The following is a 268,559-nucleotide window of genomic DNA, read 5'->3' on the forward strand; positions in this document are numbered from 1 at the left end:
CTATATTCACAAGTGGGACACAGGGACACAACTACAATGGCGCGTAACTAATATGGCGCGAAAAAGGCTAAAAAAAGAAAAAACCTAAAAAGAAAAAAACTTTTAAAAAAGGAAAAAAATAAAACACCGGGACACAAATGAAGACCGGGACACAGGGAATATAAATGACGACCGGGACACAGGGACACAACTACAACGGGGACGTCAGGGGGCACAGGGGGATATATAAATGACGACGGGGACACGCAATGGGACAGCGAAGAATGTTGTATATTCGCAAGTTTTACGTAGTTAAAAACATATATATATCTATCCATCTTCACAGGTGGGACACAGGGACACAACTACAATGGCGCGTAACGACTTACGCGCGCGGGGGCGCTTGGTGGGGTGGTGGCGCGAAGCGCCCCCACCAACTAGGAAATAACTGTATATGTATTTATCTGTTTATTTTTTCTCGAAAATGGCTCCATATTTTTTCAGGAAAATCTTGGGACATTCTCGCATAAAAAACGATATAGACGGTTCAGAAGCCTGAGAAAATTCGCTTAATTTTGGTTTTTGCAAGTGACGTCATGTACTATGTTAGCACATCATATAAGCATTATTTTGTATGATGTGATGCAGAGCACAAATAAGATTGTTGAGCTTCCAAGTTATCAGTTATTCATATAATATAATGTCTGTTGGAAGGCCCAAAGAACAAAAATTTGGCTCAAACAAATAAAACCCAAAAAAAGAAAATTTGGATCAAAATATTAAAAACAATACGAGCAGCTAAAGCAAGGAGCATTGCTGAATTGTCTTAAGTAATGAAAATCCAAAAACATGTCAAAAATGAAAATGAAGAGATAAGATACGGGCGTTTAGAACATGCGACAATTAGATCGTGACAAAATGGAAATGGAGCTAAGACACACCCCGTTAGAAGACATGCGACACCAAGTAAGTGACAAGGGTCAAAAATGAAAATGAAGAGCAAAGACACACGCCGTTAGGAGACAAGTGACACCGAGCATGTGACCGAGTCAAAAATGAAGATGAAGAGCAAAGACACGCGGTTAGAAGACATGCGACACAGAACATGTGAGCGAGTCAATGAAAATCAACTTGGACAGTGAGAATCAAAACGTTCCAAAATTTGAAATGATAGAGATGATGATTGGGTTTGGGATTTGGACAAGGATAAGGTCATCAATGCCTACCATACCTTTGTTTAAAAAAACAAAGGTTTTGCGATATGTATTTCATAATGACGAGACAAGCCGAATGTCTTTCACAATGTCAAAAAACAAGCTGAGGCAAAAGAAGACGTTTTTGTCCCACCACCTGAGCAATAAAAAGAAACAAAGGTCCTACCACCTGAGAAAAGTTTTTGTCCCACCATTTTAAAAATTTTAAAGAAACAAAGGTTCAATGATATGTTTTTCAAAATGACAAATCACAAGCTGAGGCAGAAGTCAAAGGTGCAATAAAAAAAAAACGTGATTTATCAAGGTACTACGTCTAATTTAAGGTCCATTTGAAAGTCTTGACATCAAGAAAAGGCTCAAATTGTCTGCGTTTAGATGACAAGCGGCAATGAGAATCCATATATAGAAGCATATATCTATCTATATATATAAAAATAAGTTGTTTGTGTGTGTGTGTCGAGTGACGTCATGTTTGTGTGTCGACTGACGTCATGTTTGTCGACTGACGTCATTTTAAGGATTAAGCTGTATGCGTCATGAAGTTGTTTGTCGACTGACGTCATGTTTGTCAACTGATGAAATTACATACCGGGACACAAATGACGACCGGGACACAGGGAATATAAATGACGACCGGGAACCTCAAAGAGAAATTACAGACTGTGACACCCGAACACAAATCACGACCGGGACACAGGGAATATAAATGACGACCGGGACACAGGGACACAACTACAACGGGGACGGCGGGGGCACAGGCGGGATATATAAATGACGATCGGGACACAGGGATTGTTCGAATAGAAATTACAGACCGGGACACAAATGACGACCGGGACACAGGGAATATAAAGACGACCTGGATACTCAAAGAGAAATTACAAACTGGGACACCGGGACACAGGGAATATAAATGACGACCAGGGCACAGGGACGCATGATTAGAATAATGAGGTATAGATCTGAATACGGATTGTTTTTCCCATGGACAATTATATGTTGCATGTTCAAGAGTCAGTAAACCTGACAATCTATTTATATGCATAGACACTGGGACAGCGAATAATGTTGTATATTCGCATGTTTTACGTAGTTAAAAACATATATATATATCTATCTCTATTCACAGGTGGGACACAACTACAATGGCGCGTAACTAATATGGCGTGTAACGACTTTCGCGCGCGGGGGGGGCGCGAAGCGCCCCACCAACTAGGTGTTGGGGTGGCGCGAAGCGCCACCCCAACAGCTAGTATATATATATATATATATATATATATATATATATATATATATATATATATATATATATATATATATATATATATATATATATATATATATTCGACTTTTCATCTTGATTTTGTAGTAGATAATTTCTTAAATTTCTCTGCAAGAGTAATATTACATTGATGAGAGTTTGAGTCAAGATAAGTAGTCCAAAATAAGAGTCGTTTAGTGTGAGGTCGATCCTGGTGTTGAATGCGTTTACTGTATATAAGAAAATGCTCACCATAGGAATCAGTAAAAACTTAACATTATTTCAAAAACTGTGAGGTACAATCTCTCTAAAGGTCAAGCTCTACAGTCGTTTCTTTTTTGTTTCCCTAGTTCCTTCTCTGTAAAACCTTGCATGATTTAGTAAAAGAAGAAATTTTAATTGTTTATCACCCACACGATACATAAAGTTAGCATGGCGGAATAAGAATAAATAAAAAAAACGGAAAGAGAAAAACAACTATGCACACAAAGTCAATGAAAGAAACGGATAAGACGGTGATGAGGGGATAGGCGCGCATAAACTGTACTGGAGTTTTCTGTGTAGATTCTCCAACTTTAAAGTTATATCAGGAGCTGAGAATTTGCTAACAAGAATCCAGTCTTTTTCTTTTTGTCCAAGGTGCAAGATACAGAAGAAATTTGCAAAATTTGAAATAATTTATCCAGATTCTCTTTAAATCACCTTTCTTAAGAAGGGGGAAAGGCCTGAAGCATAAAGGACAGAATAATCACAGAAAGTTGAATAACGTTTGGCCAGCATACGTCTATTATACTTCCCTCTGTTTGCAACAATCTTTGCATAGCCAATTTGGATCTTTTTACTTATATCACAAACAGTACGCTGACTCAAGCTCGAAAGATTGTTAGTAATAGAGATACCAAGCCAACGGATACAATCAACAAGAGGGATATTGAAGTTATTACAATAAAGGGGAGTAGTAGTAGTACAGTTATAGGGAAGAGACTCACATTTATATATTTTAAGTGAAAGGCCAATATCAGAAAAAGGCTCAGAAACTGTAGAAGGGAAAGACCCTTTTTGGAACGGCTAATCAGAAGCAAGCCATCAGCATACGCAAGATAATAAACATCCGCAAGACCAGAAAGGTATGTACCTGAAATCTTAGCCAGCGCACTAGACATACAAATTTTAAAAAGCGTAGGGGACAAAAAACCACCCTGCCTTACTCCTCTTCGTACCCTTGTAATAGTGTCTGGTGGAGTTCTTAATTGAAGAAAAGACTTTGAATAACAAAACCTAAGAAGCATTATAACAGAGAGATTGACCCAGGAATTATACAGAGAAAAAAGGAGCTGATTATGGACCACACTCAAACGCTTTAGAAAGATCCAAACCACAAATATAAAGACCATTTCCCTTGGAAGAATTATCAACCAGTAAAGAAGACAGAATCTTATGCGCATGCTGACAACCCACCCCATGCCGAAAACCAAATTGGTTCTCACTCTCATTAATATTTTAGTCAGAAAAGAAGAAGGATGTACTCAAAAACCTTGCTTATGGTCCAAGAAACAGTAATAGGTAGATAGTAGGAACAATCAGTAGGTCACTTTCCCCTTTTTAAAATTGACGAAAAAGTGCCACACAGAAAACTCTCGGGTACGCTTGAAGTACATAGACATATTTGAAAAAGAAGATGAAGGTGAGATATAAGGAGGGTGCAATCAATCGACATATGCATCTTAGAAATATCATCCTTATCTATTGAATCAGATTTTAAACTTTTCTCAACATCAATTACGGAAGAAAAAGATATGGGCACTATATGGCTTTGCGAAAGGGTTGTACTGAAGGGGGGGGGGAGTAAGAATGGGAGTACATACAGAACGCACAGAATAGTTAATCACCGAAAAAATCGAAGAATAATGTTCAAACCAAGCTGAAGGTGGAAGGCAGTTACTTGTCACAGTATCATCATTTAACTTGTCAGAGTTGATTACTTTTCGCCAATCTTTCCTACTCACAAGAAAATCCATACCGCTGTAACGTGCCGACCTCAGATAGCGTTTATATTCGGTTTTTGTTTTACGTTAAGGATCAGCCAAACACCTAAAACTTGGCCGACCACATTTTTTCCATATCAGGAGCCATAGTTTCGCTATATTTTTTATCAACTTTAAACAAGGGTCCATTGACCAGATAGGTTTTTTTTTTTTTTTTTTTTTTTTTTACGAATACGTTGCCGAGGTACGGGAGCTTCTTCTGCCTTTTCCATACACATCTTAACAGTCAATATCGTCTTTGCATTCGTAGGTACCTGGTGCTGAAGAACATGGTATGGAATACGCAAGGTAGAAAGAAGGGCTGTCAAAGTAGATATTTAGTGCGGTATATTTACTATGCTCCATTTGCTTTTTTCAAACCACTTCGATTTTTCTCGCGAACAGTTAGTTTTCGATGGGTCAATATCCATTGTAAATGTCGTTGAAATTGGCATGTGGTCAGTATCTTGCTCGTTAACATGAACAGTAGCGGAAGAAGAGATATTACCAAGCGAGCAAATAATATGATCAATATCACTTGTACCTCCAGAGTGACAAATATACGCACAGTTGGGATCGGCAATGCATGGCTCGTTGTTTGTTGATATGTGCCACCGTCCGCAACGAGTACATTTTGGGAGAACGCTGGGACAGTAGTTCTATAGATTGTCTAGTGATCGGCATTTAAAACAGCATTTGGGTAGGTCCTTATACTCGTAAACAGGAAAAATTTCATAACCCATCCTGAGGCCATGCTTGAAAAACGTAGATTGAGCAAAAGAATCCAAAAATTCGTGTTTCACAGACTTAGATTGGTCCAATCTTTTAGCATCCTTGATACTGTGTTGGCTTTCAAGCAAAATTAAATGTAATCTTTCAAGATCTTGGTTATTTTCTGAAAACGACACTACCAAAGCAGAAGGAAGACAGATAATTTCTGTTTACTAAGAATTTGAACTTGGAGCAAAGTTTTCTTTCTAATTTTATTTATTATTACCATATTTTTAATTGACTATTCTATACATGCCTATGTCAAGTCAAAATCTTCTGGAAGTTTGTGTTATTGGAAAAGTGGCATGTTGTCTAAAAAGGGTTTAGCCCAGGAGTGGATGTTGAAATAAAAATTAGTACGAGGGGGTAAAGGTGTGAGAAAAATGTCACTTTGCCCTGAACACCTTATTTATATCGAACCTCACAGAATTTTGCATTCACGAGGTTTTGAATTATGAGTTGTTTCCTTCTCTCTTCCCCTTGTGTGACCTTAGCTTAACCCTAGTTTTTCGTAAATGGGGCTGCTCTCCTTAAGCGAGCTTATTTTTTTCTACAAACTCATCAAAAAATGGAAATAAAAAGAAGAGGTTATGGTTACTCCTCGTGAAATTCTTCGAGTCAAGACTTAGGCTGCTTAAAAGATTAAACTAATTAGCCACATATCTCAAACTTTCTTTAGTCCTTTTTTTTGCCAAAAGCCGTGTCTTAGTGGCAAAAAAGCGCCTGCGGTGAAAAGGCAAAGCGAGGCCGACTTATACGTTCGTTCGCTCATATTCGTTTATTGAAATGGCACTTGCAAAATATGGCAAGATAGAGTTTGCAATTCTGTTCGTACGACACATAAGGGTTGTACTTTACTGTGATGGCCTGTAATACTGCTGATCTATAAAGATGGTGGAAAAATAGGTCGGTGCTTGTCATTTGCTAATAGTGCTTCCCAAATTTGATTATTAGATCATACCGTCGAGCAAATAAAGTGGGCAAGTTCAAAAACACTTTCGTAGTTGCTAAAGCAGGGGTCGACTGCTATTTTAGTAGCACGTAATTGAACATGTTCTAGTTCTGCTCTCATGTAAGCAATGTTTTGAACTTGGAGGCCCCAAACGGCATTGCAGTACTCGAGGATAGGCCGGGTGCTGGTTATATAGGCCAGTAGCAGTTAGCAATCTGAGAAGCCAAACCTGCGCATATGACAGGCCTTTGAAGGTTATAGCTGATATTCGCGAATAACGAGTGAAAAAGCAAGTCATTCAGAAATAGACCACGCTTCCATTGCTATAAACAAATTTTATAGCATAAACCAGTGTTAATAACTGGTCTCATCATTATCCTGCAAGGTTTTCAAAAATGTTATTAATTTCTTTAGGTAATTGATGATAGCAAGAAGAAAAAAAAGGTCAAAATTGGCGGTTTTATTGAAGTCATGAACATAATAAATCGCATTTAGCAACTATGTCAAATACAACAATGCTATCTATCAAATACAGCGTAAGAAATATTCAATCTTGCTGAGAGTCTTTTTTTTCTAAAATAGATTAAACAAATTCCCTTGCATGGACACATTTTCTAAAACAAACGATCTTAGAATATATCAAGATAGAAAAGAATTCTTGTGCACATGAGACATAATAAAATTCTAAAATAAGAAATTGAGAAACAATGTCCTTACTGACTAAAAAAATTATGTCAATACATAACTACAATACTTTGCCCAGTTCGTAAACTAGTAACGCTACAAATGCTTTATTTTTTACTTGTTTTAATTTTTATTGTTAGAGTCAAGTACTTGGCTCGGTGACCTGGTCTACTAAATTAACTAAATATCCATTGTCAATTCAATCACTTTAAAAGCAGTTCAGTTTTACTTTATTCTCCCCATATTGACAAGAGTTATTCATATTTCTTGCTAACTTTACAGACAGAAAAATGATTACTAGATAATAGATTAGACCATGATTAACACTAAGCCTCGTACTTCAGCTTAAACATAGCTTCACTTTGAGAAACGTATTTATGGGCATTCGCGCGCGAAGCTTCTGATGACAATTAAGCGAGCTTCTCAATCAGATCTGCTGGGGATCAGATTTGAGGATTTGTAAGGTGGGAGACTGGATTTTGTATTTTCGTTGTTTTTTTTTGTATATTTTACTTTTGTTTCTCCTTGGTTCCATCCTGGCCATGGAGCCTTACGGGAGAGAATATGTTTTAGTTTTTTCGGTGTAAATTTATTGTCGAATAACTCTGAAGATATTCAGATACAAATGAGAAATTTATACCGAAAAAAATCACATAGTTCGAGAACTAGTCTTACAGACTGATTTCATTAAAGGCGTTTTTTACCGTTGGCATTTCAAGATTTCCTTTTTAAACCTCTTGCCATTTACAAACCAACACGCCGCCAGTTGACATTTCTGCTTTTTCGCCATAACAAGTATTGATCCCAGACAACCTGCACACTACCATTCAAAATTTTACTACCACCGATGTTTTTATCGTTTTAGACCACAATTGCCTGAAAAAGTCTTTTGGCTTCATTCTTTTTCTTTCAGCGTACTTTTTAACGAAAACACCCATCCCTCCCCTTATGCCATTTATTCGTCATCAACTTGATTGTCCTTGGTGTTTTTTGGTGAGTTGAAATTATAGTTGGATCACCAGTATTTCTTGAGGGGTGTGGACAAAAAATCGCGGGTATAAGATTCTTATCCTTATACCCGCGAGGGGTGTGGGCGATGCTCCATCACCAAAAGCTGCCTAGATCTTTTTGTTAATATTGCACTGGTATAAGGATAAGAATCTTGTAAAGAATTAATCTATACGCTAGACGACCAAAGAGTAATTTACGAAACTGAATTATAAAGTTTAACTTCGAACCTATATTAACTGGTTTGCGAATTCTAAAACTGAATTTGCAACATTTTGCACGCGGCGTTATTGTGAATTATTTCATGCATGTCACCTCTGGTGATTATTCGTTGATAATGGCCTCCTTGAGGGTGGCAGCAATAAAATCGCTAAGGTATGTGGCGTAGTGACCTATTTCTAAAGTATATTAATTTAGACAGGACTCAGAAAGTATGTTTTAACTTGATTCTCAAACTTGATGTCATTAATCAGACTTAAGCGATGGTGTTGATGCAGAACAACAAGGCAAAAAAAATAATGTTAATGTACTCCACATTTGATAGTCTAGATGCTACTTTTCTAACACATCTTACTCATTCAAATTAAAATTTGATAGAAAAAAAACAATAATTTTGGCGTGAAAACTAAAAGCAAGGTTAAACCTTAAAAAAAAAAAAAGTTGTCATAAATATTGAAAAGAGCTATCACCCCTCTCAATCCCCAGTTTCGTAGGCTAAACTCTTTGCTACCATACTTAGAGACTGAAAGGAGTTGTGGAAAAGTTGTAGTCTTGTCAGCTGTATTTGCTTTGTACAGTAAAATTTTCTGTTCATATTCTTTGAAAGGTATTTTAAATAGAACACTTACTGTAATCGCACACTGGCTACATTTTAGTATGCTTTTAGTAAAACAAAAGAGTTGGGGTTAAAGGGGTGCCAGATCCCAGAACCAGTTGTAAGCGTTGAGGCGTGATACATAAATGGTTTCTAAATTTTAGTGGCACCCTTTGCCCTTAGCCCCCCCCCCCCTTAAAAGTCTCCAAGATTTGAAAATGAAATGTCTCACCAAAACGAGGATTGTATTAGATTTCTGCTTCCAGTAGTGTATTTTGAAGTGAACCTCTCAGATAAGAATTGACCTCAATACTTGGCCTTATTTGCTTGAACATGACACAAATTCCCTTTTTTCCATAAACTCGGCAAGAACAAATTATTCAATCTATTTTCTTTTTTTATCTGATTGTGTATTTAAAGTTGTCTTCCTTGCGGTTGAGTTGACCAATTTGTTCTTCGTACAAAAATCCCAGATAATTCTGAAAAAATATCTAGCTTGAAATCGTCACACTCGAACACAAAGTGATGATATAGGATCGTAAGAAATATAAAATTTTAAAACTATATTCAGTTTTTAAGATAGCAATTTCCATAACCATGCCGTTCATAACCATTTATAGTTTGAAAAAAAGAAATATAGGCTATTTCCAGGAAATAACATATTTTTTTTTAAGATTTATTCATTTTCACAAATAGGTTACACTTCAGGAACCTTGCTCTTAACCAACCTTTTTAAGGTCCCATCAATAAACTGAATCCCTAAGCCTATGCCATTTAGGAAACCTCTCTTATACACTAGCGTAAATAAAGGGTTATGTGATGGGGCATTAACAACAAAAGCCCCATCCCCCTAATTTTCCTGGATTGACGCTACTGATCTTATATTCTTAAAAACATAAACAATATAGTTGATTAAATTACATATCTCAGATTAATATTATTTGTACTTTCACACTGGTCCTTACTTGAAGACATTTACTTGTTGGATGCTAATACATATTAGCTTTGAAATGAATATTATTTAATATCCGAAAAAAAATCTCATACATGAAAATTTCACAATTTAAACATGAATTGCTAAAACATAAACTATGGATGTGTTCTAGAACCCAATTATGATAAATAATCATTAATTAATTACTTATTATTCTGGTTCTGTGACAAGGGATAACACAAAATTATAACAATTTTTTACCGCCATAATTGCGAAATGGACTATGAGATATGAACTATGATGCGGATAACCTATTTAGTGTATTATAAGCATTTCAGAGGGTAAATTTGTCGTTATTTGCTTTCTTAGGCTAGAGATAATAACAAGTAGCTAATGATCATTATTGATCAATCAGTTCCAGAACACACCCTATGGCTAAGGCAGAAGCCAAATCAGCTTTTTTTACGTTCTTCTCCCTTCTTCAAGTTCTCCAATTCCTTTTTTAACTCCTCCTTAAAGGTTATTTTAAATTTGTCGATTCTGTCGGCTGCGTTTGTAGTAGTTTCTGATCGAACAAAATTTTCACCGGCTTCTTTCCCTTTAAGATAGGCGCCAACAACAATCTGTGCTGCTCTCTTCATTAATGGGGATTCTGACAGTTTATGAACTAAGTGGGGGTCATTTAAGAAACGACCCATTAAAATCCTGGTAAGAAAACGGAGTGGCATTATTGCTGTTCGTTTTGTCGCTCAAAGTTGCACAAAGATCTGTACTTGAGAAGAAGAGACCGTTTCAATTCAAGTTGCTGACGAAGATTTTCAATTTGTTTGAGTTGATCTTCAGGAGTCAAATCGATTCCTTCAATTTTCTTAACCTAGAAGGAAAGTTTCCAATCAAATTTCAAAACTTGAACCGTGGAGATGCCCAACTCCATGGATGAATTATTTCATATATAAATAAACCAATGTCTACTAATGCTCGATCAATCAGTTGGGGGGGGGGATTTCATAAAATATATATCAGAACCGTTATTTTAAAACAGAAAAAGTATTAACTTGATTTGAATGATTCTGATTCAAATCCTGGGTCAGCTTTAATTGTTCAATTCCTGATTCAAAGCATACTTAATAATATTTCCTTACAGACTGTTTATCGATAACAATAAGACTTGGTCACAAACCTAATCAGGTTTGATATTGAATATTTTTCTGATGCAACAGTTGAGGGTTAGTCCGAGATCCCCCCCCCCCCCCTTCTTATTTGCCTCAGTGAATACTGTGCTTTCAGTTTTAGACAATTTGGATCACTAAAAACGAAAAAAGGTCTAATCATTCTTTTTTGTTGCACAAACTGACTTGCGGATCATTTCATAAATGGTGGGGAAAATGCTAGATGCTTCATATTGAAGCCCAAAGTTATTGAAAACTGTTGATTTCATCTGAAAATGGCTCAGATAAAACGTATTTAATCAGAATCTTCTGATTATTTTAGGAAAACACAATATACCTGTTGACTATGTTATGATGAAGCTCCAAAATAATTTTGATCAATGAACTATCCGCATACAGTCGACGAAAAAAAAAACTGAAAACGAAAAAGGACAATAGAATAAGGAATTTCTAAAGCTTTATTTATGGCTAGAAAAGGGCTAATTCTAAAGTTTTATGTTGCTTTTTGAGTATGAACACGAAGAGCCATCATGAGCAGTAATTAAACTAAGCTTAAAAACTTGGATTACATCAATTCCTTTTACACAATAAATTTGTGGTATTCAAACATTTTATGCATCCTTGGAAGTTCCTTTTTCTCATTTACTCGTAGCAAACAAAGAGGGCCTGAATTATTTTAAATACAACATAAAAGATCAAAAATTGCTAAAGAGAATTCCTGTATTTGGCAAAACTTCTACAAAGCATTAGATTCAGTGTTTTGTATATTTCACCTAGAATAGTTAGTTTTGTGTTATAATATTTTTCTTTCTTTCGAATAACGGCAGCCCACACGAGAATCGTGGAATAAGCAACTTGTCCCTGACAATTTTAGCCTTTATAGCAGATTATGTTAGGTACCCCCCCTCCCTTGTTTTTACCCTGTTTATCAGGACATTTGGACACATGAGTCTGGTCACATGAGTTAATTTTAAAATCTGTATAGCTAGCCATGATGGATTGAATAGGGGGAGGGGAGGAGGCTAACGAGAAGTAATCAAAATGGTTGCAACGAGCTGGAAAATGGTCCACTGACAGGTAAAAGTACGCAAAACTGTAGCCCCATGCTTTTGTATGGCACATTTTTAAGAAGATGACATCACAGTTCAATGAAAGATAAGAAACATAGGAGTTTGTCAAACTTCACCTAACGCTATTAAAAGGGGAAAAAACTAGTTTTTTCCCCTTACTAACTTTGTTAAGTCGCTCCTAAAAAACAGTTTATAAACAAATTTATCTTTTGATATCAAAACGGTGTAATTATCATGGTATCAAGCCAGTGCATTGTCGGAAACTATACTAGTGTAAAAATTTGGAGGCGCGGGGATCGTTTAACTAGCATAATAAACTTAATGTGCTACACCAAGATAGAGTTTCAGAAAAAAAAATACAGAGGAAAATTTAAAGAAATTTTAAAGAAAGATTAAAAAATAAAAAGGCTCCAGGTACTGATAGTGCGTAATGAGTTTCTTAAATATGGTGGCTCTGAGGTTAGAAATAAGTTACTGAATATTAAGAATACGATTTTTGAAAAAGGGGAAGTACATAAGGATAAGGAAAACCTTAATTAAAAAACTGTATAAGAAAGGTGATAGAGTGAGTGTGATAATTATCGAGGCATTAGTCCAGTCTCTGTAGGTAGAAAATTACTTAGTAATAAGATACTTTTTCGACTCAGAGATGCTGTAGACAAAGTTTTAAGAGAAGAACAGTGCAGTTTTAGAAAAGGTAGAGGATGTGTCGACCAAATTTTCACTTTTAGGTTAATAATTGAGAAGTGCCTGAGTTGTCAAACACCTTTGGTCCTCAGTCTTATAGATTATGAGCAAGCGTTCGATTCTGTTTATAGAAGGGCTTTAGCAAAGGTCTTGTCCTTGTACGGTATATCAGACAAATATATTAAAGTGATTAGTGCTAAGCATGAGAATAAAACTGCTGCGGTTAAGGTAGGAAATGAGGTTAGCAGCTGGTTTTCTATTAAATCAAGAGTTAAGCAGGGTTTTGTTCTATCCCCTTTATATGGATCATTTTGATGGACTTCGTCTTAAGGAGCACAGGAAAGGCAATGGGAAAACAAGGAATCAAATGGCGAGGAAAACTCTCCTTGACCTAGATTATGCTGATGATTTAAGCATCCTAGATGAAAGTGTGAGCAAAGTGAATGAACTTTTAGACGTTTTGCAAGTTCAGGGTGCTGGGATAGGTTTGAAATTAATTTTAAGAAGACTAAGTCGCTAAGGCTAGTAATAAGTGAAGATGAAAAGGTGATGCTGGGAAACGAAAAGATTGATCAGGTGGGCAGCTTTACTTACCTTGGTAGTATTATTAGTAAAGACGATGGGAGCAGTGAAGATGTTAAAAGTAAAATAGCCAAGGCTCGGGGTGTTTTTCCACAATTAAAAAAGTTTGGAAGAATAGGAAGATAAATCTACAAACCCAGATTAGAATATAAGAAGCTACAGAGGACAGTGGTCAAACATGGGTCTGAAGCATACGCGCTCCGAATTAAGATTTGCTAGATGTTTTCCAGAGAATTTGCCTACGGATTGTTCTGGGTACCCGGCTGATTGACCGTATGTCAAACAGTAGGCTGTACGAAAAATATGGTTCAATCACGCTTTCTAGGGCTATAATGAAAGAAAGGTTAGGATGGATAGGGCACTTTGTGCGGATGAGAAAATTGACAAAGATTGTCCTTTTCGACCAACCGTCTAGGACTAAACAGAAAGCAAGTTGTCCTCGTCTTTGGTGGGAGGACGTCATAAAGAAAGATTTAAAATAAATGGGAACTTCCTGGGGGGTGTAAAAAGGGAGGCTTTTAATACATTGGGATGAAGGGGGAGCGTGCTTAGCTGTGTTGGTCTCAGGCGGCTTGGTGCTGCGGTGAATTGTTGTTAGTAGCAGTAGTAGTATTTGGATAAAAAAAAAATAACTTCTTGCTTAAATTAACATTTAGAGGAATTGTTGGTACAATTTTTTTATTTGGTACTCTTGAAAGCTACCTTATATTTCTAATGGGCCATTAAATCTGTATTTTGGAAGCTTTTACTATGTTCATGTTAAAATCAGTGTTCCCACATTACCAATGACCCTAACAAAGATAAAAATGTAACGAAAATACAATAAACAAAAATATCCCTTCCCCTCTTCTACAGTTAACACTTTTTGAAAAATACTTGTTTAAAAAAGCATAATAAGTCATTATAAGATTTTAAATAAGCTATGGAATGCTGTCTATAATTATGAATTGAAAATTAACTAAAACTTGTGTATTCATACCCGATATGCTACTCAATACACATGCTGAACAAATATGAGAGGGGGGACAGGTTCCACTCAAAATTAGTGCGAAAAAAACCTTCTAGATTAATTCCTGGAAACTATTCTCCTTCTTCTTAAAAGTTACATATGTTCGTTAAGGCTACAGATATTCGCACTTTAAAGGTGTAACTCCCCTCAGATTGTTTCAAAGGACCACACCACATTTCCCATGAAAAGATCATGGCTTTAAAACGTATTTTTTCCTATATTCAGGTACGGGTCGGGTCCAAAAATATGCTAGCACGTGAAAAAGTATGTTTTTATCACTCAAATATTGTATTTTTGGAAGATAGGCCCGTCACGCCAAAAGGTGGGGAATTTCCATGTGAGCAAGTAGTGGGTTATTGGTTAATTAGAGCAGTAGAAATTGACCAGACCATCAAAACTTTCCTAAGAAAAATATATACCTTGAACTTTTTAAGGTGGCAGGACCATAACCTTAGATACATTCTTTTGACAACGTCACTCCCCCTGTCCCATTCCCAAAGTGTATTTGGGGAAAATAAATTTCGAAATTGCATGCAATTTACCAATTCTCGAGCTATGTCAATTTTCTTATGTAGTTCAAGTAGTTTTTGTGAAGCCTCTTGGGAGTCTGCTTTCCTTTGACTAATATCAGCAGTATCTTTTTCAAATCTGAAAAATAAAACAATTTAAATAACATCCAAAAGAATAAGTAATTGTCATGATAAAATTTAAGAATATTTAATGTTTTCTACACAAATTAGAAAACTTTTCTTGTAGTACACAAGTGTGTCAACATAACTTTAGCTGGTTCTTCCAAATTAGGGGAGAGCTGCAATTCTGGACATAATCTAAGTTCAAGCAAGTTTCACCAAAAATCCATTTAGGAAGTACAAGTGATATTTTTTTTTTATTTTAAAAAAAATGGTAAATTGTAAATATGATAGAAAGTACCCTCACAACCACGCAATTAGGATTTCCAATCTTGAAAAGCGTAATGAATCTGGGCCCGAAGTTTATTCCCGTTTTTCGTTTTCTTTTCAAGTATGATGGAAAAAAAGATGTTATTTATTGCATTCGTATTGCTTTTTCTTGTCAACCAGTCTTTTAAATTTAACTGCCATTTGGACTACGTCCATGTATCAAAATTTGCATCAAGTGAGCGTTGTATTGGTTGCAATGGCCTGCATGTTGGCTACAGATATTTGACCTGCAAATATCCAAACTTGGGCAGCCCATGTTGTATCAAACAGTTCGTGGTAACGAACTGTAGTAAGGAGCGACCCGGCTCAATAGTAACCAAAACTCTAAAAAATTGAATTTTGATATCAATAGCTACATCAAAAGAATCGCATTTTAATGCTGATTTTAAATATATAAGTTTCATCAAGTTTGATCTTACCCATCAAAAGTTACGAGCCTGAGAAAATTTGCCTTATTTAGGAAAATAGGGGGAAACACCCCCTAAAAGTCGTAGGATCTTAACGAAAATGACACCATCAGATTCAGCGTATCAAAGAACCATACTGTAGAAGTTTCAAGCTCCAATCTACAAAAATGTGGAATTTTGTATTTTTTGCCAGAAGACAAATCACGGGTGCGTGTTTATTTGTTTGTTTTTTTTTTGTTTTTTTGTTTTTTCTTTTCCCCAGGGGTCATCGTATCGACCAAGTGGTCAAGAATGTCGCAAGATGGCTCATTCTAACGGAAATGAAAAGTTCTAGTGCCCTTTTTAAGTGACCGAAAAAAGTGGAGGGCATCTAGGCCCCCTCCCACGCTCATTTTTTTCCCAAAGTCAACGGATCAAAATTTTGAGATAGCCATTATGTTCAGCATAGTCGAAAACCATAATAACTATGTCTTTGGGGATGATTTACTCCCCCACAATCCCTGGGGGAGGGGCTGCAAGTTACAAACTTTGACCAGTGTTTACATATAGTAATGGTTATTGGGAAGTGTACAGACGTTTTCAGGGGGATTTTATTTTGTTTGGGGGTGGGGCTGAGGAGAGGGGGGCTATGTTGGAGGATCTTTCCTTGGAGGAATCTGTCATGGGGGAAGAAAAATTCAATGACAAGGGCGCAGGATTCTCTGGCATTACTATAAGAAAACAATGAAAAATAAACATGAAAACGTTTTTTCAAATGAAAGAAGAAGTAGCATTGAAACTTAAAACGAACAGAGATTATTACGCATATGAGGGGTTCTAAAAATACTTTAGCATAAAGAGCGAGGTGTTTACGAGGAGATAAATACCTTGCTCTTTATGCTAAAGTATTTTTAGTAATTTCAACTATTTATTCTACGGCCTTTCTGATTCAGGGGTCATTATTAAAGAATTGGGACAAAACTTACGATTTAGTGTAAAGAGCGAGGTATTAACGAGGGTACAAATCCCCTCGTATACATAATAAAAATATAAGGTTATGAAAGTTTGTTACGTAAGTTAATTCTTAAGTTACGTATATTTTTTACTAATAAAAACGTTCGTTAAAAATTAAAAGTTCTAGTTGCCTGTTTAAGTAACCGAAAAATTGGAGGGCAACTAGGCCTCCTTCTCCACCCCTTATTTCTCAAAATCGTCTGATCATAACTAATAGAAAGCCATTTAGCCAAAAAAAGAATTAATATACAAATTTCATTTTAATAATTTATGTGCGGAGAGCCAAAACCAAACATGCATTAATTCAAAAACGTTCAGAAATTAAATTAAAAAAAAACTAATTTTTTTAGCTGAAAGTAAGGAGCGACATTAAAACTTAAAACGAACAGAAATTACTCCGTATATGAAATGAGTTGTCCCCTCCGCAATCCCTCGCTCTTTACGCTAAAGTTTGACTCTTTGCCACAATTCTACTTTTTAAGACAATTTAAAGCTTTAGCGTAAAGAGCGAGGGATTGCGGAGGGGACAACTCATTTCATATACGGAGTAATTTCTGTTCGTTTTAAGTTTTAATGTCGCTCCTTACTTTCAGCTAAAAAAATTAGTTTTTTTTTAATTTAATCCAGTCATAAATCCGAAGTCAGAGTCTTATTTTCTTAGGCAATACCTTAGAACAAGTTCCTCTCTTATTAAACATCCCTCAATGCTCAATGGATCCTATCCTGTCAACCCCGCCACCCAACCCTCGTGGATCACTTTACTTTGCTCAGACTCTTCCCCAATCTCATATTACATATATTCCTCCTAGACACACGCTTCCTTGCAGCTCTGATCCTTGTCTGGCTTCCAAGAAGTTGCCCATTTTTTGGGGCCTTCGTCCCTCATTTGCTAAAATAAACCCAGTCCTCTCCTCTCAGACACGCTCCATCCTACTCCCGTTTTCCAGAACCATCTTACTTTCTGAGCCCTCCTCTCAAGAACCTTCGAAAGCCGACTTCTTCCTAAACTATCCCCATGACCCCACTTCATTTCATCCCTTTCGGCAACCTTATCAATATGACTTAGGTTTGACAGTCCTTGCATGTAGAAATTATCCTGTAATAAAAATTAGTTATTCTCCCTTGCTGTCTACTGATCACCAACATTACCTTCCTGATTGCTCTGTCAATGATTACGTTCCATCATCCCTGAACCCTGTCTTCCTGCCCGCAACAGACCGTCCCAATTAAAATCCCAAAAAGTCCCCCAACTAATTTCCATCCCCGCTAAACATGAAAGATATCGGAAGACTTTTGTTCCGAGTTTTTTTTTTAGTTGAATAATAACCAGGGAAACTAGTCATAAATTTTATTGTTATCTATTTTTTTTTTTTTTTCTTGTTGGCTTTTCAACTAAGTTTTGACTCATCTTTATTTGTTTATTTTGTACCATGAATTATGTTTGACACTAAGGTCAAATTCTTTCGATATGATATATGTATATATAATTAGTACTATTTGTGACATAAAACTCAAATTCGGCAACCATGCTGTGAAAAAAAATTTTAAACTATTTTATTCTACCTTGCTATTTTCTCCACCTCTCAACATAATTTCACCCTAACCCTGCCTTTCAAAGGTCCCAGCAGCCAAAGATAAAAACCCTTCTTAAGAACAAGCCAAATTCATTGACAGTCGCGTCAAAATGACAGTCGTCTCGAATCATTTTAGATTCCCTAAATTCTTATTTATTAATGCCAAAAGCCATAGTTTGGCAAGCTTACCACAATAGATATGCCACCAGAATTGAATCAAATAGATGTTATAGCTGTTACGGAAGTACAGTCCTATGATACAGGGTCCCTTGTTCTATCAAATACTCCAAGTATTCAGACTGAAAGCACTAAATAAAAATAATTCACAGACAGAAAGTACTTCCCCTCTCCATTAATATTATCGCAATAGCTGTTTTCTATTACTCGCCAAACCAAATTACAGGCGAAAACTAGAATCATCTAGCAATTGCCAACAATTACTGACTTTCTTATTTCTAAGCATCCCATTGCCTGATTCTTTTTTAGTTGGTGACTCTGATGATCTTGAGGTTGATTTAATTTGCTCCTCTCTTAAAGTCATGCAAAAAGTTAATATACAACTACTGCTAGGAACATCTCTCTTGACTAATACAAGAAAATTTTAAATCTCCCCCTCAGCTTTTCTCCATTGGGTGGGAGTTATCAGCTCTTCCTCCTTTTGTCTCCAACTTCAACCTTTAAGCATTGTTTTCAACCACATATAGTGCTTATCAGCATCTTAGTAAATCTGGCCTTCTTTTCTTTGGCACATAATTTAATACGAAAGATTGGTCAAATATTTACAATTTACAAAATCCTGAGGAAAAAACTGCTACTTTCCATTAAAAATCAAACGATAAATATTTAATTATTTTCTCGAATTTTATGCTCCAGTGATAAGCCCTATATACGGTAAATTGGACGACACCAATAAACTACAAAAAAAATACAAAAAAAGAAATTCGTAAAATTACTCTGTTCTACTATAAAAATAAGGTCAAAAAATTGTTTAAAAACAAACCAAAAACTGATTTTCAGTAGTTAAAAAGTTGGGTGGCAAGAGACTTGATCAGCTAAATTTCAACCTATCTGAGCCCCCTGAAGTTACCATCGATAGCCTTAACAAAATTCCTTGCTTTCATTGTCCAAGCCTTCCAGTATTGTCTTATCAATCACCAGTTGTTGATCTTCCCCATTCTTTACCGTTTAGTTTTCCTTTGGAGATCAAAAGAGGAATTGGGATGGTAATAAAACAAGTGTCCGCCCAGTGGATATCCCGTGTCCCTTTTTTAGTGCCAATAGCTATTTTCTTTCAATACCCTTGTCTGTCCTTTGTGCTATGGAAGCAGGCTTTCATAGCCCCTTAAGAAAGAAAAATGGAAAGTCTGGTTTTAAAGGTGTTTGCCTGTTTCTGTCACTCCTATATTCTTGAAACCTTATGAAGAATTCCTTGCACAGGGGCTCAAGGAACAAACCCAATTTGAGGCAATTCAGAAACTTCAAATCCGCTTCAACTCCAATTACCTTGTCCATCTTGTGAACATAAATTGGAAAAACTCTTGAAAAACCTAAAACTTGGCTCAATATAATTAATATTGATCTTGAGAAAAATTTTGGTCTTGTTAATCACAATACATTAGTTGAAAAACTTGTTATTGAATTTAGTATTAATCTAACTTGGTTAAATTGGTTACCTCCTTCTTATCAAATAGATCAGACTTAGTTAAATATTAGAATCGTTACTCCAATCCTCTCCCTCTGCATATTGGAATTCCTCAAGGTATTCTCCAAGAGCCCCTCCTTTTGTCAGTTGTGATGAACAGCCTGACTAGGGAATCTCTTGACAGATACAAATTCGTTGAACACATTACAGTTGTTGAAACTTGCTAGAGAAATTTACATGATGGTAAACCTTTCTAATCCATTACAATGCCTACTTATTTCGCTAAAAATCCGTGCCATTTTTTTATTCATATCCTTCCCGATATTCCTGTATCCTTCTTTAGATTACCCGTGTCATAATCTCTTCTTACTTAATCTGTTTCTTATCCTTTTTTATATGTGTTTAAAAATATCATTCATTTAACTAATGTACTTTTCTCCCTGCTTAAGCATCTAATAGATTTTACATTCCTCTCCTTGTTCTTTAAGGATTTATACTCCTTTCCCCCCTTAATTTTGGATGTGCTTGTCCAGTTTGGCACCCTGGTATTTCCAGGAAGTCCTATACTCTCCCTTTCTAAAAAAAAAGGAGCTAGATCAGAAACGCTTGGTTTCAGGAGATGTATACTAAGCCACAATTTAAAGAAATGCAACAACAAACCCTTGCACAGAACACATTTTACCAAAAAGACATTCCCCACGCAGATTTAACCCTTTTAGGTCATTCCCCAGACTGCTCCTACCATATCCCCCATTTGTAGCTATACATCCAGGTATGAGAAAAACTGTGTACCTTATATTAAGAAAATGATAAACAAAACATCCTACTAGTTTCACTGGGCTATTCTCATTAATTGGTACAGGCAATGCCCAAATTTTGGATTCGTTCACTTGTTTTGTTTTTCTTTCCTTTTTTAGAACCCCTTTAATTTTTTTTGTACTTATATCCTTTTTTATTGTTTCATTGACTTTAACCAGTTTTTACCTTTTTAACGTGCTATATCTAATCTAAATTTAAATATTGACTAATGGATGGTTTTTCATGCTGATAATTCTAATTTCGGCATTTTTTTTCTAGTCTTTTAGCTTTCGTTCCATTTAATGTTTTTGTGTTCGTCCTGTTTTTATTTACTGACCCCAAAATTTGAATTTGGCCATTAAGGGCTTGTGATAGCAATTTTTTGAAATAATAATATTACTGCATCCTAATTGTGTACAAATGCTCTTAAAACATATATAAGTTTGCTTAATTGAAAAGAAAGCTTTAAAATAAGAAAGTGTCAGAATATACAACTCTGCCAAAGGCAGAAGTAGTTGGGGATGTCTAAATGCAGAAAATGGATATTATAAACAAACAATTATATGAAAAGATAAAATAAGACTTTCAAGGCTTAATGCAGTTTGGCTGTTACAAAAATGACATGGTACAAAGACTAGCTAATTCCTTATTCACTTTAAACAGGGGGAAGTCCTGGTTTGGTGCTAAGTCCGCAAACGACAAAGGTCAGTTTATCTGACCTATCAGTTTATCAGTTTATCAGTCTTTTTAGTCAGTTTATCATCTCCCATACCATTTCCTGATAATTCCAAATTAATATACTCAGTCATTCCGGAGTTGCACCTTTTTAACAACCCATATACATATAAACATGTTTTGATTAAGTTCAGCACTTCCCTCAACATTCCCTGAAAGACTCATCTTAATGCCCTATGTATTTTGGGAAAGCAGAAGTCAAACATGCATACCTTTTTTCCATAACATATACTATATGTAAACAATGAACAAATTACAGAACTTTAATCGTTTAAGTCTGGTATATTTAATCGATTTAATATGACCCAGGCACCTGTAAACATAATATAATCAACAAATAAGCAAGCAAAGCAAAGCAAACGAACAAATTTAAGCAAATAATAAACAAAACGACAACTCATTTACTAAGGCAATCAAACCATAGCGGGATACTACATCTTCCCTTTTCTGAAAAAATCATACTCTTAATCTTCAGAGATCCAACCTCTTGAGTTTCATTACAGATCTGCCGGATCATGTTTTATTTATATTTGGTGATGCTCTTGGCTCTTGTTGTGCACTTCCACTAGCACGGAAAGATGCATTTATCCCATTGTCTAATGTTCGATTGAAATGCGTGCAATCAGCTTTGCTTGTTAATTTGGCAGAAGCTCAGCTGTGGAAAGTGATAGTTTTGATTATAGTTGTATCAGGCTTAGATTTTTCATTTGGCTCACTTTCATGTCTTATTCGAGATACTTCTCTACTTTCTTCTTTTCTATGAGATATTCTAACTCTGTTGTGTCGGATGGATGGTCTGTCATCAGCAAGAACCTTGTATGATTGTGGTTGAGGGCAAGTTTCAGTTACTATTCCTCTTTTCTAAGGACTGTTTGGTATTGCCTGGACATGTACTTCTGATCTTACTTTATTTCTGGCAGGGATTTGGCAGTCCCATCGTAATAATCTTTTTGGCGTGCTCTGCTTTGTTTTCTATATGACACAAACTTATTTTCAGGCACTAGTTGCTTTTCTTGATGCTTCTCTGTGACAGGGAGTACTGATTGCAACTGCAGGTCATGAACAGCTGGACTGGGGCTGCCATTCCATCCACAGGTATGTTATGGTATTCAAGCAGGCCAGTGTATGAATCTCGTCCACTTAGCATAAATTTATTGTCTTTTTTCAGGTCTGCATGCTCTTTTCAACACATGCATTTGTCGTGGGGTGGTAGGGACTAGGTGCGTTGTGATACCCCAATCTTGGGTGAATAACTGAAATTCCCTGGAGTTGTTTGGGGGCCATTATCTGTTGGAAGGATTGCTGGTATACTTTTGCGTGCGAATTGCCCCTTCAGCTTAGTAACCACTTGGGTAGTGGTAGTAGAGGTTAAGCTATCAACCTCTGCTATATTAGTCAACAGGTATAATATAGTGTTTGCTGTTCCACTAAAACAGGTCGCACCCCAGATGTTGCCAGGGTAAGGCTGGAAGTAGTGTGCAAACCATTGGTTCTTTTTGGTTGTTGGCTTTTGTATGAATGCAGACATTGCACTTTTGGATAAATATCTGGATTTGTTTTCCAATGCCGGGTCAGTAGACTATCATTTGAGCTGACTGCTTTGTTTTGTCTGCACCCAAGTGTGAGGAGTGCAAAACCTTTAAAATTCTTTCTTGTAAAATGGCAGGGATGAAAATTCTGGACCCTTTAAAGATTAAATTATCATACATTGAAAGGTCCAGACAGATGTTCCAGTAGTGCACTATTGTTTTGAGCATGATTTTCCATTACTTGACCAACAATCTTGAACAGTCTTTCTCAGTGTTGTCAGTTCGTGATCTATGGCAGTATTTTGCCTAATTCTAGTTTGTTGTCTGTAGCAGGTAGAGTTGTTCGTTCGTGATATATAGCAGTCTTTTTCCTGATTTCCTCTAGTTTGTTGTTTGTAGCAGGTAGAGCTTTAACGAATGAGTGGACAAATATTTTGATTTCTTCTTGCATATGTTCATCCACATCTGGCAAATGAAGTATTGATAGTTGTACGACTGGATATACATCATAAGGCGTTGAATTCTTGGTGAAGCTGTTTGAAGAGGTTCTGTATCGTTTCGAGGGGTCAATGATCTGTAATGACTTTTAAAGATGTAATGATGGAAATGGAGGCAACCATAGACAATAGCAAACAGTTCTTTTTCTAATTGGGAATAATTCTGCTCCAACTTACTCGGTGATCTTGATGCATATGCAAAAACTTTCCTGTTTGTAGATATTTAGGCTCCAAGTCCATGTTTTTAGTCATCAACTTCCAGCTCTAGAGTCTGGCTGGAACTATCATAGAAAGCCCAGTTCATGACTTTAGATTCTTTGATATGCTTTAGGCAGGTTGTGTGAAAGTCCTTAATTTGTTTTCTGTGTGTCTGTGTTTTTCTTTCTTTTTTGTATTTGACAAATTTTATCTGATTGTAATACCTAACACAAAGCGATAATTCGGTGCCACGCGCTGCGAAAGTTGCTTAACTAGCAACTTTAACTCAGTAATATATTTCTTGGGTGTTTTTTCTTCATGCTGGTCATGTCTTTGAAAAATATATCAAGTAAATATTTTGTTTTTCTTTAGAGCTGCATATTGTAGAAGCTTTAAAACCTATGGCTCAATTTATTCTTATTTTCCTCTTTGATTTCTAATGTTTTAAAAATGCATCTTCCTTTTCCACCAATCGAGATAAGTAGATATGCACAACGGATCTTCCCTGTTTTACCAGATAGAGGACCAAGAAAAATTAGTTTGGCATGCTCTTCAAACTTTGACCACTCTTTATTTAGGTTTTCTTACTCCCACTTCATCGACGGGGGTGTTACTCCTTCCAAAATTATTTTCTGATTGCAGATCCCACTTCTGACACCATGTATGAGTCTAGCATATTTAATCGTTTAATATGACCCAGGCACCCCTAAACATGATATAATCAACAGGTAGGCAAGCAGAGCAAACAAAAAAATTTAAGCAAATAATAAGCAAAACAATAACTAATGCACTAAAGCAAGCAAATTATAGCGGGACGCTACAATATAAACGTAATATGTTTTGATTTAGTTCAACACTCCCGCCAACATTCCCTGGAAGACTTATCTTACTACCCCTTGTATTTCGGGAAAACAGAAGTCAAACATGCTTACCTTCTCTCCATAACATATATTATATGTAAACAATGAACAAATTGCATAACTTTCAGCCCTTGCCCTGAGGCCTTGGGGAGGGGGGGGGACATCCTCAAACGCATAATTAATAAAACTTTCAGCAATGCTGAACAAAATTGATGTTTCAAAATTTTGTTTGGATGTTGGTTTTGGGAAATAATGCGCGTGAGAGGGGGGGGGTCAAATCACTTTGTCTCTTAAAAAGGGCCCTGTAACTACCAATTTAAAATCAAATGAGAATCATTTGAGTTTAATACAGCCAACCATTACGTAAGAACTTATTTGCCCTAGGACATAACTTAAAGCCCTTGTCCCAGGGTTCTGGAGGGCTGTGTCCACCCTGGAGGCATTGTTATATGTTCTTTGGACTATTTTGAACAAGATTGCCATCGCAAAATAATAATCAGATATGTTTGGGTGAAAAAATGGATAGTTGGGGGGGTTGTTGTTGTTGACCTTCATCACTTTTGACTTTTAAAAGGGAACTAGAACTTCCATTTTCAACCAAATGGACCATCTCTAAAGTTTATACACCCATCCCTTCCACAAGAACCTTAAATGACCCAGGGGCATAGCTTACAACCCTAGCAGTCAGGCCCAGGTGGTTTGTATCAACCCCAAAAGCCTTGTTATATGATCTTTGGATTAGTTTGAATAAAAGAACTGTCTCAAAATTTCTACTGGATGTGTATCGGAAAAACAAGATGTGTGTGGGGGGGGGAGGGTAGCTGCACTCTGATTGCTTTGACTCTTACTAATTACTAATTAGTTTGATACTAATTCAATGAGTCCCTTCCAAAGCATATACAACACACTTTCTATAAGAAGCTTGTACCTATGAAACAAAGAAGAGAAAATATAGTCAATAAAAAAAAATAAACTTCTAAAGTAGACTACACAGAAGACATATAGATCGTCTCTTTTGTCTCTTGTGTAATCTACTTCAAAAGGTTAGATTTTTTTTGCACTCAGGACGACTTAGCGGAGGTTCTTGGAGAAATATTTGCTTATTTTCTCTTCATGTTGTTCCATGTTGTTGTGTCTCTACTTTTTTATTTTTTTTCACTTATAATATTTTTTCTTCTTTGTTTCATAGGTCATGTATAGCCAGTGTGGTCTTGCAATGCTTTTAAGAACCTTATTTGCCACCAGGGCATAGTTCACAACCATAGCCCCAAGAGCTGAAGAGGAGGGGGGGAGTCTTCCTCGCAGACATATTTCCAGACCCTTCAACTACAGTGAACAACATTGCTATCTCCAAATTTTGATTGGATGTATTAAGGGAAATTATGAGTCGAGGGGCAGGGGGCTGGCTGCTCTCAAATATGCCCTTGTGGCATAACTTAAAACCCTCTCCCTGGGGCGCTGGGGGGTTGTGTCAATCCTAGAGGCATTATTATATGTTCTTCTTAAATGCCCTTCATCAATTCTGACTCTTAAACAGGAACTAGACCTTCCAATTTTCAACCAAACGAGATATTCTAAAGTTAAACATAAAAACTTTAAATCCCCCTGCAGCATAGCTGACAACCCTTGCCCCCAGGTTCTGGTAGTTTGTATCAACCCCAAAAGCAGAGTTATTTGATCTTTGGACTATTTTGCATAAAATGACTGTTTCAAAATTTCTATTGGATGTATATCTGGCGAACATGAAGTGTGTGTGTGTGGGGGGGGGGGTTAGCTGCCCTCTGATCTCGACTCTTAAACAGTGCACTAGAAATTGTGATTACCAATCCAATGAGTCCCCTTTGAAGTAGGCCATTCTTTCTATAAAAGCCTTACATGCCCACAGGAATTAACTTACAACTCTTGCCTTGAGAGCTATGGGGTGGGGGGTCTTCCAATCAGATTCGTTTGGTGAAAAAAGCGATAGTCAGGGGAAGGGGGGGGGGCATCTGCCCTCCATCATTTTCGACTCTGAAAAGGAACTAGAACTTTACATTTTCAACTAAACAAGCCTCTTCTAGAATTTATACAACCATCCCTTTGATAGAAACCTTAAATGCCCCCAGGGCATAACTTGCAACCCTTGCCCCCAGGCTCTGAGTTTTTCAACCCCATGTGTGTTGGGGGGGGGGGGTAGCTGCCCTCTGGTCACTTTGAATCTTAAAAAGGGCACTAGAGCTTTTGATTACCAATAACATAAGCACCCTCCAAAGTTTATATGACTGCACTTCCTAAAAGAAAACCTTATATACCCTTCGGTAATAACTTACAACCCTAGCCCTGAGGGCTGTGGAGGGTTGTCATCCTTAAAGACATAATTTCCAGACCTTTCAACTGTGTTGAACAAAATGGCTGTCTCAAAATATTGATCAGAATGGTCTGGGAAAATATGTTTGGGAGGGGTAGGGGCATTTGCCCTCTGATCAATTTTGACTACGAAAAAGGGCATTAGTCCTCTCAATTTCCAAATAAATGACCCATGATCAAAGATTCTATGACAAATCCTTCAATATGAAGTGCCCTGGTCTAAAATACACAAGCAAGTCAACAAAAATAAAATAATAATAAATAACACATTGTGCCAACATTGTGAATAGAATTGGCTATAATAGAGTATTTTATTTTTATTTTTCAAATGCTGTTTTCGATAGAGTCGTTTAAATCAAACTACATTTAAAGGTACTGGATTGGTAGCAACTCATGCCTTAAAAACCTGTGTATGCTTGCACATGATTTGCTTTTGTGTGGTCATTCAGATCTAGCCCCTACTTTTTGTGAAGTCATTTAAGCTGTCTATTTTGGTTGCTCTGTTTTAATTTTCAAATGCTGTTTTCAATAGAGTCGTTTAAATCAAACTACATTTAAAGGTACTGGATTGGTAGCAACTCAGGCCTTAAAAACCTGTGAATGCTTGCATATGACTTGCTTTTGTCTGGTCATTCAGATCTAGCCCCTACTTTTTGTGAAGTCATTTAAGTTGTCTATTTTGGCCTTATCCAGTTGTCAGGTGCTCAATTCAGTCAAAGACAGTCTGCATTGCATTTTCCTGCTCCTGAAAATACTTTGCTTTCTTCAGGCTTTTCAGCAGGAAAATGGTTAATTTCAGCCTTGCTTTGATTCAGTTGAAGATACCAAAAACTGAACTTGCATGTAAATAGAATAGAGTTGTTTTATTCTATTGTTTAGTTCTTCTTTTTAATAATCTCACATTTAAACAGAGTTGTTTAAAATAAACCAGGTTTAAAGGGACTGATCTGGTAGCCTAGCATATGGCCTTAAAAATAAGTTTATGCTTGCACATAATTTATTTCTGTCTGATGGCTCAATTTGGGAAATCTCAACTGAAGCCTGAAAAGATAATATGATCCAACTAAAAGCAAGAGCCAAGGTTATGTGCATGGATTGTTGGTCAAACTTTGACTATGAGCAGAAAAGAAGGCAGGAAATTTCTAAACACAATGGAAAGTAATTAGAATTTGAAGAAAAGGAGTCCCACAAGACCCTTTCAAAGCAAGTACATCAAGGGTAGTGAAAAAAACAACAACTTATTTGCAATACAAGGTTGATAGGAATACAACAATTGAAAAGGGCAAGCAAGACTTGGCTGTGTACCCAGAATTTGTTTTTCCCTAGAACAGGAGTGGTTTTGAAGATTCTGGAATAGCTCATTAGAGTTGAGAGGTAAGTATTTGACAGGGATGAAAGTAACAAGCTATGTTAAATATGTGCCTCTGGCTCTTTACAATAATTTTGATGTCACACCATCAATCAACACAGATTATAAGAAGGAGTCAAATATCAGGCAAGATATTTCCGATCAAAGACCCAATAATGAATTTGTTTTACATGCTTTAGGAAGCTGGAATACATTATATCATTACTTATTGGTTATAATGACATTGTTAAGATTGTCTTAGAAAATTTCTTGTTGAATACAAGAGATCTCAGGTGATCTGAGATCTAGTCATATAAGGGGCTTGTACAACAATGTCTAGAGGTTGGAACATCATTGGCTGCTCCTTTTTTCAAAAAAGATAAGAAGTTGCTTGAGGATGTCCAGCATCATGCCACTAAGATGGTTAGCAGCATGAATAAACATCCATACAAAGAAAGACTACAACATTTGAAGCTGCCAACACTGACATACCAAAGGAAAAGGGTGATATGATTTTAACCAAAAAAAAATCTAATAACACCCTTCCTGGTCTCTTTGCATAGCCCTTGCACTCTGGTACTAGAGGGCATTCATTGAAGCTCCCCATGCACCATTTGATGAGTAGACCTAGAAATAATTTTTTCAGCCAAAGAGTCATTAATCTGTGGAATCAACTGTCTGAGGAAACAGTTTCTGCAACTTCAACTGACACATTCAAGTCTCACCTTGATAAGGAATGGCTCTGCAAGGAGTTAACTTTACAATTGGGAAGCTGCAGAGTCCTCCAGAAGAGTCTAGATCAACAACCACAACCTACACCAAACAGTTTTTTTTTCATCACTGGAGCATCACAAGGATGGAAAATCCTTATATCTCTCCAAGCTGCAATTCAAGATAATACAATCTACATCATATTCTGTGTTTGAGCTATGTAAAGAGTTGACAGTCAATTTGACTAAAGAACTTCTTGATATTTCAATAATTGGCAGAGCTGTTGTTGAAAGTTCCAGTGATAATTTTAGAATTATAGTTCACAAGGGTCCAGGAATAAGGAAGACAATCTCTAGGAAAACCAAAGGAAGTACCTTATTTCATTTGGTCTAAATTAACCAAAGCTGAGCATCTTCCCAATTGATTCTTCAATATAAGAAATGTAACAGTGGCATTTTTATCCAGGATGGTATAAGGATTACCAGTTCTTCAAATACAATATTGAGTAAAATAGTACCTTCTACTTCATGTGTTTTCTTTTCTCTAGAGGTCCTGGCAGCAACCAATTTGAAAAAGCTTGGGTGAAAGCTGATCTGCAGCAATGGCACAAAATGAAGAGCATACCAAGGACAATTAGCAAGTTATTTCTTTTCTGAGTCACAAAAAGCAGCTTTGTTCTATTTTTGTCACTTTGTCAATAACAGCAGTCATGTGGATTTCTTACTTGATAAAGGCACCAAAACTAAGGTTTACAGCAAGATAAGGGTGAAGAGACAAACAGAAAAATTTAGATTTTTTTTTCAACACTGCAGGGACCCTAGCAATACAGGGAATTGGCTTTACAATAACTGAATAAGAAATTGGCACCTTTGTTCAAATTACTCAACTTCTAGCAATATATGTGGCAGGCCTTGATACCCATTATAGTTCATTGACTTTCTTTCAGCAGAAGTCAGGGAGAAGTTCTTCAATAGAATTTTGGATCCAGAATTTCATTCTATGATACAACACATGATGCTTCAAATTCTGATAAGCTTGTGGGCATAATTTGCAATGCCAGCTCAGAAAGGACACATAGAAAGAGACTATTAGATGTTGGCAAGACTAATAATGAAAACTTGTCAAGGTGTGGCAGAGAGTATAGTAAGAAAATTGTCAAAGAGAGGAATCCCTATGGATAAACTAGCTTTCTAGTCTTATTACTATGCAAGTATGATGTCTGCTCAATTTAATACCCAGCAGGAAATATATGAACTTTTGATTGCCTTGTACCCTTTATTCCCTGACAGGCCCACAGACTAAACATTGCTATAACACAGTGTGGCAATTCATCTCTTTGGATAGTTGAGCTGTTCAACATCCTTGACAAAGTATGTGTTCTTCTCTTCATCTACAAAACATTTTGCCACCCTTAAAGGAAAACTCTCCTCAATTGAAAATAGCCTTAATCTCTGAAACTTGTCACATATATACAGTAGTTACTTAGTTTTAAGCAGTACTTTCAGCCATTTACAAAACAAAGCAGATAAAGATCACAAATAAAAAGTCAAAAGCAGAAGCTATCAGCCTCTGAAAAGGATTCTAAATTTTGATTTTATTGCTTGCCTTATCTTTACAAAAAAAAATCATGTACAAGATCAGGATAGCAAATGAAAAATTTAAAGAAAAGAAGATCAACATCATCTAACACTATTGAGATACTTGAAGCAACAATAAAACTTGTGATAAAATATTGGAAGATGAAACAAACAATTTCATTGATAGTACAAAAGTGTTTGCCAGAATGAGAGAAGTCAATCCAGAGGTAGGTTTCATCTTACATCATTGTTGGCAACATGAACTATCATGTTTTGACAGTCAAGCTCTTAGCTTCTTGTTTGTCTCTGTAGACAAGCATTAATGATAGAACACTAATTATAGCAAATTTTCAAGAGTTACATAATATGACCAAGGAGTCATTTAAAAGATATTATTCCCAACCTACCCCCTGGCCCTTTGATCCAGCCCTGTAGTCATTACCCAGACAATGCACCCACTCACCCCAATGTGTCTATATATAACCCTAATAAGATCTTGTACATGTGTATATACTTATTAACTATTCTATATACAGAGTTGGTAGGCTAGGTATCAAAAGTATTATATTGTCATCATATTTTGGGATATTTAATTATGATTAACCTAACCACTTCTTGAGTGTGGTCACTATAATATGTAGGTACTGGTGTTTATACTGTTTGAAGTGTTGTATAATGGGAATCTGTTGTATAGACTCAAAGATATCCACTTTAGCCTGAGTAACCCTACCAGATTGAATCTTTGATAAGATGCTTTAGATTTCAGGAACTGATTTTTTCAAAAAAGAAGAATTAGAAATACAATTTTAAAAGGGGTTTAAAATATGAGAAATTGGAGCAAACACAATTTTTGAATGATATAAATAGCCTATACTGCATAGCATATACCTATTAAAAATAGGAATTCCATTGTTTTAATATTTTTTTTTTAAGTTTGACATAGACTATATCTAAATACTATATATATGACCAACAGGGGAGGGTGAATTAGCACAAAAATGCCTTTAGCCAGGAAAGAGCATAAAATTGGCAATATTAAAATGGCTCTTATTTTGTTTTAGAAGGTCTCCTTCTAGAAAGCTGCAACTCTTCACCTTTACCTTCTGCTGCTTGCATTGGAAGAATCATTTCAAATTACAGACTTAACCTACATGATACAAAGCATTGGTAATTATTTAACCTAGTAAGCCCAATTCTGGCCTAGCCAACATTCCATGAGGAAACATATTAAAACAAAGAGTACTACTATTAGATTTCTTAGTTATTTATAAATCTACTGGTTAATTTTCTGTAAAATTCAGTGAAAAATGAAAAATAGCCTATCCTTGGCAAGACCAGCAGTTCAAGAGAAGTAGAGTAGCCAAGCCAAATTTGTTTTTCCCAAACAAGGTATGTGTTCTTTCAATTTGATGAAAGCTTTAAGATATTCCTATGTAGACCTTTCAACAAGAAATTATCCCGAAATATGCTCTTACATTTTCAAGACTTCATAAATAGTTGGCAGTAAGTTGAACTCTTTTTCGTAAACAAGTGACATAATTTTTTATAATTATTGCCAATTGACGAATCTTGCCTTATGTAAGGCGACGTTAAGACTCGCCGTTTTCCGAAAAACTGGGACAGAAATTGGAGGTATAGGTATAGCCTAAGCTGTAATTCCACTTTGTTGAGATCAAAATGCACCTTTGTGATATATTTATTATTGCTTTGCCTTAAATCAGGCTTTTGGGCTTAATTCAGAGCTTAGCAGATAGAAATCGGTCAACATTTGTCTATGAGACAAAACTGCAAACCTGTTGCGCCTTGACTTCCACTTTCCCGAGTCACTTTTTCTGACATTGTTTTATCATAGTAGTGCCTCAGACACTGCATCCTCAATCTTATCTCCAAAAGATACATTTTTTGGAAGAAATAATTCCACGTTGATGACTACTTTCTCTTGGCTATAAGTGTTTGAAAATAGGTCATATTTTCGACATGAAATTAAATTTGTCCTTCCATGTTTTGTTATCGAAAAAGTCTGTTCATTTCCCTATTTCTGAATGTTTAATTTTTCTTATCGTTATCTTCTCTGGGAAACTTAATGTTTTTTTTTTTTTCAAATATATGGCTTGATAAGAATCCTAGATGACGGAACAACCCATCTTCACTGTTGTCTTTCTATCATGTTAGCCCATTTATTGGCACTTTTTCGTGCCATATTGAAAAACAAAACATAAATCAGTTTATAAAATGGGTCAACACTTAATAGTTTCCCAAGCTTTCGTTTCAGTTTTCCCGAAAATGCCAACTATATAATACAAGATGGAAAAAGTCTTTTGGTTCGAATAAATATCTGTTTTGTCCTTGATTCCTTCGTCAAAAGTCTGTTTTCGCTTTCGTCCCCATCTCATCCATCATTTCTTCTTAAGCTGTGCAAAGTTTTCGCCTTGAGACTGGAATAGCAATCAATTTGTGTAAAATAATACATATAACTAATGAAATTTGAAGTCTTTTAGGAAATCTTTGAAATTTTAAAGGCCTGAAGCCTTTTAGAAATTTTCTAGATATCCAAACAGAACTTTTTCCCATATCGGGTATTAATAAAGCATTTAGATATTTTCTATCTGACTTGAGGAACTTGCTAGAATAAATTTGTGTTTTGAGCATAGATTTAGATGCTGGAAAAAATCTATCTTTTCATTCAATGAATGGTCGCCTTAGTGAGGAAAGCGCATGAGTGGGATTTTAACTGTCATCTATTTTAAATGAGTTGCTGAGTTTTGCTGTGTTCAAATAAGCAATTTTAACTCAGATTTGTGGCCTGCTTTGTGGCTAATCAATCCGTTTAGATAGGAAGGGTTGAACAGATTCAATTTTTAAAGAGCGTTTGCTTGGGACAAAAAAGATGGATTTTTCATATAAAAAGTAGCCTATTATCTTTTGGTAAATTACATTTGAAATTATAAAATAAGGACACATAAAAAAATAAATATTTCTAAGAATATTTTTCGTGAATCCTGGCTTATGAAATCAATCATGTTGTAAATAAACGCACTTTTGATGTGAAGTCAGTTTACCCCAAAGCTGACTAATCTTGGAATCAATTTCAACTGGAAGTCCCAAATTAGAGTCAATATATATATATATATGTATATATATATATATATATATATATATATATATATATATATATATATATATATATATATATATATATATCCCCTTATGCATATTCCTTTACTGAAACCCTGCCTTGGGAGATGAATCCACCAAGTCGTCAAGTGGAACTTATTTCGATAATTAAAAACGTGATTCCCCTTTATTAGGTCTAGACTATTTTCATTAAACAGATGATAAAACTGTCTCTACTCAGAAAAAAAAATTCAGATGGATCTCTTCAGGGTGAGAGAGCGGGAGTAGGAGCATATATCGTATCCCTAGACCTTAACCATAATTTGAAGATACTATTTTGAAGTCAAAAGGTCTAAAAGGACTAAATGGTAATCTATACACCTTTATAAAAATTTTGTTCATTATCATTTCATTGTTCATAATTATTATTCAAGCATCTTTGGTCCTTAGTTTTATAGAATATGAGCAAGCGTTCGATTCTGTTGTAACATGAGCTTTATCCTTATGTGGATAAAGCTCAATCCTCAAAGATCTTATCCTTGTATGGTATATCTGACAAATACATTAAAGTGATTAGTGCAATCTACGAGAATAACACTGCTGAGGTTAAGGTAGGAAATGAGGATAGAACCTTGTTTTGTGTTAAATGAGGAGCTAGGCAACATTGTGTTCTATCCATCTTTATATGGATAATTTTGGTGAACTTTATCTTAAGCTGAATTAGAAAGGCAATGGGAGACCACAGAATCAAATGGGGAGGAAAAGATCTTCCGGACTTGAGCATCCTTGATGAATTAAGCATCCTAGATGAAAGTATGAGCAAAATAAATGAACTTCAATAGGTTTTGTGAGTTCAGGATGCTAGAATAGGCTTGAAAATTAACGTTAAGAAGACTAAGTCACTAAGAATAGAAATAAGTGAAGATAAAAAGGTGACGTTGGGTAACGAAAAGATTGATAAGGTGGGCAGCTTCACTTACCTTTGTAGTATTATTAGTAAAAACTACCAGAGCAGTGAAAATGTTAAAAGTAGATTAGCCAAGGCTCAGGGTGTTTTTTCACGGTTAAAAAAAAGTTTGAAAGACTAAGATGATGAGTCTGCAAGCCAAGATTAGAATATTATAAACTAAAGTGATGTCATTGGTCAAATCTGGCTCTGAAGTATAGGCGCTCTGAAAAGAGGATGAAGATTTACTAGATGTTTTCCAGAGAAATTGCTTATGGATTTTTCGGGGTGTCCGGCTGAATGACTGTATGTCAAACAGTAGGCTGTACGAAAAATGTGGTCCAATTCCGCTTTCAAAGGCTCTAATGAAAGAAGGATTGAGATGGCAAAGGCACGTTATGTGGATCCAGTTCCAGATCCAGAATTTGTGTGAGGGTATATGAGCTACTATGCAGTCCTTTCACCCCTTTGACTTCAAACTAATATCTCCAATCCATCTTTTCCTTCAGCAGTTATTGTGAAAATGGCCAGCAATAATTCTTTGTCTTCATAAAATCAACACCTGAAATAAAAAATACACTCCACTGGGCATGTCAATTGAAAGTTACTATTTTTTGATGGATTGTGGGAAGCGCAAGTACCTGAGCTGCCTGTTCCCAGTAGTTTAAGGCCAATAGGCCGGCTGGTACCAATACTTCTCCTCCTACGTATTCTTGCTCTTTTCTGCACTACAGAGTTCTGCTAATGCTCTATTGTCTTCTTCATGATTTCAATCATCAAATTATAGATTCGTCTTTAATCGGTAGGATGCAGTTGTAAATTAATGACGGAATCAAATGTTTCTGGAACACTTATTTTCTGGCAGCCTATCTTAATCTTTGTGGTTTGTGATGCCAGAAAGAAACACTCGAAAAGGATAAAGTTGGGTGGTTTTCTGCTCAAACAAACATAACTTAGAAACAATAAGAAACACTTTAAAGACAGTGGAATTCAATTCAGTGAACAATTTGGCTCTTGGAAATAGGGCTGAAATATTCACTGAATTGAATTCCACTGTCTTGAAAAACATCTCTATTGTTTCTAAGTTGTGTTTGTTTGATATGGAAAGGAAGTGTAGTATTCATCGTCATTAACGGTTAGCCTGTGGGGTTTATATTGACGTTGAACACCACCTACATAGCGGTGAATGATGAAGATTCCATTGGAATCGAAAAAAATTCAGTAACAGGTGTCCTAATTGGTAATACCAATTAGTAATACCCCAATTAGTAATACCAATTAGTAATACCAATTGGTAATACCAATGAATCCTCCCTTGATTGAAATGGGGAATCAGGAAATGAAGTGAACTTTACTTTTCCACGGTCTTTTACAATATCTCAAAGATTACTAGGTTTTTAGTCTGGAGGGGCGCAAGCATTTGTTTTTTCATTTGCTAGCCTATCAGCTGTCACATTGTGGGTCAGTCCTTAATAGTTGGGGATGTGGCGGAAGCAAACTGAAGTGTTAACATTCATAAGGCTTAGGAGAGAATATCCAATAGATTTTAAATCTGAATCATCAGCCTCATAATTAGTGCTTTTGATTAGTTCGATGGCGGACTTAGAATCTATGAGAAATAAAACGTTTTTTTAAAGCAGGTCTGAGGTTGACCATGATTTACAGTGCTTTTTGAATGGAAAATAGCTCTGCTGACGAAATTGAAGCATTGGATTGATAAGCTGCTGATATATTCAATGAAACATAAAGAATACAAATCCCTGCTCCTGCATTTTATCCCTTTACAGAGTTATCTTTGTAAACTCGAGTATGTCCAGGAACTAGTAGGGACATTTTATTGAAAAAAAGCTGACAAACGCACTGATAAGTATAACAAGATTTATCCTTAGGGAGCAATTGGAGATGACACTCAGGGGCTGCCATTTCCTATAGTAGAGAATTTGGAAAACGGTAACTACCTGTTTTTTCATTTCTCTAATTTGGATTATCTTTCAGATATTGACACCAGGAAGACATTTGGTGCTGAAGCTTAATAGGGTTTGCAAAAGTTACTGGAAAGACTTCATGTTTATCACCATAATATAAAATTTTTGTAAGTAACGGTTTCTCTGCACAGTATCTTTCAGAACAGATAGTCCAGAGAGTTCTTATAGCTTAGTTACGGCAGTATGCTTATGGAGCCCTGATACAGTTCTCATGGCTGAATTTTGGAATGTCTCTGGGATTTTAGACAAAGTTACTGGGATATTTACAAAGAATTGAATGCCATATTTCATTTTAGATCGAATATACAGTTAAAAAAAAAAATCAATAATCATTTTTGGGGGAGATCCCCATTTAGATCCTGTAAGTGACTTTAGGATGATGGGTAGTTTTAAATTGTCCTTCTCAACATCATCACATGTGGTTACCATTTTAAACGAGAGTCAAGTGTCATACCCAGTAGACATAAAGATGAGAAAGATCCCTTCTATCATAAGAGTTTAGGGTCGGTTGCTTGTGGGTTGTAAAACAATGTTGCCTTTGTTTTTGGAACAGAAATGAGCTGACTAAAAACTTTGGAAAAGAGGTAAACATCATCAATGTCTTCCTGACTTATACTTTGGAGTAAGGTTACACTCTTGTGTCTATTCCACGCCAGAAAATCATTAGCGAATCCTCCATTTTTTTACTGACTTCTAAGATTTAATTTTGAGATATACAGTGTAAATAAGGCGGACTTACGACAGTTGCTTTTGGGAAACCATCTATAACTTGTTTTCTTATAGACAGAGTTTCATTTACCTGAGCTTGAAAAGAATGACCCCATAACAGATCATCTATCATTGATAACACTATAGATGGAAAATTTTTATTATTCATAACTTCTAGTAACTTTTTGTGTTTGACATTTCCATATGCATTTGTCCAATCAAACAGTACAGCGTATCCAAATTCACCTTCCTTTAAAGCCTCTGCCTTGTCTCTTTCTATTATGGTTATTTTGTCGATTGCTCTGTGACCCTTTCCAAAACCTGTTCAGGATTGAGGTATCATTTGATTGACCTCTGCAAACCCTTCTATTTTATTATTATTTAAGAATTAACGACGCTTCTTGACTACTAAGGTCCCTGCGTCGGCCCTGCAGTGCATTCCAGCAGCGTGATTCGATTTTTGGGTCCCGTATTACCAAGCTAAGGTCAAATCCACTGCGCCACCACAGGACGCAAACCATTCTAATCTCTTTAAAATCATACTTTCAAATATTTTCAGTAGATGTACATTCCCACAATATACGATATAAAACGTATCTCAAATATACATTCATATATAAAATGGTCTGTAAAATATTGGGTTAGGCTATCAGGTGATTTCCCAGGTTTGAGGATTGGTTGAATTAAAGGGATTTTTAAGGAATGAGAGAATTTCCCTTTTCTACGTGCCTTATTACATACTTCAAATATTTTTTTTTTGAAAGTTATGGAATGATTCAATCAGACACTTGATATGTCCTTCATCAAACTCCGGTGCTGAATTTAGATTGTATTCTTCAATGGCTGCATCTAACTGAAATAACAAAAAAGGTAAAATTAAAGATTTGCTACTGATTGTGCTACTGATTGGTTTGAAAAAATAGCTTCTTAATTACTCAGATAATCTTAGATACTGCAGCGTGATGGTTTTCTCTAGTCATGAATTTATTTCATGCCTTATTTAGCCTGTAGATGTGTCTTTTTTCATTTTAGCCGAGCGACGCTTATATTCAGTTGCTATGATCATTGATAGATATCTTTGAAATGCCTTTCTTGCCATGTATCGAGCTTCCTCTGCAGCAGTGCATAAATAATTCCAGCAGTCTTTAATTCTTTTATTGGCAGAAGGGGCCTAATGTTGTGCAGATGAAGGATGACAGATTGCCGAAGATTGTCTTTTTCGGCCAACCGCTTAGGGCTAAACGGAAAGCAGGTCGTCCTCGTCTGGGGTGGGAGGACGTCATAAAGAAAGATTTAAAGAAAATGGAAATTTCCTGGTAGTATGTAGAAAAGAAGGCTTTGAATAGATTGGGATGAAGGAAGAGTGTGTGCAGCTGTGTTGACCTCAGGCGGCTTGGTGCTGAGGTGAGATGTTAGTAGTAGTCGACAATCGTAGTTTTACGTCCTTTCAGCGGTATTATTTTGACTAGTTATATTTGTTCTAGATGGCACAGTTAGCTTAAAATTCAACCATCTTGCAGCATGGAAGGCAATAATAATTTGGTAATGAATCCCTTTTTGAAAGTAAATAACAGTCTGTTAGAGAATACGTTAGAAAATCTGATGAAATTTTTAGAAGTACAGCTAATTTTTTTAATGAAGCAATTTTCTCTTCATCTAAAGCTGCGTCTTATGAGAATGGTATTTACATTTGTAGGCTTGGAAAGAGAGCCTAGGCTGGCTTATATCCTGACAAGGTGTTTCAAACTCTTAGTTCTATTTGGATCTATTTATAAAGCTGAATAATGAATAGAAGACAAGTCTGCTTAAATTTGTAGTGGATAGTCATTGAGAAGTGAATATTCTAAACAAATAAAAGTGTTATCATTAGATTTCTTATTTTGTGCTCTTTCCAGATATCATGGTAATTTTTTTAACATTACACCCCCCTTTTTTCCAGATATAGCCCTAGAATTATTTCAGCAACAAAATAATATAATATTATGTTTATGATGTGCTATATATCTCTTTTAAGCAGATTATCATGTTTTGTTTCCCATTTTTATCATTTTTCAGAATCATGGCAAATAATTTAATAAAATTCTAGATGGACTACTTTTCATCAGCCTATCTTAAAAAGTGTTTAGGTTAGAAAAATAAAACCTATATTAATGACAGCCAAAGACATTGGCTTACTGTGGGAAGGTATTACAATGCTATTATTTTAACCTTTTATTTTGTTTTTATGTCTTAGAAATTTGTGCATTTGACAGGTCTATCACTCATTAGAGTATAGACAAAACAACACTAGGCTACACCTTAATTTTCAGTTTCTTTTTTTCTGTTTTAATTTTGAAATAGCAATTCCTGTTAATTGAGCAAAATTTTAAGCCATATCAACAGGTTTTTAACTAAATTTAGGAAATGTATTTTCAGATCTTTGAAACCTCATAAATTGGGATTAAGCGAAGTTGTGAAGCTGAAGATACTTTGCTTGCAATAAATTTGAGCAGAAGATCTAATTTGTAAAGTTTCACTTTTATAAAACATGGATTTTTAAAGATCATCAAAATTACTGTGGATCATAGTAGATCCTCCTTTCTGATAGAATCAAGATTGTCACTGTTTATGATGAAAAAGGTGACCTCATCTACTCCACATCAGTTCAGGTTATGAGTGGTTCCCCAAGGGACCAAACTAAGCCCAACACTTTTTAACCTCTGTGTAAATGAACCTCCTTGAGTGGTCAAGAATGGCTTAGAACTTTTCAGACAATACCAAACTCTGGTCCAGCAGCCCCAACAGAAAATGATCTTCTCTGCAAGAAGATCTCAATAGCCTCTGTCTGTGGGTAACAACCTGGATGCTCAAATTTAACCCATGAAAATGCAAAGTTCTGCATCTTGGTCCAAACAACCCTTGCTATAATTGTCACATGGTTGACTCTGCAGGTGTCAATATGCCCATTCACAGTGCCAATGAAGAGCTTGATCTTGTGGTAATCATTAATGATTAGCTTAAATTTTAAAGTCAGTGTCAGAATCAAGCAGCTAAGGCAAACAAGATCTATTGTTTGATCAAATGCTCAGTGACAAGTTGCCAACCAGCCAAGAGCTATCAACAAGCTTTACACAACCCTTGATTGTCCCTATCTTGAGTTTGGAATGTTTGTTGCCAACCAACACTTTAAGTATAACATAGAGATACTTGAGAAGGTCCAGCATAGAGCAACCAAGCTTCCTTTTGCCAAAGAACAAATTTTCTACAAACAATAACCCCCTGTAACTGGAGACTGATTTTGATTTTTACCTCTATTTAGTAAAATTTATGAAAAAGTTATTTAAGCAACTGTATGACTTTTTGGATTTGAAGAAAGTATTGTATGATGGACAGTTTGGTTTCAGAACTAAACATTCCACTAGTCATACAGTACACCATTTTTTAAGTTTTGTTGATAACACTCTTGAAAATATCTGGTTCTTTTAACTGTTTTTGTAGATTTCCATAAGGCTTTTGACACTGTTGAATTGAATTCTCTTCTAAGTAGACTAAGTGGGCCTGGGTTAAGTAGTACTTGTGTAAAGTGGTTTTCATCATATTTGCATGGCTGCACTATCAAAGTTGCTATATCAGATATTTTAAGAAGAGAGTTTGGTGTTAAGTGTGGAGTGCCTCAAGGTTCTGTGTCTCTATTTTACCTTATTCATGTTAATTTGCTGGCTTCACATGTTGGAAAGAAGGTGCTGACCTCTTTCACAGACAACACTGCAATAACAGTAATTGGCAGTTGTTAGGTGGAGGTTTTACACAAGGCTAACTTAAAACTTGAACATTTATGCAGTTTTACAGTTGGTAGTTCCCTGGTAAATTATATTATTTTTAGTAGAACAGGTAGGCTGCTTAATGATAATAATAACATATTTTTTGGACATTTAGCCATTAAACAAGTTTTTGAAATTAGGTACTTGTGGTTTTATTTAAATAATAATATTAGTTGGAAAAACTATTGCAGTGTTTTTCGTGTGAAATTGGCTATGGATTTAGGAATCCTGAGATATGTAAAAAAAAATATTTCCATTCAAAATTTGTAAAATCATGTATTTTTCCCTTGTTCATCCTTATATAGTTAATAGTTGCATTCATTGGGCCAGGAAATTTTTTTTCTAATTATAAAAGAATCCAGATTTTGCAAAATAAAAGTATTTGACTGATTGCAGACATAAAAGAGCAGGTTAAATCCAAAACTATTGCTAGCTTTTCCTGGTGTAATGCTTTAAATATTGGTCAGATTCATGACTACCAGGCATCAATTTTTGTGTTCCAAAGCATGAAACATATGTGCCCTAAGTATTTTCATGATTATTTATCCATGGATCATGAGCACCATAATTATGATAGAAGAAATTCACAACTTTTCAGCCATGAAAAAAGAAAAACAGTCAGATCATCATATATGGTTCATAATCTGGGGCCTTCTGTTTGGAATAATCTGCTAAATGGCCTTTTACCTTATATGGGTTTAAAAATAAATTGAAAACATTTTATTCAACTAATAGATTTTTAAAGGGCAGGAGGTTTTTGATGGTTTTTTTTACAGTTGTTTGGGGTGGGATGGAGGCTGAAACCTGTAAAATAATCAATAGTATTATTTTGTTGTATAGTATTCTTGCGTATGTGTTGTTGGTTTTTATATATAAGATAGGCTAGGTGGATGATCATGAGTTGTTATGTTTAGATATTTATTTATAAGGTATAAATCCTAACAGGAATTTGCAGTACTATATTAAAGACTAGATTTTACAGCTGGCTTTTAAGATTCAAGCTTAATATTTATAATATTAATTTATATATATAAACAATTTATAAATATGCATTAACTTTCTGAACATTGTCCTTAGGACTTTTTTTTGCTGCAATAATTTATTAGTAGTGTCATTTTCATTTATGTTTATATTGTGGATTAAAATAAAAACCTACCTAATGACTAGAAAGGTTTGACCTGCCTACCCTAATTTACTGTAGAAAGAGATGAGATTGGAATTAAGATGATGACCAGTGACACCAATAAGCCTATTTTCAATCACAGTGAAAACACCAGAACACAAGGAAATCCCATAAAACTGCATGGAAAATTTAAGCAGAAAGCTTGGGCTCTTCACGTTCGTCAATCATATTGTTCCACTGTGAACTTCACTCAGCAAATCTACCATGTTGGCCAGATCATTTGACAGCTTCAAGATTGGTGTTGACCATGATTAGAGTGGCAAGTCATTGAAGATGCAGTGGGACAAACCAGTATAATCCAGCAGGATCTATTAGGTGCCACCTGCCCCTTTTAGCCCTTAAACATGCCCAGCCAGCAATACATCTAGTGACACCCAATGATGAAATCAAACTGTCCTTTATATATGTAAATAGTGATGGTCAACTCATGAACTGTGATGTGAATATCAAGTCAATGTTACCTGGTAAGATCTACAGGTTCTTTAGCCTTAGTCACTAGATGATACAGTTTTAGGTAATTAAAGGTCAGTGCCCACTAAAGGGAGACAAAGTGGGTGCAGGTACTTCAAAACATCTTCCAAGGACATACTTTAGTTTGTAGATCCATCCATGAAAGTTTCATTTTCCCAACCTAACTACTTTCCAAGCAAAAATTAGCTTGTCTAGAATTTTACAAATAATTCTTTCAACAATTCTATTATTCTCACTGAGGCAAAACTAAATTTGATTAACTCAAGACTACAGAAAATCTGCTTCAACAAAAAACCTATGATGTATCACTACTTTCAATTAACAGAAAATATGTTGTCAGAAGAGTAACCATGTTATTTAAAAAAGTGAAAAAAATAAGGAATTAATGGTTGCTAGCCTACTAGGCTACTTTTGTTTGTTTAATGTGTTTCTTTCAGAAGTATCTTCGGAATATGGAAGAGTGGACATATTGCAAGGTAAATTACCTTGCAGTATATCCCCTCTTCCAAAGGAAATAATTTATTAAAGAAAGAATACTACTATTTTATTCCCCAGTCAAAACTCTTTCCTAACATAATGGTCATTACCTTGACTATTGCATAAATCTCCTTCTCCCTAGTGGTGTCAAATATTGCCCCAAATGGTATACCATATCTATCCATTGTTTTTGACTGTTTATTTGTTTTATACTACTTCTAATTTAATGGGTATCTAATATTTTATCAAATATAGAGGTCTGAATATAAACTAAGTGTGAATGATAGCCTACATAGGTAATGCAAAGTCAAGAATAGCATCAATAAGTGCTTAAAAGTTAGCCTACTTACAATCCTTTTATATTACAAAGGAAATTCCTATTTTTTTTTTTAAAGGGATTGACAATTAAATTGTGGTCAAATTCATAGAACTCTGAGCTTGTGGAGTAATTTTAATAAATGTAGAGTGAAATTAGCCATTGTTGTACAAGAATAATATTCCACAAAATTAAATACTAAGAAAACTTGTTCATTACTGGAGGCTCTAAGAGAGCCATGGAATTTTGGCTATTTAAAAAATTGTGGTATAAAAGAAGCAGTTTGTTGTTAAAATCATGAATACTATCAAAATATCAATGAAAATGACTGGAGCTATTGAAAGGGCAAGGGGCAACTGCCCTAGGTGTCTTGGCTTGGAGTTTCCCACTTTGATAAAAATTTTCATTTTGTTGGGCTGTTTTTGCTTATACTTGAGTTGTAATTAATTTTTCTGGGGGAGGGGGGCACCAACCCTAGGAATGGCTCTGAAAATTTCTTTGCTATTACAGATTATAAAGTGATTGTGTTGCAAGAGCAACACTTCGGTTTTGTCATGTTTTTTTTTCCTAGCACCCCAATTTCAGCTCATTCCCAGAAAGTGGTAAGGGTCTAACCACTGTGGTTTTTACGGAAGGAGTGGACCTTAGGCCAGATTGTGGATTTTGGAATGCTTCATAGAACTCTTGCCTGGGGCCAAAAATCTATTGTTTCTACCCATTTCTGTTTGTGATTGCAGCTGAGTTTATCATTTGTTTTTTGTTTTTTTGCACTTGAGATTGTGGTAGAGAAATGGTATCAGATGTGCCTCTTAAACTTTAAAAGTTCTCACATTGCTAAAGAAATAAGAGTTTATCCTTTGCTCCTTTCTAAGTGAAGACATTAGAAACTTAGCCTATGGCAAAAAAGTCAACTTTTGAACTAAGACAGATAGATTTTTTTTTCAATGGCAGTCGATAGCTCTTGATGAGCTGATCAAAGTATATGCCATCCATTTTTTGGTAAAAAAATTTCTTCATGGGATATATCAGTTGGAAAGTTTAAAGGGGCTGATAACTTCAGTAGTAAGGTACACACTGAAACCAAAAACAGGCCAATACAGAAATGGTATCAGATATGCCTCTTAAACTTTATAAGTCAACTTTTGAACAGATTTTTTTTTTCGAACAGATTTTTTGAATATATATTTTTTTTGACGGCAGTCGATAGCTCTTGATGAGCTAATATAAAGTAAATGCCATCCATTTTTTGGTAGAAAAATTCCTTCATTAGAATATACCAGTTTGAAAGTTTAAAGGGATTGACAACTTTAGTAGTAAGGTACACACTGAAGCCAAAAATAGGCCAATGCCACTTGTGAGACATATTGGGGAGTTTTAAGCAACAGTCGGCTCTTAGCTCATAATCATCTTTGGCAATGAGGGGTTTGCAACTTTTACTAAGTTGGTGTACCTATTATTTGTTTCCAGTGTATTTGATGGTAAGACCAATTTGGTTCCAGTGGTAAGACATAGTGGAATGTAAGTAATGATCGGCTGTTACGCTACAGTAATCTTCAGCAATTAGGGGCTTGCAACTTTTGCTAGTTACAATGAGGGATTTGCAACTTTTGCGAGTTCGTGTACCTAATATTTATTTTAAGATCCTTACAGATTAACAACTTCAACGTTTAATCGAAGCAAGAAAAAAAAGTGCTGCTCTCGCAACACTTACTCGGCGAAGCTGAACAAAGATTGGTGCAACACCTCACGTTGCCCATGCAACATAGATCTAATTATTGTCTCATTCATATCCAATTCAAAGTGAGGGGGGTTGCAATAATAAGAAATTGCGTAGTCCTCATATCAAGAGCATCATCAGTAGTAATAGCAAGAACCATACGGGACTTGTGATGAGGTTGGAACCTAAAATTGGTAATAGAGTTGTTGATTTTGCTGTTCTTTGTTTATTGGCAATTATTACAAAGATAAACTTGCAAGACAATAATTCTTCCCACCAAGTTTCATCCCGATCCCTTCACCCTAAACGTTTTCCAAGATTTTCGATTTCCCCTCCAATGTCACTGGATTCAGTTGGGACTTAAAATAAGGGCTCTGAGACACAAGGTCCTTCTAAATATCAAATTTCATTGAGACACGAAGATGACTCGTTTGTGGTTAGAAATACCAAATTTTTTCTAATTTTTCCGATTTAACTGTCCTTCCACTCCCCCCCCCAGACGGTTGAATCGGGGAAGCAACTATTTCTAATTTAATCTGGTCTGGTCCCTGATACGCCTGCCAACTTTCAGCGATTGCTATAGGCTTATTGATCACGTATATAGTTTCGGATCTTCTTCATGTAAAAATTGGGGTGGTCCGGGATTTGATCCTCAGACCTCTCGCACCCTAAGCGAGAATCATACCCCTAGACCAGCAAGTCACACTTAAGAAGAACAACCACTTGCTTTATTGGCAATATAAAATTCTTCTCAAATATCTCATTTGCTTGCTCCCCCCCTAGATGGTTGAATTGGGGAAGCGACTATTTCTAATTTAATCTGGTCTAGTCCCTGATACGCCTGGCAACTTTCATCAACCTAGTTTATCTGGAAGTGCCTGAACTAGCAAAACCAGGACCGACTGACAGATAGACATACCGACGGACAGAAATTACAATCGCTATATGTCACTTACTAAATACCAAGTGCCATAAAAATTGCCTAAATTATTTGTTTGATCTGGGCATCTGTAGTAGAATAAGCAGACACTAAAGTATGCACAGACAAGCGTATAATAAGGGGAAAATGTAACACAGGTAGTAATAGACAAGCAAACAATGCATACTATTAAAGCAATAATATGTCTTCCCAACTCTTAGAAGGAGGCTGAGGCAATTAAAATAACTAGAACAATTATAGTATTGTGCTACTACAATTGGAGATGTTCAGGGGGGCGGGAACAAGGAAAGCTGCCTTAGGTTCTCACATTTTATGTTTAATGTTTCTTTTTTTCAGCTTGAAGAATATATACTTGAGTCCACTAAAAGGCTACAGCAGCGTGAGGCCTTACGATGTATAAATCTGTCAGCTGCTAATAATAGACCAGATGAATCTGTTCTCAGTCGTTTAGATTCAAACCTGAAAAAGAATACAGCATTTGTACGGAAATTGGTAAGTCCTTCTAGCTCATATCATGTATATTGGAATGTTTTTATTGTATTTAAAGAGGACTTCACACTATGCATTCAAACCATGGAAAAATGATTTATGTATCATAGAAGTATATCTAAAAGACTATTTAATATTAGACCCAATGTGGTTTCATTCCATTTCCTAGGGCTTTAAAGAAAAATATGTTAAGATGGCTTGATCACGCTTTATAGACGAAGGATGGCAGATTGCCAGAAGTGAAGCGTTTGGCCATCCTTATGGGTCAAGCAAAAAGCAAGTTGTCCCTCAGTAAGTTGAGAAGAGGTGGTAAGATATGATTGAAACGAAAATAGGTCTGCATGGAGGGGGGGGGGGAGGAAATATGAAGGTTTGGACAAGTTACAGCAAAGGAGGAGTGCATGCAGCTGTGTTGACTGCTGGCGGCTTAGTGCTGCAGTTGGTTGTTAGTGGTAATAGTAGTAGTATAGAAGCTTAGTCATATTTTTGATACAAGTGCTTAATTATATGAAAACAAAAATAGACGATTATCCCATATGATAGAAATGAGTAATATTAAGTACTTTAGATAACACTGATTACCCAAGATATGAGGGTACTGCAGCCCTCCCTAAATTTCTTTGTTCTTTTTGCTAAGTCTAACCTTTTTATCACAATGCCTCAAAAATGAATCAGCCAATTCAAGTGCATAGTATCTACACTGTAAAATTTTAAGTTAGCATTTGTTTTTATGAACAGGATCATAAAGCAACTGCATTTGTCTATATTTTTCACGTTTTGACAAATTTATGCCTAGTTCAAGTCAAGCTTAGCGTAAAGATTAGGGGTTGAGGAGGGAGGGAGAGCAACCCTCTAGTATTCATTGTCTGTCTTTCATTGTTTATCTCCTCAGCACAAATACAATTAAACAGTGCTTTTAATCTACTTAGTACAATGACTTGTGCTCTGTACAATTCTTTGGGAGTATACCTCTTGGGAACAGAAAGATTCTTCTGAAGCTTTCCGAGACCTTAAGTGGTACAGCTTTCTCGTAGCTCATGACTGTATGGCTTGAGCTTGAGAAATGCTGCCATTATGGCAGAAAATGGCAAAACTTCATAGTATTATTTCGATGTTTGATGGTAACTGGTTTGATATGATCACCAATTAAAGAAAGTTCATGGAACAAGGAGTTTTTTTTTAAAGTTTTTCTTGTTCTCTGACCTTCTGAATTTTGGGGTGATGTCCCATTATTCAGTGCAGTTAAGTTGAAGAATGGAATCTTCCAGTATGCTTTCGTAATACTCGTAGAATTAAAGAAGAGCTTAGGTGCCCTCATTTTCAAAAATCATGTAAGTATATTCGTTTGAATGAAGGACACTTACCAACAGATTACTCCCCCTCTCGATTTGGGCTGAATAGCTTTTAATGACAATTAAAGGTTTCGGGGCCTTGAAATTCATGGGTGGAGGATGATTATGGCAGTTTTCTCCCCACCAAAAGATCTGTAGAAAGGTTAATTTGGGTGCAACTATGTCATACTATATGTTTATTACTATATAATAAACCTACAGTCTCACATAAATCCTTTCATTCAGATGAAGCTTTCAAATATTTTTTATTAATATAAAAAACATTTAATAACGATAATTGGTTATTAACAAAGGTCCATTTTAGTTGGGTCTCATGTGTGTTTAATCTTCGAAGTTATGTACGTTTAGGGGAGAGATGTTCCTATATCTGGTCCTAAATAATTTTGTAAATAATTTTTATTTACATGTGGCCCTAAATAATCTGTGTAAATAATTTTTTTATGGCAGAAATAATCAATAACATTTACTTGGTGTGGTTTAGTTTCTTTTGTTTTTGAAAGTTTTTTTTTCAATTTGTTTTTTCGTTCATTATTCTACAAACATTGAGTCGATTTTCTCTGGAAGAAGAATTCGTTTTTGTAGTTTTGATTGCTATTGACAAGAATAATGTTATGCTTGTTGTCCTACGAATGGTTTACCTGTCGTTAAATTTTTGATAGAAAAAGCCAAACCTTCATAGGGGCGCGATATGGATGGGGAATGGCGGTTGTCTGTGAGCTATTTCAGAAAGAGTATTTCAAATGCATCGAAATGTGAGTTTTGTATCCATAATTATCTTAAGGACGGTAGGGGGCTCATCGGACTATAATCAAGGCGGTGGGGGGTACGAACTCGCTCATGTTCAAAAATTGTTAATTCGGTAAAACAATCATCAAAAAATCTATGACAAAAAAGTCAAATATTTTCTCTAGTATTTTAAATATAAGGCCTTATAGTACATATCGAGCTGTTGACAGTAGCTTAAAAAAATGACCTGGTTTTCAGCAATAACATGTATTTTGTCTATCTGGGATAAGAATTGCTCATTTTATGGTATTTGCTTAGGACCAGACAAGACTAAGAGTCATTTTAGTGATTCAGCTCAAAAATATTTAAAATTTAAAAGGTTGATTCAATTAATTTGGAATTGGAGTAATCCAAACGATGTAAGTGCTAGGTCTGAGTTCTTAAACTAAGTAAATACAAAAATGATCAGAACTGTTATCCAAGCCCTTAAGAACAAAAAATCGTTTGAAGCAATTTTAAATCAATACTTTTTATGTGAATAGTACTCATCATGAAACTGTTCGGAATATACAATAAAACACTCAAATATGAATATATATGCCTAAGCATCTCTTAAGATGATATATTCTTTGCGATACGAGATTTTTAGCTTGGCAGGAATTTCTATAACTCGTTTTAAGCTGTAGTAGGTCACCTATCATCAACAAGAATTTTGTGGCCAGTATAAACCAAATATTAGTCGATATATTCAAGTTTATAGTATTTACTCGATAGTATAGTAGTATATACTGAAGTTTGTAGTATCTGTTTTGAAAATTTATTTTTCAGAAAAACTACACAGAGAGTCAAAGAGAGAGTATACTCAAAGACTGCGAAACGCTGAACCTTTCAAAGTATATTGGGGAAATTTCTTCTGCTATCTGTGAGACGAAAATCAAGATATTTGATATTCCTGCATTGATAGAAATTTGTTCAGTTATTCATCGAAAGTATGCCGATTTTGGCCCTGCATTTTTAGAAAGCTGGCAAAAATCCTTGAGCTTAAAAAAAGATTCTAAGGTAAGAAGCGAAATAATATCTTTTTCTTTGTAACAGAGGGAAATGTGTTTCTTGTTGTTTTTGTTTATGAATGTATTTGTATAAAAACTAGAATGTTCGCAGCCAGTGGTTACAACAAGAAGCCGATAGGTAGAAACTTTTATTGAATTAAAATGGAATAGTTGTGGACATTAAGTCATGGCTAATTGTAGACAAAGCCAAGACAGATAGTCCAATTGAGTGAGAAGAAAAACCTGGCATTAATTTCCCCCCCCCCCCGTACGTCGGGAGAGTGGCAAATATATTGGAAAGTTGGTCTTACACTGAAAAATGGATTAAAATGCGTAGTGCAGGGTTACGGCTAGAGCAACAGTCTAACTAGCCACGGCTTGAAGGCATCCATGCTCTAAGCGGTGAACATAGGCATGAAAAAGGACTCTTTAGGAGGGACTCTTGTTGGTATATGTTTAGCGATTGATTACCGCTAGAGAAATAGTCTAATCCTTCAACGGCTCTATGCAGAAACTCTCGATATGTAGAAAGTCTTATGTCTAAACGAATGTTCTTCGTTTCAGGGTCAGTGTTTAACAAGTTTAATAAATTTGCCGAAAAATGCTGACAGAAGGGAAATACAGAGGGAAATATGCTTCTTGTTCTTCTTTTTTCATGAATGTATCTGTATGAAAACTAGAATGTTCGCAGCCAGCGGTTATAAAAGAAGCCGATATGTAGAAACTCTTATGTCTAAACGAATGTTCTTCGTTTCAGGGTTAGTGTTTAGCTATTTTAGTAAATTTGCCAAAAAATGCGGCCATTTCTTTAAGATAGTCAATTTGCCGTTCGCAAGTGTACACTCTTAAATAGTTGGACGAAAACGCTTCGTCTATCCAGCCCTTAAAGCTGTAAATACAAGAAATATTTTATTGTAAACAATAACAAATTAAACAGGAAAATAGGAGATTATATAGCCTGTAAATCGAATAAAGGTGAAATTTCATTCAGAATCTTGGTAAAACTGTCCTAAAACAAGAAACAAGAGAGGAAAAAAAAACAAAAAAAAACTGAAAACTACAATCAAAATGTAGTAAAAGAGAAAAAAAGAATACGATTGAAAAAAAAGTTACCTCAAAGAAAGAAAGGACCATTAGTGACTTGATGATAAAAACATCAAGGAGAATAAGAAGAAAAAAAGAGTAATTTAAGAATTTTCAAGGCACTGGTCAGTATTGGCACTGGTAACAATCAGCAGTGGTCGATATAGGTCTAGTCCTTAAGTTCAATTTTGTGATGTTTACATATAATTGTAAAACTATTAAACGGTTTAAAACTTGGCAGTTTTTTTTTAGGAATTATTCCAATTTTCCTCTTCTCTAACATACCACAAGTGGTAAACTAGCCAAATCAAATTTCCTAACCATTATTTTCCATAATCCATTGATATTGGTGGTTTCTTTTTCTGAAATTACTTTTACATCTGCAAAACACCGCGGTGTAGCAATTTGAAATGATGCTAAATGAGCATACGTATACCTAATTCTGTTAAGCAGGCTAATGTAACGTTACCTTTGCTTAGACCGTCGAGTAAATTCAAGCTGTCTAGGGCCTATTCATCCTTGTTTAAGTATCTTTTGCGCAATCGATTTAACCGAAGTCTCTATTTCTTCCACATCTGCCTTAATTGACACTAGTTTCTAGTCTCTTTTCTATACTCTTGGCAATGCTAGGCCTATTGAATCCTCTTTCTCACTTAATCTCGTCAAGGGACCCAATATGTGTACCAGTCTGCACCCTCATCGAAAAACACCTAAAAGCTTCATCTGTTTGTGACGGTGCTTCTAAATAAATAATCCTTCTTATATCTTCTAATATTAGTCCATCTGTTTATTCTGTTTCTTTTGGAGGGTGGGTGGTCATGGTCCTTTTTTCCTTCCTTATTTATCAATTTCCTGTTATGTTTTATATATGTATACTTTTCAATTTGTTCTTGTTTTTCTTTTTCTAGTTTTTATTCAATTTTTATTTTGTTGGTTCCAATTTCGCCTTTTTCCTTTGAAGTAAAATGCAAATTTGGATTATATGTGCTATGTGCTAATGATAGCCGTTTCGAAATGTAATAAATTTATCACATAATCTCCCGATTCAAATTTTCTCATAGGACTTGACGTCAAATTGTCATATGCGATCTTTCTTAGATCAGACTCTCTGTTATTTACCTCTGGCGAAAAATTATCACATTGAAGAAGATGATAAATCTTGTGACGTGTTAAAAAAACTAATGAGATAGTTTACCCGGGCGGTTTAGTCATATTTTAGAAATTCAAAGTCTAGTGTATTTAGACATATAGGATTAGGAAAATTGAATTGGTATAGTATTAGGGAAGTGGAGAATTGGATGGGGAAGAGAAAGAGAAAAAAGGGGATAGGTATTTATTTTTTTTAACAAGAGAATTTTGTGTTAATTAGCACTAAGGCTTATTTTTATTTTCTTTTATTTATTTATTTTTACGTGGAGAGTGTTGTTCGCGTCACCACTTACACCAAGAAGAGTAGGAAGTCTAGTGTATTTAGACATATAGGATTAGGAAAATTGAAGTGGAGAATTGGATGAGGAAGAGGGAGAGAAAAGAGAGGATAGGTATTCTTTTTTAAAATAAGAGAATTGTGTGTTGATTAGCACTAAGACTTATTTTTATTTTCTTTTATTAGTTTTTACGCGAAGAGTGTTATTCGTGTCACCACTTACACAAAGAAGAATAGGGAGTTGGAGTTCCCCCCCTCAAGTATGGTCTATCTTATCCCTTCCAGCACAATCGAAAAAATTGTATTTAAAAATGTATGAGTTTTATGTCCTCCCCTCACGGGAATTTCCTGAACCTCCTCTGCAGGGATTTGGCTCATGTGCAACCTGTGTTTATGTTATACATACAATTACAAAGCTCCGTTACCATTAATATTCCAAATAAATAATAGCCTTATCGTACTAGAGTTTCTCTTATTTACAGATATCAAATTTAAGCAAATTCCGTGTGGATCTTCGATTCTATGCTGAACTTATTTCTGCTGGGATTTTCACTCTAAAGGATGGATTACCCCTTCTTGGAAGTGTTCTCACAACATTAGTTCAGTCAGATAAGGAAGAGCATTCAAATATATCAATACTTTTGTCTTTTTGCAAGGCTTGTGGGGATGATTTTGCTGGTAAAATTTTCTTTACTTTGTTCTTAAAAAGATCTCTAATATTATTGTATCTAATAAAGACACGATTCTTTGTGTCCGCTGTTCTGGCGTGTTTAGTGAAAAGTGTTTGTCATTTTTTAAAAATTATTTCTTACGAATGCTGAAGTATACAGCAGCAGTTAACACTTTTATAGTTAAGACTTGCAATTAATTAAGAAAGCCTGAATATTTCGGTTTCACATCCGGAAACTTTTATCAAGGAAAAAACAAAAATTGCAATAAGGAGTTACAATATATAAGAAAATAATGAAAAAGCTGGAAAGGTTTTCAGATAAAAAAGAGAGAAGTAAATATAAAAATAAAATCTATACCAGGAAATTTTTATCGAAAAGACAGAACACTTCCTTCTAAAAAGAACGCACAATGTACAAACTGTAAACAATGTAAAAAGCTCAAAATTATGTTTCAGTCAATAATAATGCACAAGTGTAACAAAATGGACAATATCTACGAATATGAAATTCTAACAAAAGTGGTTAATTTCTATGTAAACAGCTCTCACGTAGCCTAGTTCAGTGGTTAGCAAAATTAGTAGCCAGAGATCTAAATTTGAACATTACAATAATTTATAAAGAATTGGGTGCCAAATCTGCTTGTTTAGTAACTTTTTTTTGTACTAAGTAAGTAGTACACCAAATAAAAATGAATTTCATAGTTATTAAATATTTATTAATGCGAACAATATGCTTGTATCTCCTTGTAAAGTTGGAGTCAGTCAGATTTCTATGTTTGTTTTTGATTTTTGGCATGATTCCAAGTTCTCATCAATAAACTATACGACAAAGTAAGGACTTTTATCGTTCCCTTCTTTCTTTCTCTGGGTCCTTTCTTTCTCTGAGTACTTTAGTTTTTTAATCTAATCGTTCCCTACTTAAACCCTAACTAGACTTGAGATCTCTCTATTTTTTGTCTCGCACTTCTTTCATTTTTTTTTAGGTTACATGGCTTGCTTCCTGTTGCCCTACATAGTAATATATCTTATATTTCTGAGCAATCATCCTATTATTTCTGCACTTCCAATAATTTGCAGATACCTTATACTCGGTCAATATGGTCTGACTTAGAGTCTGCACAGGTCTGCCACTCGTTTTGGATCTTCAAAAGGTATTTTAAAGAATTTCTTGCCAATAATTAAGTTTTTCCTGGTTTTCCGAGGAATTGATGTCTCCAAATTGGGTCTGTTGCTCATTTGTGTAGGTGGAAACATCTAGTACTCTCCTGTCTAGCTTTTTTTCTGGGGGAAGGGGATTATTTGGGTTGGTGGTGTGAGTATGCTATTCAAAAAAATTGATGGATGAATTTGTTTTTCGTTTTCGTTTTGTTTCTTCCCTATTTGTTTTTTCCTGGCCAGAGGGCCTTATGGGGGAGACTAAGCTTGTTTTGTATGTGGAGCACTGCCGATTTTGTTAAACATGTTTCTTGTTTGTTCCTTTTTTAGTAAATTTAATTCTTAGTTTACGTTTGATAATATTCACGCTTGAAAAAGAACGTTCGCATATACATGCAGAAACAAAAAGGGAAAGAGCAGCAAACACAAGCTATTTCAGTTGATCGTAAGAGTAAGGAATACTGTTCCAAGTTTTGAAACTTTTCTTGTCTTCCTTCTCCAAGTCATTCAAGCAGACCTCTTGTGTTGTGAACTGAGATCGGGTTTTTTCTTCTCCAATGGTTCCATTTCAACACAAAGACGATCGAATTTACAGTGCCAGATCTCCTTTTTTTTTCATCCAGCAGTTGTATTTCAGAGCTGACAATGTGAATTTCAAAAGAAAAAAATTTCAACCCGGTTACCATAGTATTAAGAAAAGCTTCGACACTTGCTAAAGTTGCTCTACTATTTTCAAATTCCTGAAGTCTGCTGAAACATGCTTCCCTCATATTTGACATTATTGCTCTATTGTCTATTGTTTGAGTTTATGTGTTTATTAAACAGTTCGTGGTAACAAAAAATCGCATTTTAATGCTGATTTTAATATATAACTTTCATCAAGATTAGTCTTACCTATCAAAAGTTACGAGCCTGAGAAAATTTGCCTCATTTTAGAAAATAGGGGAAAACACCCCCTAAAAGTCATACAATCTTAACAAAAACCACACCATCAGATTCAGCGTATCAGAGAACCTTATTGTAGAAGTCTCAAGCTCCTATCTACAAAAATGTGGAATTTCGCATTTTTTGCCAGAAGACAAATCACGGATGCGTGTTTATTTATTTGTTTTTTGTTTTTTTTTCAGGGGTGATCGTATCGACCCAGTGGCCCTAGAATGTCACGAAAGGGCTCATTCTAACGGAAATTAAAAGTTCTAGTGACCTTTTTAAGTGACCCAAAAAATTCGAGGACACCTAGGCCCCCTCCCACGCTCATTTTTTCCCAAAGTCACCGGATCAAAATTCTGAAACAGCCATTTTATTCACCATAGTCGAAAAACCTAATACGTATGTCTTTGGGGACGACTTACTCCCCGCAGTCCCCATGGGAGGGGTTGCAAGTTACAAAATTTGACCTATGTTTACATATAGTAATGGTTACTGGGAAGTGTACGGACGTTTTCAGGGGGATTTTTTTTGGTTTGGGAGGGAGAGTTGAGGTTGGGGGGGGGTTACGTGGGAGGATCTTTCCATGGGAAATCTTCTCATGGGGGAAGAGACTTTCAATGAAGGGGGCGCAAGATTGTTTAGCATTATTTAAAAAAAAACAATGAAAAATAAATATGAAAAGTATTTTTCTTCTGAAAGTGAGGAGGAGCATTAAAACTTAAAACGGGCAGAAATTTTTGCGCATATGAGGGGTTTACCTCCTCGTAATACCTCGCTCTTTACGCCAAAGTATTTTTAGTAATTTCAGCTATTTATTCTACGGCCTTTGTGATTCAAGGGTCATTCTTAAGGAATTGGGACAGAATTTAAGCTTTAGTGTAAAGAGCGAGGTATCGACGAGGGGTGAACTCCCTCATATACGCAATAAAAACATACGAATGTAGAAGTTCGTTACGTAAGTTAATTCGTAAATTACGTATATTTTTTACTAATGAAAATGTTCGTAAAAAAATTAAAAGTTCTAGTTGACGTTTTAAGTAATCAAAAAATTGGAGGGCAACTAGGCTTCCTCCTTCTCTCCTTTTTTCTCATAATCTTCCGATTAAAACTATGAGAAAGCCATTTAGCCAAAAAAAAAAATAATATGCAAATTTCATTTTAATTATTTATGTGCGGAGAGCCAAGATCAAAACATGCATTAATTAAAAAACGTCCAAAAATTAAATAAAAAAAAAAACAAGTTTCTTTAAATGAAAGTAAGGAGCGACATCAAAACTTAAAACGAACAGAAATTACTCCGTATATGAAAGGGGGTTTTCCTCCTCAATGCCCCACTCTTTACGCTAAAGCTTTTCACTGTTTTAAGAAGTAGAGTTAAGAGAAAGAGCCAAACTTTAGCGTAAAGAGCGAGGTGTTGAGGAGGAAAAGCCCCTTTCATACACGGAGTAATTTCTGTTCGTTTTAAGTTTTGATGTCGCTCCTTACTTTCATTTAAAAAACTTGTTTTTTTTTTATTTAATCAATAGAGGAACTATTTCGTTGATGATGGTTCAGCAGGCTTGGAAAGCGAAACAATGTCTCCCTTTGAAAATCCTAAGCAAAAGTGGATATTTTTTTGAATGTTATTGCTTCTTTCAACATAAAAAAATAAAGTTTCCTTTCCCTTGTAGTTTACGATTAAGCTGATTTAGATGAGACATAACATGTCATAAATTTTGTCATAAATTAATGTCTAATAAATAAATTAAACATATTTATTTAAAAATAATAATAATAAAAAAATATTTATTTAAAAAATAAAAATATATTTATTTAAAATATATAAATTAATGTCATAAAAATAAATGTCATAAATTTTGGATCCACTGATCGAAACAAAGGACGCAAAACGTTTTAAAATCTCCCCCCTTGATTACCAGCGTGCCTTGTTATGAAACAGAAGATTAGCGTACTCACTCTCCATTGAATTGGCGATGATTAAGAGCTTTAGCTAAAATGGAGTTGATAACGATAATCACTAATTCCATAAATTTACAAATTTCTTTTGGAAGTGTTTGTGCACGAAGTGCTTCTGGATGAATGATGCAATGGTAAACAAGTACCTCGTGATTAATTTTTCAAAGTTTATCTCTCACCATCTAGTCGAAAGGGGCAATTATGTTTTTTTTTCACAAGCCCACCCTGACCCCTCCCCTTAATTGACTCGCTGATATTGAACTACAAATGTGAGACTGTCGCTAAAAAATTGTGCTCAGTTTGCTGTTCCCAGTTTACACAGAAAGGTAATTAAAATCGTTGCTCAAGCGCTAATCATGCGCTACACGCATATCAGTAATATATTCATTTTCACATGGGAGATCCCATCTAGCCCGTGTCCACTGCATAGCATTCAAGCTTCTCTCTTCAGGATAGGCGTGGAGAGGGTGCCCGCTGTCTCCAATCACTTTCCAAATAGTATCTATTCATTGCCTCAGCTCAGTCCAGCATTCTCAGCCAATTTCATTTTTCACTTTTTTTTCTATAGTGACCCCCCTCATATAAGGTCTGTGGTTTATCGGCAGGGGTTCCGGTTGCAAATTTTTAATTATTTAATTAAGCAATTTTTTTCCTCAACTGTCTAGTCTGGGGTTATACCATTTTACTATCTGGGCATTTTACTATCTGGGCCTGTCACGTACGCAGGGGGGGGGGGCCTTCGGCCCCTCCCCGAAATTTTTTGAAATGTTTAATTTCTCCATGTTTTTTTTGGGATTTCTGGCAAAAGTAGGACATTTATTAAGAATCTAGATGCATGCGTGAAGTCTTTTTTGGGATTTTACAGCATACAATTATCTGGTCAAGTCACTGCCCAATTATTAACCAATGGAAGTAATTATCGATTATACTGTTATTTTTTCTCGTAAAGAGAGTTTGCTTTCCACAGCAGAATAGAATTATCCTTGACATTAGGGCGTTTATCCCCCCTTTTCAGGATAAAGTACAACTTTTAATGGATCAATTTTGGAAACTATCATTTTTCATTAAAATCGACATTTTCGTAATAGAAGAACTACCCCCCTCAGCACCCATATTGCACTATTAACCCTAAAATTTCCCTTTCAGTGGGATATAATAGATTAATCACTGGTTCTAAATCGCTATGAACATAACCTGAGACCTAAAACGTACTTTTGAGGCTTCAGTCTTCTTCCCCCCATTCGCTACAATACTACAGATTAAAGTTAATCTGTATTTTCCGATATACGTGCTTTTTGCATTAATTTAGTTACTAAATAAAAAAAGTGCTACTTTATATCTGCTGTTTCGAAGGTTTTGCCCCCCCCCCCGAAAAAAATTCCTGCGTACGTGCCTGATCTGGGGATTTTTGTTGGTAAAACTAACTGAGCTTGTGACAAGCCTAGACAGTCAAATCCAAGACGCAAACATAGACAGTCAACTTAATATTGGTCAACTAATATTTCATTCATTTTTTATTAGCCCAATTGTCTTAGCTTATATTTGGGTTCACTTGCCTAACATTCCAGGTAAACAGGAGGCCCTTTTAGGCTTTAGACGCTTATTTCCCTTGCAATTCCAGTCAACCTGTTGGTCAACTAACATTAAATCAACTTTTTATTAGTGCAATTGTCTAAGTTTATAAATTGAATCAATGGCGTTGCCTGACGCTTGTTGCACAATGGCCCAATTTTGACTTTAGACACTTGTTCGACTGTCATTCCATGCAAATTAACGGTCCTGTGTCAATTGTAAATTCTTGGTTCAACCTGCCTAACACCATAGATAGGCGTGCCTTGTTTACCTCTCATTCTAGGCAATCTAATGGTCCTATGTCAATTTTAAATTCTTGGTCAACCTGCCTGAGATTCTAGGCAGGTGTGACTTGCTAAAAGATAACAATTAAGTATTAATCCAATAAGAGAGGCACACTAGCTCCCGCCGTTTACCCGTGCTATTTAACCAAACACTTGGAAAACTATGGGTTTTATGACTATCTTAGCTCTATAATTATCTATCTTAGTTCTACTGCCCTAGGAATGATGCATGGACGGATAGAAGACAGACATATATTTTTAAAAGTGAACTAACATAATTTTTATACAATCCTGAGATAGTCAAGACTATCTGTCTTGGCTTTTTCTATAATTAGCCATAACTTGATGCCCACAACTATTCGATTTTAATTCAAAATTGAATAATTTGAATCTTATTATTCATTGTCTAAGCGTTCACTTGTTTGCTATGGATTGTGCAAATGAAACATTTAAGAGAAAAAACCAAGGACTATACTGTAATGACATAATTAATAATGACAACATAGTAGCCATCCAAATACAACCCGATTTGACGATCATATCGAGTCCACAAACAACGTAGAATTTTTTGGGGTAAATTCATTAAGTATCCGAAGAACAGCAGCAAAGAAAGAATTGGGGCTAATTTTAAAACAGTAGAAAAAAAGAAGAGAAAAAATTTCTGAATCAATTTAGTTTACAAGTTGCTCGTTATCTTCTGTCTAATTTTGTATTATGAACAGTAAATAAGGATCAGTATTACCATGCTTTTTTATTGTACCTGAAATCTAGTTCAAGTTCAACCGTGCATTATGCCTTATACATCCATATGCCCGATTGGACTTGTGAAGAGGCATGCTTTTGAAATTAATATGAATTTGAAACTGAAAAAAATCAATCGGTAGTATGTTTTTTAGATAATCGAACTATAAGATTTAGAAATAGTGAATCCTGTGTATATATTGTTCGACCTGCTACCTACGATTTTGTCGAAAAGCTAGATGGCAATACTAGGCTTTACAATAATTGGCGTAAGATAGTTTGCACAGTGCACTGTGCATCTTAAACACTCAACAGCGAAAAACTAAAGAATAGCTAAATCTAGTCGTTTTCAGGAAGCTGAGATTATAATCTGCAGGAAATATTAAATTCGAAATTAAATAAATATTAATTAAAGTCGAAATTGAAAAAGCGAAAGAGAAAAACATTCATCAAAAATTAAAAAAAAAATCATTTCTTGTTCCCTTCGGTCAAAAGCAAGTCTTTCGTTTTCGGTTCAGTGCAAGACAGAAGTAAATAGAAGAGAAAAATAAGATGGTATTTTATTTAGCTTCAGGATTTTACTGGGTAAAATCAGTGGGTAAATCGGAGGCACACTTTAGTTTCCTCTCTTCCCATTATTCCATACTCTTGCTCAAATTGTTGTCAACTAAACAGCTTTAAGGTTTTATATGTACATACCAAGAAAAAAAAGTATCTTTGCGACAAAAAAAGTAGCTTAAATATCTAGCAGATCTTAAAAATTCCCAAAGTATCTTGATTGTCAAAGCATCTTGAAAGTTCTTGAAATTAAGTTAAAAAGACATTTCCAAAAGGAGAGTCGGTATTTAAATCTAAATTAGTGCTTGCACATCTAGCGTGGAAAATTCCTTACAAATCATGCTTTATTTCTGTTGCCTTTAATCGTACCATTTATAACCCCCCCTCCTCACTCCCCACATTTTATAGTCATGACTAATAAGTCTCTAATAATATTTATTTTATTTCTCGAATAGTCGACGCTTTTGTCATGCGAGGTAAGCACGCGACGACTACAATATGCGCTTTTTTCTTTACTATAGCCAAAAGGATAGCCTATTTCTGCTTACCGATTATGTTCTTTTAGGTCTCGTACCATATAAAATTCATGTTTTGGCAGAAGAGAAGAAAACTCCACTTCCGCAGAGTGACTTACTCCCTCTTGACAAAAAGAAGAATGTTCGACAACTTTTGAAAGATTATTATGCTTCAGTTGTTGCTCATGTTATGAATGTAAGACATATCTTATTTTTCTCATTTATGTTTAGGATAATCCTCTCCCTTCCTCAGGGTTAGACTAAAGCACCCAGGAAATTGAAACATTTTTTAGTAAATATTTCCTATTTGAGTCCTCAAAGCCCCTTTCTTCCCCAAGAAGAACTTTCCCTTAAAGTTTGAGTCTGTTTATAATTATATATGTACCTGACTGCTAAGAGATTTTGTGAGCTTTACCATATTTCACTATGCCTGTATCCTGAAAATTGTGAGATTTCCCGCTATTTCACTTTAATTTTGCTATAATTCGCTTTTTTTAGGTTTTACTAATATTTAGTTTCGTAAATAATGGATTCTAAAGCTAGGGGTGTGAGTATGGCTTTTGGAATTTGGGATGTTTGAGACATACCGTCTTTTGCAGATTTTTTAGAGGCTGCGGGTTTTATATTCAACTGTAAGTAAAGTTTAGTTTTCATACAGTTTGCATTTATTGCCAATTCACCTGCTGTCTTGCAAATATAAGGGAAAAAAGCAAAAGAAGACAAATGGTGTGAGAAATATTGGAAATTTGATGGCAAAATCTAAAAGCTTTTTGATCTTGGGGGTGGGGGGCTTTTTTATATAAATGAATTCTAAGAGAGTAGGAGCGAGGTTTGGAGCATGCTGTCATTCCTGGCCGAAAAGATGCTGCTGAATTTTCTCATTTTTTTTTTATTTCTTGGTCTTGGGAAGTATTTCAGCAACTGTGACCTAAGGAATCACTGTCTGAAAGCAACAAAATCGACAATATATATGAGATTAGACTCGAACCCTAGTATAAAATGACTTTAGGTTCCTAGAACCCTAGAACTGACTTGAGTTTTTCCGACAATCCTTTATGATTCACTTGTCCTAGTGACAAGAGATTAGGGACTCCCTCAACCCTCCAGATAGACTGGATTGGTTACGAACTTTAGACTGACAGAACCAAGGTACTTACTTTTACCCAACTGCACGTCCTGATAATTTTCTGATGACAAGAATTTAGTCATCCACTCTACCCAAAGGTACAAAATGGATACGGACTCGCACAATAGACCCAACTAGGACAGTTACTTTCACTTCTGACCCTGCTATGAGGAACATACTTCTTCCCACTTATTCCAAATTTATTCAAGAGGGTTACTGTAACCCATAGAGCTTTTTCACCCGCTGCTTTTGGAATATTTAGGCATCAACTCGGTATATTACTGTAGATAAATTTTCACGCCTCTTATTCTGTATGTGGTCCCTCACTTTGCTCATAGCCCCATCTTTAGACGCAGTATCCGCACATGGCAGCCTCACGGCTATGTATTTTCTTGCTAAGATCGGTCTCAGTAATGTACTCAAAAGTCGGTTTCTAAGAGTAAGCCAAATATAGAAACTGGTCAAACTCAGTTCTGAAGTTCCGTACATTGTAATATACTACCATAAGCAGGCCTAATTCGATGGTCAGTGGGTACTCCAGTGATCCTCAATGGGAGAGTAGTCTCATCCGAAGCTTATTCTGGTGAATTGTAAACACGCGATAGACGACTTGCCCGGCAGTCAGTCTGATAGATCCTATAATATACTGCTAAATACTAAAAACGTGGCAACTAAGATGGCTAGGGCACATGAGGGCAACTTAAATGGAATTAAACCAAGTGGAGAAACGGAAAAGAAAAGGGACGAAGAAGTTCTTTTTTGTAGACACCGTGCTTCTGCCATGAAATGGAGCTGATAAAGAACTTATCGAACACCAGTTTAGTAATCTGCAAGAAGGGAAAGGCCAATCCGACTTGGACGGATAGAACATAATTGAGCTAGTGGGTTATAAGAGGCGCTGGAGTTTTCCGTTAACTCTGTGGGAGACGGAAGATCGCAACCATGTTCCAGTAAAATCAACTTAGGGCATAAGCCTTCATTGTAGCAAAGGCTCTAGAAAAATTCACGAAGTGGGTTTTCTGTTGGCTGGTTCTGTTAGCCGGGATAGTAGTACATAAAAACAATTTGTGGGATAGCCTGCGTGCTAAAAGAAGTTCAATTATTTCCTCTATTGAGGCTTATTTGGCTTTTTTTTTTTTTTTTTTTTTAGAGAGAAATGGACATTTGCAAATATGACTTGCGACAAAATATAGTAGAACCTTCCTGTCGCAAGTTACTTATGTATGTAAATTGGTGTTTTTGTGAGTGGCTATTTTAGCTTTTTACTTTTTAGTTCGTCCGAAAGTTAGGCATATTCAGCTTTGCTTAAGACAAAAGAAATAAAAAAAGCTGTGATTGTATTAGAATTTTGAAACGTTGGCTCTATTTCCACAATTCCGAAAATATCCATAGCATTCCCTTCAAACTTTGCCCATTTTTCTACAATCATTTAGTTTTAATTGTATGTTAAATCCAAAGGTATTTATGTATTTTGATAGAACGATTCTTAGTGAAACGTAAATGTAGTAGTAAATCTGCTACTAATAGGGCATAATTTAAACCTTTCAAATGCATTTCTAGGAATATCGTGAACTGCAATCGCTAGAACGACAGGCTAGGAAAATTCTAAATTCTCGTGGCGAATTAAGTCCAGAGCGGAAGGAGGCTCTGGATGCGAAGAAAGAAGCATTTGACCGCCTATTTGGCATGGCTCTTCAGTTCTCAGAAGCGATTGAACAGCCACCTATAGCGCTGCCTGAAAATGGTAACTAAATATTAGCTGTGTTTTCTTTGTACCTGCTCTACCCCTTGAAGCTGTAAGATTTTGATACCCCCTAGTAGCTGTAAAAAGGTTCATTCTTACTGTTAATATTAATGATGTTCTCAGTTTTACTATGTAAGAATCTAATGAAGAATTGCTTTCTCAGTAATAGAGAATTTACACTAACGTTCAAACACTTTTTATTAATAGCCTGTACGGGTTCGATACCTCTAATTTTTGAAAACGATGGCACTCTTTCATAGTTTATGTTAATCATGCTTTGATTTTTATTATTATAATAGCCAAGAATAAAAAACCCTTTCTCAGTAGTGAACAATTTACAAATATGTTCAAATACTTTTCGATATAAGAGCCTGTAAGTGCTCTACAACAATTGTAAAAAGGGGGACACCCTTAGAGTAGTTGATATTATCATGTCGTAAGTGTTATTACTGTAAGAACCACGAATAAAGAAAAAAAAATTCATTTTTCAATAATAAAGAATTTTCAACAATGTTCAAATACTTTTCGATTAATAGCCAGTCTGTCCGTTTCTAAGACTCCTAAGGGGGTTTTCAACACACACAAATTTCAAGGGAGCTATACCAGCAAAATAGGCTACCAATTTTATTTTTCGTACTTGATAAAATATTAAGTATATTCCGTAAATTAAGTATAAGTTTAAAAAATAGGGTTAAGAAGACTAAATCGCTAAGGGTAGGGATAAGTGAAGATGAAAGAGTGACGGTAGGTAACGAAAAGATTGATCGGATGGAGAGCTTCACTTACCTTGGTAGCATTATTAGTAAAGACGGTGGGAGTAGTGAAGATGTTAAAAGTAGAATAGCCAAGATTCAGGGTGTTTTTTCACAGTTAAAAAAAATTAGAAGAATAGTGAATATATCTCTGCAAACCAAAATTAGAATTTTGGAAGCTACAGTGATGACAGTTGTAAATTATGGCTCTGAAACATGGGCGCTCCGAAAAGCGATGAAGATTTTCTAGATGTTTTCCAGAGAAATTGACTACGGATTGTTCTAGGTACCCGGCTGACTGACCGTATTCCAAACAGTAGGCTGTTCGAAAAGTGTGGTTTAATCGCGCTATTTAGGGCTATAATGAGAGAAAGGTTGAAAGGCCTAGGGCACGTTCTGCGGATGAAGGATGACAGATTGCCAAAGATTGTCCTATTTGACCAACCGTCTAGGGCTAAACGGAAAGCAGGTCGTCTGCTGTGGGGGTGGGATGATGTCATAAAGAAAGATTTAAAGGAAATAGGAACTTTCTGGGAGGAATTAAATAGGGAGGCTTTGAATAGATTTGGATGGAGGAGGAACTTGCGTGGCTGTGTTGGCCTTAGGTGATTTGGTGCTGAGGTGAGTTGCTAGTAGATGAGAAGTATATAGAGTATAATATATTTTAAAATTTACATTATTATTAAATTTTTATATCTCGTAAACAAAGAAGATAACAAAAGTTTGTCCAATAAAAACAAAATACCACAAAGAAAATGACTAATTTTGGTTGTTCAAGGGTCTTTTCCACCCTCTTATATACTTCTACAATATTAGCCGAACCACCTGTTGGAAGATAGGCAAAAAAAAAACAAAAAACAACCAAATGATAACATCTGAAATATCTTATAATCTTATAGATTGTTAATGAATAAAATCTAAACAAAAAGAAAAAAAATATTTGTACCAAGTTTTAATGTCGTTGTGCAAATGTCATTGTTAGTTATTTCTATACTATAAAAAATGCCCACATTTATTGATTTTAGCTTAAAATTTTACATAAGCAACTGCTAGTGACAGTTGATGTCCTATAGTATGAAAAAAAAAATGTAAAAAATGACTCTAATTGATCCTTTATTATAGTTTAAGATTAAAGGTCAAGAGGTACAACAAGACTCACAAAAAGTTAACAATTTGACATAGGTTAACAATTTTGACATAGGAAAACTATTTGACATAAGATTGATAAAGCTAATGTTAGGTACGTAATCTGCACAGATTACCTACTGGAAACGAGGCCAAATTGACCAAGTACGTCAGATTACCTTATTAAATAACATAATTACAATTTTCCCAACTTTCTCTTATTGCGGACTGTTTTCCAAATTTCCAGAACTTTTGCAACTAAAATCTATGAAGCTATCAAAAAAAGAACAGTTGGAGCGTAAGTGGTTTGTAAAGCTCTTTTTTCTATGATACCCCCCCCCCCACCAGCACAAGTTCCAGATATCTCATCATACGAATGTAATAAGAAATAGAATTGGAAGAGAAATTGTAAACCAGTTAAAAAATGTTAGTTAACAAATTCTCAGAAACGTATTTATTGGACTAGAAATGCACAAAAAGTAGCTCAGAAAAAAAAATCAGCAGAATCTATTAGGCTAGTTTATCCTTGAGGATATTTAAAAAAAAGAGTGGAGCAGTGGAGAACCTCTAGTCAATGGGTTTATGACGGTGGTGATTTCAATGGTGCGCTTTTTATTTCAATTAGACTTGACGTCAATTTTGTAAGGTATCAGACTATTCATTACCCTCATTTTCATTATTAAAAACTGTTCTCATGTTGAGAATAATAATTTTCATGTTGAACAGTATAAAGTCGCTATTTTTGTATTAGCATCGATTGATAATTTTTTTCTCGATCACAGGTGAAAGGAAAGTGATTGTTACACGCAAGATTATGGAAATATGTAACAAATTAAACATTTTGATGGAACAAAACATCTCGAAAAGTAAACCTGTAACTCTTGAAGTCCCTGCTCATAGGATGGTTTGGATGGATCTCCAAACCATCCTGTGTCGTTATTGCCAAAAATATGCCAATTTTTACTCGAAACTCGACACTTTCTTTGAGAGTGTGTTTAAAAATCTTGGTTAACATGGGCAGCTGTTCGGTCTTTACTACGTTATTGCTACTGCTGAAACCACGAGACCAAAACCTTGTGTGAAAGGTTTTTAACGATGGTAAAGTTGATAGTGAAGCAGAACTTACCAGATTTGTTGCCATAAAGCACTCTTATCTATCACTATGAAGAAATATTCATAATTACTACGCACATATGAGCATTAGCTTTCGAATGAGCGTTAGCCTTCTCTCTACGGTATTCCATTAGCATGCTAGCGCTCGAGAAAAACAGATACACAAGAATGCTTCCCACACAAAAATGGGATTTTCGTTCTTTTTCAAGACGGGGAACAGTAAATACCACGCTACATGTTATCGACGATGGTAATATTAATGATGTACTTTTTACATCAATTTTAGACTTTTAACTATAATATAGTAAAGAATGAACCACGTTGTTAATTGTTTCTCAACAACCAAAAAAGTAAACTTTTTGTCAAAAATTGTACCTTCTTTTAGTGCCATCACTTTTTTATGCTTAATATTAAAGCCGCAAAAATGGAACAAGAATAAATATAAACAAATATTTTATGCGTTTTTTTAGTTTTTTTTTTCTGAAAGAAATAAACGGGAAAGGGGGAATTGCTGCTAATGGTAGGTGGGATTTGCTGATTCTGTAAGGTTTCTAACATTCGTTGTGTTTTTGATATAAAATCATTTATAATCATGTAACTGGTTTCCGATTTGAACCGAACATATGATAGGAGATATTGGAAGGTATTGCAATGAAACTAATTGTTTTTGTAATGAAACCACGTTACATGTTTTCGATGATGGTGATACTAATGGTGTACTTTTTATACCAATTTTATACTTTTAACTATGTCAAAATTTTAGCTATGTTAAATAAACTATGTCAATTTTTAGCACCTTCGTCGCTAAAGCATAATATAATATTTGTTTTTGTATTTTTTGCACAATTTTGAATTTATATCTTGTTCAGTCGTACAATGTCAATGGTCATTTATTTTTTAAATAAAATGCTTATTCTCAGTAGAAGCAGTATAAAGTGAAAATAAATGAGACTTTGTATGAACAAATATGATTGATGTTTAGACAAGATGTGTTGTTCAAAGACCTTACATTCGATTTTGGCCTGTATTTAATAACTTATATTGGGAATTGAACCATGAGAGAATATGGGAAAAACAAATGGTTGTCTCATTAGCAACGGATAAGCAATCTGATAAGCAGGATAATTTATATTCACCCTTTCTCTTTTACAAGAACTTATTAAAATCAAAAATCGAAAATGTTCGCTGTATGTGTAACTTGAAGTATAGACAGTTTTTTCTTTTGGTTTAATTAAAAAAAAAGTAAATTTGTTGATAGACTAAGATACGTGCTTTATACGTGCCAGCTAATGCGGAAAATATAAAAAGATAAATAATTAAAAGTTAAAAAAGGCACACATCAATGCTTCCCATCTAAAAATTAAATTTTGCTCTTTTTCTAGACCGGGGATAGTAAATATCACGTTAAGAGTTTTCAACGATGGCATTATCAGTGGTGTGCCTTGTTATTCTGATTTGACATAATTATTTGATTTGATTTGACACCTATATTAAAAATTACCATTTTGTCGAACTGAATAATTCTTATCATTACAGAGTTAATATTAATTAGAATATTTTCTTGACAGACAATTTGTTGGACTCTCTGTTTTGTATGGGCCGTGGTTTGCTCTTTACTAGGTTGCAGCTATTGCTGCAACCACGAAATAACGTCGTTAAAAAAGTTTAATGAAACCGCTCAAAAAAACTAATACACTGCTAAAAAAATAATGGAGCATTTCATCAATTTTCATTACAAGCCTAGGAAGCAATCAATAAACATAAAGGCACAAATTACACACATTCTGGAAGACGTAATAAAACAAAAGAAACGGGAAATTGTCTAAAAATGCAAAACAAATATTGCTCTGCGCTTTACCAACGAAAGTGTTAAAAATCGATGTAGTTTATTTGACATAGTCAGAAATTGGCATAGTTAATAATTGACATAGTTTATTCGACATAGTCAAAGATTGACATAATTTATTCATTCTAAATAGTTAAAAGTTGACATGGCTGATTTGACCTAGTTAAAAAATTGACATAGGGTTTACAGTTTACTAGCAACTTACTACCACCAAACCTTCTATGACCAATACAGCTGTGCACGCTCTTTTTATCCCATCATATTCAAAGTTTCACTTTTTACATCCTCCCAATTATTTTTAATTTCCTTCGAACTCTTTCTTTTGGCCTCTTCACACCCAATTTGGGGGTAGGGGGTGAGCTATTTTTGGTTTGACCGCAGTTGGATGGCCAAAAAGCACAATCTTTGGCAATATGTCACCCTTCATGTCAAAGTTTTGAACTATAGCCCTAGGAAGTGGGCTTTTGTTATAGCCCACATTTTCTGTGCAGTTATCTCTTTGATAAACCGCAATTCAGGAACGCTGTCATGACAATGGCTTCTGGTATTAAATATCCTAGTTGATAGACTTGTTCTTTTATTTTCCTTTTTTTTTCAACTGTGAACAAACGTCATGCGCCTTCGACATCTATGTGTTACATCTTCACTTCTAACGTTTCAAGGGTGTGCTTATCATATCAATTTGACATCATGTTTGAGAGGTCTTCAGACTCCTTTTCTAAATTAATTTTTTTTTACTTTAGTGAATTAGTCTCGTATTTTTTAATCTTGGCTATGGAAAATACCCCCCCCTCCCCCTTTGTAGCAGTCTTAAACTGACATTCTATGACAAATTTCAAGCCCATTTTGATGTTTTTAAGTAATTGCATTAATGTGATGGTAGCATGCTAGTCATAAAATACATACTCTTTTTATGGCACTTGGTATTAACCAAGTGACATATAGCGATCGCAAATTCTGTCGGTCTGTCCCGGTTTTGCTACTTTAGGCACTTCCAGGTAAGCTAGGACGATGAAATTTGACAGGGATATCAGGGACTGTACCACATTAAATTAGAAATAGTCTTCTTCCCGATTTGACAATCTGGGGGGGAGTGCTGGGCCGGTTTATTCGGAAAAAATAGAAAGAATGAAGTATTAACTTACGAACGGTTGATGGGATCTTAATGAAATTTGATTTTTGGAAGGATATCGTGTCTCAGAGCTCTTAGTTTAAATCCTGACCAGATCTGGTGACATTGGGGGGAGTTGGAGGGGGGAACCTAAAATCTGGGAAAACGCTTAGAGTGGAGGGATCGGGATGAAAAGTGGTAGGAAAAATAATCAGAAGTCCTAGACACGTGATTGACATAGCCAGAATGGATCTACTCTGTTTGGGGAGTTGGGGTGGGGAGGGTTAATTTAAAATTTTTTTAAAAAAATGAGGTATTTTTAACTTACGAAGGAGTGATTGTATCTTAATGAAATTTGAAGTTTGGAAGGATTTCGTGTCTCAGAGCTCTTATTTTAAATCCTGACCGAATCCGGTAACATTGGGGGGAGTTGGGGGGGAACCTAAAATCTTGGAAAACACTTAGAGTGGAGGGATCGGGATGAAGCTTGGTGGTAAAAATAATCAATAATAAGTACTAGATACGTGATTGACATAACCGGAACGGATCCGCTCTCCTTGGGGGAGTTGGGGGGAGGAGGGTTAATTCTGAAAAATAAAAAAATGAGGTATTTTTAACTTACGAAGGAGTGATCAGATCTTAATGAAATTTGATATTTGGAAGGATATAGTGTCTAAGAGCTCTTATTTTAAATCCCGACGTCCGGTGACATTGGCGGAGTTGGGGGTGCCTAAAATCTTGGAAAACGCTTAGAGTGGAGGGATCGGGATGAAAATTGATGGGAAGAATAAGAACAAGTTATAGATACGAGACTGACATAATTGGTACGGATCAGTTCTCTTTGGGTGAGCTTGGGCTTGTGAAATTGGAAAATATTAGAAAAATAGAGGTATTTTTAACTTAAGAACGGGTGACCGGATCTTAATGAAATTTGATATTTAGAAGGAACTCGTGTCTCAGAGCTCTTATTTCAAATCCCGACCAGATCTGTTGACATTGTGGGGAGTTGGATAGGGAAACCGGAATTCTTGGAAAACGCTTATAAATGTTAGATACGTGATTGACGTAACCGGACTGGATCCGCTCTCTTTGGGGCGGGGGGGGGGGGATTAGGTGGTGGGGTTTAGTGATTTGTCGAGTTTGGTGCTTCTGGACGTGCTAGGACGATGAAAATTGGTAGGCGTGTCCGAGAGCTGCACAAATTGAGTTGATAAAGTCGTTTTCCCCGATTCGACCATCTGGGGGGCTGAAGGGGGAGGTAAAATTAGAAAATGAGGTATTTTTAACTTACGAGTGGGTGATCGGATCTTGATGAATTTTGATATTTAGAAGGACCTCGTGACTCACAGCTCTTATTTTAAATCCTGACAGGGCATTAAGACTCTGATTTTCCTTTTAAAGCAATCTATTGATTCTTAGAATTTTACTAGAGCTCATACCATATGAACTCTTGGCTCTTCTGACCTCGTCACAAGTGCAATAGGAAGTTATATTTCGTGTGTATACAGGTACGTATCCATGCATGTATCTTACATTCTATTGACACTATTTCCTTTTTTGAATGAACTCAAAAGTATAACAATTTTTCGTCGAAGTTTCGCAGTAAGTGAGTATTCTCGATTTTTGGTATCGATGTGTTCGTGTTAAAGGTGAAGGGTGAATGTACATAAGTATATTCAAATACCGTTATTTTACCGCAGTAGCAGGTTACATGCAGGTATATTTTCAGATAGCTAATACATTGCTGATGCAACGGAGTGTTTGTTTTTGGCTCAATGGCTCAAGTGTCATGGCTCAATTCTGAATATAGACTTTTAAATAAGAGGTCAAAACCGAATGTAAAGCTTTTGAATACCAGAACTTGTTTAAAAACCAAATATTTGTTCGCACAAACACATTATTTTTGCTTTATATGCTCTTAACGAATATTATTCTTGGCAAATTTGATTTTCTAGATATGTCAAAAGAGTCCGAGATGTCTGATCAAGGCTCAGTTTATGTCGAATCCAAACTGAATAAAGATGACGAAATGTCATCAAAAATGCTCTTGCACTCTACTTGGGATGATGAAGAAACTCGACAATTTTATGAATCCCTTCCAGATTTGAAAGGATATATACCACACTTACAGAGAAAAATTCCTCTTGATGAAGCATCTAAAACGGTAAGAGACTCCGAGATTTGTCTCATGTGTGTGCAAAGATCCTTGAGTTGACAAAGTTAAGGTCATAATGGGCTAATCGTAATTAGCTTCTAATCATAATGGACATTTTGCAATTTCATTTTGGCAAAATTAAGAGGACTAATCACAATGGGCTACTTTGGACAACAATTAAAATGAAATATTGGGTTTGTCAATTTCAAGAAGAGAGGGAGCCAGTCTAAGTTATTATAAAAAAATTATTTTCTTTTTTGTTGGGGGGGGGGGTGGCTTGATGCTTGAAAAAGGAAGCTTCTTTGATGGTTCACCGAAACTTGAAAATGAATTTCGACTACTTGCTTCACCTTTGATGCTATATCTTTTTATATTTTCTATGTGTACAGGCACTATCAAAGTAGTATTTTATTGAAAAGCAGTGGTGTAGCTAAGGTGGGATATCAAGGGAGAGACTGTCGCCGATGCAGCCTCCGAAGGGGGGGGGTATATTGATGTTTTTTAGTCAATACTATGGTTTTTGTGAGTGGCGGTGAAGGGGGAGGGGAGTCGGGCTTCCAGATGGGCATTGTCCCCATGCGTTGAACACCCTAGCTATGCTTCTGTCGACAAGATTTACTTTTGTGAATCTTTTAAACTGATTTCATCTTTTGACCTAACTCGAAATTCATATTTCATAATTACTCTCATTTTTTGATCTTGATAAGTCCTTGCAAAAGAGAAAGTGTAAATGTAATGCAATTTACACTTCCCAAGGTAATGCAATTATTATTTTCTCAATTCATTTATTGAGTGTATTGGGACAAATACTTAATATTCTCCAAAGTACTGTCCTTGGGATCTATACATTTTTCCAGCGACTCTGCTATGAACCTCATGGAATACATCTTCTTAGAACTCTTTGTAAGGTCTTCGTCATGACTGATTGAATCTCTTCTATTGACAAAAATAGATTCTTTTGAGAGTGGCCTTAATCCGATGGAACAAAAAAAAGTCTGCTGGGAAGACATCAAAACTATATGTGGCTGAGGGGTAGTGTTGGCATTTGGTGTATTGCCAGGAAATCTCGGTCTCGTCAAGCTTCTTTGGAAGGCCTGTTGCTGTGATATAGTTTCATTAGATTATAAGTCGCCTATAGTCACTTATAAGCTGCTTGCCTATAATATAGCTGTTTTGGCCTTCCAGATAAGTAACGCAGACTCTTCGAAGCACTTCATCACGAAACAAGAGAGCTAGGTCCAAGTGAATAGCCGACAAAGCACGTTCTTCCAAATTTGTACAGAGATTCGGTAAGGTTGTGCCGTTACGCCCGAACTGTTCAACGTCATCATAGACCATGTCATGGCGAAGACGACCTCAAGGCTTGGATTTGGACTTCAATTTGGTGATTGCATCCTTTCGGACGCTGACTTCACTGACGACCTGGCGCTCATAACGGAATCCATGGATCAACTGGTGAAAGCACTTCACATCCTATAAGAAGAAGCTGCGGAAGTAGGACTACAGCTCAACTGGGATAAAACCAAGATTATGGTCGTGTTTCCATCCTCTAGCATCGCCAACCCTCCTTTGGCCCCGGAACAAACAACTACTGTCGACGTGGTCTAGAAGTTCACTTACTTAGGCTCTATCATTGCTGCTGATGGCTCGCTTCTCCCTGAACTACAAGCGAGAATAGCCAAGGCATCTATGGCCATGGGGAGGTTAAATTGTCACCTAAGGTGGAAACCAAGTATTAGTCAAAACACGAAGCTGAGAATCTTCAACGTCCTGGCCGGGTCTGTAATTCTAAACGGAACAGAAACCTGACCGGCCACAATCAGAGCTCTCAAGACCCTAGATGTGTTCCAGACGAAAAGCCTTAGGAGGATAGAAAGCCTGAGATGGTTCGAGTTTGTCAGCAACGAGAAGTTACTATAGACAACACAGCAGACACTGTTTTCTATCCAAATTGCGGAGCGCACTCTACGATGATATGGTCATCTCCATAGAATGCCATCACACCTACCTGTGAAAATCGAGCTGGATTTTAACCCCGGAGAAGCGAACTGGAAACGACCCCGTGGAAGATCGAAACGTCGATGGTTTGATAGTCTTTCAAAATAGTTTAAGCTGGCAAACATTGCTGTCCACGATGTACCAGTGTTAGCTGCTGATCGTACCAGTCGGAGGAGGCTGACATTACTATATACGCCGAATCACGCCCGGCAATAAGTCAAGCAAGTCTTTTTGTGTCCTTGGGAGTGGTTACTTTGCTTCTTAGAACTTTGAAATTTTTTTCTAAGTCGTATTCAAAAACCCAGCCTTATCACCCATGATGACGTAATTCAAATAATCAGGTTCATTCTCAACATGTTGCAAAAGTTCAGTTGGAATTTTCGCTTGGTTAGTCTTTTGGTCGTCTGACAACCCTTTGGGCTTTGAGTTTCGTGCACTTTTTTTTCATCGCTAAATCTTCAGTATCAATGCAAATAGAGCAATAGATGACAACTTCTGTTCATTGGAAACCATTTTGGTGCTCAATCGACGGTCAGAGCCCAACAATTGTCATACACGAGCCACACTATTGTCAGTTTTGCTGGTTAACGGCCACCCAGAGTGTTGTTCATCATAAACCTCTTTCTGACTCTCCTTAATGGCCTTGGACCACTTCTAAACCTGTGAGCAGGACAGAGCACAGTCTCTGTAAGCCTATCATTTTGTCGTTCTTCTGCTTAGCACATAACTTATCAGCGTAACGTTGCTAGACTGTCTATTCTATTTCTTTCTTTGACACATTTGGCCTGCAAAAGCTCATAATAACCGACATGGCTGCTTCCACAGGTCAATGAAAACATCGACCAGTTTCGTTGGAAACTCAACTTCCCACTCACTTCCTACAAGTGGTCCAATTCAGCTCGGACCAATGGGAGTGATGAGAGAATACTAATTCCATTAATTCCAAAATGCACTCCATCTTTAGCTCAAATTAGCTTTCAGGAACATATTTATAATCTACTTGTAAAGTAAGCTTGAAAGTAACCTTGCTTGTAAAGCTTGAAAGGTCTAAAGAACGCTCAATAAGAATCTGATGATTTCTCTCTAAATTCATTTTTTCAAGGTGTAAGACCAGAGAAGGAATCCGATGACCACCGCACGACCACGGAATAAATTCTAAAAAAGAAGAAAAAACTAATACTTCACCCTATTTAAAAGAGGAAAAGAGGGCTGAAAACTTTTTATGGGTTTATAAGATAGTCTAAATTGGGTACAGGAGGAATCTCTTCTGAAATGTGAACAATTACACAGATAATCCATAAAAATGCGTTGTTTCCACTCAATGGGATGTATCTTACGTATTTGCAAGTATAGGAATGAGTAGCCCTCCTCTGTCTTCAGTAATTCGGCTCTTTTACTTAAAACTCATCTTTTTTCTTTCTTTTTTTCTGAAGAAAAAGGGTTTTATTAAAATAGACAAAACACATTTACCACAAACCAGTAGTCTTAATTATTGAATCAGATGCGCTTTTGCATGTCGATCTAAGCTCTATTGAGATAGGATGACTGATTTTCCAATTCAATGGCTGGGTAGCTACAAGAAAAAGGTGGTTACAAGAAGAAGGTTAGTCATCATAATGGCTTCTTGCTGTTTACCAAAACCTCGTTTCGGTGATCTGTTTAACTTAGATCATACAAAGATTTTCAGTTGTTTTGACTAAAGAACCAAATTGCCCCCCTCCCATCGCCAAAGAAACACCTCAGTTAAAATTAAATTCATTTTTGTTCTTTTTTTTTGTCTAGAAGGAAGAACCCCTTGCAGCAGAAATTGAAGAGGATAAAGTTGAAGCAGAGATTGTACCTGAAGTTGAAGATTTGATCTTTGAGAAAGGGGATTCTGGTCCTGCAGTAGCGGATGATATACCAGAGGATATACCGGTACCAGTATTGGACGGTCAGTAATTTTTTCTACTTGTATATACAACGGTTTAGTCATCCTATAATGTTACGGCTTAGATTATTACGGTTTAGTTGGAATCCGGGGTTGGGTTGAACCCTCTTTAATTGCTGAAATTTATTTAATAAACGAAACAAGTGCAAGCTGCACATCTGTGCTTTTTATAGCAAAGACTGTGATGCCAACTCTTCGACGATATACGGCTTCTGTTAGTAGTCTGATATTGGCATATGAACCAGGTGAAAGCCGTCCTTAAAGACTAAAACTGGTCCTCAAAGACTAAAAGGGTTCCGACGGGATTGTTTCTGCTATGAGAACGTATTGCACCGCAACCGATTGCTTGATCCTGAGAGTGGTACAGTCCATGTTTTTAGAATACGCATGTTTGTGAAGCAACTAAATTTAAAGCTTTTGAAAATATTACAAAAAACACTCAAACTCGTTGCAACCCTTTAGCCATGTTCTGACAAAAGACAGTAAATTTTGTCAACTGAAAACAAGCAATTAGCGCCCGTGAATTCTGGCCGCTATTACTGACTGAAACTGATATTCTCTAGTCAGAGGCAACGCTATAGCGTTGTATATGGTAAAGAGCTATAAGGCTTCAGTCTTTTACTATTATTAATTTAACAAACTTTTTCCACAAAAAAATTTTTCAAAGAAAAGTAAAGAGCTCCATTAAGCCAAAAATCATCAGAAATAAAGTCAAATAATCTTCCAAGCGCAAAACCACCACAAATCACTATCACTGAGTCAAACTCGAAAATTTACAATTGAAGGAGAAATTGACATGAATAGGGCTGATAACCATTATGCCTTTTCAAGACCCGAACATCATTTGCACTTTACTGAAAAGAAAAACAAATGACCGTGGATTGTCAGTTTGATTTATATACACTGATATTTATTCCCTAAGATTAAAAAAAATTTTGGTTATTAATGTAAAAAAGGTGAAAACACTTAAAATCTATTTAGTTTTCAGTACGGCAGTACTCGGTAATAGTATTAATAGTTATAGCTGTAGTACTAGTAGCAGCAGTAGTATTAATATATTGCCTTTTGGTCAGTAGAAATTCCCTCTCATCTCGTCCTGGAAGTTTCAACTTAATGCAATTAGCTATTAATATAACATAGCTGATATATCCTTTTGATAACCTGTATGTTCATATACTTGTTGAAATTTTCATCTTAATGCTCTTTGCCTTACAAGTAGTTATAATAGAAATAGTAATTGAAGTAGTTGTAGTAGTAAGTGTAGCAGTTATATTAGTAGTAGCAGTAGGATGCACATATTGCATTTTGGTCAGATTATCTTCCCCTTTAAGCATTCTCTGAAAATTCCAACTTAATACCAAAATCAATTATTGAGATACGCTCACTCTTTTGACAATGTGCGTGCACATAGCGTCATTTGATTTAGTTCAAATTTTCCCTCAATATTTAAATGAAGTAGTGTGGTAGTATTAGTGGCGGTAGTAATAGTAGTAGTAGTATTAGTTAGCATGGCAAATAATGCCTTTTGATCATCTCCCTTTATGACTCATGAACTAACAAATTAATATACCCAGTCATTCATGAGTTACGCCCATTTGACAATTCATTTACATATAATGGGTTTGGTTTAATTCAACACTTCTCTCAAATTCTCTGAAAGGCTCATTGAATGCCCTGCGTCTTCTTAGAAAAGAAAGTTCAAACATTGAATAACTTACCGCCGTTGCCATGAGGACTCTGGGGAGGTTGACATCCCCAAAGTCATAATTGTTAGACCTTCCAACAATGCTGAACAAAATAAATGTCTTAAAATTATAATCGGATGTGTTTTGGGGGAATGGTAGGTTTGGAGAGGGCGGGGCTGATTGTCCTCCATTCACTTTTGACTCTTAAAAAGGGCGCCAAAACTTCCGAGCTCTAATCAAATGAGCCCCATCCACTCCAAAGTTTATGCGACCACCCGTTCCGTAAAAACCTTATATGCCCCGGGGCAACACTTACAACCATTACCCCTGGGCTCTGAGGGTTGTGTCCAGCTTGGAGACAGTGTTATATGTTCTTTGGACAATTGGTAACAAAATAACTATCTCACGATTTCGATTGAATGCGTTTTGGCAAAAGAGATGTCAGGGGGGGGTAGGGGGAGCTAGCTGCCTTCTATCACGTTTGATTCTTAAAAGGGAACTAGAACTGTACGTTTTCAATTAAATAAGCCTCCTCTATAGCTCTCACGACCACCCATTCCATAAAAAAAATCATGCCCTGGGCATAACTTAAAACCCTTACCCCGAGACTGTTAGGGGGTTGTGTCCACCCCAAATACCTTTTTATGTGATCTTTGAACTATTTTTGAACAAATGGCTGTCTCAAATTTTCTGTTGGGTGTGAAAATACGACGCGGGAGGGGGTTAGCTGCCCTCTGACAACTTTTTCTCTTCGAACTTTTTCTCTTCGAACATCCTTTCCATAAAAACCTTATATGTCCTCGGGGCATAACTTGCAACCCTTGTCTGGGGGGCTGTGTCTGTGTGTGTGTGTGTGGGGGGGGGGTATGTCATCCTCAAGGACTTAATTTTCGGACCTTTCAACTGCGCTGAACAAAATCACTATCTCAAAATATCGATTGGATGTTTTTGGAAAAAATGATGAACGTGAGGGGGGCTGGCTGTCCTCCAATCACTCTCGGCTATTAAAAAGGGCACTAGTCCTTCCGATTTCCAATTGAATTAGCCCTTTTGGAAGTTTCTACGACAACTTCTTCTTTACGAACCGCCCTGGACTGAAAAAAAATTAATACATTGTGCCCACACACATCACTCTTTACCTATCTTGATTGATAATAACTTATCAATCAAAAAGTGAAACTTATCAAGTGAAAGTTATGTATTTGTTTCATAATAAAGAGTGCATATAGAGGATTAAAAAATGTGTTGCTGGTAAGAGGAGTAGTTTGGTTTTAGGTGAGAGAAAAATTTTTTTGGGGAAAGTTTGGGCTGGCCCCTACTTTTGCTCTATGTGTGGATGTGTTTGAATTTATTTAGTTTTGTATCCGGGTGTGAAGAGCTGTCTGAGTTGCGGAATGAATGTTTTGGAAGAGTGTTTGGGAGTGAACGCTGGTCAATTGAGCGGATGGCTGAGAGGAAGGCATGTGCTATTAAACTGTTGTGTTGGCAGTTTTGTTTGCCGTTTAGGGATCAAACTTATTGAATCATGTTTGAAGGGATACCTTGTTATGGTTTTAAGGAATTGAATTCTATTATGACTGTTGTTTGTTGGTTAAAATGTTTGACCTTGTTGTGTTTTTGGTTTGTATTATTTAAAGCTGTATTTTGTTATTCAAGCTTTGTTTGTAGACTGGGTTTTGTGTTGCTATGGCCTGTAAGATTTTTTCATTAAATCTTATCTAATATATTACCATGCAATGCTGGTCCCTATTAGCACTCCATCTCACTATAGTGTTGGCAAGTATACTTGCAACTTAATCCATACATCTAAAATTATTCCATACAAATCCCAAAGCCATCCAAGCCCCAAGAAAAAAAATGTTTTTTGTCATCTCAGCCTCCTTCAAAGATAATCCAGTTTACTTTATTTAGTGTTTTTGTGCAGTGTTTTCATTTGGTGGTGGCTTATATTTCATGATACTGAGTGATTTTAATTTTCGGCTTCATTTTTTGGCTGTAATTTCAAATTGACTAGTCGTAAAGAACTGTTTAAATAAAGGATATAAAGGACTATTTGAAGTATCCTTTGAAGTTTAATTGATGCCCGAATTTTCTATGCTAGAGGTGAATAGTGGCTTTAATTCATGGAAAGGCAGGTGGTGCAATATATATTTTTTTTTTTAAACAGGGGAGGGGAGTGCTTTTGTTTTCTTTTTCGATTTTTTCAATGACAATACCCCAAAAAGGGTATTTTTCAAAGTCTGGAGGGTCCCTCCCATTTGACGCCACTGTAGGTGAGCTCAAAGAATTTCTAGTTAGAAATGCTGATTGCTTTTTCCAGGTGTTCTAGAACAAGAACACCCTGAGATAAATAGTATATCATTCCCTTATAAGAGCACTAAAAAATTGAAATAAAATTAATGGACCTCCTTAACCTCTGACAAGGTTTGACAGACAGAGTTACTGTGCCACGGCAAGTTTTTGATACTTTATTTGTCTATGGGTGTATCTGCCCATACTTGTAATCATAATTTGTCTAGGCATACTAAAAAGACTTTTTGTGTTTTATATTCTTCACGTTTGCTGTCTAGATTATACAAGCACATATAGCACAACATAAGCATTATACAAGCGCAGTTCTGTCATGAGTGATCCGTAGCTTGCTTATTATAATTTTTTGTTTATTTTACTTATTTCAATTTTGAATATCTGTTTTCTCCTCTTTTAATGAATTTTCTTCATTTTTCTAAATTTTCATATGAAAATGTTTCTTTTTAGAGGCTCCTTTATACCTTTTTAATTTATTTATTAGTCCGTTTTCCTCTGTGTAGCCGCTGAAGAACTGACTAATGTTCCTTGACTTAGCACAAGGAAATTCTTCATTTTTTTTTCCAGACGAAGAGCTTGACCCTGGTGAAAAAGCAACGACAAATAAAATTTTGCTGGATTCGTTTCTCAGTAGTCTCCCCAATTGTGTAAGTCGTGAGAAAATTGACAGTGCAGCGGTTGAGTTTGCTATGGCCTTAAATACACGCTATAATAGAAAAAGATTGGTCAGGTAGGTTCAATTTCATTCTTCTACTTCTTTCAATTTAATTTTACTCCTCCAACTAACAATAGACTTAGTAATGAATGAATGTGTTTTATTGCCCACTTTAAAGATACAAAATCACGAGTGAATTAATAATAAAAAAACGGGAAAAAACACTAATAAGGAAAATCGTTAATAAAGAAAAAACGAACAAACAAAGAAAAGAAAACAAAGCACACCTCTAATATATACAAAATATCACTTCCTGAGACGAACTTCATAAATGACAAACGAGTTAGCGGAGATTCTAACAAATGACTTAAAGCACATTTATACGCAAACTTTATGATTTGGACTCATTTAGTGCTAGGATCTATAACAGAATACCTTCAGCTAAGTTTAGAATTTGAATGCCAAGGCGGTAAACTAAGCAGGGACTTAACCAACTTATAATAGATGGCGCGCGTTTTCTGTCTTTCGGTGATAGTGAAAATTTCCCTGAGTGGGGAAATGTACAAAATATGAGGTGCTACAAGCGCGTTCAATAGGGGACTCAGAATACGGCGATTTACAACATTCTTCGGTACTTTTCCGTACCCAGACTGCATTTTCGCTCCGTTTCCATACCCAAAATGTTTTGTAAGCATTTTCGCAGATAAGTCCGCGCATCATCCTTAAATCGCAGCCGTATTCAACTTGTAGATATCTAAACGAGTCAATTATGTAAATTGTGAAAAAGCTGATTGTTCAGCAGTTGCACTTTTTTAGGTTTCTACTTTTTTCCCGTTTTTCCTTGAAGACTGTTGTACTATTGTCGTTACGTCATTCTATTTATTCTAAAAAAACAAAACAAATGGTGCTGTGAGGGATTAAGAGTGAATATTGATTTAGTAACAGTGTATTTGTTTATTCTTATTTTATTTTTATTTTATTTTTATTTATTTATTTTTAGATCCATGTTCACTATCCATCGAACAAGGCTGGACCTATTGCCTTTTTACGGAAGATTTGCGGCGACTCTTTACCCTTACGTTCCGGATGTGGCTCTGGAATTGGTTCAACTTCTAAAGCATGACTTTAAATATCATGTTAAGAAAAAGGTATGTATGATGCATTTTTACTTTCAAAAATTCATGCACGAACTATTTTTCTGGAAAAAAGGTAGAACTGTAAAATTTTTCAAAATTCGTAAGTGCTAGATTTTGTTGTATTCAATTTATCTGATGCTTCTTGCAAGTGAATTATGTGCATTTGAAGATACAGAACAGACTTATCGCCTCGGGAAAGATTGGAGAAGCGTAGAAGAAATGAAGAATTTACTCGAAATTTGCGGAGAAAACGCCTTTTCGGTAATATGACTTCCCTCTCCCTCTCTCTCTCTCTCAAAAAAAAAAAAGTTCATGATCTCTTCTCTAAAATGTTGGCTACTTCCCTGTGTGAACAGTGGATTAAATCGCCCTTCCCAAATAAAATAAAAACATCTCAAAGAGTACTTTGAGATGTTTCAGAGAAATTCAAAAGCGAACTCTAATTGATTATATTAAATCTTTGAAAATCAAAGATTGCCTTTCCCTCTAAATTGAAGGAGAGGCATTTTTAAAATAAGGATAAATAATGTAAGAGATATGTCCAAGAGATGAATCTGAAACGCTAGAAGAGAAGTTAAGTTCATCATTTTATTAGTTTATTGAAAATCTATAACGTTAGCAGACACCTATGTTTTCCAGAGAAGTTGCATACAGATTGTTCTGGGTACCCGGCTGATTAACCGTATTTCAAACTGTAGGCTGTATGAAAAGTGCGGATCAATCCCGCCGCTTTCTAGGGCTATAATGAGAGAAAGATTGAGATGACTTGAGTATGTTCTGCGGATGAAGGATGAAAGATTACCGAAAATTGTCCTTTTTGGCCGAACGTGTATGGCTATACGGAAAACAGGTCGTCCGTGGTTGGAGTGGGAGGATGTCATAAAGAAAGACAAGGGAAATGTAGACTTAAGGGAAATGCGAACATCTTGGGAGGGTGTAAAGAAGGAAATTTTGAATAGATTGGCAGGGAGGAGGTGCGTGTGCAGCTGTGTCAGCCAGACGGCTTGATGCTGTGGCGAGTTTTTAGCAGTAGCACTAGTAGCAGAAACTTGTTTGTATTTTGATACTTGTAGCATGATACTAGCATGCTAGTAGCACGATAGTAGCATGATACTTGTTGTAGCACTAGTAGCAGGTATTTGTTGGTAACATATACCAACAACAAGAAAAGCAATAGGAAATTTGTTTATGGGGAGCAGTTGACCATTCTCACTGTCTTGCGAAAAGAATTTCCTATTGTTCTTCTTGTTTTTGGTGTTTATGATGGAAAGGCAGTTTGGTCTTCGTTGCTATTTATGCAAGGGGTAGAGGTGGGGCTATGAAATCTCACAAAACTTTCATGTAACTTGCTCATCTCTGATTTTTTCGAAAAATATAAAGCATATACTTTTGCAATAATACTTTTGCAGTAATATTTTGCATTTAATGCAATAATTACTTATTGGTATGTTTCTATAACGTAAAATTTACCTATTGCTATACCTGTAGATATTTTTTTTTATCAGCACGGAGTTGAACACAACCCGTTCCTAACTCCGTGCAGATGTGGGGTGACCTGAAAACCGGGCGTTTAAAATTATTGAATAGAAAATAAATTATTTCAATATATTTGAATTATATGAAAATGTGGATCTGATTTAGAAGGATCAATTTCATTTTTAGATTTAGCAACGCAAGTATAGCTAAAAATCCGTTCAAAAATCTAGGCACCGGATTTTTTTTTTTCAAAGGCCCGATTGACAAAAGAAACTTCAATTTAAAGGGGAAACAAAGCTCACTTTATAATATATATGTGTTATTCATAGGTGAAAACAGCTTGTTGCATGAATATTAACTCCCAAACATGCTGAGAATGCATTTGGAGGTTTGTTTTATGTTGGAATAGATTTGTTGAGTCTCTTTTCGTTTTTTGGTAAACGTATACATAGATCCATTTCTGACATAGTGACAAGATGAAAAATCTACTCGATGTGTTTTTTATGCTATTTCAAAATATAAAATCTTTTTACTCTCAAATGTATCCTCCCCCTTGATGGTTTCATATATCAGTTTTTACAAAACTAAAAAAAAACCTTATACAACTCTTATTTTATAATATGCACCATGTTTCTATTAGTCACATTATCATATTTACTTCTGTTGTTATCCATATTCGTAGGTGTAGATCATTTATTGATAATATTCAATCTTTTACGTTTGAAATTCTTTTACAAACAAATATAAAATGAAATTCTTTTACAAACAAACAAAGGTCTAATTGCTGTAATGGGTTGAAGAACCCATTTACAAAGAAACCAAAGCTGTGACAGATGCTAAATGACTGATATGACTAGGGCTGTATAGGATTATCCGCGATGGGTGGGGGGATGGTGCATTTGCGAGTGAAAAGGTATTATATCTAGGAGGCGCTTATGAAAAGGCATCGAGTGGCGTGTTCACATTCTCCCTCCCTACTTCAGTCATGGAACCATGTATATATTTACTCTGTTTTTATAAAGAGCTTTAAACCGAACTACTAATAACTCCGTTCAAAATTTCATATATAAGGCCACGTGGGCCATATAATTTTTTGCCAAACAACATTGCAGGGAGTTAGTCTTGAAGTCTCATTAAAACAATTTGTTTACTTTAAAAAGTATAATGCCATTTTAACTACTTCAAAGATCTTTAAGCTTTCAGTTCGGGTACAGCAATCCCCTCTTACAAATAGGACATAGAGGGTCAAGTCCGTTTAAAGCAACTCATTATCCTTTTCCGTTTCCATAGATATTGTTAAGTAGCTTATCCAGATAGAAAATCATACTCTTATCGTTCTACTTGGCTTGAAGTCGGGGCTTTCCTGTCATCCTTCAAGTCTTTCATATAGAGCTCTTTGTTGAGTTTGTGATAACAATGACAAGTATTGATTTAGAATTATATCCTGGTAACTGAGTCTACTTATATGATAAGAAATAATACTTAGCATTTGAAGCATAGCTCCATTTCAGTCTACAAAGTGAAAAAATGATTTAGGGAATTTAGACCCAAAAGGACAGTATTTTCCAGTTTATAGTTCTGTCCAATTTATACTTTTATAGTTTTTTGTAAGTATAAATCTTTTTTGTCGCTTCCTCTATGTGTTCTTTTAGAATAGATTTTACTGTAAAAAAATGAAAAATAAACTCATTTTAAAAACGACCTGGCTCTGAACCCCTCCTTTCCCTGCTATCCATTTGTTATTCATAAAACTTACGGGAGTTTTCCTTTACATAACGCTTCAAAACCAAGAAACTTAAGCCTTAATAACACTTTATGGTAAAAGGAAGGCATTTTTCTGTATATTTTTTGTGTGAAGTGCAAATTCAGGTAAATAATTTTTAGTATGGAATGTGTATCTAAATACGGCATGTATATATATATATATATATATATATATATATATATATATATATATATATATATATATATATATATATATATATATATATATATATATATATATATATATATAATCGAGCAAAAATTGTGTGTTTATTAATTTATGTGTTTTGTTTTTCTCGAAAACAGCTTTATTATGTATGCCCGTTATTAGTTACAATACCTGCTGATGACTTTGATCATAGTGGTTGGATGCCTTTAATTGGGTTGTCGATTAATTTTTGGCAGAAGATAGGAAAATATTTGATGTTATAGAACATATGCCCGCACTGACGAATCTGAAAAAGATGGCAGCTAAAAAGACATGTTACTATTAGTAAGAAATTTTCTGCGACAGAGACGGCAATCCCTCTGCCTTTTTTTTCCCAATACCGCTACAGTGAACGGTCAGAACTAACCTGCCGCTATCCTAAAGAGACACAACTCGCCGACCTTTTATTGCTTGTCGTTATCAACCCTAATAGAGTGTGAAGAGCGTTTAATTAGACTTTCTTCTGGTTTTCAAGCATATTTGAAGATTCAAAGGAGCCGCTTGACCCGACACTCTTCACAGACTTCATCAACCAGCGTAAATCAAATAGCCTGCAAGTGACTGAAGAGTAATCGGAAGTTTTACGATTCAGTCCGATCATGCGGGATTTGACGATCCTAGATGTGTTGTTTCCAACTGTCTCTTCTGCTTCAATACTAAGCGGAGTAACAATACTAAGTCGTAACATTTTCAAGTGATTGTCCATTTAAGCTAATTGTCGACAAAATTATATGAAAAGACCACTACTCAATCTAAAATTTAACAATTGTGCGCAAGAAAGGCTTCTCAAATTGTTTTTTCCTTCATGGGTGTAATCTTGTATCAGGCCTATCTGTGAGTACTGTTGTCCTCTTTGGAGTCCCCAAACTCGGAAACTCGGGGTCCCCAAATCCGGTCCCCACTCGGAACACTATATATTTGATAGTAGAAATGGAAAATGTTGAAAAATCTACTGCCAATGTAATGCTTTGACCCTGTTATAGTAAATTATGAAACCCGTTATAGCAAAGACGAAAGTGTGCTTGAGTTCTTAAACTTATCCCTTTTGTTCGATCGTAGACATGATGTTAACAATGGATCTCGGAAAAGGGATATGAGCCAATGAGAAACCCCGATATATCCGCGTGAATTGTGGGGCTTACCAGATGTCATAAGAAACTACAAGCCATCGCCATAGGAACAGATTTGCAAACTTTTGTGTCCCGTTTCTGTACTGTATTTAATAAGTGGCCCTTTTTGTGTTTTCTCTTGTGACTATAAAAGCAGCATAATCTAGCGTTTACTTTTGAGCGCTACGATAGCTATTTAAATGCAAGAACACAACTAAAAGCTGAGTTCTGGCGCGGGTTTTTTTTTTGCTCGGACTTGAAGTTGATGTTTTTTTGCCAAATTACTTGGACTTCACCATAATTTTGACCAAGGGTACAGGCATTGAAGTGAGGGACTAGGGACTAAATTCCTTCCAGAATATTATAGGTTTATATTATAGCTTCAAAAATATTTCAGAAAACAACGATATTTTGCAAAAAATAGTATTTTATTTTCCTTTAAAAGTTTTTAGTTGGTTATTTAAAACTGAGCATACTATGATTGTTTCCATTAACAATTTTACAATATTTGGTAATGCTAGATCCCTCCCCCTCCCTCTAAATTGAAATTTTAGGTACGCACTGCATAAATATAGGTTTGAAATCGATCAATAAATAAGAAATAGATCCTCTTTATCATTTTTATAATTAAATTTTTGCTCTTGCCAAGTTCGTTATTAATACCTTTTCAGTAAAATTGCTTCTATTTGAAATAAGTCCGTGCATTTTCAAAGCCTTTTTATTTCTAGAAAACTAGAGAAGTCTTAAGTAAATACTAATATTTGCCCAATATATTGAACTTTCTGAGCATTATTCCATAGCATAAGCAAACAAAACCAGAATGGTATTTTAGACGGTAGCGTGTTTTTAATTCTTGGAAGTTTTTGTTAAAAAAAGGTTTTTAAGTGGTCTTGCAAGATAATTTTAAATTTAATATAATCTACGAGTTCTTAAGCGATATGTTTGGTTGTCATGTTGAATACGCTTAGTTGACATTCAAAATTTTGGGTATTCCAACATTCCGTTGGACGCTAATAGGAGGTGCCACTGGCCCAACTTGGCTCTTCAATGACACAAATTGAAAATTCTTGCGTGATCCTGGCTCGAAATGGTACGGTATGTCCAATTTTGTGACATAAAACTGGTATGAAGGAATGGGAGTAGGGGTTGTTGTGACAGAGGGGCTAAGGGCCAAATTTTTTCCTCTGCTTGCTTCTGTTCCAAATCAGGTCTCAGCTCGCTTTTGAGCTGAGCCATTATCTATGTTTTGCCAGTCAGTACCACAATAAAGCAATTATTAGCCCCTCGTAATTTGCCAAATGGTGCATCTCGCGGACCAATTTGTCTTCCAAAATACCGATGGAATATGGATTCATCTGTTCTTCAAGGATCATTAGTCAGTGTTAAAAAGGCAATTGTATCTCACACAACTTGAGGAATATTAAAGATTCTTTAATGTTAACACATTAAAGAATATGTAGTATTAAAGAATACCAGTTATTATATCAAATATTAATTGCTCTCACATAATGAATGAAATGTTAAACTTTAGAAGGCACACGTCATACCGAACTCTACTGTATGGCCTATTCACAATGAGATTTTACTAATACCAAAATTTTGCTAGCGCTAATTTGAGGTAATCAGAATTTTTCATAGCTTTTTTTGCCAATCAGAAAATTTTATGAAAATGTGAATGGCTCTAATTAGCGCTAGTTAAATCTTGATATTAGTCGAAATTTCATTGTGAATCGGCCTTTCGGTAACAACAGTGCATTCAATATATGTTGAGTAGACTTTGTTTAATAAAGCTGATCACTTCCAACCTAAGAACTTATTTTTGGGCCATGGGATTTGTTTCTTTTTTAACAATAAAAAATAAAATTCAAAGACCAACACGGGAAAATTGGACCTATTCTGGCCCAGGGAGCGGTGTTACGCTTAACAGTAGTTTTAGGGGAATTGAATGCGTTATGTATAAGTATGATAGAATTTTGATGCAACCACCCCTCCCCTGCGTAGCTTCAAAGATGGGTTTTAAGCTGCGCAGTCTAGTTTATAAATCATCTGCCTCTAAACAGTTAAATGAGGATATTCTCATACAACTTGGGTACAAACAAGAATAGGTTTTAAGTTAATTTACAATCTATCTTCCCATTAGTTTTAAGGTGCGCATGATTCTATCAACTTCGATTTAGGAAACTAAACAAAAAACAACGAAAAGACGAGAATAAAAACATTATGTCGTAGCCCAATTTTGAAAGTTTTGTTGTGCATTCACGATCACCACCATAGCTCTAATCACCACAACCACGAGCTGGAATCACAACTCATGAATTATTTAGATCTTTAGACACGTAACGCTAAACTTGGCTTTAAATGAAGCAATAATTGAAAATAGGATGGAAGTCAAGATCAATTAAGCTAGACAAGTACCCCAGTTAAATTAATTAAAAACAACTAGTAGAAGACAAGCTGCTATAGATGCAAAAATTTTCATTTTTACTCAACAAATTAATGCGTTGTAATTTTATTTTTCGTTTGGTTTTTCCTGAAGCTTAGAACTTAAGGTCGATCTGTAACGCAATTAGTGCAGTTTCATATTGCCATTCCGCTGCGCAAGAATGTAAAATGGTCTATGAATCGTCATTTAAAATGATCCACCAATCAGAATCAATTTTACGATCTAAGGACTTAAGTAAACCCATGTGAGACCTATTAACCAGTATGAATTTGGCATTATAATAGTCAGTTTGGGGATTCGACAGGAGTGAATTTGTGTATTTGCTCCATTTTATCTGTGATTCTTTTTAGTTAATTCAAATTTTCCTTTTTTATTTTCCGTTTTTATTTTCTTAATTTCTTATTTTCCTCTTTGAATCTGCATTTGTCTTAGTTTTTATTCTTTTAATTTTTTTTCTACAACCACATCAAGGATGCCTTGCTGATTCTGCAAGCGAAATAATCGTGTTTTTTTTATTTTTTTATTTTTTACTTTGAATTCCACTGTTTTTTTTCTACTGTCTGAGATTTCTTGCTAGTTCGGCTTTAAATCTTTTGTAGATTCCAAATAATTACCAAATTTACTCAAGCCTATCCAGTTTTTTGACATACGAAGCCTCTTGATTTCCAATTCAAAATTCTGTGAAGATTCTGCTAGAAAAATAACCGTCTTATTTTTTTTCTTTACTTTGAATTTCCCGTGTTTTTTTATGTACTGTCTGAGATTTTTGCTAGTTTGGCTGCAAATCTTTTGTTGAATCCAAATAATTACCAAATTTACTCAAGCCTATGCACTGACATACGAAGCTTCTTGATTTTCAATTCACAATTCCACTTGATTTCCGACACTTTTGGAATTTTTTTTCTAATTTTTTTATGCTAATTCGCTTCTAGCTCTAAATGCCAGAGCGTTGCCAAGCAGTTTTTAATAGAAAATAACTTTGTTTCTTCTTTCGTAGATTTCACGTACGTAATGTATTTCGAAATGAATGCACAATATAAGTAATCATATTGCCTTTCGAAATGTTTGAATTTGTTCCAAGTGTTCTCTGAAGGGGAATATATGCCCTCCCAAAAATCAAGTTATTATCTCTCCACAGAAAATAAGTATATAAAAGACTGCGTCTGGTCCAGTGCTTGGTTTCTAAGATATTAAATTGTCACTTTGTCACGCTTTACACTTATTGATGAATCCTAAATGTTCTTATCATCCCTTTTATTGTGTTTTTATTAACCATAAATTCCAAGTCGGAACGAAAATCGTTATAACCATTTTATGTGACGAACGCCTGTATTAGGGTTATTCTATATAGTTTCCCTTTCCCCCGCATCAGTCGACACCGAGCCTTGTTTCAGTAATTCGATCTCCTGTCTCTTACCCTGTCTCGAGCGTAAGCCAGGTGAAAAAGCTTGCTGAATGATACATCTTAAGAAGAATTGGTCAACCGTGAAAAAAAAAAAAAGCCAACAACTAGGCTCGTCATCTGTCTTCACAAATTGTGATCATCGCGTGGCGTATGTCACGTGTTATGGAAGTTTGCCTTGCGTGCTCTGGTGTGATGCAAAATGGGGGAAGTTTGCCAATGCGCAGCACGGATTGTGCCACACACAAGTGGCACTACAAGATATACATCCTATGAGGAGAGCGGGCTAACACTCGCTACTGATAGATTGGACTTACGGTTAAGCTCAGCAGATGAAAATTACATCGCGACTATGTCACTTGTATAAGCAAATACATGTTTTCAGCTTAACTAAAGTGTGAAAGTTTAGCACAGAAGAACTGTAAAAAATACCACAAACAGAAGACAAAGCAGATTTAAAAAGAATAAAGCTGAGAGAAGGATTTCGGGGAAATTCCCTTGAATTACTCTAAAATAGGTTAATATGTCACTAGTCTTATATTTTACGTGTCGAAAAAGTCTCTGTTCTTTTACAGGCAGTTTTTTGTAAGCTATTTTTCAAGATCAAATTTATTTTAAATCTGGTTTACTCGATTTGATTGCTGATGAATAGAAGATTTAAACCCGAACTGGCCAGCCATGACAAAACAAAGAGAGAAAAATCTAAAAACGTACATCTCTAAAGAATGTTAAAAAACATGCAAATCTGTTAAACCAGTAAACCTTCTTCACAAATTGCCAAAAAGAATAAATGATTCTTACATCTTTCAGAATAAATACTCACTTTTGCATTGATAATGAAATAAAATTAAAAACAAATCCAAGCATCATGAAATTAAACCATTTAATTTCAGAGCAGATATATATAGATGTTGATTTGTTTATTTATTTTTTTATAGCTTTAGATGTTATCTATTTTAATTTTAGATTTTATCTTTGTTTTCTTTTTTTTTCTTTAGTTACTTCTATATTTAGCGGTGAAGACAGCTTGTTTCATACCGGGGAAGTATCTGTCGTTTAGTCTGTCTTTTCCTTCTACTGGCCGTATAGTACAATAAAGATGCGACAAAAGAGGGATTGGCCTTGAACAAATTGCTACAGAAGTGATTTTATACCATCGATAGAAAAGAATGCGCTTATTAACATATCCAAAATCAGCATCGCTACCCCGAGGCGAAATGGGTAAAATTAACCCTTAAATTGCAGAGGAGGGGCAAAAAGCTAAAAGTTCATTATACGATAACACATAAAACAAAATGTCTTCTTTGGGTTTACTGGGGTCGTTATTAAGAAAATGAATGCAAAAATGGCCCATCAGTAGTACAACAGGAATATTTTTGAGAATTCCTCTTTGATGTTAGACATGGTAGGGGATATCTCCCAAAACAATTACATATCCTATTGTAGCAAATAAGGTGTTCTTTATAGAGTTTTCTTGGTCGTAGATAGTGAAAAAAGGGAAACAAAGGACTTGTAACCTATAAAAACTGACACTTATGCTATTTAGTGGCAAAACCAAAAAAAGGAAACACTGTGAGTACCGGGGTTGGTAACAGGTTTTGTCGCCAGGTAATCACAGTGGTAACAGGTACTCACAGGTTGGTAACAGGTTTTGTCGCCATATTTGTCAAGGCTTCTCTCAAAGTGTGATGAGGGATTGCGAAAAAATTTAGATTATAAAAAGCTTTTGGAAGAAATAACTTCTGTGGAGGTCTCGGTGTCTTAAAAAAAAACAAAAACAAAAGGAACATGGAAAAACTCTCGCATAAATTTAACATGTGTCACCGGCTTGATGTTCTAACTTTGTCAATTGAACTCAGTAGTTAGTGCTTCATCTTCGAAATTACGCCAGCCAATGCTACTGATTTCAATTTACTAGCCTCCTGAGTAACTTGGCACAAAGCCATCTAAAATAGAGGTATACGTATTATAATTTTGTTAATCAAATCTTGGATGGAACCTTGGATGTTCTTGATTCTAAACTTACCGACGCTCTGCAATTCCACTATTGAATCATAGGCCGCACAATAGCGCTGCCTAAGTAAAGAAAGATGTTGGTACAATGTATTATTTATTTGTTTTTTTCGTTTTTTTTTTAGATCACGGCACTTCGTATAGAAGGATTTGTCGTAGAAACTTCAAAAAGGGCACAATCAACCGGAAACTGAAGGGGCTAGTACCCTTTTCTAATAGTTGAAAGTGATTGGAGGGAAACCAACCCCCTTCCCACACCCATCATTTCTCCAAACACGTCCAGGCAAAATTTTGAGATAGCCATTTTATTCAAAATAGTCCGAAGATCATATAACAAGGCTTTTAAGGTTGAATCAAACTCCAGAGGCTGGGACAGGGGTTGTAAGCTATGCCCACGGGGGCGTTTAAGGTTATTACGCAAGGAATGGTTGTATACTCTTTAGAGGAGGCTCATTTAAATTGGAAGTTATATTTTCTTTTTAAGGCTCAAAAGTGATGGAGGGCAACTACATCCCTCCCCTCTCTGACTATCTTGCTTTTCACTAAACACATCTGTTGAAAATTTTTAGATAACCATTTTGCTCAAAATTGTCTAAAGAACGTATAACAGTGCCTTCTGTGTTGACAAAACCCCTCACAGAGCCCTGGGGCAAGGGTTGTAAGCTATACCCCAGGGGCATAAAAGGTTTTTATGGAATGGGTGGTCATATAAAATGCAGATGGGGTGGGCCTAATTTATTTTGAACTCGGAAGTTAAAGTGCCCTCATTGAGAGTTCTAGTTCCCTTATAAGTGTCAAAAACGACGTAGAGCAACTAGCCTCTTCCCTTCCGACTACCTCTTTTTTCGAAAAAGGTATCTGATTGAAAATGTGAGGTAGACATTTTTCTCAAAATTGGCTATAGAACATATAACAATGTCTCTACGGTTGATACAGTCCCCCTCCAAGAGCCCTGGGGAAAGGGTTGTAAGTTATGCCATGGGTTTTTTCGGAATGAATGTTCGTATCAACTTCAGATGGGGTTCATTTGATTTGAAATTAAAAAATGTAATACCCTTATTAATCAAAAGTGATGTGAGAGTGACCAACCTCCCCTCCACACCCATCATTTCTCCAAACACATTCAATCAACATTTTGGCATAACAACTTTGTTCAGCGTAGTTGAAGGATCCCGAAACTATGTGTTTGATAGTATCTCTCACAGCCCTCAGGCGTTGTAAGTTATACCCTGGGTGCATGGGGCTCACTGGATTCGTACTCAGGAGTTCTAGCGCCCTTTTAAGAGTCAAAGTGATCAAGTCAAAGTGATCAAAGGGCAGCTACTCCCCTCACACTTCGTGTTTTTTCGAAATACATCCAATAGAAATTTTGAGATAGCCATTGTATTCAAAATAGTTCAAAGACCATATAACAAGGCTTTTGGGGTTGATACAAACCACCAGAGCCTGGGGGTAAGGTTTATGAGTTATGCCCCTGGGATATTTATGGTTTTTATGGAAGGGATGGTCATATAAACTTTCGAGGTGGCTCATTTGGTTGAAATTTAGAAGTTCTAGTTCACTTTTATGTGTCAAAAGTGACAAAGGTCAGCTACCCCCCTCCCAACTACCCCTCTTTTATCCAAACGCATCTGATTGAAATTGTGAGATAGCAATCTTGTTCAAAATAGTCCAAAGAACATATAACAAATGCATCCAGGGTTGACACAATCCCCAGTAGCCCTGGAGCAACGGCTGTTAGTTATGCACTGGGGTCATATAAGGTTTGACTGGAATAGGTGGTCGTATGAACTTCAGAAGGGGCTCATTTGATTTAAAATTTAAAGTTGTAATGTTCTTTTTAAGAGTCAAAGGGATTTGAGAGCAATCAGCACCCCCGTTTCACGCTCATCATTCTCCCCCCCCCCCATAAAAAAAATTCAAACAAAGTTTTGAGAGATCTATTTTATCCATCCTGATTCTCAAAAGGACGTATCTCAAGAATGAATTTGGGTGTTAAGTTGGATTCTTCTGAGAACACTTAAAGGGAAGTTCAATTGACTAAAGAGGAAAACATGCACGCCAATATTAACACTACTACCACTACTTCATTTACTACTACTGCTGCTAAACTACTCCAACTATTGCTTCAATTGCAACACCGTATAAGAGTCAAAATATTAAGGTGATTAGGTCGTCAAAAGAATGTCAAAAGCATACATCAGCAATATTTTTGGAACTGCTTACTATTTTGAAGTTAAACTTCGGGGGTATCATGAAAGGGATGTTCTACTGACAAAAGGCAAGATGCACATGCTACTTTCACCATTAATGCTGCTGCTACTGCTGTTATCTATTTTTCAATATTTTTGAAATCCACACAAAGAAAGATAAAACTCAAAAAAAAAAAACTAAACGAGACTTCTGGCCGGAGTCTCGTTTGAGGTTTTTTTGTTGTTGTTGAGTTTTATCTCTCCTTGTTGCTTGTTGTCATATCTGGCCAGTTCGGCTTAAGAACTTTCATTGTTTAAATTGTCAGTAATTATGCGGTTGAGGATGTCAATCCCCCACCCGAGGCCTCAGGGTAAAAGCTGTATATTAGGCAATTTGTTCATTGTTCACATACAGTATGTGTTATTGAGAAAAGGTATACATGTTTGACTTCTACTTTCCAAAAATACGAGAGATATTAAGGTGAGTTTTTCAGGGAATGTTAAGGGGAGTGTTGAACTAAATAAAAATATAATATGTGCGCATGGGTTCTGAAAAAGTCGTAACTCAGGAATGACTGAGTATATTAATTTAGAACTTTCAAGAAATGATAAGGGAGATGATTAATTGACCAAAAACGCAATATCTACATGCTACAACTATCACAGCTACCACTGCTTCTACTGCTGTTAAAACGACTACTACTACTACTATCACTAAAACTACTTCTTCTGTAGCGAGTACTACCGAGGCTGAGGATGTTGAAATAAATATCTGAGGTAACGTTGAGGGAAAATTTGAACTAAATCAGAACATACTGTGTGCATACAGATTACTTATACGGGCTTATTAGCAATATTTCTGGAACGGCTTATTGTATCAAAAGGAAACTTCGGGGGCATCATGAGTGGATGTTCGTTTGCCCAAAGACAAAATGTACCTGCTACTACTGCAATTAATTCTGCTACTAATACTGTTGCTACTACTTAAAATAATACACTAATGCTGCTATTACTTCTCTTACTAATACCGCTACCATGATGGTAGTACAATTAAGGCTACGCATATAAAGATGAAAATTTCACAGAATATTGAAGAGGAATTGAACTAATTCAGAACACTATATAGATGCAGATTGTCAAAAGGACGTATCTCAATAATGAATTTCGGTATTAAGTTGGATTCTTCTGAGAACACCTACAGGGAAGATCAGTTGACAAAAAAGTTATATATGCACGCCAATACTAACATCGCTACCACTGCTTCATTTACTGCTACTGCTACTAAAATGCTCCAACTGCTGCTTCAATTGCAGCACCTTGTAAGGCTCAGAGTATTAAGGTGGTAAGGGTGTCAAAAGAGAGTCAAAAGCGTACACCAGGAATATTTTTGGAACGGCTTATCATTTTAAGGTTAAACTTCTGGGGCATCATGAAAGGGATGTTCCATTGACAAAAGGCAAGATGCACATGCTACTACCGCTATTACTCCTGCTACTACTTCTGTTGCTACTAGTACTAATGCAACTACTGCTTCTCCTACTACTACGACAACTACTATGATACTCGTACTATCAATGTTAAATATATGAAGGTAAAATTTAAGAGAAAATTGATGGCAAATTTGAATTAACAGAAGACACTATGTGCAATTAGATTGTCAAAATAGCGTATCTTAAGAATTATTTTATGTATTAAATTGGAATTCTCAGAGAATGATTAAAGGGGAAGATCAATTGACCAAAAGGTAATATGTGCACACTGCTACTAATATTACTACCATTGCTACATTTACTAATTCGACTGCTACTATTACTGTTTCTCCAACTACTACTTCTGTTGCAACTGCTTCTAAAGTGAAGAGCAGTAAGAGTAAAATTGAAAGAAGCATATGAAAATACAGGTTATCAAAAAGAAATCGACAATGTCATAGCAATGGCTAGTTGTATTAAGTTGAGTACTAATGCTACTGCTGTGACTGCTAAGGCATTAAGATGATGCATCCATGGAATATTTAGGCGGATGTTAAACTAAATCAAAATGAACTTTAATCATGTAGATTGTCAAAAGGTTGACAAACGAGTAGCACAATTATGGCATACGTGACACCTTTCGGGGTAAGTTGTGGGGGATTTTGAACTATATAGAAGGCACTGTGTATAAATTGCTGCTTGTACGGTTACTGTAACTAACGACACTAATGACATTAAGTTGAAACTTTTAGGGAATGTTTGGGGGAGTTTCAATTAAACGAAAAAGTATATGAATGCAGGTATAAAATATAGGGTAAATAAGGACACGCTACTCTATCATAGCAAGTAATATCAGTCCTATTTTGAAGTAGCTAATTTGATTGTTAATTAAATCTCTAGTGCCCTCTTCAAGAGTCAAAAGTGATTGGAGGGCAATCAGCTCTCCTCTTTAGCTTATAATATTCCAAACACTTCCAACAAAAATATATTGATTAATTGCTAATTATATTGAATAATTAATTTTCAGCCTCCCCCCCCCCAAAAAAAAAATCGTGTTACCTTTGCAACGGGTACCTGGACCAAGTGTATTAATTATACAGATACAGTCAATAGGTTCTAATACTCAAGAGTGAAGATAAGTTGTAATTTTTGTATCTCTGTCGTCCAACAGGCTCTACTGGTAGTCCACCTATACTTGTGGCTACGACCAGCCTATTCATAATACATGGAATCCACATCATTCTTTATGAATCTACGCTACTACATTGGTGAACAACATAAAGGGTATCAAATATCTTAGGATCAAATTGTCAATAAATAGAAATGGATGGGTAAGAGTCGGAATTTTAAAAGTAAGATGAATATTGATTGAATTGAGGAAAAAATACAGTAGTATTAAAATAAGGTAGGCATGGAAAATTTTGAAATTGGAAAAAAAGTAAAAAGAAAAAAAATGTGGGTTTCATCAAAAACACAAAAAGAAAAGATCATATTGACTCGTCTTAAAGTCTAGTATATTAGGTCATATGCTTAATCAATGGAAATGAACTGTATTTAAAAGACCATATAATTTTTAAGATGGTTATAATCATTTTAATAATCATCGAAATAATATTGAAATTATGATGATATAATAACCTTCATTGAAATATTAACTATCAATTCAATAATTTCTAAGAGTTGGATATATTGTCTCTAATCTAGTAGCCAAACCCTTAGTTGATTCGTTTCTTTTTTTCAGGACCAGATTAATATCGAAACAAAAGTGAAGGTTGTTCGTTTCATCGGGGAACTTGTTAAATTTGGCCTGTATCCAAAATCAGAGGCTCTCTCTTGTCTAAGAATGCTCTTATTCGACTTCACTTATCACCACATAGAAATGGCCTGTAATATGTTAGAAACATGTGGAAAGTATTTATTTCATTCACCTGAAACTCATCAAAGAACTAAAGTATATCTGGTAAGCACTTTTCTTTTTTATTGGGACTTCTGTTTTTATAGGTGGATGTTTTTAAGCATGCCAAAAAGATTAATATATTGTTTGATATTTGTAGATCATTTTCGGTAGTAAACTAATTGGAATTATTTTTTTTCCTTATTTTAAATTTTCTATTCAAATAATTCTTCTTTTGTCCACGTCATATACTTATGGAATTTATTTTGCCAACTCGGCGACTGAGCAAGAGTAGAAAATATTATTCAAAATAAATTAGTTTAATATTTCTAAGCTGCATCCTAATAGTTATTACTTAAACTGAATGAAATGGCTATGGAAAGCTTTGCTCAGATAGTAGGAATAAGAAGATAAACTTCTGAACAATAGTTATAATGCTAAAAAAACATCTTTCTAAAGATGTACGTTTTTAATTTAAATACACACGAGAGAAAACCCAAATTTACAGATATTTTATAGATACTTCGCAAATGTTTACGGTTCATGGTTATGATGCTCGCATAGTCTCAGAACTGAATTATGTTAGGGATATTTTATGCGGCAATGGATGTCCTTCAATGCTTTTTTTTTGTTTACTTTTTATTTGTACCGAAGATGTCCGAACGGCAGTCTCAACCAAATTTTGTGTGCTTCTCTTGTTTTTTCACTGGATATTGAATCGGATCTTTTTCTTCGTTGTACTACGTTTTCTCGTTTAGTCAGGATGCAACTTCGTATTATGCTGGTGCCACACTTTTTCATTAATCTTTCTTGCAATCTGTAGAAAGCCACGTAAGTAGTGGTGCCAAGATGGGTCCACGGGAGACAGCCTGAGCGTAAAGATCATACCCTAAACCTCATTAACGAATGACCTACTTACATGAGCAGAGTACAAGAGATACTTCATAGCTTAATCTAACCGGTATCTCATTTACAAATACCTGTCTGGACATGATTAATAATGTAATTCACTGAATAAGAGGAATGAGCAATTATTATAATACTTAACATTTGAGTGACCTACTTACATGAGCATAGTACAAGAGATACATCGTTAGCATAATCCAGCCGGCACTTCTTTTACAAATACCTGTCTGGACATGATTAACAAGGTAATTCATTGAATAAGAGGAATTACTGGTTATTTTAGTGCTTAATATTCAGATGACCTACTTGCATGAGCATAGTACAAGAGATACATCCTTAGCATAACCCAGCCAGCATCTCATTTTCAAATGCCTGTCTGAACATGATTAACAAAAGAAAGTAAATCATTTCATTTGATCTCAAATTGGACTAATAGAATTTATCATATAGTATTGAACTTGTCAGCTTCCATAACATAGACATAGTGTAACCTCTTGTATCATATTCATGGAAACGAGTGCTTATATCAACACTTTTTTCAAAGGGGCTTATGGCCATCCATGTCCAAACCTCCAAGGAGCCCTATGTATTAGCTTTGTTGATGTTTTCAAAGTGTATTTTAGAAGTTTTGTCGTTTGAAACGTACAACTTAGGATGTTTTTGTTGTGCTGTGTCGTGGTATGACTTGGATGTTTTTGCTGCGCTGTGTCGTGGTTTATCTTGTGTGTGTTAGCTTTGTTGATGTTTCAAAGTCTACTTGGAAGTTTTTCGTTTGAAACGTATGACTTAGGTTGGGACATGGATGACCGTAAGTTCCATCGGCCCAATAGTAATTGAAACTCTAAAAAAAAGGAATTTCGATGACAGTAAATTAAAAAAAAAGGAAATTTATGCTGATTCCAAATATATAGCTTAATGCTACTCATCAAAAACTACGAGTCTCAGAAAATTTTTCTGATTTTCCAAGGGGAGGAGACCCCCATAAAAGTCAAGTGACACTATCGGATTCAGCATATTACAGAACCTTAATGTAGTGGACTTAAGCTCATATCTACAAAAATGTGGAATTATATATTTGTGCCAGAAAAAAGATTGCGGATGCGTTTTTTTTTGCTTTTTTTTCTCCAGGGGTGATTGTATCAAACCTATGGTCAAATACGTGAAAACTATGGTCAAACCTAGAAGATCAAAGAGGGCTCATTCAAAAGGGAATCAAAAGTTCTAGTGCCCTTTTAAAGTGGTCGAAAAGATTGTAAGGCAACTAAACCTTGTCCCACGCCCCTTTTTCCCCAGAGAGATCTGAGCGAAATTCTGAGATTGTCATTTGATTCAGCAGAGTTTAAAGGTTCAATAATTATGCCTCTTTGCATTAGAACTTTAAGACCTATCACGAACAAAAATTATTTGGTGTATGAGGGGACTGGCCATTCCTAATCCTTCGTTATTTACGCTAAAGTTACACTTTTTGTCCCCCTTTTTTTTTTAGAACAAGTCCTGAAACACAAGGGCCGTTGTATGCAAATGAGATGTATTTTTAAAGAATTTTGAAACATTAGTGCAAAGAGCGGGGCTGAGAAAGGGGTAGTCCCCTTAGCATGTAGGATATTTTCTGTTTATTTTAAATTTCATTTTTTTCCTCCACTTTTAGTTGAAAAGCTTTCTTTTAATTCTTTAAAAGGTTGCCCTTATTTGCAAGGCTACAAGTAAGGAATCTGTGGTAATTTTTGATTATTTTACGGCCTCAGTTTACGGGCTTCTAAACAGGAAGATGTAACAACGGGGGACTTCAGTGACAAAAATGTGTTAGGGTGTAAACAACCAATATAGAATATCGTTGTTTGGTCCAAATGTTTTTTTTTTTATTCTTCTAGGTGGCACTTTGTGATAGCATCGAATGGTGTAATATCTCAATTTTCCTAGAATTTTAATAATTTTGTTATAGACCATAATTACCACGATAAAAAATACGTTTCGTCATATTAATAGACAAAACACCAAGCGAAATATGCAAAATTTTTAAAAGTTTATTCTTTTAGATGAACTTCTTATGTGCTTTAAATTAGTTCTTGGGATATCTTTTAACTTCATTCGAGGACATTCTGCCTTTTTGTTTGGCCTCAAATGAATTGGCAAAAAACACAGTTTTTGGTAATGGATCATCTTTCATTCGTTGAACATCACTTATACATCTTAAATATTCCTTCACCGCAGCCCTAGAAAGTGGAAAGATTGCCAAAAAGCACAATTTTTGGTAACTAATCATCTTTCATCTGTTATGCATGACCTAAACATTTTTAAGTTGCTTTCACTATAGCCATAGAAAATGGAACAGTGGATCCCTAAAATATGACTTCAACATTCTTTTCCTAGAGCCCTAGAAAGTGGAAAGATTGTCAAAAACAGAGTTTTCGGTAACTGATCGTCTTTCGTCCGTTGAACGTGACCGAAACACCTTAAATATTCTTTCAGTACAGCCTTAGAAAGTTGAAAGAGTACAAAGAGTAACGTTGTTTGATAACCGAACATCTTTTATCCGTTATACATGACCTAAACATCTTTCAGTTTCTTTTACTATAGCCCTAGAAATTGGAAAGATTGCAAAAAAAACCTGAATTTTGGTGACCGATCATCTTTCATCCCTAAACGTCTTAAACATTCTTTCCCTAATGCCCTAGAAAGTGGAACTATTGCCAAAAAGCATAATTTTTGTTAACTGTTCGTCTTTCACCTGTTGAACATGACCCAATAATCTTAAATATTCTTTAACTGTAGCCCAAGAACGTGGAAAAAACTCAATTTTTTGCGATCGATCATCTTTCATCCCTAAACGTCTAAACATTTTTCCTTAATGCCCTAGAAAGTGGAACGATTGCCAAAAAGCAAATCTTTGGTTACTGATCATCTCTCATCCGTTAAAAATCATCTACGAATCATACATATTTTTTCCCTATAGCACTACAAAGTGAAAAGATTTCCAAAGGCACAATTTTCGGTAACCGATCGTATTTCATCTTTTTTTTAACTTTTCCTTGCCCTAGGAAATAGAGAGATTGCCAAAAAGGACAATTTTCTGGTAGCTGACCATCTCTCATTCGTAAAACATCACATAAACATCTCAATATTTCTTTAACTATAGCCCTAGAAAGTAGAAAATCGGTGTTTGTTTTTTGGCAATTTTCCAAATTGCTAAAAAGCAAATTTTAGGTAACTAATCATCACTCATCCGTTAAAACATGACATGTATATCTTAAACTTTCTTTTCTATAGCCCCAGAGAGTGGAAAGATTGGAAAAAGCATAATTTTTGTTAACGGTTCGTCTTTCATCCACAAAACATGACCTACATATCCTAGCTTTTCTTTTACTATAGCCTTAGAGAGTGAAAAGATTGCCAAAAAGCACAAGTTTTGGTAACCGATCATTTTTCATCCGTTATGCATGACCTAAACATCTTTAAGTTTCTTTCACTATAGCCCTAGAAAGTGGAACAGTGGAATCCCTAAAATATGACTTAAACATTCGTTTCCTATAGCCCTAACAGTTGGAAAAATTGTCAAAAGCACAGTTTTTGGTAACTGATTGTCTTTCGTCCGTTGAACCTGACCTACACATCTTAAATATTCTTTCAGTATAGCCCTAGGAAGTGGCAAGAGTACCAAAAGTATGCTGTTTGATGACCTAAACATCTTTCAGTCTCTTTTACTATAGCCCTAGAAATTGGAAAGATTGACAAAAAGCACAATTTTTGGTAACTAATAATCTTTAAATCGTTATGCGTGAACTGGCCATCATTAATTTTCTTTCACTATAGTCCTAGACAGTGGAAAGATTGCCAAAAAGCACAATTTTTGTTAACTGTTCGTCTTTCATCTGTTGAACATGGCCCACATACCTTAAATATTCTTTAACTGTAGCCCTAGAAAGTGGAAAAAGCTCAATTTTTGTGATCGATCATCTTTCATCCCTAAACGTCTAAACATTTTTCCTTAATGCCCTAGTAAGTGGAACGATTGCCAAAAAGCAAATCTTTGGTTACTGATAATCTCTCATCCGTTAAAAATGATCTACGAGTTATAAACATTTTTTCCCTATTGCCCTAGAAAGTGGAAAGATTTCCAAAAGCACAATTTTCGGTAACCGATCATCTTTCGTCTATAAAGGATCATCTACAGATCTGAACTTTTTTTTGCCCTAGGGAATGGACAGATTACCCAAAAGGACAATTTTCTGGTAACTGATCATCTTTCATCCGTTGAACATGACTTACACATCTTAAATGTTCTTTCACTATTGCGCTAGAAAGTGGAAAGACTGGCATAAAGCACAATTTTTGGTAATTGATCATCTTTCATCCGTAAAACATGACCTAAACATCTTAATGTTTCCTTAACTATAGCCCTAGAAAGTGGAAAATCGGTATTTGCTTTTGGGGAATTTTCCAAATTGCCAAAAAGTAAAATATTTGGGAACTAATCATCACTCATCCGTTAAACAGAACATACACATTTTAAACATTCTTTCATATAGCCCCAGAGAGTGGAAAGATTATCAAAAGCACAATTGCTGGTAATTAATCATCTTTCATCCATAAAACATCTCCTACGCATCTAAGCTTTTCTTTTATTATAGCCCTAGAGAGTGGAAAGATTGCCAAAAAGCACAATTGCTGGTAACCAATCATCTTTCATCCACAAAACATTACCTACACAGCTAAGCTTTTCTTTTACTATAGCCCTAGAGAGTGGAAAGAGTGCCAAAAAGCACAGTTTCTGGTAACCGAGTATCCTTGATACTATAACATGACCTTACCATTTAACCTTTCTTTCGCTATATCTCTAGAAAGTGGAAAGAATCAAGTTTTGGTACAGCTTATAATTTGAGATACGGTTATTCAAACAAGCATCTGAAACTTTGAAGACATTGCATGTATTTTAAATCATTTTTAGCTGTATAATGTGTATAATAATCATACTACTTTATTTTGAAATTTGTATAAGCTTCAGAGACTTTAAGTTTTTTTCGTAATAGAAATGAAATTGGGGGGATTTGTGATGTCTCGAATTTTTTTCACGGATGGCTTGACAAGAATTCCATCCTATGACATTTCTACCTAAAGCTGATTCCTTTTTAATAGACGAAGAAGGGGTGGCTTAAGCTGCTCTTCGTTGACGAAGTAACTTCATTAAGGAAAGGATTAAGTTTCTATTTTCAAATGATTCAATATAAAAATAGAATTCGTTTAAAAGGGGGTGATGTAGAGTAAATTGGAAATTTTAAGAAGATTATGTTTTATTTACCGTATAAAAATGGATTATATTTAGATAGGTAATGATAAGTTTGATCAGTCTCTTAGGGGGTTGAGGGGTCTGCTGCAAGGCCGTATCCAGAAGGAAGGGGTTGGGACCCTCCCTCTCCGAAATGTTCATCTGATTCGTAAAAACGCAATAAAATGAATATAAACACAGTTTTTGTGCGTTTTTTTTTAAATATCTTTTTACAACTCCCCTCCAAAAAATCCTTTTGTACCCCCCCCCCTCATAAAAAATCCTAGATACGGCCATAATCTTTTGTAAATGAATGAGTCATTAGCTTTTTTTGTCTTGTGATGGTTTTTGGAAGGAAGGAGTTTTTTTTTGCGTTTTGTATGAATTAAAAGAAAATTTAATCAAAGAAAATTAAAGAGCTGCATTAGTCGTTGGACAAGTGGAAATGAAGTCAAATAGAAATTCAAGTGCAAAACGAACATAAACCACTATCAATAAATAAGTGAAAACCAAAGCGTTCCGAAATTACACAAAAATAATCAAGTTAAGTTTTAAATTTTCAAGATTGAAAATTTAACATATATTGATATTTATCTCTGAAATTCTCAGCGTTTTTTTTTTTTATTAGCGTTACAAAAGAAGAACTTCTAATTTTTTTTCAGTGAAGGGAAAATGACGTTTAGGTCTTTGCAAGGCATAGGCAGCGCTAGCCCTGTTGGCTGTAGTTTCTGCTTGTTTATGTTTAACTTGGTTGTTAAAACAAAATATATTTAAATGTTTTCACCTTTTTAACTTTAACAAATGAAATCTGTAAACATTTTAAGGAATAAATATCAGTATATGTATATTAAAGTGACAATCCAAGTGCTTTTGTTGTTTTTTTTTTCCAGTAAAGTGTAAACTATGTTCTGGTCTTGAGAAGGCATATGGATCTTTTAACCCTACTAAGGTTAATTTCTGCTTGTTTTTGAGTTTTACTCGGTTATATAATGTAATTTCTGTTCAGTTTTTGGGTTTCATTTATATATTGATGGTTATTTGTGGAAGTCTTACCCATAGGAGACTTTTTGACTTTATTTCTACTCATTTTTGGTTTAATGAAGCTCTTTAATTTTCTCTGAAAAATGTATTTTGTGGAAAAAGTTTCATAAAGTAATTTCTGCTCGTTTTTTTTGACGTAGTCTTTTTATAGAAAAAATAAATATTTTATATATCTTCGTTTTTTTCTATAAAAATCGATGTTTGGTTTCCCATATGTACGTTAGAGAAACCTTTTAAATAATTTTTAAGCCTGACACGAATAGTCTTTTTTAATTTTGTCTTAGACCTCACTTAAGCTGCCTTGAAAAATAAAACTTATATCCATTCCCAAAAGCTAATGTCTACTCTTTGTGACAGTCTGGATACACTTACACTCTTTTGATTTAGTTGAATCGTAAGAGCAGAAGTAGTGATAGTAGTAGCCCTGAAAGTTCCAACTTAATACCTCCAGTCGTTCTTGAAATATTGCTGAGATGTCTTATTGGCAATCAGCTTACACGCAATGCCTTTGATTAATTTTTGAAGTACTATTTAATTTCAAATCATAACGAGGAAATTGTATTACTGGGGGGAGGGGTAACATAACCAATATACCTTGAGACATAGCAACTGAACCGTTCTCCTATGCTGAACAAAATGGTTGCCTAAAAATTTTAATTGGATATGTTTGGAAAGTAAATGGGCTTGGGAGGAGGGCTGCTTTTCCTCCAATCACTTTTCACTTTGAAAATGGGCACTAGAACTTTTAATTTTCTGTCGAATTAACCCTTTTAAAAGTTTCAGTGATATTGCTAGCTATTATAGAATTTCGCTCTTTATGGTATTGCTTATATACCTTTTTGAAAACCTTGCTAGTTGAAACTCAGGCTATTCTTGGTGTTGCTTTTAACTTTTCTTTGAAAAACTTCCTGTGTGAAAATTTTGTTTAATTGACACTAATAGTTGTACCATAAACTTTGGATGAATGGGTACATGGAAAATTTTTGAGATAAAGGGATTGAAAATCTGCATGATCCTGAGGCTTCTATAGGGTTTAAGTCATTCTGACCACTATTATTTTTTCATAGGCAGTAGAATAGCGGTGCCTAAGTAAAGAGTTTTACGGGCACAATGTATTGTTTTTTCCCCTAAGGCACTTTATATGGAAGGAGCTGTCGTAGAAACTTTGGAAGGATCTCATTCGACTGGAAATTTAAAGTCTCCTAACACATCCAATCAAAATTTTATGAAAGTCATTTTGTTCAGTGTTGTTGAAAGATACAGTAACTATGACCAAAAATTTGGAGGGCACCTAGGCCCCCTTCCCTGCTCATTTTCCCCCAAAGTCACCGGATCAAAATTCTGAGGTAGCTATTTTATTCACCATAGTCGAAAAACCTAATAACTATGTCTTTGGGGACGACTTACTCCCCCACAATCCCCGTGGGAGGGGCTGCAATTTACAAACTTTGACTTGTGTTTACATATAGTAATGGTTACTAGGAAGTGTACATACGTTTTCAGGGGGATCTTTTTGGTTTAGGGGGGGGGGTTACGTGGGAGGATGTTTCCACGGAGGAACGTCTCATGGGGGAAGAGAATTTGATAAACAATGAAAAAGTAAACATGAAAAGTTTTTTCTACTCAAAGTAAGGAGCAGCATTAAAACTTGAAACGAACTAAAATTATTACGCATATGAGGAGTTTACCTCCTCGTAATACCTCACTCTTTACGCTAAAGTATTTTTAGCAATTTCAACTATTTATTCTACGGCCTTTGTGATTCAGAGGTCATTCTTAAGGAATTGGGACAAAATTTAAGCTTTAGTGTAAAGAGCGAGGTATCGACGAGGGATGAACCCCCTCATATACGCAATAAAAACATACAAATATAGAAGTTCGTTACGTAAGTTAATTCGTAAGTTACGTATATTTTTTACTAATGAAGACGTTCGTAAAAAATTAAAAGTTCTTGCCTTTTTAAGTAATCGAAAAATTGGAGGGTAACTAGGCCTCCTAACTCGCTCTTTTTTTCTCAAAATCTTCCGATTAAAACTATGAGAAAGCCATTTAGCCAAAAAAAAAAATAATAATATGCAAATTTGTTTTAATTATTTATGTGCGGAGAGTCAAGATCAAAACATGCATTAATTCAAAAACGTCCAGAAATTAAATAAAAAAGCAAGTTTTTTTATATGAAAGTAAGGAGCAACATTAAAACTTAAAAGGAACAGAAATTACTCCGTATATGAAAGGGGTCTTTCCCCCTCAACAACCCGCTCTTTACGCTAAAGTTTTTTACTGTTTTAAAAAGAAGAGTTAAGAGAAAGAGTCAAACTTTAGCGTAAAGAGCGAGGTGTTGAGAAGGGAACAGCCCCTTTCTTACACAGATTAATTTCTGTTCGTTTTAAGTTTTAATGTCGCTTCCTACTTTCAGTTAAAAAAACTAGTTTGTTTTTATTTAATCAAGTTCAAAAAGGAAAATCGTTAAGAGGTGATTAGAGAGTTGGTACAGCAGCGTGCATATCTGTGTTAGGGTTTTCGCTACGATAAGCTGTCATTAGTGTTTAAATTTTCATTTGGAAAAATAATAAATTCAAAGGAACTGATTAAAGAGTAAAAAAGAAGTGTTTGCCTTTCACTGAAAATAAAATATATTTATAATTTGTTTATTACAGTTACAACTTTGAAAAGGAGGAATGAATATAATAATTGCTTTTCAGAAGGACGGACGGAGCCAGCAAGGTTCACTCTTATTTATAAACTTTGATTTGCATCGAATTACAATATTATTATCTAACACCAGTCCAAAACACCAGCTTCAACTAGCTTTAACTTTGATCAACTCTTAAGCTAATTTTTTGCGATTTGTGAATAATGGTAGCAAAGCCGGCTGTAGTGTCTCTCTCTTGCTCCAATAATTTTTCCTATTTTTGTTCTTGTGTATGATTTTCTAAATCTCAATAGACTTTTACAATGATAGGATGTCTTATCAACTTTAACCTGTTTTATCGTGGAAAGTGTGGTTGATAGTTTAGTTACTTTGTTTATTTATATGAAGTAACGTATTTTCGCCATAATAACAGTAAAAAAATCTTGTCCGTTTGTATTGATTTTCTTTTCCAGAAAGTATTTTAAAATGTTCATTTACTATGGACTCAGCTTCGTTTTTTTATGCAGCGACTGCTGCAACTATAATTGCTATTGTCTGTGACTATGATTGATATTGTCTTTGGCCCCCTGTGTTGCATTTATTTGTACCAGAGTTGTAGTAATTGTTCGAAAGGAAAAGCTTCGTCGCACTCACAATGCTCTTGAGTGTTTTCCGTTGCAAGCATAAATTGGGAAGCCTCCGGCACATAAGATGATTTTAGTAGTTCCAGCGTAGGGCTCTTACATTGATTTTCCATATGCACTTTAGCCTATCTATACTGCATTCATATCTATACTATATGCTATACTGTATACTATCTCATATGATATACTATACTATATGATATGCTTAGTGCGTTTGTTTCTATACTTTCTTGCTGATCCACCTTTTAAGAAAAGATTAAAAAAATTTTTGCAACTATCTCAGAGGAGGAAAAATGTCAGTTATGTGAGTGCTGTGACAGTGTCAGGTTATGGTAGTAATGTCAAATATGCTGCTGTTCTCTATTTTGTGCTACCATCTATAGTTTAGCTTTCCATTGTCATTTTATGCATATTTTACGAGAAGAGTAATTTCTTATGCACCGTACCACTACTCTCCTCCCCCCCCCCGATCGAAATATTCATTAAAATGGTGCGGTAATGACATCAATCAATAATCTATTTTCATAAATTACTAGCTTCTCAAGAAAAAAACCTTGAAGTCATGATTGTATTTTTTTTTAAATTTGCTTTCATTATATACTAGGGCCTTTAAGAATTCCATGGAAGCTATACTTGTGCGAAAAATAGATTAAAGACTTTAATCAATCTCGTAAATGGAATAGAAAAATTATCCCTGGGTGATGTATAACGACTCCCTGTTTTCCGGATGGATTCTAACAAGATAGCAAAATGATTCCTAGATCATTATCTACTATCCCCCGTTAATTAAATCAGGCTCAGAATTCTGAATCTTTTGTTTTGAGACTTGTTGCTTTTCTTCCCTCTATTTGGACCTAATCGTTTTTGGATAATTGAAAGAGGGTGGCATTCCAAATGCGCTGAAATAAGAATTTTTGGAACATTCTGGAAACAATAATCTATGTCATTAAATTGAGATTTTAAAACAAATTGATTGCATGTAATATTATGTAAATATAGAATATTTCTTGAAAATGGACTGATAATGGAGGGATATTTTAATGTAAAAAAGGATTACTAAAATACTTTTATATGACAAATATTAATAATTGAAAAAGCTAAATTTTATGGTTATTCTCCTTGGAATACTGTTTTTCAAGTTTCCGAATTATTTTATATATTTGCTGCCATGAACCAGAAACACGCTTCTTTGTAAAAAATTACATAAAAAAACTAGTTTTTTTAACTGAAAGTAAGGAGCGACATTAAAACTAAAACGAACAGAAATTACTCCGTATATGAAATGGGTTGTCCCCTTCGCAATCCCTCGCTCTTTACGCTAAAACTTTTAATTGTTTTAAAAAGCAGAATTGTGGCAAAGAGTCAAACTTTAGCGTAAAGAGCGAGGGATTGCGGAGGGGACAACCCATTGTCCCGGAGGGGACAATATGAATAATAAATAAAAATTAAAGCGAGTAATGATGAAATATGCAAATCAAGCTTGAAACGAACAAAATCACTAAAAACAAGAGTTAGGGTATCGCCTCCTTCTCTCTCTGTAAAAGTCGAAAACCTACTATGTTATTGGAGCTTTACTGAAAACGAATTATATCAAAAACGTTTTCTTTTGTACTTAACATTGAAAATAAACATTAAAATTATGGTGAACTGATGAGCTTTCAGCAATTAATATCAGTATACATTAGATATTCAGTTTAATTTATTAGTTCTTTCCAAGATTGTTCAAGACGAATATAGTGTCAATACAAACAGTAGATTGGATACAGCCCCCTTCCTTAACTGTAATTAAATAAAAAAAAACAAGTTTTTTAAACTGAAAGTAAGGAGCGATATTAAGACTTAAAATGAACAGAAATTACTCCGTATATGAAAAGGGCTGTTACCTCCTCAACGCCCCGCTCTTTACGCTAAGGTTTGACTCTTTCTCTCCACTCTACTTTTTAAAACAGTGAAAAACTTTAGCGTAAAGAGCGGGGTATTGAGGAGAGAACAGCCCCTTCTTCTAAATATCAAATTTCATTAAGATTCAATCACCCGTTCGTAAGTTAAAAATACCCAATTTTTTTCTATTTTTTTTCGAATTACCGAATTATGCTCCCCCCGAAAAAACTCTTAGACGCTATAGTTTTTTATTGTTTGAAAAAGTAGAGTTGTGACAAAAAGTCAAACTTTAGCGTAAAGAGCGAGGCGTTGAGGAGGTGAAAACCCTTTTCATATACGGAACAATTTCTGTTCGGTTTAAGTTTTATTGTCGTCCCATACTTGCAGTTAAAAAAAACTTGTTTTTTTTATTTATTTAATTCAAGAATAAAAGAAACTCAAAATGAACAGAAAGTAAATAAAAAGTCTTAGCAAAAAACATATAACAAGTGTTAGTATAAATAAATAAATTAATCGTAAAGCGAACAATGCTTAAGTTGAAACCCGAAACGAGCAAAAAGCAACTAAACAATCATAACGATAAAAAATACTACAAGTAATAATATAAATGAATAAATAAATCTTAAAGCGAGTAATGCTTTAATTGAATATGCAAATCAAGCTTAAAACGAAAAAATATTTTGCTATTGAATTATGAATGAAACCAAAACGAACAAAAAGTAAATAAACAATTAATGCAAACAAACATACTATAAATACTAATATAAATGAATAAATAAATTAACTAGTGAAACAAATTCAATGCGTAAATCAAGCTTGAAACGAACAAAAATCACTACAAACAAGAGTTTGGGCATCTCCTCCTTCTCTCACTGTAAAAGTCTAAAACCTACTGCGTCATTGGCGCTTTACTGAAAACAATATGTGTCATGAACAGGAAAGTATAGACATTCTCGTTTTCAATCCTAGAATATAGAATTATTTTCATTTTCAATCCTGTAAGAACTGGAAAAGAAAATATTCGTAGGGTAATTCGTTTCAGTGAAGTGCCAAAGACGCACTAGGCTTTAGGTTTTCAAACAGTTCGTGGTAACGAACTGTAGTAAGGAGTAACCCGGCTCAATAGTAACCGAAACTCTAAAAAAATGAAATCTTGATACCAATAGTTACATTAAAATAATCGCATTTTATTCTGATTTTAAATATATAAGTTTCGTTGGATGGAGTTGACATCCAGTAACACTGGAGAGAGTTGGAGGGGGGAACCGGAAATCTTGGAAAACAATTAGAGTGGACAGATTGGGATGAAACTTGGTGGGAAGAATAAGCACAAGTCCTAGATATATGATTAACGTAAACGGAACGGATCCGCTCACTTTTTTTTTGGGGGGGGGGGCATTTTGGTTAATTCGGACAAATTAGAAAAAATGAGGTATTTTTACATACGAACAGGTGATCGGATCTTAATGAAATTTGGTATTTAGAAGAACCTCGTAACTCAGAGCTCTTATTTTAAATTCTGGACGGGTTCAGTGACATTGGGGGAGTTTTAGGGGGAAACCTAATGACATTGGGGGGGGGGGGCTCATAATTCGGTAATTTGAACAAATTAGAAAAAATGAGGTATTTTTGACTTACGAACAGCTGATTGAATCTTATTGAAATTTGTCTCAGAGCTCCTATTTTATATCTTGACCGGATCCGGTGATTTTGGAGGAAGTTGGAGGAGGAAACCGGAAATCTCGGAAAACGCTTAGAGCGGAGAGACTGGGATGACACTTGGTTGAAAGAATAATTAAAAGTCCTAGATATGTGATCGACATAAAAAGACTTCATTTTATCTCTTTGGGGGAGTTGTGGGGGGGGTAATTCAGAAAAAGTAGAACAAATTTGGTATTTTTAACTTACGAATGGGTTATCGGATCTTAATGAAATTTAATATTTAGAACGGACCTCGTGTGTCAGACCTCTTATTTTAAATCCCGACCGTATCCGGTGATACTGGGGGGAGTTGGAAGGGGAAACCGGAAATTTTGGAAAACGCTTAGAGTGAAGAGATCGGGATGAAACTTGGTGGGAAGAATAAGCATATGTCGTAGATAAGTGATTGACGTAACCAGACTGGATCCGGTTTCTTTGGGGGAGTTTGTTGGGGGTCCAGTGCTTTGGTGAGTTCGGTGCTTCTGGACGTGCTAGGACGATGAAACTTGGAAGGCATGTCATTGATTTGCACAAATTGACTCGATAATAGTCATTTTTCCTGATTCGACCATCTGGGGGGCTGAAGGGACAGGAAAAATTAGAAAATGAGGTATTTTTAACTTAGGAGTGGGTGATCGGATCTTAATGAATTTTGATGTTTAGAAGATCCTCGTGCCTCAGAGCTCTTATTTTAAATTCCAACCGGCATTAAGCCTCTAATTTTCCTTTTAAATCAATCTATTGACTCTTAGAATTTTTTTAGAGCTCATGCCATATGAGCTCTTGGCTCTTCCAACTTCGTCTCAAGTGCCATATGAGCTTTTGGCTCTTGTTTCGCTATGATAGTTTATTTAATTTAAGCTCATTTTGAGTTTGATTTATTCTTTAATAATAATATCTGACTGTTTTGAGTATGAATTTTAACAGGTTTTTGTATCTGCTGATCTCAAGTTTAAAATAGCCTTTACTTTTTTTTAAATTACGTTTTACCTTTACGTTACCTTTACGTTTTTTAAATTAATTTTGTTCTTTTTTTGATTAAAAATTCCTTATTTCAGAGTCAAACTTTTTTTTTCAACGTCGATATTCATCAAAGTATCAGAACTAGTATCGAAGTGACAATATAAAAAAACAATAAAAGAGTAAAGAAAACATCGAAGTAAACAAGGTAGCAAAGTAACAATAAGCAAGTTCTGTGACTCGAGAGCCCTTTTTTCAGGGTTGGGGGGTTCAACCCCGAAGCATAGATATTTGGCCTTTTGACTTTTTTGAACAAAATGAAAATCTCAAAATTTTGACCTGATATCCTTTGAAAAATTGGGGCATGTGCTAGTTGCCCATTGGTCCCTTTTGACTCGTAAAAAGGAACCAAAAGTATCAATTTCCGATCAAATGAGCCCCCTCCAAAGTTAATACGACACCCTTTCCGCAAAAACCTTATATACTAATAACAGTCAACTTACGTAAGTCACAATCCTTGTCCCCGGGGCTATGATTTCTCAACCCCTAAGTTATAGTAATTAAAATGTTGGTCTATTTTGAACAAAACGACTATTCCAAAATTTTGATAAGATGCATTTGGGGAAAAATGGCACAAGGGGGGAGGGGGCTTGTTTCTCTCTGATCACTTTCGATTCCTAAAAGAGACATAAATTTCGATTCTTGGTCGAATAAACTCGCTCCAAACTTTATAAGACCACGCTTTCCATACGAATTTTATGTTTTAACGGGGCTGCTAGTATGCTAGTGTAACTTACAGCCCTCGCCCCCAGGGATGGGGGAATTCAAGTCCAGAACCGTAGCTGTTTGATATTTGGATGATTTTGAACAAAAATCTAACTCAAAATTTTGATTGGAAGAATCTAGGAAAAAAATGGCATGGGGAGGGGCTGCTTACCGTCCGGTTATTCTTGAATTTCAAGAACTGAGCTCATCCCTTCATCCCTTCTATAAGAACCATATATGCCCCCAGAGCATAACTTACAATGCCTGTCCCCGGGCCCTGGGGCTTGTTTCTATCCCAGAGTTTTAATATCTGATGTTTGAACTATTTTTAACAAAATGGTCATCTAAAAATGTTTCGGATGGGTTTAGGGGGGAAGATATGGAGGGGGAGGGCCTAGTTGCCCTACGATCTCTTTAGACGCTGAAAAAGTGAACAAGAACTTTTAATTTCCACTCAAATGGTCCTCTCTGAAGCTTATACTCGCATCACTTCTATCAAAATCATATTTGCCTAAAGGGAATAAATTAAAACACCTGCCCTCGGGCCCTGGGGGTTTGTGTTGATACCGGATTTGTTGTTATGTGACCTTTGAACTATGTTTGACAAAATGGCTAACTCAAAATTTTTATCTGATGCATTTCGCAAAAAAACGTGGGAGGAGGAGGCTAACGGCCTTGCGATTACTTTTGACTCTTTAAAAGTGAACTAGAACTTGGAATTTCCAATCAAATGAGCCCTCTCTGAAGTTTATACGATCATCCCTTCCATAAGAACCATATATGCTCCCAGGGTATGACTTACAACGTCTGCCCCCGGAGCCTGGGGGGATGTGTCGACACCGCTGTTTTGTTATCTAAGGTTTGAACTACTTTAAAAAAAATCGCTATATTAAAATTCTTATCGCATGAGTTTGGACAAAAGGGCGTAGGGGTGGCTAGTTGCCCTTGGATTTGTTTTGACTCTTAAAAAATGAACTAGAACTTTCCCTTTTTAAATAGATGAGCTTTCTCTGAAGTTTTTACTAGCCTCCCTTCCATAAAATATATATACCCCAAGGGCATAGCTTACACCGTCTACCCCCGGAGCCTTGGGGGATGTGTCGACACCGCTGTTTTGTTATCTGATGTTTGAACTACTTTAAAAAAATCGCTATATTAAAATTCTTATCGGATGAGTTTGGGCAAAAGGGCGTGGGGGTCGCTAGTTGCCCTTGGATTTGTTTTGACTCTTAAAAAGTGAACTAGAACTTTCCCTTTTTAAACAAATGAGCCCTCTCTGAAGTTTTTACTAACATCCCTTCCATAAAACATATATACCCCAAGGGCATAGCTTACAATGCCTGACCCGGGCCCTGGGGGGTTGCGTCGACGCAGGAAATTTTGTTATCCGACCCTTTAACTATTTTTAACAAAATAGTTATCGCAAAATTTTTTTGTGATGCATTTGGGAAAAAACAGGTATGAAGGGGGGGATAGTATTAGGAAACGCTTCATAAAACTATCCTATGAGAGTTTTTCTGTAAGATATCTAGCATATCTTCCCAACAGTGGTGATTGTTGCCTCTCTTGCGCTCGGGGCAAAATATCAATTGGCACCCGTTGCCCTCCGATCTTTTGACTCATACAAATGGAACTAAAACTTTCCCTTTTTAAACAAATGAGCCCGCTCTGAATTTTTTTCAAACATCCCTCCAATAGAAACATATATACCCCCAGGGCATAGCTTACAACGCCTGACCCCGGGACCCGGGGGGTCGTGTCGACTCAGGAAATTTCGTTATCTGACCCCTTTAGCTATTTTCAACAAAATCACTGTCTCAAAATTTTATATGATACATTTGGGGGGAAAAGGTGTGGGGGAGAGGCTAGCTGCCCTCTGATCACTTTCGACTCTTAAAAAGTGAACTACAACTTTCAGTTTCCATTCAGATGAGCCGTCTCGGAATTTTATACTAGTATCCCCTGCGTAAGAACCATATATTCCCCCAGGGCATTATTTAAAACGCCTGCCCCTGGACCCTGGGGGCTGTCTCGACATCAGAGTTTTGTTGTCTGACTTGAACTATTTTTTTACAAAATGTATCTCAAATTTGTTTCTGATGCATTTGGGGAAAAGGGCGGAGTGGGGGTCCAGCTGCCCTCCGATCATGTTGACCCTTTCATGACCCGATCATCCTCATATGCCCACAGGGTCTAACTTACCCTTCCTGTCTCGGGCCTTGGGGGTTTTTGTTGACATCGGAGTTTTGTTATCTGACCTTTGGACTATTTTTAACACAATGGCTATCTCAAAATCTTCATCAGATGTATGTGGGGAAAAAGAGCGTGAAGGGGGCTAGTTGCCCTCCGATCTCTTTTGATTCTGAAAAAGTGAACTTGAACTTTTAATTTCCAGTCAAAAGAGCCCTCTCTGAAGTTTATACGAGCATTTCTTCTACAAGAACCATTTTTGCTCCCAGGGCCTAACTTATAACGGCTGCCCCCGTGCCCTGGGGGGTTGTGTCAACCCCAGTGTTTTGTTAGTTTATTTTTGAACTATTCTGAAAAAAATGGCTACCTCTTACTTTTATTGGATTTACTTGGAAAAAAAGAGCGTGGTGGGGGGGGGGGGGGCTAGTTGCCTCCGATCACTTTTCACGCTTAAAAAGGGCACTAGAAGTCTCGATCTCCATTTGAACGAGCTCGGTTTGATGTTTATATGATGACCCCTTCTATATGAAGTTTTTCTAGAAAAAAAGTAAGTAATAAAACTTTGGAGCCGTATGGCCTTTACTATAGGCAGCCCCATTGCGTTGCCTCTGATGTGCTACTCCGTTACTGGTTTACTTGTGATTCCTGTTTCAAACTAACTTGTCCCTTGTCGTATCTGTTGGTGGTCCTTTTTGTTGGTGGCTTTTACTTCAAGTGTTTCTAGAACTACAGCTGTCTTCCTGGTATTTGTAAGGTTTATTGGCCCATTCTCTGTCGAAATGGCTCTTGTAGGTGAATGATTTGGCACTTATTGCTTTTTTGGACAAGTGGTTTGATTAATTTTTTACATGGAAAGCAAAGAACATTCTTATTGTGCACACATTTTACTGAACCTTCACCAATTTCTTGGAAAATCCTATTATGGTGGCACATTCTGGCCTCTGGTGTAAAGTATCGCTGGTGAGATGGGACCAGGTTAGCACTACATCGCTCTTTTTGTGGTGATAGGCTAATATTAGAAGTTATAAAGATCTAAAGGTAGTAGTAGTAGTAGTAATAAACTATTTTTGATAAACTACAAACAAAATCAATCAGTAGCACACTTGCAAGGGCAGTAGCAGTGTCGCTTGCAAGGGGCGCTTCTACCGAAAAAATAACGACACATATAAGGCAAATGTGTTACTTATATGGATCAACTAGAGGCAGCAAAATGCATTTTTTGGGAGTATAGTTATATAGAAAGCAACTCCCTTGAGCTGTTGTGATGATAGGGTTTTTGGAGCTGCTTTTTTATTTTAATTTCCTAACCTGTTTTTGAACAGTTTCTAGTCTAAGCTTATTTGCTGCTATTTTGCTAAGTATATCCTGTTAATTTGCTATATTACTCTTAACCATTTGCTTCCAGCATAGAAAGAGTTAACTGTGAGATGTGTCCCTTTGATTAAATCTTATTTGTATTTATTTAAAAATAATATACCGTTGTCAGATCTCAACTTTTTTTTATAGAATTTGGTTCATGTATAATGACTCCCTATTTTGCGGCTGGAATCCACAAGGATAACAAAATAGTTCCTAGATCATTTCCTGTCATCCTTTTTTAATTAAATTTGGCTCAGTCTGATGAACCTTTTCTTTCGAGACTTGTTGCTTTTCTTCTGTTCATCAGGACTTAATTGTTCTTGGCTAATTTAGACTAAGCTATATGCCAGCTGTACCGTCAGAGGGATATAAAGAATTTCTTAGAAAAATCCTTTTTGTAATTAAAACAGAAAATGGGATATACACCGATTAGTCTTCTGTTTTTTTAATTTGTTTAGCTATTTATGCATACACCACGGGGCAATTCTGTACGGCCTTCAAAGTATGTAAGTTAACTCAGCCTTCTGACTTACTTTTATTGGTTCAAAAGTAGGTGAAGATTTGGCCAATGCCCCCTCTAAAACATGAAATGTTATGACAGGCCCCATGTCATAACTCGTTATAAAGGGCAGGATATTTAAAATATCAGATTGAGTAGTTTCAGATCTATCCATTCACCGAACCGGAATTAAGATATTACTCAGAATTTTTCTAAAGGGATTGATCTACATTTGGTTAGAAATAAAGAAAATTCTCATTTTTTCAATGATCTTCCACCAACTTTCTTCCACTGAACATATTCTTCAGGCTAACTCTTAGTTTTCTTGCGGAAGGCCGTATCCAGGACTTTTGTTCGGGAGGGGGGGGGTACGAAAAGCTTTAAAAAGATATCAAAACTTGTATATATGCATTTTTGTTACATTTTCACGAATCAGAAAAATATTTCGAGGGCAGGGGCTCAATTCTCCTATCCCCCCTGGACACGGTCTTGATCCAGCGATAGCAGAATTTTCATACTATGTTGACAACTTAAAAACGTAGGACTGCTTCCAAAAACTTGCACAGGGGCCATTAAAATGACAACAACAGTAAGTTGAGGATTTAATTATATTTGCTAATATGATTTTTCTGTTGACAATTAAATTTTCCTCTGAATGACAATACCAAAATAAATGAACTTTATCAAGCCAGGTGTTCCAATTGCTGGTGGTTTCAGTTTTTAGAGCTTTGAAGTCTGTCCCTTAAGCTTCGGTCTTTTTTTTTTGGCACTTGGTATCTACCAAGTGACATATAGTGATCGAAAATTTTGTCGGTCGGTCAGTCTGTCAGTCTGTCCTGGTTTTGCTAGTTTAGGCACTTCCATGGAAGCTAGGACGACGAAATTTGGCAGACATACCAGGAACCAGACTAGATTAAATTAGAAATTGTCGTTTTCCCGATTCGACCCTCTGGAGGGGAGTGGGGTGACGGCTAAATCGGAAAAATTAGAAAAAATGAGGTATTTTTAAATTACGAACGGGTGATCGGATCTTAATCAAATTTGATGTTTGGAAGGATATCGTGTCTCATAGCTCTTTTTTTCAATCACGACCAGATCCGGTGATATTGGGGGGAGTTGGGGGGAGGGACCTAAAATCTTGAAAAACGCTTAGAGTGGAGGGATCGGGATGAAACTTGGTGGAAAAAAATAAGCACAAGTCCTAGATACGGGATTGATATAACCGGAAAGGATCTGATCTCTTTAAGGGAGTTGGAGGGGAGGGCTAATTCTAAAAAATTAGAAAAATGAGGTATTTTTGACTTACGAAAGAGTGATCGTATCTTAATGAAATTTCATATTTAGAAGGACCTCAAAACTCAGATCTCTTATTTTAAATCTCGACCGGATCCAGTGTTATTAGGGGGGAGGGGGTGGAAATCTTGGAAAACGCTTAAAGCGGAGAAATCAGGATGAAACTAGGTGGAAAGAATAAGCCCAAGTCCAAGATAGGTGACTGACATAACCAAACCAGATCTGCTCACTTTGGTGGAGTTGGGGGAGGGGGGGGGGGAGTAATTCGGAAAAATTGGAAAAAACTAGGTATTAGTAACTCGCGAACGGGTAATCAGATCTTAATGAAATTTGATATCTAGAAGCATCTTGTGCTTTAAAACTCTCATTTTAAATCTCGACCAGATCCGGTGACATTGAAGGGAGTTTGAGGGGGAAACCGAAATTCTTGGAAAACGTTAAAATCGAGGTGTCTTACGAATGAGTGATCAAATCTTAATGACATTTAATATATAGAAGAATCTAACGTCTCAGATGCTCCATTTTCAATTCGAATCGGATCCGGGGACAAAAAGGTGTTGGAGGGGGAAAACAGAAATCTCGGAAACCGGAGATCTTAGAAAACCCTTAGAGTAGAGAGATCGGGATGATACTTGACGAGAAGAATAAGCACAAGTTATAGATACGACATTGACATAATTGGTACGGATCCGTTCTCTTTGAGGGAGCTGAGGGTTGTTAATTTGGAAAAATCTGAAAAATTTAGGTATTTTTAATTTAAGAACGGGTGACCGTATCTTAATGAGATTTAATATTTAGAAGGAACTCCTGTCTCAGAGCTCTTATTACAAATTCCAACCAGATCTTTTGACATTGGGGGGAGTTGGGAGGGGGAAACCTAAAATCTTGGAAAATACTTAGAGTGGAGGGATTGGGATGAAACTTGGTGGAAAAAATAAGCACAAGTCCTAGATACGTGATTAACATAACTGGAACGGATCCGCTCTCTTCGGAGGAGTTGGGGGGGGGTGAGGGCTAATTTTGAAAAATTAGAAAAAATGAGGTATTTTTAACTTACGAAGGAGTGATCGGATCTTAATGAAATTTCATATTTAGAAGGACCTTGTAACTAAGATATCTTATTTTAAATCTTGACCGGATCCAGTGTTATTGAGGGGGACCGGAAGTCTTGGAAAACGTTTGAAGTAGAGAGATCAGGATGAAACTTGGTAGGAAGAACAAGCACAAGTTCAAGATACGTGACGGAAATAATCGGACCGGATTTGCTCTCTTTCATTTAGTTGGGGGGGGGGGGGGGAATGGTAATTCGGAAACATTAGAAATATGAGGTATATGTAACTTACGAACTGGTGATCAGATCTTAATGAAATTTAATATTTAGAAGGATCTTGTGGTTTAGAAGTCTCATTTTAAATCTCGACCAGATCCGGCGACATTGGGGGAGTTGGAGGGGGAAGCCGGAATTCTTGGAAAACGTGAAAATCGAGGTATCTTACGAAAGGGTGATCGGATCTTAATGGAACTTGATACATAGAAGAATCTTATGTCTTAGTTGCTCCATTTTCAATTCGAATCGGATCCGGGGACATAAGAGGGTTGGAGGGGGGAACAGAAATCTTGGAAAACGCTTAGATTGGAGAGATCGGGATGAAACTTGAAGGGAAGAATAAGCGCAAGTCATAGATACGTGATCGACATAATTGGAACGGATCCGTTCTCTTTGGGGGAGCTGGGGGTTGTTAATTTGGAAAAATTAGAAAAACTGAGGTATTTTTAACGTAAGAACGGATTATAGGGTCTTAATAAAATTTGATATATTGAAGGATTACATGTCTCAGAGCTCTTATTTTAAATCTCGACCGGATACGGTGACATTTTGGGGAGTAGGAGGGGAATACCTAAATCTTGGGAAACGCTTAGAGTGGAGGGATTGGGATGAAACTTGGTGGATAGGATAAGTAAATTTCGAAGATACGTGATTGACGTAACCGGAATGAATCCGCACTTTTTGGGGAGTAAGGGGGGATTCCAGTGCTTTGGCGAGTTCGGTGCTTCTGGACGTGCTAGGACGATGAAAATTGGTAGGCGTGTCAGGGAGCTGCATAAATTGACTTGATAAAGTCGTTTATCCGATTCGACCATCTGGGGACTGAAGAGAGAAGAAAAATTAGGAAAAAATGAGGTATTTTTAACTTACGAGTGGGAGATCGGATCTTAATGAAAATTAACATTTAGAAGGAACTCATGTCTCAGAGCTTTTATTTTGATTCCCAACCGGCATTAATCCTCTGATTCTCCTTTTAAATTAATCTATTGATTCTTAGAATTTTGCTAGAGCTTATACCATATGAGCTTTTGGCTCTTGGCTCCTCCGACCACGTCACAAGTACCATGTGAGCTCTTAGCTCTTGTCTCTTTTTTTCTCTTTGGAAAATGCTTTACTTTGATACTGCTTTTAAGTAACTTGAAAAGGTACCATCAAATAATGTTCAAATGTTTGTAGAGAGGGGTCAAAAATTGATCAAAAATAAGAAATTTGTATTTTTGTACCTTGTTTATAATACTTTTTATGTGGATTTTTTAATTTAAACAAAAATGAGAAGCAAATTTCAATACTTTAATTTGGTAGATGCATTTAACCCTTGGACAGCAAAAAAATATGCCACTAACTTGCATATTATGCTTAAGTAATTAATTGTACATTCATGATAATGCTAATAAAACCTTATGAACCATAACCATCTATTTTGTAATTTATTTGTTTATAAAGTTTGGTCAGTTTCAAAAGAATGGGTACTTGTCATAAAATGGACTTTATCTGAAACTTAGCAGATTTTGGTTAAATAGTGTGAATATTTTTGTCGATTTTTTTCTTTAATTTATAAATTTTCTGTTCTTTCACGAAGGTATTCTCTTTTCTGAATTTAATTAAACCCAACCGAAGTTTTACTGAAAGTTGAATCCGGAAGCAGAAAAAAGATATTAACTTATATGATATATACCGTATACCCAAAATTTGGTATAAATAATATAAAAAAAGAGTTTATTTAATATACTACTATTACTAAAAAGCTAGAACATAACAATATTTGCCATTTTTTAAGTCTTGCTAAAACTTTCCAATTGTGAGAGGAGCGTCAGCAAATACATGTTTTATCTTGTGCTGGCTCGAGCGTTTTAGAGTTGATTTGAGGTAGTGACACTGGTGACAGTGAAGAAAAATGCTTTGCTGAAAAAGCAAAAAAAGGCAAAAAAACATAAACATCAACAAAACTATGCCATGGTAAGTGTATAAAACAATTATCAATTTTTGCTCCTTTTTTTGCCAGATTGCTAAAATACCTATCTTTGAGAAATGTTGGTGCATGTATAGGATTTGCATGAATGGTAAAACAATTGCATTGTTTGCAGACTTGCTAAAAAAAGCAACCATTCTCAAAAATAAGAAACAGATTTACAGTGATTTGCAGGAAGCTAGCATACGCTGTGAATGCAAAAATCTATGTTCGAAATATCACAGGAATTGCAAAGAAGTAATCGCAAAGACATCTAAGTTGGATTTGATTGAAATCAAACCTTATTAGGGAGTGGTTGAGCTGATACTCTTTGAGGAGTGGTTGAGCTGAGCCTCTTTAATTAGTGGTTGAGCTGAGGAGTGGCTGAGCTGAGATAGCATTCTCATTATATCTTTTCGCACATTGAATATGACTCCTGTAATTCGATGAACGGTTCAGGTGTCAAACCAACTAAGCCTACTGAACACACAGTGAAAAAAAAAAAAAAAAAATGATAGTTGATTTTTAGAATAGCTGGTCTAGGGATTTTTGGGTGATAATTTATGTACTCGAGTCCTGAACTCCACATTGTCAAATTAACTTTCAAAAATCATTTAATTTGTTACGAATGGTGATAAGGTTTGTTTGTAATATTATATGTTTCCTGAATCCAATTATTTAAGTAATTAATTAATTTATTAATTACATTAATATATATATATATGATTTATGTCTAAAATATGTAATATACATTTTTTTAACAGTTTTTTTAACGAATGTCCTGAGTGTGGTGTGGACTAGTGTGGACTTGGTCAAATAGGCTTATAAATGTTATTTAATGTCCTGTGGTAATAAAATAAGAATGTGTAATTTCATTTAATTAATTGATTTGAATCAATATATGATTTTCCGATTCTCATTGAAGAATGTTCTGAAACTCTGTCAAATTAGCTTGTAAGAATTATTTTAGTCTTATAGTAATTAGATTGTTTTCTAAGATTGTTTTTATTTATTTATTTTTGTGGTAAAACAGTGAAGAAGGAAAATGGGTGATAGAAATTTCAAAGAAAATATTTTAGGCAAATGTTGCCTCTCCGCATCCTGAGTATAGCCTGTATTTTGATGTCTGTATTCTTTCTTTATAAAGAGTCTTATATCTTTTTGAAGGACCAAATAATGCGAAAGAAATCTGTAATAGCAATGGACAGTCGATATACGACAATGATTGAGAACGCCTACTATCAAATTAATCCTCCAGAATTTAGTCCCGCTTCGACTAAGCCTCCTCGTCCACCAATTAAGGAATTCCTGAGAAAACTCATCTATACTGATCTGAGTAAGGTTACATCTCGTCGGATTATAAAGCTTCTAAGAAGATGGAACTGGGAGGAGAAACAAATGGCATCGTATGGGATTAAGGTTCTTTCATCAGCTCATAGGATTAAATATATGAACATTAAGATCCTTGCTGGTGTTGTTGCCGAACTTTTTTCATATCAGGTTGGTCATCCTTTTCTATTTATTTAAATTTGTAATTATGATTTTGCTGTATTCATAATCATTTTACTCTATAAGAGCCAAGAGTAGAATAATTTTCAAGAATGAGGACATTTATATCAGTTAGAACAACCCCTAATTTACGAATATTCTGGCTTTATGGCCAATACCCAACCTCGGCGAAAAATCAAATAAAAGAATATCTAACAGTAAAAATTTTTGCAATTCAAATTTACGGAAATAAAATACATTAGAAAAGTCGTATTATCATCAGACCAAGCCCTTTGTTTCACGCTGCATATATTATTAAAAGGTTTTAGTTTGATTCTGTTTAATTACTTTGAGTTTCATTTTTTTACACAGGAAAAATGTTTCATATTTTTTTTGTTCAGTTGCGTATAAATCTGTATGACGAAGGCTATGATTCTGATTATTATATCTTTAATGCCTTATCTTTTAATTTGACAACTGAACCGCCACTGATTGGCATGACTGTGTAAAGCGTTTGATGGTGAAATCGATTGAGTTTAAAAAGTAGAGAGGAGGCTCAAGTCATCTTAGACACCTGCATCCCTCTATGGACAACAAATCTCCCATAGTATGTCTCTTGCAAAAAAAATTCAAATTTTAATTGCCGATTTGGATTATAGAAGTTCATGGCAACAATGGCTGCTTTCCAGCCTTTCGGACAAGATCCAGCAGTGAAGACTTTCAAAGTCAAAGAAGTAGGGCTGGCTAATGAAAAAGATATATGTTTCCCATGTATCATATTTTTTCCTGCCCACTTTGTGTAGAAGAAATAAAAATTATTATTATTAATTGAAAACCCGCTAACAAAATATAAGACAAATGTGGGGTACTGAAATAAAAAAATTAAGTCAAACAACTTCTAAATATAGAGCAAAAAGAACATATTACAGCAAGGTGCAATTATTAACATTCAAACTTCAAGGAGGAATGTCAACTATGTGTCAAAGGGCACAATTAGGTGCTTTTCTATTGACCTTTGTTTTAAGCAGGGGAAAAAAAAAATCAGCGTTGCACTTTTTCAAAACTAATGTGTTTTGTAGACACACAATAGTAGAAGGTACAGTAGAAAATTTAGCCTCTAGTCATTTGTCATTGTCTACGGAATCATTTCCAGCTGGTTTCAGATTTAGCTTTTACTTATAAAATACCACAGGTAAGTAAGGAACGTCAAGGACGGTTAATACATAAAATAACATTAAAGCACCTGAATGAAAGCCTTGGACTATTGGATTGGCAGGATGTAATATCCACGGAGGATACAGATATGGCAACTGATAATTTTCTAAGAAATTTCAATTGCTGCCTTGATTCTAGTTGCCCATACGATTAAAATTTGCAGAGAAAAATTTCCTATAAGGCCATGTATAATGTCTGGAATTTTGATATCAGTTAAAAAAAAAATCAGTTTTTTAAAAAGCAGTTTAAGAATCCAACTGATTATAATACTAAAAATTTTAGAATTTTCAAAAATAAATTAACCACACTGATATGTTTGTCGAAACAATTGTATTATAAAAAGTCTTTCGAAGAAGCTCATAATTCTCCTCGCAAAACGTGGTCTTTAATTAATTCTTTTATAAAAAAAAGAAAGTAAGTCTAATTGTCCTGAAGTTATTAGTTTAGAAGATGGTTCGACTACTAATAAATCGGAGAAAGTGGCTGATATTTTGAATACTTATTTTGCTAAAATAGGAGAGAAAAGTGTTTCATCAGTAATGAACCAGTTTGATTCACGTAGTAATAAACATTTTTCTTCATACCTTCCATCTCCTCAAAGTAATTAAATTTTTTTCGGGCCTATTTCTCAGTCTGAAATAACAAAAATAGTGCGTGATCTAAATCCAGGTAATTCAGCGGGAATTGACGGATCTAGTTCTAAAATTGTTAAAGAAATATTGTCTGCAATAATATTACCATTACAGCATATAATTAATCTTTCATTTAAAACTGGAGTTTTCCGATCTGCTTTTAAAGAAGCGCGGATAGTTCCGCTTCACAAAGGTGACTCTCCTGAAAATCCATCAAATTACCGCCCTATTTCTATTTTGTCAGCATTTTCTAAAATACTTGAGAAGACAATTTATAAGAGGTTTTATCAAACAGTTCGTGGTAACGAACTGTAGTAAGGAGCGACCCGGCTCAATAGTAACCAACACTCTAAAAAATTGAATTTTGATATCAATAGCTACATCAAAAGAATCGCATTTTAATGCTGATTTTAAATATATAAGTTTCATTAAGTTTAGTCTTACCCATCAAAAGTTACGAGCCTGAGAAAATTTGCCTTATTTAGGAAAATAGGGGGAAACACCCCTAAAAGTCGTAGGATCTTAACGAAAATGACACCATCAGATTCAGCGTATCAGAGAACCGTACTGTAGAAGTTTCAAGCTCCTATCTACAAAAATGTGGAATTTTGTATTTTTTGCCAGAAGACAAATCACGGGTGCGTGTTTATTTGTTTGTTTTTTTGTTTGTTTTTTTCCCAGGGGTCATCGTATCGACAAAGTGGTCCTAGAATGTCACAAGAGGAATCATTCTAACGGAAATGAAAAGTTCTAGTGCCCTTTTTAAGTGACCAAAAAAATTGGAGGGCATCTAGGCCCCCTCCCACGCTCATCTTTTTCCCAGAGTCAACGGATCAAAATTTTGAGATAGCCATTTTGTTCAGCATAGTCGAAAACTATAATAACTATGTCTTTGGGGATGACTTACCCCCCCACAATCCCTGGGGGAGGGGCTGCAAGTTACAAACTTTGACCAGTGTTTACATATAGTAATGGTTATTGGGAAGTGTACAGACGTTTTCAGGGGGATTTTATTTTGTTTGGGGGTGGGGCTGAGGAGAGGGGGCTATATTGGAGGATCTTTCCTTGGAGGAATCTGTCATGGGGGAAGAAAAATTCAATGACAAGGGCGCAGGATTCTCTAGCATTACTATAAGAAAACAATGAAAAATAAACATGAAAACGTTTTTTCAAATGAAAGGAAGAAGTAGCATTGAAACTTAAAACGAACAGAGATTATTACGCATATGAGGGGTTCTAAAAATACTTTAGCATAAAGAGCGAGGTATTTAGGAGGAGATAAATACCTTGCTCTTTATGCTAAAGTATTTTAGTAATTTCAACTATTTATTCTACGGCCTTTCTGATTCAGGGGTCATTCTTAAAGAATTGGGACAAAACTTACGATTTAGTGTAAAGAGCGAGGTATTAACGAGGGTACAAACCCCAACGTATACATAATAAAAATATAAGGTTATGAAAGTTTGTTACGTCAGTTAATTCTTAAGTTACGTATTTTTTTACTAATAAAAACGTTCGTTAAAAATTAAAAGTTCTAGTTGCCTTTTTAAGTAACCGAAAAATTGGAGGGCAACTAGGCCTCCTTCTCCACCCCTTATTTCTCAAAATCGTCTGATCAAAACTAAGAGAAAGCCATTTAGCCAAAAAAAGAATTAATATACAAATTTCATTTTAATAATTTATGTGCGGAGAGCCAAAACCAAACATGCATTAATTCAAAAACGTTCAGAAATTAAATAAAAAAAAAACTAATTTTTTTAGCTGAAAGTAAGGAGCGACATTAAAACTTAAAACGAACAGAAATTAGGCTACTCCGTATATGAAATGAGTTGTCCCCTCCGCAATCCCTCGCTCTTTACGCTAAAGTTTGACTCTTTGCCACAATTCTACTTTTTAAACCAATTAAAAGCTTTAGCGTAAAAAGAATGACGAGGAGTTGGAGGCAAAACTGAACACTGCATTTTCTAATGTTCTTGATTGGCGTTCTTCAAATTTTATTGCTTTGAATGTATCAAAAACAAATTTCATAATTTACGGCAGAAAGTCAAATATCTGCCCTCGTATTACCCGAGTTACTTCTTCAAAGTATCTATTATCAATATCTCGGGTGAAAATGATAAAGTGCCTTGGACTTGTGATTGACGAAAGCTTATCTTTTAAAACACACATTCAATATCTACGCTTAAATATTTCAAGGTATGTTGGTTTAATACGAAGATTGAAGCTTTGTTTGCCCTACTCTGCTTTACGAAATATTGATTTTGCTCAGATTCAGACTAACGTTAATTATTGTTCTCTAGTATATTTATCTACATTTAAAAGCCGTATTAAACCAATACAGATTTTACAAAATAAAGCCCTAAGAATCCTTAAACTTTTTATTCCATCACCTATTGAACTTCCAAATAAGTCTTCTACAGCATCTTTATATACTTATCTTGATATACTTCCAGTTTCTCAACAATTTGCTTTTGAAGCAATGCTTTTCAAAATCAATTATGACATTAAGAAATGTCATATTACCATATTACCTCCATCAAATGCCATATTACCTCCATCAAAGTTTGTTCTCCCGATCACAAGATTTACATAATTATAACACTCGACAAAAAAAGAGTATCTACATTGACAAGTATAATACTGAGAGATCTAAAGTCGCTCCGTTTGTGTCAATAGCTCGGTGCTGGGATGCTCACAAGGCTCTTATTGATAAATTTTCCTCTATCCATTTAATAAAAAGGAAACTTACATTTGATTTAGTTCAGGATTATTTTTAATTAAGTATCTTTTTAGTAAGGCAAAGTTACTCTGGTGGTTGCTCTGGGTGATTATGGGCCTCTCAGCTATCTTCCAGTATTAATTTATATTTAATAATATTGAAATTTTTAATTTCTTCAATAGTATTGAAAGATCCTGGGCTAGCTGCTACTTTCATATTATTGTTATGTTATTGTATCTTTGCCGTCATGTTTATCTTTGTATTGTAGTGTATGTTGTTATTGTATCTTTGCCTAGGCCTAGATTTTCGAGCTTGTCTCCCCATGGGCCTATGTCATATATATACATTTATGTGTGATTAATAAATAAATGAACTTGAACTTACGTGGACCATAATTAGCATGGCCCACCACGAGAAGCCTTGAACCTCCTTTGGTGATGCTTGAATTTTGATCCAGGGAAAAGCATTTTCTCTCTCAATCTTGACAAATAAAGATTGGGTTTGGGGTGACGTCTTAGCTGTCGAAGACGGTTCAAAAAAAAAAAAGTTTTGGTTGGATTGAAACTCAGGCCGATATACGCGTAACCCTTGAATGGAAGATTAATATTGACTTGTAGGTCAATGAGCGAGGTTTCTGTTGAAATCAAGTACTTGTGGGCATCAAGCCATGGCTAATCGTAGAAAAAGCCAAGCCAAATTGCCCGATTGAGTGAGAGGCAAATCTGGCATAACCCCTTTAATAGGATTGCATAAAAATGATGTTAGTTCATTTGTTAATAGATAAGTCTATCCATCATCCGTCCATGCGTCATTCTTAGGGCAGAAGAACTACATTGTTGGCAAATACATTAGGCTGTAGTTTATAACATCAACGCAAAAATTACCAATAAATGTCGATTTACGCTAAATGCTGACTGAAAAGTATCGAGCTCAAAACCGAAATTAAAATGCCAGTGCCCTTTTTAATGGCTCAAATTGATTATACGGCAAGTAGTCTCTCCCACTCTTACGCCTGTCTTATCCCAGGCTCTACCGTAAACTCCCATGAAACCAGATGATATTCCTAGATAAGCATATCATTCAGAATTATCGAAATGCATTAAATGTGCATCCTGGTGGAACACAACTCATGCAGCCTTAAAAGCAAAGACCCCAAATTGCTATAGGTTGCAGATGAATATTTTTGAAGCTTGTAATATATATAACATTATATAAAATATAACATGTAATAATACTTCCAACATATGTATGTGAGTATGTTCGCTCTTATTTGGATTTTTTTTTTTACTTGAAATGTTAATTTGGTTTGCTTTGGCCTGTAATAGTCATTTTAAAGTAAAGGCGCATCATATCTGTCGTTTTCAGTGTTTGACTAACACGCATAACATGAAAAAAATTTGTAAAATAGAATCAGAATGGACACATAATGTCATTTCCTTTATTCGTGGTGACGTGCTACGCCTTGGTTCCGCAGTATTTGACCTAGATGCTGATTACTTGAAATCAATCGAAAAAACAAAACAAAAGTGCAGAATGGATTTCTCTTTCTTTCATGAATTGGTTTATCAATATTGTTGTATATCCACAACAATATTGTGGATATACACAAACCCTTTCCCTTTCTTTCTTGAAAACCTAGTTTAAAAAGTTCATTTTTAGTATATGGTTTAAGTATTATCTCCTTGTCAGAAAATCTTAACATCATCTGGCACATCTGCTTTCTTTTTAATTCCTTTGGGCTGCAGATGTTTTGAATCTGACGTTCAACTTATTGCCTCCTTTGTGAATTAAATTTTGGTGAAATGAGCCTATTCCAATGATGCAGACGCCTCTTCATTTTTCGCCAGAAGTTCCCTATAATTGATTATCTGGAAAACTAGTGAAACATTTTACAAGGGTATATGTAAGAATTAAATGAAGAACATGGCCGTCTTAAATTTGCTTTCTCTTATAATCATGTGGGTCTTACAAGAGTGACGACCAAATAAAGGTTAGCCCCCTTCCTAAGTAAAAGAGATAGTTCTGTTAAAATTTGTTTCGAATTATAACCAGTTTTCATCCGTGCCCCCCCCTCCTTCTTAGACAGCAAAGTTTGAAGTAGTCTATATGTCACTGTCACTTAGTGTTTAAACTTGTTTTAAACGCTGGTATTAAATAGTATTCTAGATGCCCGATGATTTTATTCTGTAGCCTTTTGAAATGTTTTAGCTTTCGGACAGCCACTATTAATCAATTGGAGTTGATTAAATTAATATCATTATTATTCTTAATCTGTGTTGCTCCAAAATATTTAATGTTTAATTGGTTTTTATGTAGCTTGTTAATAATTTTCTAGACCGCAGTGCCTTTTAATTTATAATTCAAATTATTTTTTCAAAATTAATTGACGTTGTGATGTTTTTTTTTTGTTCTTCTTTACTCTCTCGTTGTGTACTGTTTCCATTGTTTGATGGGTTGGAAATAAATAAATGGAATGTAATCTAAGTTCTTAAGCCGAACTGTTCATACATGACAATAATTAATTAAACAATTAAATAGACTTATTTACTAAAACTGGACAATAAAAATAGATAAGTAAATTTATTTATAAGAATGATAAACAATTATCTTATTTATGAAAATAACTAGATCGATTAATGATACATTATCCTGTTCTCCTTGGCTTTCACGATCGTGATAATCGACTCCTGTACTAAATTAAATAAAAAAGACAAAACAAGTTTTTTTCAGCTGAAAATAAGGATTGACATTAAGACACAAAACGAACAGAAATTGTTCCGTGAAAGGGGCTGTCCCCTCCTTAACGCCCCGCTCTTTACGCTAAAGTTTTTTTTTATTAATTTAAAAAGTAGAATTGTGACAAAGAGTCAAACTTTAGCGTAAAGAGCAGGGCGTTGAGGAGAGGACAGCCCCTTTCATACAGGAAATAATTTCTGTTTGTTTTGTGTGTTGATGTCGCTTCTTACTTTCAGTTAAAAAATTGTTCTTTTTAATTTAATTCCTGAAGGTTTTTGAATTAGTGCAATCTTTAATTTTGCCTCACCATACATGAGTAATTAAGAGGAAATTTGCATATTCATTTTTGCTTTTTTTGGCTAAATGACTTTCTCGAAGTTTTGATCAGAATGATTTGAGAAAAAAGGGTGGAGGAGGGGGCCTTGTTGCCCTCCAATTTTTTTGGTTACTTAAAAAGCCACTAGAACTTTAAATTTATGTACGAAAGTTTTTATTAGTAATACATATTCATAACTTACGAATTAACTTACGTAACGAACTTCTGTGTTCGTTTATTTTACATGTGTATGAGGAGGTTCGCCCCCTCGTCACTACCTCATGCTTTATACTAAATTTCGAATTTTGTTCCAATTCTTTAAGAATGAGCCCTGAATCACAAAGGCCGTTTAATTGGAATAAATAGCTCGTTCAAAATTGTTAAAATACTTTAGCGTAAAGAGCGATGTATTAAGGAGGGGAAGAAGAACCCTTCGTATACGTAATAACTTTTTTTCGTTTTAAGTTTTGATGTTACTCCTTGCTTTCAGTTGAAAAATCTTGTTTTTTTTTTAAATTTAAATTCTCATTGTTTTTTAAAATAATACTGGAAAATCCAGCGCCCCCTTCATGAAAATTCTATTCCCACAATGATAAATTCCTCCATGGAAAGATCCTCCCACATAACAAAAAGGGGGCCTAGTTGCCCTCTAATTTTATAGGTCTCGTAAAAATGGCATTAGAACTTTTAATTTCCATTAGAATGAATCCTATTGCAACATTCTAGGACCACTGTGTCGATACGATCACCCCTGAAAAAAAAAATAAAAATAAACACGCATCCGGGATCTTTCTTCTTGCAAAAATTCCAAATTCCATATTTTTGCAAATAGGAGCTTGAAACCTCCACATTAGGGTATTCTGATACTCTGGATCTGGTGGTGTGATTTTCATTAAGATTCTATCACTTTTAGGCAGTGTTTCCCCCCCCCTTTCCCAAAAATAAGACATATTTTCTAAGGCTCGTAACTTTTGATTGGTAAGACTAAACTTGCTGACACTTATCAAACAGTTCGTGGTAACGAACTGTAGTAAGGAGCGACCCGGCTCAATAGTAAACGAAACTAAAAAACGGAATTTTTATGCTAAAAGATACATCAAAAGAATCAAATTTTCATGCTGATTCTAAATATATAAGTTTCATCAAATTTAATCTTTGTCATCAAAAGTTACGAGCCTGAGAAAATTTGCCTCATTTTGGAAAATAGGGGGAAACACCCCCTAAAAGTCAAAGAATCTTAACGCATTTCAGCGTTAAGATTTTAAATTCCTTCTTAGGCATTCAGCGTATCAGAGAAACCTTTAGCAAAAATTTCAAGCTCCTATATACAAAAATGTGGAATTTCGTATTTTTTGCCAGAAGACGGATCACGGGTGAGTGTTTTTTTTTTTTTTTTTTTTTTTTTTTTTTCCAGGGGTCATCGTATCGACCAAGTGATCCTAGAATCTCACAAGAGGGCTCATTCTAACGGAAATGAAAAGTTCTAGTGCCCTTTTTAAGTGACCAAAAAAATTGGAGGGCACCTAGGCCCCCTCCTACGCTCATTTTTTCCTAAAGTCAACGGATCAAATTTTTGAGATAGCCATTTTGTTCTGCATAGTCGAAAACGATAATAACTATGTCTTTGGAATGACTCACTCCGCCACAGTCCTTAGGGGAGGGGCTTCAAGTTACAAACTTTGGCAAGTGTTTACGTACAGTAATGGTTATTGGGAAGTGTACATACGTTTTCAGGGGATTTTTTTGGTTTGGGAGTGGGGTTGAGGAGAGGGGGCTATGTGGGAGGATCTTACCTTGGGGGAAAATGTCATGGGGGAAGAGAAATTCAATGAAAAGGGCGCGGGATTTTCTAGCATTCATATAAAAAAAAAAAAAATGAAAAAATAAACATGAAAAAGTTTTTTTCAACTAAAAGTAAGGAGTAGCATTAAAATTTAAAACGAACAGAGATTATTACGCATATGAGGGGTTCTAAAAATACTTTAGCATAAAGAGCGAGGTATTTAAGAGGAGATAAATACCTTGCTCTTTATGCTAAAGTATCTTTAGTAATTTCAACTATTTATTCTACGGCCTTTCTGATTCAGGGGTCATTCTCAAAGAATTGGGATAAAACTTAAGATTCAGTGTAAAGAGCGAGGTATTAACGAGGGGACAAACCCCTCATATACATAATAAAAAATATACAAAAGTTTGTTACGTAAGTTAATTCTTAAGTTATGTATATTTTTTACTAACAAAAACGTTCGTTAAAAATTAAAAGTTCTAGTTGTCTTTTTAAGTAACCGAAAAATTGGAGGGCAACTAGGCCCCCTTCTCCACCCCCTATTTCTCAAAATCGTCTGATCAAAACTAAGAGAAAGCCATTTAGCCAAAAAAGAATTAATATGAAAATTTCATTTTAATAATTTATGTGCGGAGGGCCAAAATCAAAAATGCATTAATTCAAAAACGTTCAGAAATTAAATAAAAAAACTACTTTTTTAAACTGAAAGTAAGGAGCAACATTAAAACTTAAAACGAACAGAAATTACTCCGTATATAAAATGGGTTGTCCCCTCCGCAATCCCTCTCTCTTTACGCTAAAGCTTTTAATTTTTTTAAAAAGCAGAATTGTGGCAAAGAGTCAAACTTTAGCGTAAAGAGCGAGGGATTACGGAGGGGACAACCCATTTCATATACGGAGTAATTTCTGTTCGTTTTAAGTTTTAATGTCGCTCCTTACTTTCAGTTTTAAACACTAGTTTTTTTTTTATTTGATATATTTAAAATCAGCATTAAAATCCAATTCTTTTGATGTGTCTATTGGTATCAAAATTCCGTTTTTTAGATTTTGGTTACTATTGAGCCGGGTCGCTCCTTACTACAGTTCCTTACTACGAACTGTTTGATTGAAGTAAAACTATCGAAGAATGAAAAAGTATCTAACGGAGACAGAAAAAAATGGTAACATTTATGGAATGAATACATTCCACCAATTCCTACTGCTTATTTCCATGGGAACAATATATGAAGAAAATTGTATAAAATGAGTCTATCCCAGTAATCGAGTTGGCTAGTAGTTTCCTTGAAGAAGTTCCATATAATTACTTCTTTAGAAACTTGAGTATATCTTTAAAAGGATTAGAATAGATATAGCATCCCAATCCTTTAATATTTTGGCTTTCTTTTCTTTTCTTCTCTGTGAGCTGTAATTGTCGTGGGCCCATTTCAAAGGGTTTTCGGGGGACAATTACAATGTAAAGTGTTTTTTTATGATTAAAAATTATATTGTCCCTTTATTTCGGCTATAAACGGCTTTTTAGAGTAAAGAATTTCTGAAAAACAGAGAATCTAAGTTACTTCCCAATTAGTGATTTAATTGATCTATTACGTTCGGCATATCCTCATGTGGAGGGTATTTAACTTCTTGGGTAGATGTAATACATTTTTGAATAAATTTGAAGGTTTCTTGAACCCGTAGTGGTTCAAGAAGGTAAAAAATGAAGTTGGTGGTACAAAATTATTTTTGTAGAAAAAAGAAGTCCAAAATATAAAGAAACAATGAGGAGTTTTCTGTAGACAGTGAATAAAATATAAATACTGAATCGAACCAAACTGGTTTACAAGGATATTTACAACCTAAGCAAGGATCTGTTTCCAGCGCCCATTTGTCCTGGCTAAACAGTCCAAGGTGTTCAGTACTTCCCAGTATGCTTTTCTTTCTATTCCTAGATAGCTTTATCAGTATCGTCAATACTGCTTATTTTATTCGTATTTATTATAAGGGTACTTTTTACTTAGCTTACCGCAGTCCTTTGTTCATAATTAAATAAAAAAACAAGTTTTTTTTAACTGAAAGTAAGGAGCGACATTAAAACTTAAAACGCACAGAAATCACTTCGTATATGAAAGAGGCTGCTTTCTCATCAGCGCCCCGTTCTTTACGCTAAAGTTTGACTCTTTCTCTCAATTCTTCTTTTTAAAACAGTAAAAAACTTTAGCGTAAAGAGCGGGGCGTTGATGAGGAAGCAGCCTCTTTCATATACGAAGTAATTTCTGTGCGTTTTAAGTTTTAATGTCGCTCCTTACTTTCAGTTAAAAAAACTTGTTTTTTCTATTTAATTTCTGAACGTTTTTGAATCAATGCATGTTTCGATTTTGGCTCTCCGCAGAGGAATAATCAAAACGAAATTTGCATATTTTTTTTTTTTTTGGCTAAATGGCTTTTTCATAATTTTGATCGAATGATTTTGAGAAAAAAAGAGCGGGGGACGAAGCCTAGTTGCCCTCCAATTTTTTGGCTCATTAAAAAGGCAACTACAACTTTTAATTTTTTACGAATCTTTTTATTGGTAAAAGATTTACGTAACTTATAAATTAGCTTACGAAAAGAACTTTTGTATTCTCATGTTTTTATTACATATATGAGGGGATTCGCCCCATCGTCAGTACCACGCTCTTTACACTAAAGCTTAAATTTTATCCCAATTCATTAAGAATGACCCCTGAATCACAAAAGCCGTAGAATAAATAGTTGAAATTCTAAAAATACTTTAGCGTAAAGAGCGAGGTATTAGAAGGAGGTGAGCCCCTCATATGGGTAATAATTTCTATTTGTTTTAAGTTTTATTGCTGTTCCTTACTTCCAGCTGAAAAAGCTTTTTCACATTTATTTTTTAATTGTTTTTTTTAAATAATGCTAGTAAATCCTGCTCTCCCTTCATGGAAATTTTCTTCTCCTATGACAAATTCTCGATAGAAAGTTCCCCCAGCATATCCCCCTCTTCTCAACCCCTCCCCCCAACCAAAAAAATCCTCCTGAAAACGCCTGTATACTTCCCAATAACCATTACTATATGTAAGCATAGGTCAAAGTTTGTAACTTGTTGCCCCTACCACGGGGACTGTGGGGGAGTAAGTCGTCCCCAAAGACATAGTTATAAGGTTTTTCGACTACGCTGAATAAAATGGCTATCTCAGAATTTTGATCCGTTGACTTTGGAAAAATAATTAGTGTGGGAGGGGGCCTAGGTGCCCTCCAATTTTTTGGGTCACTTAAAAAGGGCACTAGAACTTTTCATTTCCGTTAGAATGAGCCCTCTTGCAACATTCTAGGACAACTGGGTCGATACGATCACCCCTGGGAAAAAAAAAAACAAAAAAAAAAAAAAACAAATAAACACGCATCCGTGATCTGCCTTCTGGCAAAAAATGCAAAATTCCACATTTTTGTAGATAGGAGCTCGAAACTTCTACAGTAGGGTTCTCTGATACGCTGAATCTGATGGTGTGATTTTCGTTAAGATTCTATGACTTTTAGGGGGTGTTTCCCCCTATTTTCTAAAATAACGCAAATTTTCTTAGGCTCGTAACTTTTGATGGGTAAGACTAAACTTGATGAAACTTATATATTTAAAACCAGCATTAAAATGCGATTCTTTTGATGTAGCTATTGGTATCAAAATTCCATTTTTTAGAGTTTTGGTTACTATTGAGCCGGGTCGCACCTTACCACGAACTGTTTGACTTGTTTACATTTGTTGGTGCTGCAGTGTATTATGTTGTAAGTCAATAGTGCTAAATAGGGATACTGATATCGGTTGTTGCTTTTCATTTAAAATGTTCCGACATCATATCGGTCCATCGACATCGCTAGGGTTCATCTCTTATTAGAACTTAGCTTAAGAATTGAAAAATCGATAAAATATGGGATAAAAAAAAATGTCAAATAATAAAAGTATAGATAATAGTCTAAAGTACAAGATAAAAAGACAAACCTTGACGACAAAACTCAATATAAAAATGGCAATTGTTAAACTATGTTAATAGTATGCTAACTAATAAAGGTGCAGGACTTATTCCCCCTGGAAAATTCCCAGCCCTCTCCCTGAAGATTCTACCTCCCCCAACAAGATGGGGGAATCACCCTGCAGCACCGTTATTTAGACTTAATCTAAACGAAGGGAGACAAGATACTAATTACTATGCACTCCCTCCATACCTCTTCCTATATTTATCTGAAGGCACATGAACATTTAGACAATTTGAACATTAAAATACGCTCTAATAGACATCCAGTATACCCCCCGGCCAACACAATAACCCACGCTCCTCCTTATTAGTACCTGATGTATAATTGTGCATTTTTCTCCCTTCTCTTTATTTGTCATAATTTCGATTTGGCTGCTCAATTTTACATTTGGGTAGAAGTTTTCTGGAGGAAATTTTAGGTGGGGGATTTCTATAGGGTTATTTCTGCGGGGGGATTGTTTGGCTGGGAACAAGCCCGACCCTAACAACAAAATGTTCTAGGATGCAAGTTTTTTGTTTCTTTATTTCGTCGTTTGTTTTCGTGATGTGTTTATAGGCGAGTATTTGTGAGACTCGATATCTTGTTTTTTGACACTAAAGGATTACTGTAATCAATACTAATCATAGATATATTGAATTTACAGAGACAGCCAGCTAAGTGGTGATTTACGACTCAATTTCTCCTTTTATGGGATCAAAAGATTCTGGTGATCAAGACTAGTTGGTTCTATAACTATTGATTTATCCATCCGTGAAGTTCTTTAGCAGAAAAGACAGAAGTTCTGAAAAGTGTCAATAATATCTACTTTTACTGTGTACAGAGGGGCCATTTGGACCAAATCTTGGGGTGGGCATGGGGCATTTGACAGAACTTGAGACTTTTATTATGAATCTAATCTACTTTCAAAATTTACTATGATTAATAGCAAATAGCGTAATTACCCCAAGGGTCGTCAGGTAATTACGCTCTTTGGCTAATAGGCGTGCAGTTAGTTCAAATCATTTGAACAGAATGGATTATGTTGGACATAATGGATAATTATGGCCGGAAAAGGGCACTTTCTGGTGGAAGCTTTGGTCCCCTGGAAAATCTGGGGTGGGCATTTGCCCACCCCTAACCCCCCCCCCCCCAATGGTGCCTCTGACTGTGTACTGAAGTATAGCTGGCTATTTTCTTTTTATAGGAGGGTATTGTCATTCAGATAATAGATTCTGTACTGGAAGACATAAGACTTGGGATTGAAACAAATATCCCTAAATTAAATCAAAGAAGAATCGCCACGGCCAAGTTTTTAGCTGAGTTGTACAACTATCGGCTGATTGACAGTGGGGTAGTTTTTAAGGTATCCTTTTTTATCTTTATTTGGGTCTTATTTGGAAGGGGGGGGAGCATATTTATATCTTGGAAAAAGACATTTATTCCCATCTTGAAGACACAAAAGTGCAACCACTTTGAAATTTAAACGGAATTTACTACTGTTGTATGTTTAAAATTTGTATTTCCGGAGATGCTAAAAGAAGGTAATGAAAAGACTCCGTTTGTGAATCTCCATCCGCTGGTTACATTTTCTGAGATATATGTAGTTCATGGGGGAAATCGCAATTTTTTCTGTCAGTGTTACCAGATTGGACACATTTGAGCCATTCTGGCCTGTATATCATTGGCTTACTTGCTGCAGTCTTCAAATCAGCGTATTTTTCTCATGACGATTGGTCTTTTTTTTTTATTATTTTTTTTTTAAGTTGTACTTTTGGCGAATTTTTGCTAGAAAAATGGTAACTTCGGCATATTTTCAATTTTATGGTTTTGCTATCCGGTTTGAGCGTGTCTGACTCAAAGATATTACGAGATAATCTATTATAAGGACGGAAGTTCTTAATAAAATATGTGACGTAAGAACTAGCTTAAAACACACTGGAATGATTCCTACGAAAAGTACTCGGTTCAATACCCATATCATTGTCATTAGATGGGGTGCATTTAAACCGTTTAGTCGTTTTTTTTTGTTTTTGTTTTTTTGTAGCGGCTGTGCGTTGATTTTGGATTAGTTTTTTTTTTTTTTTTTTTTTTTTTTTTTTTTTTTTTTTTTTTTTTTTATAGAAAAGAACTACGTTAAGAATTGTACCTTCTGGTGGACTTTTTAATTGCACATTTTGCTAGAAAAATGGTTTTTCAGCACATTTTCGATTTTATTGCTGTACTATCTTATACGAGGAATGTAGCGACACTGGTTTTAGTTCGTCTAGTCAAAAAAAACTTATGAGCTAATGTAATAAAAGACTGAAGTTTTAATAAAACACGCAACGCAAGAACTAGATTAAAACAGTGAAACAATTCTTAAGGAAAGGCAAGACTCCATTCATTATCCAAAGCGTTATTATAAGCATTTACGCAGTTTGGACTCTTTTTTCCGTGAGGCTAGGCATTGAATTAGAATTACAGCACAGTTCGAAAAGAATTCCGCTAAATATTGCACCTTTGGCCGAGTTTTGCCACAAAGAAGGTGTCTTCGGCACGTCTTCGATTTTATTGCTGTGCTACCTTATACTTGGCGTCTGGTACCACTGGTTTCAGTATCCCTAAGGACATCTAAGCGGATTCTATTTGCCAATATAACAAGCTAAAGCCGCACAGTTAACCCACATACTGAGACTTTTAAGACTTGTTCTTGTTTAAATTCACAAAAATGACTATTCCAGTGAAAACCTTTGCTTTTTTTTGCTTTCTGGGAAATTACGAAATTATCAAATGTGCCCTTTTTATTTAGACATCTTTTAAGCAGTATGCCTTTAAGTATTGTAAGCGTCGTGACACCTATTTATGTTGTTTAGAAGTATCAAGCGTTTATTGCTTTTGTAATATTTGAGAGAACTTGGGAAACCGCCTTAAAACATTTCTGACAATTCAGTTCTTTTTGTTTTAGTTCTTTTTTTCTTTAGTTTTAGAAAACTCAAAAACTCCACCATTCTTATTCAAGGCAAAAAGAAAGGAAACCATAATTTTCTCAAGATTGTCCTTCAATTAGAAATAAAACAAGATAAATCTTAGGAAAATACAGGAAATGTAGCATTCCCCCTAGAATACTTTATCTCGTCTTTCTAATCACTAAATCAGATATCTACATCATCCCTCATATGAAAAGCTTCATTTGTTAAGTTGAATAGTTAACTTATTACGCATATGAAACCCGTTTATAATCCTGTGTTTAAACAGGCTTGTGTTCACTGTGTTTAAACTCACTCTGTGTTCAAGGGATAAATTGAAGGCATTTTCCGGGCTTTGTATCTTAGCATGGAGACAGTTTTGTTAATCGCAATTTGCTTTTGAAGTTTTCTGTTTAAACCTCGCTTCTTAAGTACTGTAATAAAACTCGAAGCTGTTTAATTTTCATCTTTTAATCGAGTTCATGTTGGCTTTTGGTTCATTGTTTATTATTATATATCGACTCTTTATTTAAGTTTTTGCAAGATGAAATTATGTTCGAGCCAGAAACACAAAACGGCCAAGAGATGCACTTGCGAATAACTGATCTTATTTTCAGGCATACATTCTTTTTAATAGGGCTAAATCTTTAGAGATCTTAACAACAGATCCATTTAAATATTAAGGGACTTGAAAATTGTAGAGCGTTGCACATCTCATTGATTAGGAAGCAATTATTCTCAAGAAATCGATTTGTGGATATTGTGAGGTTAATACAAGATTAAACTATTAATTGGAAGTTGACCATTAAATTGAAAAAAAGAAGAAAAAGTGTCAAAATATTAGCTCCAAGAGTCAAGGGAAAAGAGCTAAAGCCTTTATTTTTAAAGCCTTGATAAATAACCTTGTATTCAGTGGTCGGATTAAAAGTATTTTCTGGTAAGGATCTTGGTGTGGGGACCGTAACTCTTCTCCTTTTGCTTAACATAATTTCTTATTTTCTTCTTTTAACGCTTTCTATTTCAACCGCAATCTTTAAATCTAGTAATAAAATTCAAAGCTTTTTAATTTGTATCGTTTATTCGAGTACATATCGACTCTTGGCTCATTGTTATTATTAACAATATTTTATTTTTATTTTCATAAAATAAAATTATTTACTAACCAAAAACACAGAGCTACGAAAAGTTGGACTTGCAAATAGGCATCTATGCAGCAGGGGCTTATTTTGAACGCACATTTTTTCTTTACTTCGTTGTTCTTTTAACGTAGCTATTCATGAGCCATCGTAGCAATCTAATAAATTAATATTCGTATCATTTTTATGGCACTTGGTATTAACCAAGTGACATATAGCAATCGCCAATTCTGTCGGTCTGTCGGTCTGTCGGTCCCGGTTTTGCTAGTTTAGGCACTTCCAGGTAAGCTAGGACGATGAAATTTGGCAAGCGTATCAGGGACCGGACCAGATTAAATTAGAAATAGTCCTTTTCCTGATTTGACCATCTGGGGGGAGTGTGGGGCCGGTTAATTCACAAAAAATAGAAAAATGAAGTATTATTAACTTATGAGCAGGTGATTGGATCTTAATGAAATTTGATGTTTGGAATAATATTGTGTCTCAGAGCTCTTATTTTAAATCCCGACCAGATCTGATGACATTGGGGGGAGTTGGAGGGGGGAACCCTAAAGTCCCGGTTTTGCTACTTTAGGCAATTCCAGGTAAGCTAGGACGATGAAATTTGGCAGGCGTATCAGGGACCGGACCAGATTAAATTAGAAATAGTCATTTTCCCGATTTGTCCATCGGGGGGGGGGAGTGGGGGGGCCGGTTAATTCGGAAAAAATAGAAATAATGAAGTATTTTTAACTTATGAGCGGGTGATTGGATCTTAATGAAATTTGATGTTTGGAATGATATTGTGCCTAAGAGCTCTTATTTTAAATCCCGACTGGATCTGATGACATTGGGGGGAGTTGGAGGGGGGAACCTAAAATCTTGGAAAACACTTAGAGTGGAGGGATCGGGATGAAACTTGATGGAAAAAATAAGCGCAAGTCCCAGGTACATGATTGACATAATTGGAACTGATTCGCTCTCTTTGGGGTAGTTGGAGGGGGGGGAGTAATTCTTAAAAATTAATGAGGTATTTTCAACTTACGAACGGGTGATCGGATATCAATGAAATTTGATGTTTAGAAAGATATCGTGTCTTAGAGCTCTTATTTTAAATCCCGACTGGATCTGGTGACGGGGGCGGGGAGTTGGGAGGGGGAAACCTAAAACTTGGAAAACACTTAGAGTGAATGGATCGGAATGAAACATGTTGGGAAAAATAAACACAAGTCCTAGATAGATGATTGACATAAACGGAATGGATCCGCTCTCTTTGGGGTAGTTGGGGGGGGTATTTCTGAAATATTAAAAAAATGAGGTATTTTTAACTTACGAACGGGTGATCGGATCTCAATGAAATTTGATATTTAGAAGGATATCGTGGCTCAGAGCTCTTATTTTAAACCCGACCGGATCTGGTGACATTGGGGGGGGGAGTTGGGAGGGGGAAACCTAAAACTTGGAAAACACTTAGAGTGGAGGGATCGGGATGAAACTTGGTGGAAAAAAAACACGAGTCCTAGATACATGATTGACACAACCAGAATGGATCCGCTCTCTTTGGGGTAGTTGGGGGGGGTTAATTCTGAAAAATTAGAAAAAATGAGGTATTTTTAACTTACGAACGGGTGATTGGATCTCCATGAAATTTGATATTTAGAAGGATATCGTGTCTCAAAGCTCTTATTTTAAATTCTGACCGGATCTGGTGACATTGGGGGAAGTTTGGGGTGGGGAAACCTAAAATGATGGAAAACGCTTAGATTGGAGGGATTGGGATGAAACTTGGTTTGAAAAATAAGCAGAAGTCTTGCATACGTGATTTACATAATTGGAACGGATCCGCTCAATTAGAAGGGGGGGGTAATTCTGAAAAATAAGAAAAAATGACGTATTTTTAACTTACGAAGGAGTGATCGGATCTTCATGAAACTTCATATTTAGAAGGACCTCGTAACTCAGGTTTCTTATTTTAAATCTCAACCGGATCAAGCTTAATTTGGGGGGGGGGCAGTTGGGGGGACCGGAAATCTTAGAAAATGCTTAAAGCGGTGAGATCAGGATCAAACTGGATGGGAAGAATAGAAACCTGTCTAAGATACGTGACTGACATAACTGGACCGGATCTGCTCTCTTTTGTGAATTGGGGGGGGGGGTAATTTTGAAAATTGAGGTATTTGTAACTTACGAAACGGAGACCAAATCTTAATGAAATTTGATATTTAGAAGGATCTTGTGCTTTACGACCAGATTCTGTGACATTCGGGGGAGTTGGAGGGGGAAACCGGAATTCTTGGAAAACATGAAAATTGGGGTATTTTTATCTTACGAATAGATGATCGGATCGTAATCAAATTTGATTTTTAGAAGGAATTCATGTCTCAGAGCTCTTATTTCAAATCCCGACCAGATCTTTTGACATTGGGGGGAGTTGGAGGGGGAAATCTTGGAAAAACACTTGGAGTGGAGGAATCGGGATGAAGCTTGGTGGATAGAATAAACAAATGTCCTTGATACGTGATTGACAGAATCGTTCTGGATTTGCTCTCTTTGGGGGAGTTGGAGGGAGGGGTTCAGTGATTTGGCGAGTTCGGTGCTTCTGGACGTGCTAGGGCGATGAAAATTGCTAGGCGTGTCAGGGAGCTGCACAATTTGACTTTCTAAAGTCGTTTTCCCAGATTCGACCATCTGGGGGGCAAAAGAGAGAGGAAAAATTAGAAAAAATTAGGTATTTATAACTTACGAGTGGGTGATCGGATCTTAATGAATTTTGATATTTAGAAGGACTTTGTGACTCAGAGCTCTTATTTTAAATCTTGACCGGCATTAAGCCTCTTATTTTCCTTTTCAAATCAATCTATTGATTCGTAGAATTTTGTTAGAGCTCATACCATATGATCTCTTGGCTCTTAGCTCTTCTCGCCTCGTCACAAGTGCCATATGAGCTCTTAGCTCTTGTTATTTCTCTGTTTTCCAAATGCAATCATTTCTTTTTACACCAAGTTTGTACACGATCAACATTGCGTTGTGTAATTCAAAAGTTGTCAAAAAAGTCAAAAGTCCCAAAAAAATTTTACAAGGAAGTTGAAAAGCTAAAAACTAACAGTGAGTGTGTTTGTCTCAGTGTGTGCATGACACTACTAATTATATTTGAAGAAAAGTTTAGTTCGAGCCTGCAAGGCGCGAGGAAAAGATTAGTGCTAAAAGCTACATTTGCCCAGTAAGCGAAAATTTCTCACTCAGAAAATTTTCAAGGAAGAAAATGAAACTTTTGAAGAGAAGCTAGACCTACGTTGACCGGGCAACGTGAAGTGTTGCGGCAACCTTTGTCCGGCTTCGCCGACTAAAGTGTTGCGAGAGCAACTTTTTGGTTTTGTTTCTTCGTTATCGATAAGTAATCACATGATCAAAGGCTATTCCTCAGCGTTGAAAAAACAACAACAAAATAGTATCGAAAGAAGGGACTAAATTGACTTTGCAGCCAGTTTAACTTTATCCTTTTCAATCGTAGACATCGTGATGGATGAAAACTTGGAACAATATCTTATATAATCTAGCTGGTATTATAAAGCTATCCCTTACTTTTCAGGATCAAAATACCATAGATGACATTCTTTTAATTATTACGAAACTATCTCATTGTTTTATATTTTCGTTTGTGCTTGTTTCTTCACTATCGGTTAAATGATGAAGTTGTCAACCTATCGAAGTTTTTAAAACGTTATGTTCAAACAAGAACGCATTCAGTTATCACATTACCAAAGGCTATTCCTCAGCGTTAAAAAAAAAACAACTACAAAATAATATCGAAAGAAGGGACTAAATTGACTTTGCAGCCAATTGTACTTCATCCTTTTCAATCGTAGACTTCGTGACGGATGAAAACTTGGAACAATCTATATATATAAAAATAAGTTGTCTGTCTGTGTGTCTGTCTGTGGATCAGGTGACGTCATGTTTCTGTGTTGACTGACGTCATGAAATTAGTTGTCGTCATTTTTGCTTTGACGGTGACGTTATTCAAGATATTTAAGACATATGTTCACGTAGAAATCTATTAATGTTTAAGTTTACAATGACTGATGAACTTACCATGGCAAAAGCCGATGAAGATGCCCAAAGAGTCTATGCCAAAAAACTTGCTGCTGATAGAGAAAGTCAGAAAAGAAAGCGTGCCGAGGAATCAAAAGAACAGCAAGGAAACAGGCTTGAGGCTGATAGAGAAAGAAAGAACAGAAAGCGTGCCGAGGAATCAAAAGAACAGCAAGGAAACAGGCTTGAGGCTGATAGAGCAAGAAAGAACAGAAAGCGTGCCGAGGAATCAAAAGAACAGCAAGGAAACAGGCTTGAGGCTGATAGAGAAAAAAAGAACAGAAAGCATGCCGAGGAACTACCAGAGCAACGCGGAAGCAGACTTGCTGCTAAAAGAGAAAGTGAAAAAAGAAGGCGTGCCGAGGAATTACAAGAACAGCAAGAAATCAGGCATGCTGCTGATAGAGAAAGTAAGAAAAGAAAGCGTGCCGAGGAATAACAAGAACAGCAAGAAATCAGGCTTGCTGCTGATAGAGAAAGTAAGAAAAGAAAGCGTGCCGAGGAATCAGAGCAACCTGAAAGTTATCGCCTGGCATTCAGGTACAACCCAGTCGATGATTATAGCTTGAGTAGATGTGTTCAAATCGGGACAATGTCTAAAATTTGTCCCTATTGCAAGGCCTTGAAATTCAATGGTGAAACAATGGGAATGTGTTGCGCCTGAGGAAAAGTTAAACTTCCTCTATTGGCTGCACCACCAGAGCCATTGAAGACGAATGAATGCTTGCCTGAAAAATTCTAATTTATGGGCACACGTAAAAATATTAAAATTAACTACAAATATGCGTGTCCGATTGCAAAACGATGACTCTGGTCAAACATTTTCAGATCAATTGCTGACAATTGGAAACGGAAAGCTCCCAGTAGACTCAATTTCAGGACGTATACAACTACCTGCTGATTTCTGTAATTTAGTGACGTCCAAAAATGAATTGATTGAAAAAGTATTTCCGAATATTCTAAAAAATTATAAAAATAATAAATGGCTAAGTGAAAGAGCGATTCTCGCACCCAAAAATATAGACGTCCACGAAATCAACAATATTGTTTTGACCAAGATTCGAGACCAGGCAGTCCTTTACAAGTCAGTCGACACAGTTTTGGAACCAAATGAAGCGGTTAATTATCCATCTGAATTTTTAAATTCCATAGATCTTTCAGGGTTTCCACCACACGTGCTACAACTAAAAATAGGCTTACCAATCATACTTTTAAGAAATATAAACCCACCAAAGCTTTGCAATGGCACTCGACTTGCCGTAAAAAAAACAATGGAAAACCTAATAGAGGCCACAATCTTGACAGGGCCTTTTGAGGGTGAGGCTGTTCTTATTCCTCGCATTCCCATGATTCCAACGGATCTGCCTTTTCAATTTAAAAGATTGCAATTCCCAATTCGATTAGCATTTGCAATCACCATTAACAAAGCTCAAGGTCAATCATTAGAAAAATGTGGTATAGATCTTAATACTGATTGTTTTTCCCATGGACAATTGTACGTTGCATGTTCGAGGGTCGGTAAACCTGACAATCTATTTATATGCAGCGACAATTGGACAGCGAAGAATGTTGTATATTCGCAAGTTTTACGCAGTTAATTTGTATTGTATCTATCTATCTATCTATCTATATAAAAACGAGTTGTGTGTATGCATGTTTGTTTGTTTGTAAAAAGAGCGTTTGCATATGATGTCATTATTAGTACATACGGCTTTGTATATGCAGAGACAATGGGAAAGCCAAGAATGTTGTATATTCGCAATTTTTACGTAGTTTAACTCCTGCAGACGAAATGAATGCTTGCCTAAAAAATTCTAATTTATGGGCACACGTAAATATATTAAAATTAACTACAAATATGCGTGTCCGATTGCAAAACGATGACTCTGGTCAAACATTTTCAGATCAATTGCTGACAATTGGAAACGGAAAGCTCCCAGTAGACTCAATTTCAGGACGTATACAACTACCTGCTGATTTCTGTAATTTAGTGACGTCCAAAAATGAATTGATTGAAAAAGTATTTCCGAATATTCTAAAAAATTATAAAAATAATAAATGGCTAAGTGAAAGAGCGATTCTCGCACCCAAAAATATAGACGTCCACGAAATCATCAATATTGTTTTGACCAAGATTCGAGACCAGGCAGTCCTTTACAAGTCAGTCGACACAGTTTTGGAACCAAATGAAGCGGTTAATTATCCATCTGAATTTTTAAATTCCATAGATCCTTCAGGGTTTCCACCACACGTGCTACAACTAAAAATAGGCGTACCAATAATACTTTTAAGAAATATCAACCCACCAAAGCTTTGCAATGGCACGCGACTTGCCGTAAAAAAAAACAATGGAAAACCTAATAGAGGCCACAATCTTGACAGGGCCTTATGAGGGTGAGGCTGTTCTTATTCCTCGCATTCCCATGATTCCAACGGATCTGCTTTTTCAATTTAAAAGATTGCAATTCCCAATTCGATTAGTATTTGCAATCACCATTAACAAAGCTCAAGGTCAATCATTAGAAAAATGTGGTATAGATCTTAATACTGATTGTTTTTCCCATGGACAATTGTACGTTGCATGTTCGAGGGTCGGTAAACCTGACAATGTATCTATATGCAGCGACAATTGGACAGCGAAGAATGTTGTATATTCGCAAGTTTTACGCAGTTAATTTGTATTGTATCCATCTATCTATCTATCTATATAAAAACGAGTTGTGTGGATGCATGTTTGTTTGTTTGTAAAAAGAGCGTTTGCATATGGCGTCATTATTAGTACATACGGCTTTGTATATGCACAGACAATGGGAAAGCCAAGAATGTTGTTTATTCGCAATTTTTACGTAGTTTGAAACACATATATAAATCCATCTATATTCACAGGTGGGACACAGGGACACAACTACAATGGCGCATAACTAATATGGCGCGTAACGACTTACGCGCGGGGGGGCTTGGGGGGGCGCGAAGCGCCCCCCCCAACAGCTAGTATCTTATATAATCTAGTTGGTATTATAAAGCTATCCGTAACTTTTCAGGATTAAAATACCATAGGTGACACTAATTATTACGAAACTACCTCATTGTTTTACGTTTTTGTTTGTACCCGTTGCGTAAACACTTAATTCTGTGAGATTTGAAGAGATAGAATACAATGTGCACCAATTTGCACAAATTTCTAGCCCAAATTGAACAGATTCTTACTTATAAGTCACTCCCGTGATAGACATTAAGTTCACTGGAAACTAAGAAATGGGCACACCAACTAGCAAAAGTTGCAAGCCTCTCATCGCTAAAGATGATTGTAGCCCAACAGCCGACTGTTGCTTACAAGTCCTCTATATATCTCACAATTTGTATCGGCCTAGATTTCATTTCAGTGTGTACCTTACTACTGAAGTTGTCAACCCCTTAAAACTTTCAAACTGGCATGCCTCATGAAGGAATTTTTGTACCAAAAAATGGACGTCATATACTTTGATCAGCTCATCAAGATCTATCGATTGCCGTCGAAAAAAAATAATCTATCTGTCTTAGTTCAAAAGTTGATTTTTTTTTTTGCCGTAGGCCAACTTTCTAACGTCACCACTTAGAAAGGAGCAAAGGATAAGCTCTAATTTCTTTAGCAATGAGAGAACTTTCAAATTTTATTAGGCACATCTGATACCATTTCTCTACCGCAATCCCAAGTCCGAAAAACCGTATGATAAACTCAGCTGAAATCGCGACCAGAAATGGGTAGAAACAATAAATGGCAGTACTTTCGGACTCGTGAGAAAATGCCACATTTCTGCTTCTGTAAATTTTTCTATTTATCACTCAAAGAAGATCTATTGGCTGTGGGGCCGGTAACTGCCGCATATATTTAACACGTATAGATTTTAGTCCATCTTCAATTTGAAAGTGGTGCCTGTCTGCTTGCCTGCTAGAACGGAGCTTTCCACTCGAAAGCAGAAACATGGTTTGATGAAACGAAAGCTTGGCTGCACAACTTCAGATGCTCCTCTCTGACATAGGCTATATAACTCCACTTCACTTCGCACACTATAGGCTCTGGCTCGTGGACAAGCAAAAACCGTCCTTTCTGGCCCCAGGCAAGAGTTCTGCGGAGCTTTCCAAAATGTAATGTCATATTCATCAATACGGCCTGAGGTCCACACTTTCAGTAAAAACCGCACAGGTTAGACCCTTACAAGTTTCCAGGAATAAGCTGAGATCGCTGGCATAGGAAAAAAAAGCAAAAAAGAAAAAAAAACTGGACAAAACCAAAGTGTTGCTCTCGCAACACAATAAAGAACTGGATTAAACTCTGATAAACCAAGGTGAATAGTTGATTTATTGTGAGAAGAGATGGAGATAACAGGTGTAGGGTAATGAGAGGGAGAGGGCAAATGTTTATTTTTATAAAACCTTTTAACGAATTGTCGTTTGAATCATCAGGTTCAATCGGGATTAATTAAAAAAAAATGCAACTGAGAAATACCATATTTATCGACGCAATATCAGACGGTACTTTTATCAGAAGAGAAATTTCATTGTGGTTTCATGTATTAATTTAATTTTGTTGCTGTTTTTTTTTTTCGTAATACTTTGGGTTCCAGCAAATCTTACTCACGGGAACATAATTTCCTAAAAATATTCTTTTTGGAGTAAAATTCACTTCAAAAGTTGTATTTGTTTTAAGCTATGAACCTGCTGAATGGGGTAATTTTCTTTTTTGCCTACCCTTTTTCTTAACAACCTTTATCTTTCAAATGCCCTGAAAACTACTTTTTTTTCCACTTGTGGGTACAGAAACCCACAAGCACTAGGAAATCTGTCTTATAATTACGCCTAGGTTTCTTACAGCTTCGATTTCCAGTTTAAGATTTTGATTTACAGTTTTCAAACTTAATAATATTCTTTTCACCGAAGTAAAAGATTCAGTGATGCTCAGAAAAATATTTTGGGTTCTGTCTTTACTTTGTTTTCCATAGCTTAACTGCCTGCTCCAACGTTTCGATATGTTCCCCGTAATTTCCCATTGTATTTTTCATAATTTGTCTTTGATGTGTTTTTGGAATCTTCCCTGAGTTGAAATTTCGGTCTCAAATATTTACATAAATGATTGAACTTACACCCATTCATACCTACCCTACGGTAGCTCATTGGAATGACGCTCAGTTTGGCTATGCAGGGCCTTGGATTTTATTGCAGCTGCCATAAGGCTGGGTGACCGACTTGCTATCTATCCCTCTAAAATGACTCTGCAACCGAAGCGTCGATTTGACACCCTACGCACCATCAACCGCTCTCGGTGATCTCTATTCGTTTTAAATGTTCATACCAAAAGTATTGTTTTTTTATTTTCAAGGCCAAAGTAAAATATTCCCTTAAAAAATTAAATGGCAATATTAACAGATGAGCCACTTTTTCCGTTTTATTAATGTCCTGTAAATTCATGTTACTTAATGCCTTTTGAATTATCCTCAGTTGAACTGATACTAATTACTACTTTAGGTTTTGTATGCCCTTATATCATTTGGAGTGAGTTTTGATCCCGAAAATCCTTCCGAAGCAGACCCTCCGGACAGCATGATGAGGTTAAGGTTGGCTTGCACCATTCTTGAAACATGTGGCATATATTTTACAAGCGGGATCAGTAAAAAACGACTAGATTACTTTCTTACTTATTTGCAGGTAACTTGAACTCATTTCAATTTAGAAGGAATAAGGTGTTTTTCTGGAACGCTTCCTGAAGGTTTCTTGTGGGGTGGGGGGGGGGTGGGGGGGTTTGGTTGGATGGTTAAAAAAAAGTACTTTTGGCGAAAAAGTAGCTTTATAAATGGCGTTATAAATGCAAAAGTGTTTACTTTTATAATTAGTTTTGTTGTTCTAGGGGTAGGGTAGCTGCCCTCTTACTTTTCCCTGTGACTTTCTTTGACTTCTTGTTCAGACCCCACTGTTTAAATTCTTTTAAGCTCCCTCCTCTCTCGCTCACACACTATCTGACCAGTTCTCAGTTTCTTTGAATCTCTTTACTAGTGTCATAAATTTGCTGACATTTATCATAATAGGCTTTAAATTCTTAGTCAACTATTTCGTCAAATTTTTAGTAGTATTCTCATATATTTTAGATTTTTCTTGCTAGTAATTTAAATTACTAATTAAAATGCAAAGACACACTAATTTAACGTCTTTTTTATTTATCTCCTTGGACTTATTTCTCCCCAAGGCTTTCTATCCCTATTTCGGTTTTACCGTTCCAATATTCGAAGGACGTCTTATCGTAAATGTGGACCGATTATATGTAATTAGTTGGCGAAGTGGGAATCAGAAAAGTAATCAGTTAAGCTGGTGAAGTAAACCGTATTTTAATTTCTGCTGAAAGTTGGTCTCATCAGGATTTCTTTAGACATAGCACATTTGCCAATTAAAAGATTTGAGTAGGAGAGACCGGAGAAAAAAAATAAAGAGGGAGCGTTCATCGTTAATTATCCTCCTGTCTCTGTTTAATGTTTGTTTGGCATGTTGCACACGATGTTCTTGTTTTGTTCCTTTAGAACTTCCAAGACAGTTTTTTTTTTATTTCGATGTAGTAGGTTTTGACAACTTCTTGTAATCTATAAAGAACAATAAAATGAAAGTAAACTGGCCAGTAAATAAAATTAATAAGGAAAATAAAAGTAAAAACAGAAAAATTCAAAAGTAAAATAAACATTATAAGGTTAAAAGTAATACATAATGTAATTTTCATTGCGTCTTTTATTTTTGTTGATATTATATTCTCATTAACCATTGGACTTTGTAATATATACGTACAGTATATATAGAGGTATGTAAATTTAGATCATTTTTATAGTAGCCAAGGGCGTATCCATGATTTCGTTGGGGGAATTTTGGGGGGATGAGGGGGTTACAAAAAGCACTTGAAAAAGTGTCACAAATTTGTATATATGCATTTTTGTTATGCTTTTACGAACCGGATATATATTTTTTTTTGGGGGGGAGGGAGGTTTAAACCCTAACCTCTCCCCCTGGATACGACTTTGATATTAGCTGAGTAAAATAGCGTTGAAAGTTGTTGTGTAATTTTGGAGTTTTTTTTTTTGGGGGGGGGGGAGGGCTACTATCACTGCTAGATCCTACTGCCCTTATTATAGTTTGTGCCGGCAGTGTATATTTAATATTATAAACCAGGTTTCAGAAACCAACCCGTTTTTTCTTCATATACTTGTAGAAACTAAAGGGAAATTTTCTGTTATCATACTGATGCGATTATGCCACCGGATAAGGGTTTTCGGTACGAGATACTATGGATTAGGAAGCCCAATAGTGTTTTATTGCTGTCCTTGGCAGTCTGCCTTCATGCTTACTAGTTTAATGGCTATTTTTATTTTAAGAAATTGAGTTACTTAAATTACCTTAAATTGCCTTAAATCACAGCTTGGAGTGAAATAAGGACTTTTGATCCTGTTGAATCACTCCTTGTGATGACAGTTGCATACGTGGTTGATTAGATTCTGGTGGAAGATTCTGGTGCATCCCAGTCAAATCTCCATGGTTTGTCACTCCACTCAGCATCCAGACGGCGTTTGAATACATCTGTTGATTCAGCAGAAACAGTGTTCTCCTTGAGGTTGTTCCAGAGGTTCACAATCCGGTTCGAGAAGAAGCTGCATCTTGGTCCAGTCCTTGCATGAAGTTTGCGGATTTGTTTTGGGTGTCCTCATGTTATGTGGGAGGAGAAAATCTCCAGGAGCTCATTTTCTTGATTGGTAGAGAGGAGTTTATGTGCCTGGATCATATCCCCACGTTTCCGCCTGTAGACTAAAGAGGGGAGGTTGAGTTCCTTCAGCCGTTCACTGTAGGGTTTGTTTTCCATACCGGCAATCAGCTTAGTGGCCCTTCGTTGGATTTGCTCAAGCACTGTTGAATCGAGGGGTGGCCAGGATGATCCCCACCTCCAAACACGGTCTTACCAGTCCTTTGTAGAGCTTGGTGATTACATGTCTACTTCTGCTGGTAGTGCTGTGTTTAATGATACCCAGGGCTCTGCTAGCATTGGCTGAGATCTTCTGTGAGTGGGAGCTGAATTTCAACTTGGAGTCTACAATAACTCCAAGATCTCTCTCCTTTCTATTTATTTGACATTGTCTCGGAATTTTTTATTTTCGCTCTCTTAGAACTTTGAATCAGAAAAAGTATTTTTCTCGTAGGCCAGACGAGCCTTTTTCATAGCACCAATATAAATTATGTTATAGCATCGATAGTGCAACTATCGGTTATAGCAACTGACAGCTTAAAAATGTTTTTTGCAGAAAACAACTGTTTAGTGTGACAAAACCAAAAGGTTGAAGCTTAGTAGAAATCATTATTGGAAATTGGACTTGCTGAAATAATCAAATATCTTTGATTAGTTTAGTATGGATAGACATTAAATTGTGGAAAGAGCAAAAACTGATCTATTCCAAATATATATATATATATATATATATATATATATATATATATATATATATATATATATATATATATATATATATATATATATATATATATATATATATATATATATATATTAAAAAGGGATTACTATAATTAAAAACCTTAAAAAAGAAAAACTAAAAGTTTGAAGTTTAATTTAAATCGTTAGGAAAACATCATCACCGAATTTCTTTTCTTATAACTATAAGCTATGTCTTTTAATGTTTTACTTTAAACTAGAGGAATACCTGAAAAATCCTAAAACTCCTTTTTTTTAGATGATATCAAATCGCTGCGTGATTAAGCAACTGCGTGATTTGAACGCAACCAGTTATATAATACCGGTAGGACGGCCCAAAAAGTAAAACTTTGATATTATTACAAATAATGATTCTCTATTTTGACAAGGGATTAGGACAATTCAAAAGAATAACCAAAAGTTTCTATAAAAAATAAAAAGAAAACCTTTCTAATAAAAAAGAAAAACCAAAAGTTTCAAGCTTAGTGCAAATCCTTCTTAGAAATGAGACTAGCTTCAATGATCAAGCCAACAGTATGAAAAGACATTAAATTGCGTAAAGAGCGAATTTGTATATATTATCCATTGTTTTTATATTTGTATATGTTTTAACAAGGGATTACAACAATTTAAAAACCTTGAAAAAGAAAACCTTTTGAACGCAACCAATTATATAATATCAGTAGGAAGACCCAAAAAACAAGAAAAAATCTAAATATTATAAATGATGATTCTCTATTTTGACAAGGGATTACAACAGTTCAAAAACCATAAAAAAGAAACCCAAAAGTTTGAAACTTTGTACATATCGTTGTTAGAAATCGTACTACCTTCAATGATCAAATATCTTTGAACAGACAGTATGAAAAGACATTAAATTGATTGAAGAGCAAAAAAACTGGTAATTGCAAAAATATTTTTATATATTTTAACAAGGGATTATAATAATTCAAAAACACCCAAAAAGGAACCCAAAAATTTGAAGTACAGTATGAAAAGACATTAAATTACGTAAACCGCAAAAAAACTGGTAATTGCGAAAAATTTCTATATATTTTAACAAGGGATTGCAAAAATTAAAAAACCTACAATGGCGCGTAACGACTTACGCGCGCGGGGGGCTTTGGGGGCAAATATTTTTTACGCTAGTATATGTATATATATATATATATATATATATATATATATATATATACTAGCTGTTGGGGTGGCGCTTCGCGCCACCCCAACACCTAGTTGGTGGGGGCGCTTCGCGCCCCCCCCAAGCCCCCCCGCGCGCGTAAGTCGTTACGCACCATATTAGTTACGCGCCATTGTAGTTGTGTCCCTATGTCCCACCTGTGAATATAGATATATATATATATATATATATATACTAGCTGTTGGGGTGGCGCTTCGCGCCACCCCAACACCTAGTTGGTGGGGGCGCTTCGCGCCCCCCCCAAGCCCCCCCGCGCGCGTAAGTCGTTACGCGCCATAATAGTTACGCGCCATTGTAGTTGTGTCCCTATGTCCCACCTGTGAATATAGATATATATATATATATATGGTTTTAACTACGTAAAACTTGCGAATATACAACATTCTTTGCTGTCCCATTGTCTTTGCATATAAATAGATTGTCAGGTTATCCCCCTGTTTCCCCCGGTGTCCCCGTTGTAGTTGTGTCCCTGTGTCCCGGTCGTCATTTATATTCCCTGTGTCCCGGGTCCCGGTCATCATTTGTATCCCGGTGTCCCGGTCTGTATATACATTCGTTTTTTAGTTTTGTTTTTCTCCTTTATTTTTTTCCTTTTTTTTTCTTTTTTAGCTTATTTAGATTTTTAGATTTTTTAGTTTTTTTTATTAGTTTTTAGTTTTTATTTCTTTTTAGTTTTTTTGTCCCGGTCGTCATTTATATCCCCCTGTTTCCCCCGGTGTCCCCGTTGTAGTTGTGTCCCTGTGTCCCGGTCGTTATTTATATTCCCTGTGTCCCGGTCGTCATTTGTATCCCGGTGTACCGGTCTGTATATACATTCGTTTTTTAGTTTTGTTTTTCTCCTTTATTTTTTTCCCTTTTTTTTCTTTTTTAGTTTATTTAGATTTTTAGATTTTTTAGTTTTTTTATTAGTTTTTAGTTTTTTTTTCTTTTTAGTTTTTTTGTAGTTTTTACCTTCTTTTTAGTTTTGTTAATTTTTTTTTTTACTTGTGTCCTGGTCGTCATTTATACTCCCTGTGTCCCGGTGCTTTGTTGATTGCTAATCGAACATTCCTTTTGTCCTGGTCGCTTTCTCTTTGAGTGTCGTCATTTATTTTTTTCTTTTTTAGTTCTTTTAGTTTTTACCTTTTTTAGTTTTTTTCTAGTTTTTAGTTTTTTTAGTTTTTTACCTTTTTTTAGTTTTTTTAGTTTTTTAGCTTTTTTATTTTTTTTATTAGTTTTTAGTTTTTTTGTAGTTTTTGCCTTTTTTTTTAGTTTTTTGTCCTGGTCGCTTTCTCTTTGAGTGTCGGCATTTATTAGTTTTTTCCTTTTTTTTTTTAGTTTTTTATTGGTTTTTACCTTTATTTTAGCTTATTTTTCAGTTTTTTCCTTTTTTTTAGTTTTTTTTTATTTTTTATTTTTTTTAGTTTTTTACCTTTTTTTAGTTTTTTTAGTTTTTTTAGTTTTTTAGCTTTTTTACTTTTTTTATTAGTTTTTAGTTTTTTTTTGTAGTTTTTGCCTTTTTTTAGTTTTTTCAGTTTTTTTTTTAGTTTTTTATTGGTTTTTACCTTTATAGTTTTTTTAGTTTTTTAGCTTTTTTATTTTTTTTATTAGTTTTTAGTTTTTTTTGTAGTTTTTGCCTTTTTTTAGTTTTTTCAGTTTTGACGTCACCTAATCCAGTTTTTTCAGGTGACGTCACCTGACACATCCATCCACACATCCATCCACACATCCACAGACAGACAACTTATTTTTATATATATAGATATATATATATATATATTATATATATATATATATATATATATATATATATATATAGTTGTTACGCGCCATTGTAGTTTCCCTGTGTCCCACCTGTGAATATAGATATATCTATATATATGTTTTTAACTACGTAAAACTTACGAATATACAACATTCTTTGCTTTCCCATTGTCTGTGCATATAAATAGATTGTCAGGTTTACCGACTCTTGAACATGCAATATGTAATTGTCCATGGGAAAAGCAATCCGTATTCAAATCTATACCTCATTATTCTAATGATTGCCATTGAGCTTTGTTGATGGTGATTGCAAATCGAACATTCCCTGTGTCCCCGTCGTCATTTATATATCCCCTTGTGCCCCCCGGCGTCCCCGTTGTAGTTGTATATTCCCTGTGTCCCGGTCGTCATTTGTGTCCCGGTGTCCCGGTCTGTAGTGTCATCTTATAATGACGTCATACGCAAACCCACAAACAAACAAACATGCCTACAAACAGCTTATTTTTATATATATAGATATAGTTTCTTTTTTAGTTTTTAGTTTTTATTTTTTTTTTCTTTTTTTTTTTAGTTTTGCGGCTTTTTTTATTTTTTTTAGCTTTTTTTTTCTTCTTAGTTTTTTACCTTTTTGTTTTTTTTTGCTTTTTAGGTTTTTAGCTTTTGTCGCGCCATATTAGTTAAGCGCCATTGTAGTTGTGTCCCAGTGTCCTACCTGTGAATAAAGATATATATATATATATATATATATATATATATATATATATATATATGTTTCAACTACGTAAAACTTGCGAACACACAACATCCTTCGCTGTCCCATTGTCTGTGCATATAAATAGATTGTCAGGTTTACCGACTCTTGAACATGCAACATATAATTGTTCATGGGAAAAACAATCCGTATTCAGATCTATACCTCATGATTCTAATGATTGCCCTTGAGCTTTGTTGATGGTGATTGCTAATCGAACATTCTCTGTGTCCCCGTCGTCATTTATATATCCCCCGGTGCCCCCCGGCGTCCCCGTTGTAGTTGTGTCCCTGTGCCCCGGTCATTTGTATTCCCTGTGTCCCGGTCGTCATTTTTGTCCCGGTGTCCCAGTCTGTAATTTCTCTTTGAGTGTCCCGGTCGTCATTTATATTCCCTGTGTCCTGGTGAGTCGATAGACACACAAACAAACAACTTATTTTTATATATAGAAGATATATATATAATATCAAATGCAACCATGGTACTCCACGTTTTTGAAATTCGATTGTATACATATATGTGACCACCTTGTCATTGCTTATTTCATTAAATATTTCATTAATCATTGCTTATTTCATTAAATATTTGTCTTGCGATTCGAGTGACGAGATCAGAATGTTCGGGAGGGGACCGCTCTATGATAATTTCATTACCATCACACAGAATACAAGCTATTTTTGAATTTCTTGGCAATCAGGATTACAAATAATAGATATGAGGAAATCTGGTGATCAAAGGCGACGAACAATAGCCATTGCGTCTTCAAAATATCCACTATAATACCGTGTTGATTCGGTGGATGATGATGGTAGGATTACTTTTTTCTCCAAATACTTCCTTCTATTTTGCAGCTAAGTTGTTGATAAGCTGGGTAATTCCTCACAGCATATAGACACCAGTTGTGTAGATTTGTATCTCGCCCATAGAAGGATTCAACACGCATCTTTAGACTAGTCGTTAACCTCCAGTGCTCCCACAGCCAATCAGCGCGGAAAGATCTTGGTCATATTCCAGGAGTGAAAACAGAAATTTCTGTTGTGACCACCGTTAATTCTGGCATTACCCCCCCCCCCCTCTTTATTAGGATTGTATAAAAATGATGGTAGTTTATTTGTTAATAGATATGTCTATCTATTATCCGTCCATGCGTTCTATATAAGCTGTTGAATCCAGTTTCCAACTGCGAGAGGGTCTGGTTTTGACGCAGCGCCAATTAATGCCGCGACAATAGTTATATGTTGCTTCTGAAAAATGTTTGCGCAACTGGTGTCTATATAGGCTGTGATAATACCTACACACTGTTCAGTTTATATGGTTTTCTGATTCAGTTTCTTAGATTGGATGCTATCACGTTTAAAACGATTAGAAGTACATGATGTTGTTGGAAAAGTCGTCTGCCAAAATGCTAAGCATTAAAACCTGTCTAATACAGGGTGAGGGTTTGGTTTGGCGTGTTCAGGTCGAAAAGTGATACGATACGACGCCAATTTAAGCAGTGATAAATGTTTGTTACATGGATAAAGTATATGAAGTGGCATAGACCACGGTATATCCTGGTGAGGCAGCTTGGTAAAGTAATAATAAAAAGTACATTTGGCCATATGAAGGTGGTTTGGAATCACCAAAACGAAATATACTGTAAGGTAAATCGTAGATCTCTTGAATGGTGAAAATATAATTACAAGAGCAATTTTTTTCATCTGAAAGTAAGGAGCAGCATTAAAAATTAAAACAAACAGAAAGTATTACGTATATGAGGGGTTTTGCCCCATTGTCAATACCTCGCTTCTTACGCTAAAACTCGAATTTCGTTCCGATCCATTAAGAGTGAACCCTGAACCACATAGGCCGTTTAATTAGAATAAGTAGCTCTTTTGAAAGTATTAAAAATACTTTAGCGTATAGAGCTACGTATTGACAAGGGGGTGAACCCTCTTATATAAATAATAATATGTGCTCGTTTCAACTTTAAATGTTGCTCCCTACTTTCAGCTGAAAAAACTTGCTTTTATGGCACTTGGTATTAACCAAGTGACATAGCGATCGCAAATTCTGTCTGTCTGTCCCGGTTTTGCTACTTCAGGCAGTTCCAGGCAAGCTAAAACGATGAAGCTTGGCAAGTGTATCAGAGACCGGGCCAGTTTAAATTAGAAATAGTTTTCCCGATTTGACCATCTTGGGGGGGAGGGGAGTGGGGGCCGGTTAAGTCGGAAAAAATAAGGTATTCTTAACTTCCGAAAAAGTCATCGGATCTTAATGAAATTTGAAGTTTGGAAGGATATCGTGTCTCAGAGCTCTTATTTTAAACTATGTATCTGGTGACATAGGGAGTAATTGAGGGGGGTGGAAACTAATCTCTTATAAAACGCTTAGAGTGGAGGGATCGGGGTGAAACCTGGTGGGAAAAATAAGCACATGTCCTAGATACGTGATTGACATAACCAGGACGGATCTGCTCTCTTTGGGGGAATGGGGGGAGGATTTAATTCTGAACAATTAGAAAAATGAAGTATTTTTAACATACGAAGGAGTGATCGGATCTTAATGAAACTTGATGTTTTGAAGGATATCATGTCTCAGAGCTCTTATATGAAATTTCAACCTTCTCAGGTGAAGGGGATGTTGGGGGGGGGGTTGGAACCTAAACTCTTGGAAAATGCTTAGTGTGGAAGTATCGGGATGAAACTTGGTGGAAAGAATAAGCAGAAGTCCAAAATAGGTGACTGACCTAACCGGACCGGATCTGCTCTCATTGGTGGCGTTGGGGTTTGGAGTAATTCGGAAAAATTAGAAAAAATGAGGTATTTGTAACTTACGAACCGATGATCAGTTCTTAATGAAATTTAATAGCAAGATGGATCTTGTGCTTTAGAACTCTCATTTTAAATCTCGACCAGATCTGGTGACATTGAAGGGATTTGGAGGGGGGAGCCGGAATTCTTGGAAAACGTGAAATCGAGCTATCTTACGAACGGGTGATCAGATCTCAATGAAACTTGATATCTAGAAGAATCTTATTTCTCAGAAGCTCCATTTTCATTTAGAATCGGATCTAGGGACATAGAGGGTCGGAGGGGGGAAACAGAAATCTTGGAAACTGGAATTCTTGGAAAACGCTTAGAGTGGAGATATTGGGATGAAACTTGATGGGAAGAATAAGCACAAGTTTTAGATATGAGATTGACATAATTGGCACGGATCCGTTCTCTTTGGGGGAGTTGGGGGTTGTTAATTTCAAAAAGTTAGAAAAATGGTATTTTTAACTTAAGAACAGATGACCGGATATTAATGAAATTTCATATTTAGAAGGAATTCATGTCTCAGAGCTGTTATTTCAAATCTCGACCAGATCTGTTGACATTGGGGGGAGCTCGAGGGGGAACCAGAAATCTTGGAAAATGCTTATAAATGTCGTAGATACGTGAATGACGTAACTGGACTGGATCCGCTCTCTTTGGGGGAGTTAAATGGTGGGGTTCAGTGCTTTGGCGAGTTTGGTGCTTCTGGACGTGCTAGGACGCTGAAAATTGGTAGGCGTGTCAGGGAGCTGTACAAATTGACTTGATAAAGTCGTTTTCCCCGATTCGAACCTCTGGGGGGCTGAAGGGAGAGGAAAAATTAGAAGAATTGAGGTATTTTTAACTTGCGAGTGGGCGATCGGATCTTAATGAATTTTGATATTCAGAAGGACTTCTTGACTCAGAGATCTTATTTTAAGTCCCGACCGGCATTAAGCCTCTGATTTTCCTTATAAAGCAATCTATTGATTCTTAGAAGTTTGCTAGAGCTCATACCATATGAGCTCTTGGCTCTTCCGACCTCGTCTCGAGTGCCATATGAGCTCTTAGCTCTTGATTGACGTTCGTTTTTGAAATAATACTTGAAAAACCGGCTCCCACTTCGTGGGAAATTATCTACCCCCGTCAAAAATTCCTCCATGGAAAGGTCCTGCAACGTAACCCCTTCCTCGCAAATCCTCCACAAGAAAAAATCCCCCCTGAAAACATCCGTAAACTTCCTAATAACTAATACTATGTGTAAGCAATGGGAAGCTCATAACTTGTAGCCCTTCCCTGGGACTGCTGGGGATTAAGTCTTCCTCAGAGACATAGTTTTCAGATCTTTGATCATGCTGAACAAATTGGCTATCTCAAAGTTTTGATCCGGTGACTTCGGGAAAAAATGAGCGTGGGACGGGGCCTAGTTGCCCTTCAATTTTTTTGGTCCGTTAAAAAGGGAACTAGAACTTTTGCATTCCGATTGAATGAGCCCTCTTACGACATTCTAGTACCACTGGGACAATACGATCACCTCTGGGAAAAAAAATACACCCGGGATCTTTCTTCTGGCAAAAAGCATTCCACATTTTCTTCAATTCCACGTTTCTTCAGATAGGAGCTTGAAACCTCTACAGTAAGGTTTCCTGATACACTGAATCTGATGTATGTGGTAAATAAGATAGTATGTCTATATAAAAATATCGACAGTATTTTCTGACGCTCCAGCTGGATAGAAAAAATGGGCGAGTTGAAGGGTCCCACACGATGGTCGATATTTTTCAAACTGACAACATTCTTGCCAAGTTGTTACATCAGTGCTGTCTAAAAAGTAATTTTAGCCACAAAATGAGAAAAAAAAGTTTCATTTCCAGAATAATTAATACAGAGTAATTTATAACTGTAAACTGAGCGAGGCCAAGCTTTTCTAAAAAAAATACTTTAATATATTCCCTGAGGCCAACGTGACTCTTATACACAATAATGGTTGAGGGTAATAAGCTTACCTAAGCTATGAACGTCCGGTGACATTTGCAGCTTAGGAAAGCTTATTACCATCTACTTGACATCCATAGTTTGGGTAAGCTTATTACCATCTACTATTATTAAATGAAAATACTTTTTTTCTTAATACACGGTTTAAAACTTTTTAATGGTTTGAAATTTTGTGGTAACTATATCTTTTTTTTTTTTTTTGCTTTTAGTCCCGCCTTTGTTTTATATCTGGGCTTTGACGTGTTCTGTATATTCCTTGTCTTAGGATAAAGCCAATACCGATTTCTAGCTAAACAGTCATCGATTCTGTTTTGTTTGTTGTTTCTCTTCATCTTGCTAAAAAGTTCTTGTCTCTCAGGTCCTGTTTCTTTTGTCTTTGGATGGTCATTATTTGGTCCGTAGATGGATTTAATGAAGTTTTGGTCTACTCGATTTGACGTAACGTTTCTTGTTCCATACTTTTCAAAATACTTCGCCAGTATAGAAATCATCTTAATTTTAGCAAGTTTTATTCTCTCTTCGGACCGAGCAAATAATCTCAAAGTTCCAGACGCATTGATTGTACAATAGTCATTACTGTCGATAAATGTTATTTTCAAGAGTTGTTGGCCTTCTTGGTGATTCATATCGGAAAGGCGCACTGAAGGGTTCTGTCTCGCCTGTTCATGCAAATCGTTTAACTGGACTTTGTAACGGAGATTTACAATTCCCATGACATTATGGAACTTAAGTTTCTGGAACTTTGCCTTTGAATTTCCTAGTTTTTGGATTAACCTTGCAATCCTACGTCCACCAATTCGAACGTCCATTTCATTATTTCCCCAAACCTTTACTGTCCCTGTCTCGTATATACAGGCTTTTATATTTGGTCTTTTCAATCTTATCAAGCACCGCCGTGGATTTTCTTTAAATATTGTGTTGACAGAAATTCTTGCAAAATCTTTTGTATTTAGGGTACATGCAACAGAAAATGTTCCAACAGTGTTTTTTATTTCAACGTCTAGATCTTTTGATTTGAAATAAGTCTCCCCAGTGCTGTCGGGTGCTTTTCTTGGACTCTGAATCTTGGCTGTTTCAAAGGTGTAATTTTGTTGATATTCCATTTTGTCTATAAGTGTAGTTATTGAGCTATCCATGCTGTTCGGTGTTTTGGTGTCAATTTCTTGTGATTCATAATAATCTGCCAATCTGTTGTTGCCTACTGCTTTTCCAATTTCAGGACGCTGAACTATCTGAGACGGTTCAAAAAGTCGTAAATTAACGTTAATGTAATGAATGGAGAATTGTTCATTTTCTGAAGGGAGTCTAAGTCTACAAATACGATGTAATTCTTCTATTGTGTCACATTCTATAACACACGCTTTGTCAATATTAAAATTAGGCCAGGGTGCACCTAAAACTCCACATGAATGTGAATCAGTAAAATAGTATTTATCGTCGTAATGCATAAGACCTAAAGACATAGATAGAGCAACAATAATTCCAGAATTATGTTCTGAAAATAAATTAGTGAGAGCATCAAGTAAAGACTTATACGATACTCCGTCATTTATACAATCAATCAAGTTTCCCTGACATAGCCAATTATCACTATAGTCAAGGGAAATGGCATGATCAAAAACCAAGACATGATTTTTAATTATGTCTAAATTCCTTAATTCCAAATGACCATTTTTAGCTATTGGAAATGCCATTTCATTATTCATTGCTGTTTGTTCTCGAATGTCAGCATAAATTTTTTCTCCAGAAACCATGTTCTCATCTAAAACGTTTGAATTCCAGTTAGTAGGATGAAACAACGCAGCTCTTATTATATTTGCAAGTGCCATTGTAAAACACTGAACACCTGCATATCCGAAAGTGAAAGTGTCACTGTTAGCTTGGTTCGATGAAGCGTATATAATTCTAGATGTACTTGTAATTGGAATATATGCACTCTGTATTTGAAGAGGATTAGCATCTTCATTTTGCTCAACAGACAGATGCTCCATTTCGTATTTCGGCCTAGTTGTTGCCTGACCCAGGTTGTTTCGTATTTTGGTGTTCAAGACTTGTAGTTCATAGAAAGCTGCCAAATCATCGTTGCCTGCTGCTTTTCTTCCACTCTGAACTGTGTCTCTTCCAAACACATTGTATGACAAAGAATCAAAATCTAGCATTGGATTATTTAACTTATGCTGTGTTTCTTCGTCGGAATGTATGCAATCTGTATTAAGGCGAAAGGCATCACCTGAATCAAGCCCGGTAAAGTTCATGTCATTGAACTCCCCAGGTATGTCGTTGAAATTCTCATATATAGGATTGAGATGTGTCTCTGTCATCCAACTAAGTGATACATTTTGATGCTCCATTTCATCTATCGGTGTAGTCACTGCTTGACCCAAGATGCTTGGTATTTCGGTGTTCAAGACTTGTGATTCATAGAAAGCTACCAACTCATCGCTGCCCATTGCTTTCCTTCCACATTGAACTGTGTCTCTTCCAATAATATTGTATGACGTAGAATACAAATCTAGAATTGGACTATTTGTTTTATATTGCATTTCGCTCATAGTAAAGTTCATAGCTTTTAATGAACCAACCGCAACTAAAAATTAAACTGCATTAAAATGCTGCTAGCATTTACATTAAATACCCTTTTAGTATGACGTCATGCCTGGTGATGTTGATTGGTAGTAAACATAATGATGAAATAGTTATAGCATAATACACCATGACGCCATTTCACTCATGAAAGCAATGATATCATGATGTCCTAACGATAACGTAATGATATCATAATGTCGTTTCACTAGTGTCATCGTAATGTGCATTCACTTCAACAAACTTATGGTTAATCCATCTGCGAAAAAGGCTATCAACACAGACTTGTTGCCGAAATTTTGACTCATCTCCATGACTGAGACCTAGTCGAGTCAAAATACAGTTTTGACTCGACATATCAGCAACAGATATGCTTTTGGTACCAAAATATTCTGAAAAATTCGCTTACTAACATATCCAAAATCGACCTTGTAGAGATGCCCCTTGTTTCAGAAAAAAGGGCTTGAAAATTTCTAATTAAAATTTGTGTAATAGTCTCTGAATTAGAAGACTATTTTCTATTAAATCAGTTCAAGGAGACGAAAACGACATAATAAATGGAAAACTTCTTCACTTTGTATCCCATTTCTACCCTCAGCGAGGTCAGAGGGAAATAAAAAATCACAATCTTAATTTGTGCAATATTATGTAGATTAAAAGGCTGTTTTCTATTAATTGAAGCCGGGTAGGGGGACGGAAAATGACATCAAAATTAAAAAAATCCATCACTTAGTATCCCAATTTCACCCTAAACGTGTTCAGAGGGGGGTTAGAAGTCAGAGTTTCAATTTTTGCAGTTTTGGCACACAAATGAACACCAAAATATTTAGAAAAATTCACTTAATAACATACGGGATCGCTCAGAATTGCCCGTTCAGAATTATCTCTTTCAGGGAAAAGATCGGAAAATCTAATCTGTATATATAAAAATAAGTTTTTATATATATAAAGGAATGTTCGATTATATATATTATAAGGAATGTTCGATTAGCAATCACCATCAACAAAGCACCGGGACACAAATAACGACCGGGACACCGAGACATAGGGAATATAAATGACGACCGAGACACTCAAAGAGAAAGCGACCGGGACACAAGGAATGTTCGATTAGCAATCACCATCAACAAAGCACCGGGACACAAATAACGACCGGGACACCGAGACATAGGGAATATAAATGACGACCGAGACACTCAAAGAGAAAGCGACCGGGACACAAGGAATGTTCGATTAGCAATCACCAACAAAGCACCGGGACACAAATGACGACCGGGACACAGGGAATATAAATGACGACCGAGACACTCAAAGAGAAAGCGACCGGGACACAAGGAATGTTCGATTAGCAATCACCAACAAAGTACCGGGACACAAATGACGACCGGGACACAGGGAATATAAATGACGATCAGGACACTCAAAGAGAAATTAAAGACCGGGACACCGGAACACAAATGACGACCGGGACACAGGGAAACAACAACAAAGGGGACGCCGGGGGGCACAGGGGGATATATAAATGACGACGGGGACACAGGGAATGTTCGATTAGCAACCATCATCAACAAAGCTCAAGGGTAATCATTAGAATAATGAGGTATAGATCTCAATACAGATTGTTTTTCCCATGGACAATTATATGTTGCATGTTCAAGAGTCGGTAAACCTGACAATCTATTTATATGCACAGACAATGGGACAGCCAAGAATGTTGTATATTCGCAAGTTTTACGTAGTTAAAAATATATATATATATATATATATATATATATATATCTATCTATATTCACCGGTGAGACACAGGGACACAACTACAATGGCGCGTAACGACTTACGCGCGCGGGGGGGGGCTTGGGGGCGCGAAGCGCCACCCCAACACCTAGTAATTCTATATTATTAGAATTATTAATAATTCTGTATTAATAATTATTAAGTAATATTTTTTTCTATATTAATATTGACACTACATTGATTGGCACCAGCTGATTTACTGTAATTAAAATTATGTTTAATACAACCTGGGAGCTAAGTTGTACAAACCTGCCCGAAAGTTTTTTAGTTTGACCAAGTGCCTTGCCCTCATGCAGACCAAGTCTTCTGTTGTCAGTCAGCCCGGTACTAGTTTTGACGGAAAATTTTGGAGAAAAAATACTACTGATAATAACACCATTTTTAGTCATTGAAGAACATAACAAGTTAATATCACTACCCCCTAGACTTTCAGAAGCTATTGTGTCATTCGTGTTTTACTTAAAACAAAATGTATTTTAAAACATTTTCTTTTATAGTTATAACATTGACAATTCAAAAATCACTCAGATTTCCTTACTGAGTATCATTACATAATAAAAATTAATTGTTTTATTGATTCTATCCAGTTATCTTGGCTATTATGGTTATTTCTTTGGCCATGTTTTGACAAATATAAATCACTATTTTAGAATAATGCGTAGTTTTTAATAAAATTTAAACACCGCACAAGCCGTTCTCGGGATTTGAAAGGACAAGGATAGTACCACTCTTATTTGTAAACCCTAAATAGTATTCTGATTTGATTTTTCGTTGTGGTGCTCTTGATGCTGTAAAAAAAAAAACACTGTTCAGATTACATATTGTTTTCAGGAAAGCGCAAATGGCGCTATATTCTTTGTCATATTCTAGGGGGCAGTTGCCGTACTCATATTTGTGGTAGTTTGTGATTGTCATAAGTTATGCTTGATAATTCATTTTAATTTGTGTTCGTTTTAGTATTTGTTTATTTACCTATAATAGTATCTGTTAATTTTTTGTTTGACTTTATTGTTTCTTTTTAACTGATTCTCTGCAGAACATGAACTAATCTGAAATTTAAAGGGAGTTACACATCATATGGATTTTCAAGCCTTGCAACTAGTCTGGCTTTCTCATGAAGAGAGACTATCTATCTATCTTGTGTGTCGACTGACATCATGTTTGTCGACTGACGTCATTATAAGGATTGAGCTGTATGCGTCATGAAGTTGTTTGTCGACTGACGTCATGTTTGTCAACTGATGAAATTACATACCGGGACACCGGGACACAAATGACGACCAAGACACAGGGAATATAAATGACGACCGGGAACCTCAAAGAGAAATTACAGACTGGGACACCCGGACACAAATCACGACCGGGACACAGGGAATACAAATGACGACCGGGACACAGGGACACAACTACAACGGGGACGCCGGGGGCACAGGCAGGACATATAAATGACGACCGGGACACAGGGATTGTTTGAATAGAAATTACAGACCGGGACACAGGGAATATAAATGACGACCGGGGCACTCAAAGAGAAATTACAAACTGAGACACCGGGACACAAATGAGGACCAGGACACAGGGAATATAAATGACGACCGGGACACAGGGACACATCATTAGAATAATGAGGTATAGATCTGAATACGGATTGTTTTTCCCATGGACAATTATATGTTGCATGTTCAAGAGTCAGTAAACCTGACAATATATTTATATGCACAGACAATGGGACAGCGAAAAATTTTGTATATTCGCATGTTTTACGTAGTAAAAACATATATATATATATATATATATATATATATATATATATATATATATATATATATATATATATATATATATATATATATATCTCTATTCACAGGTGGGACACAGGGACACAACTACAATGGCGCGTTTCGACTTACGCACGCGGGGGGGGGCTTGGGGGCGCGAAGCGCCACCCCAACAGCTAGTATTTCTAGTATTTCATAAATTTAACTGGAAATCAGACAACCATAGGGTAGGACATTATGAAATGTATAATTCTGTTTAGGTGAAGAAGAAAACCGATGGATAGATTCTAAGAATGTGTGCTTCAACTCAGATGTGATGTTCAGATACCTGAAAATTTTAACTTTTGTTGCATGAACACAGTAATTTGATAGGTTGATTCTCATTAAGAAGTAAGTATTCAAGGAATCGGACCTAACTACTTTCAGATCTAAAGAGAGTACGAAATCAAATCTGCATCACGTAAATGCCTGAACCAGTTGTAAATGCTAAAAAAAGAAAACTAAAACTGGGAAATATTAGTCTGGTATGGTCAGGGTCTAGGACTTTTTGAGAGAGGTGATAAAAACTTTTAAAAAACGTATAAAAAGCTTTATTTATATTTTCGTAAGGTTTTTACAGGTCAGACGCAAATTTTGGTGGGGGGAGGTTAAACTCCTAGCCCCCTGGATACGGCTTTGGCTTGATCCACCGTTGTATTTATTGTTTGTTGAAAGCCTGTCTACATACAAAAGAAAATGACGTAGCACTTCAAATAAAAGCAATAAATCACTATAGTATAGAACTATATGACAATGTAACTACTGTTGAAGAAGTTGGTTCCAAGCATGTTTTGAAATCTTTCCGTTGAGTTTCTCCAGAAGTTTGGCAACGGCAGTAGTAGGATATTCTATATGAAGACTATTGATGAGCTTCGAAATGCCTTTCCAAATTTGAAATCTCAGTACGTCTTTTTCGAAACGGAAGAAAGGGTAGCGGATTTGCAGATTTATTGCTTAAGTCAACATAGTATTTAGAGTGGTCACATGATTTATTCTGAATGAAGTCATTTCGCAGTCGGGTAAAATCTTTTGTGAGCATCATTTTAAACCCAGAAAGAGTGAAAGAGGTTTAACACTATTCGTTTATGTTCTGAGGTAATACGTTGATTTTTTCGCAAAGTGGCAGAAGAAAAAACATATTAGAATAGTGGTTTTTACTTTATTTATTTTAGCACATAGAGATTATATTCCGAAACATATATTTTTCGAAAGAAGTAAAAGGTGACTCAAAAATTGAAATTACGCTTAACTTTTGGGGGCTTTTGTGACTTCCTAACAATCCTCAAAATTTTTTCGATTAAAGCTAACTTATTTTGAATCTACCAAGTATAACATAATGGTGAAACATTATGACTGTTTTATTGTTCCTTTGCTTCCCAAAAGCAGAACCTATAATGTGGCTGTTTCTTGAAACCATCCGACATATGAAGTCAATAGTCAATCAATCAATCATTTTATTTATACTAAAACATTATTACAGACGTAAAAATGTTACTCTGACCAAGAAGCTTTGCTTGTTATGGGCCATACAACACAATAATAGAGCACTAAAAGAACCATTAATGATACCATAAATCAAACAACACATATGAAATGAAGATGAGGAAGGATAAACACTAGCATATAGTAAGAAAAATACGACCTGGCAGTAGTTATAATAATGGAAATAAGTAGAAACCAAGAAAGTAGAGAAACACGAAAGACAAAGTTCACATTAGATCATCAGAAAAAAAGACAAATAAACAAAGAAAGGACTCTAAAAGTTAAGAATATTCCTGAATTTTTTTTTTAAAGAATAAGAGAGAGATATATCAGTTAGGAAAGAATTCCAAAAAGGAGAAACAATAGAAAAAGAGAAAACAGGAAAATAAAAACAAAGGTGAGAGAGAGAAATTACTAAATAGGAAAGACCCGACGAAATAATGCCTTTGTATTATTTGCAAACTTGAGAATGTACCTTTATATTGCATAAAAGAGGGCATTTGTATGAATAATTGGATGTTTAGGACCATTTCCGAAGTAATTTGTGAATTTAAACGAAGGAGAACTTTTGACACAGCCGCGTTATGGTCCAAACGCATTTTTAGGCTTTCTTAGTGCTCTGATTAAAGTGACTATCTTGAAATTTTGGTCCAATGTTACATGGGTCAAAGGCGCCTGAAAGTCCACACGGGAAGTTAAAATCTAGTATGTTGCCCTACCATCAGTGTTGGTTTGAAAAATATGATGACCCCGTGGCGAAAAGATACGGGACTAATTTTGCCGACTCATTGTATGTGGCGAGTTTTGCTTTTTTACCTTTTAGAAGCTACTTTGACCAATTAAGATGATTTTTTTTTGCATTTTTTTATGGATTTAGTTAAACTGGAACACGAAATGTTTTTTGGGTATTGGAAGGCAAGTACTTATTTTTATCTCATTTTCTGGTCAATTTACAGATATGCGAGAAGAGAGGGGGACAAATTACGTTTTTTTTTATTTAGCGTTGGATAACTTGTTTTGTCATCTTTTATCGACGAAAATACCACAAAAGATATATTTCAATGAAAACACAAAATAAACAGACACTTTTGAGATCTAGGGGGCAATTGCCTCTTTCGCCCCTATCCCAAACGGTGTTCCTATTCTTGTTGTCATTCATGACTGTTATGGTGATATCCTTGTTACACGCTGGTTAATTACTGATGCTAGATAATAATTTTGTTAATGAGGATTGGCTTTACTTTACACTCACTTATGTCGAATTGGAGGATTTAAGTAAAAAATATGTTCCATTAATGTGAGCTCAAACGATTGATTCTTTTCTGCAATGGGATTTAATGGTAATGGAACTATGAAAATATAGCAAAACATTCTAAATTGAAAATTTCACATGTAGATAAACTTTGTAGTGAGGGAGGAAAGTGCTGGTCATGTTTTGTGTGAGTTTTTTTTATGCTTTATAATGTTCATTGTTGTGATAAGAGTATTAATTATTCAACTATTTTACTTGTTACCATGGTCCAGCGGCTGTTCTGCAATTAATATCCGTGTTTCTATCTATTAAAATACGTATTGCAGTACGCAAGTAGGTGGCATGCTTCTAACAAGAACGGTGATAACACCCAAATGACTGGTTTTGCCTCTTTCAAACACCTTACGATTAGTTTACATGTTATTTCCACGTGCAGCTACGAGGCAATTAAGTTTGTCGACACCGAAACTGTAGCAAGTAGAATAGTGCGTATTGGCTTTTGAAAGGCTCAAGAACTATTGAATTTATCAACTAATATTTAAAATCTTTTCATTTTTTCGTATTATCGGATCTGTTTATTGAAATTTGGGTGTTGCATGAACCGTGCTACTTGTTTCTATGTAAACTATGAATCTACGATTTCAAAAAAATTCTTCTTTTTTTTTCATCGGGAAAGGACCTTCTTCAGTTTCATACTGAATTCTAAATCAGATTAAGTTGGCAAAACATTGTTAGGGTTCAGATTTTTAGGTGTATTTCTGTTTTCTTTAGTCTTATTATGACTCATAAGGTTATTTCGTTATATTTTATCCTCTGTTTCATACTAATCATTTTTATTCGCAAGAATTTTAATTTTTTTTTCTCTAACCATTTCATCAAAAATGTTATTAATATTCTAGCTACTCTAGTCTAGTGGTTGTATTTTCGCAACAGGGTGGTTACAAGTAATTATTTATATCAATAATAGTCATACAATTTTAGTAATCATAAGTTAGTTATAGTTTGTATAGGAAAACTACCTGTTGGGGTGGCGCTTCGCGCCACCCCAACACCTAGTTGGTGGGGGCGCTTCGCGCCCCCCAAGCCCCCCCGCGCGCGTAAGTCGTTACGCGCCATTGTAGTTGTGTCCCTGTGTCCCACCTGTGAATATATATATATATATATATATATATATATATATATATATATATATATATATATATATATATATATATATATATATATATATACTAGCTGTTGGGGTGGCGCTTCGCGCCACCCCAACACCTAGTTGGTGGGGGCGCTTCGCGCCCCCCCCAAGCCCCCCCGCGCGCGTAAGTCGTTACGCGCCATATTAGTTACGCGCCATTGTAGTTGTGTCCCTATGTCCCACCTGTGAATATAGATATATATATATATATATATATATATATATATATATATATATATATACTAGCTGTTGGGGTGGCGCTTCGCGCCACCCCAACACCTAGTTGGTGGGGGCGCTTCGCGCCCCCCCGCGCGCGTAAGTCGTTACGCGCCATAATAGTTCTTTTTTAGCTTATTTAGATTTTTAGATTTTTTAGTTTTTTATTAGTTTTTAGTTTTTTTTTCTTTTTAGTTTTTTTGTCCCGGTCGTCATTTATATCCCCCTGTTTCCCCCGGGTCGTCATTTATACTCCCTGTGTCCCGGTGCTTTGTTGATTGCTAATCGAACATTCCTTTTGTCCTGGTCGCTTTCTCTTTGAGTGTCGTCATTTATTTTTTTCTTTTTTAGTTCTTTTAGTTTTTACCTTTTTTAGTTTTTTTTAGTTTTTAGTTTTTTTAGTTTTTTACCTTTTTTTAGTTTTTTTAGTTTTTTTTTAGTTTTTTAGCTTTTTTATTTTTTTTATTAGTTTTTAGTTTTTTTGTAGTTTTTGCCTTTTTTTTAGTTTTTTTAGTTTTTTAGCTTTTTTATTAGTTTTTAGTTTTTTTTGTAGTTTTTGCCTTTTTTTAGTTTTTTTTAGTTTTTTAGCTTTTTTATTTTTTTTATTAGTTTTTAGTTTTTTTTGTAGTTTTTGCCTTTTTTTTCTCTTTGAGTGTCGTCATTTATTAGTTTTTTCCTTTTTTTTTTAGTTTTTTATTGGTTTTTACCTTTATTTTAGCTTATTTTTCAGTTTTTTCCTTTTTTTTAGTTTTTTTTATTTTTTATTTTTTTTAGTTTTTTACCTTTTTTTAGTTTTTTTAGTTTTTTAGCTTTTTTACTTTTTTTATTAGTTTTTAGTTTTTTTTGTAGTTTTTGCCTTTTTTTAGTTTTTTCAGTTTTTTTTTTAGTTTTTTATTGGTTTTTACCTTTATAGTTTTTTTAGTTTTTTAGCTTTTTTATTTTTTTTATTAGTTTTTAGTTTTTTTTGTAGTTTTTGCCTTTTTTTAGTTTTTTCAGTTTTGACGTCACCTGATCCAGTTTTTTCAGGTGACGTCACCTGACACATCCATCCATCCATCCATCCACAGACAACTTATTTTTATATATATAGATATATATATATATATATATATATATATATATATATATATATATATATATATATATATATATATATATATATATATATATATATATGTGTGTGTTTTTAACTACGTAAAACTTGCGAATATACAACATTCTTTGCTGTCCCATTGTCTGTGCATATAAATAGATTGTCAGGTTTACCGACTCTTGAACATGCAACATATAATGGTCCATGGGAAAACAATCCGTATTCAGATCTATACCTCATGATTCTAATGATTGCCCTTGAGCTTTGTTGATGGTGATTGCTAATCGACCATTCCCTGAGTCGCCATCGTCATTTATATATCCATCGTATTTTATATATTTTTTTCTTTTTAGTTTTTTTGTAGTTTTTACCTTTTTTTTTAGTTTTTTTAGTTTTTTTTACTTATGTCCTGGTCGTCATTTATACTCCCTGTGTCCCGGTGCTTTGTTGATTGCTAATCGAACATTCCTTTTGTCCCGGTCGCTTTCTCTTTGAGTGTCGTCATTTATTTAGATTGTCAGGTTTACCGACTCTTGAACATGCAACATATAATTGTCCATGGGAAAAACAATCCATATTCAGATCTATACCTCATGATTCTAATGATTGCCCTTGAGCTTTGTTGATGGTGATTGCTAATTGAACATCCCCTGTGTCCCGGTCGTCATTTATATTCCCAGTATCCCGGTCGTCATTTGTGTCCCAGTGTTCCAGTCTGTAATTTCTCTTTGAGCGTCCCGTTCGTCTTTGTTTGATGGTGAGCTTTGTTGCCCCTTGAGCTTTGTTGATGGTGATTGCTAATCGAACATTGCCTGTGTCCCCATCGTCATTTATGTCCCCCCTGTGCCCCCGGCGTCACCGTTGTAGTTGTGTCCCTGCGTCCCGGTCGTCATTTATATTCCCTGTGTCCCGGTCGTCATCCCGGTATACATTCGTTTTTGAATTGGTATATGATGAAATGAATTTTTAATTTTTTCCCTTTTTTTCCTTTTAGTTTTTTTTTATTGGTTTTGACCTTTTTTTAGGTTTTTTAGTTTTTTTATTTTTTCTTTTTAGTTTTTTTTGAAGTTTTTATCTTTTTAGTTTTTTTTATTTTTATTTATATTTTTTTAGTTTTCTTTTTCTCCTTTATTTTTCAGTTTTTTTCCTTTTTTTAGTTTTTTTTCTTTTTTAGTTCTTTTAGTTTTTACCTTTTTTAGTTTTTTTTAGTTTTTTAGATGAAAATTTTTTTTTAGTTTTTTTCCTTTTTTTCTTTTTAGTTTTTTATTGGTTTTTACCTTTTTTTAGCTTTTTCAGTTTTTTTTCGTTTTTTCTTTATACTTTTTTAGTTTTTATCTTTTTTATTTTTTTTATTTTTATTAATTTTATTAGTTTTCTTTTTCTCTTCTATTTTTCAGTTTTTTCCTTTTTTTTAGTTTTTTTTAGTTTTTTTAGTTTTTTTAGTTTTTTAGCTTTTTTATTTTTTTTATTAGTTTTTAGTTTTTTTTGTAGTTTTTGCCTTTTTTTAGTTTTTTCAGTTTTTTTTTTAGTTTTTAGTTTTTTACCTTTTTTAGCCTAACCAGGATTTGAACCTGGGACCTTCATTCTCCGTTCTGACACCCTCTCTCATCGAGTGACTACTCCAGAATGTTCATTTTGGTGTTTTAAATGGTATATTATTAACCAAATTAATGTGTTTTACAATATACTAAGCATCGTCAAAGCAAAAATGATGGCAACTAATTTCATGACGTCAGCCGAAACATGACGTCACCTGATCCACAGATCCACAGATCCACACACAGACAACTTATTTTTATATATATCTACTAGCTGTTGGGGTGGCGCTTCGCGCCACCCCAACACCTAGTTGGTGGGGGCGCTTCGCGCCCCCCCCAAGCCCCCCCGCGCGCGTAAGTCGTTACGCGCCATAATAGTTACGCGCCATTGTAGTTGTGTCCCTATGTCCCACCTGTGAATATAGATATATATATATATATGGTTTTAACTACGTAAAACTTGCGAATATACAACATTCTTTGCTGTCCCATTGTCTTTGCATATAAATAGATTGTCAGGTTATCCCCCTGTTTCCCCCGGTGTCCCCGTTGTAGTTGTGTCCCTGTGTCCCGGTCGTCATTTATATTCCCTGTGTCCCGCGTCCCGGTCATCATTTGTATCCCGGTGTCCCGGTCTGTATATACATTCGTTTTTTAGTTTTGTTTTTCTCCTTTATTTTTTTCCTTTTTTTTTCTTTTTTAGCTTATTTAGATTTTTAGATTTTTTAGTTTTTTTTATTAGTTTTTAGTTTTTATTTCTTTTTAGTTTTTTTGTCCCGGTCGTCATTTATATCCCCCTGTTTCCCCCGGTGTCCCCGTTGTAGTTGTGTCCCTGTGTCCCGGTCGTTATTTATATTCCCTGTGTCCCGGTCGTCATTTGTATCCCGGTGTACCGGTCTGTATATACATTCGTTTTTTAGTTTTGTTTTTCTCCTTTATTTTTTTCCTTTTTTTTTCTTTTTTAGTTTATTTAGATTTTTAGATTTTTTAGTTTTTTTATTAGTTTTTAGTTTTTTTTTCTTTTTAGTTTTTTTGTAGTTTTTACCTTCTTTTTAGTTTTGTTAATTTTTTTTTTTACTTGTGTCCTGGTCGTCATTTATACTCCCTGTGTCCCGGTGCTTTGTTGATTGCTAATCGAACATTCCTTTTGTCCTGGTCGCTTTCTCTTTGAGTGTCGTCATTTATTTTTTTCTTTTTTAGTTCTTTTAGTTTTTACCTTTTTTAGTTTTTTTTTAGTTTTTAGTTTTTTTAGTTTTTTACCTTTTTTTAGTTTTTTTAGTTTTTTAGCTTTTTTATTTTTTTTATTAGTTTTTAGTTTTTTTGTAGTTTTTGCCTTTTTTTTTAGTTTTTTGTCCTGGTCGCTTTCTCTTTGAGTGTCGTCATTTATTAGTTTTTTCCTTTTTTTTTTAGTTTTTTATTGGTTTTTACCTTTATTTTAGCTTATTTTTCAGTTTTTTCCTTTTTTTTAGTTTTTTTTTATTTTTTATTTTTTTTAGTTTTTTACCTTTTTTTAGTTTTTTTAGTTTTTTTAGTTTTTTAGCTTTTTTACTTTTTTTATTAGTTTTTAGTTTTTTTTTGTAGTTTTTGCCTTTTTTTAGTTTTTTCAGTTTTTTTTTTAGTTTTTTATTGGTTTTTACCTTTATAGTTTTTTTAGTTTTTTAGCTTTTTTATTTTTTTTATTAGTTTTTAGTTTTTTTTTGTAGTTTTTGCCTTTTTTTAGTTTTTTCAGTTTTGACGTCACCTAATCCAGTTTTTTCAGGTGACGTCACCTGATCCCTTTCTTCTTTTACAGTAGTCCAATCCTGTCATTGGTCTTGGACTTATGTCCAAGGTCTTTTGAGAGTGTTGGGTAATTACTTAGAAAAGAAGAAGAATCGGTCTTTATTGTCAGTCTCCATTTGCACGCGATGACATAGTTGTTATGTGTGCACCTGATTGGCGGTAGTTTTGTTGAAAATTACATAATCCGACGTGAAGCACACGATACTGCCACCACGGGGCCTTTTTTCACAGCAATCTCCATTTCTGAAAGAAATTCTTGTAGATAGAATCATTCTCATTAACTTCATTCTCCTATTGTTATCCTTTCCAGCTTAGAGTTCTCTCCCTTTTATTCTCAAATAGAAACTTATCCCTAGAGTATTCTGATCGTATCTTTCTCTAGCATTATTACTGGGTGAAGAAATCATTTCCAATCTGGGGTGATGATCTGTCATGGCCAGTGGATATTGAACACCTTTATCAGGGCACTTTATACGCCCTCCGGCCAAAGTTAAGACCTTTCAAAAACCTGGAAAAGGCAGAGAAAGAGGTCGACAAATTAGAAAAGGAATTTTTATGTACAATGGAGTCTGCTAGTCAAACGACGGCTGATGGACTTACCACCATTCGAGAAACGGCTGAAGGTAAGCATAGGCTATGCTGGGAGACCTTTCCATGAGGTTACTTCTCAATAATTATTTTTCATGAAATGTAGGAGATATTTTAAATTAAAGATCATTATTAAAAAAAGAATGGATATATAAATAAAATACAGCCCTACTTGAAACAAATTGTAAAATACTCCTTAGTTTTCTGAAATAAGTCTACGGGGTTAAAGAAGAAAAAACTGTACCCATCAGGTACACTACATGACCGGTAGAACTGACTATAATCGTATAAGATAATATAGACCTGGCAGTATATCGATTGAAATCAGGATATTTGGGGAATTCTGTTAAATTTTAAGATTCAGGGGAATTCCGGTAATCTTAAGGTTGGCAAAAGATTAAAAAAACTTGAAAATAGCTCTGATTTGGTAAATCAAATGCTACCGATGAGCTAGATTTTATCTAAATTTGTACTATTCTCATTCTAGGCTTGAGCCATTATATCTAGAATTGTGTCATAGAAATCTAGAAGAGACATAGGATTTTTTTTTCGGGGTTGGGAGACATAATTTTGTTTTCCATATGAGCCTAATGTTAAATGTACCCCAAAAAGTTTACTTATGGAGCTAGGACAGTTTCATTGTACTTTCTGCTTATATTATTTTATAGGCTCAAAAGAAATCATTTTCATATTTGTCCTTTAACAACTATTGGACATTTTAGGTGAATTTTCCTTCTCCTTTTCATGGTCTCTGTACTGGAAAAAGTATTCAGAATTCGATATATATATATATATATATATATATATATATATATATATATATATATATATATATATATACTAGCTGTTGGGGTGGCGCTTCGCGCCACCCCAACACCTAGTTGGTGGGGGCGCTTCGCGCCCCCCCCCAAGCCCCCCCGCGCGCGTAAGTCGTTACGCGCCATAATAGTTACGCGCCATTGTAGTTGTGTCCCTATGTCCCACCTGTGAATATAGATATATATATATATATATGGTTTTAACTACGTAAAACTTGCGAATATACAACATTCTTTGCTGTCCCATTGTCTTTGCATATAAATAGATTGTCAGGTTATCCCCCTGTTTCCCCCGGTGTCCCCGTTGTAGTTGTGTCCCTGTGTCCCGGTCGTCATTTATATTCCCTGTGTCCCGGGTCCCGGTCATCATTTGTATCCCGGTGTCCCGGTCTGTATATACATTCGTTTTTTAGTTTTGTTTTTCTCCTTTATTTTTTTCCTTTTTTTTTCTTTTTTAGCTTATTTAGATTTTTAGATTTTTTAGTTTTTTTTATTAGTTTTTAGTTTTTATTTCTTTTTAGTTTTTTTGTCCCGGTCGTCATTTATATCCCCCTGTTTCCCCCGGTGTCCCCGTTGTAGTTGTGTCCCTGTGTCCCGGTCGTTATTTATATTCCCTGTGTCCCGGTCGTCATTTGTATCCCGGTGTACCGGTCTGTATATACATTCGTTTTTTAGTTTTGTTTTTCTCCTTTATTTTTTTCCTTTTTTTTTCTTTTTTAGTTTATTTAGATTTTTAGATTTTTTAGTTTTTTTATTAGTTTTTAGTTTTTTTTTCTTTTTAGTTTTTTTGTAGTTTTTACCTTCTTTTTAGTTTTGTTAATTTTTTTTTTTACTTGTGTCCTGGTCGTCATTTATACTCCCTGTGTCCCGGTGCTTTGTTGATTGCTAATCGAACATTCCTTTTGTCCTGGTCGCTTTCTCTTTGAGTGTCGTCATTTATTTTTTTCTTTTTTAGTTCTTTTAGTTTTTACCTTTTTTAGTTTTTTTTTAGTTTTTAGTTTTTTTAGTTTTTTACCTTTTTTTAGTTTTTTTAGTTTTTTAGCTTTTTTATTTTTTTTATTAGTTTTTAGTTTTTTTGTAGTTTTTGCCTTTTTTTTTAGTTTTTTGTCCTGGTCGCTTTCTCTTTGAGTGTCGTCATTTATTAGTTTTTTCCTTTTTTTTTTTAGTTTTTTATTGGTTTTTACCTTTATTTTAGCTTATTTTTCAGTTTTTTCCTTTTTTTTAGTTTTTTTTTATTTTTTATTTTTTTTAGTTTTTTACCTTTTTTTAGTTTTTTTAGTTTTTTTAGTTTTTTAGCTTTTTTACTTTTTTTATTAGTTTTTAGTTTTTTTTTGTAGTTTTTGCCTTTTTTTAGTTTTTTCAGTTTTTTTTTTAGTTTTTTATTGGTTTTTACCTTTATAGTTTTTTTAGTTTTTTAGCTTTTTTATTTTTTTTATTAGTTTTTAGTTTTTTTTGTAGTTTTTGCCTTTTTTTAGTTTTTTCAGTTTTGACGTCACCTAATCCAGTTTTTTCAGGTGACGTCACCTGACACATCCATCCACACATCCATCCACACATCCACAGACAGACAACTTATTTTTATATATATAGATACTAGCTGTTGGGGTGGCGCTTCGCGCCACCCCAACACCTAGTTGGTGGGGGCGCTTCGCGCCCCCCCCAAGCCCCCCCGCGCGCGTAAGTCGTTACGCGCCATAATAGTTACGCGCCATTGTAGTTGTGTCCCTATGTCCCACCTGTGAATATAGATAGATATATATATATATATATATATATATATATATATATATATATATATATATATATATATGGTTTTAACTACGTAAAACTTGCGAATATACAACATTCTTTGCTGTCCCATTGTCTTTGCATATAAATAGATTGTCAGGTTTACCGACTCTTGAACATGCAACATATAATGGTCCATGGGAAAACAATCTGTATTCAGATCTATACCTCATGATTCTAATGATTGCCCTTGAGCTTTGTTGATGGTGATTGCTAATCGACCATTCCCTGTCCCGGTGTCCCGGTCGTCATTCATATCCCCTGTTTCCCCCGGTGTCCCCGTTGTAGTTGTGTCCCTGTGTCCCGGTCGTCATTTATATTCCCTGTGTCCCGGTCGTCATTTGTATCCTGGTGTCCCGGTCTGTATATACATTCGTTTTTTAGTTTTGTTTTTCTCCTTTATTTTTTTCCTTTTTTCTTCTTTTTTAGTTTATTTAGATTTTTAGATTTTTTAGTTTTTTTATTAGTTTTTAGTTTTTTTTTCTTTTTAGTTTTTTTGTAGTTTTTACCTTCTTTTTAGTTTTGTTAGTTTTTTTTTTTACTTATGTCCTGGTCGTCATTTATACTCCCTGTGTCCCGGTGCTTTGTTGATTGCTAATCGAACATTCCTTTTGTCCTGGTCGCTTTCTCTTTGAGTGTCGTCATTTATTTTTTTCTTTTTTAGTTCTTTTAGTTTTTACCTTTTTTAGTTTTTTTTAGTTTTTTAGATGAAAATTTTTTTTAGTTTTTTCCTTTTTTTCTTTTTAGTTTTTTATTGGTTTTTACCTTTATTTTAGCTTATTTTTCAGTTTTTTCCTTTTTTTTATTTTTTTTATTTTTTATTTTTTTTAGTTTTTTACCTTTTTTTAGTTTTTTTATTTTTTTTAGTTTTTTAGCTTTTTTACTTTTTTTATTAGTTTTTAGTTGTTTTTGTAGTTATTGCCTTTTTTTAGTTTTTTCAGTTTTTTTTTAGTTTTTTATTGGTTTTTACCTTTATTTTAGCTTATTTTTCAGTTTTTTCCTTTTTTTTAGTTTTTTGTTAGTTTTTAGTTTTTTTAGTTTTTTACCTTTTTTTATTTTTTTTAGTTTTTTTAGTTTTTTAGCTTTTTTATTTTTTTTATTAGTTTTTAGTTTTTTTTTGTAGTTTTTGCCTTTTTTTAGTCTTTTTAGTTTTTTAGCTTTTTTATTAGTTTTTAGTTTTTTTTGTAGTTTTGCCTTTTTTTAGTTTTTTTCTTTTTAGTTTTTTTGTAGTTTTTACCTTCTTTTTAGTTTTGTTAGTTTTTTTTTTTACTTATGTCCTGGTCGTCATTTATACTCCCTGTGTCCCGGTGCTTTGTTGATTGCTAATCGAACATTCCTTTTGTCCTGGTCGCTTTCTCTTTGAGTGTCGTCATTTATTTTTTTCTTTTTTAGTTATTTTAGTTTTTACCTTTTTTAGTTTTTTTTTAGTTTTTTAGATGAAAATTTTTTTTAGTTTTTTTTCTTTTTAGTTTTTTATTGGTTTTTACCTTTATTTTAGCTTATTTTTCAGTGTTTTCCTTTTTTTAGTTTTTTTTATTTTTTAGTTTTTTTAGTTTTTTACCTTTTTTTAGTTTTTTTAGTTTTTTTAGTTTTTTAGCTTTTTTACTTTTTTTATTAGTTTTTAGTTTTTTTTGTAGTTTTTGCCTTTTTTTAGTTTTTTCAGTTTTTTTTTTAGTTTTTTATTGGTTTTTACCTTTATTTTAGCTTATTTTTCAGTTTTTTCCTTTTTTTTAGTTTTTTTTTAGTTTTTAGTTTTTTTAGTTTTTTACCTTTTTTTAGTTTTTTTAGTTTTTTAGCTTTTTTATTTTTTTTATTAGTTTTTAGTTTTTTTTGTAGTTTTTGCCTTTTTTTAGTTTTTTTAGTTTTTAGCTTTTTTATTAGTTTTTAGTTTTTTTTTGTAGTTTTTGCCTTTTTTTAGTTTTTTTAGTTTTTTAGCTTTTTTATTTTTTTTATTAGTTTTTAGTTTTTTTTTGTAGTTTTTGCCTTTTTTTAGTTTTTTCAGTTTTGACGTCACCTGATCCAGTTTTTTCAGGTGACGTCACCTGATCCACAGATCCACACACAGACAACTTATTTTTATATATATAGATAGATATATATATATATATATATATATATATAAATTAAAGTCAAACATTTTGTAGCAGTTTGTTTAAGAAAGACTGTTCAAACATAATGGCTGTTGAATTTGAACCAGAAGTATTTTTAAAGAGCTTTAAGGATTTTGCGTACAGAGTGAGGGAGGTACTATTTTACTAGGCAGTGTTTTTCAAAATTCATTTTGAATTTCAGTTTCTAAGGGTACTTGGACGGCGAGCATTCAAATAGGGTATTTTAAACGTCAACTTAATTACCTCTGGCCATGGAGATTCCTAGACTACCCACTCAGGAATTGACAAAAAAAAAGTTTGTTTATTTTACCATATGCCAACTTACGATGTCACTGTCTAGGCTCCCTACAGTGTTTTCGTGCTGCGCTAGTGCAGGAGGAATAAAATCATTAAAACAAAGACTGTTTCAAGCTGTGATGAATTTGCTAAAAGAACTGGAATGTGATTAAAGATTTAAATGAATCTTTAAAATATCTCTACGATATTAAGTAGCCTGCTATTCTTACTAGTCAGCATACGATTTATGAATAAACACGAAACTCCCTCTGGCATTTACATCCGTTTAGTTTTTCTCGTCATTTTCCGTTTTTTTTTTTGGGGGGGGGGGGTGAAAATTATAGCCAAGACTGTTCACAGTGAAAATTACAATGGTACTCTTTTTATGCTTCCCAGTCCTTCAGTCAGAAATAAAATAAATTTTATAATTGAACCTGCTAGTGGGAGGAGCGTATGCCAGAAGGGAATTGTGCACCTATAGTAATGGGTTTTGACAATGGAGGTTGTAATGGTACCATTGTTGTACTTCCCAGCCTTAATTTTTATCGAATCTCTTAAAGCGTGTAGATATGAGCCGTAGCTTTTAAATAATCTATTAAATATCTCTGCAAGATGTTGTGATAGCATGTTAGCCAAGAATAAAGGGCATGTGTCATTGTGATTATTCCAAATAAGTAATTTTCTCTGTTGTTCAAGGTGGAGGATTGGGATTATCCCTTGCAAGTTTTTGACCATGGTTGCTTCCAATGGTGCACTTTTTATTTCGATCCACCACCATTCGAAGGGTTTCTTGCTCATGTTTAAAGTTCTGGTACATTTCTTTTCGCAGGAACTTTTATTGTTAATATTAACCGAAATAATAGTTACCATTTTTGAATCTGCTTCAAATAACTTTTCTCACTAAACAGTTTTAGAAACGCGTTTTAAACTCTTTGCTACAATATGCCGTGGTTCGGTCTTTGCTCTGTTGCTGTTATTGCTGCAACCATGGTCATAGAATAATTTCACCCTTCTCTGTTTTTTCATTTAAGATTACCACCCGTTCCTGTTACAAGTCAAAACTTAGTGGAAGATGAATTGTGGTTTTTGTGGTTTTGCAGTTTTACCAAAAGTCAATATTGCTGTTATAAATTAATATTAAAATTAGAGTGAATCTATGGATTCTTTTCTGTTTTAGAAGAAGAGCTTTATTTTGAAGAAAATGAAGAAATTTTTGAAGAAACGGTTGAAGGTGATGAAGATTTACGAGAAGAAAGAGAAATAACACTGTCACAAAGTCAAAGTAGTCAACCGCACTCCCTGCAAGAAGATGCATTGCAAGCGGTAATTCATTTTTTCCTTTTTGTCCACTATCCACTTTTTTTTATCATAAATCAATGCTTTTTGCTCTTATTTCATTTAGGGGGTTTCAGAATTATATACTATTACGATAATAATTGGACCGCTGAGGATTTCGCTTTTTACTTGGCTTTTAGGAAGAGATAAATACGGTATATCCATCAACGGCAGCTGTTGGAAAATTCTACGTAAGAAAACAATAAACACGAATAACTCAAAAAATAACTTCGGGGTAAAATATGAAGATAAAAATGAAAATGCTAATGTAGCTGATAAACCCAGCTGACGGTTAAGTTATAAATTTAAAGCTGCGATTTTATGAAGCTCTGGGTACAAGTAGATTGGGTTAGGTTACCTTTACGACGTATGGGTCGAAATCAACGACGTATGGGGTCGAATAGGCAAAAAGGGTGTTTGCCATATTAGTTGATAAGCTCAAAAAGGGAAGGTAAAAAAGGAGCTGAGGAAGAAAAGGTTGACGATAGTCTTACGAATAAAAAGATTAAGCAATCATTGTAAACATATTGAAAGCAGATATCTACTGAATTTAAATTGAAGGAGTAGTAAGATTAATCGGTGAGAACATTCACTTCCCCTCCTCCACAGAAGTTGCTTTGGCTCAAAATCTCATAAACTATAGCATAAGATTGGCTGATAAGCAATCACCTTTTCTGATAAATGAAGGATCGGGTTAACGACTGCTTGTATTGGCCCTACAGTGTGTCGCTACAGCTCAGTTTGAACTTTGGGTCCCGTATTATCGAGGTGTGATCATACTCGCTGTGCCACTATAGAACGATCCTGATGAATTTATGGAAGTCTTGAATTTAAAAACATCTGCCCTCTTGATCCACCTCCTCTGTAAAGGATTAATTGTGGGCTGGTACTTTTGGCGATATAGAAACTACTTCCAGAACCTGGAACTCATACTATCTAGGAGTAAAATACTTTTTGTACTTCCGTATGGATGCAAGCCAGGGAGTTGTTCAAGGAACGCACAGAAACGATTACTCAACTTAAGACAATACTTACTCGTGCTTGTACTTACGTACGTGGAGTTATTGAGAGCATATAATCCGTAAGAACGAAGAACGCCCTTCACACGATGTGAGCTGTTGGACTCTAATAAGTGTTCAGAGGAGGGGAAGACAATGAAACACGCTTGGTCGATTCTTTGAGAAAGATGGCTCAAGTCTTCAAGCTACGCTGAGTGAGTTATTGTCCCTAGCCCAATATCGGCTGAATTGGAGGTCAAGCATTTGTGCCTGATGGGCCTCTAGACGTCTCAAGATCTAATACTGAATAAGTGCACTTGTATATGTACAAAATAAAAGATCCTAAGAATCCTCCTCTCCCACTCCCACTCCTCTCCTCTCCTATCCCAGATTGTATATGGGCTTCTTTAACCGCTATCTGGGTGCAACCTGTGTATGGATATCTAATTTTGGAACCAATTTAAATAAAAACGAGAATTTCACTTTGGATAATTCAGAATATATGAACTCTGGGTTGACTCCTTAATTATTTCGTAAAAATTTTAAGTAGGTGGGGAGAATTGATCTCGGATTTCGAGTAGAAAATTCCATGTTCAATGCGAGGCCGTCATTACCTAATCCTTAAAAGTTCGCTTTCAGAGCTAATATATTTTGCTTTTGCTTCTTTTTTCTACGATATTGTCTGTCAGAAATATATTTTGGGAAAATTTAATTTTTAGGAAATAGTCAGGAATGAGTCACGTTAATACCCGGACAGCATTTATAATTTTCCATCTTTGGAATCGTGACTTTCGATGGACCCAGAAAATTATTGTGGACCTAGGCTATAGCACAAATTAGGCAATAAGGTCATAGCTTTAAGTTCCTATATTTACTTATTCCAATCTAGTAAGACTTTTAAGTATTCTGTTAAAATAGATCATTTTATCTTTGTTAGTATACTGTTTATGATTTCTGAATAAACTTCAAGTTCGGTTTGGAGTCTCGTTTAGCATATAGCGCCTGAGAAATGTAGAGTTGAAACCTGAACTCATTCATTTTTAATCTGAAAGTTGACACTGGTAGAATGATCTTTCAAATACGTTTAATATGGAGTCAAACACAACAATACCCTCCCATGACCCAATTTGGCCTTTATTTCTATTGCCAAAACTCTGAACGAAAGGTTGAATAGTTACTTTTTACAGATCGAAGAAAGTAATTAACTGGGATATGGTTTAATTTTCACTCTTGATTCCTCACTCAGTGCTCCACCTAAAGTATATTGATAATAGGAAGAACTTCAGAAATGAAAAAGCATATACTATTCTTACTTGTATTTATCTTGTTTGTTAATATTTTTGTAAAGGATCCACTTGGAATAACATTTGATGAAAACCGTGAGTTAGAAGCAAAACAATCTCCAGAAGATGAGGATTTCCTTGCAGCTTACGAGAAAATTTTAACTGAAACAAATTATGATGCTGGAAGACTCCACGTGAAATCGCATCAATCTGACATTGCCGTCCCGTATCATTTAAAAAGCTCTACAAAGAAAACTATTGGTGAGTTTTTAACCATCTTTTAACTGCTAGAAAATTATGCGAAAAAATAAGGCCTATATAGGTTTTGCCTTTGACCTAGAAAAGGTGTAGTCTTGGTAGGTGACAAAGATGAATACAGTTCTATGTTTCGTGGTAAACATGCAATTTCAGCTTTAACTTGATCTCACAAAACAAGACGGATGTCATGGGCTGATTGCTTTCAGATCTTCACTAACCAAGAATTCAGATGCTACCTATAAATTTTATAACAGAATAATTCAAGCTTGCTTTACAATGGGAAAATCCTCTTATTTTTAATGTTTCTAAAAAATATTTTATGTGTGTTTTCATTATAAACTTAAAATTTCAGGTAAATTTCACAGATTCAGTTCAGTCAATGGATAAATCTGAGCCTCTGCTATCGAATGATAGCAAAATTTTCATCATAGGCTGAAACATGGAAACTGTGGATTGAAAAAACAGCCTACAAAAAATAGCCAACCATAAATAGGAGTTTGACAACAATGGTTCGCTTTGATAATATTCAAGTTTATTTCCTATATTAAGACACAGCCTAACACAATCAGAGGATAACTTCCACCCCCAATAGGGTGGGAGAATGTCGCAAGGAAAGATTTAAGCAAAATGAGAATTTCCTGAGAGTGTGTGAAGACGGAGCTGCCCCGTTTGAATAGATTGGGATGGAGGAGAGGCTTGCGTAGCTTTGCTCTCCCTAGGTGGCTTGGTGCTGCGGTGACCTGTTTAAAATAGTGGTAGTAGTAATCTATATATTTGAGGATTATTTCGCAACAGAATAATTAACTAAGTTTCAATTTTCATAAATTTTTCCTCAGTTGCTCTTTGATTCTCATTGAAGTAACTCGCATAGCTGCTTTTCCATACGTGGATAAGTAGCGACTATTGTATTTATTATATTTGGTGGTGGTTTTTATTTGTTTTTAGATTAGTTTTCTTTTAATTTTCTATCTTGTGCTGAAGACGCCTTGTTTTATACAGGCGAAATATCCGCGTTGTTTTAGTCTTTTAATTCTACTGGCCGTCGTCTCGTTTGAAGTTTTCTTTTTGTAGAGGTTTATCTCTCTTGATTGTTTATTAACTATATATTAGAACCACAGAAAAGGAAGCTAGGGTAAGGAAAGTTATCTGCTGGCCCCAAAATCATTGGCTGGTCCAATTAGAAGCCTGAAGGATAAAAGAAGATCCTCCAGTGACGTCATAGTTCCTCATAAGACGTTAAATTAACGTTTCAGTGGCTGGGTCATTTTACAGGGACAGGTAGCCAGCCTGTCCCTCGTTCTTGTGGTACCGGGAATCAATTCTTTGGCTCCGTATTGCCTCTCTTGCTGTCACGAAAAAATGTAGAATATAAATTATCAAAATATCGGAACAACTAGTGACAAAACTGGTTAAAACATGTCAGGACTTTCTTGAAAGTCCCTAGCTGTCATGACGAAGTATAGAATAAGAATGATTAAAATATCTGACCTACTAGTCACAAAACCAGTCACCTAAAGACTTTCAAGAAAGTCTCTAGCCGTCATGACAAAATATAGAACAGGAAAGATCAAAATATTTCACCAACTAGTGAGAAAATCAGTCACTTAAAGACTCTAAAATGTCCCTAGCTGTCATGGCAAAATATAGATTAAAAATGGTCAAAATATTTCACCGTAATGGATAGGAAACAGTAGACAATAGGATGAAATAGTGAGTTGGTATCTGACGTTTTATAACATCATATCTAAAGTGTGTTTTCTAAGAATTCAAGAAAATTTTCTCGAATTGTTCGAATTTCAAACACATGAATTTTGAAGCTTTGGAGTTTGGTTGCATTAATTAATGGGAGATGAACAGAGATTTTATGTTCACATGGGAAAAACACACTATTAGGTCTGCAAGATTGAATAATAATACAAGAAAGAAGAATAATTAAAAGCACTTCCAAGGATTTGTTTTTGAATAAAAATCCACAGTGTTTGTGATTTTCAGCTCAAGTTTTGAATTATTCGTGTCATTCCTATCAGGTTTTTAGCAAGGAATAATATACAATTCCCAGGATAGAAAATATGTAATTTTTTGATAAAAATGAGTGTTCCTGTTACTTACCATTGTTAGAAACTGGATTAGAACTGCTTAAAATAGGGGCAAAAAGAAAATGCAAATCTTTACAACTTCATTTCAATTTAAATCTAAAACAACAAGCTATTAAATGTAAAAAAAAATGTAAAGGTGACATTAAAACTCAAAACAAACATGATTTCTGTCGAAGTCCCGTCCATTTTTAATATGATGTTCAGGGTTTTCCAGGGAGTTTACATCCAGAAATCAGTTAGCTGTTACAGCGTTCCCAAATGAATGAATTTTCGTGCCGATAGTTCTAATTTTGCTATTCTTTTTCCAGCCCTTTAGGTTTTTTACTTTTTGTTTTTGTTTGTCCTGTTTTTTGTTTATAGACCCCAAAATTCGAATTCGGCCTTTCGAGGATTGTGATGGCAATTTAAAAAAATAATATACCTTATCTTAAAAAAGTTCAAAATTCAAAAAGGTTTAGACAACGCTTTTTGGGACATCGCTTTTCTTTGGGGGGGGGGGGAGGGATAAAAAATAAAAAAAATGCATCACAAATCTATTTATGTGCATTTCGTTGCGTTTTAGGAGTCGGGCGAAAATTTTCGGAGGGTTCAAAGAAAGAAAAAGTGAATTGCACATAAATTTTATTTGGAATAATTTCAGGATCCTGTAGCTGATGGGCACATTTTGATGACTGTGCTTTTTTGCTTTTTCTGGTTGGTTTATTTCTTTCTTTTATTTGCATATATCTATATATTTTGGTCTTTGTGTTATTTGTATATTCTGTTCTGTTTTTTTATTTATTGCGCTATTTGTTATTTTGGGTCTTTTTATACGTTTATTTTTATAAACGTCATTCGTTCTTACATTTATAACTATTGTGATTTTAAATCCTAGATCATGTTTTGCCGCTATATGATCCAGATTTTGTCCTGACAACTGTTAGTTTTAAGACTAACAATGTTAGTCTTAGTCTTAAGTTAGTGTCAGTCTTACTATATGTTACTTATTTAACATATCGAACATTCGCATGAAACTCCAGAAGAAAAATATGGCTAGTCAAGAAAAACCATCAACAACACGTATGGATTATTTTCTGGCACTAAATAGGTAAAGAAGCTGATAAGGTAGACAGGAAATTATATCGTTTTATTTTCAAAGCTTTATTATCCGCTAAAACTCTGCGAGCAAATGATGTATTCGGTAATTTCTTTTCTATACGAATGCTACAAATGAATTTCGGTAAACTTTTCGCAAAAACCTATATATGGTATGGTGTGAGTTATTCTGCGAAGTTTTTAAGCCCTGAATTCTTCGGTTTTTTACTGATCTTAATCAAGTTGCATAAAGTTCTCCAAATGATAAACTGACACAAATTGTCGCTGGTCACCGTAAATTAAATTCATTTTTATGTAGAACTAATAAAAGTAATTGTTCAACTTGTGATTGTGGTGATGAAGGGACTTTATCTTTTTGAGTGTCAACTTTTTGGTATGTCATTTTAGCATACTGGAACCGAAAAAAGAGACTGGATATTGTTCAAATTATTCATTTGTGCTATTTAGTAGATTCTATTTTGTAGCTGTATTTTGAAATACTCTACGTGCTATATTTTGTAGATTAGATAGTGAAATACTCTGTATGGATTTAGTCACTGAACAACATCATTCATTCAGGGTCAACAAGAGACTGTAAATATTCATTCAACTTTAATAACGCAACACTCAACAGAAGATAGTCAATGTAGGCTCAATTTTTTTGTAGATTAGATAGTGAAATACTCTGTATGGGTATGATCACTGAATAAAATCATTCATTCAAGGTCTACAGGAGACTGTAAATATTCATTGAAATTTAATAACGTACGTTGGTAACGGATGAATACCAAATCACATAATAATGTATCCTATAAACATCTACAATTTACGAATTCGGCTGATGCTGATAAAGTTGTGGTTGAAACTGTTTCTCTGAAGGTGAGGATAATGCTTAGCAACACTCTACAGAAGATTCTCAATATAGGCTCAAGTTCTGGCGTTGACTTCGTGTTGTTCAGAAAGGACTTGTTTCAACTATAAAAAATAAAAATGTAATGGTCAACTGATAGGTTTAAAAAATGAATTACATTAGCGGCTAACCAAAATATTATCTATAAGAAGTTAGTTTACAATAAAATGATTATTGTCAAGACCCATGTATTTGGAAAATATTTTGTATTTCAAATATAGAAAAAAATTAAACACGAATTCCAAGAACACAGAAGAAAATGTAGGTAAATACGTATTTTGAAATTAATGAAAGCAGTTAAATACGCATTCGAAATGGACGTATTTGATTACTTAAATAACACTGGTTTCAACCCAAATTTTGCTTAGAAATGTATAGGAGACCGATCAGCAAACGACGCTCTCTGTATTAGATTATGATTTCACTTTTGTATTTTTTTTTTTTTTTTTTTGTATATTCCCTTCAAGATACCAAAGTTGTTTTCTTATGTTTTTTTATATATTCATATTTTAAGCCGAGATTCATTTTAAAACAGTCTCCTCGTCAGTAAAATCGGCCACAGAAATTGGCTGTTGTTCACGCTCTGAGAGGTACGCGGAAGCAGAGGGACTAGGGACCCGGGATCCCCCTAAAACCTAAATTTTTCGTCTGGACACTTCTTTTTTAAATTATAAAGTAAAAATTCGATTTCTTATTATTGGACCCCTCCAAAAAAAACGAAAAGTCTTGCTTGCGTGCACGTTACACGCTATGGCGATCCGCAATATGAAATTAGAATTGGGTTGAAGTAGGTTTGAACCCTTTCCCCTTCCCCCCAAATGTTTGTCCGACTCGTAAAAACTTAATAAATGAACATAAACCGATTTTGAAGTTTTCTGAGTTGTTTTGTAATCCTCCCCCTCCCCCTGGAAAAAAATTGTTTTTGTAAAACACTCCCCCAGAAAAATACTGAATACAGCCCTGGTTTTCACGCAATTTTTTTGTAATTTGTTTAAATTTATTTTTGCATTAAACTATTACCATTAACATCAACCAAAATCATAGTTATCATTCCTGAGTCAGCTTCAAATGGCGATTCTTTCTCACTCGCTAGTTTCTTTGAAAATGCGTTTTTTAGGAATGCTTTATTATAAATACTTTTAAATGCTTTATTAGGTTGCAGTTAATACTGCAACCAGAAGAACTTATGCTTCTCAACGGAAGCTTTGAGCGATATTAGGGGTATTGTCCGTTTCGGTTGGTTACACCAACGTTCCTTCTGTGATATTTTATCAGATTGATTATTTCACTTACTAGCATGTTTTATTCCTCATTAATGTAGCATCACAACTTATTTTTCTTTTTTCTTTCTAGAGCAAATCACTGAGAGATCCTTAAGTCCAGAGGAGTCCAAAGCTGTTTCGTTCGTTTTGATGACACGAAAAGGGAATAAGCCTCAATATAAAAACCTCACGGTATCGGTCGAGTCGGACTTGGCAAAGAATCTAATCAACAGAGAAATGGTGAGAATGTAACACGTTGTTTTTATCTCATGAAAATTATTTTGGTGAGAAGAGGGGGTTTACTATATTTATTTTTGGTGCTTCCGAATTATATGCCACACACTCAAGTTTACGCTGTGTGAAATTCGAGAGCAAACCGGTTTCATCGTTAGTTTTTTTCAGCTTAGCGTTAGACTAGACAAAAGCAAGTGACAGAATCGACGGGAAATATATAATTTGGGCTATATATTTGCACATTTGGGATGGGGGATAAAGTATTCGAACAGCTTGAAGTTAGAAAACAATTCTTACTTCATATTATGCAGAATAAGTGTACCTAACACATTTGCATGCACACCCGCTATATTTTACCCCTACTCCCCCTAATGTGCAAATATATAACCCACATTTTTTTCTAAAGTATTATATTTTGATCATATTGTGTCACATTTCTTTAGGATTGAGCGTCAAAGAAACAGGGTCTAATTAAATGAAGCACTTGAGGGTGTGGCATATAATAAACAAGTACCTTATTTTCCTTACTTATCATTTAAATTTTATTCTTTTTACAATTAAGAACTTAGATGTTTGAAAACGGTTTTAAAAATGGTTTTATGCAACATATTTGCAAGATTAAGGTTCGTAGCCCAAACCGTAAATAAAGCACGTTGGATTTATTGATCCATGCCTATTTCTTTCATTTTATTGGGTTTTAAAATATATGAAGGTTTTTACTTTTTTTGCAATGCTGTGCCTCATTTCTTATTTTGGAAACATTTGGGAAGTGTGCTTTTGTTGCTAAATTATTAAGTCAGATTATCCAAAGACTTCAAGAAATTCATAGCTATAGTTTGCAATTTTAATCTTTTGAAATTTTTTGCTTCAACAACCCTTACATTCCAATTTTGGTGAAAAGCAAACATTATGTCTTATGAAAGTACTTACAATGTTTTGATTTTGGACAGTCATCTGGTCATATAAAATTGATCCCTATATGATACCTAAACAGTGGCAAGTCAAAAGAGGTGTGGTAAGACTATATTTGGAAGCTTGAGGCCCTAGGGTCCTACAATTTTGTTTACCAAAATCTTGGCGCACGATCCTCATTTCTACGTATTAGTCTACAATATTTCTGCCTTTCTATTAAAATGAAGTGTTAGTTTTAAATAAATCATTTCCATATTTTGGGAGCCTTGTGTCTGGGGTTTCGCGGATCATGTTATTCCTGGAGGCACATTTATCGGACTTATGAACAGATCTGGGTAAAATTGATAGCTTGACGATTCGATGCTATGTTGCAATATCACCTTGTCCTAATCGCCTTAATCCTTTTGTGAGCTTTAAGGTCCTCGGGACCTGTGCTCTTGAGTCAAGGACTCCCAGTCGAACCTCCACTGCTTCTTCTACCACTCCTTGTCAAGCTGATGTTTGAAAGACTGGATGGAAGGAGCGCTGACAGTGGAGTCCTTCAATTCATTACTCTTCTTGAAAAATACATTTGACGGATTCTTGATATGGAGCCTAGTTTTGGTAGCTTTTTTGAATGTCTTCTTGTGAGGATTTCCCTTGAAGAGGGTAGAGTTTTCCTTTTGGAGTTTATATGTCAGTATCATATTACAACATATGCGTCTGTAGACAAGGGTAGGTAGCTTGAGACGTTCCTCATATGAAGCTGATTTTAGGCTTTTCCACGCAGTTCGTTGCTCGCCTCTGGACATTTTTGATGAGCCTAACATCTTGCCGGTTAGAAGGACCAGCCAGGCACATCCTAAAATCAAGATGGGGTCTAACAAGAGCCTTAAAAAGTTTTATGAATATTTTTGCCTCTCGGCTACTAATGGTCCTATTTAATAGGCCAAGGATGGAGTTTTCTTGGGAGACAGCATGATGGACGTGGTTGTGGAACCTCAACTCCTCATCAATGATCACACCAAGGTCCCTTTCTTCTTTTCTTTTCACACCATGGTCTCTTGTATTATTGATTGGATTTAAAATTGAATAGGTATCCATAGGGTTATTAGGTGCAAGGTGAAAATGCAGCATTTGCTTGTATTGATTTGGAGAAGCCAGGCTCGAGTCCAATTCTGTAGCCTGTCTAGATTGTGTTGGATTTTATGTGGGTTAGAAATACCAAAAATTTTGACATCATCGGGAAACAAACGCATATCTTTATCCACATTATTGGAAATATCGTTTATATACATCAGGAAAAGGGCTGGGTCTAATACAGTTCCCTGCGGTACCCGACTCATTACTATGGCCTCATTAGAGTAGATTGGCTGGCCACTTGTCTCAAACAAACGGACTTTCTGCTTGCGGTTAGTGAGGAAACTCTTCAGCCAGTCTATCATGGATGAGTTAATACCGCCAGCTAATTTCGATCGCTGTTGACCATGGGGCACTTTGTCAAAGGCCTTAGTAAAGGCTAACAGCAGTATAACGACTGGTTTTTAATTATTTCGTTTTATTCCATCAAGTTTGTTTCAATGGAATCCATGCTGCTTGAGTGACAAGATCTTGTTTGTGGTTAAGTGTTCGAGGAATGAATCATTGACTATGCGTTCATGCGTTCTCAGGCTTGGTCTTGAATGGCGGAGTTAAGTTGGCTACTTTCCAGTCTGCTTTAAGATCCCTAATGGCAAGTGATGTCTGAAAGATTCTTCTGAGGGGATCTGCTATCACTTCTGCAATTTCTTTTAGTAGCTAGGGATATATATTGTCAGGTCCTTGTGACTTGTTAGCATTCAACCTTTTTAAACATTTAAGGACATCTGTCGTGGTACTTCCCATTGGGGTTTTTATATCTTAGTTTGTTGTAATACAACAACAAAAGAGAGAATAATGAGGACTTTTTTCCCAAGACAGTGAACCAACAAAACCTATTTGAATATTTCGGCCCTATATCTAAGGGCCGTCATCAGCAAAGAAAAAATAAAAAACAATAAAACACTTACAATAAAAGTTCTCAGTTAAAAATCCATTTGTTTTTATTTTAAAATAGCCTTGGCATCATTACTTCTTAACGAAAAGTTCAGCCAAGACTGTCTGATAAAAGCTAACATTTTGCAAGATAAAAAGGTTCATTCATTTCACTAATTGTATTTATTAAAAATTGGAATGATTTCTTATTGTAAATGATATTGTAAATAATATTGTAATGATTATGATTCAAATAAACCCACAAACACGATTTACCTACCTTATATTCCGAAAATTACTTCAAAACTGAAAAAAGTTTGTTTAAAGAACAATTTACGTGTTGTATTCACAAGCAATTTAAGTATAATGAATCTTGTCAATTCTGGTAAGGATAAAACCCCAATTACTCGTCTACGAGGGGTGTATCAAATACCATGTAGTTGTGGAAATTATTACATTGGTCGAACCCACCAAAATTTAGGAACAAGATTGCAGCAACACAAAGAAAGTATTGAAAAAGCATTAAAATCTAAAAATAACTCCATATCTTTCGATTCAGCTTTAAGTAATCATATTTTTGAAAATCCAGACCATTATGTTCTATTTGACGAAACAATTCTAATTAACAATGACCTAGGAATCAAGCAAACTGTCCGTGAGGCAATCGAAATCAAACGAAACTTAAATAATAACACATCCCTAAATAGAGACTTGGGTGAATACACACTCAACCCTATGTACACAAAATTAATTATAGAAAATAATCTAATTCAAAATGAAACAAAAATAGGAATGAACAAAAACAAGCCCAATATCAAAAGAACTATCAGATTAGCTGCAGAGAAGGCAAATATCGCAATAAGAAATCATTCCAATTTTTAATAAATACAGTTAGTGAAATGAATGAACCTTTTTATCTTGCAAAATGTTAGCTTTTATCAGACAGTCTTGGCTGAACTTTTCGTTAAGAAGTAATGATGCCAAGGCTATTTTAAAATAAAAACAAATGGATTTTTAACTGAGAACTTTTATTGTAAGTGTTTTATTGTTTTTATTTTTTCTTTGCTGAAGACGGCCCTTAGATATAGGGCCGAAATATTCAAATAGGTTTTGTTGGTTCACTGTCTTGGGAAAAAAGTCCTCATTATTCTCTCTTTTGTTGTTGTATTATGGAAAGGCAGTGTGGTCTTCGTCATTATTTAGTTTGTTGTAGAAGGTAAAAATTAACAAGTTTATTAGTCTCTGTAACTTCTTGCTCGGTTTTTAAGTTTTTTAATACATTGTCTATTGTGGTCTTGGCTAAAGACGTACTGCCAAAACTTTTTTGGGTTAGTCCTGCAAGTTTATAGTCTTGCAAGTCTTGCAAGTTAATCAGTAAGTTTAGATTCAAAGTTCATTTGCGAGGTCTGCGTCAAGATTTATGTTTCTTCCGGCTATTGCAACACTTCTCTCTGTGATCAAGTGATTGGTGCTGTTTATATTTCTTCCAATATCTGCTTTTATGGTTGATTTCCCTCTTAATCTCTCTTGTCTTTACTGGGAGCATTTTTGGTTTGAGGACAAGTTTAAGAAATGTACTGATTTGCTTTATTTATTGGTAATTCCTTGAAGCGCTGTCATTACTGTTCTAGAGAGCCAGATAAAACGTTATCCCATGCAACACTGTATAACACCCAGTAATAAAAAAAATGGGTGTAATAAACACCCAGCTTGAAAAAAGGATCCTTGCATTTGAGAATATGAGCCTCAGAAGAATGTTGAATACAAGCTGGCAACAAAAAATTACAAATGCAGAAATACACAGAAAAACAGGTCAACCTCCAGTCATTGAGTTGCTGAAAAGAAAGCGGTGGACATACCTGGGACACGTTCTTCGCATGGAAGAGCGCCGCCTTCCTCGAACAACCTACGAATGGAAGCCAGACGGCAGAAGAAAGAGAGGCCGCCCCAAAAATACATTGAGACGAACATATGACCGAGATCTGAGGATGGTCGGCACCTCACTAATACCTGAATGGGAAGACGTCATCGCTGCAGCACCAATGCGAGACGAAAGGAGAGGCTTTGTCGACGCCCTATGCGCCACCGATGGCTCTGAAGGAACTAAGGTCTAAGGTAAGGTCTAATGCGACACTGTGAAGATCCATTCGAATCCTCTCATAATTAATGAACGTCTTCTTGATGTAGTGATTTGTTGTTCTGAGGAATGTTGTTTTGATGTGTATGGCAACATGGTCACTCTTCCCAATTGGGGACAGGTATGAGGTGGACAGAAGAGCTTCTGGTCTCCGGAGAAACACCAAGTCGAGAAGGCTTGGTTTCTGACCATGTTTAAAATGTGTTGGCTGGTTCACGATTCGGTGGAAAAGAACATCATGAACAATGTCAATGATTTGGCTCGTAGAATCGGAAGAGACGTAGGAAAATTGGTCTTACCAGGTTACATTAGGCAGGTTGAAATCACCTGCAATTAGTAGGTCCCCATGGTGGGTGTCTGTAATCTTGGGGAGGAGCTCTGCTAGTTTTCTATCTGTTTCCTCTGGTGATGGCGCAGATGGACTTCTGTATACACAGCCAATTCTGACAAGAGGGTCGCTTTTATTCTCAGTAATTGAAATATCGAAGAAAATAGTTTCAGCATAGGGGCATCCAGGGGAGTAGCTAATTGGGATTACAGTGTAAGAGGTTTTGACCAGTGCCAGTGTTATAATTCATCTTTGAACTTTTATGGTTACAAAAACTTCACTTTCTTTTATATTATAGGCCGAGCGAATGGAGAAAGAAAAGGTAAAGCGACTTACTTTAGACATTAACGAACGACAGGAAGAAGAGGATTATATGGAGCAAATAACTCAGGTATTTTTTCGATTTATATCTCTTCTAATTTTCTGTTTAGTTCAAAGTATTTTCTGTTTTCTATTCGATCTAATTTTTTAATTAATTTAAGTATAAAATGTACAAAGAAAGCTGAATAAGGGGATTTGTTGTTTTTGAAGAAGATCTGTTACAGAAGGACTTTAGATAATTTAGAATTGTAACCAAAATTCATTTAATTTGTTATGCTTCTCAAAGATTTTTCAATGTCATTATTTACCATGAAGCTAATTGATGAGTCGTTACACGTCTTTTTTTTGTGAAAAAGCGATTGGACTGCACTTAGAATCGTGAAGTAATAGCTTGAGGGTCTTGAAGATGTCCCCAACATACCCGAAGACCATACCCATGCAATAGTTTTACTACTGAGCAACAGAAACCTTACTTGTAAGAAATGTGACATAATGTTTGTTTTTTATCTGGCTTAAAATTTCTTACATAAGAACCAGTCAGATTTTGCGTTCTTTTTAATAGCTAAAAGTTCAACGTAACGACAACGAAAAAAATGGTGGGATTGTTTAGCTCCCCTTTCGGCCTACTATATGCTTAAGAATTGGCTAATTATTAGCTTAAAAAATTTGTCACAAAAATAGGCCAATGGACACTTTTAAAGACACCTTTTAACAAGGAAGCACAGAAAACTAATTATCCTATTCTCTCCGATTTTGTTTTAAGTAAATAAAAATCTCGCCTCCACTTATTTCATTGAAGATGAATTCAAAAAAATTTCTTTAAACGTTAGACTACACTTTTTTTTGTTTAGTAGCAATCGGACCGGACTCACTTCAAAACACTGTATCCCGCAAAAACCATTCCCTATAAAAATGCTCGTATTCTTTGTTTTTTGGCAAATAGCCAACAATGGGGCTGAAGAAAGGTTGGATTGAGGTTACAAAACAAATATGTACGAATTTCGGTGTCTCTTAAGAGGCAGTCATTACTAAATCTTTGAACAGAGTGGGAGGAGGGGGATTGTGTACTATTGTCTACACCTTGATGTTCATGTCCTGTGATATGCTTGTATTAATAGTGAATTTTCCTTTATTTCCCTTTATTTACACAAGCAGTTTGTAAATTGTAAAGAATGTATTGTACATATATGTATATTTAGTACACAGTGATAATGGAAAGTCAATAATTCACTTTTGTGGGAGTACCCCTTTCTTTAAACATTTTCTTCGAAAGAATGAAAAATCTCTGTCAAAGTAATTTGAAGTCAATTGAAGTGACCTTCAGTGCAATTGAATACATTTGAAAATAATAAATGTTTAGTTGAAGACCGAATCTTTTGATCTGTTTTATACAATTAGGTAAACCCCAGTAACTTTTGTTTTATGTAATTTTTTTGTCACATTTCCATTTTACAAGTAAAAGTTGGTTGATGGTTAATCAATCAGTACTTTTGTTTGTTTTCAGTACTTTCATTAACTAAGTTCTACAGAGAGGCAAAGATAAAGAAAAAGCCGGTCTGGATACACAAGTACAATCACTTACAGAAATTACTAACATCTAATAATTTTTATTTAAAAGCAGTAAATCATGAACATTAAAAAGTTCAAAGAAGGCATTGAAAGTCTTCTCCGTGAGCTTTGATGCAAAAACTAGCATGTCTTAAAGTGCACACCAAAAGGTTACTTTGTATCGTTGAACCAAACATCTGCCATCAGTTGCATCAAACATCAACCCGTTTCAATAGTTCCATCTTAGAACTATTTAAACTTAGGTGTTATGAAATTGTGTTGATTTAGCCTTCTGAGCCATGCTTCCAACATATAAAAGCCTAACACACAGTTGATTGCTGACTTAAAAATTATAATGTGTCATGTCTATAAAATAACTTTTGAGACATGGACCCCCGAAGTCACTTGTCTAAAATTAGGCTTTCCTTAGATAAAACTTTGTATTGGCGCTAAAATTTGATTTGAGTTAAAGAGTCGATCTAGTCTTGAGTTGATCTAGCTGATATAAATTCAATTTGAGTTGGTCTAGTCTTGACATGACATGTTTCAATGACACAATCAAAGCTTTTATCTGATATACTTTGTTAAATACGACTTAGTACCTACCGGGGTAAAGGCAAATTTCACTTCTTTTTTTCAAGGCCCAAACCTAGAATGGACACACTAAAATTACAAAATTTCCTATTAACTATCTCCAATAGCAAACGGAGTGGTGAATACAGGAAGAACACTAATTTTGGAAAACCTATTGACGGAACTACGTATGCTATCTTTTTCATTTCTCTCGTTCCAAAAAAGGGGAAAAAATAGTATTTTGGGTTTTCTTCAAAACTTGAAAATGCAGATACTAGGTTCTGGCAGAGCACAGAGCACCTAGTCGGGTTTTTTTCTTCATATTCCTGGTCGTGAAGACAAATGAATACTTGTATACGTGATTCCCAATTATAATTATGGTAATTATAGGCTGTTTACACTGCCTAAGTAAAGAACGATGTTGACACAATGTATTGTTATTATTATATTTTTTTTTAGATCAAGGCACTTTGTATCGAAGAAGTTCTCTAGAAACTTTCTAAAAGGGTTCATTTAGCTGGACATTGAAAAGGCTAGTGCCCTTTTTAATAGTCGAAAGTGATTGGTGGTCAACCAACCCCACTTTCACGCCCATCATTTCCTCGATTATATCCAATTAAAACTTTAAGATAGCCATTTTGTTCAGCTTATTTAAGAAGTCTGGAAATTATGTCTTTGAGGATGGCACCCCCCACTCACAGCCCTCAAGGCAAGGGTTGTGAACTATGCCCTGGGGGCATATAAGGTTTTTATAGAAAGGGTGGTCGTATGAATGTCGGAGGGGGATCATTGGACTGTAATCAGAAGTTCAAGTGCCGTTTTAAGATTCAAAGTCGTGTTTCCACACGTGGTGTTTTCCCGAAATGCAGCCAATAGAAGTTCTGAGATTACTATTTTATTCAAAATGGCCCAAAGATCATATAACAAGGTTTTTGGTGCTGAAACAAGCCCCCAGAGCTTGAGGGCAAGGGTTGTAAGTTATGCCCGGGGGCATTTATGGTGTTTATGGAAGAGATGGTTGTATAAGCTTTAGAGGAGGCTCATTTGGTTGAAATTTGGAAGCTCTAGTTCCCTTCTAAGACTCCCAAGTGATGGAGGGCAACTAACACCCCCCCCCCGATTACCTCTCTTTTCACCAAAGGCGTCCGATTGAAGTTGTGAGATTGCCACTTCGTTCAAAATAGTCCAAAGAATATACAACAATGCCTTTGGTGGGTGAAAATACCCCCAAAGCCCTGGGGCAAGGTTTGTAAGTTATATCCTGGGGTTTCAAAGGTTTATATAGAATCGGTGGCCATATAAACTTCAAATGGGGCTTTTTTTATTTGAAATTAGAGGTTCTAGTACCCCTTTTAGGTCAAAAGTGATATGAGAGCAATCAGCCCCCCTCCCCCTTGCGCCTATCTTTTCCCCAGAAACATTCAATCATAATTCTGAAATAACAATTTTTTTCAGAGTATTTGAAGGGTCCAGAAATTATATCTTTGAGGATGACAACCCCCTTCCCCCACAGAGCTCATGGCAAAGGTTTGTAAGTTATGCTCTGGGAGAATATAAGGTTCTTATAGAAAGGGTGGTCGTATATACTTCAGAGGGGGCTCATTGGCTTGGAAATCAGAAGTCATAGTACTTTTTTTAAGAGTCAAAGTGATCAGAGGGTAGCTACCCCCCCCCCCCCCCACACACGTCGTGTTTCCCCGAAATGCATGTAATACGAATTTTGATGTAGCTATTTTATTCAAAATAGTCCAAAGATCATATAACAAGTCTTATGAGGTTGATAAACACCACCAGAGTCTGGGGCCAAGGGTTTTAATTTGTGGCCCGGGGGTATTTAAGGTTTTTATGGAAGGGATGGCTGTATCAACTTTAGAGGTGGCTTATGTGGCTAAAAATTGGAAGTTCTAGCTCCCTCTTAAAAGTTAAAAGTGATAGAGTTCACCTAGACCTCCCCCCCCCAACTACCCCCTTTCACGAAATATACCTATTACCAAACGCATGTGATTGGAATTGTGAGATAGCCATTTTCTTCAAAATAGCTCAAAGAATATATAACAATGCTTCCAGGGTTGACAACCCCCCGAGCTCTGGAGCAAGGGCTGTAAGTTATGCCCTCAGGGCATGTAAGGTTCTTGTGAAATAGGTCGTCGTATAAGCTTCAGATGGGGCTCATTTGATTTGAAATTGGAAGTTATAGTGCCCTTTTCAAGAGTAAAAGTGATTTGTGAGCAACCAGCCCCCTCCTCCATGCCCCTTATTTCCCATTAAAAACATCCAAACAAAGTTTTGAGACATCTATTTTTTCAGCATTGTTGAAAGGTTCGGTCATTATGCGTTTGGGGATGTCACCGCCCCTCCCTCTCCCCGAGGTCTCAGGGCAAGGGTTGTTAGGCAATTTGTTCATTGTTTACATATAGTATATATTATTGAGAAATAGTAAGCATGTTTGACTATTACTTTCCCAAAATACGAAGGGCGTTAAGGTGAGTCTTTCAGGGAATGGTGGGGGGAGTGTTAAACTAAATCGAAACATGTAATGTGGATATGGGTTGTCAAAAGGGCGTAACTCAGGAATGATTGAGTATATTAATTTGGAATTTGCAGGAAATGAAAAACAGATGACCAATTGACCAAAAAGGCATTATTTTCACGCTACTACTACTACAGCTACCACTGCTTCTATGCTACTACAACTACTATCACTAAAACTACTATTTCAATAGCGAGTACTACTAAGGCTGAGGATATTGAAATTAATATCTGACGAAATGTTGAGGAAAACTAAATTAAAGCATACTGGATGTGCATACGGATTGCTGATACGGGCGTATCAGCAATATTTTTGGAACGGCTTATCGTATCAAGGGAAAACTTCAAGGGTATCATAAGTGGTATGTTCGGTTGATCAAAAGGCAAAATGTACCTGTTGCTACTGCTATTAATACTGCTGCTACTACTATGACTAAAATTAAGGCTACGAGTATGAAGGTGAAAATTCGACAGAATTTTGAGGCGAAATTTGAACTAAATCAAAACACAGTGAATGCAGATTCTCAAAAGGCCGTATCTCAAGAATGGATTTTGGTTATTAAATTGGAACTTCCAGAGAATTCTTAGAGGGGAAGATCAGTTGACGAAAAGGTAATGTATGCGTGTCACTACAACACTACTGTAAAAAGTCGGTTGATTCATAAGCAGACGTTTATTCAATTTTTGTAGAACCCAGGTCAACTGGAATAGAAAAGGTAAGTCAGAATGTTACACTACTACTACTGCTACATTTACCAATGCTAACCACTGCTACTAAACTACTCCAACTACTTCTTTAATTGCAACAACTTGTAAGCTTAGAGTATTAAGGTGAAAGGGTGTCAAAAGGAGCGAAAAGTGCATATCAGCAATATTATTTCGAACGGCTGACCGTGTCAAGGTGAAATTCTGGGGCATCGTGAAAGAGATTCTCAACTGACCAAAAGGCGAAGTGTGCATGCTACTACCGCTATTAATGCTGCTGCTACTGATGTTACTACTACTACTAGTACAAATACAAACACTATAACTACTTCTCCTAATACCACCGCAACTACCGTGATACTAGTACTATTAAAGCTAAGTCTATGAAGGTAAAGTCTGAGAGAATATTGATGGTATATTCGAACTTACAAAAGACACTATGTGCATTTAGATTGTCAAAATAGTGTATGTTGAGAATCGGGTTGTGTATTAAATTGGAACTCTCAGAGAATGCTCAAAGGGGAACATCAACTGACCAAAAGGCAATAAGTCTACACTACTACTAATACAACTACCACTGCTACATTTGCTAGTTCTACTACTATTATTATTGCTCCAACTACTACTTCTATTGCAACCACTTGTAAGGCTAAGATCATTAGGATGAAAATTTCAAAAGGTTTATGAATATATAGGTTATTAAGAGGACATCTCGATAGTATCTATGCAATGGCTAATTTTATTAATTTAAGTAGTAATACTACTACTGTGACTGCTATTACAACATCACCTAAGGGAATGAATTTAGATCATGGTACTACTGCTTTTACTCTACTCTTACAACCACTACTACTGCTACTATTATGATTACTGTTACTGCTACTGCTGCTACTGAAGCAAAGACTACTACTATTAATTCTAGTGTTGTCACTACTACTGTTACTAAGGTTAAGGGTATTAAAGTGAAAATTTTGGGCAATGTTGAAACTATTTTGAACAAAATCAAAACACACTATGCCCACATAAGTGGTCAAGAGATCGTATCAACAATGGTGCAGAAACGGTAGACGGTATTAAGTTGAAACTTTCATCTTGTGTTGTAGGGGATGGTAAAAAAAAGTGATATGTGCATACTGCTACTAATGCTTCTATTACTACTACACAAGCTAAGTGTATTAATGTGAAGCTTTCAAGGAATGTTTGGGTGAATGTTAATCTAAATCAAGAGAGACTATTATTAAGTAGATTGCATAAAGGGTGACAAAGCAAAATGGCAATAGCGGCCTAAATTATTAAGTGAGACCTTTCAGGGTAAGTTGTGGTGGATTTTGGACTAGCCAGAAGACACTATGTGTTTTATACTTTTAGTACTACTTTTATGGCTATTGTAATTAATGACACTATGGTCATTAAGTTGAAAATTCTAGAGAAAACTAGGGAGATTTTCAATTAAACGAAACACCTATATGCATTCAGGTATTAAAAGGGTATATAAACAGTATCATAGGCAGCGCTTTTTATCATAGCTAGTAGTATCATTAATATTTTCAATGAGCTAATTTGATTGGAATTTAAAAGTTTTAGGGCCCTTTTTAAGAGTCAAAAGTGATTGAAGGGCAATCAACCCTTCGTTTTAGCTCATAATTTTCCAAAAACTTCGAATCACACTTTTAAGACAGCCATTTTGTTCTATATAGCGGAATGGCCGAGTAACTATATCTATAGGGTTATTTGTTGGGTCAATCCTCCACAGTTATGCAATATGCCCATTATGCTTGAAACCTAAATGTTACTTTAAAATTAAATCAAATCGCACTGTGTGTATGTTGGTTGCCTATAAGATATCTCAGTAATATCCCAAAAAGAACTGAGGGTATTAAGTTCAATCTTGTACTTTTATTACTACTTGTGCTCTTAAAATTTAACTATAAGAAAATAAAATTGTAATATCAGTTCGTTTTGGGTTTCATTTATTTATTGATGCTGACTTATGGTAGTTTTAAGGTTTTTAGATTATTTAATTCTATTTTTGCTCATTTTTGATTTAATGGAGTTCCTTACTTTTCTTTGAGATATGTATATATATATATATATATATATATATATATATATATATATATATATATATATATATATATATATATATTTATATATATATTATATATACTAGCTGGGCCACGGTGGCTTCGCCACCGGGCCCCAGCATGGCACGCGGCAGGCTTTATAATATAAATATGTAAGATAATCTAAAGTGTTTTAATATATGGCTACTAGTTATCGTTAGAGAATAACCCACTAAGAAACCTGGATTTAGCTATGACCACAAACCTTACAAAAGTATTTTACTTAAAACGACAACTTAAATATGTACCTTAAACTTGTTAAAGACGAAATAAAACTAGGAATAATTTTTGAATCAGATAAAATCGGTTGTTCTTAACCAAAAGAAAAGAACGAGATTTTGATCAAGTTCCTATGAGCATCCTATCATGATGCAATCGACATAATCGAAGTAAAATTTCGATTTATTCGTAGAGCATCTATACGACACCTCTGTCAAACCTCATGAAAAAAAGTATAGTGCAAATTAAAGAATAAGGGCGTCAAGAGCGTATTATATCGCTCTTAATTCAATCGCTACTAATCCTGTTGGTACTGATGTTCCTACTACTAGTTGTACAGTACTAACACTGCAACTTCTTCTCCTACTACCTATTACCATTACACGTCTTCTCCTAGTACCATTAAGGCTCATATACGCCCTCTTATTGTTATTTTTGCAATTCTTATTTGTTATTGCATCAACAAAAAAGCACCTGTGGATGTAGACATCTGTTTTTGCTTGGTATTATAATCATGTAAATTTTGTGATTATTAAAATAAATTAGAATTCTAACCTTATAATCTTAGTTCTCTAATGCTATACTTATGTTTAAAAATAGTGACTCAAAAAAGTTGACCGTTGGGAAAATGGAAGTTGATCCAAATAGATTTTTTCAAACAAAAGCAAAAACAGGTGGATTAAGTTCACTTCTATCATGAAACGAATCTGATATTTTTAGAAGGATTATTCTGGATTATTGGCAATTGAAACTGAATTTATAATTACGTTAAGAATATGAGGTTTAACATTGCTGGTGCATCGGTAATTTGAAGATGCTAAAGCGTGAATATCATCCGCTTAAATATGTTGTTTCTGATGTAATTTCAGAGTTAAATATACGGCATACAAAAATCTTGGGTTTAGATGCTGGGACATAAAAGTGCCTTTATGCCCCCATCACCGTCTCATACGTTTTGTTTGCTGACTATATATTTTTCTTTAATGTTTCCTCCCCCTTTTTTGGCTCCAACGTTATTTATTCTTGGATTGTGTGGGCTATAAGTAAATTAATTAGTCAACCCTCTGAATATATTTCTGCATCATCAACTACAAATTTAGAAGATTAGAATTCCGTAGAAAATCATTTCTATACTCCCTGAAATGTGTTTAATTAAACTCTAAAACATTGAATGGTTCTAGTTTAGCTTTTATCAGCTGTCTTCAAGCCATTTTCCAAGTAAAATAGTTTAATTGAGTGTCAAGCAGTAAGAAAACTGGAGGCGGGTTAAGAAAAACCAGTCGGAAGCGAAGGCCTTTAAGCAGGACTCTGATGATTCTATCAAAGAAATTTACGTCATTAAATGCGCTTTGTGTATGTAACTCTGAAACCAATTGTCTTGCTCAAAACCAAAGGTAATATCAGGTATTTTGTAATTTGAATTCTATAAATTATAGGATGAATAAATTATACAATGAATACAATTTTAAAATAGGTTTACAGAATTGAATTATAGAATTAGTCTTATAAAACTATAAGGAATATCTGTTATTCTATAATTTTAAATGATAGTGAAAACAAGGGTTATAGGTTTTTTGAGGTAGCTGCCTTCTTAGAATTTAGAGAAGAAAATGAATCTTTAAAAATTAAACTGTAAATGAACCAACAAGAAAAAAGAACTTTTTTTTAAGGAAGACAAAGACAATAAACTTTGGCCGTATTTTGGGGGACTAGCCAAAAACTGTTTAGCAAATGGCTGACTTTCAGAAACTTACAAACCCTGGTGTACCTTGTATATAAATATAAAATCAATCGTTTGCCCAAAAACCAAAGCACGAAATCCAAAGGCCCAAAAGCCAAAGGGAATATCTAGTGCTCCGTAATTCTATGACATCAAATAAAGATTTGTAGTTTCTTTTGTCGGAAACATATTTTCGATATTTTTTTGTCCTGCCTCCCCACCCCCAAGAAACTTAGCACTGAGGAAAACCTAAACTTAAAACTTTCAGTATATTTGTAGTTATAATTTTGTATTCTGCGTCATTGTACTGATTTCCATTCAAAGATCCATACGCTCTGCTAACGTATTGATACTAATATTTACTTTGGAAACATCTCATGCATAGAAAGGGACATTTTATTCATCGCAGTCAATTGATCCACCCCCACAAAAGATTGCTTTGATGAAGCCTTTATGTTGGAGCAAAAGGCGAATATTATACTCTTTTCTTCTGGGACTCAGTGACTGGAATAAATTGACACTTTGATAAGGAAAGCTCCTCTTTTTCAGCTGCAAAGACTTTCAGTGGCTACTATCAATAGAGGAAGGGAACCAACTTATCAGTATCCTTTAGAAATGCAGATACTGATGGTTATACCTCAAAAGATATTGGGGAGATAATAACACAGTTAAACAAAAGCTTTTTTCTTTTTTGGTTGAAAATATTAGACTAATACTAAGTGTCTATTTTGGAGTGATTACTGTAAAACTACTCATAATGTGTGGTTTGTAAAAAAAAAAAAAAAAAAAAAAAAAAAAAAAAAAAAAAAAAAAAAGATATGAGATCAAAGTGTCAGTATCAAAAGAAAAGCCATTTGGGTTCTAGGACTTACCTAAAAAAAATTCTTTAAAAAATTAATCTAATTCTAATTCTTTAAAAAAATTAAATAAATTTAAATCTAATTCTTTAAAAAAGTTTTCAGCAACCTGCACTTTGGCTTCCGTACTTTGCAAACTAGCCAAAAGCTTCTGAATTTTGAAGTTTAAGGTCTGTAAAAAATTTACTAGAACTTAAAAATGAATATAAGGTTGGCTTTACTCAAGGCTGTAATGAGAGATACGGGGTTTCAGAGCTGCTCTTTTTTAGGCTCTAATGATTAGTGTTTAACCAAGGCAGAGTGTCTGTTTTGTATTGAACATCTTAAAATTACTGAGAATCCGTGTTTTTCCAGGAAAAAGTTTAAAATAATTTTTGGAATGTAAAATTAAGACTAAAGTGCTCCACGCTACTCAAACATATGGCAGGCTGTTTTTTTTCCATTGATTCACTTCCACTTCCAAAGAATTAGTAGCTCCTATGAAACTAAGGAACGCCACCAAACTATAAGCACTGAAAAGGAAATTCGAATGGTGATTTGATATTCTACTTAATGGAAAGTAGAGAACAAATGTAATGTCACTAAAATTATTTTTAAATGTAACAAAAGTCTTTAAAATGAGGCAAATTGAACAATGAAACATTAATCTGTGCAACGAAAAGACATTAAATAATCTACAATCACTTGAAGGGTGAAATCGAATTTGCTGGGAAAATACAAATTCGTTACTACAGAAATCTTTTCACATCTTTTTTGTTATCAACATTAGCTTTTACAGTAAAAATAGTTTCTGTACTTTTGCTTAGGAATTTGTAATAAAATTTTTTGGCACTATTTGTTTTTTCCTTATTAATATTACCTGAGATCATAGGACTAAATAGACCACATAATTGTAGGGTATTTCTTCTTGAAATGCTAGTGGTGATGTATATAATTTTTATTGGAAAATGACGAATACTCATTGGCAAAATTCAGTACTCCTAAGACAACACATGGCATTTGTTTTATAAAGAAAATTTTGGAGTTGAGCTTTATCAAAGTAGGCCTGCATTAGGAACTCCATTTTCATGCATTTAAGTGAAATGTTTCCTTTTCAGTTGCAAAGACCGTCAGTAACTACTATGAATAGAGAAAGAAAACCAAAATACCAGCACCCAAAAGGAACACCAGATGCTGATTTGATATTTGGCTCAAAGAAAAGCGGAAGATAGCAGGATTGTCTCTCTGAATGTTCTTTCGGGCCTGTACAGAGAAGTAGGATGAGTGATGTGTTTTACCAACAAAAAGAGTTTGAAATTTTGGAGTTCTTGAAACTTTAGAGCAAAATTTTGGAGTTTCCAATCGGTAGTTGCCTTAGGACATGCTTTTTTTGATGCTCTTGTTTTCTTCGTGTTTAATTGGTAAGGGGTGCAATGTATTTCTTCGGTCGTTTTTTCCCCTATTTTCTTTATTTTTTCTCGGGTAAATATGTCGTTTCTCCTTTTTAGAGTTTTTCGGGTAAAAATGTGCGTAGTATGAATACGGCAGTCATGAAGCAGAGTTTTCTTTAAAAGAAGAAAGAGATTTTGAATTTTACTACAAAACGCTTCAAGTTAAAATAAACTACAGAGACATTTTGACATCACCCTAATGTACAGTATTTCTCGTCACCTACCAATTGCCCTAATTACCGTTTATAGTTTTAACTGGCACTTGTTTCCCACTTTTGCTAACTTTTTTTGTTAATTCAACTCAGACGCATTGTTTAATGGAATGTTGTAGCCCCTTGGCTAGAATCTACAGGAGGAACTTGGCAATTCAAAATTTTTGGTTTTCAAATGGTCAATATTTCGAAATCCCTTGGTGAATCGAATCACACCCTGGATAAGTTGAACATTGATACCTTAAAACTTGCTTAATTGCAAGAGAATGGGGGTGCTCCCCTTGAGCAACCATCTCCTTAACGAAAATTTGTAATCTAAAATCCTAAAATTTACTTTGCTGCATTTTTGTCCCGCCCCACTCCACAGCTTAGATACCAATACAGTTATGAAAACTCGATTTATTTTTGGGACACAGTGTGCGGAGCGGTGCTAGCGGCTGGAGACAGGAAACTGGTAGTCTGAATCTAAAAGCCGGAGCAATTCACAGCTTAGACACCAATACTGGGTTCCCGTCTATGGTGTTGTAGTACGATCTACGCGTGTTCCAAGTTCAGAGCTATGTACCAAAAGCTTCTCATGGGCGAGATAGGAGTTTTCATAACTGTATTGGTACCTAAGCATTGTCCCACTCATAAAACTAAAATAATGTTCAGTAAATAGAATAATGTAAAATATATAATTTTAAATAATGGTAAAATAATGTATATGTTGTGAAGTAGCGTTAAAAATTCAAATTCACTAAATTTCAAACTTGTCCTGAGACTCATTTTCCAAAAACGAAAAATATTAATTATTCCTTAATTATGGAAACTAGTTGTTTTTTTTTTCTTCTGTATCCATTACCCCCAGTAAATATACTTTAATTAAATATACTTTAAATAACACAGTTAAACTAGATGCATATTTGCATCTAGTTTATATATATAAAAAAATTGCTTTAATTGTTTGTTTTTTGGAATTCCCAAATGGCCATACTACCGGTCAGATCAAAGTCTAATAATTCCACTGTGTATAGTCTTTTAACACAAACATGGACAACGTGCCAAACACCTGACTTGTAGTTGTATTTGTTTCTGAGACAAGAAAATTCTAGGTTATGCAAGATATTTTGTCTGTGTCACAAGTTTGAAATAAAAGCAAATGTTACCGATACTATTGTCTTTGTCCTTCTACTGTCTAAAGACAAAGAAACTAGTCCGGACAATGGGAGGAGTTTGAATTTATTGTTAGGCAAACAGGTGTAGTCAGTTAGTTTTGAATTGTCATGTTTCAAGTAAATTGTAATAGATGAAAAAAATAGTATAAAAAATATTGCTACATATCAAATCTGTTCTTTATGAAGCACTATTCTGTTGCCTTTAGTTTTCTTTTTTTTAATTTCATAAACCGTTTATTTATTATTTTTTTCGGGTACTGCTGACTTTGAGGAGATGGATCAAAGTTATCCTGAATACATAAAAGCTATCCCTCACTTGGAATGGATTATACATTACTGACCACTGTTGTCGCCTTCAAGTCACAGCAGGTGATTCCATTAAAAGGGACGCTAAGTCTCATTGCCGAATTACTCGCTATTAAGGTTTTCGTTCCCTGTCTAAGATTTTAATATGCTATTTTACCGAGTCAAGTGGCGTTAATTCATCAATATGAAACAATAATTTTGCTATCACTTGATATCTGATGTTTGGCTTTGTCGATATATCAAATTACATTTTTTTAAATATATTTCGCATTTTCGTGTTAGATTTTAAAAACAGTCTAAAATACTTCATAAACCTGTCCTTTCAGAATAAGTTACGGCTATAGACTTGTTACCAAATTAAATGTTTCACAGGCAGTGTCGATACTAGCCAAAATGTTTAGGAGAGGCTAGAGATTTTACCGACTGGCTGGTCATTTTTACTGATTGTTTCTTGAAATAATTAGCATAATATCCGTTTCGAATACAATGCGTAAAATCACTGCACGAGACGGTAAAACCGCTGCATTTACCAACCGATATTTAGATTCTGTTCCATATCATGTCACTATTTTAATTATTTTTATTTAACCAAATGGAAAATTGTGGCACCATATTTAAATTACGCCAGGATTCGGTAAACCTGCTGCGTTTACCAACCAAGTTCGAAATTTCTGTAGATGACATGTCAGTATTCTCGTGGTCTTTATTGATTCGAACAAAGAATTTTAACGTCGTCTTAAAGAAACTTTTTTTTCCTCCGAGTGACCAAAAACATTGGAGGGGGGACCCTATCCCCATTCGTGCTGGCCCTGTTCACAGGGAACATCAACCTTAAAAGTTAACGATTACTTGAAATGTACTGTTCATGCCTAGGACGGAGGCTGAAAGGCTGTAAATTTTATAAATACTAGAAAAATACTACAAAAAAAAATGACCAAAAAAATGAATAGAAAAGCTGCAATCCTATAGATAAAAAAGATAAAAATCTTAATAGTAAAACCGTAACTCATTTATAAAGACTCAAAGACTAGTGACCAAATTTGACGTTCCTTAAGCGGCTACAGTAGATATTTCTATTCCAAAGGACCCCAAGTCTCATTGCCGAAATGCTCCCTATTAAAAGATACGTTTTCTTGAAATGTACTTTTCATGCTTAGAAGGGTATTTGACAAGGCTTCAAAACGTATTAATGGAAAAGATTAAAAGTTTTAATTGAAAAGCCATTGCTCACTTAAAAAGGATGAATAGACCTTCTTTACTAATCTTGTACTAATGGTTTCGAAACTTGTAGTACTCTGTACTAATGGATTTTGGTTGGTACTGAGGCTGGTCAAAAAAAGTGCGCTGCTCTTAATATTTTTGGATTTTGTTTGTATTTTTCCTAACATGTAGCAAAAAACTTGTCTGAATAAGGCTTTTCCTGGTTATCTGGTGCCGAATCCCGCATAGGGGCTGCATTTTAAACATATCCGATTTAGGGGGAAAAATAACAAGTATACATGAAGCTCCTAGGATATCAAAGTATTTCTCGGATTTTGTATCTACACTTACCTTACTAAACTGTTCGTGGTATTATCTTTTGTAAGTTGTTTGGAATAAATAAATTTTCACTGCAGAATGCATTTTGAGTTATAAGCATAATAGTTCATCTAGGCTGAGGTGGTTAATCCTTTTAGGGTTAGAAGTTTATGGGAATCTAACATGACTCAGCTGTGAATAAAGCCAGGCATGCTTCCTCATGGAGGAAGTGCCAAAAAATAATGTATGATGTAGGGCTGCCAATTCCCTTCTTGGCTCTAGCCATGAATGACCTGTGGTGCCAATTGCGTCCTAAAAATTCCCCCAACCCTCCCGCCCAGACTTCGAAAAATTCTTTTTGTGCATGTCCATGGAAAACACACTTTTTGGCAATTTCTTGTGAAAAAGTAAACAAATTCCCCCTCCTCTTGGATTTTGAAAAACATACTCCCCCCGCCCTTTGAGCATTTTCAGGAATCGATGACACTGCTACCGACTAGTTTTGGAAAGTGAATTCTTTGGGATTTTTTCTTCTTCTTTTGTTATCCTTAGAAAAAGTCTATATTCAGTGGGTGTGAGTTGGCGGGGTTGGAGGGAGGTTTGTTTTTGTGTCCCCTATATTTCTCTCCTCTCCCCAGTATTTTTGAAAAATACCTTTTATGCGAATGTTTTCATTGAAAATTGCCTTTTTTGTATTTTTTATCGAATAAAATGAGAAAAAGAACGATCCCCCTCCCCCGCTCTTATATTTTAACAGATATATTTGGCTCTCTAAACCCCCCCCCCCCTTCCCCTACATTTTTATGAATTGACGCCAATGGTCATTTTTTGAAGGGTTTGAAGTTTAAGTGTTTTGATTCGGTTTTACTTTCAGCTGAGCAAATTGTAGTTAGCCTTCTTTTTTCATTTTTTATATAGTTAGAAACCGTCTTTGGAAACGAATTATTGATAAAATGACATTTCTGATTAATATCTCCCTAATTCTTATTCAGAGAATATCTTTTCACATAAATCATGATTCTAATAGAATCAGCTAAGGTTCATATTGTCCCATTAAGTCCAATCAGTGGGTTACTGAAATATATGCTCCTACTCGTTTTATGGTTCCCAAAGAAGGAAAACTATCTCTAGTTTTAGAGCAAGTAATAATAACATCAAATGGTCCTATCATTTCCGCTCGGTTTATCAAATTCTTAATATCGCACGTTATGGATGACTAGAGAGACTAGGGCTTTCTTATGTAGAAATTATTTCAAAGCTTAGTTTTGGAAAACTCTTTAAGGACGACACTTTAGAAAGTCATAGGAAGTATTATTAAATATTCCAATTCTTGAAAGCACAATAGATTTTGAGCAAACAAGTATGCCTATTTGTAAAAGAAATTGATTTGTATGACAATATTTTTGAAAGGAAATAAAAAGCAAAGTGTTTATGTAGGCGTCGCTTAAGTTCTGGAGGAGGGTATGGCTCTAGGAAGAGATTTTTTCTAATTAAAGAAATTATGAAATCTCAGCTTTAAAAAAAACATATTTCGCACATTTTTGTACAAGCACCACGTTTGCATTTACATAAGCTGGGAGGATGCCATTTAGGGATCAGGAGGAGTAGTACCCTTTTTAAAAGATTCCGTCTAGGCAAATGAAATAGAAAATGTGGGATCTCAAAAATTAAAATGTATTTTGTTTGTTTTCCAATGTATTTTTCCAAGGTATTCCAAAGTATTTTGTGTGTTTTACTGCTAAAAATATAAAAGCATAAAAGGCTGATATTTATTTTCTAATCCACTGATAGGTGATCCACTTGCAGACTGTGACTGCACTCAGTCGAGTGACTACGCAATATTAAATTGGTACGGCTGTCATCATTAGAACTCTAATGTAAATTTTGTCTCCAGAAAAGCCAGTTTTTAATAATATTTAAAATTGAATATTAATATATATTTAAAATATACGGTTGTCATCATTAGAACTATAATGTAATTTTTTTTCTCCAGAAAAGCCTAAAGTACGTCAGAAGAACGACAAAAAAAATATGGTCCCGTACATTTTTCTTTGCATAATGATCACTTGGTAATTGTAATGCGTTTACCTAGCCCCTCGCTTTACGGTTGCCCAACAGTGGTAGCTATCCTCTATTGTTCAGACACTTCTCACTGTGCCAATATCTGCTCCAATTACAAAACAATAAATCTCATCAGCACAGCCAAACATCTATGGTTAACAGTAATTGTAGGGGTTAGTCACAAATGAAAAACTATATTTCGCCCTTTTTAAAGTGAGCAAAACCTGTCTGCAAACCTAGTTTAGCTCGCTTTGTATCTTTATCAAAGTATTAACAGAACTGTATAAGCAGAAGTATTAACAGATTATGTATCAACATAAACCTGTTTTTTCGCGATGGATTTGTTCAGAGGAAGTATATTTTCGCTTCCATCTTCCTGTCATCCATCTCGAGGGAAGAGCTGTAGTTCAACTCTGCCTTAAGACTAGAGTAGACCTGGACGGAAAAATCAACCTTTGTGTTTAACAAAGGGTTACTTTCACGAGGGCGGCAGAGGAGCATGAGTTTAGCTGCTAATCGTGTGAATATGGGCCCAACATTAGCTCTAAAGACTATATTACGAATCAATCCCGGTTGTCATGCAGCAGATTTTCTTTATACTAAGAAGAAGTGGGAAAACTCTAGTGAACGTCCCAAGAAGATACCCTAAATCTGCTGTGATGTGTCCGTAAAATTCAAATACTATAGAACAGATGTGGTTGCCGAACATACGGAACCTCCCGTGTTCAATTGAACCAAAGAAAATCCAATTTTTTTTTTTTAATTCAATAAGTGAAGAAACATAAGCTTTAAAACAATGGTTCAGTATCCTTCGGAACTGGCTCGGGTTTGATTCCTGTACAAAACAGCGTCATACTATTCCAGGCATTAGAGCAAACACAACGTATAAAAAGCTTTGATTGTAATGTATCTACTCTAGGATTTCTAAACTGATTTGAACTCCTTGTATTATACTCGTGAATACTTAAAACTGGCAAAAAAATATCTCCAGAACTCTTGGGCAACAGGTTATTTTGTTACTGAAACATAGATGGAACATTATAAAATTTCACCACGCCAAAAAGGGGTAATATCTTAATGCTATCATGCCTTGACCTCACTAAAGAATGTCAGTCATCATTATCAAGCACTCTTGCTACTTTATTTTGAAGCATTCTTAATTGATGCAGATTAACTACGAACGTAGAAGATCACACTGTAATACAGTACATTATATGCATATACACAAGAGAGAAATAAAGTGGTCTCAAGACATTAGCGGGGGAAATATGTTTTAAGTTTTTGCATCATTCCGATGACGAGCGACTTTAGCAGAATTGTGATGGACATGATACTTAAAGCTGAGGCACTCATCTAGAACAACTTAAAGAAACTTCAGCCCCTTAGCAGCCCCTGTGTAATGGGTGCATCTGCAAAGCTCGGTAGAATAGCTTCATGCTCAGAAATTTCCCTAACTGACAGACTGCAACTTACCTGACGCTTATTCAAACCGTTAACATATATCGCAACAATAGGGAGCTCCAAACTGGCCCTTGTGGAACACCTCATTTTGTACTTTTATTAACTCATTTCAGATCGCCTATTTTTCTGCACTATGTCCTTTTATTCATAAAAGACCTTAGCAACTACCACAAATTACCATGAATACCACAATTCCTTGATTTTTTCACCGATATTTTGTATAATCAATTCAGTCGAAAGCTTTCTTGATATCTAGACAGCAATACACAAGTTCTTTTGTTGTATTGTACTTTTTCTCAGTAAACTACACTTTACACCAGCTCTATTACTTAAAAGACTGGCTTCCTATGTATTGTATTCAAGCGTTATGGGTGACCATAGTAACTCCAAAGCTCTGGTATAAAATGTTTTCTTAGCTTGGTTTTCAAAACTGCTCAAGGATTACACTTTAGAAATCAACGAAGCAAATACTAAATCTTTTTCCTAAGAAGTACAAAAGCTTTTGAATGAAGAAGTGTGACTATTCATTTTGACATGTTGATTTTTAGGATGAAAATCAGTGTAGAAGATACAAATAGGGAAGCAAAACAACAATCGGGGATGTTATTGAAGATCTTCAAGATAGCATGGATCCTCCTAATAATAGACAACTTCTCTTCCCAACCTTTTTCCCTTGAGATTTTTTTTTTAGAATCATTTCATTTGAAATAATTTGATTAGCCACACAAAATATGCCATTTTTCTTCGTGGTCAATCTTCTTCACAGTCTGTCTGTTTAAAACAAAAATATGCACTTAATGCTTATTTTGGTCGATCGATCATTTTGAACTGAACTTAGCTACTAATTGGAACCAATTCTATAGTGATAATTCAAATTGCGTATCCCATAAAATTTTAAGTTTGTTGGCAGAGACCATATACAAATTGGCTCGTACGTGAGATAGGAGCTTGCTTGAAGTCCGAAGTACTCATAGAGGCTAAGGGTCAGATGGAGTCCTTAGACCCACCCAAAAACTCCCAGAAAACTTAAAATTCACACAAATCGTAAAATCTTTACAATTTGGAAAAATATCGATGATTTTCTGGCTGAAAGCCTGTTTTAAACCTAGGACCCACTGGAGCAATCAGTTCACGCAAATTTTAACCCAAAAACATCCTTAAAGCACTGGTAGAATATTTTTTTATAGTTGTCCGTGCAATGCCGAAAAGGCGTATCTTATATTACCATAATTTAACAAGGGAGAAAAAATAAGGTCTTTAAATCCGTTATGGAGATAGTTATTCTAAATAGTTTTTGTGGCATATAATGAATCAAAATCATTTACGGTGTAAATAATCGTATCTTGGGCGTAATCGCATTCCGAACACGAGTGTGACCACCTGGTACTCTGAATAAAATTAGTTGTTCGGTGAGACTGGTAAATTTCATGGCCGTGTCTCGGACGATAGTTGAAACGAACTTCAGACATATATATTTTATAGATTTGTATCAAAAGGGCACACTTTTCAAGACAATATTTGTATCAGAAGAGTACACTTTTCAAGACTTTTTCAAGACAATATTTGTCTCAAAAGAGTACACTTTTCAAGACAAAATTGGTTATAAAAGGGCACACTTTTCAAGACTGTTGATCCATAAGTATGATATCAAAGAGTATCGATAATTCTTGTTCTGGACCGTGTATCAGCCAACGCCTGATGCATTTCGCAGTAGTTCTCAAAATCTTTATCAAACATTTTTAATTAAATTTGTTATTAACTTTAGTCATTTAATTGGTTAAAAAAGTTATAGATGGAAGTTGTGCTTTTTTAGCCAATATTAAAGGCTTTAGTCTGGAGGAGATTCAGATCATTTCCATATTCCTTTTCTTTGGCTTAGCAACCTCAAGAAGTATTTTGAAACCGGCCTTCTTCCTAAATTACTTATGAGATATTCTTGCCATTGCTCAACTAAAAACGTTGCTTTTGTGATGTTCTACTCTAGCATCTCGAAAAAAAATAACAAGATTAAAAAGCTGAGTTACAAAAAAAAACTAATAAAAGCAATGTATTTTGAATGGTTCGTCACTAAATAATTTAATTACTTTATGTGAAGCTAAGACTTCTGGATTAAGAGATTTGCTGTTGAATAAGGTAATAAGAATGCCATTACTTCTGTTCAGGTGTTTTCTGTATCTTAGCTTAAAGAATATTAAAAAAATTTTACAACCTTTTACTTTTAATTGCAGACACTGTTGAATGAAAAAAGCACTTCTTTAAAAAGAACATGGCTTCAGAGGCCAAGGAAGAATGTAAACACCGATTTTTTTGTAAATACTAAAATATGCTTTTCTAGCGTTCCGGTGGGAAGAGACTCTAACATTGTAGAATCTTAGGGGTGGAGTTAATTTCCGCCTTTAAATGTCCCTGATAGCGGAGAAAAACAGAGACGAACAGAGAGTGACGTAATTTAGCGTCTCTCTCTCTCTCTCTCTCTCTCTCTCTCTCTCTCTCTCTCTCTCTCTCTCTCATGCTCCCTTCTCTCTTTTTCTCTTTTTCTTATCTCATGGACATACGCAGGATATTTTTTTTGGAGGGGGGCAGGGGGCGATAGTGAAAAAATGTTACTTATTAACTTAAATAAGAAGGGCACAGAAATTCCAAAAAATTAGCATGGGGGGGGGGAGGAGCCGTCTAGATTTCTCTACTTAGTTGCCTATTTCATCCCTACCCTCTACCTTTTTAAAATCTGTATATTTTTTTATATTTTTGCAATCTATAGAGACAAAATTGTGTATAAGTACCTGATAGTAAAAGTAGACATTGAAATAACGCTGCAGAAACCGTAGTGTGCTGTGTTTCTTTGCTAACCTGTGGTTCTTAAGAAATGAAGTAAAAAATAATCAACTGAATGTCAAAAAATGGTTAAGAATCGACGGAAAATATGAAAGGCTTGAAAATATTGAAAATAGTGTTTATCTCTTATCTTCTTAAACTGTTCCTGATGTTTCTCTCATTTATTGCTTCGATTCCGTTCTTACCATTCCATTTATAGGTAAAATAAAATGAAATATATAAATAATGGCTAAAACTTTTAATTAAGGCAAGTATTTTTCATTGCCGCAATCAAAATTTTTACCCATTATTTTAGCATTCTCCTTTCATTGTATTTATGAATAAAAATACAGGAAGGTCTAAACAATACTATATCCTTGATGTTTTTTCAGGGAGAGAGGTTGATCTTTTCAAAGAGGGCTACAGAAATAACTCATCAAAAATTTGTTTACAGGTATTTTTTGTACTCTTTTATTAGCAGGGCAGTTTTTTTATGGGGGGGGGGGTCAAAATCCGTGATTCTCCTAGATACAGCCTTGGTTTCTGAGAATTTTTTTTTTATAAATTGCTTTCTATCCACTGTTTTTTTGTTTTTTTTTAGAGCTCGTGTCAACAAATATTTTTGCTTTTTGTCTGCATGAAGGGAAACAACTGCTAGGATTTTCGTCAATAACGGCGTGCATATGAAGTTGTCATTAGTAGTGTTGGGTGGTTTCATTCTGTTACTGGTTTATTGCAGTAGTAGTAATTATTATTGGTAGTGAATAGTAAGTAGGGTGAGCTAGTGTTTTCGTTTGAATTAAATAGAAAGATGTTACCATTTTCACACTTTGATTTAAATTTCCGTGTTACCCAATAGCATAGAATAGTATATTTGACACGAAAAACCCTGATGGGACGTGGCCACAAAAAAAAACATTCAAAAATAATTAACAACACACAAATACGATTAAAGGATTCAGTTTAAACTTTTGATCAAAACGATTAAAGCACAAAAAAACATTAAAAACACAAATACAAACAAAGTCCACAGGTAGCACTCTCACGATGGTTTATACCTACACGAATAAACCGCACCAGATTCTTCATACTAAAAAAACACACATTTCCAGCAATTTTTCCACTCAAGGCCCGTCCCCCTCATCCACTCCAAAAATGTTCTTTGTCAAGACCCTTAACCCTTCAAACTTGCCCAGAGAATGCAATAAATTTTCCTTCCACTCTCCAAACATCGAGCAACACCATTCTTCACTCTAGCCTTTCCCAAATATCTTCTTCTTCCTTCAAGTGGCATAAAACACCTCTACAAGAAACTACCCGCTTAATGTCCTCCCCACATAACCAAGTTATAAAATATACTTCCTCTCTCCATATCTCTTTTACCCTAGAATACAAACCAATAGATTCAGAATTTCTGATCTGGCACCCCCATTACTGTATTTCCTGATCGAATAAAGTAGAATATACCTGTTTGGTCATCTCTCCCACATGTTTACCCCTACCATACCCTCTATTCTATTCCTCAGACATTCCTAATAAATAAAAAATTACTTTAATCTGTCCCATCCACGAACATCTTCTTCTGTCTAACAGAGACTCTGCCAATGCTTCCTTCACTAACCTATGTTTTTCCATACTAACCCCTCTCTCTAAACTTCACCATTTTCGTCAGCCTCTTATTTCTTAACGAGAAAATTTCCAAATCACCTTTAATAACTAAGCTATCAAACCTCTCACTTAAGCTTAGCATCGTTCGATTATGCTGTAATTTTAATCTTTCTAATCTAACATCCTTATCAAACCCCCAAACTTCTGCTCCATATTCCATTACCGACCTAATCTTAGACTAAGACACCCTCTTCTGTAACTTAATATCGTCAAGACCTACTGACCTGTTGGAACCACTTAGAACCATTCTTACTACCCCCTTCTTTTTTCAACTAATTTTACATGTTTACCCCACTTACCCTCCTTTATTAACCCACATCCCAAGTTAATAAATTCATCACCGAATTTTCCATTCCAAACCTGAACTCCTCTTTCTCTCCCTTCTCACTTCTTCTAAAAACCAAAACCGCTGATTTGCTAACATTAAGTACTAACTTCTTCTCTCGTAGATATCCTCTAAAATGTCCAAAAGCCTCTGTAGGATTTTTGCTGAGTCAGCCAATAAGACAATGTCATCGACAAACATTATGGCAAAAAAACTACCTACTTCTGAAAGCCTGCTTTTAAATAATTTGGATGCCATTTCAGTTTTCTGGAGCTGTCAGTCCTGAATGGAGCTTTATTGCTATATCTCAGCTTTCGTCTGAGCTTTAATCTTTCGTCCTTTACTTCTCATTAAAACTTTCAACTCTTAAAAGCCTACTCCTGACAGACCAAATCTTTATTTCGAAGGATATTTTCAAGAAGATTTAAATCTCCTGAATGAAATGACGTTGGTTCTTCTCCGGCTGTCGTCAAAGTTCTAACAGTTCGTGGCGAAGAACTGTAAGTAAGAAGCGACCCGGCTCAATAGTAACCGAAACTCTAAAAAACGGAATTTTGACACCAACCGATACATCAAAACAATTAGATTTTTATGCTACTTCAAATGCTTAACTTTCATCAAGTTTAGTCTTACCCATCAAAAGATACGAGCCTTAAAATATTTTCCTTATTTTCAAAAAAATAGGAAACACCCCCTAAAAGTCATAGAATCTTAATGAAAATCACATCGTCAGATTCGGTGTATCAGAGAACCCTACTGTACAGGTTTCAAGCTCCTATCTGCAAAAATGTGGAATTTTGATTTTTACCAGAAGAAAGATAACGGATTCGTGTTTGTTTGTTGGGTTATTTTTCTTCCCAGGGGTGGTCGTATCGAGCCACTGGTCCTAGAATATCACTGGGGGGCTCACACAAACGGAAATTGAGATTTCTAGTGTCTTTTTTAAGTGACTAAAAACATTTTGGGGCAACTAGGCCCCCTCCCATGCTCATTCTTTTCCCAAAGTCTTCCGATCAAAATTTTGAGACACTCGTTTTGTTCAGCATAGTTGAAAAATCTAATAGACATTTATTTGAGGATGACTTAATCCCCCACAGCCTACAGGGGAAGGGTATTGTATTGACATACAGTATTATTATTGTACATACAGTATTGATTACTGGGAAGTATACAGACGTTCTCAGGGGGGGTTCAGGGGTAGAAGGTTACGTGGGAGGGTCTTCCCATGGTGTAATTTTTCATGGAAGAAGGGAATTTTCCATGAAGGGGTGCCGAATTTTCCAGCATTATTTAAAAAACGATCAGGAATTAAATAAATAAATTAAAATGTTTTTCAACTGAAAGTGAGAAGCAGCATTAAAGCTTAAGAATGGAAATTATTACGTATATGTGGGCGTTCATCCCCTCGTCAATACGTCACTCTTTACGCTAATTTTTTTTATATTTTCAAAAGAGCTATTTATTGTAATTAAACCCTTTGTGATTCAGGGGTCATTCTTAAAGAATTGGAACAGAATTCAAACTTTAGCGTAAAGAGCCAGGTATTGACGAGGGGTGAACCCCCTCATATACGTAATAATTTCTGTTCTTTTTAAGCTTTTATGTTGCTCCTTACTTTTAGTTGAAAAAACTTGTTTTTTTTATTTAATCAAATTAGGGGACGGAAGTAAGTCTGTGCTATTACGGTTTTCCCGTTCATTCTTTGAAACGAATGTCATTCCCAAAAAGACCTAGCGGAGAAACAAATGTAAAGGATAAAGATAGCTGATAGGCAGAAATTCTTTTTTAAGTAGATGCGGGTTTTGTAATATAAATGGATTTTTCCCTTGAAAGAGATGAGGCAATGAAACCAGAAAAGTCCAATAGAATCTTATTGTGACTCCAGTGCACTTTTGAAGAATAAAACATAATAGGTGGTCAGTTATTATGCCTCCGTTTTCTAATGGTTTTTAATTATGTTTCTTTACTTTTATCTCCACAAAGTTTGGGAAAAGAAAATAAAAAATTCTGAATTAGTTATAATAAGAGAAATTATTTCGCTGTTTCTGTGAAAGATAAATGCAAGAAATGAACATTAATGGGAGGGTTTGTAGGTCTTAACTCCACGGAAATGTATTATTGTGCTATTTAAAAATAACTTCTCCTTTTAATGTGTAAAAAAATTTCTATGTTCTCGGAGGCAAGTAAAGGAATCAGAACCACCACTAACCAATTTTTTGGAGGGGCAATGGATTTTGCCAGCTGGTTGATGATTTTTACAGGTGATGTTGCTTCGCTTCACTTTTGGTTTTTTACTTAAGATTCATTTTTATTTCATTAGTTCTACGCCATATTTCCCGAGCAGGACATTTTTTACCAATTGGCTGAACACATTTGGGGAAACTCTCCCTTCACATGACAGCCCTTAGAGGAATACCGTTGTTTTCTAGGCCTAAAATGTGCATAGAAAACATTTGAAAAAACAGCAATATCTCGAAAAAATTGCACAACTTAAGTTCTGCAGCAGTTTTCCCCATATCTCACCTCCAAGATCCCCATTGTGGGAGAACAGAGGGTTTCATGTGTCTCCTGGAACGACGGAAGTAAAACAGTTCAAAATAGGGATGATACCTTTTTATTGACAGTGAATAGATATAAAATTATTTAACTGGATATTTCGAACATATATACAGTGTTCATCATCAGCAGTAAAAACATCAGCAGTTTTACTGCTGATGATGAACACTGTATATGTGTTCGAAATATCCAGTTAAATAATTTTATATCTATTCACTGTCAATAAAAAGGTATCATCCCTATTTTGAACTGTTTTACTTTCGTCATGGAAAGGCAGTGTGGTCTTCGAAGTTATCTGGAACGACACAAAAAATTTAATGCTTGAAAAAATAGTAGCTTTGCTGTAAAATAAAAACAAAGTGATTTTCAAACCTTAACCAGACTCCAACAAAAATTTTGAAAATCATCTTCCCTCTTTGCTTTTTTAAAAGACTTGTGTGGGCTTCTTTAAGAGACTTGTGTGGGATCTCTTGTGTGTACACGCTTTACGTTTTAAATTGACTTACTGTAATGTAAGCCAACAATGAAAAGTTAGTAGAATTCAATCAGTATTACAAATTCTACTATTTTGTACTAAACATGAAATTAAAAAGCAAAGTCCTTCTACAGAAGTAAGCTTGGACTTATTTGACTTATGTCTCCTACCGGGTGTTGCTGGGCGTAGAGAGTGACATCTTTTTCTTCCATCCAGTTCATTCCATGGCAAGTGTGTACGTTTCGCTCCGTCTTATATTTGTCATCGTCAAGAACTCAGACAAGCCCTCGGCTATGGTAAGGTTGAAGTCGCAGATTGCTTATGCAGAAGATTGTCTACAGACTAATAGAACTAAACTAACTGCCACATAGAGTTTTCCTGATGCTGCAATATTTTAACGTTTTGTATGTTATAACAAAAATTAAAAATACTGTGCAAATGTATTTCTTTTTTAGTTTAAAATATATATCATTTTCGATGAAGTGCAAATGATCCTCAACCTTTTACAGGAATTTAAAAAGCTTGGAAATTTATTTTGTAAAAAAAAAAATTTTGAACTTATTTTCAATAGTCTAATTCATTTTAAGGTTCATTTTAAGGTTCGTTTTCAGATTTAATTGTATTCGATTAGATTTGTTCATTTCAAGATTAATTTTGTTAGTCCTTTAGTTTCAATTCTGTTCGGTTTAGCTTCCATCTCTTCTTTCACAGCAACGTTTGTTAACTTTAAGTTTCACGTCTCAGGAAGATAATTAAATATATAAAAAATAAGTTTTTTCAACTAAAACTAAAGAGCAAGAAAAATTCAAAACGAATAGAAATTATTCCTTATATGAAGGGGGTTGTCTCTTCCTCAATCCCTCGCTCTTCATTATAAAGTTTTTTTAATACTTTTAGAATCAGTTTTTATCCTAATTAAGCAGTCCTTGTGCTTCAGGAGTCGTTCTTAAGGAAGTGGGACAAAAACTCGAACTTTAACGTAAAGAGCAAGGCATTGAGAAGGGGGAACTCCCTTCAAATAAGTAATAATTTCTGTTCGTTTTAAGTTTCAGTTGAAAAAACTTGCTTTTTCTTATTCAATTTCTGATTGTTTCTCAAACAATGCCGGGAAATCCGGCCCTCTTCCCAGGGAACATTCCTTTCTCCCACGAAAAATTTTCTCCGGGCAATCCCATCCTCGCTCAAAATTCCCATCTAAAAAGACCATTCCGCCCATAAAAATTCTCCTTAGCATACATTTATTTGAAAAAGACCATAATTTCTAATTTTTAATACCCCCTTCCGTGCGAAATTTGTTCGGGAAATCCCCACCCTAGTGGGAAACAGATCCCACGGAAAATTCCTCCGCGGGGAATTTCCCCTGTGGAAAATCCCCTCCCCCTTAGAAAAATCCTCGTGGTAATTCTAACCCCACTGAAAATTTCCCCTATATTTTCCCTTGAACACATCCACGTGTAAAATTGAGTCAGTAAAGATATAGAAAGACGAAATAAAAAGAATTTCGTATAAGAATTCTGGCGAATTCTCCAGTATAAAATTTCCCTGGAAAATTCACCTCGTGAAACTTCCCTCACCACAGGAAATTCCACCCGTGGAAGATTCCCCTAGACAAATCCCCCTCCCGCGAAAAAAGTTCTGTGTACTTCCCTATAACAAATACTATAGGTAAACAATGGGCAAATTTCATAACCTACAGCCCTTTCCCTAGCTGCTATGGCGGTCATGTTATCCCCAAAGGCATAGTAGTTTGATCTTTTAACTATGTTGAACCAATGGCTTTCTCGAAATTTCGATCTGATTGGCTTGGGGGAAAAGGGCGCGGGAGGGGAGTTAGTTGCCTTCTAATCTTTTTGGTAACTTGAGAATACACTAGAACTTTTAATTTCAGTTCCAGTGAGAGCTATTTCGAGATTTCGGGGTGACAACATCACACCAAAAAAAAAAAAAAAATAAATAAACACGCATCCGTTAATTTTTCTTCTGCCAAAAGAATACAAAAATCTACATTTTTTCCAGATAGGAGCTTGAAACCACTAAAGTAGGTTTCTTTGACACGCTGATTATGATAGTACAATTTATTCCTTGACTTCAGATTCCTTGACTTTTTGGGGGTGTTTCCTCATTTTCCAAAGTCAGGTATATTTTTTTCAGGCTCATAGCTTTTGATGGATAACACTAAGCTCAATGAATCTTATATATTCGGAATCAGCCTGAAAAGCCAATTCTTTTGATGCATCTATTGATATCAGAATTCTGTTTTTTAGAGTTTCGGTTACTATCGAGCGGTGTCGCTCCTTACTTACAGTTTGCTACCACGAACTGTTGAATTTCATAAACTACACTAGCCTGCCATTACAAAGAACGATAAAAGAGAAGAAAGGCGAGAGAAAAGGCTTATAAGGCCCACAAAGTACTTCCTGCTCGTCTTAAATTTCAGTATTTTTTTTTTAACTTTCTAGCGTATTTGAAATTATTAGTAGAAAAAAATTCTTGTAATATTAGCCATGGTGATTGTTAGCTCTTGTAAATAATTTTTGTTAATTAAGATATAAATACTGTACGGGCAAAATATCTACTCACCCAAGAATCCTATCATAAACGAAACAATTAAATAAAAACTGGAATAAATATGTGCCGTAATGCTAATTTTTGTTTTATTGATGTCAAAACATGTGAACACATTCATTGATGGATGAAGACAGTGGCCCTGTGTGCTAGCTCATGTGCTCCAGGAATCACCCACTATACGGGCTAAGATGGTTATCACCACCTATCTGGATGATAAGTAAAAAGTCTGGCCCTTTTAACACAGAACTATCCAGGCTCCATTCTCCTGCCATCGAGATCATTGGCTCTTACAATATTCGCCATAATTTTTAATAACTGTCTTATACTTTCCATTTTTTTTTCTTTTTTTTTTATCAGAACACAACCTCTCAAACGTTGAAAGCTATTTTTAAGACTGTGTCCGATACGGTCGCGGACTGTTTTAGCAATGTGGTATCTGGATTTTTTTCTGTTTTACACGACATGCCCGTGTGTATCGGGTAAATGTTTGACTGCCGTCACTAGTGACATTTTAATTAATTATTGAAGGTTTCTCCTATCCTGCCATTCTAAAAATTAACCATTTTATTTTACGCAGGCTCCTAGACTTTTTAGTTTAAGCCTCTTTTGCTGTACCATATCTTAAATGAAGATACTCATTTTAAATAGAAAAGAGTGTACTCTAGTGTAAAAGGGCCATATCAGGCAAAAAGAGGGAAATCGGGTCATAAACACCGTTAAGGGGGCAGGAAGGAGCAGTGCCCCCTCCCCTGGGGAGAATTTCACATTTGTTCCTATGCTGTTGTGCATTTGACCACTTTTGTCCTCATATCTATTAAGAACTAAATCTTTGTCGAATTAATAAAGAAGATTAATTACTTCCTAAAGTGCTTTAATTTGTCAATATTAATACAACTTCTTCTACTAACAACAGCAACTCGCTGCAGTACCAAGCCGACCTGCACCAACACAGCTGCTATAGCTCCACCTCCATCCTATTTTATTCAAAGCTTCCTTCTTTACCCCATTCTAAGAAGTTCTAATTTACTTTAAATCCTTCCTTAGGACCCCTTCCCACGCCATTTGGGGACGACCTGCTTTTCGTTTGGTCTAGCGATATTTCATCATTCCTTCATAAAACATGTCCTAGCTATCTCAAATCTTCTCTTCTTTCAGCCCAAGGGGTGGAACGACAGTTTCCGTCCAGTTTGTTGATTGATATATCGTCAGTAAATTGGGTACCCAAAACCATCTGTAGACAATGCCTCTGGAATACATCTACCAGATAAATTACCCTAATCTGCTGCCAATTCTATTGACATATCTATTGATATCAAAATTCCGTTTTTTAGAGTTTCAGCTACTATTGAGCCGCATCACTACATGCCTACAGTTTGTTGCCATGAACTGTTTGAAACTGTTTTTATTATCTGGTCCTTTTGGTTCCTTTGGTCTCTTACCCCTTAGGACATCTGATTGACATTTGAAGTACCTATTTCGTACTTCCTCTGAGGCTGCTCAATCTTCCGTGTGGAAAATAGAATTTTCCATGGGGAAGGAATCTGGGGAGGACTCCCGCGGGGGATTTTCCTAGGGGGCACATTTCTGTGTAAGAAAATTTTTCCGGGTTGGAATTTTCCACGAGGGGTATTTTTCATGGGAGAGAGGATTTTCCGGGGGACGCTGGCTCCCGTAGAAGTTGTATGCCCTAAAAGTTTTAACTTAATAATCTGAGCCACTCCTAAGATATTTCTGATACGCCCATTTTGACAATCTGTATACAAATTGTGTCTTGATTTAGTTCAACTTCCCCTTCAATATATTCCGAAATGTTCACCTTAATATCCTCAGTGTTAGTGGCAGTTGCAATAGAAGTAGCAGTATTTTTAGTAGTAGTGGTGGTTGTAGCATTGGTAGTAGTAGGGGTAGCAGTTGTAGTACCCAGCGGTAGATGTAGCGTACAAGTATTGCTTTTTTCAATTGCTAATCCATTTTATTCCTGTAAAGTTCAACTTAATACCCTAATTCATTCCTGAGTTTCACCATTTTGACAACCTGCATGCACATACCGTGTTTTGATGTAGTTCAACACTACCCTTAATATTTTTTATAGCTTTACCTGAATGCCCTTGGCTTCTTTGGATATAATGGGTCAAACATACCGGCCTTCCAGATAAAAAATATTATGTATAAACAATGGGTGAATTGCAGAGCTCGCTGCCCAAGGATATGTTTGTGTGGAGGGCGGGGGGGTTGACATCTTCAGAGGCATAGTTAGTGGAACATAGTTGCCCTCCAATAGCTTCTGACTCTTAAAAAGGCACTAAAACTTTCAATTTTCATTCGAATGAGCTCCTTCCTAAGTTTCGTCACTCTTTAATTGGATGCTTGACTGTGTTACTTATCACAAAGTTGCTTAAGTAGAAATATTTCTGGCATCAAGGCATCACTTACTTGCCGGCTCGACCATTCCTTTAGTGTACTGCTATTTAACACTCTTCCCTCCCCCCACCGAAAAAATATTGTATTAATTGCCTCGCCCCTCAAGAAAAACGTTTTGTTGTCTTTAGCCTATTCCCTGGAAAAAATTCCTGGCAATGTTTATGAAACTATATGAAAATTAAAGTAGCTCAGACGTAAAATTTAAAGCTCAATTATATTTTAGGGGTGGGGGACTAGACAAAAAGCCGCTGCTTCTCTTGGTTTAGTTAAGAGTGAAGTAGGCACGGCATTTATGAATGACCCATACGTTTGTGTCATTTTCATATCATGCTCCATTTTGTTGTTGTTGTTGTTGTTATTTGGATGAAACGGACTACCTTTCCTCTTGAACCTAAAACCCCATCCGTCTATTTAGTTTAAATAAGAGACAAAATAATTTTTCCTGTTAAATATTAGAAAGCTTTTTCTTCTTTATTGTATACAAAAAATAAATTGCTCTATCTTTTGGCATTACAGAGAAGCCGGGCTTACGTCTAATGAGCGATTCTGGTGTTGGAAAACTTGGCGTAGTACCTTATTTTCATTACAAAAACAACCTCTTCTCTTATCTATAAATCGTTGAATATACAGTAAAAAACTAACTTACCGGAAAATAAGTCAATTCCTATTATCGGAAAAACATTTTAAATGATTTTATCCTTTATAAATTTTAAATTTACTTTCTATGAAGCACCATTTGAAGTAAAGAGTTTTTCAAAAGAATAAATAAAATAATAGGAACCATTTTGTCTAGAACTGCTGAGCTTATGATGGATAAATGGTATAAATCTGGTGAATTAAACAGAAGTATTTTACTATGGATCGTGCAATGTTATTAAATGGAAAGCAGCTTCCACCACGATTCCCAACTGTACATAGAAAAACGCTTTGTGTTTAAAGCATACCGTCACTGGTAGTTAAAATCGAAAGCCATTTATGGATACTTCAAGTGGTGTCGTTCAGCGGACAAAAAAAAATGTGGAAGAGGCTATAAACGAGTGAACTAAGTAAGTAAAGTTCTAAGACTTAGACTTAAGTCCTCCCACGCCCGAAGGCACATAAGGCAGCAACAGTGGTTTGTCGTGATGACCTGTCCTGAGCCCTCGACCAAAGCTCCTCCATCGAAGACCTCGCCAACTTTGCCTCCTTCTCTAACATCCTGCCAATGGTCATTTTGGGTCTCCCTGACACCAACACCATATGTCATGAGACAGCCTTCCATCACCCATTCGTACCATGTGCCCCCAATACATCCATCGTCGCTTTCTAATGACATCAAGGATGGGGGTATGATTTGTCATGCTATAAATCCCATCATTTCTTATTCTCTCCACCCAATGTATATTCAAAATAGATCCTAAGCAGTCATTATCGAATGCCTGTAGTCGTTTTCATAGTTGCGCAGTGATGCTCCAAGTTTCACAGCCATATGTAAGGACGGAGAGTATATTGCTATTATATATTCTGAGCTTTAGCATCTGGGAATATTTGTTATTTCTCCAAACATTTCTAAGACAGTTGATGGCAGAGCCAGCCAATGCTATTCGGCACAAAATTTCTCTTTCAGGATTGGCATCTTGCGTAAGAATGCTGCTGAGATATTTGAACTCTCACTACTTCAATTTCGTCATTTTTGACCAACAGTCCTTCGGCTAAGTCAGGAATGACCGCATTTGACAATGATTTAGTCTTATTAGCGTTTATGGAGAGTCCAACAGGATTTTCCACACGCCCAAGTTCATTTATATTGTGTTGTATAGCTTCTGATTCGTGAGCGAAGAGTGCAATATCGTCCGCAAAAACACCATCATGAAGTTCTCTTAGTGGGTTTAATTGTAAACCCCCACTGAAGCTACATCCACGAAGGACAAAATCTATGACAATGGCAAATAATTGTGGCGATAGAATGCAGCCATGCCTTACACCTGACTGAACGGTGAACCAGTCCGTTAGGCCACCCTCTGTTTGTACTGGGCACATAATATCGAGGTATAGCGCTTTAATTATATTTACAATTTTGATAGGGATCCCGTAATGCATTAAAATTTTCCATATGGTCTCATGATGTATCGAGTCGAAGGCCTTGAGATAGTCTATAAATACTGTGAGTAGTTGAACCTGCCATTCATTAGATTCTCCGAACAGGACTCTCAGGCTAAATATTAGGTCACAACACGATCTGTTTTGGTGAAATCCATGTTGTTCATCTCTCAGAACTTTTTCCATTTTACTTTGAATTCTATTGAGAATAATTTGGCTCAAAACCTTACTACCAACTGATTGTAAAGCGATGCCTCTCCAATTATCAGATTTAGTCATTTGTCCTTTTTTGAAGAGTTTTACAATTACTGCCTTTGACCATTCACTCGTGACTTTTTCATCATCCCAAACACGTGACAAAAGTATAAACATGGGCACTGCTAGGGCGCTTCTACCATATTTCAACAGTTCTGGGGGTATGCCATCGTTGCCGGCTGCCCTTCCGTTTTTCAAAATCTTTAGAGTCTCTTTTACTTCACTCAGCAAGAGAGGTCCGGAATATATTCCAAGATCGAACAATGTTCCTTCAGGGATATTTAAAGAAGTCGTGGGAGGCACCTGATTTAATACCTCGCTCAAATGCTCCATCTAGCGTTTGATTATATCATCCGTCTGGGTTAATAAGATGCCTTGTTTGTTTTTTACTTGGGCCGAAGAAGCCTTCAAAATACCAGCAGGCTTCTTCGTTATAGCGTACACAGTAGGGCTATCTCCCCGCCTGACGGCTACTTCATCCTGATCAACCATAGTTTCTTATCATTCCTAGTCCATGTTTTGACTTGTTTATTGAGACGCTTATACTGAACTTTTAAATCATCTAAATATTCTGTAGTGCATGTCGTGTTATGCTCACGCCTATCTACCAGAATTTTGACTTCTGCCCTTCGATCCCAAGATACAAGATCCCAAGATACAAGATCCCAAGATAAATATCCCAGATACTTTCAGATATCCACCGCTCTTTCTTCTTCCTGTTATATCCCACAACTTCTTGTGCCGCTTCTTTCAGGGATTCGACAATCTTTTCCCATTGATTATCAATTGACAACTCGTCCCTTGGCATGGAAAACTTATTTGACAAAGTAGATGTGTACTTTTGTAATAAATACGGGTCCTGCAGTTTCCCCACATTAAATGTTTTTACTGATCGCTGGGGTTTTATGACAGTTATTAGCTTCAGCTTAAACTTAGCAACAACAAGCTGATTGTTGGAATAGCAGTCGGCACCTCGAAAGGTCCTAACATCCTCTAAACAACGTCGCCTGTGCTTGGCAATCAAAATATGGTCTATTTCATTTCTTGTTACACCATCAGGCGAGTTCCAAGTATATTTGTGAATTTGTTTGTGAGGGAACCATGATGCACATACAATAAGTTCATGAGTCGCACAGAAGTCGATTAAACGTACGCCATCATCATTGATTTCCCCGAGTCCATGCTTACCAAGGATAGCTGCGGCATAGGAGGCATCACTTCCAACTTTAGCGTTAAAGTCCCCACACACAGTCACAATATCATGCCGACGCGCTTTAGCAACAACATTTGACAACACGCGATAAAAATCATCTTTGGTCTGATCACAGGCATCATTGGTTGGGGCATACACAACAATAACTGTCAATTTGGCCTGAGAAGTGACAAAGCGAGCACAAAGTTCTAAGACCAGACGGGGTATGCATGATGAATTATAATAAATAAAATAATAAGAAAATAATAATAAGGAAACAAAATACCAAACAATAACAGAAACCGAAATTTTTTTTAAAGGAGTTTTTGTTTCAGAGGGTATAAATACACTGCAACTAGGTGCAGCCCAAATTCAATACAAGGAGTCATTTTATTCGACACTTGATTTCCGTAACGGTATCTGCCTTTGATAATATTTTACATTCCTTACATAATAAATTTTCACCACAAACGCATGGATATGTGCTTTTATGATTATGATAGATATTACAAGTGCACATTCTTCGCTTTTTGGAATTTATTTTACAAAAATTCGCTCTGAAAAATTTGGAACGTCGTTCTTATTGAACAGCTGCAATCTAAAATCTGCGAGAGTTGTCAGCCTGTTTATGTCTCAGAGCTTCTTTGTAGAGATATGTGGCTCTTTCAATTGCAAGCTCCAGAAATATAAACTTCAGAGGGGGTTCATCGGACTGATAATCGGAAGTTCTAGTGTCCTTTTTGAGAGTCAAAGTGATCGAAGAGCAGATACCCCCTCTTTTGGTTTTGGACCAGGTCACTTCGTATAGAAGGAGCTGTCACAGAAACTTCGAAAGGAATTTGATTGGAAATTACAAGGTTTAATGTCCTTTTTAAGAGTCAAAAGTGATTAAAAGGCAACCAGCCCCCCCCCCAGCCCATACGTGATTAATGCTATGTACGAAAACATAACTGTTGTCGTTAAGGTAGGGAACGAGAATAGTAGCTGGTTTCATATTAAATCAGAAGTTAAGCAGGATTGTGTTCTATCCACACGTGTAAGGATTATTTTGATGGACTTTGTCTTAAGAAGCACGATGGGAGAACACAGAATCAAACATGGAAGAAAATTTTCCTGGACCTAGATTATGCTGATGATTTAAGCATATGAGAAGCTACAGTGATGGCAGTGGTCAATTATGGTTCGCTACAAAAAAACCAGTATGGCGGTACAAAAAACGGGGGAAGATTTACTAGATGTTTCCAGAGAAATTGCCTACAGATTGTTTTAGGCACCCGAAAGACTGACTGGGTTTCAAATACTTGACTGGGCGAAAAATGTGGTTCAATCCCGCTTCATAGGGCTATAATGAGAGATAAACTGAGATGGCTTGAGTACGCTCTATGGATGAAGGATGACAGATTGCCAAAAACTATCGTTTTTGGCCAACTATCTAGGGATAAACAGAAAGCAGGTCATCCACGGTTGGGGCGGGGAGATGTCGTAAAGAAAGATTTAAGAAAAAAGGGAACTTTCTGGGAGGGTGTAAAGAGGGAGGCTTTGAAAAAACTGGGATGAAGTGTGCGTAACTGTGTTGGCCTCAGGCAGCTTGATGCTGTGATGAGTTGTTGTAAGTAGTAGTAGTAGTAGTAGTAGTAGTAGTAGTAGCAGTAGAAATAGTAGCCGTTATTCGTTAATTAAAATTAATAATATTACTCCCATTCATTTCTTTAAAATAATCCACATTTTTCTCAAAAGAATAGAAAACTCATATAAGAAGCTATCAGCAGAAAATCCGATCACACAACAGATTTAAAAGGCTAATGAACCAAGTATATTTGTCTAACTGCTTAATTGGAGAGAAAGAGGGAAACACAGGACTAGGTCTGTTGTATAAACAAACATATCAAGTCTCTCGTGTTAATTAAAGAAATCTTATTCAGAGAGCTCAATAGCCTCATTGCTATCTAAATTTGTATCTGTTGAAAATTAGCAGACAAATTAATGAGCGTTTTTTACTAGTCAAAACTTAAAAAACAAAAACAAGAGAAGGCAAAAGACATTTGTAAATTTTTATTTGGTTACTCATCGAGTTTTCTATTTCTAGTAGATCAATGGTACTTGTCGGCTATTGGAAACACACCTAAGAAATTAAAAAAAATGTCTTTTGCCTTCTCATGTTTTCGTTTTTTAAGTTTTGACTAGTAAAAAAACACTCATTAATTCGTCCTCTAATTTTTGAAATTGGATACACTTAGAGAGATTAAAATTTTAAAAAGGGAACAAATAGAAATTGCTTCATAACTGTCACAAACGCGTCTGATGAAAAACTGAAAAAAAAGTTCAGGGGGCTTGTTAATGCTCAAATCAATAAATGAGACCCGTTAAAAATGGCAAAGCTTATGTCCATTCCTTTTGTTTTTTCATTTTTTTTCCTTTTTCATTTTTACATAATCTTCAGTGTAGTCTGCTGTTTGACAAATCTTACAGATTATCCCCGATTAGATATTCTTAAGAATCACTAGTTTACAAAGTTTACAAATTGTCCATTGCATAAATTATCTAGCTTTCTAAAAACTATACTATTCTTTTTATAACCTTTAATGTTGTCTCTTTTGCTCAGGTAATCCAAAGTAAATCCAAAAGCAAATGCATTTGTTCATCTGGTTTTGCCGGCAATGAATTATCATCTGCTAACACAAATATTGAAATTGCAATACCCCCTAATTTCAATGTAGGAGCTCAACTATTCTAGAAAAAATCTATTATATCAATAAAATAGTCTAGGTAAGAGTCAGCGACTTTGCCTAAGTCCCATGTTACCACTGCAGATCTTAGGATCTCTTTCTATCACACAAAAAAAAACGCATTTTTCTAATACAGTTTAGATCTTTGTCCAATCACATATGGATTGTAAAATTCTAACCAAATTAATAGGCAGTCCTAATTTAACCAAGAGAAGCAACATTAGACAGTCGTCCTAACTCGCCACACTATCTGCCCAAAATATATTTTGGGGAAATGCAAATATGGCTAAAACTAGTTGTGTTGCTATTTTTTGGATAGAGCTAACAAGTCAATTTTACCCTATGCAAGAGTGGATTTAATAGTTTTTGTCCTTAAAGCTAAAAAGTACGAACCCAAATGATATGACTCTTTAACTATTCGGACCTAGAAGCGTCAATTGGAGGGTATTTTCATATTGGTTGGCACCCTCCTCGCAAGATCTCTTGCTTCTCTTGACCGTGAAAAACATTTTTTCTTGTATTTTCATTGAAAAATGGCTATATTTTTGGTATTTTCGTAAAAAATCGAAAAATAAAAATTAAAATATCGAAGGTAAATGCAATAAAAAGTAATTATACCTCAGCCCCATGGCCATATCCTGTTTATGGGCTGTCAACCTACCCCCTGTAATTTTGGTACGACTTGTAAAACGGTAAAGAAAATACATATAGCAAATGTTTCATATGTTTGTTTAATTTGTTGTAAATCCCTCACCTCGGGAAAATCCACCTCGAACTAAATTCCGCGATAGGCCCTTGTTTAGCTCATTATTTTGGCATTGTGGCTTGTCAGAAAAATTAACCTTAATAACAATCATTTAATGACTTAATTTATTTAACAGATTGCCATCAAATATGTGTACAAACACAAAAGTCAAAAATATATAAATATAAATAAGTGTGTCAATTAAGAACTATTAAAATCAACGGTTGTTTTTTCGTGTGACAGTTTTCTTCTGTTTGTTATTTGTTATTTAAAACTTTATTTAGTTTGGGTTAGGTCTCCCGCTAACCGGTTGCTCAGTGTAGAGAATATTAAATACGTTCTAAGACTTGGCTATACTTGACGTTTAATGAAAAAAATAAATAAAGAAAGTAGGAGAACTAGAGTAATTTGAAAACTAGGGTGCTTGGGGAAAGTATAACCTCTTAAAAAAAAATGCGCTAATGCCTAGAGACGATTTAATTCATGTAGTTAAGATGATAACTATGTATCCTCTTATGAACAGATATACAAAACTATTTTTTGATAAAGTTAAATTCAACACCAGAACAAGAATTTCACAACATTAGAAGAACTCTAAATTGATGTTTTAAATTTTCAAGTCGTTGCATTTCTAACATTTTTTGATCGCTGTAATTCCATTTTTAACATTGAACAAGGTTAAAAAAGAAAAGAACGCAGATTTGTAAATGTGCCGTTAAATTTAAGAATTTTCTGTGCAATAAGATAAAAGGATGAATAATCAAGGATACGGTTGCGTAGCCAAGAAGGGTTTTTGGGAGCACAGATCCCACCCCAACAATGTTAAAATTATTTCTAACATGCAAGATTTGATTACGTAATGACTAAGGATTTTCCCTCCATTCTCAATTCCCTCCATACCCTAAGTAAGCTCGACCAGCGCAAAACAAACAATTGGCTACACTGTCATGTGGATGTAAATATGTCAAACAAAGTCGAACTATAGAATCAAGACCTTGAGATAGGATATGATAATAAACATGATTGTTTTGATGTATTTAGATTTTGGATGGGTAATAGTTCAAATACTGCAACTACAACACTAATAAGTGTGCATATTATTATTTTATTGAAGTAGATTTGATATGTAAGAAAAAGTATATTGATTTTAGAGTGAAGATAAAGGCAAAAAGAAACTGAGATAACAGCTTTATTCGCTAAAAAAAAAAAAAAAAAAAAAAAAAAAAAAAAAAAAAAAAAAAAAATTCTGTTACCGGGAAGAATTGACAATTTTAAGAGTAAATATTGTAGCGTTTGGAAGTGATGTCCTAGAAAATTATTCTATAATAATTATTAATTAAAAGAAAACTTAAAAAAAAAGATTTTTTAAAAGAAAAGTAAAGAGTTCTATTAAAGCAAAAAGTAGCAAAACTAAAACCAAATAATCTACCAAGCATAATACTACCACAAGTCGGTATAGATAAATAAATGAAACCGGAAACTAATAGAAATAACAACAAATAACCGATACAAACTCAGAACGAGCAAAAATTAACAAAAGTAGGGCTCAAAACCCCTATGCCTTCCCAAAGCCAGAACATAATTTGCACTTTACTTAAAAAATACAAATGAATGTGCATTGTCAGTTTAACATACATATACTGATATTTATTCAATAAAATGATAATAGTATTTGATTTTGAAGTTACAAAAGTGAAAATATTTTAATTTTTTTCCGGTTAAGTGCAAATGATGTTCTGGCTTAGGGTTTTGAAGACATAGAGGTTTTGAGTAGTTGCGATAGAAGTAGTAATCGCAGTAAAAGTAATAGAAGTAGTAGAACTAGTAAATGCTGCAGTGGCAGGTAGTAGTGTGCAAATATTGCCTTTTGGTCAGTTGATCTTCTCCTTTAATTATCCTCCGAGAGTTCCAACTTAATTCACAAACTAATTCTTCAGATACGCTATTTTGACAATTTAAATGCTCATAGTCGCTTTTGTAAGTTTGGATTTGTCATCCATATTTTCTCAAATTATTCCTTCATAGACTTAACCTTAAAAGTGCTATTATCACAGCAGTTTCAGTGATAGTAAAAGTTATTCCAGTGTTAGTGTTGTATTAGTAGTAGTAAAAGCAGCAGTATTAATAGCGGTAGTTGCTTGTGCATGTTGCCTTTTTGTCAGTTGAACATCGCTTTCATGATCCCCGGAATTTTCACCTTGACACGTTAAGCTGTTCCAGAAATATTGTGATTTACGTTTTTGACACCCCTTTCGCCTTAATACTCCAAGCCTTATGTGTTTGCAATTAGAGTAGTAGTTGGAGTTGTTTAGTAGCAGTAGTAGTATTAGTAAAATTAGCAGTGGTATTAGTGCAAGTAATAAGATGCATATATTACCTCTATTGCAATTAATCTTCCCCTTTAAGTATTCTCCGCAAGTTTCAACTTTATTTCCAAATCAGTTCTTGAGATATGTCCTTTCGGTAATGTGCATGCAGTTAGTTTGTTGATTTAGTCCAAATTCCCCCTCAATATTCTGTCAACTTTTCACCTTCATGCGTGTAGCCTTAGTTGTACGAGCATTAGAGTAGTTCTGAGTTCTGAGTTCTTTATTTAACATTAAAATCCATAAACAAAAAAATTACTTCAAGACAATCTCCCCCATAAGGCTCCATGGCCGGGAAAGAACAGGGGAGAAAAAAATACCAACAACAAAAAAAATATAAACAAAAACCAAAAATTGAGTCGCCCACCTTAATAATCTCCAAAAAATGACAAGCTAGGCAGGGGGTAGCACATGATTTCACCAACTCAATTAAATATCCAACTCAATCCAGAGACATCAACTCCAAGGGAAACCGGAATAAGAAATAAAGACAAAAAAAGAAAAAAACAACAACAAACAAACAAAATTATTTACTAGCTAGAAAATCTCTAACATAATTTTTGAACATACCAAACGAGTGGCAGCTTCGTACGAACTCTGGGAGCGTGTTCCAGATCCTGTTGCAAGCTGTCAGAGGGTTGAAGTCAGACCTCACTGACGGTGTGTGAAGAACCAGTAAATTGTTGGAAGTGCGGAGATGATAAGTCGATTGATCAGAAACAAAAGATATATTATTACATAGGACAGCAGGAAGATGACCGTGCAACTGTAAAAAAAACGAAAGAAGAACAAGAAAGAAAATAGAGAACAATAAGAGCAGAAATAGTGTATAATTATCAGTAGTAATAGCAGTAGTAGAAGGTATATTTTGTCTCAATTTTTACTTCCTAGACTTAGCCTTAATACTACTATCATCACAATTTTCGGTGGTAGTAAAAGTGGTTGCAGTGTTAGTGTTGTGTTAGCAGTAGTGGCAGCGGCAGCGGTAGTGGTAGTAGCTGAACATCGCTTTCATGATGACCCAAAAGTTTCACCTTGACATGTTAGGCTGTTCTAAAAATATTGTTGGAGCAATATGTGCGCTTTTGACATCCTTTTGACGCCCTTTTCACTTTAATACTCCAAGCTTCACAAGTTGTTGATATTAAAGCAGTAGTTGAAGTAGTTTGGTAGTAGTAGTAGCATAAGGAAAAGTAGCAGTGTTATTAGTGTTAGTAGTGACATGCATATATAACCTTTTTGTCAATTGATCTTCCTCTTTAAGTTTTCTCCGAAAAATTCAACTAATACCTAAATCAATTCTTAAGATACGCGCTTTTGACAATCTGCATGCGCATAGTGTGTTTTGATTTAGTTCAAATTCGCCCTCAATATTCTGTCAGATTTTCACCTTTAGACGTATGGCATTAATTGTGCTAGTATCATAATAGTAGTAGTAGTAGTAGTAACAGTAGTAGCAGTAATAGTGTTTGATTATTAGTAGTAACAGAAGTAGCAGCAGTATTAATAGCAGCATTGACAGGTGAATTTTGCCTTTTGTTCAATTGAGCATTCCACTCATGATGCCCCTAAGGCATTCTCTTAGTAAGATAAGGCATTCCAAAAATATTGCTGATACGACCGTATAAGCAATGTGTATACACATAGTTTTGATTCAACTTTTCCTCAGATATTTTTTTTTCAATATCCTCAGCCTTAGTAGTATTCGCTACAGAAACATCAGTTTTAGTGGTAGTGGCGTGTAAAAACTTCAATGAGATGCATTTGCTGAAAAGCGAAGTAATTGGTGGAAGGGGGGTTAGTTGACCTCCATCACTATTGACTCTTCAAAGAGAACTGGAACTTCCAATTTCAACCAAAGGAGCAACCTCTAAAGTTTGTGCAACCATCCCTTCCATAAGAAGCTTAAAAACCCCAGGCACATAACTCTCAACCTTCACACCTCGGATCTGGTGGTTTGTATCAACCTCAAAAGCCTTGTTATGTGATCTTTGAACTATTTTGAATAAAAGGCCTGTCTTAAAATATCTATTGGATAAATATCGAAAAAACACGAAGTGTTTGTGTTTTTTTGTGTGTGGGGGGATTTAGCTGTACTGTGATCACTTTGACTCTTAAAAAGGGCACAAAAACATCTGATAGCCAATACAATGAGTTCCCTTCAAAGTATATATAACCACCGTTAAGAACCTTATATGCCCACATGATATAACCTACAACCCTTGTCCTGAGAGCTTTGGGTGGGAGGGGGGGGCTGGTTTTCCTTACAGATATAACTTCTGGACCCATCTATTACGATTAACAATCTGTAATCTCCAAATTCTTATTTGAAGTGTTGAGGGATATCACATCGCTATATCATAATTTCAATCTGATGTGTTTGTTAAAAAAGGGGTTGTCAGAGAGGGGTGGGATAAATGCCCTCCATCACTCTTTGACACTTACAAAGGAACTAGAACTTCCAATTTTTAACCTGATGAGCCTATTCTAAAGTTAAACAACCATTTCTTCCATAAAAACTTTAAATGCCCGGTGGCATAACTTACAACCCTCTCCCCCAGACTTTGGTGGCTTGTATCAGCCCTAAAAGCCTTGTTATAAGATATTTGGGCTATTTTGAATAAATGACTGTCTCAAAAAATTTTATTCGATGTATTTCGGGAAAACACATTGGGGGAGGAAAAGTTGCCCTCAGTTCACTTTTACTCTTAAGAAGGGCACTAGAAATCAGATTAACGATCTAATGAGTCCCCTGCGATGTATACGACGACCTTTTCTACAAGAACCTTACATGCCCCCGGGGTACAACTTACAATCCTTGCCCTGAGAGCTGTGGGGAGAGTGTTTTCTTCAAAGATAAAATTTTATGACCCCTCTACAAGAATGAACAAATTGTCTATCTCCAAATTTTGATTGGACGTATTTGAGGGAATGATGATCGTGGGGGGGAATCTGGTTGCTCTCAAATCCCTTTTGACTCTTAAAAGGTGCAATATAAATGAAAGGAGCCCCATCTGAAGTTTATAAGACCACCCATATGTACTTTAAACTATTTTGAGCAAAATTTCTATCTCACAATTTAATTCAGATTAATTTAGAGAAGAGAGATAATTAGGAGAGGGGGGCTTGTTGCCCTCCGTCACTTTTTGACAATTAAAACGGAACTAGAACTTCTAATTTTCAACCAAATAAGCCTCCTCTAAAGTTTATACAACCATCCCTTCCATAAGAACCTTAACTGCCCCCAGGGCATAGCTCACAACCCTGTTCCCCAAGCTCTGAGGACTTATTTCAACCTCAACAGCCTTGTTATATGATGTTTAGACTATTCTTAATAAAATGGCTATCTCAAATTTTCTATTAGATGCATCATGGGACAATACGACGTGTGTGTATGTGTGTGCGCGCGTGTGTGTGTGTGGGGGGGGGGGCTAGCTGCCTTCTGATTATTTTGACATTTAGAAAGGGCACTACATCTTTCGGCAACCGATCCAATGAGCCTCCTGAGATCCAATGAGATCCAATGAGGGCTGTGCTGGGTGGGGGGGGAATTCATCATCAAAGACATAATCAGACTTCAACTATGTTGAAAAAAAATGGATATATCAAAATTGTGATCGGAAGTTTTTGGAGAAACGATTGGCGTGGGGGAAATTTTCCATCTGATCGGATACTGAAAGAGATGGTGCCCCTTTTAATACTCGAAAGTGAGTGAAGGGCAATTAACCCCCCTCCCAAGCCCACCATTTCCCCATACCCATCCAATCCTAATTTTTAGATAGCCATTTTGTTCAATATAATTGAAAGGTCTGGAAATTATGTCTTTGAGGACCCCCCAGAGCCCTCAGGGCAAGGGTTGTAAGTTATGCCCTTGGGGCATATAAGGTATATATAGAAAGGGTGAGCATATAAACTTCGGAGTGGGTCATTGGTCTGGTAATCTGAAGTTTTTGGGTTCTTTTTAAGATTCAAACCAAAATACCATTGAAATGTTTTCACCTTTCTTACTTTCATAAATGAAAATTATCAAAACCTTAACGATGAAATGTTAGTGTGTGTCAATTTAACTGATAATCCACGGTCATTTAATTTTATTTATTTTTTTTTTTTGTAAAGCGCAGATTGTGTTCTGGTCTTGAGAAGGCACAGGGGTTATCCGCCCTACTCATGTTAATATTGTTCGTTTTGAGTTTGACTCGCCTATTTATTGCAATTTCTGTTCGTTTTATATTTCATTTATTTATTGGTATATTGGAAATTATTGATATATTGATTTATTGAATTTGTGGCAGTTTTACGCTTAAAAGATTATTTGACTTTATTTTTGCTTATTCTTGGCTTAGTGGAAAAAGTTTTTTTTTTAATTAATTACAGTTAATAACCAAGTAAAACTCTAACAAGCAACACTGAACATGAGTAAGGCTGAAAGCCCCCCATGCTTTCTCAAGGCCAGAACATAATTTGCACTTTACATATACTTATAAGTTAGTCTTTAAAGTCTTAATAATTTTGATTTTTAAAAGCTAATTAAATACAATAAACAAGTTTTTTTCAAGTAAAGGTGAGGAACAACATTAAACCGAAAAAAGGAACAGAAATTATTACGTATATGAGTGGAAGCACTCCTACATCAATGCATCACTTTTTACGCTAAAGTTCAAATTTTGCCCAAATTCTTTAAGATAGAATAGTGAATTACAAAGGCCCTTTAATTAGAATACATAACTCATCCATTACTCGCTCTATACGCTTAAGTTCAGATTTCGACCCAATTAATTAAAATTGACTTCTTAATCACAAAATACAATTAATTACAATAGATAGTCTTTTTTAAAAGAACCGAAAAAACTATAGTGTGAAGAGCAAGGTTTTACCGAGGGGAAAACCCCCCTCAAATACGTAATAATTTCTTCCCCCTGAAAATATATTTATACTTCTCAAATAACTTATACTATATTTAACCAATGGGTAAAGTTTATAACTTGCATCCCTTCCCCAAGAACCGTGGAAGGGGGGTAAAGAAATCCTCAAAGACATATTTATTAGATTTTTCGACTATGCTGAACAAAATGGCCGTCTTAATTATTCGATTGTCCTACTTTTGGGACAATCAAGCGTGGGATGGTGGTAGCTGCCCTCCAGCATTTTTGATCACTCATAAATAGCACTAGGACTTTTAATTGCCAATTAAATGAGCCCTCTCCTGATCTTCTTCAATCACTGGTTCGATATGATCTCTCCTGGAAAAAAAATAAACACGCACCCCTGATCATTCTTTTGGCAAGAATACAAAATTCCTCATTTCGTGCATAGGAGCTTGAAACCTCTACAGTATGGTTCTCTGGTATGCTGAATATGATGGAGTGATTTTCATTAAGATCACTTGATCCCTTAGTTGTGTTTCTCCCTTTCTCAAAAACAGTACAAATTTTCTTAGGCTCGTAGTTTTTGATGGGTACCATTCAATTTGATGAATTTTACATAATTTGAATAAGAATTAAAATTCGACTTTTTTGATGTATCCATTGTTATCAAGACTATGTTCCACAGAGTTTTGTTTACTATGGAGCCGTATCGCTACTTGATTACAATTTAAAACGAATTTCTTATGATGGTTAGTTATGAAAGAGTATTCTGCTTTATTTTTGCTAATCTTTGGTTTAATGGAGCTACTTACTTTTCTTTAAAAAACTTCTTTTGTTGGAATAGTTTTTAAAACAATCTGCTCACGAAAGGAAGGCTTTATCGTCGACTTCTCTCCTATTCACACTGTATCAAACAGTTCGTGGTAACGAACTGTAGTAAGGAGCGACCCGGCTCAATAGTAAACGAAACTCTAAATAACGGAATTTTGATGCTAAAATATACATCAAATGAATTGGATTTTCATGCTGATTTTAAATATATTATTGTTTCATTACACATTATTCAAAGTTAAAAAAAAAATTCAAAATTCTCTTTAATACCAATTTTTGATATTGTATATTTAACTTAAAACGAACAGAAATTACTCCGTATATGAAATGGGTTGTCCCCTCCGCAATCCTTCGCTCTTTACGCTAAAGTCTGACTCTTTACCACAATTCTGCTTTTTAAAACAATTAAAAGCTTTAGCATAAAGAGCGAGGGATTGCGGAGGGGACAACCCATTTCATATACGGAGTAATTTCCGTTCGTTTTAAGTTTTAATGTCGCTCCTTACTTTCAGTTAGAAAAACTAGTTTTTTTTTATGTAATTATCTAAAAGAAGCCGCCGGAAACATTTCTTACGTCAAATTTTAAAGCAAAAATTTTGAAAAAGTACTTTTAAAATGATAATTTTTAACTGCCTTGCAAAAACTTTTCAGTACAAGACATTTTGCATAATAAAGTGCAAATGCACATAATTTAGAAATGGATAAAAATTCCAAATAAAAAAAATTAAATAAGATTCTAACTTGGTGTATCATTGCCCGATGAAAAATAATATATTCGGTTCATAATCATATACATTAAGGGAGTAACTTTAACAATACAATTTCAATTTTTGAATTGCTGATTAGATTGTAGATCGATACCATGATCTCCATAACTCAGCATAATCATATCTTTTCAGGGTAGCAAATGTAATGAAAGAAATGGCACAATTTCGGGCGATTATTTGATCAAATGATTTATCATTAATTTTACTTTAGACATTTCGGAACCGGTTTTGTCTCAGATTATCTCTTGTTTTTGTAAATATACAATATCAAAAATTGGTATTAAAGAGAATTTTGAATTTTTTTTTTAACTTTGAATAATGTGTAATGAAACAATAAACAAATAGTTCGATTATAAAAATGAACATAAAAAAAATATTTTAAATTACTAGGGCTGAAGAAAAGGAATAATAAACTACTGGCTATTTTTTGCTATTAAAATAACGTAATGTGTCAGTGTTTTCCCTGTGTATTAGTTGCATTTTTCAGTGATTAACTGACCAGTCTTGGAAAACATTCTCAGAAGAGAATCAGGTGGCGATTATAAGCATTAATTTCGTGGCAACCCTGCATAGTTATTTCTGACACCCCATATTGCGAAACTTGAGTGGTCGGTTTTTCTTGGAAATATACACTCTCTATTAAAAATTTGTAGAGGCATGATAGATTCAGCTGCTCGCCAAGGATACTTGGCATTGAATGCTAAAACTTCGTCGTGTGAACCCAAGAAGCTGATTTAATTCTATTGTGGCTGAATCACAGGGACTGTCACAGTACTTGCATCTAGCAAAGCCAAGTTCATCTCTCTTGCTATTTTAATCTCAAAATAGAAAAGACCGTCAGGGGAGATATGTGTTTTCTTCAAGCAGAGTTCAAGGATCGTGCAACATGTCTTAAGGAGCATGGACTTAACAGTCCATGGACTTAACAGACATCTTTTTTGAAAACAGCAGTTTCTCTTTGGCTTACAATATAAGTCCATGGACTGCATTCTCGGTTCTAACAATACACTAAATTTAGAGCTGTTCTCTAGGTGAAATCCGGATCGGCACAACTGTATCCTGGATTTTTTTCACCTTATTCTGCCACTTATTCTGCCACATTTTGATATCTAGTAAATCAGACGCAGTAGATGTGAACAGGTGTGGAGGGTTGAGCCATTCTTTGTGGACCCAGCCTCCAATTAAAAAGCGTAAAAAACGCAAGGGATTCTGATTAATGGATAATTCTTCTGGGGATGGTCTGTTTTGGGGGACGTTTTCGTGGTAAAAAATCTCTTCCTAGCTAATTTATCTGCTTTGGGGTTTCCTCCCCGTAGTAGCATAATATTTGTAGGTATGAGTGTAGAATGAATTCAAGGCAAAAGGCTTGAGATTGGGTATGTGGGATATCGCTATTCGTTGACAGAAGAGTGTCGCCAAGTGCTGAAAACCATGTTGTGACCAAGACAGGCTCAGGACTGCACAACGCATCCAGTTGTACTGGAGGTCCCAGAGACTTCTTGCTGTCCGGTTCTAAGCCGGCTTAAGAGATTTGATGTAGACTTACGAAGTGTTTGTCTCCATTCTGCACTGTTTTCTGGGACCATTACTCTTCCTGAGGCCAAAATAATTCCAAGAGCTTAAAGAATATGAAAATTGTAATTTAGAATGTTAGGACATTAAATAATAAATAACGTATCAGCATTTCTACTGAATAATTCAGACGCTTCAAACTGCACTTATTAGAAGTTTCAGAAACTCGTATAACAAACATAAAATTAGTTCGTATAGAATTTCTTTACTCAGGCAGGAAGAACGTCGTATCCACAAGGAGTGGGCCTCATGATGAATAAGGAAGCTGCTTAGTCCTGTTTAGGATTCGAAAGTCTTATTAACAGAATACCAATCGCTCATTTTATGAATAAGAAGTTCAAGGTATCAGTTCAGATATCAGTTACAGTAGTATATGCCCCTGCAGAACCGACTGACGGAGATAGTAGTGACTCAGGAAAATTTTCTTACAGTTACAAGAACAAACAGACAGGGTCCCAGGTAGAAATATGGCGTTTTTAATAGGGGATTTTAACGCTTAGGTCGGTAGAAATAGGTATTGATGGTTTTCGGGCCTATGGAAGTTCAGTATAGGAAAAGAAAATAGTAATTGCTATTGACTTTTTGAATTTTGTATGTAAAACAAACTAGTTATAACCAATATAGTACTTGGTCACAAAAGGGCCCATAAGTTAATATGGTATTGACATGATGGTAAGACAGCCGACCTTATTTGTTATATTATTACAATCCGAAAACTGGCAAGCAGTGTGGTCAGATGCCTGATATTCAAGGGTGTTGTGGCCTAGAAATTCTGGCAAAGCTAGACAGTGCAGGCATGATTGTAAAAAATAACAACAGCAAAAACAAGGAAGTCAGAGACAATGTTATCTGATGGGGCGGAAACTGTCTGCGTATTGCCTTTTAGAAAGCTATAGCTTAATTTGGTAACCCAAATGGTGCCACACACAATTAAAGAATAGCACAAATTCAAGAAGATCTAACAAAAACTAAATACTTGACAATATATAAGTCGGTATTTTATATTACTTTCTGACTGATATGTAGAATTCTTCCCTGAACACTACGGAAAATTGTGACTAAAGAACTGAAAAAGAAGTAATTACTCTTGTCAGACAATATAGAGGAAATTTTCCAAAAACAGGTCAATACTAAACTGGAGAGTTTCAAATTTGTCAATGGAGACACCTTTTATGTTAAGGAGGATTTATTTTGTAAAGGAGAAGTAGCGACGGTACTAAAAGGATTGAAATAAGATCTCAGATATTGATAGTGTGGTATATGAGTTTCTTAAATATTGCGGCTATGAAGTCTGAAATAAGTCACTGAAGATTATGAATATAATTTTTGAAAAAGGGAAGTAAATAGTGATTTTAGGAAAAGCCTAGTTAAACCCCTGTGTAAGAAAGGTAATGAGAGTGAGTCTGGTAATTATAGAGGCATTAGCTTGGTCTCTAGAGGCAACAAGTTACTTAGTATGATGATACTTTTAGATTAATAATTAAGAAGTACTTGAGTCATCAAGCACCATTAGTCCACAGTTTTATAGATTATGAGTAAGCGTTCGTCAGATGATTGTAGAGTTTTGTACAGGTCTTATCCCTGAATGATATACCGAACAAATACATTAAAGTGGTTAGTGTTTATACAAGACACGAAAATGTTGCTACAGTTATGGCAGGAAGTGAGATTAGTAGCTGATTTTGTGAAATTAGAAGTTAAGCAAGATTGTGTTCTATCCCCATTTATATCGAGCATTTTGATGAACTTTGTCTTAAGAAGCACAGGAAAGGCAATGGGAGGACACAGAATCGAATGGAGAAGGAAAAATTTCCTGGATTTAGATTATGCTGATGATTTAGGGATCCTAGATGAAAGTTTAAGCTAAAAGAATGAACTTTTAGAGTTTTTGTGAGTTCCGGGTGCTAGAACTTACATGAAAACGAAATGTTAAAAAGACTAAGTCGCTAAGGCCAGGCATAAGTGAAGATGAAAAGGTGACGTTTGGTAGCGGGAGGATTGATCAAGTGGACAGCATTACTTACCTTGGTAGTAGCCTATTATTAGTAAAGATTTCGGCAGCAGTGAAGATGTTAAAAGCAGAGTAGCAAAGGCCCAGGGTGTTTTTTCAGAGTTAAAAAAAAGTTTGGAAGAATAGGAAGATAAGTCTGCGAACCAATATTAGAATATTGGAAGCTAGAGTGATTACAGTGGTTAAATATAATACTGAAGTATGGGCTCTAGGAAAAACGGAGAAAGATTTGTTAGATGTTTTCCTATGAAATTGCCTATGGATTTTATTGGGTACCAGGCTGACCAACCGTATTACAAACAGTAAGCTGTGCGAAAAGTGTGATTCAATCTTGCTTTCTAGGGCTATAGTGAGGGAAACGTTGAGATGGCTAGGGCAAGTTTTTCGGATGAAGGATGACAGATTACCAAAGATTGTAATCTCTGATAATTACCGTAAAAAGATGGTAAATAGATGGTCAAGCCAATCTTCTAGGGCTAAGCAGAAAGAAGGTCGTCCGCGGTTGGAATGGGAGGATGTCATAAAAAAAGATTTAAAAGAAATTGGAGGCTGCTGGGAGGGTGTAAAGAAGGAGGGTTTGAACAGATTATGATGGAGGAGGAGGGTGCTTAGCTGTGCTGGCCTAAGGAGGCTTGGTGCTGCGGTGAATTGTTAGTAGTATTAGCAGTAGATTAAAAAATTTACCTTGTAATAATGACTCAATATTATTATAAAAGGAGACAGAAAAATTGAAATTGAATGATAATCTCAAGTAATTTTCAGTTTGACTCCAGAAGAACACGACTATATCCAAGTGACTTATTGTCTTATTCTGCAACTTGCATTTGGGCAGTGTGATGGAATTAAAGGTATTAGTTTTTTTCTTCTTTCACAACGGTATAAAACGTATATTTCTTATGTGGAAATTTCTTATATGCATATTTCTCATTATATGGTTTTTCAATATTAAAGTGTTTTATATTAAATTCGCCTGATTCATTTATTTCTGAATTAACAACTAGGTGGAAGAGACGAAAGACTTCAGAGCCATAGCTAATTACAGTAAAGCCAAGACAGATAGTCTCTGTGAGAGGCAAAGCTGGAATAACTTATTCAGAGTTGTTTAACCCTGGAACACTTTCGCTTCCCAAAAGTTGCATTATCACTGTTGCTTCGTGAATTTTACAGCTCCGACTTTGAATGCCTTCAAAAAATCGAGGAGCAGAGGTACCAGACAGTAATTTTAACAGTGTATCAACTATATGTGGAAGAATACAAAATGGGAGAATTAGTCAAAATTGACGACTTGGTGCCACAAGGGATGTACATCTACTTGTATCGTTCAGAACTGATGGCCCCAATACACTTGGTATAGAAGGTGGTCATTATCCTATGCAGTTTTGAGGGGCAGAGTGCGCAAACTTTCCGTTTCTGATCCTGAGATGCTGGGCTTCTAGAAAGACTAGCAGTTCTTACGATATATTTGGTGTGTTTTCAGAGTGAGTGGCTCAAAGTTTTACTATAGAACCTTAACTTTACGCGAGGCTGTACTACCTGTCAGTAGAGTACCTTCATGTAATATTTCCTTTTAGGATCCTTCCATCCGATCTTTCCGCTGTTGAAGCTGCATCAAACAGTTCGTGGTAACGGACTGTGAGCGACCCGGCTCAATAGTGAACGAAACTCTAAAAAACGAAATTTTGATGCTAAAAGATACATCAAAAGAATCAGATTTTTATATTGATTCTAAATATATAAGTTTCATCAAATTTAGTTTTTGTCATCAAAAGTTAAAAGCCTGAGAAAATTTGCCTTATTTTGGAAAATAGGCAGAAAACCCCCCTAAAAGTCATAGAATCTTAACGAAAATAACACCATCACATTTGGCGTATCAGAGAACCTTATAGCAAAAATTTCAAGCTCCTATCTACAAAAATTTGGCATTTCGTATTTTTTGCCAGAAGATAAATCACGGGTGCGTGTTTTTTTTGTTTTTTTTTTCCCTAGGGGTCATCGTATCGACCAAGTGGTCTTAGAATGTCGCAAAATGGCCCATTCTAACGGAAATGAAAAGTTAAGTGACCAAAAAAATTGGAGGGCACCTAGGCCCCCTCCCACGCTCAATTTTTTCCCAAAGTCAACGGATCAAAATTTTTAGATAGCCATTTTGTTCCACATAGTCGAAAACCATAATAACTATGTCTTTAGGAATGACTTACTCCCCCACAATCCCTGGGGGAGGGGCTGCAAGTTAAAAAACTTTGACCAGGGTTAACATACAGTAATGGTTATTGGGAAGTGTACAGACGTTTTCAGAAGGATTTTTTTGGTTTGGGGGTGGGGTTGAGGGGAGGGGGCTATGTGAGAGGATCTTTCCTTGGATGAATATGTCATGGGGGAAGAAAAATTCAATGAAAAGGGCGCAGGATTTTCTAGCATTACTAAAAAAAAAACAATGAAAAAATAAACATGAAAACGTTTTTTCAATTGAAAGTAAGGAGTAGCATTGAAACTTAAAACGAACAAAGATTATTACGCATATGAGGGGTTCTAAAAATACTTTAGCCTAAAGAGCGAGGTATTTAGGAGGAGATAAATACCTCGCTCTTTATGCTAAAATATTTTTAGTAATTTAAACTATTTATTCTATGGCCTTTCTGATTCAGGGGTCATTCTTAAAGAATTGGGACAAAACTTACGACTTAGTGTAAAGAGTGAAGTATTAACGAGGGTACAAATCCCCTCGTACACATAATAAAAATATAAGAATATAAAAGTTTGTTACGTAAGTTAATTCTTAAGTTACGTATATTTTTCACTAATAAAAACGTTCGTTAAAAATTAAAAGTTCTAGTTGCCTTTTTAAGTAACCGAAAAATTGGAGGGCAACTAGGCCTCCTTCCCCACCCCTTATTTCTCAAAATCGTTTGACCAAACTAATAGAAAGCCATTTAGCCAAAAAAGAATTAATATACAAATTTCATTTTAATAATTTATTTGCGGAGAGTCAAAATCAAACATGCATTAATTCAAAAACGTTCAGAAATTAAATAAAAAAAACTAATTTTTTTTAACTGAAAGTAAGGAGCGACATTAAAACTTAAAACGAACAGAAATTACTCCGTATATGAAATGGGTTGTCCCCTCCGCAATCCCTCACTCTTTACGCTAAAGTTCGACTCTTTGCCACAATTCTACTTTTTAAAACAATTAAAAACTTTAACGTAAAGAGCGAGGGATTGCGGAGGGGACAACCCATTTCATATACGGAGTAATTTCTGTTTGTTTTCAGTTTTAATGTCGCTCCTTACTTTCAGTTAAAAAAAAAACTAGTTTTTTTTTATTTAATAACATGTAAGAGGTGACAAAAATGATGTTCAAAAGTCGATAAAATACAAATAAGGGCCACTTTTTAGTTTTTCTGGAACATGACGTGTAACTACACATTTGGTTAAAGGTAACAACCCAAACTCTAATCGAGTTGTAGTGCTAGATGGCATCCGGTTTTTGACTTAGGCAGGCCAAAGAGGGACTTTCATACATTGTAGACAATAGAACAACCATTTTGTTTCGTTTTGGGACGCATAAAACCATGATAAGCTCCTGGTCAAAGCAAAACAATGAACTTCTCTCAGAACGCCATTTTTACATAATCTTCAGTGGAGACTACTGTTTGACAAATCTTTCAGATTATCCCCGATTAGATATTCTTAAGAATCACTAGTTTACAAAGTTTACAAATTGTCCAGTGCATAAATTATCTAGCTTTCTAAAAACTATAATATTCTTTTTATAACCTTTAATGTTGTCTCTTTTGCTCAGGTAATCCAAAGTAAATCCAAAAGCAAATGTATTTCTTCTTCTGGTTTTGCCGGCAGTCAATTATCATCTGCTAACGCAAATATTGAAATTGCAATACCCCCTAATTTCAACGTAGGAGCTCAACTATTCTAGAAGAAATCTATTATATCATTAAAATAGAGAAAATAGTCTAGGTAAGAGTCAGCTACTTTGCAGATTTACCACTGCAGATCTCAGGATCTCTTTCTATCCCAAAAAAAAAACACCCATTTTCCCAATACAGCTTAGATCTTTGTACTATCACACATGGATTGTAAAATTCTAACCAAATTAATAGGCAGTCCTAATTTAACCAAGAGAAGCAACATTTGACAGTCGTCCTAACTCGCCACACTATCTGCCCAAAATATATTTTGGGGAAATGCAAAAATGGCTAAAACTCTAGTTGTGTTGCTATCTTTTGGATAGAGCTAACAAGTCAATTTTACCCTATGCAAGAGTGGATTTAATAGTTTTTGTCCTTAAAGCTAAGAAGTGCGAACCCAAATGATATGACTATTTAACTGTTCGGACCTACGAGCGTCAATTGGAGGGTATTTTCATATTGGATGGCACCCTCCTCGCAAGATCTCTTGTTTCTCTTGAACTTGAAAAACATTTTTTCGGGAACTTTAGTTGAAAAATGGCATTTTTTTTTTGGTGTTTTCGTAAAAAAATCGAAAAACAAATAAAATTTCTCGTTGGATTTCGGAAAATACGTCTTTTCTTCTCCCGTAATTTCTGTGAATTGATGCCCCTCATTGGATCTCTTCCTCTTTGCAATAAAATTTACAAACCAATTTTTCCACTATTATTTCGTAACAAAACCATAAAAGTATATATTTCATATAAAATGCATCTAGAGGGGGTTAACCCTCCCCCCCAATTTTTGTCTGACTTGTAGAAACACAAGAAGCTTAGTCTCCGCTTAGAAATGACTCAAAGTACTAGCTTCAGCATTTATTCTCTGGCGCAGATTTATGAGACTGTTCTTTAAACCTTCTCTTAGCTTTACTCAGCTATTCGCTAGTAGTTCCCTTTAGCGTGGGCGGGGGGATGGTCCCAAGATTCTTCGGGATATCTGGTAAGGATACAGCGCATCATGGTGTTTTCATAGTAAACTTAAAAGGCTATTAACACCAAGTCCCTTTCATTACTTCGTAATCTTGCCCCGTGGCGAGTGGAAATTTTTTGGAATGCAAGTTGGATGGTATCCCGATTGTTTTTAGTCCTGCAGTTGATAGCAGGTATATATATCACATTATTTTACCCCGACTTTCTCCGTGACTTAACTTGACTACGACTACAAACATGTTGTTTGTAAGGCGCACGCATGTGGTAAGGCGCACGTGGTGGTCACACTGCCAAAACGCCTCTTCCGTTGGAAATTATATAAAGTTCATCTCAACCTGATATTTAAAAGTAAACCCTCAAACTATATAAGGTATTTGTCTTTTAGGTTAAAGCTCAATGAGACTCTTTTGGTTGAATAAAAAATTGATATTTACTGAAATGACTAATTGTTTATTGAATTTAAAATAACAAACCTATTCTATCTCTCAAATTCTTACTACGTCCCTCAAAGCTCTGCGCCGGCATTTTCCTAGCTTTTGGAAACCTATTGCTATAAATTCGATTTATCCTTTTGTAGAGGTAGACACTCTTCCCCCTCGTAATATTTTTAATGTTAGACTTAGCCCAGTCCTCTTACACGGAATTGTTGATATTAAAATCATACTAAAAGACTAATCTGTCATTTGAAGTTCATTCGAAATGTTCTTAGAATTCTTCACCTACTAAGTAACGTAAATAATTTTTGTCGGTTTCAAGTCCGTTCATGATGTTATAGCAGCCAAAACGCATGAGCCTTCAGGTCAACCCCAAAGTTTCACGAAAAATATCGTACAGCATTAGAAAATTAAAATAAAAGTCGTAATAGCAAGTAGAGAGGACAACGTTTTTTTTCTTGAATAAGGATAGGTTGTAACCTACCCTTGATAGGCTATTAAATTTTGTGCAACAAAATCCAATTTTGTTGTTTGCTGCGTTCTGTTTGCTGAATTAGAGTTGACTCTTCGGTATAGGAGTTGAGACTTTATGGATCGCAGTACCTAGCCCGCTTTGGTAACCAAGAAATTCAAAGTTATCTAAGAACGAGGATGCCTATGTCTGATTTTGGTTCTTAGAAAAATCTTATAGAAGTAATTACTTATTAGAAGTGAATTAGATCATGTAGACTAATATAGAGCGAACCATGCCCCATAGTGACCAAAAGTTTTAAAATATATTTTAAAAAACAGTTTTGTAAGAACAAATAAGCATTTGAAGTACTTCAGATATGATAAATATCATTTTGATTAGTCTTAATCGTAAAAGTTTATTGTGACAAAAAAATGTATGGGAGTCTAAAAAAAGAGCAGGTAACCCAAAAAATTAGTGTCAGGTCAAGCTGAAAAGCACACCACAGGAATCACCTAAATAAAACAACCCCTTAAAGAAGAATTAAAAAGAAATTTCTATTTTTAGTTTTTCTTTTTATTTGAACTAAGTGTCTCCCTTTTCTTTTTTTCCCCAAGGATGTATCGAATCAGAGGCCTTAGAATGGTGAAAGAGGCTGATTTGAAAAGGAATATCCATATATAACACTCTTTTCAAAAATCAAAACTGATCGTGCCAAATCAAAGTGGCGTTTTTGCCATTTTGTGCCATCAAACATCAATATTTGCCCGAAGAAGGTCAAAATGCCAGAGAGTAGTCGTTCTAGGATAGCCAATATATATTTTTCATTGTTTAAAACTCTAAAAGGAGGTTTCAAGCCCCCCCCCCCCTCCCTCGCATCTTAAAAATGGCTTTAGAGTACGACGAGAATGCTGGACTGAGCTGGATATTTGTGAATAGCCAGCACAATGTGAATAACTTATTCATGAATCGTCAGTTGATAATGAGATGAATGTTACACCGTTAAAAAAGCTTTTTGATGAATCGTCAGAAGATTCTGATCTTTTCAAGTAGCAAAAGAGATCGTACCATATCACAGTTTCGTTTTGCCACTATGTGCTACAAAAATATTCACTTTTGTCCAGAGAGGACCAAAATACCCGAAAGTACAAATTCTGACATAGCCAATGAATTTTCAATTCAAATTTACGGTGTTTTAAAACTTTTAAGCGTGTGAAACTCTTAAAAGGAAATAATATAAGACCCAATAATAATATACCCAAATAATATATACCCAAATGCATAATTGTAACAAGAAACAACAGCAAATTTTTAAGTTTGTTTTCAGAAACAATCGCTTCATTTTAATGTTAATGAGCGGCATTTCGAACCATCTCCTTTTTCTAAACCCAAAAGGCATAGGAAAGATTTGTAATGAGGCTATATCTAGAGGCTAACTGAACTAACAAAGATAATTAGAACTAATTATGAAGTCAAAGCAGCGACACTAAGAGCAGTTAGAGTTCGGGAGTATTGCAACAGCGTTGGGGTGTCATTTTTTGTAATAAAAAGGCCGCATTTTTAAGAAACATCTTTCAAGCATATATTTGTGAAAAATTACGCTTAACGTTGCCGTCTCTTCTAAAGGTTGTATCTGAAACTTTCTCACTTCTGAGATGCAAATTTCCAAAAACAGTTTGCTAAGTTAACCTCACAGCTTAGATACCAATACAGTTATGAAAACTCGTATCTTGCCCATGAGAAGCTTTTGGTACAGAGCTCTGAACTTGGCACCAACTCCAAGCCCATGCCCCGGCACGTAGATCGTACTACAACACCATAGGCGGGAACGCAATTTTTTCTTGTTGCATACACAGCTTCGATACCAATACCGGTTTTCTGTTACCAATTAGATAAAAATACCAGTTTCCTGTCTCCAGCCGCTAGCATCGCTACCGCACAATGTGTCCCAAAAATAAATCGAGTTTTAATAACTGTATATTGGTATCTAAGCTGTGGTTAGACTTATGGAGAGGATCCACACAGGAATATAGAACCAAAGTATGATTGAACATGCACTGCCCTGCTAACCCTCTCTTTGATGACGCCTAAGCAAACTGTTTTTTTGCAATTATCTAGGAATTGTGAAAATTTCACATACGACCCTTAGGCGTTTGTGAAACACAGCAACAATAGCATTACATTAACGTTTTGCCTTGAAACTGAAATTTCATTCCTCCTCCTTCTCTCTTGGTTTTGCTTTGAATACCTGCCGTGAAATTTCAAAACTGCTAGTGTTTTGTTTGTTTTACTGTATTCTTGTCTGGATTTACCTATTCTCGAGAGGACTGGTTTGACCTGCTTATTAGACCAAGCCTTGCAATGAACCCTTATCTAATATTTTGGTACTTACGGCTTAATTATCAGCTTAGTCATACTTGTATAGTAAGCTTTCATCAGCCCACGCCAGGTATTTCTTCCTTTCTAATGATTAACGGTGACTCTCAAGGAGAAAGGCTGTTACATCGGCTTTGAAGTTTCTAGGTTTGAACCCTGGGCCATGGATCTCCAGACAAAAGCCAATGCACTCTGCCATCAAAGCATATTGCAGTAGGTATTTGTGAGATTATGTCTCTGCACTTTCATAATTCTGGAAGTGAGTACGGTGGTTTCTAGGAATAATATTTTGAATTAATTGAATGAATAGCTCTAAATGACTTAACTTATCACTTTAATCACATTAATATCAAATTGTACAAAAATTTTGTAGTCGCAAATTTGTTCCATGCTCTATGTAATTTTTACATAGATCTTTGAATTCGGAAGAAGACTTAGGTTTCAATAACTGGAAAATTTCATTTAAGTCAAAACCACAACTCCATAATTATGGAATCTCATAAATTATGAAAGAAATATTGTCGAATCACAAAAAATCACTATCATATCACATCAAAATCCTAATAATCACAATCATTATCACAATCACAATTATAGTTTTAGTTTGTTGGAGTTTAATCTATAAGTCAAGTTAGAAACTGTTTTCGTGCAAAGAAACCCTCCAACAACTTTAAATGGAGAAGATGAAACTCCGGAGCGGAAAATTATACTTGAAAGTTCAAAATTAATTTCTTCTAAAATATGAAAAGTGATTTGATTTGGCTTATTCGATAAATTTTCCAATGCCAGAAGTAGGAATATCGAAAACAAGACTAGCAAGTTAGTTCTAGAAGGAAAAACATTTTGTTTTTTATTTTGAAGGTAATAACTCCCTAAACACTCATTCGATTTCCGAAATTCCCACTGTCAATTTGAAAATTCCTCATTATCCCTTTCTGTTTTCAATGAACCGAATAAAAAACTATAATTTTGCTACTACTGCATTCGACTTATCCCAGCACCATGTCACTTGAGTCTGATATATCTTCTTACGCTCACGCCAATATTTCTATAACTTCAGCTCTTTCTTCTTACAACGAAATTATTGTTTCCTTTGAAACATTGCTTATGATCTTTGTCGATCCCATACAAGGATATCTTGTTTTTTGTTTGGCCCCCGATGGACTGCGAAAATTGGAATCCTTGAACAACCTATCATTCCTCATTTGTACAACTTGACCCAGCATCAAAACATTTCTTTCATTAAAGGCCAAAAAAAAGAGATCGAACCATGTGTGTTTGTAAGGTATATTGTTTTATATATGGTCATTTAGAATAGTACCTAGGACCATTCTTGCCTAATTTTCCTGAAAGACATACACCGTACAATATCTTCCTCGGTCTTTCGAAGTGCCCACGTTTCAAGACCATAGCTGACAGGTTTCACAACCGTGGCGTTCTGTATCCTAATCTTAGTTTGAAGACGTCTCTTTCTATTCTACTAGATTCTTATTTTTCACTGCTAAGAACACTCAGTGTTTTGGCCTTTCTACTTTTTACTTCTTCGCAGCTTATGCTCTGCATAAGCTTCTCTGTAGATTGTTGTTTAATATATAGTTATTCAGACGAGTAGCTAGGGCTATTCTTACTGAATTACCTAGCCTGTCGAATTTTCCTTGGTCTTTTGAAGCAACGACGTCTCAAAGCCATAATCGACTGCTGTCCTTTTTGTGGCTTTAATTATCCTAATCTTGGTTCGAAGACTTTTCTCTCTATTCTTACAAACTTTTTTTAGTACTAAAACCCATCTTTGCCTTGGCCATTCTACTCTTTACTTCTTCGCTAAATCCACTATTCTTGCTAATATTGTTACTTATGTATGTGATACTGTCCACTTAAGCACCAGTGGCAACACAGGACATCGACCTTAGCAATCATCAATAATCAAATAGTTGGATCGCTTGGCAGTACAAGACCAGAGGTTTGGTCTCAAGTACTGCAGGATAGATGGAGAGGGGGATATGTTTGTAGAATAGATTCGCACAAGATATCTTTTGATGTCAGGGAGGCATTCGTGTCTGGATCCACATAACGAGCAAATAAATAAATATTCATTTGGCCGGTCTTCCTGTTGCCTAGTATAATCTCTTCATTCTCAACCATTCATTAAGCTTTAAGCCAAATTTAGCTTAGCCTTCAATCAAAATTAATTTAACTTTCTGAAGAAATTTAAATCAAAATGCCTTGTGGCCTAGGCCCGGTATGTCCAGAATTTTTAGACCGAAGGCAAAATTAACTATTTAATGGCAACCCAGAGGCTGATTACAAACTCAGGAAACAAAAATCCAAAGTAAATGTTGTTTTTTCAATAATAGTTGTTTATTATTTATTTAATATTTAATCATTACTAGAATTTATTTAATAATACTTTGCGCAGTTATTATTCCATATCACATTGATGCATTACACATCATCACCCGTAAAAGTAAAAACGGTGAAATAATTACCTAAATACCAAAATTGCCGATATTTCTGACTTCAGGTCTGCAACCCTAATATCAACACTGACTGGAGATTATCATCGAAAAGGGTTTGCCTTTAAGTTTTTCCACCCGTATGTCATTCTTAAAAATGTTCGGTAAGACAGCCATGTTGTTCCTAAGAATGAAAATGGCCGTGATACAAAAGGTTTGACATTAAAGACGTCTTCCTTAATAAAAACTAGTAAAGGCCCACAAGTCTTTCTTCAACTTATCCTAAAGGATTTTAATTCATTACAACTCAATGATCTCTAGCTGCAACTTATCTGACCCTATTTTGAAACAGTCTTTGAGGTCCTTGATGATCGTTGATGTAGGGACAACTTGTCCTTAAAGACAAGTTGCTTCAGACAAATTTTTATACTAACTCTGATTCAGAAATAGGTGAATATGCCTTGCCTTTTATTTCTAGAAAATAACCTATTTCCATTCCTATCTAAAATACCCCGCTCAGAACTTTCTCCCAGCTTGTAATATAGCAAATGTTACGATTTTGTTTATGTATCTTTCACCATGCCCCTGAACTGTCGATGGTTAAGGCCAGATGATCTTGTAAGATTATCTTCAAAAAATAATTCATTAAACTGATAATCTCCACATATTTAAGAACAAATGAATCAATAAATTCAGAACAGGAGAACTTGATTTGGAATGATTTCTTATTATACATATGCTTAATTTGTTCAGCCAAGCCTTTTTTTTAGGCCACTTATGTTTTTTTGTGGATCAATATTAAGGAAACTGATTAGTCCAGTCCAAATTTAAATCAGCAATCATTTTTTTAGTCATTTAATAAATTTTAGTTCATATTAATTATGGTGGCCAGCATTTACCCCCCCCCAGGCGTTTACACCCATAAAATACCCCCTCCCTAAAAATACCCCCTGCGGAAAATCAGGCTTTCCAAATTTGAGATTTTTATTTGAGTTTTTTTATTGATCGTAGAGGGAAGGAATTTTGGTACTTTTGTATCATACGCCACTCACTCAAGTTTACGATGCGTAAAACTCGAGAAAAAACCGGTTTCTTCCTTAGTCTCTTTGCTTCTTTAGAAACAAATTTTGGCTATATATTTGCATGCAATGGGGGGGGGGCAATCCCCCATTGCACTTCCTGGCTGAAGGGCCAAGAAACGGAGATCAGCACCGCCGGTACGGACTGTAAAGTCTAATGCCGTATCCTTTAATGGGGGGGGGGGGGATAAAGTATAGCGGGTTATCATGCAAAATGTGTTAGGTAGAATTCTACATATTCTACATATTATGAAGTAAGAATTGTTTTCTGACTTCAAACTGTTCAAATACTTTACCCCCCCCCCTTATGTGCAAACATATAGCCCAAATTATATATTTCCCATCTATTCTGTCACTTGTCTTTGTCTTGTCTCACGCTAAACTGAAAGAAACTAACGAAGAAACCGGTTTGTTTTCGAGTTTTGCACAGCGTAGCACGTGAGTGAGTGAGGTATAATGCACAAGTACCAAAATTCCTTCTCCCTATAGAAAAAAACTCAAATAAAATTCTCGAATTTGGAAAGCCTTATTTTCTACGAGAGGGGCATTTCCCGGGAGGTATTTTCTAGGGAGGGAGCATTTTCTACGTGTGGGGGGGGGGGGCTGGGGGATATTTTTTGGCTGGTGGGGGTATTTTTCACGGGGGGTATTTTCTGGGGGTATGGGGTGGTAAACACTTAGAACCGTTCATTATTTACAACCAATTCAGTTTTTGCGATCTAATAAAGAATTATTATTAACAAAAGCTAGTAAAATTCTTTAAAAACTTGAAACATTATTGGAAAATATCTATTTTTGTTTCTACAAGAACATTGCATTTTGCAAGCAGAATTCAATAAGTTGGACTAAACTCAACTTGATTGCGCTAGATTCTGGTACAGCCAAAAGTGATCTTTCAAACTTTATGCAACGCTAGATGAAAGGCCCTCACAAACCGCATCTGGCCCTCGGGATGTAATTTGGCGATCCCTAGCCTAGTCTTTTTACATCCTGAATGGAATATTTCCCATTTCATGGATTTTGCACAACTTCAAATTTTTAGAAATCTTTTTAAAAAAGAAAGAAACAACAGAAAACCTCATTATAAACACATAATAAAAATCCTTTGTTAACCCAATTAAGAAAAACCTTGATCATAAGAACCATAAACAAAGTTTATTCTAGCCACTAATAAAGATTTTCGCTGGAGAGTGGCTATTCAATAACCTTTAATTCTTCAATCACTTAAATTCATCGCTTGCTGAAAGGAAATCCCGTTTGAGGGTATTCCAGTTATTTTACAGCAATTATTGCGTTAAATTATTATTAATTGAAAGGAAAGAATGAGATATGCTCTTATATTCATCTTGGACTTTGACAATGGCATACTGCAAAAACTATGATTTTATGAGTAGAAAGAGTCCCAAAAATGCTTTTGTGGACTGTTATCCACAAAATGTTTATATGTTTATAAAATAAGATATAGTCAAATAACTTTCTTAGCAAAGAGTGACAGTACACCACTTCATCGTCAGACATAATTCTTGACCTTTTTTTCTTGTAAACATTTAAAGCTTAACCTTAAAACGGGCAATAATTCTTTTGTTATTACCCATGATTCTTCGCCGCCCTTAGCTAGTTCATCAAAATCGTCTCATCAGCCCCAAAGTTGGACTTTATTCCGACCATTTTGTTCTTCCATAAAAAACAAACAAATAGGAATAACAAAATACATACAATATAGTAAAATTTTTAATATAACAAGTTTGTAAAATAATTATCTGTCCAGTACAAGACAGGATCCAGTATTTTTTTTGGGTGGGTTGGGGTGGGGGGTTCTACAAAAAAATTTCAAAACGCACCAAGAGTATCTTTATATGAAATTTTGTTACGTTTTTACGAGCCAGACAAACATTTCAGGGAGGGCTAGCCCCCTAAGCCCCTCTGGATACGACCTTGGTCCTATGGGAGAAGAAAGAATTGAATAAACATTGGTACTAATCAAAATACTTTTAGATATGAAAACGAGCCCCCTCCCCAATCAAGAAAATACCTATAAATGTTTCATCGTCTACTTCAATACGCTTATGCTATAAATCAAAGTTTATAGACATTTGTGAAGTCTATGAGACGGATTTCACGAATAATAAAAAGAATAATAGTACTAGAAATGCAAACAGCTTGCTTTTTTCATTGGAAAAAGGTGGTCTATATTTGAAAGAAACCAAGGCTTTATGGGACACTTTTGAATTTTGTATATAAACTTGAATTTTGCCAGTATATGAATAAACTTAAACATAAAATCTGAATTTCTAGTAGGATGAAAAAATTATTGTTTACTAACAGTCTTAAAAAAAGACATCTTCTATTAAATATTATTCTAAATTGTCAAGCAATAGAAGTGTATAAACTAATTTTTACGTTTAATTAATTGATACATTTATGACGGTTTCCACTAACATTTGGCCTATGGACAAAGGTTGGGGCTTATTTGAGTCTAAACTCAGTTAATAGCCTTCTAATTTCGTGACCCTCAGACATATAAGGCTGGGATAGCAGCCTGCTAGTGCCAGCACCTTTTGAAAATCAGTAAATAAAATAGATGATGCAATAGCATTATCCTGTATATAGGGTAGAAAAGCTGTGGATGCTTAATAGCAATAATGTATGTTTAATTTTTATGAATCCATGTTTTTGGTCTTTGGAGGAATAATGATTCCATTGGTACCTTGTGGAGATAGTACATTACATCTACATTACTGTATTGATTCTTCTGAACCAGCCTCACAGTTTTTAAATCACTTTCATTTTTTTGGCACCAAAGTTAGGAAACAGCTGCACCGATTTTCCATACTAAGGAGGTGGGACCCGGATACCAAAAAACTACTTTAGTTTTACCATTTTACGTCCCCCAGTAACCCCATGAGCTGGTCCAAAACACGATATCTACAACTGTTGTTGATTGTCAAATTGGCTCTAGGGCCGGAAAGAAAAGTCACCAACGCCATCTAGGATTTGGATTATTTTTTTTGTAGTCCACCCTAAGCTACTGCATACATGTCTTGTCAGGTACTTCAAAATGTAGGGAAGGGAAAAAAGGCCAAATTCTATCAACTATGGGCCATACCCTTGGAGCCAGCTATCCTGCTTAACTTGCCAAGAAATCACCAAACTAACCTAGGCCTACTTTGCGCAAATTGAATTTTAATTAACCTAATTCCTGAAAACAAAAAAAAAGCAAATAATTTATTACTTTCAGTACAGTTTCAGATTTAATCCAGGGCAGATTAAATATCCCATTTATCACAACTATTTTGAAATTTTCTATTTTTGTATGAAGTTACTAAACACTTCATTGTAAGTGCCACCAATAGTTTCTAATTCCTGTCTTCCCTAGTTTAAATCGCCACTCAAAAGTTTCTAATTCTCGTTTTACTGAGCTACAAAAGATTTTAAGGAAATCGCTAATTGTAGTAGTCTAAATTGATTCACATTTAATAATTTTTTTTATTTATATATCCTTTTTTATGCACTCTAAATATGCATAAAACTAAATGAAGAACTTAAAAAGAAATCATCAATCTCTCTTCCCCTGCGTCTTTTTCCTCCAGACAAAATTACAGGGTATGTCAACCGATACAACATATACTTTTTGTGTTGTATATACGCTCAACTAATTGAATCAAGTATTTATTGTTTTATGTTTGCAAACAAACAGACAATTATCTATTTGTTATACTGATTGAACAAATAGAATTATAGCACTCAAGAATTACAATAAAAATTTAGAATAATTTCTACCCAAGCTTAGAACGAGAGAAAGAGAAAGGACGGAAAAGGGAGCGAGAGAGAAAGAGAGAGAGGGGGGAGGGAGGGATGGACAAAAACAGAAACATAGAGAGGCAGACACAAATATAGAGAAACACAGGAAGACAGATAAATAACATTGAATAACGTTGAGTAAGAATACTCCAGCAGCCTCTTTTAGGTTTGGTCTAAATGAATTAAACCGCCTCCGATCCAATTTAGCTGAGAAGACATGGAGTTTTTTTAGTGAGGATAATAATTTTTTCTCAAAATTTGATTACTTTTATGAGTCAGTGAAAGCGTCTACTTTTATGTATGTACTCTAACCCCTTCTAGTTCAAGGTCAAAAAGATCTATTCCTCTTAACCCATGGATGACACCTGGCCTTGTAAAGAGTTGGAGAAGAAAAAGCAATCTTTGGAAAGCTTTTAAGTCAGCAAAGCCATCTTCAAATGCTGTACGTCTTTAGCAATTCAAATTCTACAGGAATGTTTTTAACTCTTTGTGCCGGAAGGTCAAATTCCTTTATTATTTTAAAAAATTCTGGGAAGGATATTCAAAAACTTGGCAAGTGATTAATTCTGTCCTTAAATATTCTTCTCCGGCTCCCTCTATCCCTCCGAGTCTTGTGCTTGGTGATGTGGTTGTTGAGGGCATTCAATCTTTTCAGGAAGCATTTACATCCTTTTTCGATAATGTTGAGAAAATTAATGCCTTTTCAGTCAGGTTTTTGCAGTCTTAACCATATTAAAATCTTATCTTGGGCCACCTTGTCTCAAATCAATGGTTTTGTATCCTGCTTTTGATGTTGAAGTAGCTAGGATTGTAAATAGCTTGAAAGACTCTTCGTCGTCTGGCTCTGACTGCATTCCAACTATGGTAGTTAAGTTCATTCTTCCTTCAATTGTTTCTCCATTGACGAAGCTTATAAATCTTTCTTTTTAAAATGAGATTTTCCCCAGTTCTCTTAAGCGAGATAAAGAAATTGTTTTATATAAAGGTGGAACTCGAAACCATCCAGCCAATTATCAACCTATATCTTTGTTGTATGTTTTTAGCAAAATTTTTGAAAAGATTATGCTTTCCCAACTACTAGTTTTTCTAGAGGCTAAAAGTTTTTTTTCATTATTTTCAGCTTGGCTTCCGAGCTAAACATTCTACGGAACATGCATCTGTAACTCTTTTAAATTTTCTCCACACTGTGCTTGACTCTGGTTTGATCCCTGCTGCTATATTCCTGGATGTCCGCAAGGCTCTTGACTGCTTAACTCATGGGATTCTTCTATATAAGCTATCACATATTGGTGTTTGTTTGTTTGATTCCTATTTGTCCGGTAGAACTATTTCCGTCGATTCTCTTTCCCGCTTTTCGTCTTAAGTTGAGTGTGGTGTTCTACAAGGTTCTGTTCTTGGACCGTTTCTGTTTTTGATTTATGTTAATGACTTTATAGTTGTGGTTAATAAGCAGACGCCTTCAGTTTGCTGTCACCTATGTCATCCTGAATCTTTCAATGCAAAAAAAAATCCTTCACTTTCGCAGGATGATGACGCTCTCGTTGCCTTCGCTGATGACACTACTATTCGTACTGCAGCAGGAACTGAGTCTGAGATACTTCCCAAATTAGTGAACCGAGGGTGCTTTCGAGAGAGTCATTCTTTGGTTCAATGCTAATTGCCTTGCCCTAAAGGTTGCCAAGTCAAGCTTTTTAATTTTTTTCTTTATTTCTCTGACGTGCCCTCAGTTAACTGATATCCTCCTTTCAAAGGGCTCTATCAGTAGACCTAAGGATCGATATGTCCAATTCCTTGGTATTCTTCTCGATGAAAACCTTTCGTTCAAGCATCATATTGTGCTAATTAATATGAAGATCTCAAGGAGACTTGGAATTTTGAGGAAGCTAAAACATATTTTTCCTGGATCAATGTTAAAAATTCTGTTCCATTGCTTAGTTCAGTCTTGCGTCTCTTATTGCCCTACTATATGGATGTCAACTTTTTCTTCTTTTCTGAAACCACTATCTAAGTCGTATGATACAGCAAGAAGGCTTATATAAGAAAACAATTGTTCTACAACTAACCTAAATAGCCCTCTGCTTGATTTTTGGTCACTCTACATTCTTTCTTGCGCGTTATTCACTTTTCATCAACTCATGATGATGTTCCCACAGCCCTAAAAACTACTCCTTCTTTCGTCACTGATAGGTCTACGCATCACCTTCGCAATTCATGAAATATTAATATTTTGTTTACTCCATCAGTGAGGTCGGACTTTAATCTATTACCTACTTGTCATATTGTTTGGAACAGCCTACATGATTCAGCTCTAAAATATCACTCGTTTGGTAGTTTCAAAAGAATTTTGAAGTTTTTTTTAATGTCCTGATATTTTATAAATATATTCGCAAATTTGATGGCAGGCCGTTAAGCCTCTACAAAACAAAAATCTTAATTTGCATTTCTTCTAAATTTGCACACGGAGAAAATGTCACTTGAATAATATTCATCAACTTCCTTCTTGAATGTCAGTAGTTTTGTGGAGCAGATTACTTTTTCTGGTAAGTTGTTCCAATGCTGAACCACTCGGTTGCCGAAAGTCCATCGGCCCATGTCCTTGTAAGAGCGTTCCGTACTCATTTTGTACTGATGTCCTCGGAGATGATTTTTACTGAACTGCACGATTCTCTGGGCTGGTACGTTATCATAGGCTCCATTGCAGAGCTTGTACATTTCAATAAGATCACCACGATGGAATCTATGGTTGGGATTTAAAGCTTTCTAAGCCGCTCTTCGTAGGGAAGGAAGCGTAACCTGGGAGAGAATTTAGTTATCCTCCTCTGAACATTTTCGAGAGCATCTATGTCCTTGTTGTAGTATGGTCTTGTAGAACAATGTCCATACTCAAGAATCGGGCGGACAGGGGACTTATAGAGCGTAGTAAGCATTTTGTTGTCCTCGCACGAGAAGTTTCTTCTGATCATACCAGCAACTTTGGAAGCCTTCTTGACGACAGCTTCATAGTTGCTACTGAAGTTCAGTTCAGAATCCACTAAGATGCCTAGGTCTCTTTCTTCTTTACTAAGAGTGAGTGCAGCAGAACCAAGAGAGTATGAGGACGAAAAGTTTTGTGGACCCAGAGTGAGGATATGACTTTTCTGGGTATTGATTTCCATGATCCACTTCTTCATCCAGTCATCGATTCGTTGGAGATCCGCCTGCAGGTGGTGAATGTCTTCACATGACGAGATGACGCGATAGAGCTTTGTGTCGTCCGCGTAGAGAAGGATGTCAGATTCGATGCCCTCAACTAGGTCGTTGATGTAGAGATTAAACAGAAGAGGGCCGAGGATTGACCCCTGGGGTACTCCGCTAAGAACTTCCTCTTCGGTATTGCTGAGACAACCTTCTACGCACACAACTTGCTTTCTGCCAGTTAAGAAGTCCGTAATCCATTGAAGAAGACTGGATGAGGACCCGGATGAGGAGAGACCGTATTTCCTGAGCTTCTGGACGAGACGCTTATGGGGAACTTTGTCAAAGGCTTTCTTGAGATCCAAGTATATGAGATCAATCTGGAACCCTTTGTCGATGTTTTTCTTCCAATCATCTGTGGCACAAAGCAGCTGGATTTCTGCAGAGATAATTTATAAATTTATGCAGAGATTTATAATTTTTTTTTTTTTGGGGGGGGGGGGGGTATGGGTGACCCTAACCTGGGTTATAAATTTTATTGTAAAGGGTATTTTTTGACTTGTGTTCACTATTTCTACTTGTTTTCTCTAATTCAGGAGATTTTTTTTTAATCTTTGAAAGGTCTAAATGTATTACGTCGAAAATACTCTTCTCTTTTTTTGGTTTTTGTTTTTTGTTTTTGTTTTTTGTTTCATTTGTGTTTCTCCCCTGTTTTCTTCTTGGCCATCGAGCCTTACGGGGAGTCTATGTTGAAGTGTTTTTGTTGTAAGTTTATTTGCTGAATAAATAGATAGATTGATTGATTGAACACATATCTTATTAGTAAGCTGTCAATGCTAGTAGAGATGAGCTTCAAAAGCATCTATCCCAATTCCACTATTTCCTCCTGTTCCAATATTTGCGTATTACTATTCTATATTCTTACCAATATGCACAATAATAAAGTAAAACTCAAAAATAAAGGAAATACAGAAGAAAGATTGAATACATTAATATGCTACTTAAAGCATGGACACCCGTAGGGGGAGGGACGGCAAAATCTGACATCTCCCCTTGAAATAAGCGAAAATATACAAAATTTTGATTTTGGAGGGAGAGTGATAAGAATTTTTTGGACAGGTCCTTTTTCAATTATTCTCTCACCAGAATGTTTTTTCGTTGCTAACCATCCCTCCCAAGAGATGTCTTCAAATGATATTGATTTAAAATAATAAATGAGAAAAACAAGCAATAAAGAATAATCAACTTTACTTTTAGCTCTTCTGTCTTTGATGGAATAGAACGTTTCTTAATTTTTAGATGTTATAAATTAACGCTTGTTTTATGTTAAACGAATATCGATCAAGTGCCTTCACATTACAGAACTGAATGATTTCTATTGCAGAATTTTTTTTATAACCTCCAAGTCTACAAATCAGTCCAGCAAAAGAAATTTTATCAAAATACCCTCCCACCCTCAAAGTTCTGGAACCATCCTTAATTCCAGGGAATGATGAACCTAAATCATGATTATACGGCTCTTCTAAGCCAAAAAGACGTACCTGAGGATAAATTTACTTTGCTACCGAGCATTCTACTAAACTTTTACCGCACCTAATCAAGATGGGTGTCATTAATAATTTAAGAAATGTCTATTTTTATAAAGTTTTCTTTGTCGAGGCCAAGGGAAACTATGAAGGAGTGCCATAAAGCTGTGCCAGAGATTAATTTATTGATGTTAGATCTTTTTTATTAAACTTAAAACATTCATTTTAGTGTCGCAATACAAAAAGTGAATGCCACTAATGTAAGACTTCTTTAGGACGAGACTTAATATTCTGGGTCTTCTTTGCTTTTCCCTTGTCACCACTAACTTTGGCAATTTGCAACTACTAACTTAACTTTTATTTTTAACTTCCGTTATTTAATTGGCCTTGTTCCTTACCTCAAATAATTACATACTGACGAATAAAAAAATAGAAAAATCTGATGAAAATAAATAGTGAAGTGAAAACTTAAAACCAATAAAAATTAAAACTTTCCAATTTAAGCAACGTATTTTGAAAAGCCATTTAGAATAGTTCAAATAGGATGAGATGGATAATTGTGAGGCAGGTAAACTGGAAGTTACACTGAAAATCTAATAAGCCTCTTTCAGGGGGGTGTACTTTTGTAGTGTGTCGTTACCATTCTTGAATCATTGCTATTCAAAATGAAGCTTGAACGTAAGTAGAGGGATGGGAGTCCCCCTTAT

General features: G+C 35.4%; 2 protein-coding genes and 1 long non-coding RNA gene across 5 annotated transcripts; 1 reads left to right on the forward strand and 2 right to left on the reverse strand.

Annotated features, from left to right (window-relative positions):
• Window positions 1–9,711: 9,711 nt before the first annotated feature.
• LOC136026681 (mediator of RNA polymerase II transcription subunit 9-like) lies at window positions 9,712–31,932 on the reverse strand. Its single transcript, XM_065703423.1, has 3 exons — window positions 31,808–31,932; window positions 14,701–14,806; window positions 9,712–10,515 (listed from the first exon to the last, which is right to left on the reverse strand). Exons 1-3 carry the CDS (start codon window positions 31,867–31,869, stop codon window positions 10,369–10,371), a joined length of 315 nt encoding a protein of 104 aa, XP_065559495.1. The 5' UTR covers window positions 31,870–31,932; the 3' UTR covers window positions 9,712–10,368.
• A 6,654-nt stretch (window positions 31,933–38,586) lies between these two features.
• On the forward strand, window positions 38,587–212,007 carry LOC136026682 (regulator of nonsense transcripts 2-like). Of its 3 annotated transcripts, XM_065703426.1 has the most exons (20): window positions 38,587–38,627; window positions 46,326–46,481; window positions 49,385–49,615; window positions 52,597–52,792; window positions 60,546–60,691; window positions 63,182–63,365; window positions 71,268–71,476; window positions 75,248–75,398; window positions 79,955–80,117; window positions 81,043–81,190; window positions 96,996–97,214; window positions 122,725–123,057; window positions 137,641–137,799; window positions 150,091–150,270; window positions 176,672–176,912; window positions 183,048–183,193; window positions 185,552–185,747; window positions 191,178–191,326; window positions 196,988–197,080; window positions 208,382–212,007. In XM_065703426.1, exons 1-20 carry the CDS (start codon window positions 38,607–38,609, stop codon window positions 208,493–208,495), a joined length of 3,435 nt encoding a protein of 1,144 aa, XP_065559498.1. In that variant the 5' UTR covers window positions 38,587–38,606; the 3' UTR covers window positions 208,496–212,007. The 3 variants fall into 3 exon arrangements, with proteins under 3 accessions (XP_065559498.1, XP_065559499.1, XP_065559497.1); XM_065703425.1 differs by lacking the exon at window positions 38,587–38,627 and having other exon boundaries at window positions 46,211–46,481; XM_065703427.1 differs by lacking the exons at window positions 38,587–38,627; window positions 137,641–137,799 and having other exon boundaries at window positions 46,209–46,481; window positions 208,382–208,765.
• Window positions 174,191–180,287, reverse strand: LOC136026683 (uncharacterized). The gene is made up of 2 exons (XR_010617393.1): window positions 180,249–180,287; window positions 174,191–174,246 (listed from the first exon to the last, which is right to left on the reverse strand). It is a non-coding gene; the product is annotated as an uncharacterized LOC136026683 (long non-coding RNA).
• Window positions 212,008–268,559: the final 56,552 nt, after the last annotated feature.

The sequence above is a fragment of the Artemia franciscana genome, chromosome 4 (assembly GCF_032884065.1).
Source record: "Artemia franciscana chromosome 4, ASM3288406v1, whole genome shotgun sequence".
Taxonomy (NCBI): Eukaryota; Metazoa; Arthropoda; class Branchiopoda; order Anostraca; family Artemiidae; genus Artemia; species Artemia franciscana.

Bases quoted from the DNA above. Each gene is read 5' to 3' on its own strand.
- LOC136026681 (XM_065703423.1), bottom strand. From the start codon at position 31,869: ATGTCACTTGTTTACGAAAAAGAGTTCAACTTACTGCCAACTATTTAT. The intron at 14,807-31,807 runs GTAAGAGCATAT...TTTATTTTTCAG, and splicing joins ATTTATGAAGTCTTGAAAAT to ATTTGAAAAAGATACTGCTG. The intron at 10,516-14,700 runs GTAAATTGCATG...CTTTCCTTCTAG, and splicing joins TTGACATAGCTCGAGAATTG to GTTAAGAAAATTGAAGGAAT.
- LOC136026682 (XM_065703425.1), top strand. From the start codon at position 46,302: ATGTTTAATGTTTCTTTTTTTCAGCTTGAAGAATATATACTTGAGTCC. The intron at 60,692-63,181 runs GTAAGACATATC...ATGCATTTCTAG, and splicing joins TTGTTGCTCATGTTATGAAT to GAATATCGTGAACTGCAATC. The intron at 63,366-71,267 runs GTAACTAAATAT...TTGATTTTCTAG, and splicing joins TATAGCGCTGCCTGAAAATG to ATATGTCAAAAGAGTCCGAG.